Source organism: Leuciscus leuciscus (genome assembly GCF_965113295.1).
Source record: "Leuciscus leuciscus genome assembly, chromosome: 19".
Classification (NCBI taxonomy): Eukaryota; Metazoa; Chordata; class Actinopteri; order Cypriniformes; family Leuciscidae; genus Leuciscus; species Leuciscus leuciscus.
Genome location: NC_138743.1, coordinates 12,455,801 through 12,738,594, shown reverse-complemented (window position 1 = coordinate 12,738,594; position 282,794 = coordinate 12,455,801). Strand labels below are relative to the sequence as shown.

Sequence of the window (282,794 nt, the reverse complement as noted above, 5' to 3'; positions counted from 1 at the left end):
TCGAGACAACAAATAAGATTATCGTGACTAAACATGTCACCTTCAATATGATTGGTTCAAAAGCCCCAACCTTTTCCCTCTGTCACTGGCACAAGCAAACTCTGATTTTGTGATTACTTATCAAAAGGTTTGAGAACTAGTCATCTGTCTAGTTTCACTTCCCCTAATTGTTATATACACACACACACACACACACACACACACACACACACACACACACACACACACACACACAGACAAATGTTTCCAACAATAATATAATGAACACCAGGTTTGTTGTGCCTTGTAGGCATAAGGTATATGCGCAGTGCCGGATAAAATAATAACAATAAATAACCTATAGCAGTATAAATCTTCCAAAAGATTTCAGTAACAACTAAGCTAGAGAAAAATATATTGATTATCATGTTACTTCAAATGTTTCCATCCGTTATGATGATATGAAATGAGATAATAATAAAAACATGAAGCCATTTGGTGCGTTTTGCTTTCATCCAAAATATGATACATTCAAACGCGATCGCGCTGCAAAATATGATACTTTCAAACGCGATCCAAAATATGATAGCCTACATTCAAACGCGATCGCGCTGCAAAATATGATACATTCAAACGCGATCACGCTCAAATATAAAACATTACCATATACATATCTACGTTTGAGCAGATATCCACAAACACAGTAACAGTAAACACGGGTCTAAATATTATAATATTCCCCATATATCTAGCAACAGTTCAACTGCAACGTGACATTTATGCAACAATAACAAACTAATATGTAAGAATTTCTTACCTTACATCTTTCTTGTCTTCAAATCGCGTTCTTCTTCTTCTGAGGTAGCCTAAATCCATTGTAAGCTCAGGCACGTCTTTCAAACTCGACGAAAAGTGAAGTGAAGTGTTTTGTTGTTGAGGTAATGAGCGAGTTCGCGTTCCATGTGGAGATTTGCATGTGAATCTCTTTTGCGCGAGTGGGCGTGGCCAAATTAACTGTAATGAGCAAGCGTTTGAGAAGCTGGACATCTTGTTGGTTTTATACAAATTACTTAAACAGAGAATATTTGTTTTCGTTTTGAATCTGATCATTTGAAAGTACACACTTAAATGTTTATAAAGGTATATGGCTCAAAAATGTGTGACAAGTATTCGCGGAGTTTTGTTTCAGTTTATAGACGTGCTCAAGAAAAAAAAGTTCACCGCGACGGAGAGGCAGAACGCACACCCTGTTTATTTTCTTTATTTTACAAAAGCACAATGTTTTGATTTGATTGTAAGTGGACACAAACAAAAGAAGAAATATCACAGATTCTTTTTTTTATATTTCTTTTTTCTGTATGACCATAAATGACGGAGTAATTTAAGTTTATAGTGCTACAATGTGGAGAAAATCCAGCAAAACGCGCCCGCGCGTTTGTCGACCTCAGAGGGTTAACCCTCTGAGGTCTGAGCTGTTTTCTGGGCCCTGGAGGTGTTCTGACATGCTCTGACATTTCTGGTTATTTCTGTTACTTGTGACATTGTCATGTCTAAAGTCTCATTACACTGTATTCAGCACAAACTCTGCTACAATAATATATCAGCAGCATGTATGTAAAAGTTTGTAGTTTTGAGATAATGACATTTATGCGTGGTTTGTGAAAATACAAAAAAAATATTCTCACTGAAATAAGGCCATGAAACCCATACTGATTATTTCTTCACAAGACTTTTGAAAATTGTATGACGTAGCCTAGAATATTTGCTGCAAAACTATGTGAAAATCACCCTGACTGCTCATTCAGATAAGACAATATATTGATTTTAAAAATTTACGACGTGTTTTGTGTGAAAAAGCTTTATGCGGGAGCTCATTAATATGTAAGCTTTTCACACCTGAGAAAGACAAAGAACCTCCCCTAACGGCCCTATTAGGAGCGATCAGGCCCTGTCATTCAGAGCAACCTTGCACAATACTGTAAATGAGGAGATTTAAAAAAGAATGGCTTTTAAATTGTTTGGATTTATTTACAACACAACATAATCCAAAGATACACAACAAATGCCAAAAAAGCACTTCAAAGACAGAGACCTTTGTGCCATTCCTAAAAACATTGTACATACCTTTCATTTCCAAGTAGGGATGCACCGATCCACATTTTTTTACTTCCGATCCGATCCCGATACCTGAATTTGGATATCGGCCGATACCGATACTATTCCGATACCAGAGCTGTGTTTGCTTTAATATTATTATTATCATTATTGTTTATTTTATATGATGCTGAAATAAACTTCTCTCAACAGGCAAGTAATGATATGTTATGTACGTAGCCTATGTATGCATGCATTTATGTCCCAAAAGGCAACTTGAGGTAAGTAAGTTATAAGGTCAGAAAAGGAAGTCAGAAAAACAGGAAATCCTGTTAACAGGAAAAATCCCATTTTGAAAACAAATATGCAACTGGGGGTTTCAAATTGGTTGTCATGTCAATATTTATTACATTCCCAAAATGTCAAATACTTGCATCTTGAAATATAAGAAAAGTGCAAGGGTAAAAATCTTACACACACACTATCTGAAGGGTGATCCTCGCTCCGATGCAGTAAATGCTCGATCAACATCAGCATCGTGCAAACAGACAAGCGGATTTTGCCTCAGACGCGCGTCGATTTCGCTTCAAACTTTTGCTTTTTACGCACGTAAATTTTTCTCTGGACGCGCGAATGGATTCAAAATATTCAAACGTCCAACTAGACGCGGTAGACGCGAATTTGACGCGCTATTCGCGTTTGGTGTGAACGCACAGTAACGTGGTGCTTTTTTAAATGTTTGATTGCGTTCGTTGTGTTGTATGACGCGAGGCAGCTTCAAAGGACTCTGAATTACACCTTTGCAAACATTGCATTTTGCTGTCTTGCTCTGCGGTGTTTCCAGTGTTAAGTATTTCCACACAGCGGACGTTGTTGGCTAGCCGCAAACCGTGGAATGGATTTCGTGAGCGGGAGCGTGTCTCATAACTCTGTGTCTCATTGAGCCGCGCCTCCGTTCAGGAAATCCATTCCACAGTTTGCAGCCAGCTAGCAGACTCGCCCGCGGGAATCACTTTTGGAGTCATTTCAGCAGACGTTAAAGCGAGCGCAGACATGACTCATGGATATCGGAAATCTCCGCAGGTTGGATCGGGAAAATCCGATACGTGAATTACGCTGGTATCGGGTCCGATACCGATACTGGATCGGATCGGCCCCATCCCTATTTCCAAGATTTTCACTTTACCATGTTCACATACAGAGACTCATGTGAATGTTGAAGTCCTCAGTGGCATCTGGGCCCTGAAAAAAAAAAGTGAACATACTGATATCAAGAGAAAGGCCAGCACGATTTTGGAAATAAATATTAGATTTTTCTGGTTAAAATTGCTTTTTAAAATTCCTTTTTAAAATTCACAGAATACACACACACTCACACACACACACACACACACACACACACACACACACACACACACACACACACACACACACACACACACACACACACAAATGTTTCCAACAATAATATAATGAACACCAGGTTTGTTGTGCCTTGTAGGCATAAGGTATATGCGCAGTGCCGGATAAAATAATAACAATAAATAACCTATAGCAGTATAAATCTTCCAAAAGATTTCAGTAACAACTAAGCTAGAGAAAAATATATTGATTATCATGTTACTTCAAATGTTTCCATCCGTTATGATGATATGAAATGAGATAATAATAAAAACATGAAGCCATTTGGTGCGTTTTGCTTTCATCCAAAATATGATACATTCAAACGCGATCGCGCTGCAAAATATGATACTTTCAAACGCGATCCAAAATATGATAGCCTACATTCAAACGCGATCGCGCTGCAAAATATGATACATTCAAACGCGATCGCTATCCAAAATATGATACATTCAAACGCGATCACGCTCAAATATAAAACATTATGGTTACCATATACATATCTACGTTTGAGCAGATATCCACAAACACAGTAACAGTAAACACGGGTCTAAATATTATAATATTCCCCATATATCTAGCAACAGTTCAACTGCAACGTGACATTTATGCAACAATAACAAACTAATATGTAAGAATTTCTTACCTTACATCTTTCTTGTCTTCAAATCGCGTTCTTCTTCTTCTGAGGTAGCCTAAATCCATTGTAAGCTCAGGCACGTCTTTCAAACTCGACGAAAAGTGAAGTGAAGTGTTTTGTTGTTGAGGTAATGAGCGAGTTCGCGTTCCATGTGGAGATTTGCATGTGAATCTCTTTTGCGCGAGTGGGCGTGGCCAAATTAACTGTAATGAGCAAGCGTTTGAGAAGCTGGACATCTTGTTGGTTTTATACAAATTACTTAAACAGAGAATATTTGTTTTCGTTTTGAATCTGATCATTTAAAAGTACACACTTAAATGTTTATAAAGGTATATGGCTCAAAAATGTGTGACAAGTATTCGCAGAGTTTTGTTTCAGTTTATAGACGTGCTCAAGAAAAAAAAGTTCACCGCGACGGAGAGGCAGAACGCACACCCTGTATATTTTCTTTATTTTACAAAAGCACAATGTTTTGATTTGATTGTAAGTGGACACATACAAAAGCAGAAATATCACAGATTCTTTTTTTATATTTCTTTTTTCTGTATGACCATAAATGACGGAGTAATTTAAGTTTATAGTGCTACAATGTGGAGAAAATCCAGCAAAACGCGCCCGCGCGTTTGTCGACCTCAGAGGGTTAAAATAATAATATCTGGGAATAAGTTGTGCTTTGTCATTTGAAAATGTGTTTGACTTTGTTTCATTACAAACTTAACTATATTTCGGATTTTATTTGACCTTTTTTTTTATTTAGTTGTTTGTCGTTTTTTTGGCAATCTAGGGTGTGGCCTGTGTCCCACCCACCACCTTACAGTACACACCCTAGTCCTAACTCCAAGTGTTTACTTGGGGTGAACTGCCAGCTTTAACAAAGTTTACAAATTGCCAAGGTATGCAATGGGCACATAACTGGTCAGTCCCACCCAGAGTGCTGCACCAGAGCTAGGAACCATTATGACAAAAAGGTCAATTAACCATAGATTTTGTATTTTAAAATAATTATATCTGGGTATAAGTTGTGCTTTGTCATTTGAAAATGTGTTAGACTTTGTTTCATTACAAACTTAACTATATCTCGGATTTTATTTGACCTTTTTTTTTATATAGTTGTTTGTCATTTTTTGGCAATCTAGGGTGTGGCCTGTGTCCCACCCACCACCTTACAGTACACACCCTAGTCCTAACTCCAAGTGTTTACTTGGGGTGAACTGCCAGCTTTAACAAAGTTTACAAATTGCCAAGGTATGCAATGCGCACATAACTGGTCAGTCCCACCCAGAGTGCTGCACCAGAGCTAGGAACCATTATGACAAAAAGGTCAATTAACCATAGATTTTGTATTTTAAAATAATTATATCTGGGTATAAGTTGTGCTTTGTCATTTGAAAATGTGTTAGACTTTGTTTCATTACAAACTTAACTATATTTCGGATTTTATTTGACTTTTTTTTAATATATAGTTGTTTGTAATTTTTTGGCAATCTAGGGTGTGGCCTGTGTCCCACCCACCACCTTACAGTACACACCCTAGTCCTAACTCCAAGTGTTTACTTGGGGTGAACTGCCAGCTTTAACAAAGTTTCCAAATTGCCAAGGTATGCAATGGGCACATAACTGGTCAGTCCCACCCAGAGTACTGCACCAGAGCTAGGAACCAAAAAAGGTCAATTAACCATAGATTTTGTATTTTAAAATAATAATATCTGGGAATAAGTTGTGCTTTGTCATTTGAAAATGTGTTTGACTTTGTTTCATTACAAACTTAACTATATTTCGGATTTTATTTGACCTTTTTTTTTATTTAGTTGTTTGTCGTTTTTTGGCAATCTAGGGTGTGGCCTGTGTCCCACAAACCACCTTACAGTACACACCCTAGTCCTAACTCCAAGTGTTTACTTGGGGTGAACTGCCAGCTTTAACAAAGTTTACAAATTGCCAAGGTATGCAATGGGCACATAACTGGTCAGTCCCACCCAGAGTGCTGCACCAGAGCTGGGAACCATTATGACAAAAAGGTCAATTAACCATAGATTTTGTATTTTAAAATAATTATATCTGGGTATAAGTTGTGCTTTGTCATTTGAAAATGTGTTAGACTTTGTTTCATTACAAACTTAACTATATTTCGGATTTTATTTGACTTTTTTTTAATATATAGTTGTTTGTCATTTTTTGGCAATCTAGGGTGTGGCCTGTGTCCCACCCACCACCTTACAGTACACACCCTAGTCCTAACTCCAAGTGTTTACCTGGGGTGAACTGCCAGCTTTAACAAAGTTTACAAATTGCCAAGGTATGCAATGGGCACATAACTGGTCAGTCCCACCCAGAGTACTGCACCAGAGCTAGGAACCAAAAAAGGCCAATTAACCATAGATTTTGTATTTTAAAATAATTATATCTGGGTATAAGTTGTGCTTTGTCATTTGAAAATGTGTTTGACTTTGTTTCATTACAAACGTAACTATATTTCGGATTTTATTTGACCTTTTTTTTAATTTAGTTGTTTGTCGTTTTTTGGCAATCTAGGGTGTGGCCTGTGTCCCACCCACCACCTTACAGTACACACCCTAGTCCTAACTCCAAGTGTTTACTTGGGGTGAACTGCCAGCTTTAACAAAGTTTACAAATTGCCAAGGTATGCAATGGGCACATAACTGGTCAGTCCCACCCAGAGTGCTGCACCAGAGCTAGGAACCATTATGACAAAAAGGTCAATTAACCATAGATTTTGTATTTTAAAATAATTATATCTGGGTATAAGTTGTGCTTTGTCATTTGAAAATGTGTTAGACTTTGTTTCATTACAAACTTAACTATATCTCGGATTTTATTTGACCTTTTTTTTTATATAGTTGTTTGTCATTTTTTGGCAATCTAGGGTGTGGCCTGTGTCCCACCCACCACCTTACAGTGCACACCCTAGTCCTAACTCCAAGTGTTTACTTGGGGTGAACTGCCAGCTTTAACAAAGTTTACAAATTGCCAAGGTATGCAATGGGCACATAACTGGTCAGTCCCACCCAGAGTGCTGCACCAGAGCTAGGAACCATCATGACAAAAAGGTCAATTAACCATAGATTTTGTATTTTGTGTTTAAATGTTTTTTTATTTGGTATTACAGCAGAAAATCATTTGTAACACTTTTTTATGCAAACAAATAAAACTTACATCCTAACAAATATGTATGTAATAAATAAATTAAATAAATAAAAACCCACCCAAAAACTCAACCCAAAGGTGCTATTCAGTGGTAAGAGCAGGTGCTGAAGGCATAGTAAACATTAATCACTAGCTTGCAGAAAAGAAATAAAAGGGGACCAAATTTTTTCAAATAACAAAATCTTGTTTTTTAGAGCACACCTGATTCTTTCTAAATGTAGTGTACCAGTCAACTCTGTTAGCCATAGTTTAATCGTTGGAACTTCCTTTTTCTTCCAAAACAAAATAATACGTTTTTTAGCAGAAATTAAACCATACGAAACAAAATGTTGTTGTACCAGTGTAAGTCTAAAAAACTCTTCCGAAACTCCAAATATAATTAATATAGGATCTGGTTCAAAACATATGTCCAATGTATCTGAAAAAACCTGGAAAATATTTTCCCAGAAACTTTGTAATTTTGGACACATTACATAGCAATGAGACAGGCTGGCATCTAAAATTTGACATTTGTCACATAATGGAGACACTTCTGGAAAGATCTTGTTCAGTTTAGACTTGGAATAATGAAGCCTATGAAGCACTTTAAACTGAATAAGACAATGTCTTGCATTAATGGAGCACCTGTGGATACGTTCAAGACTGCGTTCCCACATTTCACTAGAAATTTCTACTGCAAGTTCCTCTTCCCAGGCAGATTTAATTTTCTCCATCGAAGGATCTTTCACCTGTTCTAACGCCTTGTACAGAGAGGAGATGGTATTACCATCTCTATGACGTCTTTCCAAAAATGCATCCAGATACATGGGTATGGCAGTGACATAATTAGGAATGTTAGACTTCACAAAGTCTCTAATTTGAAGGTACCTAAAGAAATTATTTGAAGGAATATTGTATTTCTTACACAGCTGTTGAAAGGAAGCAAATTTTCCATTAATATATAAATCCCCTATGTTTCGTAGCCCTAAATTTTTCCAAATCTCAAATGCATTGTCTACCGTCGAAGGGCAAAAGGAGGGGTTAGCTGAGATAGAGAGCAGGAACGACATCTGGATGAATTTAAAATGCGTCTTTAACTGTTTCCAAATACGAATAGAATTATGAATAACAGGGTTGTGATTATAAAGTGAACTAGCTATACCTGTGGGTGATAGAAGTATTGCGTTAATGGAATAAGGGAGGCATTCCTCCTGTTCCAGCATCAGCCAGCTCTCCCCTATCATAGTAGAATCTATCCATGAAGTCAGAACCCTCAGGTTTGCCGCCCAATAGTAATAAAGAAAATTAGGTAAGGCGAGCCCACCCTGTATTTTGGATTTACATAGGTGCTGCTTAGAAATCCTATGGACTTTATAGTCCCAAACAAAAGGAACCAGAATAGAGTCCAATTTTTTGAAAAAAGATTTGGGCAGAAATACGGGAATGTTCTGCACCATGTACAAAAATTGTGGGAGAAATATCATCTTAATTGCGTTTACCCTGCCCAGAAGAGAAATAGGAAGAGTTCTCCAGTACCTGATCATGGATTTAAGTTTAAACAACAGGGGATGAAAATTAGCCTTAACTAAATTGGAAAGCTTTTTTGTCACCTCTATTCCTAGATATGTGAATTGCTCTGAAGCCACCTTAAAGGGCAAGTGATGAAGCCAAGAAGAATCTTTGCTGGTGACTGGCATCAACACACTTTTTTCCCAATTAATTTTATATCCTGCAAATGTACCATATAAATTAATCAAATTAAGGATATTTGGAATGCTGCTATTGGGCTCAGAAATAAATAAAATTATATCATCTGCATATAACGCTAATTTATTATCAGTATTTCTGGTTTTATAGCCTTTAATACCAGAATGGACTCTAATGGCCTCAGCCAAGGGCTCAATCGCTAAAGCAAACAAAAGTGGTGACAGCGAGCAACCCTGTCTTGTACCTCTATGTAAATTAAAACGAGAGGATATTGTTTGATTTGTGAGAATTCTTGCACATGGACTAGAATACAACAATTTAACCCTTGAAATGAAATTTTCTCCAAGATTAAACTTCTTTAATACCGCAAATAGGTAAGGCCATTCAATTTGATCGAATGCCTTCTCCGCATCCAATGACAGAATGGCTAAATCTTGTGCCCGGTCTCTGGAGGAGTACATTATGTTGAAGAGACGCCTAAGATTAGAGAAAGAGTTACGTTTTGGTGTGAAGCCGGTTTGATCTGGGTGCACCAAATTTCTAATTACTTTGTTTAATCTATGTGCCAAAGCTTTTGCCAGAATTTTTTGATCTGTATTTAGTAGTGAGATCGGCCTATAAGAACCCAGTTCCTCAGGGTTCCTTCCTTTTTTGGGGACTACAATAATAATTGCCTAATCCAGAGAGGGCGGCAGGGACTGATCTATAGATGCCTGTTTGTAAACCCTAGATAAATAAGGTGAAAGTAGTTCGTTATAGGCTTTATAGAATTCATTACAAAATCCATCTGGACCAGGGGTTTTACAGCCTTTTAGAGATTTTATAGTATCTGATATTTCTTTAATAGTAATTTCTGCACCTAACTCGTCAACTTGTTCTTGATTTAATGAGGGAAGATTCTGTTGGTCTAGAAACTGAGCCATAACTGAGGGGTCTATACATCCTTTAGATGAGTATAATGCCTCATAAAATGTCTGGAACCTAGCATTAATATCACTAGAGGAAGTGAGAGTTTCTCCTTTGTCTGATCTAATTTTGTATATTGTACGTTCAGATATAATTTTACGGAGTTGTCGAGCTAAAAGTTTCTGAGGTTTATCCCCGAATTCAAAGTATTTCTGCTTCACATATAGAAAGGATTTTGAGATTTTAGAAGAGAGAATTTGATTCAATTTGTATTTAAGTGCACAAATTTCTTTATATTTTTCAATACTTGGATGTTTAGCATTTTCAATATCTAATTCTCGAATTTTGATTTCCAATACCTCTAATTCAACTCTACGTCTTTTTCTTTGAGATGCCTGATAGGAAATAATACAACCCCTAATGTACGCTTTAAATGTGTCCCATATCACCCCTATAGACATGTCAGGCTTGTCATTGAACTCAAAAAATGATTTTATCTCCTGTTTTAAGTAATTAATAAAGTCTTTATTTGTAAGTAAATGAGAATTAAGCCTCCAATTTCTTTGTGGTTTCTCCATATTATCTAATTGAATAGAAAAAGTCACTGGACTGTGATCAGAGATAACAATATTATGATATTTAGCCGTACATACCTGGGGCAAAAGTTTAGCATCCAGAATAAAATAATCTATTCGGGTGTAGACATTATGGACTTGGGAATGAAAAGAGTATTCCCTATCCATCGGATAGAGAAGTCTCCACACATCAAACATATTAGAATTGCTTATATATGCATTCAAAAATTTACTTGAATTAGAACTAACTATTTTTGTGGAGGAGGATTTGTCCAAATACGGGTCTAGGACACAGTTAAAATCGCCCCCAATTATGAGATTTGTATCTGAAATATCAGGAATTAAGTCAAACAATTTTTTAAAAAACTCAGGTTTGTCACAATTTGGTCCGTAAACATTGACTAATGTCAATGGCACAGAAAATACTTCTCCAACAACTATCACATATCTCCCCTCTTTATCTGAAATAGTCTGATTATTTTTAAATGGAACTCCTTTACGCAGTGGCGGTTCTAGACCACAGTAACTGGAGGGGCCAGGCAGGGGCCACTTGTGCTTTTAGGGGGCACACCTTTAACATTCATCTTAACCTATTTTCAGTATTATTTCAAATCATTTTTCACCATGTCATGCATGACTGCAATCTCTAGAAAAATCTAATAAATTATATTAGCTAAGCTAATAAAACAATTTCAATTCAAATGAATGTTTCATTATGTTTAATTGTAGTGTGATATAATGATCAATAATAACACATTTTTAGCATCTAAGCACATCTAGGCACTTTTTTACACCTGGGGTGGGCGATATGGCAATAATATCATATCACAAATTTTTTTTGTTTTCAGGAAAATCACGATTTTATCACGATTCTTATTTCATGTTGGTTTTACTATTTTGCATGTGATTGAGCATTACAGCCAAACTAATGTCCCTATTTTAAAAGCAAAGCCTTATAGGCTAGGTAACAACATATAGCCTAGGTAACAAAATATAAAATAAAAAAGAATGGCAGACATTTAGGCCAAAGTGGCGAAAATAAAAATCTTTGTCACTATTTTCTTTGTTATAAAAATTAAGAACAGAGATACATATTACACATACACAACTTAATATACAAATGAAATAAACAGTGCTTTATTTTTTCAGCTATATGTGTATTTAACAGTAGAATTGAAGAAAGTAATTAAATGAACACATATGAAAATAAAACACAACAGACTTAAAGTTCTCAGTCAAGAGCAGTGAAGGATTTCCTCTGTGTGTTTTGTTGTTTTATTAACATTAAAGGGATAGTTCTCCCCCCAAAAAGTCATAATTTACTCTCTTAAGTTGTTTTAAACCTGAATAAGTTTCTTTCTTCTGTTGAAAATAAACGTTATTTGAAAGAATGTGAGTAACCAAACAGTTGATGTACCCCTGTGACTTCCATAGTATATTTTTTTCCTACTATGTATGGAAGTCAATGGGGACCAGCAACTGTTTGGTTTTGGGTGAACTATCTCTTTAAGGACAAGCGGCAGCATGTTTATTATTAGGGCTACTGTCTCTTTAAGAACGCGACGCGTCTAATATACACGCATATGACAAGCAGATTTTAATTAATTTTCTCTGTTTGCTTTCACTTTAGACATAACCAACTTTGTTTATGTAAACTTTGTCTGTATTTGACAGTATTAGCGCAATATAAGACTCAAAAGATAACTTAGTCCAGTAACAGGCTTTTAGTGCATGTGCGCGTCGAGTGTAGCCTACGCGCTCAGTAAAGCGCATATTTGAACAGCGCATCAGCAGCGAATGACATGTTTAACCGGCAAGGCTTTAAAGCACATGCAAATAATGAACTTTTGTGAACTGCAGTGTCCCGTTCCTCTGCGTTCACATTTGATGTGAATATACGTCGTGCTGCAGTGTAGCCTATAGATGAAGGCACCGCAACTGATAAAATGCGCAGTTGTTTGGTTTGGTGTGATTTTACGATTCCAAATTTAGGGGGGCCAGAGGGGGGGCCAAGCTTGGTGACACGGGGGCACTGGCCCCCCCGGCCCCCCCTCTAGAACCGCCACTGCCTTTACGAATAAGGATAGCTGTGCCTCTAGATTTGGCAGAGAAATTTGAATGATAGATTTGTCCAATCCACTTGGACCTCAGTCTAACGTGGGCATTGCGTTTCAAATGAGTTTCTTGCAGAAACATAATATCCGAAGACAGAGATTTTAAATGAGATAGTATTTTCCCCCTCTTAACTGGTTCATTCAGCCCTTTAACATTCCAAGTTGAAAAATTCAGTGAAGCCCCGTTTGCATTTAGCTTATTAAACATAAACAGTGATTATAACAGACATCCTAATCTGCTCCAACCAATTATACTGGTAGTTGTTACCGTGGAAACCTTTAGCACCGACCCACCCTCCCAACAAAACATTAGATAACAGAACATGTTTAGCTGTTACAGAAACAAATGTACAGCACAACTTTCCACGAAGTTGAAGGCAAGAAAAGCGTAAACTAAAAAAAAAAATGTAGAAAAGAAAAGCCCACCTCCGCATATTACCTTTCAAAGACTTCACAACGGTCCAGCATCTAACGTTAGTCCACTAAATAAAAGAAACGTCCAACAAAACAACAGGAATTCTTCTCGACTTATTGTTCAAATTCTACTTTAGGTTCAGGTTCAGGTTTATTGATATAGCCCATTTCATACACAGAACGGTAACCCAATGTGCTTTACATCATCATAACAATAAAAATATAATTAAAACAAGTTAAAATAAAATACAAGTTCAGTCAGTCAGTAAATCAAATACAAAACATCAAATACAAAACATCAAATACAAAACCCCCCGATTAGTAAAAGGCATCAGAGAAAAGTTTAGTTTTTAGTCTAGATTTAAAAATAGAGATAGAAGAAGAGGTCTTAATATCCATTGGAAGAAGGTTCCAAAGACGAGCCGCATAACAGCTGAAAGCTGCCTCTCCTTGCTTAGTACGAGCACTGGATTGTACCAGTTGAAGTTTTCCTGCTGATCTAAGTGATCTTATAGGGCTATAAGTTTCAAACATTTCTGTTATATAGAGAGGTCCTTGGCCGTTTAATGATTTAAAAAGAAGAAAAAGGACTTTAAAATCAATTCTATAAATCACTGGTAACCAGTGTAGAGATTTTAAAATAGGAGTAATATGTTCTCTTCTTTTGGTTCTGGTCAATAGCCTTGCTGCTGCATTTTGAATTATTTGAAGAGGTTTTATTGTTTTTTTAGGAAGCCCAGTGAAGAGACCATTGCAGTAATCAACCCTGCTGGTAATAAAAGCATGAATAAGCTTTTCTAAATCCACTGTTAGTATGAAGTTTTTAACCTTTGCGATGTTTTTTAAATGAAAAAAACTCGATTTTGTAACTGCCTTCATGTGGCTTTTGAAGCTTAGGTCGCTATCAATAATTACCCCTAGGTTCTTAACGGTTTCTGCTACCTCAAAACCTTTTGATTCCAATAGTGTGGCAGTCTTTAATCTCTGATCTTTTCTCCCGAAGATGATTACTTCAGTTTTATCTGTGTTTAATTTAAGAAGGTTTTTAGACATCCAGTCTTGAACTTGATTGAGACAATGATAAAGAGATTCAAGAGGAGCGAATTCGTTGGGCGACAAGGATAAGTATAACTGTGTATCATCTGCGTAACTATGGTAACTAATGGAATTGTTTTTCATAATTTGGCCAAGTGGAAGCATGTATAAATTGAACAAAAGAGGGCCAAGGATTGAACCCTGAGGGACACCACATGTTAGGGGCAAAGGGGCTGAGGCATGTTGACCAATAGACACATAAAAACTCCTGTGCTCTAAATAAGACTTTAGCCAGCAGATGATTGAGCCAGAAAGACCCACACAGCATTCAAGTCTTTCTATTAGTATGCTGTGGTCCACGGTGTCAAACGCCGCACTGAGGTCCAACAACATAAGAACAGTGGTTTGTCCAGCATCATTATTTAGCCGGATGTCGTTGACTATTTTAACCAGAGCTGTTTCAGTACTATGGTATTCTCTAAAACCTGACTGGTAAAGATCGAAACAGGAAGTTGAGGTCAGAAAAGCAGAGACTTGATTAAAAACTATTTTTTCCATTATTTTGCCGATGAAAGGTAAATTAGATATGGGTCTGTAGTTGTTAAGGACAGACCCATCCAAGTTGTTCTTTTTAAGTAAAGGCTTTACAATGGCTATTTTAAGGGACGTGGGAAATACGCCGCTCAGTAGAGAAGTATTAATTATTAAAAGCACGTCAGTTGCTATTAAATGAAGAACAGATTTGAAAAAGCTAGTAGGTAAAATGTCCAACTCAGATGTAGAGGAACTTAGACTTTGTACAATCTTTTCAAGGGTATCAAGATCAACGGGGCTAAAATTTGAAAGAGTGTTGAACTCATCTCTCAGACTAGTTGGTAGTTCAAGGCAAGAAATGCTATGTGAAGTATATGAGACATGATGTCTTATGTTCTCTACTTTGCTCTTAAAAAAACAGGCAAATTCATTGCACTTATCAACAGAGACTAATTCAGTAGGCAGATGAGGGGAAGGATTAGTAAGCTTCTCAATAGTGGAAAATAGCACACGGGTATTATTTGCTTTGCTGTTAATAATACTAGAAAAATGAGCTTGCCTTGCTCTACAAATTACAGAATTGTATTCGTGAAGTGTCCCTTTATGGATCAGATAATCTGAATTAAGTTTAGATTTGCGCCATTTCCTTTCTGTTCTCCTACATTCTTTCTTTTGCATTTTAACTGACGGGGCATTCATCCATGGAGTTTTCTGTTTGCTCGTGGATTTTTTCAGTTTTAAAGGAGCAATGTCATCCATTATGTTTGTCATTCTTAAGTTAAAAACTTCCAACAAGTTATCAGCAGTCTTTTGGAATGGATTTTTTGACTCAAAGAGTGCTTGTTCAAAACGAGCACAAGTTCCGTCATTTATAGTTCTCTTTCTAATCATAATGGAATTGTTCTGATGATAGAGGGACAAGCAGACTTTGATAAAAATGCAACTGTGATCAGAAAAGGCCAAATCCACAACAGATGTAGAGACAGTTACACCCTTTGTGATAACAAGATCAAGTGTATGCCCCTGAGAGTGAGTGGGGCCCTGTATATGTTGTGTCAGATTGAAGGTATCAATCAAGGCCAGAAAGTCTCTAGCATGAAGATTTTCAGGGTTATCTACATGGATGTTAAAATCACCTGATATAACAATACTATCAAAATAGACACAGATTTCAGAGAGCAATTCACAGAAATCTTCATGATTCATGATTACTGCCCCAAACTGCTCGGTTGCAAATTTCCATGCTTCGTTCGCATCAGTGAAAAGCTTCTCTCTCTCGCTGTACGTCACACGCAGCTTCGCGGGATACAGAATGCCAAACTTCACACCGGGTTTATCCCGAAGGATCTGCCGTACTCTGGCAAAGGCCGCTCGACGTTTGACCACAGCCGAAGGGTAGTCTCTGAAGATCTGGATGGAGCGACCGTTAAAGGTTAGCTTTCTTTGTGATGACACTTTGCGCATGATGCTTTCCATGATGTGGCCATGATGCACTCGTGCGATGAACTGGCGCGGCGGGTCACTGTCCTCAGGTCGGGACCGAAGAGCTCGATGCGCTCGGTCCAGAACAGGAAGTTCATCTAGTCCAAGCACCTCCATGAGCAGCTTAGCTACAAATTCTCTGGCACCTTGACCGCTTTCCAATCCTTCTCGGACTCCCGCGATTCTTATATTTTGTCTCTTAGAACGGCCTTCCAGATCGATGCACTTCTCCGTTAGTTCTGACACCTCCTCGGACAGCCTTTTAACTTTGGCTTGTAGTTTCGTAACAGCATCTGACGAGGCCGTAGCGGTCAGTTCAAGGTGTTCGAGAGTTGTACGGTGGTCATTTATGGTTAACTGCATTGCGTCAAACTTCGCATCAATTTTCCTCTCCAGCGTCGCCATCTCTCCTTTCAAGCTCTCTGTAATATCAGTTTTAACCTTGCCCAAATCCACTCTAAGTGATTCAATTGCAAGTAGCACAGGGTCATTAGGCCCAACGTTACTCGCGGTTGAGCAGGCCTCTTCCAACGTGCCCACGCCCGCGGTCTCGGTCGAACTTTCTCCCTCAGCAGCATCTTTCTTCCCTTGTTTCTTCGACGGCATTTAGAAAAGCAAATTGCAAATTATACTGAACGTGTGCAATGCTGAACGTATGCAACACTATAGAGGCTTTGAGATCACTTTCGGACTTTTTGTTGTCTTGTTTTGATGAAATTTGAGTGAAAGTCAGCGGAGCTAAAACACACACGTCTTACTGCATCCTTAACCCGGAAGTCCCCCTCAGATTTTGTATTTTAAAATAATTATATCTGGGTATAAGTTGTGCTTTGTCATTTGAAAATGTGTTAGACTTTGTTTCATTACAAACTTAACTATATTTTGGATTTTATTTGACCTTTTTTTTTTAAATAGTTGTTTGTCATTTTTTGGCAATCTAGGGTGTGGCCTGTGTCCCACCCACCACCTTACAGTACACACCCTAGTCCTAACTCCAAGTGTTTACTTGGGGTGAACTGCCAGCTTTAACAAAGTTTACAAATTGCCAAGGTATGCAATGGGCACATAACTGGTCAGTCCCACCCAGAGTACTGCACCAGAGCTAGGAACCAAAAAAGGCCAATTAACCATAGATTTTGTATTTTAAAATAATTATATCTGGGTATAAGTTGTGCTTTGTCATTTGAAAATGTGTTTGACTTTGTTTCATTACAAACTTAACTATATTTCGGATTTTATTTGACCTTTTTTTTTATTTAGTTGTTTGTCGTTTTTTGGCAATCTAGGGTGTGGCCTGTGTCCCACCCACCACCTTACAGTACACACCCTAGTCCTAACTCCAAGTGTTTACTTGGGGTGAACTGCCAGCTTTAACAAAGTTGACAAATTGCCAAGGTATGCAATGGGCACATAACTGGTCAGTCCCACCCAGAGTGCTGCACCAGAGCTAGGAACCATTATGACAAAAAGGTCAATTAACCATAGATTTTGTATTTTAAAATAATTATATCTGGGTATAAGTTGTGCTTTGTCATTTGAAAATGTGTTAGACTTTGTTTCATTACAAACTTAACTATATTTCGGATTTTATTTGACTTTTTTTTTTATATAGTTGTTTGTCATTTTTTGGCAATCTAGGGTGTGGCCTGTGTCCCACCCACCACCTTACAGTACACACCCTAGTCCTAACTCCAAGTGTTTACTTGGGGTGAACTGCCAGCTTTAACAAAGTTTCCAAATTGCCACGGTATGCAATGGGCACATAACTGGTCAGTCCCACCCAGAGTACTGCACCAGAGCTAGGAACCAAAAAAGGCCAATTAACCATAGATTTTGTATTTTAAAATAATTATATCTGGGAATAAGTTGTGCTTTGTCATTTGAAAATGTGTTTGACTTTGTTTCATTACAAACTTAACTATATTTCGGATTTTATTTGACCTTTTTTTTTATTTAGTTGTTTGTCGTTTTTTGGCAATCTAGGGTGTGGCCTGTGTCCCACCCACCACCTTACAGTACACACCCTAGTCCTAACTCCAAGTGTTTACCTGGGGTGAACTGCCAGCTTTAACGAAGTTTCCAAATTGCCAAGGTATGCAATGGGCACATAACTGGTCAGTCCCACCCAGAGTGCTGCACCAGAGCTAGGAACCATTACGACAAAAAGGTCAATTAACCATAGATTTTGTATTTTAAAATAATTATATCTGGGTATTAGTTGCGCTTTGTCATTTGAAAATGTGTTTGACTTTGTTTTATTATAAACGTAACTATATTTCGGATTTTATTTGACCTATTTTTTTTTATAATTGTTTGTGCTCTTTATAGTTATAGTTAGTTAGTTAGTTTGTATAGAACATTTAAAAACAACATGTGTTGGCCAAAGTGCTTTCCATTAAACAATATTCCAACAGCATAAATAGCCAAAATACAAAAAAACATTAAACACGACACCAAACCAAATACAATTAAAAAGCAAGACAACAGTAAAACAAGATATATTCAACTACTAGCTCAACCATAAGCCTGGGCAAGCAAATGCGCCCTCAACCGTGATTTAAAAACACTCAATTTAGTACAACATCTAATATCCGAAGGCAGGTTATTCCAGAGGCGGGATGCAGCAACTGAAATGGCACGATGCCCTTTGGACTTCAGACGAGATTTAGGGATCTTTAAAAGTGATGTTTGAAATGCCCTCAATAGCCTTGTCGTCTGATAGACCTGAAGAAGATCTGAAATATATTCAGGAGCTAGGCCATGCAGGACCTTAAAAACAAACAGTAAAACCTTAAACTGGACCCTGAAATTAACTGGGAGCCACTGCAGTGAAACTAGTAGTGGGGAAACGCTAACTAGCTTCTTGGTCCCAGTTAATATAGTTCAGCACCACAACTTCCCTACTTCCCTGACCTGAAATGGCAGCTTTTCCCTAATTGTGAAGACGGATACAGGTTTCCTGGATGCAGACTACAACAGACTGTGCCATGGGCACATAACTGGTCAGTCCCACCCAGAGTGCTGCACCAGAGCTAGGAACCAAAAAAGGCCAATTAACCATAGATTTTGTATTTTAAAATAATTATATCTGGGAATAAGTTGTGCTTTGTCATTTGAAAATGTGTTTGACTTTGTTTCATTACAAACTTAACTATATCTCGGATTTTATTTGACCTTTTTTTTTTATATAGTTGTTTGTCATTTTTTGGCAATCTAGGGTGTGGCCTGTGTCCCACCCACCACCTTACAGTACACACCCTAGTCCTAACTCCAAGTGTTTACTTGGGGTGAACTGCCAGCTTTAACAAAGTTTACAAATTGCCAAGGTATGCAATGGGCACATAACTGGTCAGTCCCACCCACCCAGAGTGCTGCACCAGAGCTAGGAACCATTATGACAAAAAGGTCAATTAACCATAGATTTTGTATTTTAAAATAATTATATCTGGGTATAAGTTGTGCTTTGTCATTTGAAAATGTGTTAGACTTTGTTTCATTACAAACTTAACTATATTTCTGATTTTATTTGACTTTTTTTTTATATATAGTTGTTTGTCATTTTTTGGCAATCTAGGGTGTGGCCTGTGTCCCACCCACCACCTTACAGTACACACCCTAGTCCTAACTCCAAGTGTTTACTTGGGGTGAACTGCCAGCTTTAACAAAGTTTCCAAATTGCCACGGTATGCAATGGGCACATAACTGGTCAGTCCCACCCAGAGTGCTGCACCAGAGCTAGGAACCAAAAAAGGCCAATTAACCATAGATTTTGTATTTTAAAATAATAATATCTGGGAATAAGTTGTGCTTTGTCATTTGAAAATGTGTTTGACTTTGTTTCATTACAAACTTAACTATATTTCGGATTTTATTTGACCTTTTTTTTTTATTTAGTTGTTTGTCGTTTTTTGGCAATCTAGGGTGTGGCCTGTGTCCCACCCACCACCTTACAGTACACTCCCTAGTCCTAACTCCAAGTGTTTACTTGGGGTGAACTGCCAGCTTTAACAAAGTTTACAAATTGCCAAGGTATGCAATGGGCACATAACTGGTCAGTCCCACCCAGAGTGCTGCACCAGAGCTAGGAACCATTATGACAAAAAGGTCAATTAACCATAGATTTTGTATTTTAAAATAATTATATCTGGGTATAAGTTGTGCTTTGTCATTTGAAAATGTGTTAGACTTTGTTTCATTACAAACTTAACTATATCTCGGATTTTATTTGACTTTTTTTTAATATATAGTTGTTTGTCATTTTTTGGCAATCTAGGGTGTGGCCTGTGTCCCACCCACCACCTTACAGTACACACCCTAGTCCTAACTCCAAGTGTTTACTTGGGGTGAACTGCCAGCTTTAACGAAGTTTCCAAATTGCCAAGGTATGCAATGGGCACATAACTGGTCAGTCCCACCCAGAGTGCTGCACCAGAGCTGGGAACCATTACGACAAAAAGGTCAATTAACCATAGATTTTGTATTTTAAAATAATTATATCTGGGTATTAGTTGCGCTTTGTCATTTGAAAATGTGTTTGACTTTGTTTTATTATAAACGTAACTATATTTCGGATTTTATTTGACCTATTTTTTTTTATAATTGTTTGTGCTCTTTATAGTTATAGTTAGTTAGTTAGTTTGTATAGAACATTTAAAAACAACATGTGTTGGCCAAAGTGCTTTCCATTAAACAATATTCCAACAGCATAAATAGCCAAAATACAAAAAAACATTAAACACGACACCAAACCAAATACAATTAAAAAGCAAGACAACAGTAAAACAAGATATATTCAACTACTAGCTCAACCATAAGCCTGGGCAAGCAAATGCGCCCTCAACCGTGATTTAAAAACACTCAATTTAGTACAACATCTAATATCCGAAGGCAGGTTATTCCAGAGGCGGGATGCAGCAACTGAAATGGCACGATGCCCTTTGGACTTCAGACGAGATTTAGGGATCTTTAAAAGTGATGTTTGAAATGCCCTCAATAGCCTTGTCGTCTGATAGACCTGAAGAAGATCTGAAATATATTCAGGAGCTAGGCCATGCAGGACCTTAAAAACAAACAGTAAAACCTTAAACTGGACCCTGAAATTAACTGGGAGCCACTGCAGTGAAACTAGTAGTGGGGAAACGCTAACTAGCTTCTTGGTCCCAGTTAATATAGTTCAGCACCACAACTTCCCTACTTCCCTGACCTGAAATGGCAGCTTTTCCCTAATTGTGAAGACGGATACAGGTTTCCTGGATGCAGACTACAACAGACTGTGCCATGGGCACATAACTGGTCAGTCCCACCCAGAGTGCTGCACCAGAGCTAGGAACCAAAAAAGGCCAATTAACCATAGATTTTGTATTTTAAAATAATTATATCTGGGAATAAGTTGTGCTTTGTCATTTGAAAATGTGTTTGACTTTGTTTCATTACAAACTTAACTATATTTCGGATTTTATTTGACCTTTTTTTTTATTTAGTTGTTTGTCGTTTTTTTGCAATCTAGGGTGTGGCCTGTGTCCCACCCACCACCTTACAGTACACACCCTAGTCCTAACTCCAAGTGTTTACTTGGGGTGAACTGCCAGCTTTAACAAAGTTTACAAATTGCCAAGGTATGCAATGGGCACATAACTGGTCAGTCCCACCCAGAGTGCTGCACCAGAGCTAGGAACCATTATGACAAAAAGGTCAATTGACCATAGATTTTGTATTTTAAAATAATTATATCTGGGAATAAGTTGTGCTTTGTCATTTGAAAATGTGTTTGACTTTGTTTCATTACAAACTTAACTATATTTCGGATTTTATTTGACCTTTTTTTTTATTTAGTTGTTTGTCGTTTTTTGGCAATCTAGGGTGTGGCCTGTGTCCCACCCACCACCTTACAGTACACACCCTAGTCCTAACTCCAAGTGTTTACTTGGGGTGAACTGCCAGCTTTAACAAAGTTTACAAATTGCCAAGGTATGCAATGGGCACATAACTGGTCAGTCCCACCCAGAGTGCTGCACCAGAGCTAGGAACCATTATGACAAAAAGGTCAATTAACCATAGATTTTGTATTTTAAAATAATTATATCTGGGTATAAGTTGTGCTTTGTCATTTGAAAATGTGTTAGACTTTGTTTCATTACAAACTTAACTATATCTCGGATTTTATTTGACCTTTTTTTTTATATAGTTGTTTGTCATTTTTTGGCAATCTAGGGTGTGGCCTGTGTCCCACCCACCACCTTACAGTACACACCCTAGTCCTAACTCCAAGTGTTTACTTGGGGTGAACTGCCAGCTTTAACAAAGTTTCCAAATTGCCACGGTATGCAATGGGCACATAACTGGTCAGTCCCACCCAGAGTACTGCACCAGAGCTAGGAACCAAAAAAGGCCAATTAACCATAGATTTTGTATTTTAAAATAATAATATCTGGGAATAAGTTGTGCTTTGTCATTTGAAAATGTGTTTGACTTTGTTTCATTACAAACTTAACTATATTTCGGATTTTATTTGACCTTTTTTTTTATTTAGTTGTTTGTCGTTTTTTGGCAATCTAGGGTGTGGCCTGTGTCCCACCCACCACCTTACAGTACACACCCTAGTCCTAACTCCAAGTGTTTACTTGGGGTGAACTGCCAGCTTTAACGAAGTTTCCAAATTGCCAAGGTATGCAATGGGCACATAACTGGTCAGTCCCACCCAGAGTGCTGCACCAGAGCTAGGAACCATTACGACAAAAAGGTCAATTAACCATAGATTTTGTATTTTAAAATAATTATATCTGGGTATTAGTTGCGCTTTGTCATTTGAAAATGTGTTTGACTTTGTTTTATTATAAACGTAACTATATTTCGGATTTTATTTGACCTATTTTTTTTTATAATTGTTTGTGCTCTTTATAGTTATAGTTAGTTTGTTAGTTTGTATAGAACATTTAAAAACAACATGTGTTGGCCAAAGTGCTTTCCATTAAACAATATTCCAACAGCATAAATAGCCAAAATACAAAAAAACATTAAACACGACACCAAACCAAATACAATTAAAAAGCAAGACAACAGTAAAACAAGATATATTCAACTACTAGCTCAACCATAAGCCTGGGCAAGCAAATGCGCCCTCAACCGTGATTTAAAAACACTCAATTTAGTACAACATCTAATATCCGAAGGCAGGTTATTCCAGAGGCGGGATGCAGCAACTGAAATGGCACGATGCCCTTTGGACTTCAGACGAGATTTAGGGATCTTTAAAAGTGATGTTTGAAATGCCCTCAATAGCCTTGTCGTCTGATAGACCTGAAGAAGATCTGAAATATATTCAGGAGCTAGGCCATGCAGGACCTTAAAAACAAACAGTAAAACCTTAAACTGGACCCTGAAATTAACTGGGAGCCACTGCAGTGAAACTAGTAGTGGGGAAACGCTAACTAGCTTCTTGGTCCCAGTTAATATAGTTCAGCACCACAACTTCCCTACTTCCCTGACCTGAAATGGCAGCTTTTCCCTAATTGTGAAGACGGATACAGGTTTCCTGGATGCAGACTACAACAGACTGTGCCATGGGCACATAACTGGTCAGTCCCACCCAGAGTGCTGCACCAGAGCTAGGAACCAAAAAAGGCCAATTAACCATAGATTTTGTATTTTAAAATAATTATATCTGGGAATAAGTTGTGCTTTGTCATTTGAAAATGTGTTTGACTTTGTTTCATTACAAACTTAACTATATTTCGGATTTTATTTGACCTTTTTTTTTATTTAGTTGTTTGTCGTTTTTTTGCAATCTAGGGTGTGGCCTGTGTCCCACCCACCACCTTACAGTACACACCCTAGTCCTAACTCCAAGTGTTTACTTGGGGTGAACTGCCAGCTTTAACAAAGTTTACAAATTGCCAAGGTATGCAATGGGCACATAACTGGTCAGTCCCACCCAGAGTGCTGCACCAGAGCTAGGAACCATTATGACAAAAAGGTCAATTAACCATAGATTTTGTATTTTAAAATAATTATATCTGGGAATAAGTTGTGCTTTGTCATTTGAAAATGTGTTTGACTTTGTTTCATTACAAACTTAACTATATTTCGGATTTTATTTGACCTTTTTTTTTATTTAGTTGTTTGTCGTTTTTTGGCAATCTAGGGTGTGGCCTGTGTCCCACCCACCACCTTACAGTACACACCCTAGTCCTAACTCCAAGTGTTTACCTGGGGTGAACTGCCAGCTTTAACGAAGTTTCCAAATTGCCAAGGTATGCAATGGGCACATAACTGGTCAGTCCCACCCAGAGTGCTGCACCAGAGCTAGGAACCATTACGACAAAAAGGTCAATTAACCATAGATTTTGTATTTTAAAATAATTATATCTGGGTATTAGTTGCGCTTTGTCATTTGAAAATGTGTTTGACTTTGTTTTATTATAAACGTAACTATATTTCGGATTTTATTTGACCTATTTTTTTTTATAATTGTTTGTGCTCTTTATAGTTATAGTTAGTTAGTTAGTTTGTATAGAACATTTAAAAACAACATGTGTTGGCCAAAGTGCTTTCCATTAAACAATATTCCAACAGCATAAATAGCCAAAATACAAAAAAACATTAAACACGACACCAAACCAAATACAATTAAAAAGCAAGACAACAGTAAAACAAGATATATTCAACTACTAGCTCAACCATAAGCCTGGGCAAGCAAATGCGCCCTCAACCGTGATTTAAAAACACTCAATTTAGTACAACATCTAATATCCGAAGGCAGGTTATTCCAGAGGCGGGATGCAGCAACTGAAATGGCACGATGCCCTTTGGACTTCAGACGAGATTTAGGGATCTTTAAAAGTGATGTTTGAAATGCCCTCAATAGCCTTGTCGTCTGATAGACCTGAAGAAGATCTGAAATATATTCAGGAGCTAGGCCATGCAGGGCCTTAAAAACAAACAGTAAAACCTTAAACTGGACCCTGAAATTAACTGGGAGCCACTGCAGTGAAACTAGTAGTGGGGAAACGCTAACTAGCTTCTTGGTCCCAGTTAATATAGTTCAGCACCACAACTTCCCTACTTCCCTGACCTGAAATGGCAGCTTTTCCCTAATTGTGAAGACGGATACAGGTTTCCTGGATGCAGACTACAACAGACTGTGCCATGGGCACATAACTGGTCAGTCCCACCCAGAGTGCTGCACCAGAGCTAGGAACCATTACGACAAAAAGGTCAATTCATCATAGATTTTGTATTTTTAAATAATTATATTTGGGTATTAGTTGTGCTTTGTCATTTGAAAATGTGTTTGACTTTGTTTCATTACAAACATAACTATATTTCGAATTTTATGTGATTTTTTTTAATATATATAGTTGTTTGTCGTTTTTTGGCAATCTAGGGTGTGGCCTGTGTCCCACCCACCACCTTACAGTACACACCCTAGTCCTAACTCCAAGTGTTTACTTGGGGTGAACTGCCAGCTTTAACGAAGTTTCCAAATTGCCAAGGTATGTAATGTTCAGTGTGCGTTCTTTGTCCATTGCTACCCAGCTAACAAAAATAAGTTGTCAGAACGTTTTGCTAACATTCCCATTAGGTTAGGAAAACGTTATTTCGGAATGTTTTTTAAACATTGAAAACGTCCAGTTTTTTTTATGTATTACGTTTTTTTTCTTGGTTTATGTGAACGTTACAGGAACATTCCATTCACTAATTTTGAAAATGTTATTTCTGAATGTTTACATCACCCTGATGTGGTTGGCCCATCCATCACCAGGCTTACACACAGACACTCGAGTATCGCTAATTAACCTATGTCCATCTATCTATAAATTACAGAAACGTCTGTCTGTCTGTGTGTGTGTGTGTGTGTGTGTGTGTGTGTGTGTGTGTGTGTGTGTGTGTGTGTGTGTGTGTGTGTGTGTGTGTGTGTGTGTGTGTCTGTTATTCGCATATCTCTCGAACCGTTAGTCCGATGGATTTCAAACTTGACAGGTGTCTTGCTACGGGCACGAGTAAGTGCAGTGCCAAGTTTGAAGTTGTTTGGTTTAGAAATGCAAAAGATATCGGTAAATATATATCAGTAAAAGAAGCACACACTGGCTTTTGCCACTAAAGCCGATGGCCACTCCCCCTCTCACACTGACACTGAGTGAGGACAGCCCAGGACCAGAGACAGAGAGGGTCATAGAAAGCAGCGGAGATTAAATAGTGTTTTCTCGGAGTTCACTGTGTCGCCTGCTCCCTGAACCGTGTAGTTACATTTTCCACATTTATTGTATGTCATTATGTCAGTATCAGTATTTGCTTTCTACCATGCACAAATAAAAATGTCACTGAACTTCTGCTGTGTAATTGTAACAATGAGCACTCAAATACACCGAACCAACAATTATTAAAAACACACAAAAACTAATTTTCACTCAACATTATGAGAACATCACAAGGACGTTCCATGAACGTTGTTCTAAGAACGTTGTTCTAAGAACGTTTTTACTCAACATTATGAGAACATCAGTCAAGAACAAATAACATCACAAGCATGTTCCATGAACGTTGTTATAAGAACATTTTTACTCAACATTATGAGAACATCAGTCAAGAACAAATAACATCACTAACAAGCACGTTCTAAAAACTTTGTTCTAAGAACGTTTTTCTCTCAACGTTACGAGAATGTATTTTAACCCCCTGGGGTCGCTTTTTTTTTTTATCAGTTCAAAAGAGATTAATTTTGCTCTGTTGACTTTGATATTACAAACAAGTTTCATACATCAATCGATTCTGTTAAATGTGTATTATTTTTGTGTATACTCACAATAAAAACAAAGTGTTGTGCTTTTTGCCAAATAAAGAAAAATAAACATGATGCGAGTTCTGCCTTCTCTCTGTCAGTTAAGTCCATTCTGAAACGCGTCCGAAAATTAACTGTAACTCAGCGAATACTCAGTCAAACAGGCATACAGTTTGGTCTGTTTTTGTTTACTTATTACAGGTGCCCTCATTCTCTCAAATACCATTTTAAAGCCATTTACTGGCCAATAAATATTAGGTTGTGAATGGATATAATCAGATTTGTTCTTTTGTTTCCCCAGAACAACCATTACATTTCTAAAATAATCTGAACATTTCTGAGGCAACATTGAATTACAGTAAGTTACCTGCACCACATACAAGTACTTTATTACTATGAACTTTTCTGTGTGAAATTGTATTGTTTGACTGTGTACTTGTGTTTTTTAATCAGCTATTCTCTGAAAATCTTCCCTCATGCTCTCAAATCTCATTCATGTTACTCAGAAAAATAATATCACAGGTTTGGAGCCAATAATGCTATGCATTTTTATAGGCTATACCTTAATCATTTGCATTTGAATATAAGACATTATAAGACATATAAAAACATAATTGAATTATTTGACATAAGTTTAGTCTTTTTAGACAAAAAAGCTAGCCTATTATATGGCTTCAGAAGACTTACAGAACAAATCATAACACATGAGTTGTGGACTCATTTTTTTTCTCTTAATTTTTCATATTTTTAGGATCTTTTCTGGGACATTTTTGGAGCTTAACAGAATATTTATCCATTTTTACATAAATTGCTGCATTGAATTGAACTAGACAAGTGTACATAAGAATGGTTTAATGAATGATTTACAAAAAATTTTTCTGCTTGTTTCATGCAGTGAAAGCGAATGGTGACAGGGGTTGCATTATGCCTGAGATCTGCTTTTGGGTTCCACAGACAAAGTCAAACAGGTTTGAAATGTCACAAGGCTGAGGAAATTATTTTAAGTTCACAACTATCACTTTAATAACCTTATTAACAGTAAATTGTGTTCTTTGCAGGGACCTCGCTAAGCTGAAATACAAGTTTGAACAAGAATAAAAATCCTCCTGTAGACCTGGAAATCACTGAAGTGCCTGGACCATCCACCAGAAAAGAGGACAAACAAATGGAAAATGAAGCTGATGCACCTTTTCACTTTTCTAACTCGTTAAGTACCTCAAATGTCCCTTGTGAAGATTTTATTACTGATTGCATTTTATGTTGTAGCGTGTAAAGGTGCGGTCACATTTGTGAATTTCTTTAAATTACACAGGCAAAAAGTTCCATTGACCATTGTCAGCAGTGTAACGATGTATGAAGCACAGCTCACACAGGAGTCACTTTCACACAGCTTTCTGTTGGTCAAATCCAGCGAATTCCAGTGACCAACTTGGTCCCATAGTGAAATTTTTGACCACACACAGGGCTCCAGACTAACCTTTCCACTGGTTGCACTGGTGCTACCAACTTTCTCAGTTGGTCACACTTTTTTTTTATTTTTTTTTTATACATGCCATGGGATTAATCAATGCATGCTGATGAATAGTGGTCTTAATCTGCATACCTTAGTTTTGCACTGATGTAAAAAGACTGACGGTGACACAAGACCTCATGTTAGCAAAATGTTTTAATCTTTTAACTCTCAAAAAAAAACTATTAAAAAAACATGTATGTCCTTTAATGTTTGATTATAATTTTACTGTCTTCACATACGGATGGGAATTGATAAGATTTTATCAATAATAATGCCACTGACGATTCTGATGATCGATCCGATTCTTTAACGATTCTCTCATCGATTCTTGATAGCACTGTGTGGAAAAATGTAGTCATATGCTTTTCAAAAAAACAAGTGGTTTTATTTTTTATTATTATTATTTTTTTTACTTTTTATGTAATTTATGTAATAAATAGAACCTTATTGTAAAGTGTTACTGATTAATTATACACCGATTCAGACGTCTCCTGAGTTCACTGTTGGAAAGATCAGTTGTTTTAACCATTCATTAAAATTAATCGGTTCAAAGGAGTCATTAGTTCGCGAATTGGACGTGTCATGCGCGTTATGATTATCCGAGCAGTTAGGACATGGACATGTGTCAACACAGAAAACATTTTATCACTGGATAGTTTTTTTCGTTTAATTAAAGTGTTGTTTTATGTCAGCTGAATGTCTGGAACGCTTTTCAGAGAAGATAAGGCAACTTATTTAGCACAATTCACACCCAGCGGTAATTCAGAAAAAAAAAAAAAATCTCTGAATGCTCCACATGAAACTTTGGTCTTCCGACCTTTTACCACTGTGTCGATTTATTTTGATTAATATGTGCGAGGGAGAGAGAGCAAGACAGCGCTTAGTTTGGAGACGGTGAGGTCTTGTTTACACTTTCGCCTGGCTCCGAAGAGAGAAGAGTGCCCCTCTCTCTCTCTCTGTTAAAATCCGCGTGAACCGGAAGTTGCAAATTACTTTTCTCCAGTGTTGTGTAGGGATGGGAACGACACGGGATTTGGGAAATCGACTGTCGAGGCCCATGTGTCGACTTTTTGTCGGATTGTCGGCCTTTTTTTTCTTTTTTTTTTAAAGAGCAGCAGCAATGCGGAGGGTGGAAAATATTCTACATTGTTGTACTAGTTTATTCTAGTCTCAAAAACATGGCTCTATTGTCAAATTTTGACCATTGAAGCGGTAATAATAAAAATGAGAGAGAGAGTAGGCTAATTTAAAATGTTTATTCAACAGCCTTACAAACACACGTAGGCTACTTTTTGCCGTTCGGAATTTACAGAAATAAAACGGCCTGTCCAGTAGTTAATTAGCTCTGTGCATAGCCTAAACAAAGATAGTTTTCCGAATGAAAAAAATAACACTCTATATTATCATTATATAACATTAACATGCTTATCAAACGTGAAAATAAGCAACAATTAAAATTGAAAACAGCGTGCCCATTTTTTTTAAACCACAGAAAAGGAGGCAGCATAATACCATCAACTCAACATAACAAATCAGCAGTGAAAATAAAATATACCAATAGGTATCTTACCATTTAGGCCTAATTTTTGTTTAAGAACAGAAGCATATCCACATGTTTGGGTAGAAGGCGACTGCGGAGTCTACTCACGACCAGTCCCGCGGCTGAAAACACTCTTTCCGCTGGCATCCCTGACGTGGATGTGTGGAACGCATAATCTTTGCCGCACAATTTGCACCTCACTATCTTATCATTAATTTTGCTAAAAACTCCCCCACACCTTGCTCCTGTTATTTGCCGCTGCCGCCACGTTGACTCTGTCGCCTGTCACACACACACACACACACTTACACAGGGTCAAGTGGGGTCAACGGTCAAGTGGCGATCCCATTTAGAAAAAATGGATTGTTTTATTTAAAATGTTTTATTTCATTATGGGAAAAGTGGCACTTTATGATGTGTATTTGAATAGGAAATGTAATAAATTAAAAGCCCCCCCCCCAAAAAAATGCAATTTGGAAATCCCACAAGCCCCGCCCCCTCGACATGTCGACACTCTATTTTTTTTGTCGAGTGGAGCATGTGTCGAATGTCGGTCGTTTTGTCGAGAAAAAGTCCCATCCCTAGTGTTGTGACGTATTTCCAAGTGAAACGGAATATTGAACAGAGGGCAGAGTTTTACTTTAGTGCTCCTCCTCTCCATCTCTGCTCATAGCAGACTAACGGTTTGAGGGGAGTGGTTAAGCGTTTTTCAAGTCAAGCCGTCAAGCCTACGTCATCAGAAAAGGAACGCCATTTCAGACCGGAAGTAACTTTTCAGACTTTGATTAAAGATTACCACGGCAAACAATTTTTTTCTGTGTATTAACTTGCACGGATTAATTGTTCACCACAAGACTAGTAATATGCGCTAACAAAGTAAATAGGGTCAATTTTGATTTCATGTCGATTTTAAACATGCGCCCTGTCACTCGCAGCAGTTTATCTACATTACTCACTGATCAAATAAGACTTTGGCGGGACAAAAATTCACTTTGGCGGGCGCTAAAACAAGTTCAATGCAGGAAAATTCATGCGTGAATTTAACGACCATGCACTCGCACAAATGCGACCACATAAAATTTTAACTCGCACATTCTCAAAAAATGGTCGCAGTCTGGAACCCTGCACACACGAAATTGCTGATCGTGTGGATTCTTATTGAAATGACTGGAATTCACCAGTGAACATTCACAGAACAACAGCTAATTTTACTGCACCTTAACTCTGTTAAAATGGAAAATGTTTTTCTGCTTGTTGTGACATAAGGAATACTGTTTCCGGGTCGAAGGCTCTACTTCTGCTTCCTCTATCTTGTTTCTAGTGAGAATACTCAACATCCATTTAATAGCACTGTTGATTCAAGTCACACATTTATGCTTTTCAAAAGCCATAGTGTACATTACAGTCTCCAGTCTCACGGCATCCCAGACATTAACATTTTATGATTCAAAATAGCTGAATAACTAACCATCTGAGATTTCAGAATAGAGATAAAGGTTAGGATCATAATTTTCAGGAATATTACAGCACAATGAGTGTATATTAGCACTGTTTGTTGTTTGTTTTTGGCATCTGATAGAGCTTTTGGACATGAAAACAGGGACGTCAGACTTAACAAGCGGACTGAAACACAAATGTTTTAAAGTTAAGGCGAGACACTACAGGTGAATAGGGTAAAATTGTTAACTTACAGATATCACCATCAAACTTTACCAGTTGATTACTCACATGAATAGGAGAAAAAAATGCATTGCAAGTTTTCTGTAATTTTATTTTTAAATATGCTAATGAGGCTATATCTAATTAAATATGCATTAATTTGCATATATTTTGAAGTGACAAATCTGACCATTAAAAAAAACAAGGTACAAAATAATTTTTGCATTTTGTTGATATATTCAATGAAAAGACATTATCAGAGGGGATAATGAATATCTCCTTTTGTTACCCTGTAAATCAGAAAATACTGCCAAAAGCCTTAAAAAAAAGATTTCCGCCCTATTTTTAGGCATAAAATGTCATATAAATCAGGCCAACAATGATATATCAACAAATCCCTCAGGACAAACCTTCACAATATAGTTAGGAATACGACTGTAAAGTTTGGTGTATGTGGGTGCTACAGAAGTGGAAAATCGTCACTAGGAGTGTGAGAAAAAACTCATTTTGAGAAAACGGCCTTTAAAGATTTTTATGGCAAAATTCCACTAATTCCTATTGAAAGCCATGAATTACAGACAAAATATGCTTTAGGTCCAAGTAAAATCCATGTATCATACTGTTTAACATCCAAAACTCATTATTGCTTCATCCATCACTGATCATAACATCCAAAACAACACATCAACAGTCCATCACACAGGTGGAATGGAAAAACTAAATACCGGTATATCACAGTCCCTCAGGCAGATTCAACTTTGGGAAGTTTTATTCTTTTGGCTATTTGTCCAAAGTGTAAATCACTTAGTGTAGATATTTTTTCCCAGTGGAGGAGGAAGTGCATCTCTGTCTGACCCAGTTGGTGGTCACTGAGCCTGTATTTAGTCAGGATCCGTCTCTTGTTCTCTGACAGTGTGCAGATATTCTGTCAAATAACAATTTAGTCTACTTAGTTTGCTTTCTCCAATGTTCTAAATATTGATATTTTGAATGATTCATAATTAGTTTTGTTCTGTTGAGTTGTTTTGAACCAGTGCTGAAGGGAGCCTGGTTGGTTAGCTTCACCATCAGCTGACTGAGGGGACTGTTTTCAGGATTTGGCTCGTGGGTTTCAAGTGCTTTGAAATGTGATGTGTCTTTTTGACTTACATTTAGATGTGTTCAAAATGTTACAGCTTGTTCGTAACGCATCGACGCACTATGTCGGGGTTACTCATTGCGCGGCTCGCAAGCCTCATGCGGCCCACCAAGCTTTAATTTGTGCCTCGCATGGCTGTAAAAATACAGCGATATCATGCAGCCAGTCACTACAGATATTTTATAACATAACCCATTACAAACTCAAAGTGTCAGTTCTATTACAAATAATTTCGATCGGATTGAAAGTGGTGGTTTATCGAGAGAACATGTAAACACTTGGTCGATTGAGAACCGGAAATGTCAGAGCGCGTCACGTGACGATTCTGAACGAATCACGTTGTCAGAAATTGGCATCAGCCAATGATATTGCGCATTTCGAGTTAAATCACCTGGTTTACTTTCATGATTTGTTGCTGATAGACAGGAAATTACCATATTTGGATCCGACAGCTTTGAAAAGGAGAGAGAGAGCTTTCTAACGGTGTGTGATGACGGTGCACCAGACACAGCAATCGCAGAGCAGCGGGATGATTTAGAACGCCAACTTTTGATGAATTTAGGTGAAATCTGAACACTCAAACAGACAAAGTGTAGTAAAATAAAGACCTAAATGTGTATTTTGGACTTTTTTCAGCACAAGTCTGAAAGAACACATGTTATTGAAGACAAATAACCCAAAATCTCAAAATTGACCTGTGAAAAAAAAACGATGTTTTTGCCTGCCGTGTCTCGCCTTAAGTGAAGATGGACTTTTTTTATTTAAAAATTTACATTGATTTATTACATGGAACATGTGTTTCCATGCATTTTGTTGAGATGTCTTTTCTTGTGTAGCCTATTTATACTAGTGTTGCACGATGTACCGGTACTAGGAAGGTATCGCGATACCCTGCTATTAAAAACGATACGATATTAACTTTATTAGTACCGGTACTTTAAGGGTGATAGTAAATAATAAGAGCAGTATTTCTTAATTTGCGTAGCTGTGTGACAGCAGGAGTCAGGACGTGTACATTCACTACCAAACAACGGAAGCAGAACAGTAAAATATATACGCGCAGCACTTGACAAAGAAACGTGCATGCATGAGAAAATAAAGCGCGGGACGTGTTCGTGCTGCCGGGCTCAGACCTGAAGCGCACGCACACGCCGTTCAGACAGCATACGATCGCGACTTCTGTTCTCTTTCGCGGACTATTAGGTTTGAATAGTCAAAATGATATGTAAAAATGCACGTCCTGGCGAGTATTCACGTAAACACAGTCGGGTATGTCTTTAGTGAACGTAAACCGTCTGTAAAAAGAAATCGTATATGTTCCAATGTATTGGATACGTGCAGGTCTTAAAGGGCCGGACCGGCAGCGTAATATTCTGTGTGATTAATGTTAATCCAACAACAAAAGAAAATAGACAGTCAGTCACCCAATGCTTGACTGAATAAATTTAATCTATTTATAAAGAATCAGTCTATAGTTAATTTATAGAGTGAAGACCTTATTGTTTCAGCTACAGAAGGTCTATAGCTTTCAAAAAAGAAATTAAGCACTGTTTATTTTATTTGTCTCTTATAGTATTTGTCATATTGTTTGTAATTTGCTTTTTTGCTTATTTTTAATTACAAAGATACAATTAAATTAAATATCTGTATTATAATTATAAAATTAAATTTTTAAAAATATTAAATGACTCGTATCATGAAATAAGATTTTGGTCATCCCAACCTGTTCAGAGTTGTGAAAGGTTTGCAAATGTTAGCATGATTGATAATAATGTGATTGTTGCAAACATCTCGGTAAGGACGCTCACACTGACATAATTATTATTATTATTATTTTTAATAAAGGGGAGGGAATGGTCATAAAGCAGGGCAGGAACATGCTGGTCATGTGAGTTTTTAGCTTTTTTTAATTAATTTATAAAACAATGATTAAGTTCTGTCATATTTTTCAATTACTTTTACCGTTTTAGGTTTTTTGCTGTGGTATCGATTCAGTATCGGTATCGAGGTATTTTGGTCTGGTATCGTATCGAAGTCAAAATTTTGGTATCGTGACAACACTAATTTATACATGGTTGATTATTCATGTTTCTTATGTATTATAAAAAAAATGTGTGTATTCATTGATAATAATCTATTACTACCTTTTTTCCCAAGTGCATGGAAGTGTATGTATTAAAATGGATCTAAAATAAACAATTCTTATTTTGTATTTGGTTCAGTTTGTTTATTATAATAGAAGTCAATGGTAACCATAGTAACAACATGAAATTAAAGTAAAAAAACATTTTTATTTGGTTCCTGGAGGCACCCAAAGTGGTTCCACACAGTGCCTAATATAAGAGTTCCTCAGGAAACCTGTGTGGTTCCTCAGAGAACCGTCCCTTTTTAAAGGGTGCCTAGAGGATCTACAGACGGGGTTCCGCCGGTGTGGCAAAGTGAAGAACCCCAAAAGGTTCCTCCAGGCACCTTTTATTTTTACAGAGTATAAACTTTTATTCATGTACACTCACAATAGGCTAATGACAAAAGTTTATCTGTCGTCTCTGTCTCCGGGAACTGCGCGTCACAAAAATGAACTGAAAGCCACTTGCCTCAGCTCATTCACAATAAGAAATAGGCTATGTCTATAAAGCTTTAAAGCTTCAAATTTCAAAATATTTAAAGAATGTTATCTGATTATGTAATCCATATGAAACCGAGAGGCACAGAGGATCTGCTCAAACATGTTTATCATGTGTAGCCTATGAGCGCGTCCCAATGAGGAAAGGACAAGGCAAGAGTGAAAATCTCAAGAGTGAAAAAATTAAAAGTAAATCGCCCTGAATTAAAATGTAAAAATAGATCAAATAATCTCTTCGTCGAAATGTTGCGATATTGTTTAATTTAAGTTCATAATTATTCTATAGGCCTAAATGTTATTTAGTTTAACAGCAGCACGAAATACCCACTGTGTTTTGAGATTTATTTGAAAAAATAAAAATAACCGCCCTCTGCTTAATTCACAAATCGCATCCTGGTTTTAAGGATCCAAAGATCCAGTCCGACTGAAAGATCCCTGTGGAATTTAATATTGAGTAGAATTTTTTTTTCATGACAACAAATGAACATGAGTTTGATGTTTGTGTTTCGTTTTGCTTGGAAAAAGCTGGCCTAAACCGAAGTAGTGTTTTAATTCTTCAATTAGCCTATTGAAATAATGAAATATTTAATAATACACTTTTTTATGACAGAAATATTACTACATGTAGTTTAAATGATTTAATTCCTTCATTATCAACATTTAAATAATGCTAATGTCTGCGACTTCTCTTTGTCTCAGACTCCTCTCAGAGCCTGTGGAGGGTTTGGTCAGTTCAGTTATCGTGGGGGTGCAGGACAATAGCCAGGTGTTAATGTTCCGTCTTTCATATGGAGAGTGTCAGATAGCCAGCCTTATGATAAAGAACAGGCAAAGGCAAAATTCCTTTCAGGATAAATCTCTCGATGTGTCCAAATAGGTTTTCCATAAATAAATAAATAAATTGAAGGGTTAAATCCAGTTGTTTCAACTGGATTTGTAGAGTTTTAGAATGTTTGAGCAGTGTGAATGATTGTCAACAATCTGGCCTTGTCTAAACACGACCTGTTGACGAAACTAGTTCATGCCAACTAAACGAATGCAAGTGAGCAGCAGACACAGAGCTCTTTAATTCGCGATCAACCTCGTTTTATTGTAGGGTGAATTCAAAAAAGCATTATTTTTCTTTGAAGCAACAAAGGCTAAATAATTTTTTACAGTTATTGTTTGTACTTGGTGTGGATGACACGCAGCGAAATACAGTATTATCAGCTGTATGATGTGTTTCTACCCTGAAACATTTAATATCGAGAGACACCCGGCACGCGCAGTGAGGGAGACAAAAGAAACTTGCTAAAAAGAGATCCAGCGAGAGAGGCAGAGAAAAACGCCCATTCTTAAATGTTGCTTTGTAGGCTACTATTTTCATTTTGTACTGTTTTAATTGTACACAACAAAGCTGCAATTTCTTTGTCAATACAAATTTAAAATGTCACAAATCTGTTTTGAAAATTTTCTTCCGTTGCTATGGCCTGGGATCACTGTCAATCGTCTCAATTTCGTGAATGATTCACAAAACTATAATTTAGCAGATTAAAGACGAGCCTCGTCATCTTCATCTTCTAGTGCGATCGGCTGATAGCCTAATCTCCTTCAACAGCACCTTCGGGTTTTGTCCTCTGTAGGCTACAGCGCAACAGAGGCTCAACTGAATGTAGCAAATTTATGTTGTAATGTGCCATTATTAATTAAACAAAATGCTTGACTTCTGTTCTGTTCTATTTCTACTGAATCTGTTCTATTTAAGCATCAAGAACGGTAAAACATAAATGCTGTCGGCTAACATCAGTTATAGTATGTAGGCTACAATGTCTAAACGGCTATAAATAAAAAGGACAGACAATGAATAGGCTAACAATGCTCCGAAAAGTGTTTTGGATCAATAAATTAACATTTCAGAAGTTTTTATTTTTGACAAATAGAATATTAAACAAGAAACAAAATTATGAATATGATAGAGCTGAGATTCAAACTCAGAACGCTTGAAGCACCGCAAGGCATTTGTTGAAGCGTTGACCACACAGCTATCGTCTGAACGCTGTCTCATGAGCATGAGCTTAACGTCTTATCCTTACGCAAAGCCTCATTGATGTGACATTTTTCTATTGCAATGTTTATGTTGAAATGTTTTCATTATTTATTAAAGAAAATTATGCAAATAATAACAACCTACTGTAAGCCTATTTAATTCTTAATTAATCCAAAAACACAAATGCTGCCGACTAACATCGGTTAGAAAGTCCTGACAATATTTTAATTTATTTCACTGTTATGTTTCAGTTATTAAATCTACTAACAAATTAAAATAACATGAAGTAAAAGACAAGTAACCTATTGACATGCATAGCCTTTCTAAATGACAGAAAAACTGGACACACAATGTTAACGTGTGCCTAGGCCTGCTTTGCTTAAATTTGATGCAATAATAGAAGCCTATTTTTTTTTCAGTTCTAAATTTGTACTTCTTTTCAGTACTGTGATTATGAATTAGTTTAACTACAATGTTTAACTTGAATTTATCTGCGACCTCAGCTCTCAATGAGCCGCAGCAGATTACGTCATAGAGAGAATAAACTGACACTTTTCAAAGTCTGTGATTAAAGCGCCACTTAGCGGTAAAGGGCAGCAAATACACATCCCCAATTTGCTGCCGCCGTTATTATTCTGGTTGAGTACCAACTGTAGCTGCTATAGACCCCAAGTGTTGTTCAAGCACCTGCCCTTTTGGTCTCTGACTGGATAAGTGCTTTTGCCCCATGAAGGTGGGCCTCTTACCCCACAAACAGGATTATGCCAGCACTCAATGCAGCTTCAAAGTCTCTACACGATCCTAGTCGAGAAATAAGGGTCTTATCTAGCGTAACGATCGGTCATTTTCTAAAAAAATAAATAAAAATAAATAAATAAATATATATACTTTTTAACCACAAATGCCCGTCTTGTACCATCTCTGAGATGCACCACGTATTACGTCATCACGTTGGAAAGGTCAAGAAAAATTAAGAAAAATAATAATAATAATAAATCCTGGAATGTTTTCCTCAAAAACCTTAATTTCTTTTCGACTGAAGAAAGAAAGACTTGGATATCTTGGATGACATGGGTAATTTTAAGTAAATTATCAGCAATTTTTTTAACTAATCCTTTAATGTTCAATAAACAACATATTTTTGTTCAACAATCATACACTATGGGAGTGATAAAAAGCACACTTAGCCCCGTTTTACCCAATTATGTACAGAAAAGTATAATTTTATATTTTCTACACTTAAAATGTTACATTTAAAACACTAATTTCATAACATTATTCCAGCTGCAACTGTAATCTAAATAAGAGAAGTACAATAATAGTAATAATAAATAGCCATTTATTTCTGGCAGTAATGCGCAACATTGCTTGTGCTCATTTACCAATTTCAAGGACATACTTATTCCTTTATTTATTTATATAAATAAATATGAAAGTAATTTAAAGGTGTTCTACAATATGTAACTACTACAGTATGTAAAAACGTAATTTTCATGTATTTTTTACATTACATTACCGGTAATTAAGTAATTATAAGAGGGGTGGCATTTTTTTCCACCTGAGCATGTACCTGTGTCCAACAAAATGTCTGTGCACGGCCTTACTTATTATAGGTGCATCACAGTAATTCAGGATAAGACAAAAACATGATTTGGAAGATGGATTCATGATGTACTTGCTCATTATCATTTTGCAAATTCCGGAGAAAAAAAACTTTACATAGTGTAGCTTTAACAAACCTTTAACTAGCCTATAACTTATAATAAATAGTTCTTACTTGTTGGTGACTTCTTGGCATCTGTTGTAGACTCATGCCTGCTTGTCTTGTTGCTGTGACTCTTCTGCCATCTGTCTCATGGCTCATCATTTCGCATTTTCCTGTTGCCTGAAGTCCTCATTGTGCCAATCTGTGTGGCCAAGAAATCAAAATTTGTACAAAAATATGTGCATAAAACGCAAGTTTTGAACACTTGTGAATGTGATCCATTTAGCAGCTACAGTACGCTGTATCAAGAGACCATCTCGACAGTGAAGAGAGAGACATTCTTATGTTTAATTTTGCATCCGATGACCCCTTTATAATATTTTGAGAGTTTTTGACTGCATCAAAAATAATTTAGCACGAATTTGGCTATATTCCTCAACATCAGCTCTCACAGCTGATCACAGGCAAGATATTTCGTCCAGGAATCGTAAAATCAAAAATGAAGAGGTTCTTACCGCAAACCGCAGTCTTCAGATCTTGCGCTTCCAACTTCCACTCCGTGTGTTTGTGTGTGTGCGCGCGCGCACGCGCGTGTTGCCTAGTAACGAACGTGCTTGCAGCGGGAGCACGTAATTTACCCAGAAACAACTAATTCTAATTTCTGATTGGCAGATAGGTGGCATTTAATTCTGTATAACTCGAGACCACATAGACGCCCTATTGGCCGCTTTGGAACGTTGCTGCGATAGGTCAACGCGTCCGCCATTTTGCGGAAGACTGCGCTGCGCTGTAATCAAATGCAAGTAAACAGGTGAGCTGCGGTTTTTCTGGATAAAAACTTTTAAAAAATTACATTTATCAACCGATTTCAGTGGTTTTCTTATTGTGGAAAAAGAATACTCTGTCATTGACCCGATTTTAGCAATAACAAAGATAACTGATGGATCCTTTATGGTAATACATATGATATGGTACAACTACAGTCACATAAACTATATGCTAACTATATTGCACTGTCAGTGCAATGCAAATAGTAAATATAAGATAAAGTGAGAAGTAGGCTAATAGTAAATAGTTGAGTCAATAAAATAAACAGACAGTATACAGCAAATAAAATAGTAATGAAAAGTATAACTATATTATATCATAAGTACTATAATATAATAATAATAATAATAATATATTGATAATAGCATATAGTTTATGTATAATACTATAATAATAGCAATAGAATATGAAATATCAATTACAGAATATAGACAATAAAAAATAATAAGTTAAATAGTTACTATGAATAGTACAATAATTTAACGGCATAACTATAATAGATTGATAATCGCGAATGGTATATTATTATAATAACAATAATAATGTAAATTAATATATTTTAAAATATTCTTACATAGGCTGATATAAAATAAAATGACGCAACCCTGTCTCTTTTTGTTAAATTTCAGTTTTTTAAAGGTATAAGAAGCTATTGCCTACAAGTCAAGAAATAAAGTAAACGATTCAGTCAAACATACAGCAGGCTACAACGTTAAAGTTAAATAGCCTAAATATATAAAGTTATGAAACTTCACTTTGCCCTCAGCCAAAACGATTTGCCAAGGAACAAATTATAGGATAATGAGACCAAAGATCGCCCGTTAGATATACACAAGACGAATTATTCTCATGTTTAACCACTAGACTAAAGACATCAGATCCAGCGGCGAACGTCAGAAGCACTAGCCGAGGTAAGGCTGTTCTCGGCGGGGTACATGAGCGCTGAGCGCCCGGTGATCGCTGGATCTCACAACTCCGAAACCGTCAGATAACATTTTTAAATAGGCGCTATCTTTATAAATAAACCACAGATTTGAGCTTTAAACAACTACATTGTCGACTGAAAAACTCTTAAAACTACATTTCATGACACAATAACAGTAGTATTTTTAAATTTCGCGGCCTTTCTCCTCTGAAAATAAAAATAGTAAATGAAATACAACCAGAAACAAATTTTCCGTTTTGCTTGTGAAAGGTAATTCCCTGAGACCCGTTTTCAATTGTGTGGCGATTTGTAAAGCCCCAAGCAGCACACGAAATAGGCATTTTTCTCAATTCTCGTTATGAGAGGAATGGGAAAGTTGCCCTCCGCAGTATGGCGGCGCCGTTGACGTTCGATCCAGCGGCCAATAGGGCGTCTATGTATTTATTATGTCTATGCTCCCACCAGTCTACTATGTATAGGCTTAAAGGACAAGTTCGGTATTTTACACTTAAAGCCCTGTTTTCAGATAGTTTCTGATGAAATACAACGGTTAAGATTGAAATTTGGACAAATGCTGCTGGACCGAGAATTTTCGGTTTCTGTGGTAGCACCCCCCCACCTCCACAATGGTTGCATAGGTGCACTGGAATAATCCTTCCTAAAACGCATTAAACTTTCGTTTACAAAGACGTGAAACTCACCGAGTGGTCAGGGGTGTTCACTGATATGCTCACACAAAAATCGCTGCAAAAGATGCTTTCCAACAGGTTTTATCATAGTTTTTGTCCAACTCCATTGACTTGTATTGGATGAAAAACTACGATAAAACCTGTTGGAAAGCATCTTTTGCAGCGATTTTTGTGTGAGCATATCAGTGAACACCCCTGACCACTCGGTGAGTTTCACGTCTTTGTAAACGAAAGTTTAATGCGTTTTAGGAAGGATTATTCCAGTGCACCTATGCAACCATTGTGGAGGTGGGGGGGTGCTACCACAGAAACCGAAAATTCTCGGGCCAGCAGCATTTGTCCAAATTTCAATCTTAACCATTGTATTTCATCAGAAACGATCTGAAAACAGGGCTTTAAGTGTAAAATACCGAACTTGTCCTTTACCAGAGTCAGAGATACTGCCTTGCTTAGTAGGAAATACTTCTTGGCAAACTTTTAGTCATAATGGTGTCGACTTCCTGGGTGAAAGAATTCAAAGAGTAAATGTTTAGCAGGAGTGAGTTACTTTCGGTTTCCAGCGAAGGATCCAGCGCGTTGTAAGTTGTAGGCATTGGCTAAAGGCGGCAAAACAATCATAAATATGTAGAGAACACTTGCAACGGAAAATCTGAAAAACCTCCATGTTTGTAATCAACATTTCAAACTGGACGAACACAAGTGTTTTAGGCCAAACGGAGGGGAAAAAAACTTAAAGAAACTGCCATTCTGTCAGTTCTGCTCAGCCACCCGAAGCAAAATGCTGTTGCTTCCAGGCAAAGTCCCTTTCAGGAAAAGTCTGTTCTTTTATTCAGAAGGCCATTAAGGTATTCCGCCATATTGCGCATTGTTTCTCCCATTCATAAGTAAAAGGAGTGCAGTGTCTTTGTATCTATAGTACAGGTAAGAAATCTGTTGCATAGTGTTTAATTTTTTTTTACCTTAATGCTGTTTAAATAGTAGACATACAATTTTCAGTGATAAACAAAATACAATCACTGTTCTGTTAATAACTCTGTCGATCCGACTGCCCGTGGTGGGGATACAGAATGGGGAAAGTATAATCCCTGGAGTTGTCAAAAGTCGTTCAGATGACACATTTTGCGTTAACCGGCGGACTTTTGCTGACAAATAATCGTGAATTAGGCTACTCAGTCCAGGTATACACGGAAAATTAATTAACGTTGTTCATTTACATACTGTAACAGTACTAAGCGGGTTGAAAATGGGCAAAGTTACACTTTAAGAGTATTATCAAGAAACTTAAACCAGCACAAGCGATAATCAAAGCAGCACTTTTGACTAATGCTGTGGCTGTTTATTGGGGGAACAGTGTAGGACGTGCTCTATAAAAATATAAATAAAGGCGCTCCTTGTTCCACGTGCCCTCCCAACTATTGAGACTGAGATTTCCAGTGCTTTCCTGCTGTGAAATCATTACCTGTGCTGGTTGGAAATTGATATAGATTTTATACTTGTGGTTACATTTATCATACATCTCATTAGATTCTCTGTATACAGAGATGACTGTTTGGGAATTGTACATTGCATTGTCTTATTTACTGTTTGAACATTATTGTAGAGGCATTGGCAGAACCTTCCTGGCACCACTCATCAGGGATGTGAACATAAGGGCCATTCCACTCTTTTCCCTCTCCAGATTCAGCATAAGATATCAGAGTCACCAAATTAGGTATTTTACTTCTTTTTTTAACTTTTTTGCATAGTGCTATCTTTTTTTGATGCATAGTGCAGACCCGACTAATTAATAATTTAATGCATTGAGTGTTTTCAATATATTTTTGTATTTGCTCGTTGTATCCCTGGTGCATATTAAAATCTGCTGCATTAAAATGTGTTGCACGAGGTTTTAACGTCAAAAAGCTTTGCAGGATTATTAGCAGAGTGGAGCTGCGTTAGGACAAAAAATTTGATAAGATTGCCATCTTCTGGTGATTCATCTCACAGCCAATAAAAAGCTAATTTGAAAAAGCTTTACACTCTCCAACCATGCAAGAACAGGTTAAGTTAGTAGTTGAATCCCTGTGCAGCACTTCTTTGATATACTTAGGACTGTAGTGTATATTATGGTACTTAGTGTAACAATGGTAATTAAATATGTACATTAAATTTTGACAAATTATAGTCGTGGCCAAAAGTATTGGCAGGGACATAAATTTTGTGTTTCACAATGTTTGATCGGATTCCTAAACGACAGCCTCTGAATGTCTATTATACCTTTGATAAGTACTTTGATCACAGTGGAATATTCAGATCTACGTTGGTGCCGCCGCTGACCCAGAGAGAGCAGTTGTCATGTGGTGAACGTGATTTCACCAAGTACCACATGTTCCTGGATCAACATCTTTGTTGATCCTGGAACAACTTTCCAATCAACCAATCATATTTGAGGGACAAGTTTACAGTTTATGTCAAGTTTAGGCTTAGAACCAGGGTGAGGTGCTTCAACATCAGTGTTATCCACCTATCATTTCGCTCTGATATTAGGGAAAAGTTATGGGTAGGGTTAGGTTTAGGGGTAGGGATAGGGTTAGGACACCGTATCATTATTTCTGTCTTACAATCATTCAAATTATAACAGAAGTACTGGAATAAAAGTTTATAGTTCGGATATAAACACTGATGTCTATGGTAGCGATCAAATAATGATTCTTTCTTATTATGATTCGTTCAGGTGCAATATTTTCTTGGCCATTTCGATGCGAAGCCATGACTGCGTGTCTTTTCTGAGGTAACCATTGCTAACACTGGAGCAAAGATTGGAAGCACTTCTTTCCTCTTTTATAGCAATCAGTCTGCTCTTATAATCCAATCAGAATAATGGAGTGATTTCCTCTGACTATAGTTCACACTTTTCCATGTGTTGATATGATTAGTGAAATGATGTTAGCAGGTCATTTTGGATCAGGGCCACAAACAGTGAAATTTGTGTTTTTGTAAAAAGAGAATTTTTTGTCAAATTAAGCTTTATGCAATTATTTAAATATGTAATAATGGTACTATCAAATCAGTAAATACATTATTGTGATACACTTGAGCCTGATAGAAGTAAGAAGTTTGCTCAAGACCTGATGATCGTGTTTTGCAGCATAATTTGAAAAAGGATCCTAACGTAAGCAAGAAAATTGGACTTTTTGTACAAAGGAATTCACATGATCAGTCACAAATATGCTTATTTAATTAGTGACCTTGTGCATAATATTAAATACTTAAGTGTTGTGTCATATTTAAATAATTAAAACATAGTCTTTTTTGTGTTCAAATTACAACGTTACACCCAGTAGACTATAGTTGAAACCTTGTACAGTCTTGAGTGTAGATTAGGGTACTTGCTGTAACAATGATAAAGTATGTATCATATCATTTTGAAATAGTAAGTACATTTTGTGAACAATATGTAGGCTAAATGGTTATAAATGTATCAAAGCCAGAACAAAATAACATTATTATGGTGATACACTGATAGAAATAACAACACCATTTGAACCATAGACTGTAGATTAGAACTCCACAAAGAAAACGGTAGAGGGAGACATTGAGCTGTTTTTTGGTCTTGTATTTATGGGTTCATCCAGTTTATTGGGAAGTAAAAATAGACAGGACACTAACTTGTATGTGTCTCATCAGCCTTAAAGTACATGTACTCTCAGGAAGTAAGGGGGGTTTGGCTACGGTAATTTGGCTGTTTAACAGGGAGCCAAGTGCGAAAAAAGTGCAAACAGACTTCAGCTTGGAAGAACCAATAATCACCATACTCTGATCATTTTCAATTAATAACATATCTGAATATTAGGTTAAAAACATAATTTTGAAGCTTATGATGAATATGCAATGAAAAGTTCAGTTATTAATAAGTAAAAAAATGCTATAAGTGTATATAACGTCCCCCACTTCAAACTGTATGTCTACATGAGTCGTTTCATGTACCATGTCCAATAAACATATTTAGAATTTTATATCTGATTGAATTTTTATGTCTTGGCAGCCCATGTATAATACAGTTAAACTCAGAGCTGTCACTCTATATGGCTTATGAATTAATGTAGTGTTTTGTGGCGGGCTCCTGCTGGCACTCAAAGCACGTTGGCATTTCTATTTCAGTTGTGGACAGTCCTGGTCTCTTCACACAGCTATCTATCCTGATGGCTGCGGTCACAGCCCCACGCCACTGACCTACACAACCAGCTGCAAACTCTGGCTCATTGCTTTTTCAGATGTGGTAGGTCATGCTGTAGAGGCTCATTATAACATGTAAGTGCAAAGTAAAGCTGAACTCCAAAAATCACAGCTTCTGGTTTGGACAGGACAGTGAGGCTAAATATACATTTTGAGAGTCAGCAATAAAACTGGATTGAGTTCAAATGTATACACATGAGGGATACCATAGAACAGTGATTTGCATTAAGATAAATACAAGGAGAGCTGCAAATATAGCAAATAGGGAAAATTCATATTCTGGCAAGTTCATTTACCAAATATCTAAATATAAATGGCAGTGTTGGTTAGGTCAAAAATAATGAAGGTCATTTAATGATTTTGTGTGGAAACTTTGTATGTAGCAGTTAATTATATTTCTTGTATATTTTTAAGATGCAGTGGGGCAAGTAAAATGCAAGCGAAAGGCTAAATTAAAGTTTGATGATCTTGATGATCGCGCTATTCAGCATAATTTCATAATCCCACTGGAAGCAAGAAAATGTAACTTTTTGTGCAAAAGAGTTAGCATGCTCAGTGTCACAAATTTGCTTGTTAATCCTAAACACTAAACACGGTAACTTTACAATAAGGTTTATTAGTTAACATTCATTTATTCACTAACATGAACTAACAAAGAGCAATACATTTGTTAAGAGTATTTATTCATCTTTGCTAATGTTAGTTAATAAAAATCCAGCTGTTAGTTCACAGTGCATTAACTAATGTTAACAAATACAACCTTTGATTTTAATAATGTATCAGTAAATGTTTAAATTAATATTAACTAGATTAATTAATGCTGTAGAAGTATTGTTCATGCTTAGTTCATGTTAACTAGTTAACTAATGTTAACTAATTAACCTTATTGTAAAGTGTTACCCACTCAATTGCGTTCAATTGTCTTAACCACAAATTAGGTCAGGAAATTAGCAAAATTAAGCAAATGCCAGAGGTGTCAAAAGTATTCACATTCATTACTCAAGTAGAAGTATAGATACTAGGGTTTAAAAAGACTTCTGTAGAAGTTGAAGTATCAACTCAAGCTTTTTACTCAAGTAAAAGTATAAAAGTTCTGGTTTCAAAACTACTTAAAGTATAAAAGTAAAAGTAATGTAAGGAAAAAAATGCCATTAAGGACAAAAAATGCCATTAAGGACAAAAGCTTAGGCCGCGCCACTGGGGCCTATATAGTGCACTACCCCCCTCCTCAAAAAAACACATTTCTCTAAAGGCCATATTTGACTATAATTATATTAAAATGTTGATGTTGAAAAATTTGGGATGATGCACTAGGCTACCTGTTTCAGCCGTATATATGCCCATAGAAAATTTATTTTCTAAATAAATAAGCTAAATAAGCGGAGGAATCAGGAAACTAATAGGATAATGTATTAAGGTTTTTAGTCTATATTGACCTTAACAATACGTAAATTAATTAATTCTGTAATGTTACAAATAGCTAATAAAGACATGGTGGCAGTTTAACAGAGACTTAACTTTACCCCACTCATAGTGCAATGCAATAGTGCAATACTGTCTTGTTCCTTGCTTTTTGAAGAAGCCAAACACACTGCATCTTTCATTAAAGGGATATAGTTCACCCCAAAATGAATATCATTTACTCACCCTCAAACTGTTTCAATCCTGTATGAATTTCTTTCTTCTGATGAACACAAAAGAATATATTTTGAAGAATGTCGATAACCAGACAGTGGATGGACCCCATTGACTTCCATAGTAGGAAAAAAAAAAATACTATGGAAGTCAATGGCTACCATCAACTGTCTGGTTATCGACATTCTTCAAAATATCTTCTTATGTGTTCAGCAGAAGAAAGAAACTGGTTTGAAACAACTCGAGAGTGAGTAAATGATGACAGAATTTTCATTTTTAACTAAGTGAACTAATCATCTAACAGAAATGAACTGTTGGCATATGTTTCACATCAATACTGTCCAGTTTGTCCTGTTGGACCCGACACACAGCAATACTGTCAAGTGTCACTTGTGACCTCTGAGCCATGTTTTCAGTGTCCTAAGAGCACTGAAACTTCTTTCAGTCCAGCTGATGAGACTGGGATGATTTGATCAACAGGCCTCTCATTTCAACAAGACCAGCCTTCAACAGACCATGCAATGTTATTTTTTCATGTTTTATGGGGACTTTCCATAGAATGATTTTTATACTGTACAAACAAACTGTGTATTCTACCCCCCTATAGACTAACCTTACCTATTACAGAAAACTGTCTGCATTTTTACATAAAAAAAAAAAAAAAAGTCTGATTTATAAGCTGTTTTCTGAAAAAAAAGAAAGAAAAAAAAAAGGACAAGGATTTCGAATATTGACATCTTTGTGGGGATATTTTGACCCTATAATGTAGAGTTGCACACACACACACACACACACACACACACACACACACACACACACACACACACACACACACACACACACACACACACACACACACACACACACACACACACACACACACACACACACACACACACACACACACACACCCACACCCACACACCAAAGTCACAAGTTTTCCCCAAAGAGTTTGGAAACATTTAAAAGCATATGAATGTTGTTACTGCAAGAAAAACAAATGTTAGTTGATTAAGTAAAGTTGATTAATTAAAAAATCCATCACACCATTATTTGATATCCTTTCTCCATTCTGCTCATATACAGTACCATACCCTGCCTGCCTTTGAGGGGCACCTCAAGCCTATGAGGGGAAAAAGGCTGTAGCTTGTCCACCCTGCGTGCATATCCTTACTGCCAGGCTTAAGAAAACAACTACAAAGTAAATGTTAAATAAATTGGTATTTCATTATTGGCAAAGCTGTAAAATGCAAAGGTTTATTACAGTTTTTTTCGATTGCTAAACGACAGTGAGCACAACTGGAGCTACATGTGCAAAACTCTAACTACAGTCTGCACTACCAACAGTCACCTGAGCTAAACAGTTCACATCACCTGCAAAACTCATTCCAAGCAACACAACTCTTAACACATGGCTCAAAACAGGTTCAGTGCAGCAAACACTATACACAACCCTCAGTGAGATAACACACACTGTCACTCAGAACACACTGAGAGTAAAAACACTAGCATCAAACACCAATACAGAAATTACAAACTTTTCATCTTTACAGTTTGAACAATTTCAGTGACTTCATACAAAGTAATATTTTCTTCAAAGAAAAGAGTGACATTCTTTCACATGATTTATTACAATTTTTAGAACATAACAATTCTTTAAGGCAAATGAAAATTAGCAGTTTGCTTCAATAGTCTGTAGTAATTTACGGAATTACAGTAATGAGAAAAAAAAAAGTAGAAACTAAAAGTACTGTAATTCGAACAAATAATTGAGGGGCTAATCCTGCCTCTCTCTAGCATCAGGCCACAGGTTTACATCAACATCACATTTAATGTTCTCTCTTGCCATGCACCTGGGGAAGAACCTTCTGGAGTGCCTTATCCATCCCTGGCAGTCCTCTGGACTCGTGTCCTCACATCCGGCACGCATCCGCCCTCTCCCTGCCACCCTTCTCCCTCCACGAACCCGTCTTCCTTGTTCCATTTCCAAAATTAGTCTTTCTGAGCTCTACCTATATATATATATATATATATATATATACTGTATATGTGTGTGTGTGTGTGTTCACTAATAAGTCTAAAACAAGACACCTTCTTAGCCTTTCAGTTGAAATTGCAGTCAGCAGTGTTTGAAAGGCACAAGGTTCACAGTTTTGACAGCAGTGTGTTAGCATTTGAACAAAGTGCTGTAAATCCACAGTGTTGTGCAGGTTGTGGTTAAAGTCATGGGATAAGTGTGTAGAGTTTTGAAAACTGTGTTCAAGCAATGAAAAACGAACTAGAGTTTGGTCCACATCAAGAGTTTTGCACATGTGACTCCAGTTGTGCCCACTGTCGTTTAGCAATCGAAAAAAACTGTAATAAATGCAATGACATCACCTGAAGAGCAAATCTCTAGAGTCTAGACCCATCCAATCACACCATTATTATAAATATCAAATCTGTACATTTCTTCAATGCACTCTACCTATACATTTTATACTAGTTTACAAGCACTTTTGGAAAAGCTTTTCCAACTCATTAAATATTGCTTGATGCTGCAAATTTTTTTTTACCTACAAGAGTCTCCTAGAATAGAAGGAATGGGTGGATATTCCGGAGCAACTTGCCATTTCTGACTGACCATTGGCCATCTTGGTTTGGAGGGGGAAAAAATCGAAACACAACGGCTTGCCACTTGGTTGCAATGTATAGGATGATGCACCAGGGTCCACTGAAGAGGTTTATGTGCAACAATGCCATCAAAACCCGTGCAAATTCAAGAAAATGCTTTTTTAATAGCTGTCCACTGTAGTGACCACTATGCATAAAAGGGTTAAACGGAAACAGTGGTGTGTTGAACACCCTGTTCTGATGTTGCAAATAGTTGCAACTATGGCAGCTGAGAAGGCCATTCTTTGTGTTCTTTTTGAAGAATTTTCGGAGCCTAATGAAATCGGTATAAATATGGTTTAATACTGCAAAATACACTCGATGTTACAGTCACTGCCCTTGCCGTCTAGAATAAAAGAGAACATCCCGCTCGAGTGAAGCACACCGTTTCCAGGAAACATGTTGTTCAACCCGGAAACCGTAGCAAACGTTGCGCACCGGTTTGAGCTTGAACGTGCCCCAGTTCTTTGTCAGTTCTACATTGGATTTAGTTGGTTGTTCGGTTCATGTTCCCTAGATTCTGTTTTGTGAAGTTGAGTTTGTTTTTTAATAAAGCTGCTGCACTTAGATCCTGTTTCATCTCTGCCGCAGCCACCTTATAACAATACAGGGCTGCCAACTTTTGAGTTTAGCTTGGAGTGAGATTTTTGTTGGGGGTGGGGGTGATATGTAAAAACAAATATTGCATCACTATAAGTGTAATTGTGATTGTCAAAACATTTGGTAACTAAATAGAATTGTATGAAGTTTAGTGACAACATGTTACAATGTTTACATTGTACAATGACTGGTAGGATACAGTTTTTATTATTGCTTGACAAAAATTCTTGTGATTTGATTCCGATTTTGATTCAATATTGACTACTTTGGATACATGTTTATTTTACATTTTATTAAAAAAAATTATCTCACCTAATGCTATAAACATAGAGGGCCCAATCTGCTGGTATTATTAAAGGTTAAAAATAACAAATGAAATTAAATATAATGCAGTTTTTGTTATAATAACAATTATTTAATGACATAAGTACAAATATAATAAATATGTAATATAGTGCTCAGCAAAATCTCCTCTCTAGCTATTTTTTCTATTCAATTAACATGCTATGGTCATTAAATGGCTTTCCTGAGGTAAATGTAACGTTATGTGACATAATTGTTCTCCTGCTATTGACCTCTTTCCGTGGTTGAAAAACACTAATTGGTCGATATTATGTATACTTTCGGTAAGTTGTACTGCATCTTTAAATAAAAAAGTAACAGATGATCGGTTCACGTGCACTTGAACTGAGGAGGCGCTCAGTGATCTGTCACGTCACATTTACAAGCGCCAAACGTATTTTTGTCTGAATTTAGTAATAAAATGGACGGAATAATTGTTCTCCTGCTATTATATATTGACCTCTTTCCGTGGTTGAAAAACACTAATTGGTCGATATTATGTATACTTTCGGTAAGTTGTACTGCATCTTTAAATAAAAAAGTAACAGATGATCGGTTCACGTGCACTTGAACTGAGGAGGCGCTCAGTGATCTGTCACGTCACATTTACAAGCGCCAAACGTATTTTTGTCTGAATTTAGTAATAAAATGGACGGAATCTAAGAGCTGATAATTAGATTAATATTAAAAGTACCTGCTCCGCAATTTTTCTGTGCGTGAGAAAATGGATGTGTGGCGTGAGAGCGTGTGAAAAGTGTCAATTGCGTGAGTCTCACGCTCAATGCGTGAGAGTTGGCAGCCCTGACAATATTAGTGCTGTCAATCAATTAAAAATGTACTTGATTTAGGTTTATTAGGCTGCTGTCACTTAAAGACATGCCGCTGCTGCACATGATGCGGATTTGACCTATTTTCTCACACAACTCTTTACGTTTACTTAAGACTTTATTTTACTAATTTAAGACTGCTCTTGAGGATACTCGACAAACCAAACATTTTGGCATAATTGTGTGTTATTGTTCGTTCGTGCGGAACTTGATTCTGGCGTGGTGTCTGTGTGAACGATACTGGTGCGCGTCTTTCTGTGTGTGTCACATAGACAGGACATTCACAGACAGTGCTTTCTCTTTTGTCTTATCACACTTGAATGATTTAAAAGCATTTGCAACCATATGGCAATTAGTCATATATCATCAGAAAAAAATGCTGTTTCAGTACTCTGACTAGTTAAACCATGTACATTTTTATTAACATGAAATGGAAGAAATGTAAAATGAATAAACATATTTACCTAAAAAGTACTCTATATTAATCTATTATCAACCATTTATCATTTGCATGTCCTCTAGAGGTCAAGAGCTCAAATTGAACTGGAATACCCTAGTGAAAAAAGTATACTTTATTGTATTTGAAATATATTCCCTTTTTCAGAAGTACATTACAAATAAACTTGGCATATTTTTTTTTTACCAGGGTATCTTGTTCTTCACAGTATTTTTGGAATGTTTTATATACAATTTTATTTAATTAACTTTAAGTAAGCATAAACAATCAATAAATTTTATAAACAAAATATGAAACACTCACCACTGACTGAATTTGTTTAGCATAGCTTTTGTACTTCTCATCATTGAGGTCTTTGAGACTGGTAAAACGTTTCCTCTATTGTCATTGGAATTTTAACAGTAAACAAGTCTAAACAAGACAAAAGAAAAATCCACCTTTACAGATTGCAATAGGTAGCTAGCACTTCATAGTCAATACCAAATCAAAACTAGTTAGGACATTATTTGTAATTGAAATGGTTTAATGGCAATATGGTTATGGTTACACTTAAAATAGTTACAAAATAGATATATGAGATGATAAAAACTTATACCATTAATTGTACCCATGCAGCATATGTGTAAAATGTTACGAGAGAGAGAGAGAGAGAGAGAGAGAGAGAGAGAGAGAGAGAGAGAGAGAGAGAGAGAGAGAGTAGAGAGTAGAGAGTAAGAGACAAAGAAAAGAGGAGGCAAAGAAAGAGTAATTTGAAACTGCAGTTGCACATTTTTTTTTTTTTATCCCTTCCTTGACCATGTGACTGACCAATCAGATATTTACAACTTCCCCCATTGACAATCCTTAGATCAGATGTACTTTTGGCCTACTCATACATGCCTTGAGCACTATCAGCACCTCTGCCTTTAGGAATCCAAATGGTCCTTTGGGGTACGAAAGAGGGGGGTTGAAACAGTAAAAGCAAATGCCTTTGTTCATTTTCAAATATCTTTGATTATTTTCAACCTTACATAGTTCATCACAAAATCTTTGATTCTTTTATTGAACATAATGCAAAACATTTATTAACACACTTTGATGGTGATGATGGACATTCAACTTGTGGCTCCGAGTGTGTGTGTAGCTAAAAACTGTATGCTTTCCCTTAACCTGTTTAAAAACCCTCTGTGCACATACTGTCCCCTCCTGGTGACAGCCCGAAATACATTTACATTAACACTGGCTCCTACACACCGGCCCCATAATTGTTGGTGTGTAACTATAATTATCTCTTAAATTATTCAAAGGAGCCAAAAAAGGAGCCAAAAAAGGTCTATTCAGTAATCCTGTTTTTGTCTTCAATCTTACAGATCGAACAATTCCCTTTTGCCAGGATATGTCTGTGTGTTTTTGCCTAATGACCAGGAACCACGTGGAGCAGTTGAGTCCATGATGACCACTATATCACTAACAGCAAAGTTTCTATGTGGTTTCATCCATTCTTGTTGTTCCTGAAGTAACAGGAGATACCCCCTTATCCACCTTTTCCAAAAGAGATCAGACAGATAATGGTATTTTCTCCATTTACGTCTGATATACAAATAACTTTTTTTTAATTCCTGGTGGAAGAAGTGGTTTTGATCTTAACGGCAAGATATTACTTGGGTGTGAGAGCTTCCAAGTCATTTGGATCATCAGAAAGCTTTGTGATTGGGCGGCCATTAAGAATAGCTTTAGCGTCACAAAGAATAGTGTGAAAGCTCTTATCATGCAAGGATTGTTGTCGAAGAGTGGAGTACAACACTTTCTTTACAAGGTGAAAGAGCCTTTCCCACACGTCTCCACAATGTGATCCAGCGGAGGGATTAAAGGTTAATTTTATTCCTTCAGTACGCTGAATTTTATCATGATCCAATGTCTTCAAAGCATTCTAAGCTCTCTCATTGTTCCAATAAATTTGTGCCGTTATCAGATCTTAAAAGCAATACTTGCCCATGACAACACATGAAACGGTGCATGTAATTTAAGCAGGAATTTGTATTTAGAGAGTAGGATTTCTGTTTCCCACAATGCAACTTGCTCCACATGACATTTCACCTTTGTGAAGAGTGCCAAGTCAGTAAACTGGAGGCGGGGAATAATTAGGAGCCAAGCACTGAAAGTGCATAGGCACCTATTGAAATAGTTGGCGTTCTTCTTCTTCTTATTATTCCGCTCTGGAAGTCTATTGGCAGCCCATAGAACCGCTTGTGGGAAAGTTATGAAATTTGGCACACTGATAGAGGACTGTCACCATAGCAAATTTGGAGTCTCAAACTCAATCCCTCTAGGGCCACCAACTGTTCAAAGTTGACATTCAGACCAGTCATAATCAGACCAATCTTGGTACATGTCATCACAAGAATGACTTGAGGCTACATGCTGCGTCACTGCGCCACCTACTGGTCCGGAGATACGAAAATCGCTATTTTTTCTTATAACTTCTGAGAGCTTTGTCCAAAAATCATAAAAGTGGTCTCGCTAGATTCAGGGCATCATGCCGAGTCGACTGATATCCAATTTTCCATATCGACCATTTGAGGTGTCGGCCATTTTTTATTTTGTCCCAAAATGCTGTATGTTATGAATGCATGAGCGCATTGTTACGAAACTTGGTTTGGGTCATCATGCCCTGAAGGAGCCTGAGAAGTTTCGAACCAGCGCGACCTAGATTTAAAATTACATTTTCAAATGCTTATGAATCTGGGTGTGGTTGACTATTTTCACGGGAGTCATCTCCTTAGATTTCTGAATCCTTGCCAAGTCCAACAATACCAAATATGCTAGGTTTTGCCTTACAGTTTGTGTAGCATTGTGATTTAGCACTTAAAAAACATTTGCCAATATCTTCGAAACCGTTAGACCGAATGAGACAAAACCACCGTAGGAAGTTTGGAAACAGGTCGTGGGCTGCACACTAATGCCCAAATGTCAAAATATAAGTGAGTAAGTGTCAAGAAAATGCAAACAAAGTCAGGTGTGGGTAATTTTTTATGTGTTTATACATATAAATGTCTATAACTCCGAAGCGAAATTAGATATTTTCTCCAAATTTTACACACACACGTGTCCACTGTGAGGACACATAATGCCAATTGTGGGATTGTGCCTCTTGTTGGTGCTATAATATAACAAAACATGAAATTGACATTGACTTCAATACTGATCATTATAATGTGCTTTGACTGATTTAATTTCTACATTTTATTAAATGCTGTATATGCAGCCCCCTGAATTGGGACACAGCTACTGTGTCTGTGTGTAAATCCAAAATTAGATGTGCACAATGTGGTGGGGAGCATGAGTTTGGGAAATGTGAGGAAGGAGTAGGATTGAAATGTTGTAATTGCGGAGTTGGTCATAATGCGGCATACGGGGGTCGTGAGGCGAGAAAAAGGCTGTGGTAGTACAAGAGGAAAATATACAAAAATTAAATAACGTATGTTGAAGCAGTAGGTACTAGAAATAAGCAGAGTAGAAAAGAAAGAATGGAGCATGGTAAAGGGATTGAAGGAACAGGAAGAGTAGCCTAATTGGTGAGGTTAGAGTGTGATGGATCTGCCATGACCCTTAGCAAATCACAACAAAAAAAATGTGTCCATTGCCACAAAAACAGGGAGCAAAGCGATCTTCAAATTGTCAGTCTTTACTGAATCTTGCTTACACAAGAAAAAAAGAAAAGTGATCAAGCCTCATTAGAGAGGAAAAGGAAAAAAAACCTCAAAAAATCATATTCCATTCTAGCCTAGAAATCTAGGCGCACCCTAGCGGCAGCAAATGTAATTTGCAGCCAGGGTCGTCTAGCAACTCTCCGTTGGCTTGCGAGCTGGAAAAACCAAACTCTAGTCAGGCCAATGACAGGCCAGGTGTATAGAGTCGGTGGGCGGGCTTAACATAATGACGGCAGAGTTGCGACAGTTCCGCGTGAATTTCCTGCGACTTGAAAACAAAGAAGATGGGTCTTTCGAATCGGCTTTGGCCCGACTCTGGAAGACTTAGAGTTAAGCTTTTTTTTGAGAAAAGAACAAAGAATGGCACTGAAGTCATTCTTAAAAAAGGAAGATGTGTTCGGAGTTTTGCCGACCAGATACAGCAAAAGTTAAATCTATCAACTGGCTCCGCTGGTGGGAAAACGCTCTGGTTGGTTGTAGCGATATCCTATTGCGTGCAGAGGGAATTTGAAAGACAACCGTTTATCCCACCTCTCGGATTGAGCCCTGCCAATGGTGTGTTCCCAGACCCAACATCTTGATGTGGGTCTAGCTTGTCAGGCTAATTCCATTCAGGTTACATCACAGGAATTAGCCAGTATAGGCCTTCGGAGGACGCACCGAGACTTTTTTAAAGGGGAAAGTATATCCGATTGCGTCATAGCGGCACAACGAAGGCAGTCTCAAATCAAAGATCCTTCGAAGGCTCCTTCAAAATGCGGCCTGCAATTGCATCCTTCTTTTCCCGTGAATGCAGGATACATCAGAAGGATCCTTCGCAGCCTTGCCTACCCCAGAATTCATTGCGCGCTGGAGACGAAATTGCCAGATTACACTTTTGAATGTAAGTATTGGGTTTCAATTTAATTGAGTAATCAGATGTTTCTAATGATAAAAATGAAAGAAAAAAATACAATAAAGGTTCAAATGTTGACTTATATGTTACCAGTATGTGATTTGATATAGAGGGTTTTCACAACACGTCATCAATTTGGAAGTCAGCCATATTGGAGGCACTGAACGTAAACAATGCCACTGAACTGAATGGACTCGCAAATTTGGCTTATTATTGCTGCTGAAAAATGGTCGTGTTTTGGTCTGTACTAATCGGTCACACTGGGAAAAACATTTGGAGTTCTATAGACTCTCAAAAGTTAAAGAGAAGAGTGCAAAAAACTGATGAAAAGACTACTGCGTCTTGAGCCTGCTACAGAACTGTAGGAGGCTGGTATGCACAGAGCGTTCAGACTGAAGCGGATTTCCTGATATGTGATTTTAATAGGATTTCAAACCACATATGGATGTAGCTTGAAACGGATTTCACATGATTTTTTTGCTGTTCACGTTAGCTAATTCTGATCAGTTTTCAATTGGATATGAACAAAAATCTGATTTGGACTGACAGTCTGAACGTAGCCTATATCGGCAAAAAAATAGAAGGAAGAATTGTCGGGTCGTCAGTCCACATAAGAAGCTAGCTCGTTCGGATCTTTACAATATATTTACTTTAGTTTGTAAAAATTCTGCACTCTTTCCTGCTAATTAAGTCCTTCTCTAGATGATTTAGCAGCTTCCATGTGTTTTTTTCCGTGGTTTAGATGTCATAAATTAATGTAACAATGTGTTCAGTAGTACTTAAACTGTGCAATCCATGCTGTTGTTTACATCCGAATATCTCCAATATGGCCGCGCATCCGGGTAACTGACCAAACCATGACGTAGGTGTAAACACTCTATAGGTCAGTTAATACTCTTTAGACTTTATTATGCCCTTAACCCTTTAAGACCGACGGGAGCGCCGGCGCTCCCGTTTGCGTGTGTCTGTTTAAGAGCCTATAGAAACTGAAACCAAATCGCTAGCTCAATAACTCTTTTTGCATACAAAACCAGAGATGTAACATGTTCAGATCAAGCCTCCAACATGCTCCTGTTGCGTTCTTTTCACCCTCTAATGAGTCTGTACAAATTGCGTAATATGCGTTTACAAAAAAAAAAAACACACAAAAATGCATTGCACGTCTTTGCACACATGTTCTGTAGATCTGCGATTGATAGTTACATCTTCCGATGCTCATTGACGTATCACGTTCTGTGCACTATGACCCCAAAGGTTGTCACATGTTGTGACGTCACACGCTGCGTCATTTGACCATGCGTTTGACTCCCATTTGCTGTACTGGTATGTTTCTTTCTTTTCGTTATTGTCTTTTTATCATTGCTTCATTTTATAATTTATTTCTCCTTTACACACTCACAAATACACTTTTACAAATGCAAGCACATTCACACACACACACACACACACACACACACACACACACGCGCGCGCGCACGTAACATAGTCTAAACGAAAGTACATGGACGCGGATGTTTTGGCAATACTAATTGCGTCCGATGAAGATGAACTCTCCGTCTGCTCATCGGCTCCAGATTCCGTTTCAAGGACGAAGCCGACTTTCTTGAAGGAATAGATCCGTCCCAGGAAGAAAGCCAGCCAGGTGTGCAGCCAAAGAAAGAAATGACGTGCAGTGCATTGTGTTTTTTTTCTTTGTTTTTCTTTTGTTTTTGTAAACGCATATTACGCAATTTGTACAGACTCAAATGAGTGTATCTTAGAAACTAATTTATGTAAACAGTTCAAATAAATTCTGTATAGTTTTAAATTGTTTTATCAGGAAGAAAGCCAGGTATGCAGCCAAAGAAAGAAATGATGTGCAATGCATTTTTGTGTTTTTTGTTTGTTTGTTTGTTTTTCTTTTGTATTTGTAAACGCATATTACGCAATTTGTACAGACCTATAAATGAGTGTATCTTAGAAACTAATTTATGTAAACAGTTCAAATCAATTCTGTATAGTTTAAAATCGTTTTATGCACGTTTTTCACATTGACAAGTTTGAGGTTGGCATTTATCAAATTTCTGTATTGAATAAAACATGTAGAAAAAAAATATGATTTTTTTTATTTATTTTTTTTATTGCACTTTTGAGATATTTATCTAGTTACTATTGATTTATTACAAATATAGCCTTCAAATTGGGAAAGTAAGGATTATTTTGATGTATGGCATATGAAAATGCTCAAAAGAATGACAGCACAGCATGTAAAAATACAAAGATATACTCTGGCAGAACTGTTCTATGGTAGGTCATAAAGGGTTAAATTGACCATGGTGAACATTTTTTGACATTCTAGAACTTTTCAACCCCGTTTTGTTTTTAGGCAGTTATAACTAATATATATATATATATATATATATATATATATATATATATATATATATATATATACACACACACACACACACACACACACACACACACACACACACACACACACACATATACACACACATATACACACATATATACACTCACCTAAAGGATTATTAGGAACACCATACTAATACTGTGTTTGACCCCCTTTCGCCTTCAGAACTGCCTTAATTCTACGTGGCATTGATTCAACAAGGTGCTGAAAGCATTCTTTAGAAATGTTGGCCCATATTGATAGGATAGCATCTTGCAGTTGATGGAGATTTGTGGGATGCACATCCAGGGCACGAAGCTCCCGTTCCACCACATCCCAAAGATGCTAAATTGGGTTGAGATCTGGTGACTGTGGGGGCCATTTTAGTACAGTGAACTCATTGTCATGTTCAAGAAACCAATTTGAAATGATTTGAGCTTTGTGACATGGTGCATTATCCTGCTGGAAGTAGCCATCAGAGGATGGGTACATGGTGGTCATAAAGGGATGGACATGGTCAGAAACAATGCTCAGGTTGACCGTGGCATTTAAACGATGCCCAATTGGCACTAAGGGGCCTAAAGTGTGCCAAGAAAACATCCCCCACACCATTACACCACCACCACCAGCCTGCACAGTGGTAACAAGGCATGATGGGATCCATGTTCTCATTCTGTTTACGCCAAATTCTGACTCTACCATCTGAATGTCTCAACAGAAATCGAGACTCATCAGACCAGGCAACATTTTTCCAGTCTTCAACTGTCCAATTTTGGTGAGCTCGTGCAAATTGTAGCCTCTTTTTCCTATTTGTAGTGGAGATGAGTGGTACCCGGTGGGGTCTTCTGCTGTTGTAGCCCATCCGCCTCAAGGTTGTGCGTGTTGTGGCTTCACAAATGCTTTGCTGCATACCTCGGTTGTAACGAGTGGTTATTTCAGTCAAAGTTGCTCTTCTATCAGCTTGAATCAGTCGGCCCATTCTCCTCTGACCTCTAGCATCAACAAGGCATTTTCGCCCACAGGACTGCCGCATACTGGATGTTTTTCCCTTTTCACACCATTCTTTGTAAACCCTAGAAATGGTTGTGCGTGAAAATCCCAGTAACTGAGCAGATTGTGAAATACTCAGACCGGCCCTCCTGGCACCAACAACCATGCCACGCTCAAAATTGCTTAAATCACCTTTCTTTCCCATTCTGACATTCAGTTTGGAGTTCAGGAGATTGTCTTGACCAGGACCACACCCCTAAATGCATTGAAGCAACTGCCATGTGATTGGTTGATTAGATAATTGCATTAATGAGAAATTGAACAGGTGTTCCTAATAATCCTTTAGGTGAGTGTATATATATATATATATATATATATATATATATATATATATGTGAAGAGTTCAGATGCAAAGTGCTCTAAGTGCCATCTGAAATTTTCTTCTAGAATGATATTTTTTATCAAGCTTGTATATTTAAATTCAGTAATTTCACTTAAATTAATTGTCATTTAAGTGAAATTACTGAACTATAATATATATATAACTATATAAAAGTCCAGTACAGATGTTACTGCCGCTCATCACAACGGCTGTCACCAGTTGCTAGGTGACAAAACCAGACCATCCCATTGCATTGAACAACTCCCGCGACACAGCTAGCAACAATTTGTTAATGTGACAATACATTTTGTTAGTTTCATTTTCCAAATAACCAGTGGTAGAATGTAACAACATAAATTTACTCTGGATTAAAGTATATATATATTTGAAGTACTTTAGATTGTTATTAAACTCCACTTAATCTCAGAGTCAAATACTGTACTTTTTATGAAAAACTGACTTTTTAACACATGGATATTAGATTTTGATATTAGATATTGTTTTAAAAAATATTAACAGTATATAATAGAAACACAAAAAATATGTGTAGTAATTTGGAAATGTTATATTCCAAAGGAATTGTTATTTTTGTTTTAATTAAATAATAACCCAGCGAAATGTTTAAGTAGTTAATGTTCCTATGCTCAGGGGTGACTTAAAAAAAAGAGGTCCTCCGTGACATACGGTAAAATATACCGTTTACACTAATGGTAAAACAGAGTAAAAAAAATAAAGCTTGCTGTGTTGTATTTATTCAGCCATAACGTCTCTAGCCTGTTCGTTGTTCAATTGGCAAGTTATTACAATATGTCTTTTAGATCAGGGATAGGCAACATTCGGTTCTGGAGGGCTGCTCTCCTGCAGAGTTTCGCTCATAGTACGGGTTTGCATGTTAAAATATTTTATGGTTTGATTTTTGAGTATGTGAGTTACTTATTCTTAATTTTTCTTCCCTCTTTCTGAGAACATCTCAGTGACATGATCATCCCAGATGATGTCCTACTGGCGTGCTTACCAGGGTCTCATGGACCTTGATCCTCCTGCTCAGCTCAATAAAAGTCTACAAATTTTTTTTTTTTTTCATCTGTTTTATGTATAGCCTACTGTTAATTTAAACTTGTATTTTGTTTTTCTTATCTTAAACGTAACTTATCTTGTAAATAGTTGTAAAAAGTAATGTAAGTGAAAATGTATAGAACAATTTATTTTGTATCAAATGTACAAATTAATTGACATGAAAAAAATAAATGTACAGAATAATTTCTTTATTACATTTACAAGTAATAACTTGCATTACAAAAATAAACAATGCAGAGAAATAATTTTGTGTTTCATATACAAATTATAACCTCGGAATTGCCAACACTAACGGTAGTTCGCATTAGAAGGAGCCTTCGACTTGGGAAAGCCTTCGTCGCGCTCAGTGGCACGTTCAAGATGCTATTTTAAGGCCATAATGTAGCGTGTACACAACGCGCATACACTTTGCTTCTCTCATCTACACACAGACGCAGCAGTTGCCATTTTTGCAAACCGTATATAATTACAAGGAAAAATATTCCACATGAGGGAAATCATTGTAGTGTCCATGAAAATATGAAAAAATAAGCATAAATCTAGCTTACACATTTACCAAAATTATTGTACGCCTGTTTAACCTAAGCTTATTTGGGTGGGTTTCTCCCATCCCCATACAATGTCACTTCTCTGTCTTTTACGGCCCTGACGAGAACGTCGGTCTCCTCGGCTGTGAACCGCTCCTGGCGTGCGCCGATATCCGGCTACAAAGTTACTTGCGTTTCGCGTTTGATATTTGCGTTTCAGATAGTTAAAATAGGGCCCATTATGCGTAAGCATGAAGCTGCAGTTTCACAATACATGCATTTCACTTAATAACAGTAAAATGCTGCAAATATTTTTTTCTTACACTTGAAAGGTGATTTACACCTTTACAAATTTTCTCTTGCGCATGCAAACTTTATTTACACTTGCAATCTTATGTACACTTTCACAAATCTTACCCTGCACATGTGATTCTTTATGGCATCATATTACCTTCATAAAGATACCTTCGCAAAAATAAACGACTCGTTTGGGCGGTTCAGAGTTGACTCTTTCTTTTGAGATAAACTAACTTTATTTATGATGCACTTTCAGCTTTACAACTTCGCAGACTGTTTACATTCACATACAGCTACATTACACACTGCACGAAAGATCATTTTCAAAAATCCATAATAGGGGCACTTTAAGATTTGAAGTACACAAAAACTACGCTTTCAATACAATTAAGCACACTTCTTTTTCACAAGGGTTTTCTTTCATTAAAATACATAAAAATATTCCTATGCTTATTGTTTTATAAAGATCTAATGTCAAAGTATACTTTTGTAAAGATCATAAACTTTCTAGCACAACTGTAAAAAAAATATATTCTATAAAAATGTTTACCTTATTATAATTGACAAAGCTTTTAGGCTAACTTGTTTTATATTTGCTCATCAAATTTGATCAAAAGTGTAAGTTTTGCTTTAGGGTAACAATGGTTGCTGAATACGTACAGTACAGGAACTGAAAGAGATTTAAAGGATTCAGAATCAAAGTCCTTATACTTGTATAATATATAATATTACGCAGGTGAGGTTGACCAAGCTCAAAAAATTGTTGAAATGAATAAGAAACTGTAACCTTATGTCACAGTATATACTGTGTTCTGTGTTTTCTGTGTTTGGTTCTGTGTTGATTGTGTTCACCTGGACTCATTAACTCTGATTACACCTGTTCCTTGCTTCCATTGTGCCAGCTGCCACTCATTTAGGTCATGTGTATATATACTCTGTCTTGTGTTGTGTCAGTTGCTGGTTCATTGTCTGAGTTTCAGTTTCTGTGTTAATGGTGTTGTAGTTTTATGTATTTACTATATTCATTTGGATTACCGTGTCGTCTCCGTGTGGACGTTCCGGTCTGTTCCTGGTTTTCACCATTGATCATCTTCCACCAACGCCACTATCAATCATCCAGCACTCTCTACTACCGTTATCCTTTGATCATCATTGTTGCTATCTGGACATTACATCATTCCTCCTTCCTGTGTTGTGTGTTTATCTGTTTATAATAAACTCTCTTTTACTTTGCACTTGCGCCTACATCCTCATCAATCGTACCGTGACACCTTAATACTGTGATGGCTTAAAATAATAATCAATTATTTGGAAACATGATCTATTTCATCATTATTGCCAAATGCAATTAAAAATAACAAGAGCGCTATAAAGCCATGATTATAAACTCCAAAATAAATGTAAAATAAAGAGGCATTTCATTTCTGGTGTAGCTAAAAATACAAATTTTATTATTATTATTTTTTAATAATCCATACAGTGTAGAACAGCATGATATATGTAATGACACCAACTGGACAAGAAAACTGATGATTTAAAATGGCAAAGAAAAAATACACTAAATACGCCAGAAAACACAAATAAATCTATATTATTGATATCATTTTTCTGTTATAAATGAAAGTGCATCCAATCATGCAAATCACAGCCTTATAATAAAATGTATCCTTAATTAAACATTAGATCTGTAGATTATTGGCCATTTTTATTAATACTTCAGAACAGAGAAAAACTTCTTCCCAGAAATCAGTAACAGATAGTGCAGTTTACATATACTTGCAGTGTTAAAAATGTGTTCGGAAAAGGCTGAACAAAAAGCAAACTAATCCCTAATGAAGTAGCTGATTATGCATTCATAAAGGTTTCTGAGCCACTGGACATGTTTGAAGATGTTGCTGCTTCAGATACGTTGTACACATCTGCAAATAGTTATTTTTATTTTTTATGTTACTTAAAATATTCTTGTCATGTCATATGATATATATATATATATATATATATATAGGCCTGGTTTCACAACATAGCTTAGACTAAACCAGGCCTTAGTTCAATTAAGACATTTAAGAAGCTTTTATAAATGTGCCTTAGAATAAAACATTACTGTTTTTTTTGGACAAAACATTACCTCCCCCCCCTCCCCAAGTAGCAATACTTACTTCTTCTCCCACGCATCCTTTGAAAGAAACCCAGCCCGCTTGAAGATGATGGTCCTGCACTAGTACTCTGTAATACAGAGATTTAAGATATCAACTGAGTACATCTATCATTAGGAAGAACTCATGGATCAGATGCATTTAGTTGGTATTTACCCTGGTACGGTTAGAGCTGGTAAGGTTCCTTAGTGACAGCCTTCCTGCCAGTGCCTCACGGATCTGCAACCATATGTGACAAAATGAGTTAAAGCACTGCAGAAGAACTGAATGCCTCTAAGATCAGTATAACAAATTGTCAACTTGCAAAGTGACACAAATCAATTCATACCTTGCTGTCTAAAAGCGTTCCGAACACCAAAATAAAGAATCCCTGCAGAAGTGTTACAAACATACGAGGAAAATGGTATGAGTAAATAATACTTATTATAATTCTGTTAATTTCATATTCATGACATTGAAAATAACTTATTTTGCATTATTTTATGGTGTTGTGAGGCTTTATATTGAATTGTTAGAATAGATTATAATAATTATTAAATTATTTGCATTACAATTATTATTTTAATGTTTGCATTTAAATCAAGCACACAAAATATAACTTTAATATAAAGACAAAATACAAAGACAGAAAGTGATACCTGCAGTGAATTGAGGAGTGCAAACACCACATGAATGCCTAATGCACGGGACACCATGGTTCCAATTCCAAATCCCCATGTTAGACCAAAGATAGGAGTCAATATGGCCACACATCGGGCAATGACCACCAGGGCATGTTTCTCATCCGGTTGAGTTGTGGCACCAACTCCTCTCCTCAACATCTTATACAGAACCACAATCAAAACCAAAAGGTTTATGGCTACAATAGTGAGAGCTGGAATCACAAATGCCAGAAGGGCCTTAGATTCTTCCCAGTTCAGCCAGCATGCATTTTGTTTCATGATATAATTCTGAGGTCCAGCTGTCGACGCAACCGTAATGACCGCTATGAGCAAAGGCGCACCATAACCGACTATGAAGGCAATGGACATCATTTTGGCCCTTGACATTTGGGACAAGACCATGACTGTACGGTAAAAGAGCAGCAGTGCTGAAATTAACATCCAGAAGAAAAGAGCCAGGTAAAAAAAGTGCATGAAGAAAACCGCTGGACTGCAGCGAGCCACTGATGTTGGTTGCTCTTGTTCTGCGATTGCGGCTCCAATGATAAAACAGATGTTTGCGATCAGCAGGGACACGGCAATGTTGACTATGGAGACATGTCGTATGTAGGATGTGTCATTTCTTGTCATTGACTTCCACACGATAATCTCAATAATGAGGCACAAAATCAAGCTGGCCATTGAAATAGCAACACCAATGTAAGTTATGTAAGCCAAAGCCAAGACAGCATTAACATCAATGGCGAATGGGGACATCAGGATGGAAAAAGAGGTTGTGTGGTCGCATTCACATGTAATCTTGCCTGTTTCGTTCCCTGAGGGTTTTACTTTACATCCAGTGGAATCCCATGCGTCAAGACTGAAGTTCCAAAAGACACACTGAGAATTTCCCAAAGACTGATTAGTTATGTCAAATGCAAAAGAAATGTTGTTAACCGTTTGGTTCACCTTAACAACAACCACATCTCCATTGATGCGCACATTAGTGTCATTTTTATTACTAGCATTACGAGTAGGTAGGACATTATCAAGAGATGTGAAGATTATGATGGTTATGGGGGTGTATACAGGAATCTGTGGTATCAGAATCTCAGTAGTTGAGTTTTCCAGCCTTGATTTTCTACTATATGATGAGCTGTTTGTTACAATTTTATTTAATTCAATAGATCTTTCAATTATTGTAAAATTGCTATCTGTGAGACGGTCACTTATATTCTCAATAGCGCTCAGAAGTGCAACGCTGGCGTTTGATGTGTTGTTGTTATTCAGATTTGTCCATGATGAACTGCTTTCATCTAAAACAAGGACATTCACTGTCTTAAGGAAATCCTGGAAATTAAATTGAAAATAATGTTTAGTGGAAATAATTTTTCATCAGATGGGATATCGAAGATAATGTACAAATATTATATTGTGATAAAAAAAGTTGGTAACACTTTCTATAAAGAACATGCTTATAATGAATTATAGCTCCATGTATACTTGTTTATAAGTAAGTATTACTATTTTATACATTTATTTATAAAGACTCATTTGGACCTATACTGCATTATAAGAACAGTTATAGTTACATTTATATTATTTTTATAATTATAAGTCATGCATTACTTTTTCAATGTGCATGCTCATAATCAATTATACACTGATTTATAAGTTATTTATTTATTAATTAGTCAGTCGTTTGGTTCCATGAATGTATTTATAAAGATGCAACCTGCATTGCTATCATGTTCTATATTAGTTACAAATTCTGTCAAATAAGTGATGAATATTTTGTTATTAATAGCCGTGTTGTGTTCTTATAAATACTTATTGTGAGTGATAATACAGTTACTAACCTCTATAAATGCATCATTGATGGCTTTAAGTAAAATGAAAACATAGGATGCAAATGTTAAGAAATCATGAAAATGTGCTCATCATACATTTTAAGTTGTTTATTTGAGGAGATATAGATTTTAACAAATCAAAATGACCATTCATGATCTCTAATGCAAACATTAGGCATTAAATACATAATTGATAACTAATTGATACAGCAAACAAGGGTCTCTGAACTCTTTTATATTTGATCTTTTATAAATCTATACATTTCTAAATTCACATTGAAAAAGCAAATGCAAGACTTAAGTAATTATAAAAATAATATAAATGTAACTATTACTGTTCTTATAATGCAGTATAGGTCTTAAAGAGTCTTTATATATTTATAGAAGAGTAATACTTAAGTATAAATGGGGCTATAAGTCATTATAAGCACGGTCTTCATAGAAAGTGTTACCAAAAAGTATTTTTAAAAGTTAAAGTTACAGTGACTAGCCACAGTTTGACGGATGTCTTTCATGCATACATCGTGTACATACCTTCATCACAGGCAAATCGATTAAAATGGATTGTGAGATGTCAGCAATTTTTACAAGTATGTCAACAATTTTTTGGACAGTCGTGGGAGACTTTGTTATCTCTTCTTTATTTCCGTCTGTAGCAACACTAAGGTCATTAATAACCGCGGGTATGTCCTGTGGAACCAAACTCTAAATAAAGAAAAGAAGAAATGTAAATATCAGAAATATTTTAAATGGACAGTTGATTTATTTTTTCACTAATACATAGATGTTGAAGATTACCTCAACTTGCTTTTCAATGTCTATGATAACTTGAAGTATACAGTTCCTGCCAATCTCCTCCCATCCAGCTGATTTACATTCATAAGTAATAGTGCCGTCTTTGCCTTTTTCACAGGGTCCTGTCAATGTGTCACCTTTTTTTCCATCTCCAAGTGTTTTATTGTTACAGGCAAATACTGGAGAAAATATTTGAGTTTCAGAAAAACTATTATTTCTTTTTGACAGCTGAACAGATAAATGAACATTCTGCTGCATCAAATTATGAAAAACTAAAGGTTTACCATCATCGACTTTCAGAATTTTTACTTTGCTCTGGCCATAAGACAAGTCTTGAAGTTCCGTGATCTTGAGTCGGCATGTCAATTCTTCAGTACCACAATCTGTGCTCTTGATTTGATGTTTTAGTGTGATGCATCCATCTAATTCCATAAAAGGTAAATAGAATCATTGGAAAAAAAGAAAAAAAAAATACTAAAACATACATTCACCATGGTGAATTCAATAAAACTTGTCACTGCAACTGAAATTAGTAACTTTTGCAAGAATATTTTGTCTGTCTGTAAGTACAACCTTGAGATGTCACTTGATCACCAGGAATACTCGGGGTCCACTCAGCGTCATAATTTAAATCAGTAGATTTTGAGCAGCATGTCAGTTCCACAGTCTGATCCTTACACTGAAACTGTCTTTCGTTTTTACCCACTTTGATATTGGGAGGTGGTTCAATAACTATATCTTGCCACAGAATGTAATTTATTTCCCTTTTAATGATACATGTGTATCTACCTGCAAGTAAAAATAAATAAATAAATAATGCATTATTGCAGAAACATATTCCTTGTTGCTATAGTAGACACACAGAAAAATAATAATAATGAAAATAATTTGTTCTAAAATTAGCTAAAAATATCAAACATGTTCGATATCCTCTGACTGGATGATCAAAAGTCTGAAGCTAAAAGCTCTGGTTTTTGACAATAGACTCCTCCAGACCACAAATCAGTCTGGATATGTATATATTTATACATATTTCCCTCTGCTTTAGAAACCTAATCTTGAACCATCTATCCTTAGCAATTTCAGACCAATCTACAAATTACCTTTTATTTCAAAGCTCTTAGAAAGAGTTGTGTACTGTCAGTTGAATTCCTATATCAGTATGTCCAATATTTTAAACACTTTTCAGTCGGGTTTTAGATCAATGCACAGTACGGAATACACAGTTTTATCTACCAGCTAAAACTGACATTAGTTATGTTTTGGATGCGCTTCCACCCTCTTCATCTGCAATCAGTTGCGAAATTAAAACAGTTTCAACCCCCGAAAGATTTGGAGACTGTAAGCCACGCTCTCATAACATCACGCCTGGACTACAGTAATTTCCTATATCGGGCCTGTCTCAAACTGCAATCTCACCTGCAAAATGTCCAAAATGTTGCAGCGAGACTTCTTACCGGAACAAAAAAGAGGGATCACATTTCTCCCATTTTAGCGACTTTACATTGGCTTCCTGTAAAGTTTAGACTTGTTTTTTAAAATTGCTTTTTTTGTGTACAAGGCTATATCTGGTGTCGCACCAAAATACATAAGTGACCTTCTGATTTTTACTCTCCCCAAAGAGCACGTACAGTAGGTCTAGTAATCTGCTTCTCTTAAAGGTGCTCTAAGCGATGTCACGCGTTTTTTAGGCCAAATTTTTTTTGTCACATACAGCAAACATCTCCTCACTATCCGCTAACTGACTGTCCCCTGAACACACTGAAAAAAAAAAAACGTGTCTCTGTAGACACCCGAGGCTCCACAAACGGCAACAAAAACAGACTGGGCTCACCCGCACCACAAAACATAACAAACAGTGTTCCAGCCAATAACCGACAAGAAGGATTTGGGGGTGGGGTTTGGGGGGTTAGTGTGCGGATGAGGAGGAGGGAGGGTCTAGCTAGCCTCTGTTTTGTTTGACAATACTTCGAACGTCAATAAGAAATGACGTCACCCAACATCCCTTAGAGCACCTTTAACTGTCCCACTTTGTCGCTGTAAAACTAAGGATGGCCAGACCTTCTCTGCTGCAGAACCTAAACTTTGGAACAGTTTGCCCATAAATGTGAGGTTTAGCACTTTGAGTCTATTTTCTAGTTTGTTTTGGATGAACTAGAGTGGTGGACACAGAAATTGTGACGATTTGACGACTTTTTGACTCGTTTAGAATCGCCTTTGACCGCTTCAGAGTGGCTGGCTACGGGCATGCACGAACATGTCCTTAAAACAACCCTTAACGTTCGTTTTCAAAACTGTGCAACTCACGAGTGGTTAGTGGTGTTTCGTTGATGTTCCAAAACAAGTAGCGTAGCGAAATACAGTTTCTGTCGTGTTTTATTTGGCATTTTGTAAAATCCCATTGATTTCTGTTGGAGGACTCATTGCTCGTCGATATTACTGTGCTTCAGACTCAAATATCGAGTGGAAGTTTATACGCGGTTGTGAGGTATCTGAAAAAACAGTTCCACTATAGCAAATAACACGGATTGAAATCATACATTGCGCCGATATATTTGTTTTTAATCAGTATAGTGGAAGCAGACCTAATATATAAAGGTAGACTGTTCCACAGCTTTAGGCCAGATTACACATACACACAATTGCCACATAGCTTTAATCTTGACCTACAAACAGTCAACATGTAAGATATTATTTGATAGGAAAAAGATACATGTGACTCACCTTTGTCTTTCTCTGCAACGTTTTGTACAGTGAGAATGGTACCATTTTTTGAAATGGAGTATTTTTCGTTCTCTTTTATAACGTCATTATTCACTTTCCAACTCATTGCACCATTAACAGAAACTGGGGGTTTACATTCCAGCATCATATTTTGCTCAGGATACCATTTTTTGTTAGGGGAAAAAAATTCAGTTTGTTCTGAAAGTAAAATCCATAAACTTTTTAATTTTTTTTCATCTTTCTCATTTTTATTAAAGGTTAGTAGCAATAATCATGCTTATAAAAATATAAAAATGGTAGAACTAAAAAAATTTGTTTTTTTTTAGATTAGAAACTGACTACCTTACCACTTTCAGCAAAAGCATCTGTAGCTACACGATATCCAATGGATATGAGTTTATCGGAAACCTTATTGTTTGCTTGTACAAAATCTGCTGGGTTGTTGATTGTTGAAGATACTTCATAGTCTGCTATAATGCTACCAGGCCTTTGGAGCAACACACAAACCACAACAATGAGTATTAACACAAGCAATAAAAACCAAAATGGATCTTTTGAGTCAAAGTTTCGATTGTAGACCTTACCTGAAGCCAGTGACAGTAACTTGACCTTTGAAGTTAGGCACAGAGTTTTTGTAATTTTCTTCAATCTGTACAAAGTAAGAGTAACCACTGTACATTAGGAAGTTCACCTACTGTAGCTCTGATAAAATTTAAATGAAAGTATGCAGTCTAAGATGAACTCTTACTCTGTGGCAAGAACCAGAGATATATAGACTAAACCTGACCATACAGAAAATGACCATTCTTTGGGCTGCTCTCCTGTCATTAGACAGATATCTTTATGTCATCTGTATAGTTATTTATGTATCTAATGTGTTACGTCATGTGACACGTTTTTTTTTTAGTTGTTATTTTTACGTTCTGTTTTTTTGTACATTTTGTTTTTCTTTTTGCATTCTGGTGTTTGCTTGTTTTTGTCTGTGCAGATTGCTGACAACTCTTGCTGATTACCAGGCGCTTCGAGTTATCCGATTGGCTCATAGTGGAGGAGCATCAATATATAGCAGTAGATAGACTATGAAGGTAATAGAGTAGCAAAACTCGAGAGCACGTAGATGTGAATTTGAGAACTTGTACAATAAATATTCGTACTTGTACGTGAACATTTACACTCACAGCTCCAATGTGAAAACCTGTAAAATAAAAGTCTGAAGTTGAATGTTGAAATTTGCACTCGCAGACAAGTCACAAACCTGTATTCTGAATTTGAAGCTCCAGACAAGTAGTCACAAATGTGTAAAATGCAATTCACAGAAATACAATGAAACTTGTAAAATATATTTTTTGTATCAAATTTACCTTGACTTTCGCTACTCTTTTCGCGATATACAGGGTTCTTGCAGGTTTCAGCAAGTCAAATTTAAGACCTTTTTAAGACATTTTAAGACCATAAAGTTTGACATTTAAGACCTACACGACGCATTGCCAAAAAAAAAATTCAAATCAAAGAATTCATTTTATTTCAATGAATTAAGTCATTGAAAAAACATTAATTTAATTTACAGATAAAACAATCACATTAGTAACCTTCTACACCCAACAACGTGTGTCAGAATCAGAATCAGATATATAATTTTTTTATAGAAAATTGTACTATGCATATTATACTGTAAAAAACACATAGGCTAATTAGTTGATTTTAGTTGATCATAACTAGAGATGAAATGGCATGAACATTTCATTTCAATGATTATAGTGACAAAAATTACCACGGTTATCACAGAATCCTGTTCAAAAAGTACTAATACAACACAATGTCGAAAACCAGCAAATAACAAATAAAATTAGCATCAATATGCACTTTTTTTTTACATAAACATTAAAATAATACCATTAAAAATGATAGCCAGATTTTAAAAGTGTCTTGCAACATGTTATATACTAACATGTACAAGTTCAAATAAAGTTTAGACAAAAAAGTTTTTTTATAAAAAGATAAACCTCACATATTTCAGACTTTAAATCATTTTTTATAAAAAGATAAATTACTGACATTTACAATGCACTTTAGCTTATCTTTTATTATTAATAGTAAAATTTGGTCGGATTTTCCCGTGGCGTCTGTCGTTGCTATGCAACCATGCACTGCGCTCTCCACAATGACAAAGAAGTTTTAGTGGCTAATGGATTTCCACCGGCGAGAAACGCTTGCTGTAGCTCTGCTTCAAGATTTATTTACGGAGAAGAGAAAAACACCCTTAGTGTTTGGGTGCACCCGCATCCTTCCAGTTGAGTGAGCTTTCAATGTTGTCACGGAAAGGGGCGAAGCTGATTGGTTGGTTCTTGTCACATGACCTGCGGTGCGTTTGCGGCATTCTGAAGAGTTGAGATTTTTTTTTATCTCGCTGCGCCTGGAAAAAAACGAGTGCGTCGCTTCAATTATGAGCGCGCGCACCTACATTTGAACGAACTTGAGCACGCAAAAGATGCGATATGTGAACGGCCTGTTGGCGAGACCTTTTTTAGACCTGACTAACTGAAATTTAAGACCACGGATGAAAATCTGCCCGTTTTTAAGACATTTTAAGGCCTTAAATTTAAAGTTCAGAATTTTAGACTTTTTAAGACTTTTTAAGACCCCGCGGGAACCCTGGATATATTAGGTGCAAAACTTGTGCACTTGCAACTCAGTGGTGGTGCCATAGACAGTCAAAAAAATGGATACAGCGACCCCATTGGATTCAACGGAGAAAAGTGAAGTCAATTAGAAGCTCTCACTTCCTGATGGCTAACCGTACTGCCCAGACTCAACCTGAGCTTGACGACGTAGATGTGACGTGAGCAACCTGTCTTCTAGTAGCTGTGCCAAGAGAAATCTGAATCATTCCCTTCCGAAACTTGCAGAGACGGAGATCGTGAGTAAGAGGGGTCCATGAGCTAGGAGCAACTTTTGCTAAGTATTCTGATTAATTATTTTGTCATTTTGCCTCCACGTCCCCCCGATTGCCCGCGAGCTTCTCCTCCTGTCCATACGGTCATTTATCTACTGTGCGACAGAGAGTCGCGTGGTTATGACACAATTGTTAGCCTACTTTTACAAAAACTGCTTTTACGGGGCCATAACGTAAGAGACAAGGTAATGGAGCCTTTTATACATTTTCGTGTTTCTTTAGAAATAAATAATGGACAAATGGAGTCTTTAGACGCCTCAGATGTAAAGTTATTCGCTGTCAAAGTGACGCCAAAATGAATGGGAGTCAATGGAATGCTAACAGCAGGTGATGGTCTGCTAATCAATGGCGGTGCCCAGGGAAGCTTACATTTTTTGTGAAACATTGCCCCCCTGGGTGGTGCGAGGGAAAGGGCCGCAGGGGTGTTCAAAGGAGCCGTTTTATTGGTTGGCGCCTAGCCAATGAAATGGGACTTCTATTGTACGCGATGATGTCACGAAACCCGCGTGCACTGAAACGCTAACATGGCTTAATGCATTAGACTGATATTAAAAGAAATAAATGATATTATCAAACTCAGTAAACACCATACTAATAATGCATACTACAGAAAAGCAATTGAGCACAGAATATGAACGCAACGCGTTTAATTGTACGTTAAGCATTTTCCTCCCATAGAAAACCAAGAAAACGCTTAATGAGGCTTAATGGACCAACAGTTATAAAAAAAAACAAAAAAACAAAAAACACACAATTTGTTACATTATTAATAAAACACAGGCAGCAGGTTTATTTGCACTGAACACACATTTGCTTTCTTTCGTCATATTCTGTGCTCATCTGCTTTTCTGTAGTATGCATTATTAGTATGGTGTTTACTGAGTTTGATAATAGAATAGGCTTACAATAGAAGTCCCATTTCATTAGCTAGGCGCAAACCAATAAAACAGCTCTTTTGAACACCCCCGCTCCCGCCCCCCTTTCTCTCTCGCCGCCACTGAGTTTCAAGTGCACCAGTTCGTTTTGCACCTAATATCTTGTGAAAAGAGTAGCAAAAGTCAAGGCGCGAAATTTGAAATTGCAGTGACAGATTTGAGATGTTGCAAGTGCCTAATTGAGGTTGTACTGCGAATGTGAATGTAAGATTAAATGCAAATAAATGTCATTTTACACATTTGTGACTACTTGTCTGCAGCTTCAAATTCAGAATTTGTAACTATTGCCTGCGAGTGCAAATTTCAACATTCAACTTCAGATTTCACATTGGAGCTGTGTGTGTAAATGTTAACGTACAAGTACGAATATTTATTGTACAAGTTCCCAAATTCACATCTATGTGCTCTCGAGTTTTGTTACTCTTTTACCTTCATAATAGACAAGGGAGAAAGGTTAGTGGATTGTTTTTCTTTTGGGTATTTACTTTTATTAGGCAAGTTAGCTTTCTTCTCCAATTAGTTAGCAGATTATTTTGTTTGTTATTTTTGGGCTCCCAATTCCTGAGGTAATTTGTATTACATTTTAATTACACTTTATTATTTATTTCTCGCTTTATGGTTATCATGTTTGAGAAACAAAAAAGTTGTGACTCTTGGTCTGGAGATGGATACATCAACGTCTCCCCTAACTGTTATTGTTTGTTTCAGTATCTTGTTCTTCACAGTATCTTTAGAATGTTTTTATATACATAATTAAACTTTAAGCATAAACAATCAAAAAATTTTCTACACAAAATATGAAACACTCACCACTGACTTAATGTCACGAGCATAGCGCTTGTATTTCTCATCATTGGTGTTGTTGAAACTGGTATCATAAGGTTCATCTAATTTCATTGACATTTTAACTGTAAACAAGACTAAACAAGACAAAAAAGTGCATTTATTTATCTTTTTCTGTTCACCCACCGCCTTTATGACCATCAGCAGGATAAAGTAATGGTGATGGACTCAAAAACACATGAGCAAAGAACCAAGCATCTCTGTATACCTGTGGCCTGGTATGGATAAAATCAATTGATTATTAGCATCTCTGTTCATGTGTTTTTGTATTCACTGTCATTATTTTGCCCTGTTGATGTTCAAAAATATGGCGGATGAACGAAAAAAGTCACATGAATGAAACAGATTAATACAATTGTTGTATAAATAGCTTTATGGAACAATTAACAAAAATACAGTAGTAATATTAATAATAGAATTTCAAATATTCGTTTTTTTCATTTCGTCTCATTTTGCTGTACATACCTTCTGGTGCTGTCATCAGTTTAGAATAATTCAGCAAAAAAAACCAAAAAAACAACAACATAAAAATTACATTCATTTTGTCATTCTTCTTTTCAGAACATACCTGGTGTTGTAATAGGTATAACTGTTGTAGCAGGTGCTATAATTATAGGCGTTGCTGTAGTAGTTGTAGTAGGGATCGTAGTTATAGAAGCTGTAGTTGTAGTGGGTGCTGTAGTTGTAGTAGTTGTGGTAGGGATCGTAGTTATAGAAGTTGTAGTTGTAGTGGGTGCTGTAGTTGTAGTAGTTGTGGTAGGGATCGTAGTTATAGAAGTTGTAGTTGTAGTGGGTGCTGTAGTTGTAGTAGTTGTGGTAGGGATCGTAGTTATAGAAGTTGTAGTTGTAGTGGGTGCTGTAGTTGTAGTAGGGCTTGTAGTTATAGAAGTTGTAACTGTAATGCGTGCTGTAGTTGTAATAGGGTTTGTAGTTAAATTAATAATGCATTAATCATTTCTCTTTATTTTACACAAAATAAAATAGAAAAGACATAATTGTACAATGAAATTTATTTCTTGAAAGTATGACACTAATAATCAAATTTGAAAAATTATAGAGCTAAAGGTGCACTAAGGAATTAAATGTTTATCTTTGGCTGCCTAGATTTTGTCTTCCTAAACAACAAATACTTGATTAGAGTGCAAGACCAGGCATGTGAAACATAATAACAACAACAATAATAATAATTATTATCATTATTATTTTATTTAATTTTTAGACTACAATACTAACATTTATGGTTATCTTAATTTCTTTGCTTTCGAATGTTAAACCATTGAGATTTTATTTTGGCGGAAAACCTCAGGGAGACCTTAACCTTGTTTTGGTTGACAACAGATTTATAAAAGACTCTCGTTATGAATTTGGGAAGCACGTTGTGTTCCCAAATGTAAATTATAAGTGACTCAAACTCACAGCACTTGCAGAGTAGCATTTACTGTTAATCAAAACTCAAAATGAACACAATGCTGTTACAGTGCTCTGAAACATGCATTGCATCAGATTTATAAAATTTCATCACAACCATTGCGATTTGATGAACGCACTGAGCCATATCACATTCTTAAAATCATGTATTGTCAAAATTCTTTAAAAAAAGTTACTAACCAACTGGCAAGTTACAGTTTCAAGTAAATTTTACGTGCATTTGGCGATTTAAACCTTGGGTAAAATGCTAAGGGTGTCCAGCAGATGCCGCCGTGAGCTCATTCAGCGCTGTCAGACTCAGAAGCTGTTTAAGGCCATTTCGCAATTTCAATCATCTTACAGGGATCAGCCCTCCCTCCCTCGCAACCAACCAACCACCGGATTTATGCAATTCACAAGGGTGAATTGCATGATTAAAATATTAACCATGGCTAGAGTAAAAAAATATGAATATAAAGCGTACCTGTACATGTGTTATTGATGCTGATGGTGAGATTTGAGTTTGTTACAGTGAATCCATCCAAACATGAGCAATTGTAACTTCCTATTTCATTTGTGCAGTTGGAATCTGGACCACATACAGACGGACTGAACTTACATTCATCTATATCTAGAGTGGAAAAAACAAAACAAATTTAATATACAGTCCATAGGAGGGGAATGGCGTAGCAAGCCGACACTAAACTCAGGCTGAGTGAGGCTGACTTCAATGAAGGAGCCTACTAAGCCATGAGTTCAGTACACATTAGTGTAATGTCGCCCAACCCCTAACACAACATCTGTTCAGTGAGGCACTCATGTCGATGCTTAGGAAAGAGCACACGCTCTTGTATCATGGAGGGACTCTTAACCCAAGTGGACACGGTGCACCTTGGACTTCCACCAAGATGATGGCCACACATTCCCACGTGGGCCAACCATCGCACAGGGAACCGCCCTCCTTTCTGCTGATCCCCAAACAGACAAGTAGTTAGTCCGGTACCAAGACTTTGCATTCTGTTCTACCACCGCAGAGCGAGAGAAGCAGAGAAAAGTCAGGGCTGGGTCTGCCTCCTCAGAGGCAGCGCTCGCAGGCTCACTATCTAGGCGCACTATCTATTCCCATCACAGGAGAGATAGGAACCTTGGCATATATCCAGGCCAGGGTCCTCTGCAGGAGTAGCCCTGGCCCGAATCCAGGCACACTTCGTCAACTGAAATGATGCAAGTTCCCACCTTCTGAGGAGTAAAACACAATAGGAGAAGTTCGGAGAATAGTTACTTAAAACAGGTTTTTAACTCGCTACCTGACTACTCAGGGGACCGCTCCGAGTGCATGGCACTGGAGAAGTCTCTGAGAAGGTAAGAGCTATGCAAGAAGGATGACCCCTTGCATTGCTCAGAAACCAGACGATCAAATTGTACCCCCCTCAGAAGCCACACCGTGACGTGCCCATGAGAACAACATCACCCAGAAAGGTGGAGCGGAAGCCGCACTCCACAATTCTAGTGCAGGAGGGAAGTGACAAAATGACCGAACATCTCAGGGGTTCTTATTTCTAAGAACGCCGACAAACTGGTTCTACTTCAGATCACAAGCAGGCCTCCAGTATGGAGGGGGCTCACGCAGAAGTATTAGTATCCATAGCTCTTTCAGAGGTAGATACTGAGCCACCACAACCAAGCTGCCGTTTAGGGCTCAGTGCGGGTGCCATCGATGCCCATTTCTGAGTGACTCAGAGGAAGTCAGAAGGCTTTCGAGGAATAAGTCTAGTTGGGCCGGAACGGGGCAACTGAAGACAGTTCCATTCTGACATAGCACGCTGATGTGCAAGAAAGCTCACCGGGAAACGCCCTTAGCGTGAACCCTGGCGTCAGTCCGTTCCGATACAACCACTATTCCCAGTGAGTAGCGAAAAGATAGGGGAATACCCAAAGCAGCACAGATGACCCAGTACAGCCCCGAGCCCCTGCGTCTCACACTTGTCCCGGGAGTCTCTGAAATTAATCAGTGGGACCCTTTCTCACCCCAACACTGACCGGACATGTCCCCTGAGGAACATGTAAACCAACTTCACCTCCAGACTAAGAAAGGTTCCTTTCTGTTTAGGAAAGGAACACCTCTCAGTTGACCTGCGAACCCCTCTGGCTATGCAGCACTAGTAGGGTAGGGACCCGTACAGAGACCTCCACCCCAGACGCCAGGCATGGGATGACCCATGTCTCACGGAAGAATGAAGCCCAAAGTACTGATCCAGCAGGTCCTTCGTTGCAACCACTGAAGGACCACATACCTGCTGTGTGAAAACTGAATGGGGGCTTTTTATCTTCCAAAAAAGGCCTGAACAGTAAACACAGATCCCAATGAACTCATTGTAACCCAAGTAGTACAGAAACGGATACCATAGAGACCCGTTTCCATGTCGGCTGGAGGAATGGCCTCACTGCAACCCTCACCAGTGGGACGCGATGACCACGCTCGTCACGGTACTACCTGCACACATAGTGACACAGGCAGCAGTGGACTGAACGGGTGCCAGACGAACTGAATCGCCTTAGCCGAGTCAAAAATACACGAACCAATCGAGACGATCAGGAACACTTTTCAGCGCTACAACTGACCACCCAAAAAGGCTTAGCGTACCAGACCTACTCAGAATGAGGCAACGGTTAGTCCTTAGTTAGTGCCTCCTTAGTCCAGAGTGCGTGAGAAGGCATGAGCGGGTCCTCGAACGCATTACTGCTAACTAATGAAGCATAAGTCTCTAGCATAAGGAAAAAAGCTGAAACAGCCAGGAACACCTCACGGCGCTACACCAGTGAATCAACAGAATTCCAGATACCATCAACCACAACTTCAGTAAACAGGGACTCTACTCGGAAGGGCCGTAGGTGGCCCGAGACTGAATCATGTGCACATGTAAGTGCACTTACCCGTTTCCCTCGTTTCAGAGGATCTCAAAATAGCGTGAGACGCCCAACCGACTCGCCATAATGAGGGCTGGTGATACAGACGTGGCTGTTGGTGTCAGGTTCCTGGGTTGCACACCAACAGCTCACCTCTGCTAATGCTCAGGGTTAAAGAAATTTGCTCTTTCTTTGAAAATGTAGGTACCGCTGGCCCCGCTTTTACGGGGAGCCAGCGGCGGAACAGACCTACACAAACAAAGACTCCCCCCGGTCCTCCACTGAGGGGAGGGAGTGAACCGGTACCATCTCCAAGAACAAAACCCCATCCCGGGGCGCTACGCCTGCGTCTGGATCCAAGCTGAGCCCTGGGTGAAGGCTGCCGCACGTGCTCAGCGGGAGAAGAGACAGACACAGGGGGACGCCCTCGGCGATGGGCAGGCGGAGGATCACCCCCGACGGCCGGGTTGGAGGCAGCAGCAGGCTGGGGAAGGATGTGCCGGATGGTCTGCTTCTGTACAGTGGAGAACAGTTGGGCGAAGTAATTCACCGCGTCGCCGAATAACCCAACCTGGGAAATGGGGGAGTCCAGGAACCGAACCTTGTCCGCTTCCCTCATATCCGCCAGGTTGAGCCAGAGATGGCGCTCCTGGACCACCAAGGTAGACATCACCAGACCGATTGCGCGAGCTGCAACCTTTGTACCATGGAGGGCCAAATCGGTTGCAGTGCGGAGCTCACCCATGAGCTCACGATCTGCACTACTCTCGTGCATGTCCATGAGTGCTTGGGCCTGGTGGACCTGAAGCAACGCCATGGCATGCAGCGAAGATGCGGCCTGCCCACAGGCCTTGTAAGCTCTGCCCGCTAAAGCAGACGAGAACTTACAGGCCGTAAGCCCAATTTATACTTCTGCGTCGAACTTACGCCGTAGCTACGTCATAGGCTGTGTTTAGCGCGCGTACCCTTCGGCGTACCCTGACGCGCACCTCTCCAAAAATGTAACAACGCGTCAATTCTACGCGGACGCAAGCGCTGTGATTGGTCTGCTAGAACCCCTCCCTCGGGTTTCACACGGTCCCTCTGCATGAGTAATTGCGCGTCAACACGGACAACGACGCAGAACTATAAATGAAAAGCAACGCGTTGCCTACAGCGTAGAGGCACCGGCGTAGGTCCGACGCAGAAGTATAAATCAGCCTTTAGAGGGGAGACGAGGGAGCGGTCGCTGGACACAGTTGCATTGCAACAGTCCGCGCCACTGGGGTGAATCGCCTCGTAACCCTTATCCGCACCTCCTAGTGAGGGAGGAGGAGCTACCAAGCCTTTTTCTTGCAGAGAAAGGTGCCTTCCACGACCTAGGGAGCTCCTCATGCACTTCAGGAAAGAAAGGTACCGGAGCAGCGGGCTGAGAACCAGACCGGCCCGCTCCAAAAACCAATCATCCAACCGAGACGGTTCGGGACGCGGTGGAGTATTCCACATGAGCCCGACCGCCTCGGCGGCCTTCTTGAGCATAGCCGTTATCTCAGGATCCAACATCAGCGTTTCCACCCACCCGAAGGAGGGCAACGGCCCCGAGTCTTCCTCCGTCAAATCAAGCTCCCCCTCCGATGCTGCGATGGACATCACATCGTCCGGAGTCGCCCCAAAAGAAATGTCCGGTCGGTCCATCACAGAGGGATTCCTGCTGAGCTTTCCCCGGCTGCGATGCCTGAGAAACGGGAGGGATCCACGGGGCCACGCCGGGCGGATTACCCCTCACGTTTAACGGAAGCGAGTCTCGATCTTAGCACCGAGATGATCATATCCCCGGAATGAGGACATGAATCATCCACGAGAGCCGCTTCAGCGTGCTGAAAGCCCAGGCACGTGACGCAGCTCTCGTGGCCGTCAGAGGACGACAGAGACCGACCGCACCCAGAAACGCATGGATGAAATGGCATCTTGAAAAAGACACACAAATCACAACCGTGCTCTTTTAGAAATGGGACCCGTCACCAGTGCCGGAGCACACGGGAACAACCGCGGCAACACTCGAAAGTGAAGCACTCACTACTTCCGCCCTCAACCGCGTCAACAAAACACTCTTACTAAGAAGAAAAATGCTGTGGAACAGCTGAAGAGAGCTTCCGTAGCTCGCGACCACCGCTGCAACTGCTGTAAACACCGACACCAGGAGAGTCTTCCAAACGAACACCGGCACACTCGTTGTATAGTTGCTCGATCAGAGACCATCAGAATGAACCGATCAGCTCCGAAAGCGAAAGACAACTGGTAGGTGCATCAACTTCCGTGTTTATACCTGCTGGGTAAGGCGGGGCGTTGATTACGCACCTGCCAAAGCTTGTTGGCTTGATTTTAAGAGTAATCAGAGTGATCGGGCTCACTAGGCGTTATCCCATTTAGTCGGTACGATCGACTAAGTCGAACGTTACCCGACTGAAAGGGAACAATAATAATAAAAAAGTTATTAGCCTCATAGTACTCATTTTCTTTGTCATGAATTTATTAGCACTAAGTGCTTCAGCTGTCAATAATACCTTTGCATGGGTTACTGCTATTTATAGGGAGGTTTGGGTCGGTTACATTATATCCACTCTTGCACGAGCAATTGTAACTCCCAACAGTGTTGTTGCAGATTGAGTGTGGACCACAGACCTCTGATCCCTCGAAACATTCATCCACATCTTTATTAAAAGGAAGTTATGGGAAAAAGAACAGTTTGGGTCAGTTTAATCTCATTCCTTGTCATCTTTATAATACACTGCTTAATTTACAAAATTCTATGTAAATATTCTATGTATACATTTTAAATTATTATTCAAGGTTAGACTAAACACAAATCTAAACTGTACCTCTACATGTGTTACTGATGCTGATGGTGAGATTTGAGTTTGTTACAGTGAATCCATCCAAACATGAGCAATTGTAACTTCCTATTTCATTTGTGCAGTTGGAATGTGGACCACACACAGATGGACTGAACCGACATTCATCTATATCTAGAGGGGAAAAAACAAAACAAATGTATTGTATAACACACAGAAATAAATACCTAAATCATGAAAGACATCTGTATATATACAATGTTAACAAGAACTGAGAAATAATTGTGAAAGAATTCTGGCTTCTGTATGTCTAAAACACTTGCATAACTCATGCTTGATGAAAATAATAAAATGCACTGAGATGAAAATAGTTATTGGGGAAATGTGTTTTTGTAAATCTTCACACAACACACCTCCACAATAAAACATTCATAGTTTTAAGCAACATCTCAGATTTTGTTTTAGAATACACAGACATTGGCAATGTTACTGTTAACGCTTCATTTGTAAAAAAGAGAAACAAAACAATAATAATAAAAAAGTTATTAGCCTCATAGTACTCATTTTCTTTGTCATGAATTTATTAGCTCTAAGTGCTTCAGCTGTCAATCATACCTTTGCATGGGTTACTGCTGTTTATAGGGAGGTTTGGGTCGGTTACATTATATCCACTCTTGCACGAGCAATTGTGACTCCCAACAGTGTTGTTGCAGATTGAGTGTGGACCACAGACCTCTGATCCCTCGAAGCATTCATCCACATCTTTATTAAAAGGAAGTTATGGGAAAAAGAACAGTTTGGGTCAGTTTAATCTCATTCCTTGTCATCTTTACAATACACTGCTTAATTTACAAAATTCTATGTAAATATTATATGTATACATTTTAAATTATTATTCAAGGTTAGACTAAACACAAATCTAAACTGTACCTCTACATGTGTTATTGATGCTGATGGTGAGATTTGAGTTTGTTACAGTGAATCCATCCAAACATGAGCAATTGTAACTTCCTATTTCATTTGTGCAGTTGGAATGTGGACCACACACAGATGGACTGAACCGACATTCATCTATATCTAGAGGGGAAAAAACAAAACAAATGTATTGTATAACACACAGAAATAAATACCTAACACATGAAAGACATCTGTATCTATACAATGTTAACAAGAACTGAGAAAGAATTGTGAAAGAATTCTGGCTTCTGTATGTCTAAAACACTTGCATAACTCATGCTTGATGAAAATAATAAAATGCACTGAGATGAAAATAGTTATTGGGGAAATGTGTTTTTGTAAATCTTCACACAACACACCTCCACAATAAAACATTCATAGTTTTAAGCAACATCTCAGATTTTGTTTTAGAATACATAGACATTGGCAATGTTACTGTTAACGCTTCATTTGTAAAAAAGAGAAACAAAACAATAATAATAAAAAAGTTATTAGCCTCATAGTACTCATTTTCTTTGTCATGAATTTATTGGCACTAAGTGCTTCAGCTGTCAATCATACCTTTGCATGGGTTACTGCTATTTATAGGGAGGTTTGGGTCTGTTACATTATATCCACTCTTGCACGAGCAATTGTGACTCCCAACAGTGTTGTTGCAGATTGAGTTTGGACCACAGACCTCTGATCCCTCGAAACATTCATCCACATCTTTATTAAAAGGAAGTTATGGGAAAAAGAACAGTTTGGGTCAGTTTAATCTCATTCCTTGTCATCTTTATAATACACTGCTTAATTTACAAAATTCTATATAAATATTCTATGTAATGTATACATTTTAAATTATTATTCAAGGTTAGACTAAACACAAAACTAAACTGTACCTCTACATGTGTTATTGATGCTGATGGTGAGATTTGAGTTTGTTACAGTGAATCCATCCAAACATGAGCAATTGTAACTTCCTATTTCATTTGTGCAGTTGGAATGTGGACCACACACAGATGGACTGAACCGACATTCATCTATATCTAGAGTGGAAAAAACAAAACAAATGTATTATATAACACACAGAAATAAATACCTAAAACATGAAAGACATCTGTATCTATACAATGTTAACAAGAACTGAGAAAGAATTGTGAAAGAATTCTGGCTTCTGTATGTCTAAAACACTTGCATAACTCATGCTTGATGAAAATAATAAAATGCACTGAGATGAAAATAGTTATTGGGGAAATGTGTTTTTGTAAATCTTCACACAACACACCTCCACAATAAAACATTCATAGTTTTAAGCAACATCTCAGATTTTGTTTTAGAATACACAGACATTGGCAATGTTACTGTTAACGCTTCATTTGTAAAAAAGAGAAACAAAACAATAATAATAAAAAAGTTATTAGCCTCATAGTACTCATTTTCTTTGTCATGAATTTATTAGCTCTAAGTGCTTCAGCTGTCAATCATACCTTTGCATGGGTTACTGCTGTTTATAGGGAGGTTTGGGTCTGTTACATTATATCCACTCTTGCACGAGCAATTGTGACTCCCAACAGTGTTGTTGCAGATTGAGTGTGGACCACAGACCTCTGATCCCTCGAAACATTCATCCACATCTTTATTAAAAGGAAGTTATGGGAAAAAGAACAGTTTGGGTCAGTTTAATCTCATTCCTTGTCATCTTTACAATACACTGCTTAATTTACAAAATTCTATGTAAATATTATAAGTATACATTTTAAATTATTATTCAAGGTTAGACTAAACACAAATCTAAACTGTACCTCTACATGTGTTATTGATGCTGATGGTGAGACTTGAGTTTGTTACAGTGAATCCATCCAAACATGAGCAATTGTAACTTCCTATTTCATTTGTGCAGTTGGAATGTGGACCACACACAGATGGACTGACCAGACATTCATCTATATCTAGAGGGGAAAAAACAAAACAAATGTATTGTATAACACACAGAAATAAATACCTAAAACATGAAAGACATCTGTATCTATACAATGTTAACAAGAACTGAGAAAGAATTGTGAAAGAATTCTGGCTTCTGTATGTCTAAAACACTTGCATAACTCATGCTTGATGAAAATAATAACATGCACTGAGATGAAAATAGTTATTGGGGAAATGTGTTTTTGTAAATCTTCACACAACACACCTCCACAATAAAACATTCATAGTTTTAAGCAACATCTCAGATTTTGTTTTAGAATACATAGACATTGGCAATGTTACTGTTAACGCTTCATTTGTAAAAAAGAGAAACAAAACAATAATAATAAAAAAGTTATTAGCCTCATAGTACTCATTTTCTTTGTCATGAATTTATTAGCTCTAAGTGCTTCAGCTGTCAATCATACCTTTGCATGGGTTATTGCTGTTTATAGGGAGGTTTGGGTCTGTTACATTATATCCACTCTTGCACGAGCAATTGTGACTCCCAACAGTGTTGTTGCAGATTGAGTTTGGACCACAGACCTCTGATCCCTCGAAACATTCATCCACATCTTTATTAAAAGGAAGTTATGGGAAAAAGAACAGTTTGGGTCAGTTTAATCTCATTCCTTGTCATCTTTATAATACACTGCTTAATTTACAAAATTCTATGTAAATATTCTATGTAATGTATACATTTTAAATTATTATTCAAGGTTAGACTAAACACAAAACTAAACTGTACCTCTACATGTGTTATTGATGCTGATGGTGAGATTTGAGTTTGTTACAGTGAATCCATCCAAACATGAGCAATTGTAACTTCCTATTTCATTTGTGCAGTTGGAATGTGGACCACACACAGATGGACTGAACCGACATTCATCTATATCTAGAGTGGAAAAAACAAAACAAATGTATTGTATAACACACAGAAAACATGAAAGACATCTGTATCTATACAATGTTAACAAGAACTGAGAAAGAATTGTGAAAGAATTCTGGCTTCTGTATGTCTAAAACACTTGCATACCTCATGCTTGATGAAAATAATAAAATGCACTGAGATGAAAATAATTATTGGGGAAATGTGGGGAACTCTGAGTGTTTTTGTAAATCTTCACACAACACACCTCCACAATAAAACATTCATAGTTTTAAGCAACATCTCAGATTTTGTTTTAGAATACACAGACATTGGCAATGTTACTGTTAACGCTTCATTTGTAAAAAAGAGAAACAAAACAATAATAATAAAAAAGTTATTAGCCTCATAGTACTCATTTTCTTTGTCATGAATTTATTAGCTCTAAGTGCTTCAGCTGTCAATCATACCTTTGCATGGGTTACTGCTGTTTATAGGGAGGTTTGGGTCGGTTACATTATATCCACTCATGCACGAGCAATTGTGACTCCCAACAGTGTTGTTGCAGATTGAGTGTGGACCACAGACCTCTGATCCCTCGAAACATTCATCCACATCTTTATTAAAAGGAAGTTATGGGAAAAAGAACAGTTTGGGTCAGTTTAATCTCATTCCTTGTCATCTTTATAATACACTGCTTAATTTACAAAATTCTATGTAAATATTATATGTGTACATTTTAAATTATTATTCAAGGTTAGACTAAACACAAATCTAAACTGTACCTCTACATGTGTTATTGACGCTGATGGTGAGATTTGAGTTTGTTACAGTGAATCCATCCAAACATGAGCAATTGTAACTTCCTATTTCATTTGTGCAGTTGGAATGTGGACCACACACAGATGGACTGAACCGACATTCATCTATATCTAGAGGGGAAAAAACAAAACAAATGTATTGTATAACACACAGAAATAAATACCTAAAACATGAAAGACATCTGTATCTATACAATGTTAACAAGAACTGAGAAAGAATTGTGAAAGAATTCTGGCTTCTGTATGTCTAAAACACTTGCATAACTCATGCTTGATGAAAATAATAACATGCACTGAGATGAAAATAGTTTTTGGGGAAATGTGTTTTTGTAAATCTTCACACAACACACCTCCACAATAAAACATTCATAGTTTTAAGCAACATCTCAGATTTTGTTTTAGAATACATATAAATTGGCAATGTTACTGTTAACGCTTCATTTGTAAAAAAGAGAAACAAAACAATAATAATAAAAAAGTTATTAGCCTCACAGTACTCATTTTCTTTGTCATGAATTTATTAGCACTAAGTGCTTCATCTGTCAATCATACCTTTGCATGGGTTACTGCTGTTTATATGGAGGTTTGGGTCTGTTACATTATATCCACTCTTGCACGAGCAATTGTAACTCCCAACAGTGTTGTTGCAGATTGAGTTTGGACCACAGACCACTGATCTCTCAACACATTCATCCAGATCTTTATTAAAAGAAAATTACAGGCAAAAAAAAAAAAAAAAAAAAAGTTTCCTCTTTAGGTCACTCATACAGAATGTGGAGGTCAACTCATTAATTGCCTAACCTTACAATTTAATATTCCATTTAGAATGTTTTATCTAAAGTAGGAAACACTTAAAAAAATCGATGTTATTATTACAAACATGTTTGCTATTTATTTTAGTAATATTGATTGGACTAACGGTGCACAAAAACTTCTAGTTTGTCATTCAATGTTAGAGAACACAGATATCTGAATATAGAATGTACCTCTACATGTGTTATTGATGCTGATGGTGAGATTTGATTTTGTTGCAATGAATCCATCCAAACATGAGCAATTGTTACTCCCAACAGTGTTGTTGCAGATTGAGTTTGGACCGCAGACCTCTGATCTCTCAACACATTCATCCACATCTTTATTAAAAGAAAATTACAGGCAAAAAACAAAACAATTTCCTCTTTAGGTCACTCATACAGAATGTGGAGGTCAACTCATTAATTGCCTAACCTTACAATCTAATATTCCATTTAGAATATTTGATCTAAAGTAGGAAACGCTTAAAAAAATCATAATGTTACTATTAAAAACATATTTGATATTTATTTAGTAATATTGATTGGACTAATGGTGCACAAAAACATCTAGTTTATTATTCAATGTTATAGAACACAGATATCTGAATATAGAATGTACCTCTACATGTGTTATTGATGCTGATGGTGAGATTTGAGTTTGTTGCAGTGAATCCATCCAAACATGAGCAATTGTGACTCCCAACAGTGTTGTTGCAGATTGAGTTTGGACCGCAGACCTCTGATCCCTCGACACATTCATCCACATCTTTATTAAAAGAAAGTTCAGAGGAAAAGAACAGTTTGGGTCACTCATACATATGTGAAGGCCAGCATATTCTTTGTCATCTTTGCAAGAAAGCTTCATTTACAAAAAGAAATGCAAAGTAAAAATCATATGTATTATTATGGAAGGAGTGTGTCAACAGTAATCTAAATATAAAATGTACCTCTACATGTGTTATTGATGCTGACGGTGAGATTTGAGTTTGTTACAGTGAATCCATCCAAACATGAGCAATTGTAACTTCCCATTTCATTTGTGCAGTTGGAATTTGGACCACATAAAGATGGACTGAACTGACATTCATTTATATCTATAAAAATATAAATAAAAAGTGATTATTTAAAAAGTTAATTTATAAAAACGGCAAAAGGCAATGAAGACATCTATACAAGGAATATACAAATTAAGTAGTAACGTTAACATTCCCCCCCCCCCCCCCCCCCCCCCCCCCAAATAAAAATTAATTAATAAATTAAATAATTATAAAATACATATTTAAACTATGCAATGGACCAAAAAGTTTAAAAACATGAAAATTACTAGCAAATTGCAATTCAGAATATCTAATAAACAAAAACTTACCGATGCATGGGTTGTTTTTATTAATAGCTTGATTACCATCTGTGACATTATATCCATTCCAACAAAAGCATGAGAAGCTTCCATTGTAGTTGTAACAGTAAGAGTTCGGCCCACACACTGATGGTGAGTCAAGACATTCATGAATATCTGAAACAAAGTAATTGATAAAGTGAACAGTTGGCAGAAGATTACGGCAGTACATATTGTAACAAAATGTTCAGAGTCTCAGCTGTCAATCATACCTCTGCATGGGTTACTGCTGTTTATAGGGAGGTTTGGATCGGTTACATTATATCCACTCATGCACGAGCAATTGTGACTCCCAACAGTGTTGTTGCAGATTGAGTTTGGACCACAGACCTCTGATCTCTCGACGCATTCATCCACATCTTTAGTAATAGAAAATTACAGACATAAAAATAACAGTTTCCATTTTAGGTCACTCAAACAGAATGTGAAGGTCAACTCATTAATTGCCTAACCTTACAATCTAATATTCCATTTAGAATATTTTATTCAGAGTATGAAACACTCAAACTTCATAATTTTAGCATTAAAACATATTTGCTATTTATTTTAATCAAATTGATTGGACTAATGGTGCACACAAATATTTAGTTTATTATTAAATGTTAGAGAACAAAGAGATCTGAATATAGAATGTACCTCTACATGTATTATTGATGCTGATGGTAAGACTTGAGTTTGTTGAAGTGAATCCATCCAAACATGAACAATTGTAACTTCCTATTACATTTGTACAGGTGGAATTTGGACCACATAGAGATGGACTGAACATACATTCATTTATATCTATAGAAAAAAAAGAAAAAAAAAGAAAAAAAAAGATTCATTAACATAAACAACTAAATTAATGAAATACATTTGTTATTTCATGGCATTCATTTGTCTATAGCAAGGATAATATAAATCAAGTAGGTAGAAACTGGAATAAATGTAAACGCATCTCCCAAAGAAAAAGTGCTGGATAAAAATAGTATTTCAGCACTAAACTTACAAGTCCAAACTTCATGTGCAAAAAAACAAAAACAAAAAAGAGAAGCAAAAGGGATATTTGACATATATAGTATGACTAACAAAGTATTTTGTGCATGTAGAATATTTTTGAGATTTTTCTAAAAAACTATTTAAACAAACAATGATTATCAACAAATTATGCAAATATTATGACAGAGAATATTACATAGTGCAAACTTACCAATGCATGGGTTACTTTTGGTAATAGCCTTATTCCCATCTGAGACGTTGTATCCTTCCCAACAAAAGCATGAGAAGCTTCCATTGTAATTGTAACAGTGAGAGTTTGGCCCACATACTGATACTGAGTCAAGACATTCATAAATATCTGAAATAAAAAAATTGATAAGGAGAAAGGTAATATTTGATTTGACAAAATATTTAAAAAGTACAAATATAAAATGCTCAGTGCTTCATCTGTCAATCATACCTTTGCATGTGTTATTGCTGTTTATAGGGAGGTTTGGGTCTGTTACATTATATCCACTCATGCACGAGCAATTGTAACTCCCAACAGTGTTGTTGCAGATTGAGTTTGGACCACAGACCTCTGATCTCTCAACACATTCATCAACGTCTTTAGTAAAAGAAAGTTACGGGTAAAATAACAGTTTGGGTCACTCATACATATGTGAATAAATAATGAGAACAATGAGAATGAGAATACTTAGCATACAAAAATGAAATCTGAATATAAAATGTACCTCTACATGTGTTATTGATGCTGATGGTGAGATTTGAGTTTGTTGGAATGAATCCATCCAAACATGAGCAATTGTAACTTCCCTTTTCATTTGTGCAGTTGGAATCTGGACCACATACAGATGGACTGACCAGACATTCATTTATATCTATGGAGGGAAAACACAATATTATTAAAACAAGAAGCAAATATTTAAAAACAGTTAAATTTCCTACAATTACAACAGTAAGAGTTCGACCCACACACTGATGGTGAGTCAAAACATTCATGAATATCTGACATAAAATTATTGATAAAGTGTAATGTTATGGTTAACACAAGATTCAGAGAGTTCAAACAGTAACAAACTGTTCAGTGCTTCAGCTGTCAATCATACCTTTGCATGGGTTACTGCAGTTTATAGGGAGGATTGGGTCTGTTATATTATATCCACTCATGCACGAGCAATTGTAACTCCCAACAGTGTTGTTGCAGATTGAGTTTGGACCACAGACCTCTGATCTCTCAACACATTCATCAACATCTTAAAAAAAAAGGATCTCTGGCTAATTTTGAAGAAATGAAATGATAAAAAGTCATCTGACTTTGAGAAGTCAGATTCTGTAAGAATATACTATATTCAGCCTTTCATCCAGACCAGTTTTACTTGTCTGTTTGATATTTGGCTGCATTTAATTTTGAGGAATTAAATGGTGAAATAGCCATCTGGCTTTGAAAGTCTGGATGTCTATTTAAGAGTAATGCCGCTATTCGAGCCTTCCTCATAGAGACTGGGAGTCGAGGCGGCACTTGCAGCTGGAAGTCCTCCCATGGGCGGACAGGTCTGAAGACCGTCATCCTCTCGAGGAAGGCTTCAGCAAAGAGGTCCTGACACCTAAAGGGTCAAGCCTTTGAGGGTAGACCCCTCAGGGGGGACGGGATAATACCTCAGCATACGGTGCGGCCATCTCCCTTCGGTGCCCTCAGGGGGTCGTCCTGCCAACCCTGCCACCTCGTGTGCTTCGGGGACCAGGGTCTCCAGTGAGTTGCAACCCTGCAGTGGTGGCTCAATACGTAATGCTTACGACGGATGCATCCCTCGCAGACTGGGGGCCGATCATGAGTGGTCACTCGGCTTAAGATCTGTGGCGGGGCCATCATCTCTCGTGGCACATAAACTGCCTGGAAATGATGGCCGTGTTTCTAGCACTCAAACACTTCCTCCCAGAGAGAGGCCTTCAAGTGCTTGTTTGTACGTATGACAACACATTGGTGGTCTCTTACATAAATCATCAGGGGGTGTCTGCGGTCACGCCCACTATACAAATTTGCTCACTGAGAGCAGTTTATATCCCTGGGAAACAAAATCAGGGAGCAGACATCCTGTCGAGGCAGGGGCTGAGGCCCGGGGAATGGAGACTCCACCCCGAGGGGGTGGAGCTCCTATGGAAGAGTTTTGGTCGAGGAAAAGTAGATCTGTTCGCATCTCTAGAGATGGCACATTGTCCTCTGTGGTTCTCCCTTACCCACCCAGCTCCTCTTGGGCTGGATGCCATGGTGGAGATATGGCAGAAACTAAGTCTGTATGCATTTCTCCGCTTCCTGTGCTCCAGGGAGTTTTAGAGAGAGTTCACCGGGACAGGGCCTGTCTTCAGCTAGTACTCCCATTCTGCCCGTCCTGAGTCTGTTTTTTCGGACCTAGTGTCCCTCCTCGACAGCTCTCTTTGGGAGATTCCAGTCAGGAGTGACCTTCTGTCTCAAGCAGGGGTGACAATCCTTCACCCCCCTCCAGACATGGCAATTTAGTTGGAAGACGGCAGTCCATGATGTCACACACGGAGCGCCCGTGCTTATCCTAGGTCATACGTCGGGTCAGAGGTCACTCTTGCAGTTTTAAATATGGATATTTTTATTACAAACATGCATCGCTTCAGAAGGCATTTATTAACACCCTGGAGCCATATGGATTACTTTTATGATGGATAGATGCAGTTTTCTGGGCTTCAAAATCTATTTTACCATTCACTCCCATTATGAAGCTTGGTAGAGCCAAGATATTATTTAATATTACTCTGATTGTGTTTGGCTGAAAGAGGAAAGTCATACACTCCTAGGATGGCTTGAGGAGGAGTAACCCTTTAAAAGCTATGCCAACATTGTTTGTGCATATTCACAGCCTAATAGGGAAGGCATTGCTTCAGCATGGAGTAGTGGGTATTAGGTAAACTAAAACAAAAAGTTAACAGATCTGATTATTAAATGTACCTCTACATGTGTTATTGATGCTGATGGTGAGATTTGAGTTTGTTGCAGTGAATCCATCTAAACATGAGCAATTGTAACTTCCTAATTCATTTGTGCAGTTGGAGTCTGGACCACATACAGACGGACTGAACTGACATTCATCTATATCTATGGGGTTAAAACAAAATATTATTAAAACAAGCAAATGTTTAAAAACAGTTTCCTTTCCTGCAATTATACAATAGTATGAGTTTGGCCCACACACTGATAATGAGTCAAAACATTCATGACTATCTTACATAAAATAGTTGATCAAATGTAAGGTTACAGTTAACAGAAGATTAGGGCAGTTCAAACAGTAATGCATCAGCTGTCAATCATACCTTTGCATGGGTTACTGCTGTTTATAGGGAGGTTTGGGTCGGTTACATTATATCCATTCATGCACGAGCAATTGTAACTCCCAACAGTGTTGTTGCAGATTGAGTTTGGACCGCAGACCTCTGATCCCTCGAAACATTCATCCACATCTTTAGTAAAAGGAAATTCAGAGGAAAAGAACAGTTTGAGTCATTCATCCATATGTAAATAAATAAGAATAAAAATAAAATGGAAAAACTCTAGCTAATTATTTAAGGTTAGAGTAAACAAATCTGAATATAAAGTGTACCTCTACATGTGTTATTGATGCTGGTGGTGAGATTTGAGTTTGTTGCTGTGAATCCATCTAAACATGAGCAATTGTAACTTCCTATTTCATTTGTACAGTTGGAATCTGGACCACATACAGATGGACTTAACTGACATTCATCTATATCTAAAGGGGAAAATACATTTACATTTGTTTTAATACATACAAATATAAACACATAAAGCATGAAAGATAAATGAAATCTCAGAACATAATATACTAAAATAATAACTATACAAGGAGAATACAGATTAAGAAAGTATAATATCAAAATTTTTAAACACAAATGACCACAACATTTAAATTTGGACAACAGCATGTGCAAAAGAAACAAATTACCAAAAATGTATTATACACCTCCCAATACTCATTTTCTTTGTACTAAATTTGTAACATAAGCTTTTGCTGTACCTTTGCATGTGTTATTGCTGTTTATATGGAGGTTTGGGTCTGTTACATTATATCCACTCTTGCACGAGCAATTGTAACTCCCAACAGTGTTGTTGCAGATTGAGTTTGGACCGCAGACCTCTGATCTCTCAACACATTCATCCACATCTTTATTAAAAGAAAATTACAGGCAACAAAATAACAGTTTAATCTTTAGGTCACTCATACAGAATGTGGAGGTCAACTCATTAATTGCCTAACCTTACAATCTAATATTCCAATTAGAATATTTTATCTAAAGTAGGAAACACTTAAAAAAAATCAATGTTATTATTAAAAACATATTTGCTATTTATTTTATTAATATTGATTGGACTAATGGTGCACAAAACCATCTAGTTTATCATTCAATGTTAGAGAACACAGATATCTGAATATAGAATGTACCTCTACATGTGTTATTGATGCTGATGGTGAGATTTGAGTTTGTTGCAATGAATCCATCCAAACATGAGCAATTGTGACTCCCAACAGTGTTGTTGCAGATTGAGTTTGGACCGCAGACCTCTGATCTCTCGACACATTCATCCAAATCTTTATTAAAAGGAAGTTACGGGAAAAAGAACAGTTTGGGTCAGTTTAACCTCATTCCTTGTCATCTTTACAATACAATGCTTAATTTACAAAATTCTATGTAAATATTATATGTATACATTTTAAATTATTATTCAAGGTTAGACTTAACACAAATCTAAACTGTACCTCTACATGTGTTATTGATGCTGATGGTGAGATTTGAGTTTGTTACAGTGAATCCATCCAAACATGAGCAATTGTAACTTCCTATTTCATTTGTGCAGTTGGAATGTGGACCACACACAGATGGACTGAACTGACATTCATCTATATCTAGAGTGGAAAAAACAAAACAAATTTAATGTATAACATACAGATATAAATACCTAAAACATGAAAGACATCTGTATCTATACAATGTTAACAAGAACTGAGAAAGAATTGTGAAAGAATTCTGGCTTCTGTATGTCTAAAACACTTGCATAACTCCTGCGTGATGAAAATAATAAAATGCACTGAGATGAAAATAATTATTGGGGGAAATGTGGGGAACTCTGAGTGTTTTTGTAAATCTTCACACAACACACCTCCACAATAAAACATTCATTGTTTTAAGCAACATCTCAGATTTTGTTTTAGAATACATAGACATTGGCAATGTTACTGTTAACACTTCATTTGTAAAAAAGAGACACAAAACAATAATAATAAAAAGGTTATTAGCCTCCCAGTACTCATTTTCTTTGTCATGAATTTATTAGCTCTAAGTGCTTCAGCTGTCAATCATACCTTTGCATGGGTTACTGCTGTTTATAGGGAGGTTTGGGTCGGTTACATTATATCCACTCTTGCACGAGCAATTGTGACTCCCAACAGTGTTGTTGCAGATTGAGTTTGGACCACAGACCTCTGATCTCTCAACACATTCATCCACATCTTTATTAAAAGGAAGTTATGGGAAAAAGAACAGTTTGGGTCAGTTTAATCTCATTCCTTGTCATCTTTACAATACACTGCTTAATTTACAAAATTCTATGTAAATATTATATGTATACATTTTAAATTATTATTTAAGGTTAGACTAAACACAAATCTAAACTGTACCTCTACATGTGTTATTGATGTTGATGGTGAGATTTGAGTTTGTTACAGTGAATCCATCCAAACATGAGCAATTGTAACTTCCTATTTCATTTGTGCAGTTGGAATGTGGACCACACACAGACGGACTGAACCAACATTCATCTATATCTAGATTAGAAAAAACAAAACAAATTTATTGTATAACACACAGAAATAAATACCTAAAACAAGAAAGACATCTGTATCTATACAATGTTAACAAGAACTGAGAAAGAATTGTGAAAGAATTCTGGCTTCTGTATGTCTAAAACACTTGCATAACTCATGCTTGATGAAAATAATAAAATGCACTGAGATGAAAATAATTATTGGGGAAATGTGGGGAACTCTGAGTGTTTTTGTAAATCTTCACACAACACACCTCCACAATAAAACATTCATAGTTTTAAGCAACATCTCAGATTTTGTTTTAGAATACATAGACATTGGCAATGTTACTGTTAACACTTCATTTGTAATAAAGAGAAACAAAACAATAATAATAAAAAGGTTATTAGCCTCCCAGTACTCATTTTCTTTATCATGAATTTATTAGCACTAAGTGCTTCATCTGTCAATCATACCTCTGCATGGGTTACTGCTGTTTATAGGGAGGTTTGGGTCGGTTACATTATATCCACTCATGCATGAGCAATTGTGACTCCCAACAGTGTTGTTGCAGATTGAGTTTGGACCGCAGACCTCTGATCTCTCAACACATTCATCCACATCTTTATTAAAAGAAAATTACAGGCAAAAAACAAACAAAAAATGTTTCCTCTTTAGGTCACTCATACAGAATGTGGAGTTCAACTCATTAATTGCCTAACCTTACTATCTAATATTCCCTTTAGAATATTTTATCTAAAGTAGGAAACACTTAAAAAAATCATTATGTTACTATTAAAAACATATTTTATATTTATTTTAGTAATATTGATTGGACTAATGGTGCACAAAAACATCTAGTTTATTATTCAATGTTATAGAACACAGATATCTGAATATAGAATGTACCTCTACATGTGTTATTGATGCTGATGGTGAGATTTGATTTTGTTGCAATGAATCCATCCAAACATGAGCAATTGTGACTCCCAACAGTGTTGTTGCAGATTGAGTTTGGACCACAGACCTCTGATCCCTCGACACATTCATCCACATCTTTATTAATAGGAAGTTACGGGAAAAAGAACAGTTTGGGTCAGTTTAACCTCATTCCTTGTCATCTTTACAATACAATGCTTAATTTACAAAATTCTATGTAAATATTATATGTATACATTTTAAATTATTATTCAAGGTTAGACTTAACACAAATCTAAACTCTACCTCTACATGTGTTATTGATGCTGATGGTGAGATTTGAGTTTGTTACAGTGAATCCATCCAAACATGAGCAATTGTAACTTCCTATTTCATTTGTGCAGTTGGAATGTGGACCACACACAGATGGACTGAACTGACATTCATCTATATCTAGAGTGGAAAAAACAAAACAAATTTATTGTATAACATACAGATATAAATACCTAAAACATGAAAGATATCTGTATCTATACAATGTTAACAAGAACTGAGAAAGAATTGTAAAAGAATTCTGGCTTCTGTATGTCTAAAACACTTGCATAACTCCTGCGTGATGAAAATAATAAAATGCACTGAGATGAAAATAATTATTGGGGAAATGTGGGGAACTCTGAGTGTTTTTGTAAATCTTCACACAACACACCTCCACAATAAAACATTCATAGTTTTAAGCAACATCTCAGATTTTGTTTTAGAATACATAGACATTGGCAATGTTACTGTTAACACTTCATTTGTAAAAAAGAGACACAAAACAATAATAATAAAAAGGTTATTAGCCTCCCAGTACTCATTTTCTTTATCATGAATTTATTAGCTCTAAGTGCTTCAGCTGTCAATCATACCTTTGCATGGGTTACTGCTGTTTATAGGGAGGTTTGGGTCGGTTACATTATATCCACTCTTGCACGAGCAATTGTGACTCCCAACAGTGTTGTTGCAGATTGAGTTTGGACCGCAGACCTCTGATCCCTCGAAACATTCATCCACATCTTTATTAAAAGGAAGTTATGGGATAAAGAACAGTTTGGGTCAGTTTAATCTCATTTCTTGTCATCTTTACAATACACTGCTTAATTTACAAAATTCTATGTAAATATTATATGTATACATTTTAAATTATTATTCAAGGTTAGACTAAACACAAATCTAAACTGTACCTCTACATGTGTTATTGATGCTGATGGTGAGATTTGAGTTTGTTACAGTGAATCCATCCAAACATGAGCAATTGTAACTTCCTATTTCATTTGTGCAGTTGGAATGTGGACCACATACAGACGGACTGAACCGACATTCATCTATATCTAGAGTGGAAAAAACAAAACAAATGTATTGTATAACACACTGCAGATTGACACTGCAGATTGAGTTTGGACCACAGACCTCTGATCTCTCAACACATTCATCCACATCTTTATTAAAAGAAAATTACAGGCAAAAAAAACAACAGTTTCCTCTTTAGGTCACTCATACAGAATGTGGAGGTCAACTCATTAATTGCCTAACCTTACAATCTAATATTCCATTTAAAATATTTTATAAAGACCATAATGTTACTATTAAAAACATATTTGATATTTATTTTAGTAATATTGATTGGACTAATGGTGCACAAAAACATCTAGGGCCCTATTTTAACGATCTGAAATGCAAGTATCAAGCGCGAAACGCAAGTAACTTTGTGGGCGGGTCTTGGGCGCTGTTGCTATTATACCGGCGGGATAAATGACTCTTGCGCGCGATGCAAATCTAAAATGGGTTGGTCTGAAGTAGCTACATTACTCATAGGTGTGGTTTGGGCGTAACGTGAAATAAACCAATCGGAGCATCATCTCACATTCCCTTTAAGAGCAGGCGCGCTTGTTCCATGGCGGATTGATATTATAACGGCGGATTTGCCAGGCGCACACCAGGAGCGGTTTAACAGCCGAGGAGACCGACGTTCTTGTCAGGGCCGTAAAAGACAGAGAAGTGACATTGTATGAGGATGGGAGAAACACACCCAAATTAGCTTCGGTTAAACAGGTGTATAATAATTTGGGTAAATGTGTAAGCTAGATTTATGCCTATTTTTTCACATCTTCATGGACACAACAATGATTTCCCTCATGTGTTAATATTTTTCCTTGTAATAATGTATGGTTCTAAAAATGAGAACTGCTGTATCTGTGTGTAGATGAGATAAGCAAAGTGTATGCGCGTTGTGCACACGCTACATTGATTATGGCCAAGCATCTGCCCTTAAAATAGCATATGAATAAGATGCGCAACGCACCACTGACTTTAGACTAGGTTTTTCCTGGTCAGTGGCGGAATTGTTTTCTGTAACTGCAAAATAGCACCAGGGAACGTTTGCGCCAGAACACGCCTCCTCTTTGCGCTGAACCGCCCCCGGGAGCGCATGTTCATTTCCTAATTTACCGACGTGTGTCTGTGGAGAGAAAAGTCCGCTGTGCGCGGGTGCAAAATAGGAATGATGCATGCGTCGGTGTACAAAGTCAGTTGCGCTGGGTGCAAGATAGGGCCCAAGAAGAGTGTACGCATGAAAGACCAACGACTGCAGATTAACGTGCTTCTACATTTGTCTCCGATACGGTAGGGAATTAAATTAAATGAGGAGGATTTTAACTGTGACAAGATGACTGACAGGCCAGTTTACGGTGACAGCATGCAACAGAGAGCAACCATTAAAAAGACGCAATTGTATGACGTCATAGTAAGTCTCAAAGCTTGTCTACTCTTTTGCTACACACTCAAAAGTATGTACTTTTTCTTCACAAACAAGTACATAATTTTAGGGTGTAGTATAAGTAGGCGAATTGGGTTGATGTTGTTTTGTTACTGCTGTTTGGCGAGTTTTATGTTTCTGTTCCTGTTCAAGTTAAATCAAGTTCAAGTCATTGTTTATTTTGTTCAAGTTTTGTTAATAAAAGATGCAGATGGGTTCTCAATTCAACTCGCCTTCAGTGGATTTCCGTGACAATGGAATACAAAGATCTGAAAATCTAATTTACCTCTACATGTGTTATTGATGCTGATGGAAAGACTTGAATTTGTTGCAGTGAATCCATCCACACATGAGCAATTGTAACCTCCAATAACATTTGTACAGTTGGAATCTGGACCACATACAGATAGACTGTCCAGACATTCATTTATATCTATGAAAAAACAAAACATTAAAGTGATAATTGAAAACAGTTTTCTTTAACACAAACACATAAAGGGCCCTATCTTGCACCCAGCGCAATTGACTTTGTACACCGACGCATGTATCATTCCTATTTTGCACCCGCGCACAGCGGACTTTTCCCTCCACAGACGCACGTCGGTAAACTAGCAAATGCATTTGCGCTCCCGAGGGCGGTTCAGCGCAAAGAGGAGGCGTGTTCCGGCGCAAACGTATTTTGCAGGTTTAGAAAACAATTCCGCCACTGACAAGGAAAAACGTTGCGCATGTTATTCATATGCTATTTTAAGGGCGCATGCTTGGCCATAATCAATGTAGCGTGTGCACAACGCGCATACACTTTGATTCTCTCATCTACACACAGACGCAGTAGTTCTCATTTTTAGAACCCCATACATTATTACAAGGAAAAATATTAACACATGAGGGAAATCATTGTTGTGTCCATGAAGATGTGAAAAAATAGGCACAAATCTAGCTTACACATTTACCCAAATGATTATACACCTGTTTAACTGAAGCAAATTTGGGTGTGTTTCTCCCATCCCCATACAATGTCACTTCTCTGTCTTTTACGGCCCTGACAAGAACGTCGGTCTCCTCGGCTGTGAACCGCTCCTCGAGCGCGCCTGGCAAATCCGCCGTTATAAAATCAATCCGCCATGGAACAAGTGTGCCTGCTCTTAAAGGGAATGTGAGATGTCGCTCTGATTGGTTTATTTCACGTTACGGCCAAACCACACCTATGAATAATGAACCTACTTCAGACCAACCCATTTTAGATTTGTGTCGGGCGCAAGAGTTATTTATCCCGCTGGTATAATAGCAACAGCGCCCAAGACCCGCCCACAAAGTTACTTGCGTTTCACGCTTGATAATTGCGTTTCAGATCGTTAAAATAGGGCCCAATAACACAAAAAACATTTATCATCTCATGGCATTCATATGTCTGTATAAAAGGAAAATATAAATCAAGAAGACAGAACTTGGAATATTTAAAGCACAAAAGGCCAGAGCAAATGGAAACTTATCTCCTAAAGAATAAATGCTGGATACAAATTTTATTTAAGCACTAAACAAATAAGTCCAAACTGCAGGTGCAAAAAAAAAATAATAAAAAAAATTATAAATGATCACAGAGGTTTGAGTATGCATAATTTTTTTTAGGAGAATAATTTTTTTCCCTAAAAAAAAATATATAAACAAACAATGATTATTGACATACTTGATAAAGACATATTTTAAATTATGTAGCAATCTAAAAATGACATCTTTTTGAGCAGTTTCCATACCTCGAAAACCACGAGAGAAAATATGACAGAGCAGACTTACCGATGCATGGGTTACTTTTGGTATTCGCCTTATTCCCATCTGAGACGTTATATCCTTCCCAACAAAAGCATGAGAAGCTTCCATTGTAATTGTAACAGTGAGAGTTCGGCCCACACACTGATACTGAGTCAAGACATTCATAAATATCTGAAAAAATAATTGGTACAGGGAGAGGTTTCATGAGATGAGATGCAAATATTAGCTGTTCAGAGCTTCAGCTGTCAATCATACCTTTGCATGGGTTACTGCTGTTTATAGGGAGGTTTGGGTCTGTTACATTATATCCACTCATGCATGAGCAATTGTAACTCCCAACAGTGTTGTTGCAGATTGAGTTTGGACCACAGACCTCTGATCTCTCAACACATTCATCCACATCTTTAGGAAAAGAAAATATGAGAAAATATTTGTGTCACTCATTCATATGTAAATATTAAATCATTCTTTGAGTTCCTATCTTAACAATCTAATGCCACATTTACAAAATTATCTCTAAAAATGAATCACCAAAATGTTATGGTGTTGTATGATGCATTGGTGTTTCAAGTGGCTGTTACTATAAAGTGTATTTCAGCATGACTGAACACTGTATTGACCAATAAGAAGTCAAGACTAGAACTACCCGTTTAAGACAGTTATTTGTCACATTTGGTTTTGGTTAAAGTTTATGTCTTTTCATGTCTTTTATCTTGTAATTCTCACTGTCATGCTTCCTGTTTGTCATGTGCTTCCCTTGTCATTGTGTCAGGGTCTGATTGGTTGTTCTGGTCATGTGTCCTGTGTCCCCATTGGTTCATTTTTTTGTATTGTTCTCAGGTGTTCCTTGTAAGTCATTAGTCTCTCTGTATAAATAACCCTCATGTTCTCTATCTAGCTTTGATGCTGTTTTGTTACTGCTCTTTGTCCAAGTCCATGTTTATTTTGTTCAAGTTTTGTTAATAAAAGATGCACATGGGTTCCCTATCAAGGCTACGGAACTCGACATTACGGATGTCGTATATGGGAACTCCTCTCATCCTTCACTTCCGCTGAAATCTTATAGGCTAACGCCAGCAGAGCTGGCCAATTGACGCAAATATGCAAATACTGAAACACCGTTGCAGTTATAATGCAAGTGCAGCGTCAATTCCCTTCAGAATCTCTCTCTTCACGCTTAAATCGTGTGCTAGAAAGCTGATACTACAAAATTGGATTTTTCGCCGTCGTTGAAGTTGCGTCGGAGATACTCGCACTGTCTCCTGCATCCGATGGCAACTACTTGCAACTTATGCTCGGGCCCCATCGCCCCCATCGACACGCACCTGTTCTGCATCGCGTGCTTGGGGCTGGCCCATGCTGAGTCAGCCCTCGGGGACGGAGGGTCCTGCGACCACTGCGCGGATTTATCCCTTCGAGCCCTCAGAGCCAGGAGGGAGGAAGCCGTCGAGGAGCTGGACCTCGACTGGAAAGCTCCTGATGAACCATCAAAGAGCAAATTGGATACGTGGTTCCTACAATCGAGCCGCCGTCAGGCCGCTTCGAAAAGGGGAACACCGTTTTTTCCCGAAGTGCATGAGCACGTGGTGAAGTCGTGGGCGGCCCCGCAATCGGCGCGCACCCTCACTTCCACCCAGGCTATGTTTGCCCCCGTGGACGAGGCGGGGGACCACGGCTACCTCACCATCCCCCCCGTCGAGGAGACCGTCGCCGCTCATCTCTGCCCGTCGGCTCCCGCCCTGGGCTCGGACCGCAGCCTGCCGTCCCGAGCCTGCAGATTTACGGCCCACCAGGCCAACAAAGCCTTCGGTGCCACGGGGGAGGCGGTATCCGCGCTGCATGCTATGGCCCTTCTCCAAGTGCTCCAGGCAAAGCAGCTGAAGTCTCTGGATGGCGCCGCCTCTCTTGACGCTGACGCCATCCGAGATCTCCGTTCGGCCACGGACCTCGCGCTCCTGGCCACGAAGCGCTCGGCCCAGGCGATCGGCCGTTCTATGGGCTTCCTCGTGGTCCTCCACAGGCATCTGTGGCTCACCCTGTCGGACGTGCAGGAAGCCGACAGGAAGACGCTCCTGAATGCGCCCATTTCCCCTGCAGGCCTGTTCGGAGACGCCATGGAGAAAGTAACCGAGCGTTACTCCGAGACGCAGAAAAAGGCCAAGGCTATGAGCCACGTCATTCCGCGAAGGGCGCCGCCGCCGCCGCCGCCGCAGCCGCGCTCTCGTTCGTCCTCAGCCTCAGGCCGCCAACCCCAGGCTGCGGCCAGAAGACAGGCAGCATCCCGCCCGGGACAGGATGCCCGTAAGGGCCGCAGCGGTCAGTGGCAAGGGGCAGGTAACAGGAGGACGCAGAGGAGCCCGCGCAGAAAGCCCACCGCGTCCCCTGCCAGGCCCAAGCAGTCGTCCTGACCGCTCGGGCAAGAGGAGGAAAGAGCGTCAGGCCGGCCCCGCGTTCAAGCGGCGCGCTCTAGTGCACTTCGTCCCTCAGAGTTCTGCGAGCGACGCGTGCAGTTGTTCTGTGTATGTAAATGTTGTGAATGTTGTTCAAATAAAGCAAATCACTACTTCACAAACAGAGCTTTTTTCTCCTCTTGCACCACACACTGTGTTACCCGCCCTGCCCTCGAGCAGCGCAGAGTCACGGTCAATAACTACCCCCAGCACTCACATAGCGGCGATGACCGCAGCGGCGATGACCGCAGGTTTAGATCAGCCCACGCTCAGTCGTTTCCAGGCAGCGTGGGAAGCTATTCCGGGCATTTCGCCGTGGGTGTTGAATATAATTCGGCGCGGGTACACACTTCAGTTCAAACGCAGACCACCCCGCTTTCGCGGCGTAATTCAGTCATTAACTTTGCCCCAAAACGCTCATGTGCTGAGGCAGGAAGTGTGCAGCTTGCTCGAGAAGAAGGTTATAGAACCAGTTCCCCCGAGCGAGCGGGACAGCGGGTTCTACAGCCGCTACTTCGTTGTGCCGAAGAAGGGAGGGGGTCTCCGCCCCATTCTGGATCTGAGACCTGTCAACAGAGCGCTTCACAAGCGCGCCTTCAGGATGACAACACTGAAGCAAATCCTGGCGCAAATTCGCCCCGGGGACTGGTTCGCTTCAGTGGATTTAAAGGACGCTTACTTTCACATTCAGATAGTGAAGCATCACAGACGATTCCTGAGGTTTGCGTTCGAGGATTCGGCGTACCAATATACGGTGCTTCCGTTTGGACTGGCCCTAGCCCCCCGAACGTTTTCAAAATGTGTAGACGCGGCACTCTCACCCCTCAGATCGAGCGGAATGCGCGTCTTGAACTATCTGGACGACTGGCTAGTTCTCGCTCAGTCGAGAGAAACGCTGGTCAGCCACGTGAATACCCTCCTTCGACACTTGGAGATGCTCGGGTTGAGGGTGAACGTCCAGAAAAGTGTGCTCACACCGAGCCGGACGATAACATTCCTGGGAGTGTGCTTGGATTCGGTGAGAATGAGAGCGCGCCTCTCCCCCGAGCGAGCGGAGGCTCTGAGTTCTTCTCTCGGTCTCTTCAGACCTGGCAGGCTCGTCCCACTAAAAGAGTTTCAGAGGCTACTGGGACGGATGGCAGCGGCTTCTTCGGTGTGTCATCTGGGGCTGCTGCATATGAGACCGCTTCAACTCTAGCTGAAAGCGCGCGTTCCCCCGAGTGCGTGGTATTCTGGCCACAGGCGCGTTATGGTCACCAGCGGATGCGCCCGCGCCCTGGCCCCGTGGAGGAACCCAGATCTCTTCAGCTCAGGTGTCCCTATGGGCTTAGTGACGCGGCGAGTGGAGGTCCTGACGGACGCGTCATCCACCGGATGGGGAGCGGTCTGCTTGGGCAAGCCCGCCTCGGGTCGGTGGTCAGAGAAGCAGATGGAGTGGCACATAAATCGCTTGGAACTAGAAGCGGTCTCTCTAGCTCTAAAAACCTTCCGGTCTCAGCTGGAGCAGCGGCATGTGTTGATTCGGACAGACAACACTTCCGTGGTCTCGTACATAAATCGCCAAGGCGGTGTACATTCCAAAGCCCTATTCAGGCAGGCGGAATCCCTTCTGCTATGGGCGGACCGGTTTTTCCTCTCGGTGGGAGCGGCGCACATCCCCGGTGTTCTAAATCGCGGGGCGGATATGCTCTCGAGAAGCGGGATTCCCCAGGGGGAGTGGAGGCTTCACCCCGGGACGGTTCAGCTGATATGGAATCGTTTCGGCAGGGCGGAGGTCGACCTCTTTGCAACGAGCGAGAACGCGCACTGTCAGACGTTCTTCTCGCTGTCCCGTTCCCCCCGGGAGGTGGACGCGCTGACTGCGCGATGGCCGAGAGTCTGTCTCTATGCCTTTCCTCCGGTGAAAATTTTGCCCATGGTGTTGTGCAAAATCAGGGAGGAGAAGGCGACGGTGACTCTGGTAGCCCCGAACTGGCCGAATCAGCCCTGGTTCGCGGATCTGGTAGAGTTACTAGCAGGGCAGCCATGGGAGATTCCGCTCAGGAAGGACCTTCTGTCTCAGGCGAGCGGAACGATCTGGCATCCCAGCCCCGCGCTGTGGAGCCTCCATGTGTGGCCGCTACAGGGTCGCTGAGCGGGCGGGACGCGCTGCACTCGCGGGTTTTGAATACCATCGCGGAGGCGCGAGCTCCGTCCACCAGGCGCCTCTATGCTCTGAAGTGGGGTGTTTTCTCTAAATGGTGTCAGGATGTCGGCATAGACCCAGCGGACTGTTCTGTGTCGGATATTCTACGCTTCCTTCAGTATAGGATGGATGAAGGGAGCCTGCCATCCACTCTGAAGGTTTATGTGGCCGCTATTGCCGCGTTTCACCCCCCTGTTGACGGACAGTCTATCGGTAGACATGCGTCGGTGACACGGTTCCTCAAGGGAGCTAGGAGATTGTGCCCTGCACGGCCGCCTTCTGTGCCGCCGTGGGATTTAGCTTTGGTCTTGGAGGCTTTGTCACGACCGCCTTTCGAGCCCCTAGCCTCGATTGCCATTAAGGAACTATCGATTAAAACGGCTCTGCTTCTCGCTCTCGCCTCGGCGAAGCGGGTTGGGGATTTACAGGCTTTCTCTGTAGGTGAAGATTGTATTCGCTTTGGACCGGGAAACTGTAATGTTACTCTCAGACCGAGGCCGGGTTACGTTCCTAAGTCGCTCAATACCCCGTTCAGAGCGCAGATTGTTTCTCTGCCTGCCCTGTCCGCTGAGCCATCAACCTCTCAGGGTTCGGATGCTCAGAGTGCTATTTGCCCAGTCAGAGCGCTCCGAGAATACATTTCTCGCTCGGCAGCATTTCGACAATCGGACCAGCTGTTTGTGTGCTTTGGTGGATGCAACAAGGGACGGGGGGTCTCAAAACAGAGGCTTGCTCACTGGATCGTGGACGCTATTGTTTTGGCTTATGATTGCCTGGGACAGGAATGTCCCCTGAACATCAAGGCCCATTCGACTAGGGCGATTGCCTCCTCGTGGGCTTGGACTAAGGGTATGTCTATTCAGGATTTATGTCTTGCGGCTGGCTGGTCTTCTCAGAACACGTTCGCCAGATTTTACAAGTTGGATTACCCTCTGTAGCGTCTCGAGCGCTTTCGGTGAGTTGATCGCTTACACAGCATTAAGAGAGCTGCTCTGCGCTTTGCTCATGAGTTGTTCTGTGTGCTATTTGTGTGTTGTACTATTGTCACCGCTATGCGTTGGCTTTCTCTGTTGTTGTTGCCCTGTTGGTCTACAGTGCAACCTTCCCCCAGTTATACTGCTCGGGATATGCAAATTCCAGATAGTGTTGGTAAGCTTGTGATTGGTCCCTTAGGTTCGCTATTTGTCAATCTCGGCCTATCAGGCACTTGCACTCTGGGGGCGAGGTTTGTATTGGGTCTGTTCAATAGTTGCTGCCACGGCGGGATTCTATACAGTTCCCATATACGACATCCGTAATGTCGAGTTCCGTAGCCTTGATAGGGAACGTCTCCGGTTACTTTCGTAACCTCGGTTCCCTGAAAGGCAAGGAACGAGACATTACGCTCGCCGCCGTGTTCGCTATTTATTTAGCGTTGTTCGATTCTGAAGGGAATTGACGCTGCACTTGCATTATAACTGCAACGGTGTTTCAGTATTTGCATATTTGCGTCAATTGGCCAGCTCTGCTGGCGTTAGCCTATAAGATTTCAGCGGAAGTGAAGGATGAGAGGAGTTCCCATATACGACATCCGTAATGTCTCGTTCCTTGCCTTTCAGGGAACCGAGGTTACGAAAGTAACCGGAGACGTTCTCAATTCAACTTGCCTTCAGTGGACTTCTGTGACATTAGATCAGAAAATGGAATTTACCTCTACATGTGTTATTGATGCTGATTGAAAGACTTGAATTTGTTGCAGTGAATCCATCCACACATGAGCAATTGTAACCTCCAATAAAATTTGTACAGTTGGAATCTGGACCACATACAGATAGACTGTCCAGACATTCATTTATATCTATGAAAAAAATAAAAATAATGTTATAATTGAAAACAGTTTTCTTTAACACAAACACATAAAGACACAAAAAACATTTATCATCTCATGGCATTCCTATGTCTGTATAAAAGGAAAATATAAATCAAGAAGACAGAACTTGGAATATTTAAAGCACAAAATGCCACAACAAATGGAAACTTATCTCCCAAAGAATAAATGCTGGCTAAAAAGAGTATTTAAACCCTAAATGAATAAATTCAAACTGCATGTGCAAAAAAAATAATAATAATAAAAAAAAATTAATAATTCACAAAGAGGTTTGAGTATATATCTTTTCTTTAAGGAAAATTAAAAATAATTTTTTTCCTAAAAATATATATAAGCACACAATGATTATTGACATACTTGATAAAAGACATATTTGAAATTATGTAGCAATCTTAAGATGACATATTTTTGAGCAGTTTCCAATAAAAATACAGAGAATATGACAGAGCAAACTTACCGATGCATGGGTTACTTTTGGTAATCGCCTTATTCCCATCTGAGACGTTATATCCTTCCCAACAAAAGCATGAGAAGCTTCCATTGTAATTATAACAGTGAGAGTTCGGCCCACATACTGATACTGAGTCAAGACATTCATAAATATCTGAAAAAATTATTGGTAAAGGGAAAGGTTTCATGTGACAAAAGATTTAGGCACTGCAAATATTAGCTGTTCAGAGCTTCATTTGCCAATCATACCTCTGCATGGGTTACTGCTGTTTATAGGGAGGTTTGGGTCTGTTACATTATATCCACTCATGCATGAGCAATTGTAACTCCCAACAGTGTTGTTGCAGATTGAGTTTGGACCGCAGACCTCTGATCTCTCAACACATTCATCCACATCTTTAGGAAAAGAAAGTTCAGAGGAAAAGAACAGTTTGGGTCACTCATTCATATGTGAATGTCTACATATTCTTTGGCGTCTTTACAACAGACTGCTTCACTTACAAAAATAATATCCAAAGTAAAAATCACATGGATAAATTTGAGCTAATTATTCAAAGTTACAGTACATAAATCTGAATATAGAATGTACCTCTACATGTATTATTGATGCTGATGGTGAGATTTGAGTTTGTTGCAGTGAATCCATCGACACATGAGCAATTGTAACTTCCTATTTCATTTGTACAGTTGGAATCTGGACCACATACAGATGGACTGAAAACACATTCATCTATATCTAGAGGGGGGAAATAATTTAAGTGTGTTTTAATAAACACAAATATAAGCACATAAAACATGAAAGACAAATGGTATCTCACAACATAATATACTAACTTAATAACTGTACAAAGAGAATACAGATTGAGAAAGTATATCATCAACATTTTTAAACACAAATGACCACAGATTTGGAAAACAGCATGTGCAAAAGAAACAAACTAACAAAAGGTCATGAATTTCTAATATAAGCTTTTGCTGTCAATCATACCTTTGCATGTGTTATTGCTGTTTATAGGGAGGTTTGGGTCTGTTACATTATATCCACTCTTGCACGAGCAATTGTAACTCCCAACAGTGTTGTTGCAGATTGAGTTTGGACCACAGACCTCTGATCTCTCAACACATTCATCCACATCTTTATTAAAAGAAAGTTATTGGAAAAAGAACAGTTTGGGTCACTCATTCACACCTGAATGTCAATATATTCTTTGGCATCTTTACAACAGAATGCTTTATTTACAAAAACATTATATCCAAGGAAAAATAATTACATGGATAAACTCTAGCTAATTATTCAAGGTTAGAGTAAACAAATATATAATTATAAGATTTACCTCTACATGTATTATTGTTGCTGATGGTGAGATTTGAGTTTGTTGCAGTGAATCCATCGACACATAAGCAATTGTAACTTCCTATTTCATTTGTACAGTTGGAATCTGGACCACATACAGATGGACTGAAAACACATTCATCTATATCTAGAGGGGGAAAATTATTTAAATCTGTTTTAATAAATACAAATATAAACACAAAACATGAAAGACAAATGGTGTCTCACAACATAATACACTAACATAATAACTATACAAGAAGAATACAGATTGAAAAAGTATAATATCAACTTTTTAAACACAAACGACCACAAAATTAAGATTTTGAAAAGCATCATGTGAAACAGAAACAAACTAACAAAAATGTATTATACGCATCCCGAAACTCATTTTCTTTGTCATGAATTTGAAATATAAGTTTATTTTCTGTCAATCATACCTTTGCATGTGTTATTACTGTTTATAATTAACTAAAAAAAATAAAATAAAAAAATAAATAAAAAAAATACAGAAAAAATTCCCAAAAGGTCCAAAAAGTTGACTAACTGCCAGTTTGGGAATGTTGGGGCTTTGCAGTTGGCAGTTGGTGGCCGTTGGTTGGTACCTGCAGATCACCATCTCCCACTGCTCTCTCTTTTGGAACAATTTCAGTAAGTATTTGAAACTATAATTAAGATATGCCTTTGTAGTCATAACTTAAAGTAATTTTTCAGCAGTTTTTACTATAATCAAAGGCTTTCGGAAAGCGAGAAGCTATCATATCTGCACAGTATCCGAGATATGAGACTCTGTGAAGCAGTCAGTTCACCATACCGCATGATGGATATTTGTGAACAGATTCCATTAACATTAGAGGACTTGCCTTTGGATACAATTGGCTATCACCAATACTGCTCTAAAAGCTTTACAGGGAAAATAGATTGTTTACAAGTGTCAAAGGCCTCTAGATCTAGTGAATCATCATCATTGAAAAAGGACTCTCTGCGCCATGTCAAATCTCAGTCAATTCAATCTGAAGGAGCTCCAAGAAGGTGTTCCTTCTTGTTTCCCAATCAGTGCATTTTCTGTGACAAAGCAAAATCCAAGTTCAAGGGCAAGACTGAAGAGCTTACAAAGTTTCAGAGCTGGAAACACAAGGAACCAGCCTGGAAAGTTATTGAACCTAGGGCACAGGAATTAAAGAAAGAGCATAGCTAATACGCAGTGGGAAACTCCTTTCCTCAAGAATATTGAAGCTAATAATTTAAAACGCAGTGCAGCTGCACAGTGAACACAGCAGAGCGTCTAGCTCGCCCATTGGCTGTGCTGCGGCAACTGCACAACCTATGGCCAAGCGCCTAAATGGGCGTGGCCTTAGTCTATAAAGGATGCCCATTCTGGCCAAATAGCAGATTTTCTCTCCTTCAGCGACTCATCACGTCTCTGACCCCCTCTGAAGCTTTTGACGTCGAAACAAGCCAGAACAGCTAGAGCAAGCCTTGCATACAGCAGACAGCGCCTTCAACTCACCTCGAAGCCGCTTCTCTTCTGTCGCTGCTCTCCTGAGGCCATCCGGCGAGAAAAATGCTATATCCTTTTACTGCTACTGTTGTGTTTGCTGCTGCGACACTCAGTTCTAAAAGAGTCAAATTTAGCGAACGTTGTTTCAAATGTCTTGCCCCTCATGCGGAGCACGCATACACGAGGAAGATGGGCACTCGGAGTGCGCCACGTACCTGGGACCCACCCACACTGAAGCTGCACTCTCTGCCGCGGGCTGATCTCACTGCGAGAGCTTGCCCATCTCAACGCTGCGGACGCAGCTAGCTCTCTTTTGAGACGGCGACTCCGCCACTTTCTCACTTTCTCCATCTCAGTCTACTTTACCGGTCCTGTTCACTCAAGCAGACCAACGCCCCTCTCCCTTCAAGCGGCAGGTACTCATGTATATCAGTTGCCGCCCATCTATGCCCGCCCACTGCTGTTGGCTGGAGATCCAGAGTGGTTCCCCCTTCTAAGCCCTGCCGAAACACTTCAGCCCTCGCTGGACGCGCCTTTTCTGCTTCCGGTCAGGCTGCATCGGCTCTACACACCATGGCGGTGTTACAGGTATTTCAGGCCAAACTTCTCCAGGCAATGGATGAGTCTGGCCCAAACCCTGAGGTGTTCCGTGACCTGCGCAGCGCCATAATCCTAGCACTGCGCGCTACAAAGGCTACCGCCCAAGCGATCGGCAGAGGTATGGCTAACCTCATCGTGCTCGAGCACCATCTGTGGCTGAACCTCACGGACATCAAGGAGGCGGATAAAACGGCTTTCCTCGATTCACCTATCTCCAGCACCGGTCTCTTTGGCCCGGCTGTGAAAGGGTTTTCTGAGAGATTCACCTAGGCACAGAAATCTTCACAAGCTATGAAGCACTTCCTGCCTAAGCGCTCCAGCTCTGCCTCAAGCCGCCACAAGAGCACGCCGTCTCCTCAGCCAGCGAAACCAGCACCTCGGGTCTCTCAGCCCCGCCCTGTGGCTGATACCCGTCATCGCTCAAGGCCAGCTAAGCGCTACCCACTGCCCCGGCGCCAAGGCCCACGACCTCGTGTTGTGTTGGACCCCAAGCCGCCGAAGCCCTCCTAGCCACAGGAGGGAAGAGAGAGGGTCTGAGTCTCGTTCTAGCCAGACCGCCCTCGAAAAGAGCTCATTTAAATCTTGCAGCTCCCTGTTCAGTTCAGGTGGCTGGAGATTTTTATATTGTAGTCAATGGACCCGTTGCACGGCACGCGCCTATACAAACAAACACTGTTTTCACAGCGACCCAAATAAAGCACAAAATGAGTATGTTTCACAGGTAATCGGTCCCCCTTCACTAGGCGGCCCCACCTGTTGTCACTCTATCTCTGTGTCGGGCCTGTCACAGCCCAGAAGAGAAAATGTGCACAAAACACAACACAAGGGTATTAGGTCCCCCTATGCTAGGCGGCACAGCCCCAATGCATATTCAAACCCTAGCCACAAGGGCCCAGGTCTGGCAAGCCATCCCTGGAGTGTCGAAATGGGTTTTGTACATTATAAAGCGAGGTTACTCACTCCAGTTCGCTCGCAGACCCCCACGGTTTCAGGCGGTCATTGAGACCTCAGTGAGAAGCGGCGTGGCTCACGTGCTTCTCACCTAAGTGCAAAATCTGCTAGAAAAAGGGCGATAGAATTAGTCCCCCCTGCGCTGAGCCAGTCAGACTTTTACAGCCGTTACTTCCTTGTACCAAAAAAGGACGGTGGCACTCGCCCCATTCTAGATCTGATCTGATCTAGATTCTTGAGATTCGCCTTTGAGGGGCAGGCTTATCAATACACGGTCATACCGTTCGGTCTGTCTCTAGCAGCCCGTACTTTCACAAAGTGCATGGACACAGCCCTTTCTCCCCTGAGGCAACGGAGTGCGCGTGCTGAACTATCTCGACAATTGGCTCATTATGTGTCAGTCGAAGACTGAATTATTGCCACACAGATCCATGCTCCTCAGCTATTTGGAATGCCTGGGGCTCAGGGTAAATTTTTCCAAGAGCAAACTGTTACCCAGCCAGAAGGTAATCTTTCTGGGCACAGTTATCGACTCTACAATGATGAGAGCGCGGCTCACACCAGAGTGCGCTCTCTCTATAAGGGGTCCTTTCAGGGTAGGTGCTTGCATGCCCCTCAGGAAGTTTCAGAGGCTTCTATGTCTCATGGCCGCTGCATCGCCAGTACTCCAGCTAGGGTCCGATCTTATCAGTCTACCTATTACTGCCCATTAGCACAATTGTCCTGGGACTTATGTTTGGAGTGAGCCCGGCTCTTATACTCCAGCCCCTTATTCATGAAACCAGACTCACGTCTGGTTACTGTCACTATGTTGGGGTTTGTTATGGCTTGTTTCTGTGAGCCTCGGCTCGGGGTGCCTCCCTAGGCTCCAGTTGTATGCAGCCAGTTGCTAATAGTGCAGCGTTTTACATTGCGTCCCCACTGCGTATTAGCTATGTAATACGAAGTGACCATTATTGAAAGGGAACGTATTCGGTTACTAACGTAACCTCGGTTCCGTGAGAGTAAGGGAACGAGTGTTGCGTAGCCTGCCGCACTATTGCAATCTGTCGGGATTTGTCGCTTCAGTCGATTTAAACCTGCTATTTGGCCAGAATGGGCTTCCTTTATAGACTAAGGCCACGCCCATTTAGGCGCTTGGCCATAGGTTGTGCAGTTGCCGCAGCACAGCCAATGGGCGAGCTAGACGCTCTGCTGTGTTCACTGTGCAGCTGCACTGCGTTTTAAATTATTAGCTTCAATATTCTCAAGGAAAGGAGTTTCCCACGGCGTATTAGCTATGCAATACGAAGTGACCATTCTCGAAAGGGAACCTTGATTTTCCAATGTCTTCATGTACAAGTTGCACATGGGTCTTGCATTCAATCACATTCCTAAGAATGTAATCCTTTACCACACAATACGACTTGTTATGTGCTGCTATCTTCTGGGCCTGCAGGCTGTCAATGTTGTCTGCTGCCTTTTCTGCTCTCTCCCTTCCACGCTCATGGGTTTGGTACTCTGTGTTGAAGTTGTTTCTGTATAATAGATGATACTTAGCCTCCATTGCAAAAAGGTCCTTGTCCTGCACCTTGCGATAAAGAGCCTCTTTCTTTAATTCCTGTGCCCTAGGTTCAATAACTTTCCAGGCTGGTTCCTTGTGTTTCCAGCTCTGAAACTTTGTAAGCTCTTCAGTCTTGCCCTTGAACTTGAAAACGAAAATATAGTTGATCCTCTACACATCTTTGGCCATTTTTTGCTATTTTTGTCCAGAAATAGGGTCAATATGTTGTCAAATGTCAAAAATAACCATTCCATTCGATTCCTGGGGTCAAAATTGTATGGGAAAATGTGTTCATTTGTCTCTGTATGTTGTTTACTTCAAATGTTATGCCACTTTCTACATCATTTTTAGATTTTTCGGGTTCCGGTCGGGTGCAGCAAAGGGTTAAAAATGAAGCCTTTGGGACATTATTTCAGCTTGGTACCTGGCAGATTCTGAAAATAGACACTTTAAGGATTTAAAAAAATCAGGTGGCATAGAAAAAGCCGGGGGGTGCGTGTGACCCCTATTTACATCTAGACTAATTGCTTATTTTCTGTTATGAATTTGCACTGAGTTTTTTCTGTCAATCATACCTCTGCGTGTGTTATTGCTGTTTATAGGGAGGTTTGGGTATGTGACATTATATCCACTCTAGCATGAGCAATTGTAACTTAAAAATAATATCCAAAGTAAAAATCACATGGATAAACTCCAGCTAATTATTCAAGGTTACAGTAAACAAATCTGAATATAAAAATGTACCTCTACATGTATTATTGATGCTGATGGTGAGATTTGAGTTTGTTGCAGTGAATCCATCGACACATGAGCAATTGTAACTTCCTATTTCATTTGTACAGTTGGAATCTGGACCACATACAGATGGACTGAAAACACATTCATCTATATCTAGAGGGGGGACATCATTTAAATCTGTTTTAATAAATACAAATATAAACACATAAAACATGAAAGACAAATGTTGTCTCACAACATAATACACTAACATAATAATTCTACAAGAAGAATACAGATTGAAAAAGGATAATATCAACTTTTTAAACACAAACGACCACAAAATTAAGATTTTGAAAAGCATCATGTGCAACAGAAACAAACTAACAAAAATGTATTATACGCATCTCAAAACTAATTTTCTTTGTCATGAATTTGTAATATAAGTTTATTTTCTGTCAATCATACCTTTGCATGTGTTATTGCTGTTTATAGGGAGGTTTGGGTCTGTTACATTATATCCACTCATGCATGAGCAATTGTAACTCCCAACAGTGTTGTTGCAGATTGAGTTTGGACCGCAGATCTCTGATCTCTCAACACATTCATCCACATCTTAATTAAAAGAAAGTTATGGAAAAAAGAACAGTTTGGGTCACTCAATATTACTGAATGTCAATATATTATTTGGCATCTTTACAACAGAATGCTTTATTTACAAAAAAATTATATCCAAAGAAAAGGAATTACATGGATAAACTCATGCTTATTATTCAAGGTTAGAGTAAACAAAAATATAAATATAAAATGTACCTCTACATGTATTATTGTTGCTGATGGTGAGATTTGAGTTTGTTGCAGTGAATCCATCTAAACATGAGCAATTGTAACTTCCTATTTCATTTGTACAGTTGGAATCTGGACCACATACAGATGGACTGAACAGACATTCATTTATATCTAGAGGGGAAAATAATAAAAATTTGTATTAATACATACAATTATAAACACATAAAACATGAAAGACAAATGGTATCTCACAACATAACACATTAACATAATAACTATACAAGAAGAATACGGATTGAGAAAGTATATCAAATTTTTTTTTTTAAACAAGCGACCACAAAATTACGATTTTGAAAAGCAGCATGTACAACAGAAACAAACTAACAATTATACACCTCCCAAAACTCATTTTCTTTATCATGAATTTGAAATATAAGCTTTTTCCTGTCAATAATACCTCTGCATGTGTTATTGCTGTTTATAGGGAGGTTTGGGTCTGTTACATTATATCCACTCTTGCACGAGCAATTGTAACTCCCAACAGTGTTGTTGCAGATTGAGTTTGGACCGCAGATCTCTGATCTCTCAACACATTCATCCACATCTTTAGTAAAATAAAATTATGGTAAAAAGAACAGTTTGGATAAGTTTAATATCATTCCGTGTCATTGTAACAAACGAAATGCTTCCCTTGCAAAATGCAAAGTAAAAATTATATGGGTAAACTCTGGACAATTATGCAAGGTTATAGTAAACTCAAATCTGAACACAAAACAACATCAACATTTTTAAAACTAAGATTTTTTTGTGTGCTTCTTTAAACAACAGACCTCCACAATAGAACAGATACAGTTTTAAGCAACATCTCAGATTTTGTTTTTAAATAAATACATTTTGGTGATGTTACTGTAAAAACTTTATTTGGATTTTTTGTGTGTGTTATAAGGCAATGCTTATTTTCTGTTATGAATTTGCACTATGAGTTTTTTTCTGTCAATCATACCTCTGCATGTGTTATTTCTGTTTATAGTGAGGTTTGGGTCTGTTACATTATATCCACTCTTGCATGAGCAATTGTAACTTAAAAATAATATCCAAAGTAAAAATCACATGGATAAACTCTAGCTAACTATTCAAGGTTACAGTAAACAAATCGGAATATAAAAATTTACCTCTACATGTATTATTGATGCTGATGGTGAGATTTGAGTTTGTTGCAGTGAATCCATCGACACATGAGCAATTGTAACTTCCTATTTCATTTGTACAGTTGGAATCTGGACCACATACAGATGGACTGAAAACACATTCATCTATATCTAGAGGGGGATAATTATTTAAATCTGTTTTAATAAAAACAGATATAAACACAGAAAACATGAAAGACAAATGGTGTCTCACAACATAATACACTGACATAATAATTATACAAGAAGAATACAGATTGAAAAAGTATAATATCAACTTTTTAAACACAAACGACCACAAAATTAAGATTTTGAAAAGCATCATGTGCAACAGAAACAAATTAACAAAAATGTATTATACGCATACCAAAACTCATTTTCTTTGTCATGAATTTGAAATATAAGTTTATTTTCTGTCAATCATACCTTTGCATGTGTTATTGTTGTTTATAGGAAGGTTTGGGTCTGTTACATTATATCCACTCATGCATGAGCAATTGTAACTCCCAACAGTGTTGTTGCAGATTGAGTTTGGACCACAGATCTCTGATCTCTCAACACATTCATCCACATCTTAATTAAAAGAAAGTTATGGTAAAAAGAACAGTTTGGATAAGTTTAATATCATTCTGTGTCATTGTAACAACGAAATGCTTCACTTGCAAAATGCAAAGTAAAAATGATATGGGTAAACTACTTTATTTGGATTTTGTGTGTGTGTTATAAGGCAATGCTCATTTTCTGTTATGAATTTGCACTAAGAGTTTTTTCTGTCAATCATACCTTTGCATGTGTTATTGCTGTTTATAGGGAGGTTTGGGTCTGTTACATTATATCCACTCTTGCATGAGCAATTGTGACTCCCAACAGTGTTGTTGCAGATTGAGTTTGGACCACAGACCTCTGATCTCTCAACACATTCATCCACATCTTTATTAAAAGAAAGTTATGGGGAAAATAACAGTTTGGGTCACTCATTCACACCTGAATGTCAATATATTCTTTGGCATCTTTACAACAGAATGCTTTATTTACAAAAACATTATATCCAAAGAAAAATAATTACATGGATAAACTCATGCTAATTATTCAAGGTTAGAGTAAACAAAAATATAAATATAAAATGTACCTCTACATGTATTATTTTTGCTGATGGTGAGATTTGAGTTTGTTGCAGTGAATCCATCTAAACATGAGCAATTGTAACTTCCTATTTCATTTGTACAGTTGGAATCTGGACCACATACAGATGGACTGAAAACACATTCATCTATATCTAGAGGGGAAAATAATTTAAAATTGTATTAAAACATACAATTATAAACACATAAAACATGAAAGACAAATGGTGTCTCACAACATAATACATTAACATAATAACTATACTAGAAGAATACGGATTGAGAAAGTATATCAACATTCTTTTTAAACAAACGACTACAAAATTACGATTTTGAAAAGCAGCATGTACGACAGAAACAAACTAACAATTATACAGCTCCCAAAACTCATTTTCTTTATCATGAATTTGTAATATAAGCTTTTTTCCTGTCAATAATACCTTTGCATGTGTTATTGCTGTTTATAGGGAGGTTTGGGTTTGTTACATTATATCCACTCTTGCACGAGCAATTGTAACTTAAAAATGATATCCAAAGTAAAAATCACATGGATAAACTCTAGCTAATTATTCAAGGTTACAGTAAACAAATCTGATATAAAAATTTACCTCTACATGTATTATTGATTCTGATGGTGAGATTTGAGTTTGTTACAGTGAATCCATCGACACATGAGCAATTGTAACTTCCTATTTCATTTGTACAGTTGGAATCTGGACCACATACAGATGGACTGAAAACACATTCATCTATATCTAGAGGGGGAAAATGATTTAAATCTGTTTTAATAAATACAAATATAAACACATAAAACATGAAAGACAAATGGTGTCTCACAAAATAATACACTAACATAATAACTATACAACAAGAATACAGATTGAAAAAGTATAATATCAACTTTTTAAACACAAACGACCACAAAATTAAGATTTTGAAAAGCATCATTTGAAACAGAAACAAACTAACAAAAATGTATTATACGCATCCCAAAACTCATTTTCTTTGTCATGAATTTGAAATATAAGTTTATTTTCTGTCAATCATACCTTTGCATGTGTTATTACTGTTTATAGGGAGGTTTGGGTCTGTTACATTATATCCACTCATGCATGAGCAATTGTAACTCCCAACAGTGTTGTTGCAGATTGAGTTTGGACCGCAGATCTCTGATCTCTCAACACATTCATCCACATCTTTATTAAAAGAAAGTTATGGTAAAAAGAACAGTTTGGATAAGTTTAATATCATTCCGTGTCTTTGTAACAACGAAATGCTTCACTTGCAAAATGCAAAGTAAAAATGATATGGGTAAACTCTGGACAATTATGCAAGGTTACAGTAAACTCAAATCTGAACACAAAACAACATCAATATTTTTAAAACTAAGATTTTTTTTGTGCTTCTTTAAACAACAGACCTCCACAATAGAACAGATACAGTTTTAAGCAACATCTCAGATTTTGTTTTTAAATAAATACATTTTAGTGATGTTACTGTAAAAACTTTATTTGGATTTTTTGTGTGTGGTATAAGGCAATGCTTATTTTCTGTTATGAATTTGCACTAAAGGTTTTTTCTGTCAATCATACCTTTGCATGTGTTATTGCTGTTTATAGGGAGGTTTGGGTCTGTTACATTATATCCACTCTTGCACGAGCAATTGTAACTCCCAACAGTGTTGTTGCAGATTGAGTTTGGACCGCAGACCTCTGATCTCTCAACACATTCATCCACATCTTTATTAAAAGGAAGTTTAGAGGAAAAGAACAGATTGGGTCAATCATACACATGTGAAGGTCAACTCATTTTTGGCATCTTTACAATAGAATGCTTCACTTAAAAAAAAGACATTCAAAGTACAAATCATATGGATTATTATTCAAGGATAGAATGTATCAAAATCAAAATATAAAATGTACCTCTACATGTGTTATTGATGCTGATGCTGAGATTTGAGTTTGTTGCAGTGAATCCATCCAAACATGAGCAATTGTAACTTCCTATTTCATTTGTACAGTTGGAATCTGGACCACATACAGATGGACTGACCAGACATTCATCTACATCTAGAGAGGAAAAAACAATCACATTTTCACTAAAATGAACTTTAAAGAGGTGTGTGAACTCTCAAGTACGATGTCAGGCACTATAATTTGCTCTGGCCCCCTTCCTGTTCGCCGGAGTGATGAGATACTTAGTAGACTGTCCTCACTCAATGGCTGCCTGTCTATGTGGTGTCTGCAAAATAAGCCCGCAGAGTTTGCGTTCTCGAGCCACCAGGCACTGTTTTGTGCGGATGAGCTGGCCTGAGCACATTGAGTGTTTTCTGTTAGAACGGTGTCGTGTTAGCGGCCCCTAAGTTAATAACTAATGATCTTTGCAACGGAAGTGAATTAATCAATCAAAACTAACTTTAGCTAGACAATAACTTTATTCTAGAGCTGCTGTAAAGCCAAAATCTCTGTTACTGCAATTTCCTATTATCACTGTAAAGCTGCTTTGAAACAATCGATATTGTTAAAAGCGCTATAAAAATGGAGGTGACTTGACTGAAGGTGAGAGACGTTAATCGTCAGTGACTGACGAATTGGGATCTCGTCTGAGAGCCCAATCACCTTCAAGTGGTAACAGAACAAGCCAATGCACATTGGCAGGTGACAATTGCTTCGCAAACCGCACTCCCGCTTCCGGGTACATAAGGGCCTGTATGCAATACTCACATCAAGTTTTCACTGAGGAGCCAAGAAGGTGTCCCGGCTGTCAGCAGAGGTACAGGAGTTGTGGTGATGGGTATTAACATCTCCATTCCCTCTCTCAGGGAACAGCGGTTACATTAGTAACCTAGACATTCATCATCAGTCATGTTCAACAATTAATCGTCAGTGACTGATGAATTGGGATCCCTATGGAAGAGGCCACAACTACTGACTCCTTCCAGCCGGCTGGTCCCCCTTTTGTCAATCAGTGAGTTCCTTTCACCCTTTACAGTGAGATTATTGGATAACACTGTGAAAGCGTGCCTATTACAGTTTTGGAAAGGACGCTGCAGAGGCCACATCCTGCCCGTAGGGAGGTAACATGTGGAGTACACATATGGACTGACCGTTAGGTAGGTAGGTTCTTTATTGATCCTTTAACAGGAAATTACAGTGTCACAGCAGCTTCATGACAGACATAACACCACATATTAGTTCAGTTTTATCCTGACCTATTAAGTTAAAAATATATATAACAGACTACTATAGCAAACTATGCATAAAAGAGACAAAGGTTATTTTTGTGCGTTGTAGAGTCTCATAGCAGCTGGTATAAAGGATTTCCTGTACCGCTCCGTCTTGCATACTGGTGCAATCAGTCTTTGACTGAAGGTGCTTCTGTTTATCTGTGGAGAGGGTGTGCGGGGTTGTCCAGTATTGAGCCTAGTTTGTTTAATGCTCTGGTCCCTGCCACCTGCTGGACCATCTCAAGTTCAGCCCCAACCACTGAGCTGGCCTTCCTGATGAGCTTGTCAACTCTGTTTCTGTCTGCTGTGTAAACTCCCTCTCCCCAGCATGCCACAGCGAAAAACACAGCACTAGCCACCACTGTGTGATAGACCCTGGAGAGCAAGGGTTGGCAGATGTTAAATGTCCTCAGCCTCCTTAAAAAATAAAGTCGGCTTTGCCCCTTACGGTACACCACCTCCATATGACTCTTCCAGTCCAGCTTACTATCCAGCTGCACACCCAGGTACCTGTGATTGGCAACCTGCTCCACCTCGTTGCCCCTGATGGTGACTGGTGTTGGCTGGATTCTTCTCCTCCTCCCCCTCCTAAAATCCACCACTATCTCCTTGGTTTTTGTGGTGTTGAGATGTAGGTTATTGTCCGCACTCCATTCCACAAAGTTGCTGATTGTTCTTCTGTACTCCTCATCGTCTCCGTTGATGAGGCCGACCACTGAGGTATCATCTGAGAATTTCTGCAGGAAGCAACTATCAGTATTGTATTGGAAGTCCGCCGGATAGATGGCAAACAGAAACGGAGCTAGCACAGTTCCTTGTGGTGCTCCTGTGCTGCTTAGAATGGTACTTGAGACACTGTTCTGTAGGCGCACATACTGTGGTCTGAGGGATAGATCATCCAAAATCCACAAGACCAATGATGGATCCACCTTCATCTTTCCCATCTTCTCCCCTAACAGACGAGGCTGGATGGTATTAAAGGCACTTGAGAAATAAAAAAAAGTGATCCGCACAGATGCATCAGAGGTGTCCAGATGTGTATAAACCCTCTGCAGCATATAGATGAGGGCATCATCTACATTGATGTTAGACTGATATGCAAACTGTAAGGGGTCCATTTTATTTGACACACTAGTCCTAATGTAAGAGAGGACAAGTCTCTCAAATGTCTTCATGACATGTGAGGTGAGTGCTACCGGTCTGTAGTCATTATGGTTGGTGGAATGTTTGTTCTTCTTTGGGACAGGGACCAGGCAAGATGTTTTCCACAACATTGGAACCATCTGTAAACACAGGCTCAGGTTAAACAGGTGTGTTAGAATACCACATAGCTCTGCAGAGCAGGTCTTCAATAATCTGGGGCTGATGTTATCAGGCCCCACTGCTTTCCTCGGCTTCAGACCACCCAGCATCGCCCTGACCTGAGCTGGATGAAGAACTATAGGCGGGGCTGTTGGTGGGCTGCTATGGGATGTGGAGAGGGGGCTATGAGCAGATAATATCCCAGGAGTGTCGGGAAAAGGAGGGGGAGATGGCGAAGAGGCAGCTGAGGCCAATAGACCAGATGGAGCAGGATGAGATGGTGTGGGACAGTCAAATCTGTTGAAGAATCTGTTTAGATCATCAGCCAGACTCTGATCACCATCAGGCAACGAACCACCCTTCTGATTCATGCCTGTGATCTTCCTCATTCCATCCCATACCTGCTTAACTCCATCTTGCTGCAGCTGTTGTTCCAGTTTCAGCCTATATGCTTCTTTCCCCTCTTTAATCTTGCCTTTCAGTAACTTTTGGATTTCCTTAATTTTGTTTCTGTCCCCTTCCTTGAAAGCTTTTCTCTTCTCATTCAACAAACCCTTCAAGCTGCTATTAATCCATGGTTTGTTATTAGGAAAACAGCGAATCACAACTGATGGTACTATGTCGTCATAGCAGAAATTGATGTAGTGAGTAATGCATTCTGTTAGGCCATCAATGTCATCCCCATATTCCTCACAGAACACATCCCAATCTGTTGTCTCAAAACAATACTTCAGAGCTTCGTCAGCTTCAGGAGACCAACACTTCGATGTTCTGGTGGTGACAGGCAGCCTCTTGACAGCTGGGGTGTAAAAAGGAGTAAGGTGTAACATGTCATGGTCTGAGCGTCCAAGAGGGGGCAGTGCAGTACATTTATATGCATTTTTCACACTGGCATACAAGAGATCCAGCGTTTTATCACCTCTCGTTGTGCACTCAACAAACTGTTTAAAAGTGGGCAAAGTCTTAGAGAGACTGACATGATTGAAATCTCCAGACAAGAAAATAAACGCGTCTGGATAATTGTCCTGAAGTCTCGCGACAGTGGTGTGTACCACGTCACAAGCGGCTTCCGCCTTGGCAGATGGAGGGATGTAAACAACAATGGCCACTACCACGGTGAACTCTCTAGGTAGGTAATACGGTCTTAAACTGACCGCTAGAAGCTCAATGTCCTTATTGCATACATGTTCTTTGATAGTTGCATGCTTAGGGTTACACCACTTGTTGTTGATAAGCATGAGAAGCCCTCCCCCTTTCTGCTTCCCGCTCATTGCGGTGTCCCTGTCAGCTCGTACCGTCCTGAAGCCGGTAAAACTGATCAGAGAGTCGGGCGTGTTGTTTGTCAACCACGTCTCCGTAAGGCATATAATGCTGCTCTCCTGATACAATTTCTGTGTCTTGACTAGAGTTTCTAGTTCCTCTAGTTTGTTTGTTAAGCAGCGGACATTTCCCATAGTTATGGATGGTATTGCTGGTTTAAAAGACTCCTTCCATGCTCTCGCCACTTTCCTCTTGTTTCTCTTCACCCCGGCACGCGTTCCCCTATGTCTCCTCAGTAAGAGTTCCATCGGAATGTCATGTCGAATTCCATATCTTGAGCCATGAACTAGGTTCAGGAGTTCCTGGCGGGTGTATGTCTTGCTTTGCAGATATCGGCACATAATTGTTGATGAGTCAAGATAAGTTCAATAATAAAATCTTACAAAAATCTTAAATGTTAAAGGTAGCTAAAAAAGGTACTAAAACACACTAACAGGCAGACAACGCTACACACAGCTGCATGCAACCGGCTGCCGTCTCACCGGCGCACACACTCACGACACGTTAGGGCAGTACTACATATGGAAGATCTCTGAAGTAGATCCCGCCTATTTCAGGAGTGGATTCAATACTATACAGAGATGGCAGAGAAACTCTGCAAAGGGAAAGACATGGGCTTGCCAACAGGGAAGCCGTTATCGTGGAGTTACACATATGGGATCACCTAAGGAGGGGAATCACAACATATGGGCATCAAGTCTAGAACAAGGGCTGACAAATTGGGCATGCACATGAGTACAAGACCTGGTGTCTGATGTCTCCGCCACATCTGACTGCCGAGGATGATGGAGGAACTTCAACAGGGTTCGCCATATGGGGAACTCAACTGAGGAGCAAAATAAGCCTTTCCCTTCTGCTGTGCTCCATGGCAGAAAAAGAGCTGTTATGGAGTCCTGCAACTTAGTGTGTGGTCCACGCACAAACGTAGGGCGTGAAAGGGACACAGCAACACAGGGACTGGGTCTGCTTCTTTCGGGGGCCAGCACTTGCAAGTTTACCATCTGGTCCCTGAAAGAAGTGGTGGGAACTTTGGGCAAGTATCCTAGCCGGGGTCTCAGGATGACGTGAGAGTCGGCTGTTCCGAATTCCAGTCACGATTCGTCAAGCGAAAAGGCCTGCAGGTCCCCCACCTTCTTAATAGAAGTGAGCGCAGTCAAGAGTGCTGTCTTAAAGGACAGGACTTTAATCTCCATCATCTGCAAAGTGTATTTTATTTTTTGTTAATTTAATTTAATTTAATTTATTTAAAGGTGCATTGCGCAAGTCTCTGAGTTTTTGCAGAACTATGCCCCCTCTGGCGGCAAGCGAAACTGCAGCCAGAAGTGTGCACGCTCACGGACAAAAGTTTTCTTTTTTTTATCTTACGTGGAGTTTGCGTTGGTGTTTGAAATGAACTACAAGCCGGTCTCTTAGAATCCATCTTCTACGGAGAATGGCGGCGAATACACAAACCTGCCAGACAGCCAGGTGAGCGTGCCGTGAACGCGCATGACGTCATGCCCAGTCTAAAATTCCAGCCCGAATCCCTCTTATTTATTTTACTGTACAGGATTATAGAGACAATCTCAGTGATCAGAGAAGCGCTCATTCAGCCCATCAGGCAATTGTTTAAGCATGTATGGGTTAGAAAACGGGTATTTTTAACATGAAAAGTTGCTTAATGCACCTTTAACAAATGTTGTGCCAGAGTTAGCTAGATAGCAAATTTGCATCTGTAGGTGCTGGGCAGGATGTTGTTACATAAAATTACAGCACTCCATTACAATCCAGAAAAAAAGAAGAAAATAATAATAATAATATCACATAACAATATAACAAATTACAATATCACAATATCAAAATCACACAAAAAAAAAAAAAATCAAAATGAATGATCACAATTGATTTTTCTTAAGCAATATTTTAAATGCAGTTTTAAAAATACTAATGATGTACACTTTCTAATATTCCATCTTTCTGCTGCTCTAAATGAAAAAGCTCACTGTCCAAAAGACAGTTTTCTTAAATTTAACTGAACAGTCATGTCTAGCTGATGCCCTGGCTCAAATGGTGCTCTCTATAAGGCTGTCAGGACCACGGAGAGATCCCAAGAGGGGATGAGGCATGGCCGAGGGGGATTCAACCTCCTGGTGCCTCTCAGGAACCTGACTACCAAGTCATGTTTCCCTAGAGACTAACCGTCTTCTGCATCGTGATGTACGGCAGTTGCGGCGACATACACTTTCAGGGTGGAGGGAGACAGCCTTCGCTCCAACCCATCCAGCAGGAAAGAAAGCATGACATTGATGGGCTTCTACGGGGGTCTTCCCTGCGAGAAGAACACAAATCAACGAAGAGGTTTCACTTCAAAGCATAGGCTTGCCTCATAGAGGGAGCTCTTGCTGAAGTGATAGTGTCAACTACAGCTTGGGGTAGGTCACTTAAACCCTTCGCATCCTGTCCAGAGACCACACATGGAGGTTCCAGATATGTTCTTGCGTTCTGTAGGCATCTTTGCACATTTACCACAAGTATACCTTTTCCAGAAAAAGTAACATTGTAAAAGAAATTGTAGCACGTCAACTTACTGTATAAGTAGGAAAGCAATAGTTACATAGCTTACTCCCTTTGAGCCTCGGCAATCAGTGGAGCTTAAGTTCCTGTCAATTAAGACAGCGCTCCTGGTTGCATTGGCCTTATAATGTTAGTATGATTTTTACATCAAAAATTGTCATAATTTATAAATAAAAGCCATTTTTCCAAGCCTGATTTCAGCCTCAGATTTGAACGCTCTGTTTTAAGGGGCGTGTCTGCTGTGAGACTTGCAGTGCAAACGCCCACTGCTGTGATTGGCTGACATGCTTGCATATGAAATAGCTAGTAGTATTACATGAACTATGTCGAAAACTTTTACAACGTTTTTACTATTACAGCTATCGAGATTAACAAATCGTGAAAAGTATCATTTAAAGCATTATATTTAAATCTATTCCAATTTCCATCACATGAAAGGTTGCAGCATGATGAGCACTGACTGAGCAGATGACAGACAGTCTGTTGATCGCGTGAATAAAGATCTTATCATTGCAACGCAATTTTTGTAAAATGTTTAGCACAGACACCTAAGCCAGTGGGAAGGGTTGTAGGAACCGCGTCATTAAAAATGAATTTAATCCACTGGTCCCTGATAGCTTGGTCCGTTCTTGGGAGAGAAAAAACATTTCCATGTTGATTCTGGCAGTCAACAACAGAGCAACTCACGTGTGCACCACATTTCTGCATCTTTCACGGTCGAGTGCGTACTTCGAATCGGAATTCATGGCGGCGCTCGACTGAATATGAGGGGAGAGGGGCAGGGCGGGCTTCCTGCAGCATAGGTCTGTGGTGTCCATATATGGTATATCCTCCACCGTCGTGACGTCAAGCCAGGGTAGAAATCAAAATCTCGTATTTGAGTGCGCGTGCACGTGGGATATTTTACAAACCCTGAGGTAAACAAACGCTTCACTTTTAAATATCGGCTTCCCGGCCAGTGTATAATCGTTAGGCAATCATAACATACATTTTTTCTCGTGGAAAAGTGAAAATTACAGGTCATGACTCCTTTAAAGTTGTTTGTCTTTTAGAATGAATATGTTAGCCTTACTGTTATCTATAAGCTAGTGTGCTCCAAAACAATGACAAAATTCGCATTTAGAAGACCAAACCCAACGCTGAAAATGAAAATCAGGTTGATGTCAGAATCCAACATCAGATTGACGTTAATCTCCAACGTTGGACAGACGTATTGTGGTTAAAAACATTTTTAATCGGGTTGACGTCAGAAACCAACATCAGTCGGGTTCTGATGTCAACCCGACTTTCATTTCCAACCAAAATCAAACCCCTGCAACCAAAATCATCCCCTGACTTACGTTACTACTTTCTACTCAAGGACCTTGACAGAAAAGTAATGGAGTAAAAAGTACGATATTTGTCTTTCAAATGTAGTGAAGTTAAAGCAAAAAGTTTCCATAAAAAATAATACTCAAGTAAGATACTCAAAAAGTGTACTTAAGTACAGTACTCAAGTATATGTACTTTGTTATGGTCCACCTCTGCTTGAAGGTGATTGGGCTCTCAGGCAAGATCCCAATTCGTCAGTCAATGACAATTAACGTGAAGGTGACAGATTGATAGGGAACTGAGAAAGAACAATATCAGCATTTTTAAATCTAAGATTTGTACAAAGAAGTAGAAATCCAAAAGAGTTTGATCTATGTCTAAAATATTGTTAAAAGGGGTGGTTGATTATGATTTCACTTTTTAAACTTAAGTTAGTGTGTAATGTTGCTGTTTGAGCATAAACAACATCTGCAAAGTTACAATGCTCAAAGTTCAAAGCAAAGGGAGATATTTGCTTTTAAAGAAATAGCTTTTTAAGGCCTACTACAAACGGCTGGTAGGGACTACACAACATTCCTCCAGGGTTAGTGACATCTTGAACCCTAAAATGTACATAAACCCCACCCCCTGAACACGATTTATAGATTACCAAGACAAAATATACTAATCAATCACTAGAAGATAACTACACATAAGCTATATAAATGAATCAACTAACCATTCAGAAATGTCCTGTTGCATTCTATATGTTGTCACTTCTTTTTGAGTCTCTCCATCATTGTCTGAATCCGGTTTGAACATAAAAGGCTAAAAGTTTTTGAAAATTTCAGTCCATGTCTGTGTGAGTGCAAGCTCTTGAAGCTCCGCCCTCTGTGCCACGAGCAGCAGCTCATTTGCATTTAAAGGAACAGACACAAAACGGTGCGTTTTTGCTCACCCTCAAAAAGTGACAATTTTAACATGCTACAGTATATAAAATATCTGTGGGGTATTTTGAGCTAAAACTTCAAATTCACACTCTGGGGACATCAAAGAAGTATTTTACATCTTGTGAAAAGGGCATTATACCACCCCTTTGAACAAGAATTTAAAAAAATGTGGGCTTATGTATGTCCAAAAACACTTGCATACAAAAACATAGTAAAAATATTACATGCACTGATATGAAAATAATAACTGGGGAAATGTGGAAAACTCCCCAAAAAGTTTTTTTAAATCTTCATGCAACAGACATCCACAATAAAACATTTACAGCTTTAAGCAACATCTCAGATTTTGTTTTAGAATATATACACGGTGTTAACACTAAATAAAACAAACTAATAATAAAAAAAGAGTTATTACCCTCCCAATACTCCTTTTCTTTGTCATGAATTTATTTGCAATAAGTGCTTCAGCTGTCAATCATACCTTTGCATGTGTTATTGCTGTTTATAGGGAGGTTTGGGTCTGTTACATTATATCCACTCATGCACAAGCAAAATTGTAACTCCCAACAGTGTTGTTGCAGATTTAGTTTGGACCACAAACCTCTGATCTCTCAACACATTCATCCACATCTATCTATAAATTACAGAAACGTCTGCCTGTCTGTCTGTCTGTGTGTGTGTCTGTTATTCGAATATCTCTCGAACTGTTAGTCCGATGGATTTCAAACTTGACAGGTGTCTCGCTACGGGCACGAGTAAGTGCAGTGCCACGTTTGACGTTGTTTGGATTAGAAATGCAAAAGATATCGTTAAATATGTAAGGAATAATTGACGACAGGCCGTTGAATTATTAGAAAAATAATGCACACCCGAGGTGGTAATAAGGTAAAAAACTTACCGATGCATGGGTTGTCTTTATTAATAGCTTGATTACTATCTGTGACACTATATCCATTCCAACAAAGGCATGAGAAGCTTCCATTGTAATTGTAGCAGTGAGAGTTCGGCCCACACACTGATGGCGAGTCAAGACATTCATGAATATCTGAAACAAAGTAATTGATAAAGTGAACAGTTGGCAGAAGATTAAGGCAGTACAAACACTAACAAAAGGTTAGAGTATCAGCTGCCAATCATACCTCTGCATGGGTTACTGCTGTTTATAGGGAGATTTGGGTCTGTTACATTATATCCACTCATGCACGAGCAATTGTAACTCCCAACAGTGTTGTTGCAGATCGAGTTTGGACCACAGACCTCTGATGTCTCAACGCATTCATCCACATCTTTAGTAAAAGAAAATTTTACAGACATTAAAATAACAGTTTCCTCTTTAGGTCACTCATACAGAATGTGGAGGTCAATTAATGAATTGCCTAACAGTACAATCTAATATTCCATTTAGAATATTTTATCCAAAGTAGGAAACACTGAAACTTCATAATGTTAGCATTAAAAACATATTTGCTATTTATTTTAATAAAATTGATTGGACTAAGGGTGTACAAAAACATCTCGGTTACGTATGGTAACCAACGTTCCCTGAAAGAGGGAATGGAGACGTTCGTCAGAGGGATCCGACAGAAATGGGATCTTCGCAGAGAGACTATTTAGTAAATCTTCTACTCAATCTACTTCTAGAGAGAAACTAAACAAGCCAATGCACATTGGCATGCGAAAATTGCGCCAGCTGCTTCTATCACGCAGTACGGGTATATAATGAGCAGAAGGTGCAACGCATCTTTGGTTTTGCTGAGGAGCCGAGCCAGGGACCCGGCCGTCTGCAGTGATGGTCTGAACATCATGGCGACGGGACGGAACGTCTCCATTCCCTCTTTCAGGGAATGTGGGTTACCATACGGAACCAAGACGTTCCCTTTCATGTCGGTCACTCCACCGTTCGTCGTAGGGATCTGACAGAAATGGGATCCCTACCAACACCGCCATGTTGTTGGCCCTTCCAGCGCCCTGCATAAGCCTCACTTCTCTCCCTTTATTAGGGGCAGAAGCCTATGCGGGGAGTCCTGGCCACTGATGTTCCACAAGACCAACTCAATGAGAATATTGGATAACACTGGGAAAGCGTGCCCTTCCTAGGGGAAGGAGAACGCTGCAGAAGCCACGTCCTGCCCGGAGGGTGGTAACATGTGGAGAAAACCCATATGGACTAGCCAAGCAGGGTAGCGCAACATATGGAAGTCTCTGGGGTGGTTCCGGCCAAATCCTAGTGGGCAAGCGCACTGGCAGAGACGGCAGAGCGGGCTCTGCCAAGAGAAAGACACTGGCTAGCCGACAAGGTAGCCGTACCATGAAATTTACACATATGGGGTCGCCGCAGGAACCGATACAAATGGACACCTAATCTAGCACAGGTTCCTCAATGCATACGAGTGTTAGGCCTGGCGTCAGATGCTCCGCAATGTCTGACTGCCGTAGGGGTGACGGAGGAACTCAACAGGGTTAGCCGTCTCCGGGGAACACACTGGAGCAATAGACGCACGTATCTGGCCGACCAGCCGAGAACGGCGTACCATGCTAACACTTGAGCAGGTTCCCCGCGCTACTGGCCAATTGGGGCAAATATACGGGAAGATACTGGCTCTACACGAAGGCTATAGAATCTAGTAAACGTGTTGATTGTCGCCCAGCCCGCAGCTCTACATATATCTGTCAGCAAGGTGCCTTGAGCCAGCGCCCAGGAGGAAGCAACACTTCTAGTTGAGTGCGCTCGCAACCCGAACGAGCAAGGCACGTCTTGGGATTGATACGCCAAGACAATAGTATCTACTATCCAGTGGGCTAACCTCTGCTTGGGGACAGCCTTTCCCTTCTGCTGGCCTCTGTAACAGACGAAGAGCTGGTCTGAGGTCCAAAGCTTTGCGTTCTGTCCACGTATAACCTCAAGGAGCAGACAGGACAGAGAAAAGCCAGGGCTAGGTCTGTCTCCTCCGAGGGCAGCACTTGCGGTTCACTACCTGGTCTCTAAAGGGTGTGGTAGGAACCTTGGGCACACATCCGGGCTGGGGTCTCAGGACAACATGAGACCCAGCCGGTCCGAATTCTAGAAACGATTTGTCGACCGAAAACGCTTGCAGGTACCCTACCCTCTTGATAGAAACCAGCACCATAAAGCCTGGAACACACCAAGCCGACGGTCGGCCGTCGGGCAGTTTCCGTGCGTCGGCCGACTAAATCTTCTCAGTGTGTTCCGCACCGTCGGCTGAAATTGGTCCTCGTTGGCTTTGTAACGGCCGATTCGACATGTTGAATCGGCGTCGGGCCGTCGGTGAAAGAGGGAACTCTGATTGGCTGTTCAGCTTAGTGACCGAGTCAGTGCACGAGAATAATAGCAAAATAGCGAGCAAAGTCAAAACGGTACAGATAGAAGGCTGTTCTAATGATATGTCATCTTATCTGAGTGTTCCTTGGTGAATATTTCAATATTAACACGAGAGGAGTGGAATAAAGACAGTGTTTAGCAGGATTGATATTCAAAACGGTAAGCACGCACTGCTTTGTTTACGGTTTGTGTAACTGCAGCCGGCAGCGCCGGTTTCCCTTTTTGAATGACGAATATAGACGAATATATCTGCAGAAATAGACAGCTGTCTCATTTACACGCAGGCGCAGAACGCGCATTCTAGCTGACAGTCGGCTGTAGTTCTCTAGGTGTGTTCAAGTGCAGCTTTTTACCCCGACGCGAGGCGACAACACAGTCGGCTTTCATCAGCGCTAGTTCGTCTGCGTCGGCTTGGTGTGTTCCAGGCTTAAGGAGCACTGTCTTTAGTGACAGAATCTTTAGCTCTTCTGACTGCCGCGGTTCGAAGGGAGGTCTCTGCAGTGCGCTGAGCACCAGAGACAGGTCCAAAGAGGGTATAGAGGGGGGACGCTTAGAGCTGTGAAAACAGCTGTTTTTATTTCTGAGGTGATCCTGCTGTAGCATCGTGACACCAACACGAAGGAGAGGGGTTCTTCCAAAAAGAACACTCGAAAAGTTGTCTCTTCTTTAGAAGTAAGACTGCTGGAACAGAACATGAATCAGCTGGGCTCCGAAGCTAAATGCAAAGATGCGTTACACCTGTTGCTCATTATAAACCCAGAAGAAGCAGCTGGCGCAATTATCACATGCCAATGTGCATTGGCTCGTTTAGTTTCTCTCCAAGTAGATTGGTCTCTCTGCAAAGATCCCATTTCTGTCGGATCCCTCCGACGAATGTTGGAGTGACCGACATGAAAGGGAACATTTAGTTTATTATTCAGTGCTAGAGAACAAAGAGATCTGAACACAGAATGTACCTCTACATGTGTTATTGATGCTGATAGTGAGATTTGAGTTTGTTGTAGTGAATCCAACCAAACATGAGCAATTGTAACTTCCTATTTCATTTGAACAGTTGGAATCTGGACCACATACAGATGGACTGAACAGACATTCATTTATATCTATGGAAAAATTATAATTAATAAAAAATTCATTAACACAAACACATAAAGGCATGAAATACATTTGTTATCTCATGGCATTCATATGTCTATAGAAAAAGAATAGAAATCAAAAAGGTAGAAACTGCAATATTTAAAGCACAAAAGGCCAGAACAAATGTAAACGTATCTCCCAAAGAAAAAGTGCTGGATAAAACTATTATTTCAGCCCTAAACTTACAAGTCCAAACTGCATGTGAAAAAAACAAAACAAAACAAAAAAAACAAGGGAGAAAAAAGGGATACTTGATACATATAGGGCCCTATTTTAACGATCTGAAACGCAAGTGTTAAAGCGCAAAGCGCAAGTAACTTTGTGGGCGGGTCTCGGCGCTGTTGCTATTTTCCCGGCGGGATAAATGACTCTTGCGCCAGGCGCAAATCTAAAATGGGTTGGTCTGAAGTAGCTTCATTATTCATAGGTGTGGTTTGGGCGTAACGTGAAATAAACCAATCAGAGCGTCATCTCACATTCCCTTTAAGAGCAGATGCGCTTTTTCCATAGCGGATTGCTATTGTAACGGCGGATTTGCCAGGCGCGCGCCAGCAGCGGTTCACAGCCAAGGAGAGCAACGCTCTCGTCACGGCCGTAAAAGAGAGAAGTTACATTGAAATGGAGAAACCCACCCAAATTAACTTCGGTTAATTTGGGTAAATGTGTAAGCTAGATGTATGCTTTTATAATAAATTGTTTATCTATCTATCTATCTATCTATCTATCTATCTATCTATCTATCTATCTATCTATCTATCTATCTATCTATCTATCTATCGTAATAATGTATGATTTGCAAAAATGAAAACTGCTGCTTCTGTGTAGATGAGAGAATCAAAGTGCGCGTTGTGCACACGCTACATTGATTATGGCCAAGCATGCGCCCTTAAAATAGCCTATGAATAACATGCGCAACGCGCCACTGACTTTAAACTATTTTTTCCTGGTTAGTGGCGCAATTGTTTTCTAAACCTGCAAAATAGCAAGAAGGAACGTTTGCGCCGGAACACGCCTCCTCTTTGCGCTGATCCGCCCCCGGGAGCGCAAGTGTATTTCTTAGTTAACCGACGTGCTTCTGTGGAGGGAAAAGTCCGCTTTGCGCGGGTGCAAAATAGGAATGATACATGCGTTGGTGTACAAAGTCACTTGCGCTGGGTGCAAGATAGGGCCCATAGTGTGAATCAAAAGGTGTTTTTTGTATGTCAACATTGTTCTAGGAGAACGAAAAGTAAAATTTGATTTTTCTAAAAAACTATATAAACAAACAATGATTATCGACATATTTGATAAAGACATTTGAAATTATGCAACAATCATGACAGAGAATATTACATAGTGTACACTTACCGATGCATGGGTTACTTTTGGTATTCGCCTTATTCCCATCTGAGACTTTATATCCTTCCCAACAAAAGCATGAGAAGCTTCCATTGTAATTGTAACAGTAAGAGTTCGGTCCACATACTGATACTGAGTCAAGACATTCATAAATATCTGAAATAAAATAATTAAAAAAAGAGAAAGGTTAAATTTAATTTGACAAAAGATTTAGACAGTACAAATATAAACTTGCTCAGTGCTTCAGCTATCAATCATACCTCTGCATGGGTTACTGCTGTTTATAGGAAGGTTTGGGTCTGTTACATTATATCCACTCATGCACGAGCAATTGTAACTCCCAACAGTGTTGTTGCAGATTGAGTTTGGACCACAGACCTCTGATCTCTCAACACATTCATCCACATCTTTATTAAAAGGAAGTTATGGGAAAAATAACAGTTTGGTTAACTCATACATGTGTGAATAAATAATGAGAATAATGAGAATGAGAATGGTTAGCTTACAAAAGTTACATAAAAAAATTTACATGCATAAACTCTTATTATTAAAAGCTAGAGTAAACAAATCTGAATATAGGATGTACCTCTACATGCATTATTGATGCTGATGGTGAGACTTGAGTTTGTTGCAGTGAATCCATCCGAACATGAGCAATTGTAACTTCCTATTTCATTTGTGCAGTTGGAATGTGGACCACATACAGATGGACTGACCAGACATTCATCTATATCTATGGGGGAAAACGCAATATTATTAAAACAAGCAATTGTTTAAAAACATTTAGTTCTCTTACGAGAGGTCTCTCGTACTGCGTAAGATATCTTACGCTCGGGGAAAATCCTTTTTCCGCGAGATATTGAAGCCAAAAATTATCCTTAATTTTGTAATAATGCAAAACGCGTTGCGGCAGCATGCAGACATAGGCGAGGCAGCTCGCGCGCCTATTGGCTGCTCTGCGGCAACTGCAGCAGCCTATCGAGCGAGGCCTGGCGTGACGCCAGACCCAATCAGGGCACTTCGCGCCCGCTGCGTCACGTCCCGCCGAAATGGGCGTGGTCTAGGCCTATAAATACCGCTCGCAGGCAGCTATTATCTGATTTTTCATCCTTCAAGCGAAGCACACGCATCGCTGGAGCTGGAGAAGAAGCCGCACCGTCTGAGAGAGAGCACCTTCAGCGGGACGAGTCACTGTAGTCGCTGGCCGCGCCGCCTTCCTGCCTTCCTGCTGCGCTTTCCGGCGCTTATATCCTTTCTGATTACACTGTACTCTATTTGTGTGTGTGTGTCGCCGCCGCGACACACATTCTAAAAGAGCTAGCGTCTTTTTAAAGATGCCTTCCTGCGGCTCGTGCAGAGCCACACTCAGCGACGGGGACCGCCACGTGGTTTGCGTTTCCTGCCTGGGTGAGGAACATGCAGTTCTCGCGCTCGCTGACGGCGGCTGCCCTCACTGCGAGCTGATGGCAATGGCGACTCTGAGGACTCGCCTAGCCTTCTTCACCGAGACTGCTCCCCCGCCCGCCGCGGCGTCGCGCCGTAAAAAGCGCCGTGCCCAGCGGGCCCCGGAACCCTCCCTCAGCCGCCAAAGCTTGCCCGCTTGCTTCCCCGGCTTCGTCAGCCTCGCTTCCTGACGGACAGCGGCCGCCGTCTGCCGCCGCTTCCGTTGACATCGTGGATGAGGAAGCCCTGCTGGGAGAGGATGATTCCTGGCGAGCGAGCCTCGGCCTCGAGTGGTCTTCGCCTGAGCAGCCCGCTCACAACCGGCTGGATGGATTTTTCCTGCCTGGGGAGCGCGCTTCGCCTGCGTCCAGACCGGCGCCTTTTCTTCCTGAGTTACACGAAGAAGTCGCCAAAGCCTGGAACGCCCCTATTCGGCTAGAGTGCGTCCTGCTGTTTCTTTGGCATTCTCCGCTGTTGACGATGCCAAGAACAAAGGATACCTTTCGCTGCCGCCGGTCGAAGAGGCGATAGCGGCCCACTTATGCCCGCCCTCCGCTGGACGGCGTGCTAAGCCGGCCCTACCCTCTAAAGCTTGCCGCACGACGTCGAGCCTGCTCCGCCGCGCTTTCTCCGCCGCCGGGCAAGCTGCGTCAGCGCTGCACACCATGGCAACGCTTCAGATCTTCCAGGCAGATCTCCTCCGTAAGCTGGATGAGGAAGGACCTGACGCGATCTGCGTGCCGGACTTAAGGAGTGCCACGGACCTCGCTCTCCGTGCTACTAAGTCTGCAGCGCAAGCCATTGGATGGAATATGGCCTCTCTCACCGTGACTGAGAGACATCTTTGGCTGACGCTCTCGGAAATGGCAGAGTCTGAGCGCACCGCGTTCCTCGACGCCCCGCTTTCCGCCACAGGCCTCTTTGGATCCTCCGTCAAGGATTTCGCGGAGAGATTCGCAGAGGTACAAAAAGCGTCACAGGCTATGAAGCACTTCCTCCCGAAGCGCTCCAGCTCTGCAGCAGGCCGTGCGAAACCGTCTGCTCAGAGCTCACAGCCACAGCCACCGTCCACTGCCTCCACTTCACAGCGCCGCCAGGCCCGAAGCGCTCCCGCTCATCCGGTCGCCGCCCCGCCGTACGTGGCCCGCGACCTAGGATTACGGTGAAGCCCGAGGCCCCGAAGTCGTCCTAGCACAGCTAGGAAAACGACGGTGTTTAAGTCCCGCTGCGGCCAGACTCACACCAAAGCTATTCGCTCGTCCAGTTCCAGCAAATGTGACTGTTCCAGTGTTTTCTGCAGCCAACAAGTCGGTTCTGTCACCCGCTTGCCTGCACACAAATGCCGTTTTCACGGCTACCCAGATAAATCCCCAAAAGAGTGTATTTTCTGGTGTCCCGGCCACGGCCGATGGTGTTTCATGTGTAGTAAGAATGCCCACTGCCCAGTGCCCATCCCTACACACAAGCACAGCCTGTCACACAGGGCTCGCGCACATAAAACCGACTCAGATCGGTTGCGCTTCAAACATGGTGAATGTGCCCACTACCCAGTGCCCACTAACACCGCGTTATGCATGTCTCACGGTTTCTGTAAAAACGAAACCAACGTGCACTCGCTTCACGCAAGCGAACGATGCTTTCGGTGTGATAAATGTGCCCGCTGTCCCGCGCCCACATCCACACATAGACATGACAGTTCCCACGGGAACCGCCCAGCCCTCCCCCTCGCGGTTGACCACCGCAGAGGAGTCGAGCGCGGGCAATCTGCCCGCTGTTATCAGCGCGCCCCATGCCTCAAATGTCACGAGCGCGATGCTTGTGTTGCAGCACGCCGAAGCTTCTCCATCGCTGAGCGAGCGGAGCGCGCTTCGTATTCAACCCCTAGCTATCCATGCAGACGCATGGGCAAAGCTGCCCGGGGTTTCGAAGTGGGTGCTGAACATTATAAAAAGAGGCTATTCGCTGCAGTTTCGCCGACGCCCTCGCCGCTATGTGGCGCGCGTCGAGACCACGGTAAAAACAGAAGTAGCACATTTACTTCGAGCTGAAGTGGCGAAACTATTGAGCAAAGGGGCCATAGAGCCTCTCTCTCAAGTTCAGAGCGAAGGAGGGCTATACAGCAGATACTTCCTGGTACCGAAAAAAGACGGGGGTCTCAGACCCATACTAGATCTAAGGCAAATGAACAAAGTGCTTGTGAAGCGACAGTTCAGGATGCTCACGACCAGACAAATCCTTGTGCAGATTCGCCAAGGAGATTGGTTTGTGTCAATAGATCTGAAAGACGCGTATTTTCAAATACAGATAGCGTCACGTCACAGGCGATATTTGATATTCGCCTTCGAGGGCCAGGCATATCAGTACACAGTCCTGCTGTTCGGTTTGTCCCTGGCACCCCGTACATTTACGAAGTGCATGGATGCGGCGCTCGCACCCCTCAGAATGAGAGGCATGCGAGTGCTGAACTATTTGGACGATTGGCTGATTCTAGCGCAATCTCGCGCAGTGCTCATAGAACACACGACCATTTTACTCGATCACCTCAAGGATTTGGGTCTCAGTGTCAATTGGGCGAAGAGCTCTCTGTCACCCAGTCAGAAGATATCTTTCCTGGGCACAGAATTGGACTCGCTGTCCATGATAGCGCGACTATCACCACAGCGCGCGGTAGACATTCAACGCACAGCGAACTCGTTTCGCTGTGGCGCGTCTGTCCCGCTCAAGAAATTTCAGAAGATGCTAGGTCTCATGGCCTCAGCATCGTCAGTGCTCCAGCTGGGCCTGCTCCGCTGCAGTTTTGGCTGAAAGCGCGAGTCCCACGCAGAGCGTGGGCATCCGGTTCGCTTCGCCTCAGGGTCAATCAGAAGTGCGTCACAGCTCTGAAACCTTGGAGAGCGAACGACTGGTACCAATCAGGTGTAAGCCTGGGGACTTCCTCGAGGGTGAAAGTGGTGTCCACGGACGCGTCCACCTCGGGATGGGGAGCGCTGCTCGAGGGCAGACCGTTCTTCGGCCAGTGGTCGGAACGGGAGAAGCTCCTGCACATAAACTGCCTCGAAATGCTGGCAGTAGACAACGCGCTGACGCGTTTTTGTCCCCAAATAAAAGGACGCCACGTCTTGGTCCGTTCGGACAACATGTCTGTGGTGTCCTACATAAATCGCCAGGGCAGCCTCAGGTCCAAGAACCTGTACAGGCTGGCAGAACGCCTCCTGGTATGGGCTCAGTGCAACCTGCGCTCGCTCAGAGCAGCGCACGTGCCAGGGCTCCTGAATATAGGACCGGACAGACTGTCCAGGAACAATGTTCCGGCAGGCGAGTGGTCTCTACACCCACAGACAGTCCAACTGCTGTGGAAGAAATTCGGCAGAGCGGAAGTAGACCTGTTTGCGTCTCCAGAAAACGCTCACTGTCAGGAATTTTTCTCCAAGAGCAGGAGTGCGCTGGCCCATGTGTGGCCCCGCCGCCCGCTCTATGCTTTTCCCCCCGTCTCTCTCCTGCCTCAGGTGATAGAACGGATCAGGGAAGAAGGATGCTCAGTACTGCTGGTGGCACCGTTCTGGAAAAACCAACCTTGGTTCCCAGTCGTGATGCAGTTAGCAAGTACTGCCCCGTGGCCAGTACCAGTGAGGAGAGACCTCCTCTCACAGGCCCACGGTTCGATCTGGCATCCTCACCCGGAACTATGGTCCCTTCATGTCTGGGCCATCAACGGGTACATGTTGGACTCCCTAAAGGAGTATTAAACACGATCACGCAGGCTAGAGCTCCGTCTACGAGACGACTCTATTCCTCGAAATGGTCAGTGTTTTCGGGCTGGTGCACAGCCCGTGGGGTGTCACCCACAGACTGTGGTGTGACGGAGGTGCTTTCCTTCCTACAAGAGCTGTTGGATGAGGGCAGGGCCCCCTCCACGCTCAAAGTTTATGTGGCGGCTATAGCAGCGTTCTCAGAAACAACGCTTGGTCAGTCAATAGGAAGGAACGATTTAGTCATCCGCTTCCTTAGAGGGGCTAAGAGACTGAATCGTCCCCGTATGCAACCTTTCTACGGTTCTGGAAGCCATGAAAGGTGCACCATTTGAGCCTTTACAGTCAATCGATTTGAAACACCTGTCTTTCAAGACGGTGTTTTTGCTGGCTCTCGCTTCAGTGAAGCGCATAGGGGATCTACACGCGCTCTCTGTGAGCGCGGCGTGCATGGAGTTTGGGCCTAATGACTCAAAAGTTATACTCAAACCTAAGCATGGTTATGTTCCAAAATCCCTCAACACACCGTTTAGGGCGCAGGTTATCTCCCTGTCAGCCCTACCGGTCCCTGATGAGGAAAGAGACGCGAGCCTCCTTTGCCCAGTCAGGGCATTACGAGCTTATGTGTCTCGCTCGTCTGGTTTCAGACAGACGGAGCAGCTCTTTGTTTCGTTTAGCGGACGTTCTAAGGGACTAGCCGCGTCGAAACAGAGCCTATCCAGATGGATAGTTGATGCTATAGCGCTGGCATACGCCTCCAAGGGCATACAGTGCCCGTTGGGTGTCAGAGCCTCTTCGTGGGCCTGGTCAAGTGGGATTGCCTTGCAAGATATTTGTATGGCGGCAGGCTGGGCCTCCCCGTCTACATTTATAAGGTTTTATAACCTAGAGGTTCCCGCCCTGCAGGCCAGGCTGCTGTCGGTCTAAGTTTACCAGTATTATCTGACCTGATGCGATCAGCTCAGAATGCTGCGTCTACTGAGCACAGCTCAATGTTCGACAGTAAAAAGTAACAGCACGAGATGTGCCTGGGCAAACTGTGTAAGACCCACATTCCCCCATCAGTTCAGGCCACACCCCGCCCTGTCTGTATGATGAAATTCGCGTCTCAGCGACGCTGCCATATGTGGAAGAGTGCGGCTTCGCCCCTCCCTCTTCCCGGACTCCCTGTGAGTTCCCTGAGTGATTGTGCACTATATGTACCCCGGGCTTTCGCCCTTGGGTCTTTGGTGTCAGATCTCAGCATGCACGGCGTTTTACATTGGGTCCCCTAGCATAAGATATCTTACGCAGTACGAGAGACCTCTCGTAAGAGAACGTACTCGGTTACTAACGTAACCTCGGTTCTCTCTAGAAGAGGGAACGAGTACTGCGTATCTTGCCGTGCATGCACACGCTCTGGTTGCTTCGATGATGAAAAACCAGATAATAGCTGCCTGCGAGCGGTATTTATAGGCCTAGACCACGCCCATTTCGGCGGGACGTGACGCAGCGGGCGCGAAGTGCCCTGATTGGGTCTGGCGCAGTTGCCGCAGAGCAGCCAATAGGCGCGCGAGCTGCCTCGCCTATGTCTGCATGCTGCCGCAACGCGTTTTGCATTATTACAAAATTAAGGATAATTTTTGGCTTCAATATCTCGCGGAAAAAGGATTTTCCCCGAGCGTAAGATATCTTACGCAGTACTCGTTCCCTCTTCTAGAGAGAACCGAGGTTACGTTAGTAACCGAGTACGTTTCCTGCATTTATCATTTCAAAAGTAAGATTTCAGCCCAGGCACTAATCGTGAATCAAAACATTCATGAATATCTGACATAAAATAGTTGATAAAATGTAAGGTTACAGTTAACAGAAGATTCAGGCAGTTCAAACAGTAATGCTTCAGCTGTCAATCAGACATACAGTAACACATACAGCTTTGCATGTGTTATTGCTGTTTATAGGGAGGTTTGGGTCTGTTACATTATATCCACTCTTGCACGAGCAATTGTAACTCCCAACAGTGTTGTTGCAGATTGAGTTTGGACCACAAACCTCTGATCTCTCAACACATTCATCCACATCTTTAAAAAAAAAAACACGTTTTTTTTTACTCATACAGATCAGGTTAAATCATTCTTTGAGTTGCAATGTTTACAATCTAATGCCACATTTACAAAATTATCTCTAAAAACATGAAACAATGAAACTTTTAGGCATTGCATCAGCATGGTGTAGTAGGTATTGGGTTCCCCATAGCGTAAAACACCAAGATACAGGATCTCATTCCCCTTCCAGGGAACCAGGTTGAATACGCAAACCTGCCTGTTATTTTCGAATACATATTTCTCTTTTGTTTTTGGTTTAGCTAGGGAGTTAGCTTATACTATTGCAGTTTTTTTTTTCCTAGTGTATTTAGCTCTGATATTTTGTGTTAGACATAGGGTTGTTGTTTGATATCTTGCCTATACTCCCTCCTGATATTTTGAACACCTCCCTGTTTATTTGTGTCCTCTTTTCACTAGGTGCATTACATGAGAAGATTGTTAATAGGAAAACCATCAGTTTAAAAAACAAACAAACATCTAAACAAAAACATTATTTTTATTGAAGATTTGATTATAAAAACGAATGTACCTCTACATGGGTTATAGATGCTGATGGTGAGACTTGAGTTTGTTGCTGTGAATCCATCCAAACATGAGCAATTGTAACTTCCTATTTCATTTGTGCAGTTGGAATCTGGACCACATACAGATGGACTGAACAGACATTCATTTATATCTATGGGGGAGAAACACAATATTCTTTAAAATAAGCAATTATTTAAAAATAGTTTAATTTCCTGCAATTATAATAATAACAGTAAGAGTTTAGCCAAAACACTGATGGTGAGTCAAAACATTCATGAATATCTGGCATAAAATAACAGATCAGCTGCCAATCATACCTTTGCATGTATTATTGCTATTTATAGGGAGGTTTGGGTCTGTTACATTATATCCACTCTTGCACGAGCAATTGTGACTCCCAACAGTGTTGTTGCAGATTGAGTTTGGACCGCAGACCTCTGATATCTCAACACATTCATCCACATCTTTAGTAAAAGGAAGTTACGAGGGAATGAACAGTTTAGGTCACTCATTCATATGTAAATAAATAAATGAGAATAATTTGTTTACAAAAATTACATAAAAGAAAAATAATACGGAAAAACTAATTTATTATTCAAAAAGTTAGAGTAAACAAATCTGAATATAAAATCCACCTCTACATGTGCTATTGTTGCTGATAATCAGATTCATATGTAAATAAATAAATAGAATGATTTGTTTACAAAAATTACATTAAAAAGTTACATGGAAAAACGATAGAGTAAACAAATCTGAATATTAAATGTACCTCTACATGTGTTATTGATGCTGATAGTGAAATTTGAGTTTGTTACAGTGAATCCATCCAAACATGAGCAGTTGTAACTTCCTATTTCATTAGAGCAGTTGGAATCTGGACCACATACAGATGGACTGACCAGACATTCATCTACATCTATGGAGGGGAAACGCAATATTATTAAAACAAGCAATTGTTTAAACAGTTTCAATTCCTGTAATTATAATGTAGCATATGGACCAATCAGACACACACAAATTATTCATTATATTTGATGAATAATCCAGCAAACTCACTCTCCCAACAAAGGTCTATGAAACTTCCCCCAAAACTAACATCCCAAATGAAGCTAACACACTGGCAGAACCCGGTGTCCTGTTACAGGACACATTAAGACTGATAAGACTTTTTACGACCCCAAAAAGAATTTGCAGAGAATCGTGACTCTCACTTAATTCTTGCTGATAAGGAGAAATAAACCCTTTTAATCCTATATATTCTATATATAACCACTTGAGAAATGTATAAACATGTATCTAATTTTCCCATCTCATGATTTTCCTGTTCTGTTGCCATGCTTAAGGCATGCCTGTACATTTCCTTCAGACAAAAGAGTTGATGACACGTAAATCAGGCACCCTTTTGTAAGCATATGCACTGCATGTATGACGTCATGTACTTCCATCTGCAAATAAAATTGGTGTGTGTTTACACATGTTCAGACACTAATCACACAGAGGGCATTCCTCATAGCGTAAAACACCAAGATACAGGATCTCATTCCCCTTCCAGGGAACCAGGTTGTATACGCAACCTGCCTGTTATTTTAGAATACATATTTCTCTTTTGTTTTTGGTTTAGCTAGGGAGTTAGCTTATACTATTGCAGTTTTTTTCCCCCTAGTGTATTTAGCTCTGATATGTTGTGTAAGACATACACTGTAAAAAAATTGCTGTAGTTTTGCAGCTGTTTGCCAGTAACTTACTGTAGATTTAAATCAATGTTATTTACTGGCAACAGTTTGCTCAAAGTTTAATGAACATTAAACATTAACAAGTCTTTGTCTTTACAGAATAAAACTATAAAATAACAACCTAATGCAAAGCATTCTGGGAACCAGAAATCTTCATCAACCTTTTTCTGTTATTTTCCTTCAGATTTTGGTTCCCAGAATGCTTTGCATGAGGCTGTTATTTTAGTTTTATTCTGTAAAGATAAAGACTTGTTAATGTTTAATGTTCATTTAACTTTGAACAAACTGTTGCCAGTAAATAACATCAATTTAAATCTACAGTAAGTTACTGGCAAGTAGCTGCCAATAATACTGTAATTTCTACAGATTTTTTTAACAGTGTAGGGTTGTTGTGTGATATTTTGCCTATACTCCCTCCTGATGTTTTGAACACCTCCCTGTTTATTTGTGTCCTCTTTTAGAAATAAAGCAAAATTATGCAAAATGACAGATACCAGGAAATCACTAGGTGCATTACATGAGAAGATTGTTAATAGGAAAACCATCTGTTAAAAAAACAAACAAAAATCACATCAAACAAAAACATTATTTTTTATAGAAGATTTGATTATAAAAACGAATGTACCTCTACATGAGTTATTGATGCTGATGGTGAGACTTGAGTTTGTTGCTGTGAATCCATCCACACATGAGCAATTGTAACTTCCTATTTCATTTGTACAGTTGGAATCTGGACCACATACAGATGGACTGAACAGACATTCATCTATATCTATGGGGGAGAAACACAATATTCTTAAAATAAGCAAATATTTTAAAACAGTTTAATTTCCTGCAATTATAATAACAACAGTAAGAGTTTTGCCAAAACACTGATGGTGAGTCAAAACATTCAAGAATATCTGGCATAAAATAACATATCAGCTACCAATCATACCTCTGCATGTGTTATTGCTGTTAATAGGGAGGTTTGGGTCTGTTACATTATATCCACTCTTGCACGAGCAATTGTGACTCCCAACAGTGTTGTTGCAGATTGAGTTTGGACCACAGACCTCTGATCTCTCAACACATTCATCCACATCTTTAGTAAAAGGAAGTTAAGAGGGAATGAACAGTTTAGGTCACTCATTCATATGTAAATAAATAAATGAGAATAATTTGTTTACAAAAATGACATAAAAGAAAAATAATATGGAAAAACTAATTTATTATTCAAAAAGTTAGAGTAAACAAATCTGAATATAAAATCCACCTCTACATGTGCTATTGATGCTGATAATGAGATTCATATGTAAATAAATAAATAAATAGAATGATTTGTTTACAAAAATTACATTAAAAAGTTACATGGAAAAACGATAGAGTAAACAAATCTGAATATTAAATGTACCTCTACATGTGTTATTGATGCTGATAGTGAAATTTGAGTTTGTTACAGTGAATCCATCCAAACATGAGCAGTTGTAACTTCCTATTTCATTAGAGCAGTTGGAATCTGGACCACATACAGATGGACTGACCAGACATTCATCTACATCTATGGAGGGGAAACGCAATATTATTAAAACAGCAATTGTTTAAACAGTTTCAATTCCTGTAATTATAATGTAGCATATGGACCAATCAGACACACACAAATTATTCATTATATTTAATGAATAATCCAGCAAACTCACTCTCCCAACAAAGGTCTATGAAACTTCCCCCAAAACTAACATCCCAAATGAAGCTAACACACTGGCAGAACCCGGTGTCCTGTTACAGGACACATTAAGACTGATAAGACTTTTTACGACCCCAAAAAGAATTTGCAGAGAATCGTGACTCTCACTTAATTCTTGCTGATAAGGAGAAATAAACCCTTTTAATCCTATATATTCTATATATAACCACTTGAGAAATGTATAAACATGTATCTAATTTTCCCATCTCATGATTTTCCTGTTCTGTTGCCATGCTTAAGGCATGCCTGTACATTTCCTTCAGACAAAAGAGTTGATGACACGTAAATCAGGCACCCTTTTGTAAGCATATGCACTGCATGTATGACGTCATGTACTTCCATCTGCCAATAAAATTGGTGTGTATTTACACATGTTCAGACACCAATCACACAGAGGGCATTCCTCATAGCGTAAAACACCAAGATACAGGATCTCATTCCCCTTCCAGGGAACCAAGTTGTATACGCAACCTGCCTGTTATTTTAGAATACATATTTCTATTTTGTTTTTGGTTTAGCTAGGGAGTTAGCTTATTCTATTGCAGTTTTTTCCCCCTAGTGTATTTAGCTCTGATATTTTGTGTAAGACATAGGGTTGTTGTTTGATATTCTGCCTATACTCCCTCCTGATGTTTTGAACACCTCCCTGTTTATTTGTGTCCTCTTTTAGAAATAAAGCAAAATTATGCAAAATGACAGATACCAGGAAATCACTAGGTGCATTACATGAGAAGATTGTTAATAGGAAAACCATCTGTTAAAAAAACAAACAAAAAACACAAACAAAAACATTATTTTTATAGAAGATTTGATTATAAAAACGAATGTACCTCTACATGAGTTATTGATGCTGATGGTGAGACTTGAGTTTGTTGCTGTGAATCCATCCACACATGAGCAATTGTAACTTCCTATTTCATTTGTACAGTTGGAATCTGGACCACATACAGATGGACTGAACAGACATTCATCTATATCTATGGGGGAGAAACACAATATTCTTAAAATAAGCAAATATTTTAAAACAGTTTAATTTCCTGCAATTATAATAACAACAGTAAGAGTTTTGCCAAAACACTGATGGTGAGTCAAAACATTCAAGAATATCTGGCATAAAATAACATATCAGCTACCAATCATACCTCTGCATGTGTTATTGCTGTTAATAGGGAGGTTTGGGTCTGTTACATTATATCCACTCTTGCACGAGCAATTGTGACTCCCAACAGTGTTGTTGCAGATTGAGTTTGGACCACAAACCTCTGATCTCTCAACACATTCATCCACATCTTTAGTAAAAGGAAGTTACGAGGGAATGAACAGTTTAGGTCACTCATTCATATGTAAATAAATAAATGAGAATAATTTGTTTACAAAAATGACATAAAAGAAAAATAATATGGAAAAACTAATTTATTATTCAAAAAGTTAGAGTAAACAAATCTGAATATAAAATCCACCTCTACATGTGCTATTGATGCTGATAATGAGATTCATATGTAAATAAATAAATAGAATGATTTGTTTACAAAAATTACATTAAAAAGTTACATGGAAAAACGATAGAGTAAACAAATCTGAATATTAAATGTACCTCTACATGTGTTATTGATGCTGATAGTGAAATTTGAGTTTGTTGCAGTGAATCCATCCAAACATGAGCAATTGTAACTTCCTATTTCATTAGAGCAGTTGGAATCTGGACCACATACAGATGGACTGACCAGACATTCATCTACATCTATGGAGGGCAAACGCAATATTATTAAAACAGCAATTGTTTAAACAGTTTCAATTCCTGTAATTATAATGTAGCATATGGACCAATCAGACACACACAAATTATTCATTATATTTAATGAATAATCCAGCAAACTCACTCTCCCAACAAAGGTCTATGAAACTTCCCCCAAAACTAACATCCCAAATGAAGCTAACACACTGGCAGAACCCGGTGTCCTGTTACAGGACACATTAAGACTGATAAGACTTTTTACGACCCCAAAAAGAATTTGCAGAGAATCGTGACTCTCACTTAATTCTTGCTGAGAAGGAGAAATAAACCCTTTTAATCCTATATATTCTATATATAACCACTTGAGAAATGTATAAACATGTATCTAATTTTCCCATCTCATGATTTTCCTGTTCTGTTGCCATGCTTAAGGCATGCCTGTACATTTCCTTCAGACAAAAGAGTTGATGACACGTAAATCAGGCACCCTTTTGTAAGCATATGCACTGCATGTATGACGTCATGTACTTCCATCTGCAAATAAAATTGGTGTGTGTTTACACATGTTCAGACACTAATCACACAGAGGGCATTCCTCATAGCGTAAAACACCAAGATACAGGATCTCATTCCCCTTCCAGGGAACCAGGTTGTATACGCAACCTGCCTGTTATTTTAGAATACATATTTCTGCTGGGTCTGCCTCCTCTGAAGGCAGCGCTTGTAGGTTCACTACCCGGTCCCGGAAGGGAGTGGTAGGAACCTTAGGCACGTATCCGGGCCGGGGTCTCAGGATCACGTGAGAGTTATCCGGGCCGAATTCTAGGCACGATTCATTGACCGAAAATGCATGCAGGTCTCCTACCCTCTTGATAGAGGCCAGTGCAACCAGGAGTACTGTCTTACAGGACAGGATTTTTAACTCAGCTGATTGCAGAGGCTCAAAGGGTGGTCTCTGAAGAGCCGAAAGGACCAGAGACAAATCCCAAGAGGGTAAAGAGAGTGGGCGAGGAGGATTCAGTCTCATCGCTCCCCTCAGGAACCTGACGATCAGGTCGTGCTTCCCAAAGACTTACCATCAACAGCATCGTGATGTGCGGCAATAGCGGTAACATACACTTTAAGGGTGGAGGGAGACAGCCTTCGCTCCAGCCCTTCTTGCAGGAAGCAAAGCACGGCTCTGATCGAGCAAGATCGGGGGTTCTCCTCGTGAGAGGAGCACCAGTCAACGAACAGGTTCCACTTCAACGCATAGAGGTGCCTCGTAGAAGGGGCTCTAGCGGAAGTGATGGTGTCAACTACCGCAAGGGGTAGGTCACCTAGAACCTCCGCGTCCCGTCCAGGGACCAGACATGGAGTTTCCAGAGGTCTGGACGCGGGTGCCATAGGGTGCCCCATCTCTGAGAGAGCAGGTCCTCTCTCAGAGGGATAGGCCAGGGAGGGGCTGTCGCGAGGAGCACTAGTTCCGGGAACCAGGTCCGGTTGGGCCAATACGGCGCAACTAGCAAGACCTGCTCCTCGTCCTCCCTGACTTTGCACAAGGTCTGTGCAAGAAGGCTCACTGGGGGAAACGAATACTAACCAGCACGGCCCGCCCCGAGAAACCAATCGTCCAACCGAGAAGGTTCGGGACGTGGTGGAGGGTTCCACGCAAGCCCAAACTTCTCGGCGGACCGAGAAAGCATAGCCGCCCATTCTGGATCGGTCTCGGACAACGCTACACGCCCCGAGGGGGGTAACGCAGCCGAGTCGTCATCTCCAGAGGACTGAAGCTCCCCCTCCGATGCTCCGATCGACATCTGGTCGTCAGGAGGAGCCCCAAAGGAAACGGTTGGTCGTTCCGGAGAAGGACCAAGACGTTCGCTAAGGGACTCCAATGGCAACAGCGCTTGTGAGGCGTGAGGGGCCCGCGGAGGTTGACTCGACGGGGAAGCCCTCACGGTAATCCTCAGATCACCCTGGTCATGCACCGAAGTAGGTCTATTCTGCGGGGCAGAATAAACGCTAGATCGGGGCATAGGCGAGGGGACTGCACCTCCCTTGAGGTAAGCGAGTCTCGATCTAAGCGCTGAGATAGTCATATTCCCGCAATGGGAACATGAACTATCCACAAAAGCTGCCTCAGCGTGTTGAATGCCCAAACACGAGAGGCAACTACTGTGCCCATCTACTGGCACCAGGGAACGACGGCATCCAGAAACGCACAAGCGGAATGACATCTTGAAAAAGACGCAGGGTCACGCTTGTGTTGCTCTTTTAGTGAAAACCAAAAAATAGAAAAATAACTCTCTCAGTGCTGAAGCAACCAGGGGTAGCCGCGGTGTGAATGACACATAAGGGAAACGCCCACCGAACCGACACACACACACAATACACACAGTACAATAATGCTGTGAAAACAGCAGTTGTGAGCTGCAATGCTCGCGGCCACCGCTGATCACGCCGTCACACCAACACTGCTTGCAGAGAGAAGCTTTTCTTGAGTCTTCAAAATAGCGCTGATTTCTAGTAGACTGAAGTCTAACAGAAGCTCGGCTCCGAAGTGAAAGACAATGTGTGCGTACGCCCCCTTCCTGTTTATACCCGCACTGCGGGGCGGGGGCGCGTGACGCGATTCACGCACACCAACGTTCATTGGCTCGTTCTGTAGACACTCGAAGTTGATAGGGCTCCCTGAAGTGATCCCGATTACGTCGTCACGTCGACGTTACGTCGAACGTGAGCGACTGAAAGGGAACATCCAGTTTATTATTCAATGTTAGAGAACACAAAAAGCTGAATACAGAATATACCTCTACATGTGTTATTGATGCTGATAGTGAGATTTGAGTGTGTTACAGTGAATCCATCCAAACATGAGCAACTGTAACTTCCTATTTCATTTGTGCAGTTGGAATCTGGACCACATACAGATGGACTGAACAGACATTCATCTATATCTATGGGAGGGAAACACAATATTATTAAAAGAAGCAATTATTTAAAAAAGAAAATTAATTTCCTGCTATTATATTTACAACAGCAATTGACTTTGTACACCGACGCATGTATCATTCCTATTTTGCACCCGCGTACAGCGGACTTTTCCCTCCACAGACGCACGTCGGTAAACTAGCAAATGCATTAGAAAATAATTCCGCCACTGACCAGGAAAAACCTAGTCTAAAGTCAGTGGCGGAATTATTTTCTAAACCTGCAAAATACGTTTGCGCCGGAACACGCCTCCTCTTTGCGCTGAACCGCCCTCGGGAGCGCAAATGCATTTGCTAGTTTACCGACGTGCGTCTGTGGAGGGAAAAGTCCGCTGTGCGCGGGTGCAAAATAGGAATGATACATGCGTCGGTGTACAAAGTCAATTGCGCTGGGTGCAAGATAGGGCCCATGGTGAGTCAAAACATTCAAGAATATCTGACAGAAAAGAATTAATGATCTGTCAATCATACCTCTGCATGGGTTACTGCTGTTAATAGGGAGGTTTGGGTCTGTTACATTATATCCACTCATGCACGAGCAATTGTAACTCCCAACAGTGTTGTTGCAGATTGAGTTTGGACCACAGACCTCTGATCTCTCAACACATTCATCCACATCTTTAGAAAAAGGAAGTTACGAGGGAAAGACAGTTTGGGTCATTCATTCATATGTAAATAAATGCAAAGGATATGTTTACAAAAATGATATAAAAGAACAATTACATGGAAAAACTCCATAAAATGTACCTCTACATGGGTTATTGATGCTGATGGTGAGATTTGAGTTTGTTACAGTGAATCCATCCAAACATGAGCAGTTGTAACTTCCTATTTCATTAGAGCAGTTGGAATCTGGACCACATATAGATGGACTGACCAGACATTCATCTATATCTATGGGAGGGAAACACAATATTATTAAAAGAAGCAATTATTTAAAAAAGAAAATTAATTTCCTGCTATTATATTTACAACAGCAAGAGTTCGACCCACACACTGATGGTAAGTCAAAACATTCTTGAATATCTGACATAAAATAATTAATAAAGTGAAAGGTTAACAAAAGGTTCAGGCAGTGCAAACAGTAACAAAGTGTTCAGAGCTTCAGCTGTCAATCATACCTCTGCATGGGTTTTTGCTGTTTATAGGGAGGTTTGGGTCTGTTACATTATATCCACTCTTGCACGAGCAATTGTAACTCCCAACAGTGTTGTTGCAGATTGAGTTTGGACCACAGACCTCTGATCTCTCAACACATTCATCCACATCTTTAGTTAACAGAATATACAGCAAAAAAATAGTTTGAATCACTCATTCTTGCAGTATATGAAGGTCAAAAATGATGTCCAAAACACTGAAATTACGATGCTGTGTAAGTTTACAATTCAAGACAAAATGTACAAATTAGCATTTCAGTACATTGAAAAATGGTTGTGCCACCAGTATTATTGTGGTGGTTATCGGTATATTTCAAGGTTAAAATGCAGATTTTGGTAGTAAGTATTTATATTAACAAAATAATGTAATAATAATAATAAAATAAATAATATTATTATTTTACATATATATATATATAATTGATCATTGTCACAGTATTTTTTACAGTGAAATTCTGAAAGCTACTAGTTTTTTACAGTATTAATTTTTTGTGTGAATGGTGTCTTCAAAAAAAAACTATATACTGTATATATATATATATATATATATATATATATATATATATATATAATTTTTTATTTTTTATTATATATATTTTAATGTTTTACATTGGGCAAAAAAAGCTAAAGACATGAAATACCTTTCGTATCTAAAGACATTCATAAACATTATAATTCCAAGAAGATGGAAAAGAGAAAAAATAAAAACTTGTTGGGTGATATTGCACCTCAAACAGGAACAGCTAAAACTCACACTAGTATTCACACAAACTGTAAAGATATAACAGCTCTGTCTGTACTTTCAATTTTATGAGATAAAAACAGAAAACAAAATCAGTTGATAATACTCACCCTGACATGAGTTGTTGCGGCTCACAGGACTGTCTTTATTGGAGGTATTAAATCCACTCCAGCATGAACACATGTGACTCCCAATGATGTTAATACAATCTGAGTATTGACCACAAACTGACACTGCATCTTCACATTCATTGATGTCTGGGGGAAAAAAACAGCAGCATTGAATACATGTTTAAATTTAAAGTTTTCAAACAAACAAACGTGTTAAGTGTCACTGAGTAAAACCATACTGGTCATGTTACTAAAATTACAATCAGTACATTTGTGATCTAATGTGATTTCTTACCTCTCTGGCAAAGCGGACCCTCTGAAGGGAGAGCTTGAATACATCCACAAGTGCCTCCCACAATCTCATCACACTCATGATAGGCCCTGCAGGTGTCATTGGGCCAAACATGACGCTCCTCACACTTGCACTCATATTGTGTTCCATTTAACCCACACACTGTAATAGAATAGGATTTATTATTCTGTGTTCAAACTGTCAATTTGTCCTAATACTGAAGTCATCTTAGTATGTGACATGATCAAACATTCAGCTCTCACCAGTAGTCATGTCGATATCTGTGATATTTATGCTATTGCTCAGGGTCAAAGGCAGGCTAATATTGCTGATGAGATTTCGTAAGTAGTTCACCAGGAACAAGTCAAAGAATCTCACATCAATGTCAACAATGTAGTTAGAAGGTAGCACTGCAAGAACAAACAGAAGTAGAGCGCAATTAGTCAAATTAATTAAATTATTAAAATAACAAAAATGTCAGTTTTTTTTTAAATGACCTTTGTAGCCTAAGCTTTATAAATTATTAATAATAATAACTCAAGTTATTTGCAAACAAAAACAAGCACATAATCAGTCTGTTAATCCTAGTAGCAAAATGCAGAAAAAATCAAAGCAGTTAAAACTGGAATTAATTAAAGAGATGAAACTGATGTTGTTGTAGATTGACGCCAGTGTCTCACCTTGACAGAACTGTCCATCCACTGGAAGGGCATTGATACATGTACATGATCCATCAGTGATGACATCACAGGCCTCGTATGAGTGACACGTGTCATTTGGCCAAACAAACAGACCCTCACATTTACACTGATACTGCGTTTGATTCAATGAACACACTGAAAAGTACAAGAGTCCAAACATCAAATAATTGATGTCAGTATTCATGATGTATAGAGTTTATTCTTAGCCATTTAAGATTACAAAGCAGAGACAGAGCTCGTACCAGTAGTTATGTTGATTTCTGTAATGTTAGTGCTGTCACTGATTATGTAGGGCAAATTAAAAGACATCAGAAGGGTCCTCAGCTGATCAGTGACGCTACTATCCACACTATTGATCTGAATTTCAATCAGATATTCAGTCAAAGGTAGAGTCACTGTAGAAAAAAAGATTTATAAAAAGAAATCATGACAATGCCTTTTACCTACAAATACAATAATCAAAGTTCACAAAATAAAATTATTAACAGACAATGATTTTTTAAGGCCAATAGGATTTCATGTAACAGTTCTTTTTTTAAACAATTTGATTATGTATTTAAGCAGCTTTTATCATGGCTGAAAACAGAAACGACAGAAACACACACCAAACCATATAATAGATTGAATTGATATTTCTGTCAAATTTACTTACAATATAAATCAAATACATCATGAAGTATATTTTCTACATGCTCACCATTGCATGGGTTACTGATGCTGATTGGTTGATTCATATTTGTTACAGTAAACCCACTCAAGCAGGAACAGTTGTAACTCCCAATTGAGTTGGTGCAACGAGAGTTTGGACCACAAAACTCTGATGACTTTAGACATTCATTAACATCTATATTACAAGACGATATGAAAATAGGTATTGTTGTTATAGGAACACTGAAATATGAATGTCACTTTAATGCAAATCTATGTTTCGGTAACTATAAATAGAGGACGAACACAATGTAGTATGCAACAATAAAAAAAAAAAAACGAATTGCTTCCAATTGTTAATTAAACAACAAACAGTGTTAAATATGATTTTATTGCAAAAATTGAAAAGTCTGAAAAAAAACTACACTAGGTTATTTTCCAAATATTAGACTGTATATAAATATGATTATAGGATTTACCTCTACACGGGTTACTGATGCTGATGGTGAGACTTGAGTTTGTTACAGTGAATCCATCCAAACATGAGCAATTGTAACTTCCTATTTCATTTGTGCAGTTGGAGTCTGGACCACATACAGATGGACTGACCAGACATTCATTTATATCTATGGAGAAACATTTTTTTTTTTTTTACTATTATGTTTACAGTATTAATTTAGGTAAAAATTCTAAAGGCATGAAAGACTTCTGGTATTCAAACAAAAGTATTGATATTATAATTCCAAGATGGTAAAAAAGAAAGAATATTTATTTGTTTGGTGATGTTACACCTCAAACAGGAACAGCTAAAACTCACACTAGTATTCACACAAACTGTAAAGAAATAGCAGCTCTGTACTCTCAATTTTATGAGACAAAAACAGAAAACAAAATCAGCTGATAATACTCACCCTGACATGAGTTGTTGCGGCTCACAGGACTGTGTTTATTGGAGGTATTAAATCCACTCCAGCATGAACACATGTGACTCCCAATGATGTTAATACAATCTGAGTATTGACCACAAACTGACACTGCATCTTCACATTCATTGATGTCTGAAAAAAAAAAAAAGAGTGAGAAGCTATTGCAATAATGTTAAGATTTCTAAACCACCAAAACATGTCAAGTGTCACTGAGTAAAACCATACTGGTCATGTTATTACAATTACAATCAGTACATTTGTGATCTAATGTGATTTCTTACCTCTCTGGCAAAGCGGACCCTCTGAAGGGAGAGCTTGAATACATCCACAAGTGCCTCCCACAATCTCATCACACTCATGATAGGCCCTGCAGGTGTCATTGGGCCAAACATGACGCTCCTCACACTTGCACTCATATTGTGTTCCATTTAACCCACACACTGTAATAGAATAGGATTTATTAATCTGTGTTCAAACTGTCAATTTGTCCTAATACTGAACTCATCTTAGTATGTGACATGATCAAACATTCAGCTCTCACCAGTAGTCATGTCGATATCTGTGATATTTATGCTGTTGCTCAGAGTCAAAGGCAGGCTAATATTTCTGATGAGATTTCGTAAGTAGTTCACCAGGAACAAGTCAAAAAATCTCACATCAATGTCAACAATGTAGTTAGAAGGTAGCACTGCAAGAACAAACAGAAGTAGAGCACAATTAGTCAAATTAATTAAATTATTAAAATAACAAAAATGTCAGTTTTTTTAAATGACCTTCTTTGTAGCCTAAGCTTTATAAATTAAAAGAACATTACCTATGTTGTTAATATATATATTTTTAATGATAAAAGACCATACTATAGACCATATGTCTTACAAAGAGTTATTTGCAAACAAAAACAAGCACATAATCAGTCTGTTAATCCTAGTAGCAAAATGCAGTAAAAATCAAAGCAGGAATTAATTAAAGAGATGAAACTGATGTTGTTGTAGAATGACGCCAGTGTCTCACCTTGACAGAACTGTCCATCCACTGGAAGGGCATTGATACATGTACATGATCCATCAGTGATGACATCACAGGCCTCGTATGAGTGACACGTGTCATTTGGCCAAACAAACAAACCCTCACATTTACACTGATACTGCGTTTGATTCAATGAACACACTGAAAAGTACAAGAAGAGTCCAAACATCAAATAATTGATGTCAGTATTCATGATGTATAGAGTTTATTCTTAGCCATTTAAGATTACAAAGAAGAAACAGAGCTCGTACCAGTAGTTATGTTGATTTCTGTAATGTTAGTGCTGTCACTGATTATGTAGGGCAAATTAAAAGACATCAGAAGGGTCCTCAGCTGATCAGTGACGCTACTATCTACACTATTGATCTGAATTTCAATCAGATATTCAGTCAAAGGTAGAGTCACTGTAGAAAAAAAGATTTAAAAAAAGAAATCATGACAATGCCTTTTACCTACAAATACAATAATCAAAGTTCACAAAAGAAAATTATTAACAGACAATGATTTTTTCAGGCCAACAGGATTTCATGTTACAGTTTTTATTTAAACAACTTGATTATGTATTTAAGCAGCTTTTTATCATGGCTGAAAACAGAAACGACAGAAACACACACCAAACCATATAATAGATTGAATTGATATTTCTGTCAAAATTTCTTACAATATAAATCAAATACATCATGAAGTATATTTTCTACATGCTCACCATTGCATGGGTTACTGATGCTGATTGGTTGATTCATATTTGTTACAGTAAACCCACTCAAGCAGGAACAGTTGTAACTCCCAATTGAGTTGTTGCAACGAGAGTTTGGACCACAAAACTCGAATGACTTTAGACATTCATTAACATCTATATTACAAGACGATATGAAAAAATTTATTGTTGTTATAGGAACACTGAAATATGAATGTCACTTTAATGCAAATCTATGTTTTGGTAACTATAAATAGAGGACGAATAAAATGTAGTATGCAACAGTTAAAAAAAAAACCCTCATTGCTTCCAATTGTTAATTAAACAACAAACAGTGTTAAATATGTCTGAAAAACTACACTAGGTTATTTTCCAAATATTAGACTGTATATAAATGTGATTATAGGATTTACCTCTACATGTGTTATTGATGCTGATGGTGAGATTTGAGTTTGTTGCAGTGAATCCATCGACACATGAGCAATTGTAACTTCCTATTTCATTTGTGCAGTTGGAGTCTGGACCACATACAGATGGACTGACCAGACATTCATTTATATCTATGGAGAGAAAAAAATAAAAAAATAAAAAATTACGCTTACAGTATTAAATTAGGTAAAAAGTCTAAAGACATGAAAGACTTCTGGTATTTTAACAAAAGTATTGATATTATAATTCCAAGACGGTAAAAAAGAAAAAACAATTTTTTGTTTGGTGATGTTACACCTCAAACAGGAACAGCTAAAACTCACACTAGTATTCACACAAACTGTAAAGATATAACAGCTCTGTACTCTCAATCTTATGAGACGAAAACAGAAAACAAAATCAGTTGATAATACTCACCCTGACATGAGTTGTTGCGGCTCACAGGACTGTCTTTATTGGAAGTATTAAATCCACTCCAGCATGAACACATGTGACTCCCAATGATGTTAATACAATCTGAGTATTGACCACAAACTGACACTGCATCTTCACATTCATTGATGTCTGGGAAAAAAAAAAGAGTGAGAAGCTATTGCAATAATGTTAAGATTTCTAAACCACCAAAACGTGTCAAGTGTCAATGAGTAAAACCATTCTGGTCATGTTACTACAATTACAACCAGTACATTTGTGATCTAATGGGATTTCTTACCTCTCTGGCAAAGCGGACCCTCTGAAGGGAGAGCTTGAATACATCCACAAGTGCCTCCCACAATCTCATCACACTCATGATAGGCCCTGCAGGTGTCATTGGGCCAAACATGACGCTCCTCACACTTGCACTCATATTGTGTTCCATTTAACCCACACACTGTAATAGAATAGGATTTATTCATCTGTGTTCAAACTGTCAATTTGTCCTAATACTGAACTCATCTTAGTATGTGACATGATCAAACATTCAGCTCTCACCAGTAGTCATGTCGATATCTGTGATATTTATGCTGTTGCTCAGAGTCAAAGGCAGGCTAATATTTCTGATGAGATTTCGTAAGTAGTTCACCAGGAACAAGTCAAAGAATCTCACATCAATGTCAACCATGTAGTTAGAAGGTAGCACTGCAAGAACAAACAGAAGTAGAGCACAATTAGTCAAATTAATTACCGGTAAATTATTAAAATAACAAAAATGTCATTTTTTTTTAAATGACCTTCTTTGTAGCCTAAGCTTTATAAATTAAAAGAATATTACCTATGTTTTTTTGTTTGTTTTTTTATAATAAAAGACCATACTATAGACCATGTGTCTTACACAGAGTTATTTGCAAACAAAAGCAAGCACATAATCAGTCTGTTAATTCTAGTAGCAAAATGCAGTAAAAATCAAAGCAGGAATTAATTAAAGGGATGAAACTGATGTTGTTGTAGAATGACGCCAGTGTCTCACCTTGACAGAACTGTCCATCCACTGGAAGGGCATTGATACATGTACATGGTCCATCAGTGATGACATCACAGGCCTCGTATGAGTGACACGTGTCATTTGGCCAAACAAACAGACCCTCACATTTACACTGATACTGCGTTTGATTCAATGAACACACTGAAAAGCACAAGAAGAGTCCAAACATCAAATAATTGATGTCAGTATTCATGATGTATAGAGTTTATTCTTAGCCGTATGAATAATTTATACAGAGCAGAGACAGAGCTCGTACCAGTAGTTATGTTGATTTCTGTAATGTTAGTGCTGTCACTGATTATGTAGGGCAAATTAAAAGACATCAGAAGGGTCCTCAGCTGATCATTGACGCTACTATCCACACTATTGATCTGAATTTCAATCAGATATTCAGTCAAAGGTAGAGTCACTGTAGAAAAAAAGATTGAAAAAAAGAAATCATGACAATGCTTTTTACCTACAAATACAATAATCAAAGTTCACAAAAGAAAATTATTAACAGACAATGACAATTTTTTTCAGGCCAATAGGATTTCATGTAACAGTTCTTCTTTTTTTTTTTACAACTTGATTATGTATTTAAGCAGCTTTTATCATGGCTGAAAACAGAAACACACACCAAACCATATAATAGATTGAATTGATATTTCTGTCAAATTTACTTACAATATAAATAAAATACATCATGAAGTATATTTTCTACATGCTCACCATTGCATGGGTTACTGATGCTGATTGGTTGATTCATATTTGTTACAGTAAACCCACTCAAGCAGGAACAGTTGTAACTCCCAATTGAGTTGTTGCAACGAGAGTTTGGACCACAAAACTCTGATGACTTTAGACATTCATTAACATCTATATTACAAGACGATATGAAAATAGGTATTGTTGTTATAGGAACACTGAAATATGAATGTCACTTTAATGCGAATCTATGTTTTGGTAACTATAAATAGAGGACGAATAAAATGTAGTATGCAACAGTTAAAAAAACACCTAATTACTTCCAATTGTTAATTAAACAACAAACAGTGTTAAATATGTCTGAAAAACTACACTAGGTTATTTTCCAAATATTAGACTGCATATAAATGTGATTATAGGATTTACCTCTACATGTGTTATTGATGCTGATGGTGAGACTTGAGTTTGTTACAGTGAATCCATCCAAACATGAGCAATTGTAACTTCCTATTTCATTTGTGCAGTTGGAATCTGGACCACATACAGATGGACTGACCAGACATTCATCTATATCTATGGGGGAAAACATACTGTTATTAAAACAAGCAATTATTTAAAAACAGTTTTATCTCATGCAATTATGATTACAACAGTAAGATTTTTTTTTTAAATGTTAATTTCCTGCTATTATATTTATAACAGCAAGAGTTCAACTCACACACTGATGGTGAGTCCAAAAATTCATGAATACAGACATAAAATCATTTATAAAGTGAATCGTTAACAGAAGGTTCGGGCAGTTCAAACAGAAACAAAATGTTCAGAGCTTCAGCTGTCAATCATACCTTTGCATGTGTTATTGCTGTTTAAAGGGAGGTTTGGGTCTGTTACATTATATCCACTCTTGCACGAGCAATTGTGACTCCCAACAGTGTTGTTGCAGATTGAGTTTGGACCGCAGACCTCTGATCTCTCAACACATTCATCCACATCTTTAGTAAAAGAAAATTACAGAAAAAAATAACAGATCCTCTTTAATTCACTGGTACAGAATGTGGGGGTCAACTCATTAAATGGCTAACATTACAATCTAATATTCCATTTATAATTTTTTATCCAAAGTAGGAAACACTAAACCTTCATAATGATAGCATTAAAAACATATTTGCTATTTTTTAAAATAAAATAAATTAGACTCATGATGTACAGAAAACATCCAGTTTATTATTCAATGTTAGAGAACACAAAAATCTGAATATAGAATGTACCTCTACATGTGTTATTGATGCTGATGGTGAGATTTGAGTTTGTTACAGTGAATCCATCCAAACATGAGCAATTGTAACTTCCTATTTCATTTGTACAGTTGGAATCTGGACCACATATAGATGGACTGAACAGACATTCATCTATATCTATGGGGGAAAACATAATGTTATTAAAACAAACAATTATTTAAAAACAGTTTTATCTCATGCAATTATGATTACAACAGTAAGATTTCAGCCCAAGCACTTATGGTGAGTCAAAACATTCAAGAAAATCTGACATAAAATAATTAATGATCTGTCAATCATACCTCTGCATGGGTTATTGCTGTTTATAGGGAGGTTTGGGTCTGTTACATTATATCCACTCTTGCACGAGCAATTGTAACTCCCAACAGTGTTGTTGCAGATTGAGTTTGGACCGCAGACCTCTGATCTCTCAACACATTCATCCACATCTTTAGTAAAAGGAAGTTACGAGGGAAAGAAAAGTTTGGGTCATTCATTCATATGTAAATAAATGCAAAGGATATGTTTACAAAAATGATATAAAAGAACAATTACATGGAAAAACTCTAGCTTATTATATTAAAAAAATTTGAGTAAACAAATCTGAATCTAAAATGTACCTCTACATGGGTTATTGATGCTGATGGTGAGATTTGAGTTTGTTACAGTGAATCCATCCAAACATGAGCAATTGTAACTTCCTATTTCATTAGAGCAGTTGGAATCTGGACCACATATAGATGGACTGACCAGACATTCATCTATATCTATGGGAGGGAAACACAACTATTATTAAAAGTAGCAATTATTTAAAAAAGAAAATTAATTTCCTGCTATTATATTTACAACAGCAAGAGTTCGACCCACACACTGATGGTAAGTCAAAACATTCTTGAATATCTGACATAAAATAATTAATAAAGTGAAAGGTTAACAAAAGGTTCAGGCAGTGCAAACAGTAACAAAGTGTTCAGAGCTTCAGCTGTCAATCATACCTCTGCATGGGTTTTTGCTGTTTATAGGGAGGTTTGGGTCTGTTACATTATATCCACTCTTGCACGAGCAATTGTAACTCCCAACAGTGTTGTTGCAGATTGAGTTTGGACCACAGACCTCTGATCTCTCAACACATTCATCCACATCTTTAGTTAACAGAATATGCAGCAAAAAAAAAGAGTTTGAATTACTCATTCTTGCAGTATATGAAGGTCAAAAATTATGTCCGAAACACTGAAATTACGATGCTGTGTAAGTTTACAATTCAAGACAAAATGTACAAATTAGCATTTCAGTACATTGAAAAATTGTTGTGCCACCAGTATTATTGTGGTGGTTATCGGTATATTTCAAGGTTAAAATGCTGATTTTAGTAGTAAGTAGGTATATTAACAAAATAATGTAAAAATAATCATTTAATAATAATAATAATAAATATTATTTTATATATACAGTGACTTGCGAAAGTATTCGGCCCCCTTGAACTTTTCGACCTTTTGCCACATTTCAGGCTTCAAACATAAAGATATAAAACTGTAATTTTTTGTGAAGAATCAACAACAAGTGGGACACAATCATGAAGTGGAACGAAATTTATTGGATATTTCAAACTTTTTTAACAAATAAAAAACTGAAAAATTGGCCGTGCAAAATTATTCAGCCCCCTTAAGTTAATACTTTGTAGCGCCACCTTTTGCTGCGATTACAGCTGTAAGTCGCTTGGGGTATGTCTCTATCAATTTTGCACATCGAGAGACTTACATTTTTGCCCATTCCTCCTGGCAAAACAGCTCGAGCTCAGTGAGGTTGGATGGAGAGCGTTTGTGAACAGCAGTTTTCAGTTCTTTCCACAGATTCTCGATTGGATTCTGGTCTGGACTTTGACTTGGCCATTCTAACACCTGGATATGTTTATTTGTGAACCATTCCATTGTAGATTTTGCTTTATGTTTTGGATCATTGTCTTGTTGTAAGACAAATCTCCGTCCCAGTCTCAGGTCTTTTGCAGACTCCATCAGGTTTTCTTCCAGAATGGTCCTGTATTTGGCTCCATCCATCTTCCCATCAATTTTAACCATCTTCCCTGTCCCTGCTGAAGAAAAGCAGGCCCAAACCATGATGCTGCCACCACCATGTTTGACAGTGGGGATGGTGTGCTCAGGGTGATGAGCTGTGTTGCTTTTACGCCAAACATAACGTTTTGCATTGTTGCCAAAAAGTTCGATTTTGGTTTCATCTGACCAGAGCACCTTCTTCCACATGTTTGGTGTGTCTCCCAGGTGGCTTGTGGCAAACTTTAAACGACACTTTTTATGGATGTCTTTAAGAAATGGCTTTCTTCTTGCCACTCTTCCATAAAGGCCAGATTTGTGCAGTATACAACTGATTGTTGTCCTATGGACAGAGTCTCCCACCTCAGCTGTAGATCTCTGCAGTTCATCCAGAGTGATCATGGGCCTCTTGGCTGCATCTCTGATCAGTCTTCTCCTTGTATGAGCTGAAAGTTTAGAGGGACGGCCGGGTCTTGGTAGATTTGCAGTGGTCTGATACTCCTTCCATTTCAATATTATCGCTTGCACAGTGCTCCTTGGGATGTTTAAAGCTTGGGAAATCTTTCTGTATCCAAATCCGGTCCTTAAACTTCTACACAACAGTATCTCGGACCTGCCTGGTGTGTTCCTTGTTCTTCATGATGTTCTTTGTGCTTTAAACGGACCTCTGAGACTTCTTCTTCTTCTTTTTGGGTTTTATGGCAGTTGGCATCCAAAGTGTTGCATTACCGCCACCTACTGAATTAAATAGTTTTCCCAGTGCAGTATATTTACAGTGACCACCCTAAAGTTCACTGCCCGTTCTATATGTCATACTCTATGGTCTGAGATGGTATAAATTCTTTCCTCAGCGTATCATCTAGTTCTTCTCCTGATATGTCAACAATGTCCAAAAATCTTCTCGCCGCATCCAACACCATCTTGATCCTCTCTGATTTCCCTTTAATTTCCACAGCACAATTGACCACCATAGCAATAAATCCTAGAAATCGCTTCTTGTCCACACCAATAACGTTATTCTGATCATCTCCCTTCTTTCCCGTCTCCTGTTCTGTTTGCACTACTACTCGTTCCATTCTCTTAGTAGCTTCTGCATATGTTAGCCCTTCTTCTGCTCTGATTTTACTCACTTTTACCTGTTTGATTTTTTCAGGACATTGCATTGACCCCGCATGGTGATTTCCCAAACAGTGAATGCATTTTACTTGTTCCTCTTCACACTCCCCTCTTACACAAGTATTTTCCCCACATCTCCCACATCTCCTGACTCCTCTACACACTGCAGCCACATGTCCATACTCCTGACAGCAAAAGCACCTTAACGGAGCTCTTTCATAAGACCTCACCCTGTAGCATATGTAGTCTAAATATATCCTCTCTGGCAAATCTCCCACAAAAGTCAGACACACAGAAGTACTTTCTTCCCTTTGTCCTTGACGGAATCTTGTCAGTCTTCTGGCCTCACAAACTCCTTCAACGGCCCGAAACTCCTCGTCTTCCACTGACAGCGGTACGCCACTTACTACTCCTTTCTTTTTGTATTCTGTCCCGAGTGGGAAGCATTTCACAGTTCTGTACTCTGTATACACCTTAATCTTTAGAGCTTGTTCTCTCTGATGCCTTGACACGCAGTCAATAATAACCATCCCACTCCTTGTTATTTTAATGGACCGAACATCTCCGAGTTTCTTTCCAACGAATCTTCCAACCTCATGCGAATCCTTGAAGATCCCGTCACTTCTTGTTACTGCTATCATTCCTACTTGATATCTCTCAACAGTTCTTCTTGTCTGGCTTCCATCACTTGAAACACTGTTCTTTTTCCTTTTCCTGTTCTCAACTCCTCTTGTATCTTCTTCATTTCCCTCGCTCTCGTCTGACTCCATTTTTCCTCCACCGACCAGTCCAGTCTCTCTCCTCAAACCCCCCGACCTCTGAGACTATCACAGAGCAGGTGCATTTATACAGAGACTTGATTACACACAGGTGGATTCTATTTATCATCATTAGTCATTTAGGTCAACATTGGATCATTCAGAGATCCTCACTGAACTTCTGGAGAGAGTTTGCTGCACTGAAAGTAAAGAGGCTGAATAATGAAACTTCTAGAGAAGAAGAAAGAATGGAATGAAAGTAATGTGAATAATATAGGATATTTGGTTCGAGATTATGTGAAGAGGAATTATTATAATTATATGTTAATATTTACTCAGAGCCGATCCTTACCTCCCTGGGGCCCTAAGCAAAATTCTGTTTAGGGGCCCTCATACCTGACCCATGAGCCATGAACCATTTGCCATTGCCACACAGTCACACCTGACACCCCAGTGTTCCCACTACAATCCCTCCTTTAACTAGTTCTAGTGAAAATGTAATTCCTGATATCAGAAGACATTGTTACTAGTAAAAAGTTCATTCTTAATATCAAGAATTCACATTTTAAATAGTACAAATTGAATTATTGATATCAAAAATGCATATCCTGTGAATGAATAAAAGCTAAAATGGCACCATAGCATGTCACTGTGTTTTAAATGATAAAAGTAATTCTTGATACTTGATGGTTATTATTTACTGAGGGATGTGCATCCATATTGACCAGAATCTCCAGCCAATCAACATTTTAAATTCAATGGAGCCTATCAATAGTCAATGTCAATACATGGCTTTCATTATTGCATTAGTGCAGAGTTGTAACTAAACCTTGACTGAGCGACTAGATAATCATCGTCTTGTTTCAAAACTATAATCCCGACAGATGTTTCTGCTGGAAAGTGCACGTTTCATTTCATGCACGCGCATATGAACGCGTGACGCGGTTATCTTTTCCGAGCTGCAGTTTATAAACAAACACCGTTGTCCTTTGTCGTTTATTAAGCATAATAAATCAACTCACATCAACTTAACTTTAGCCTACTGGTCTTTGCTGACATCAAACTTTGAGAGGAGAGAACACAAGTCTACCTGAACTGTTGCCGCAATTAACTCTCATGGTGTTTTTTTCTCTCTCTTTTCGTGACCAGAAGGATAGTTCCGCTTCATTTTGTCATCGATATTGTAAACATTGATTGACGCGCTTTGACACGAGGGGGAGGCGGGGCCTTGAGTAATTTGCGGGGCCCTACGCACCTTGCGTAGTGTGCGTTTAGGGCTGATCGGCTCTGTATTTACTGACGGATCAAAAGATCCAGGGACTGAACATGTAGGATCAGGAGTATACATACCTGAGTTTGATGTAGGTATTTGTAAAAGAATTAATGATAAATTATCTGTATATACAGCAGAAATGGTTGCTATTATTTTAGGTTTACAGTGGATAGAAGAGGTGAGGCCAGAGAGAGTTGTCATTTGTTCAGACTCCACTGCTGCCCTGTTTAGTTTGAATTCCAAAAAGACCTTAAGAGATGATTTATTGATTGAAATATATACAATAATGCTGAGAATACAAAGAACTGGAGGTGATGTACAATTTGTTTGGGTCCCGGCTCATGTTGGTGTTGAGGGAAATGAAAAAGCAGATGAGATTGCAAAGACAGCATTAAAATTAAAAGATGATGAAATAATGAAAGTTCCCTTTGGAAAAGGAGAGGCTAAATCATTAATTAGAAAAGCAGTGAGTGACGAATGGCAGAAGAAGTGGGACACAGACACTAAAGGGAGACACTATTACAGCATTCAGAAATCTATTAAGGTGAAGGGTTTCAAAGGGAAATGTAGAAGAGATGAAGTGATTTTTTCAAGATTAAGGTTTGGACATACTGGGTTAAAATCAACGCTGTATTTAATGGCAAAATGTGTGTCTGATAAATGTGAGGTATGTAATGTTCCTGAAAATGTTGAGCATGTCATCATGAAGTGTAGTAAATATGATTTTGAGAGGAACATCTTACGTGATAAGATATGTGAATTAGGACGGGGATGGAATTTAGAAGGGATACTGGGGATGAGTGAGGAAACATGGGAGTGTTGCAAAGCTCTCTTTAACTTTCTCAAATCTACAGGATTAGACCATAACATATAGGTTAAAAAAAAGGTTTTTTTTGTTTGTATTTTTTTAAATGGGTGCACTGAATTTGTAACCTGAAGTACTAAAACCTTGAATTACACACTCCGGTACAGTAGGTGGCGGTATGCACCTGAAAAAGTTGGTTGCGACCCGCCATTAATATTAGAGAAGAAGAAGAAGAGGCTGAATAATTTTGCACGCCCAATTTTTAAGTTTTTTATTTGTTAAAAAAGTTTGAAATATCCAAAAAATTTCGTTCCACTTCATGATTGTGTCCCACTTGTTGTTGATTCTTCACAAAAAATTACAGTTTTATATCTTTATGTTTGAACCCTGAAATGTGGCAAAAGGTCGAAAAGTTCAAGGGGGCCGAATACTTTCGCAAGGCACTGTATATATATATATATATATATATATATATATATATATATATATATAATTTATCATTGTCACAGTATTTTTTACAGTGAAATTCTGAAAGCTACTAGTTTTTTACAATATTAACTTTTTGTGTGAATGGTGTCTTCAAAAGCCAAAAAAATAAAATAATAATAATATATATATATATATATATTAATGTTTTACATTGGGCAAAAAAAAGCTAAAGACATGAAATACTTTTCGTATCTAAAGACATTCATAAACATTATAATTCCAAAAAGATGGAAAAGAGAAAAAATAAAAACTTGTTGGTTGATGTTACACCTCAAACAGGAACAGCTAAAACTCACTAGTATTCACACAAACTGTAAAGATATAACAGCTCTGTACTCTCAATTTTATGAGACAAAAACAGAAAACAAAATCAGTTGATAATACTCACCCTGACATGAGTTGTTGCGGCTCACAGGACTGTCTTTATTGGAGGTATTAAATCCACTCCAGCATGAACACATGTGACTCCCAATGATGTTAATACAATCTGAGTATTGACCACAAACTGACACTGCATCTTCACATTCATTGATGTCTGGGGGAAAAAAAAACAGCAGTATTGAATACATGTTTAAATTTAAAGTTTTCAAACAAACAAACAAACAAACAAACAAACAAACAAACGTGTTAAGTGTCACTGAGTAAAACCATACTGGTCATGTTACTAAAATTACAATCAGTACATTTGTGATCTAATGTGATTTCTTACCTCTCTGGCAAAGCGGACCCTCTGAAGGGAGAGCTTGAATACATCCACAAGTGCCTCCCACAATCTCATCACACTCATGATAGGCCCTGCAGGTGTCATTGGGCCAAACATGACGCTCCTCACACTTGCACTCATATTGTGTTCCATTTAACCCACACACTGTAATAGAATAGGATTTATTAATCTGTGTTCAAACTGTCAATTTGTCCTAATACTGAACTCATCTTAGTATGTGACATGATCAAACATTCAGCTCTCACCAGTAGTCATGTCGATATCTGTGATATTTATGCTGTTGCTCAGAGTCAAAGGCAGGCTGAGATTTCTGATGAGATTTCGTAAGTAGTTCACCAGGAACAAGTCAAAGAATCTCACATCAATGTCAACCATGTAGTTAGAAGGTAGCACTGCAAGAACAAACAGAAGTAGAGCACAATTAGTCAAATTAATTAAATTATTAAAATAACAAAAATGTCCGTTTTTTTTAAAAGACCTTCTTTGTAGCCTAAGCTTTATAAATTATTTATAATAATAACTCAAGTTATTTGCAAACAAAAACAAGCACATAATCAGTCTGTTAATCCTAGTAGCAAAATGCAGAAAAAATCAAAGCAGTTAAAACTGGAATTAATTAAAGGGATGAAACTGATGTTGTTGTAGAATGACGCCAGTGTCTCACCTTGACAGAACTGTCCATCCACTGGAAAGGCATTGATACATGTACATGATCCATCAGTGATGACATCACAGGCCTCGTATGAGTGACATGTGTCATTTGGCCAAACAAACAGACCCTCACATTTACACTGATACTGTGTTTGATTCAATGAACACACTGAAAAGCACAAGAAGAGTCCAAACATCAAATAATTGATGTCAGTATTCATGATGTATAGAGTTTATTCTTAGCCATTTAAGATTACAAAGCAGAGACAGAGCTCGTACCAGTAGTTATGTTGATTTCTGTAATGTTAGTGCTGTCACTGATTATGTAGGGCAAATTAAAAGACATCAGAAGGGTCCTCAGCTGATCAGTGACGCTACTATCCACACTATTGATCTGAATTTCAATCAGATATTCAGTCAAAGGTAGAGTCACTGTAGAAAAAAAGATTAAAAAAAAGAAATCATGACAATGCCTTGTACCTACAAATACAATAATCAAAGTTCACAAAAGAAAATTATTAACAGACAATGATTTTTTCAGGCCAATAGGATTTCATGTAACAGTTTTTATTTAAACAACTTGATTATGTATTTAAGCAGCTTTTATCATGGCTGAAAACAGAAACGACAGAAACACACATCAAACCATATAATAGATTGAATTGATATTTCTGTCAAATTCACTTACAATATAAATCAAATACATCATGAAGTATATTTTCTACATGCTCACCATTGCATGGGTTACTGATGCTGATTGGTTGATTCATATTTGTTACAGTAAACCCACTCAAGCAGGAACAGTTGTAACTCCCAATTGAGTTGTTGCAACGAGAGTTTGGACCACAAAACTCGGATGACTTTAGACATTCATTAACATCTATATTACAAGACGATATGAAAATAGGTATTGTTGTTATAGGAACACTGAAATATGAATGTCACTTTAATGCGAATCTATGTTTCGGTAACTATAAATAGAGGACGAATAAAATGTAGTATGCAACAGTTAAAAAAACACCTAATTGATTCCAATTGTTAATTAAACAGCAAACAGTGTTAAATATGATTTTATTGCAAAAAATGAAAAGTCTAAAAAACTACACTAGGTTATTTTCCAAATATTAGACTGTATATAAATGTGATTATAGGATTTACCTCTACATGTGTTATTGATGGTGATGGTGAGACTTGAGTTTGTTACAGTGAATCCATCCAAACATGAGCAATTGTAACTTCCTATTTCATTTGTGCAGTTGGAGTCTGGACCACATACAGATGGACTGACCAGACATTCATTTATATCTATGGAGAAACATATTTTTTTTAAACTATTACGTTTACAGTATTAAATTAGGTAAAAATTCTAAAGGCATGAAAGACTTCTGGTATTCAAACAAAAGTATTGATATTATAATTCCAAGATGGTAAAAAAGAAAGAATATTTATTTGTTTGGTGATGTTACACCTCAAACAGGAACAGCTAAAACTCACACTAGTATTCACACAAACTGTAAAGATATAACAGCTCTGTACTCTCAATTTTATGAGACAAAAACAGAAAACAAAATCAGTTGATAATACTCACCCTGACATGAGTTGTTGCGGCTCACAGGACTGTCTTTATTGGAAGTATTAAATCCACTCCAGCATGAACACATGTGACTCCCAATGATGTTAATACAATCTGAGTATTGACCACAAACTGACACTGCATCTTCACATTCATTGATGTCTGGGGAAAAAAAAACAGCAGTATTGAATACATGTTTAAATTTAACGTTTTCAAACAAACAAACAAACAAACAAACGTGTTAAGTGTCACTGAGTAAAACCATACTGGTCATGTTACTAAAATTACAATCAGTACATTTGTGATCTAATGTGATTTCTTACCTCTCTGGCAAAGCGGACCCTCTGAAGGGAGAGCTTGAATACATCCACAAGTGCCTCCCACAATCTCATCACACTCATGATAGGCCCTGCAGGTGTCATTGGGCCAAACATGACGCTCCTCACACTTGCACTCATATTGTGTTCCATTTAACCCACACACTGTAATCGAATAGGATTTATTAATCTGTGTTCAAACTGTCAATTTGTCCTAATACTGAACTCATCTTAGTATGTGACATGATCAAACATTCAGCTCTCACCAGTAGTCATGTCGATATCTGTGATATTTATGCTGTTGCTCAGAGTCAAAGGCAGGCTGATATTTCTGATGAGATTTCGTAAGTAGTTCACCAGGAACAAGTCAAAGAATCTCACATCAATGTCAACAATGTAGTTAGAAGGTAGCACTGCAAGAACAAACAGAAGTAGAGCACAATTAGTCAAATTAATTACCGGTAAATTATTAAAATAACAAAAATGTCAGTTTTTTTTAAATGACCTTCTTTGTAGCCTAAGCTTTATAAATTAAAAGAATATTACCTATGTTTTTTTTGTTTTGTTTTTTTATGATAAAAGACCATACTATAGACCATGTGTCTTACACAGAGTTATTTGCAAACAAAAGCAAGCACATAATCAGTCTGTTAATTCTAGTAGCAAAATGCAGTAAAAATCAAAGCAGGAATTAATTAAAGGGATGAAACTGATGTTGTTGTAGAATGACGCCAGTGTCTCACCTTGACAGAACTGTCCATCCACTGGAAGGGCATTGATACATGTACATGATCCATCAGTGATGACATCACAGGCCTCGTATGAGTGACACGTGTCATTTGGCCAAACAAACAGACCCTCACATTTACACTGATACTGCGTTTGATTCAATGAACACACTGAAAAGCACAAGAAGAGTCCAAACATCAAATAATTGATGTCAGTATTCATGATGTATAGAGTTTATTCTTAGCCATTTAAGAATAAAAAGCAGAGACAGAGCTCGTACCAGTAGTTATGTTGATTTCTGTAATGTTAGTGCTGTCACTGATTATGTAGGGCAAATTAAAAGACATCAGAAGGGTCCTCAGCTGATCAGTGACGCTACTATCCACACTATTGATCTGAATTTCAATCAGATATTCAGTCAAAGGTAGAGTCACTGTAGAAAAAAAGATTTAAAAAAAGAAATCATGACAATGCCTTTTACCTACAAATACAATAATCAAAGTTCACAAAAGACAATTATTAACAGACAATGATTTTTTCAGGCCAATAGGATTTCATGTTACAGTTTTTTTTTAAACAACTTGATTATGTATTTAAGCAGCTTTTATCATGGCTGAAAACAGAAACGACAGAAACACACACCAAACCATATAATAGATTGAATTGATATTTCTGTCAAATTTACTTACAATATAAATCAAATACATCATGAAGTATATTTTCTACATGCTCACCATTGCATGGGTTACTGATGCTGATTGGTTGATTCATATTTGTTACAGTAAACCCACTCAAGCAGGAACAGTTGTAACTCCCAATTGAGTTGTTGCAACGAGAGTTTGGACCACAAAACTCTGATGACTTTAGACATTCATTAACATCTATATTACAAGACGATATGAAAATAGGTATTGTTGTTATAGGAACACTGAAATATGAATGTCACTTTAATGCGAATCTATGTTTTGGTAACTATAAATAGAGGACGAATAAAATGTAGTATGCCACAGTTAAAAAAAAAAACCCGAATTGCTTCCAATTGTTAATTAAACAACAAACAGTGTTAAATATGATTTTATTGCAAAAAATGAAAAGTCTAAAAAACTACACTAGGTTATTTTCCAAATATTAGACTGTATATAAATGTGATTATAGGATTTACCTCTACATGTGTTATTGATGGTGATGGTGAGACTTGAGTTTGTTACAGTGAATCCATCCAAACATGAGCAATTGTAACTTCCTCTTTCATTTGTGCAGTTGGAGTCTGGACCACATACAGATGGACTGACCAGACATTCATTTATATCTACGGAGAAACATCTTTTTTTTTAAACTATTACGTTTACAGTATTAAATTAGGTAAAAATTCTAAAGGCATGAAAGACTTCTGGTATTCAAACAAAAGTATTGATATTATAAATCCAAGATGGTAAAAAAGAAAGAATATTTATTTGTTTGGTGATGTTACACCTCAAACAGGAACAGCTAAAACTCACACTAGTATTCACACAAACTGTAAAGATATAACAGCTCTGTACTCTCAATTTTATGAGACAAAAACAGAAAACAAAATCAGTTGATAATACTCACCCTGACATGAGTTGTTGCGGCTCACAGGACTGTGTTTATTGGAGGTATTAAATCCACTCCAGCATGAACACATGTGACTCCCAATGATGTTAATACAATCTGAGTATTGACCACAAACTGACACTGCATCTTCACATTCATTGATGTCTGGAAAAAAAAAAAGAGTGAGAAGCTATTGCAATAATGTTAAGATTTCTAAACCACCAAAACGTGTCAAGTGTCACTGAGTAAAACCATATTGGTCATGTTACTACAATTACAATCAGTACATTTGTGATCTAATGTGATTTCTTACCTCTCTGGCAAAGCGGACCCTCTGAAGGGAGAGCTTGAATACATCCACAAGTGCCTCCCACAATCTCATCACACTCATGATAGGCCCTGCAGGTGTCATTGGGCCAAACATGACGCTCCTCACACTTGCACTCATATTGTGTTCCATTTAACCCACACACTGTAATAGAATAGGATTTATTCATCTGTGTTCAAACTGTCAATTTGTCCTAATACTGAACAAATCTTAGTATGTGACATGATCAAACATTCAGATCTCACCAGTAGTCATGTCGATATCTGTGATATTTATGCTGTTGCTCAGAGTCAAAGGCAGGCTAATATTTCTGATGAGATTTCGTAAGTAGTTCACCAGGAACAAGTCAAAGAATCTCACATCAATGTCAACCATGTAGTTAGAAGGTAGCACTGCAAGAACAAACAGAAGTAGAGCACAATTAGTCAAATTAATTAAATTATTAAAATAACAAAAATGTCAGTTTTTTTTTTAAATGACCTTCTTTGTAGCCTAGGATTTATAAATTAAAAGAAAATTACCTATGTTGTTCTTTTTTTTTTTTATGATAAAACACCATACTATAGATAGACCATGTGTCTTACAAAGAGTTATTTGCAAACAAAAACAAGCACATAATCAGTCTGTTAATCCTAGTAGCAAAATGCAGTAAAAATCAAAGCAGTTAAAACTGGAATTAATTAAAGGGATGAAACTGATGTTGTTGTAGATTGACACCAGTGTCTCACCTTGACAGAACTGTCCATCCACTGGAAGGGCATTGATACATGTACATGATCCATCAGTGATGACATCACAGGCCTCGTATAAGTGACACGTGTCATTTGGCCAAACAAACAGACCCTCACATTTACACTGATACTGCGTTTGATTCAATGAACACACTGAAAAGTACAAGAAGAGTCCAAACATCAAATAATTGATGTCAGTATTCATGATGTATAGAGTTTATTCTTAGCCATTTAAGATTACAAAGCAGAGACAGAGCTCGTACCAGTAGTTATGTTGATTTCTGTAATGTTAGTGCTGTCACTGATTATGTAGGGCAAATTAAAAGACATCAGAAGGGTCCTCAGCTGATCAGTGACGCTACTATCCACACTATTGATCTGAATTTCAATCAGATATTCAGTCAAAGGAAGAGTCACTGTAGAAAAAAAGATAAAAAAAAGAAATCAGGACAATGCCTTTTACCAACAAATACAATAATCAAAGTTCACAAAATAAAATTATTAACAGACAATGATTTTTTTCAGGCCAATAGAATTTCATGTAACAGTTTTTTTTTCATGTAACTTGATTATGTATTTAAGCAGCTTTTATCATGGCTGAAAACAGAAACGACAGAAACACACACCAAACCATATAATAGATTGAATTGATATTTCTGTCAAATTTACTTACAATATAAATCAAATACATCATGAAGTATATTTTCTACATGCTCACCATTGCATGGGTTACTGATGCTGACTGGTTGATTCATATTTGTTACAGTAAACCCACTCAAGCAGGAACAGTTGTAACTCCCAATTGAGTTGTTGCAACGAGAGTTTGGACCACAAAACTCTGATGACTTTAGACATTCATTAACATCTATATTACAAGGCGATATGAAAATAGGTATTGTTGTTATAGGAAAACTGAAATATGAATGTCACTTTAATGCGAATCTATGTTTTGGTAACTATAAATAGAGGACGAATAAAATGTAGTATGCAACAGTTAAAAAAAAACACCTTATTGCTTCCAATTGTTAATTAAACAACAAACAGTGTTAAATATGATTTTATTGCAAAAATTTGAGTCTAAAAAACTACACTAGGTTATTTTCCAAATATTAGACTGTATATATAAATGTGATTATAGGATTTACCTCTACATGTGTTATTGATGGTGATGGTGAGACTTGAGTTTGTTACAGTGAATCCATCCAAACATGAGCAATTGTAACTTCCTATTTCATTTGTGCAGTTGGAGTCTGGACCACATACAGATGGACTGACCAGACATTCATTTATATCTATGGAGAAAAAAATAAATAAAACTAAAATGTTAAAGGCATGAAAGACTTTTGGCATTCAAACAAAAGTATTGATATTATAATTCCAAGATGGTAAAAAAGAAAAAATTATTATTTGTTGGGTGATGTTACACCTCAAACAGGAACAGCTAAAACTCACACTATTATTCACACAAACGGTAAATATATAACAGCTCTGTACTCTCAATTTTATGAGACAAAAACAGAAAACAAAATCAGTTGATAATACTCACCCTGACATGAGTTGTTCCGACTCACAGGACTGTCTTTATTGGAGGTCTTAAATCCACTCCAGCATGAACACATGTGACTCCCAATGATGTTAATACAATCTGAGTATTGACCACAAACTAACACTGCATCTTCACATTCATTGATGTCTGGAAAGAGGGAGATGGTTTTGCATTAATGCTAAAATCAAAGATTTTCAAACCACCAATAGTAGATCTTTTCACATTTGTTAGGCCATAGGCAAATACTTAATTGCTCATTTGTCGCATATATTGACTAAAATCCAAATCTTAGATACAGCTTCCAGTAGAAATAATCTTTGATTAAAGTTCTCTGTCAGACTTTCAGACAATTGCGATTTTGTCCACAGGGGGAGTCGTTCTGACTTTTCTGACCACTGTTGCTTTTTTTGTTGGTTTCTGTGTACTTTGGCGTTTTGCCATCTCCTTTTTTGTAATTTTGTTACGCTGCTTGAGTTCCCTTTCGAAAGGGAACTCGCACTGCGTCGAATGACGCTTTGGGGAACGCCTCAGGCGTGACAGGTGTCTGAAATCACTATCAAATCACGGCAATCATAATGACCGGCGACAGCCCGTGAATGATTAACGTGCGACCTGCAAGTATAAAAGGGCGCCTTGCCAACATGACAAACATCTTTTCGTCTTCAGGGACTGTCTGTTTGATATCGCTGGGAAAAAGGTCGGCAAAGAAAAAGTATGAAACGCACGGAGAAGGCTGAAAGCTTCAGGAAGTGTGCAGATCCGTGCCCAAGGTATTTGATGCCGGGTGATACACACGAACTGTGCGTTCTCTGTCTGGGCAAAGAGCACGCACAGGCGGCTCTTGAGGGAGCCGTCTGTGCAAACTGTGAGCGTTTTGCTTTGAAAACGCTCCGCTCTCGTCTAGCCCTCTTCTCGAGTGAGGAGGGCTTACCATCTGTACCTCGTGGCTCAGGTCCCGCTCGCGCTGAGGCAGAGCGGCGACTCGCGTCATGGGGTTCCCAGAGGGATCTCGCCGATCGCCTTGAGAGGGGTGTTAACCTCTCAGATGATTCGGCAGATGACGAGGGTGAGTTGCAGGTGGATGACGAAGAGGATTTTTCTCCGACTATTCCTGCAACAGATGCTCTTCAGGACGGGCAGGTGATGGATGAGGAGGAGGTCATTCAGGTGGATCCTGAACCCTCTCAGCCACCCTGCCCCGTGTATGCTGAGCTGCTGGATGTAATGGAACGCGCCACTGACAGGTTGCAACTGCCATGGCGGCGCGTTAGGGGAGAAGTTGCTCGTGGCAGGCTGGACGATCGATTTCTCCCCGGCCATAGACCACCAGCTCAGGCGAGCCTTCCATTTCTTCCCGATCTCCATACAGAGATCGAGAGGGCATGGAAGAACCCATACTCTGCTCGGATCCACCGACATCAGCGGGCTAGTTTCGCTGATGTTGAGGGGATCGGCGAGTATGGGTATGTGTCGATGCCGCCCATTGACGAGACGTTTGCGAACCATCTCGTGTCTGGGCGGGCGTCGACGCTGAGTGCTCCAGCCCTGCCATCCAGACCGCTCAAGACCACAGCGCGTCTGAATGGCAGAGCATACACGGCAGCGGGTCAGGCCTGTGCCGCCCTGCAAACTATGGCGGTGTTGCAGGCGTACCAGGCCGACCTGCTGGGGGATCTCGACCAGGGGACAGGGCTGTCCCCTGAGGCGGTGGCTGAGCTGCGCCGCACCACAGATCATGCTCTCCGGGCCACTAAACATACTGCCGCTTCGATCGGTCGTTCGATGGCGGCAATGGTGGCCACGGAGAGGCATCTGTGGTTGAACCTGGCTGGCATCGGGGAGAAAGAGAAGGCCTTTCTCCTTGATGCACCGGTTTCGCCCTCTGAACTTTTTGGCACCTCCGTGGAGGCGGTGGTCGGAAAGTTCAGGGAGGCGAAGGCGCGCTCAGCGGCATTTAGGACCTGTATACCGCTGAGATCCGGGTCCGAGCCCAGACAGGCGGGAGAGCCTGGCCCTTCACGACCTGATGGCCGTAGACAGGGCCAGAGAGCTAGTGTCGCCTCTCGTGCACCTCCTCCATGTAGGAACAGGTCACAGAGGAGGCGTGACTCCCGCAGGAAAAAGAAGGATCTGAGGGAGGTGATCCAGTACAAACGATCACAGCGTTAGTGATGGATCATCTCCTGGAGGGCGGTACAATCCCAGCCTCTCCTCTTTTTCCTGACTCCCCAGGCGTTTCTTACACCAGGCCTGGGGCTGGGCCTATGATGAGAACAAAGTTCTGAGGGCCCGCCTCGGCTTGGTTGGTGAGCGCGCCTCTTTCAGGCATGTAAGGTGATGGACCCCAGGTTCATAAAGAACTCTCTGGCGAGTCTTCACTCCGCACGCCGCAGGTGAACTGGTTGGTTTTTAAACAAATTTCTGTGTGTATACTAACACTGATTTGTATTTCTCTACAGACCTTGTTCCCTGTATAGATCTAGGGGGTCATTCCTAGAGGAGCAATGAGGTAAGGTATTGGACTTCAGGGCCCTGAAGCCTCCCCCCAGCTTGTGGCTGGAACGATTTAGGGAGAAGCTCAAAAAAGATTTGGCTCCCGTGTTGAGTGTGATGGCCTTCCTGTCATAAATGATGATATGCGTGGTGGGCCACCACTCATTTCTATTTAGCCTCAGGGCTTTTAGCCACCCAGGGGTAGAGTAGTTGGTCTTCCTAAAAAAATTTATTAAAAAAAGAGCTTTTTTGCTTTAGGTTTAGACTGACGCTGGCGCTTCAGATAGATCTTATGTCCTACCTATCGGTTTGTGACATTGGTATCCTGAGTATTTCGCTCCCCTGAGCTCTAAGGTTTCAGTAGGTTGAGTGTTTCACAGCCTCTCAATCTAGTAGGCTGTGGCTCCTCCGAGCCCTCAGGTAGATCTATGCTTGTAGGTCGGCCCTCACCCGGGCCGCCTCTGTAGCTGGCCTAGGCTATGCTAGGGGTATTGGAGGCGTTCTGCTAAGTATAGCTGCCGCACTCATCAGGTATTAGGCTTCCTCCCCTTTATTTCAGCCTCCTCCCTTAAATGGGAGTTGTTGGCCAAGGCCCGCCCCTTTCACTGCATTCAGGGGTGATAGCAGGGTTAGGCTGTCTTTCGCTCTGCGATGTGATAGTTTGCCAGACCCTGCCGAACAGAGCTACTGGTTATTAGGCCTCTAGAGCTGGCTCCACTCAGCCCGTTGAGCTGAACCGCTCAAACGATGGGTAAAAGTTGGGTGGCTTGCAAGCAAGCCCCCGCTCCCCTAGGCTGGGCACAGGACAAATCCCTGTCACCCTTTGAAGCCACTTGCAGGCCCGCTCCCTGTCTAACATTTCAGGGGCATATGGTGTTACTCCCCTGCTAACTGAGGGTAGTTTTGAGTAGTCCATTCTCAGCTCTGTATTATCTACCTCACACCACGATGGCTCCGGTTGAGCAGGGAGTTCTAACTGCATTTCATTCCGGTCTTTTGAACTCCGCTCCCTTGAAGCCAGAGCATTGCCATGAGCTGACGCCCATGCATATAGTAGGTAGGCCCGTAAAGTGGGGCCTCCACTAGGCAGAGTGGCGTATGTTGTACTCCCCTGCTATAAGGGTATTGCTTTTTGCTGAGTACACTGCCTTTGGCAATGTGATTGGGTACCAGGATGCTGTAAGCGCTGTAGTAACAGTTTTCTGCCACGAAGGCTGCATGGTTAGGTAGTAGGCCCCAGCAGGCCTCCTTGACCGGGTAGCCCCCAAAAAGGGCTCCTAGGCCAGCTCACCTTTGTTGGTTGGCCCTGGTAGTTCTGGCGGAAGGCTCGCTGCCGAGTAGTAGGCCTTAACAGGCCTCCTCGGAGGTGGGTCCCAACATTGTGGAACATACATTAAGGGAAAAACTATAGATACGTTTTTTAATTCGGTATGCTTCCAGCAGTGTTCGTTAAAGTAGCAGAATAGACTCGCTATCAGCTAGTAGGCCCGACCAGGCCTCCCTGTTAGGCGAGTCCCCAGCAGTAGTCACCATGTAGCCCAGTCCGGCAGGCCTTAGCAGGCCGCCCTGGGACTGTAAGCACCCGGATTTAGGGCTCTTAGTATCCAGCTGTTAGACTTTTTTAGGTAGTAGGCCTCTTCAGGCATCCCTGAAGGAGGTCTCCCTGAGGGTTAATTCCCACATACTGTGGCTACTAGGTGGCAGGCTGTTATCAGGTTGCAGGCCTCACCAGGCCTCCCTGAAGGTGTGCTTCCACATATTGTGACTATCAGGTAGTAGGCCTTACCAGGCCTCCCTGAAAGTGAGCTCCCTCATGTCATGGTTGTCAGGTAGTAGGCCTCACTAGGCCTCCCTGAAATTGAGTTCCAACTTACTTTAAGTTTCCACTCAAGGTGGTTATCTGGTAACAGGTAGTAGGCCTCTCTAGGCGAACTCCCACATATGTGGTTATCAGATAGTAGGCTTCACCAGGCCTCTCTGAAGGTGAGCTCCCACATACTGTGGCTGTCAGGTAGTAGGCCTCTCCAGGTCTCCCTGAGAGTAGTTTCACAGTGGTGCTGGGTTTTGTAAGCTAGTGGCCGCTTACTATCAGTTTAGCAGTCCTTATCAGGCAGCTACCGTAGGTGAGCTTGCGCCCTGGCTCGAGGGTTGTAAAGCACTATGCTGAGTCATACTCTCCAGGATATCCCGTCTCTGAGATTCGGGCCGAGTGCTTCACTGCCTGCTTCGCAGTCCCTCGGGTTGGATGCCTTCCTAAAGGCAAGTGTCCAGAGGCTCTGTCTTCAGACAGACAGGAAGTGGCCAGACTGTAGTGTCTTATGTTGTGACACCAGGTCAGGCCTGCCTGGTGGCATTTCAGGTGGCACGTTCCCCTGAATAGTGACTGGCTGAGGTTCCCTTGGGTTCCCTAGCCACATTCCCTAGAAAGGACCCCTTCTAAGATTGAAGTTGTGGTCCTAGGCCCTGGAGCAGGCCCAGGTAGACCTTTCACTAAACTATGTTTATGGAGGTTTTCTGTGGTATCATATAGCTTGGGCTATGACCGTAGGGAGTGCTGTCACTGACAGCCCAGTGTGACCTGAGGGTGAGTGGTTCTAGCGTTTCATTTGAATTTGCTAGTTCTGACAGTTGTCACTGCCACCTGGCAGGCACTTCCCTTAGCATGGTGGCGTTGGTATATCGTTCCCCAAAGCGTCATTCGACGCAGTGCGAGTTCCCTTTCGAAAGGGAACGTCTCAGGTTATGACTGTAACCTATGTTCCCTGAGAACAGGGAAGGAGACATTGCGTCTCCTTGCCATGCCTCGGGGCCTGCCTACCAAACAGTCCCTTCAGACGATAAGGTGTTTGTCATGTTGGCAAGGCGCCCTTTTATACTTGCAGGTCGCACGTTAATCATTCACGTTAATGATTCACGGGCTGTCGCTGGTCATTATGATTGCCGTGATTTGATAGTGATTTCAGACACCTGTCACGCCTGAGGCGTTCCCCAAAGCGTCATTCGACGCAGTGTCTCGTTCCCTGTTCTCAGGGAACATAGGTTACAGTCGTAACCTGAGACGTTTTTGAGGGAACATCTGACTAACTTGTTTGATTCTGTTCAAAGGACTAACATCATTCTGTAAATGGTTTTTATTGGAATGAAAATATCCACTTTACCTGACATTTATCAGAGAATTAGGTGTTGAAATATCACACTCACATTCAGGTATGTTCGCATATGGCAGTTTACAGTTGCCAAGCAACGTTGCGTAACACAAGTTGCGACAGAGCTCAGCCAATCAGGATTAAGTCAAAACTACATTGTAATCTTTAAAACTTTTATATATACAATATATGTATTTAGGCGCAGCATTTAATAAAAAGAAAACGTTCTGTTTTGCAGGCAATCAGTCCAGCACAGTACTTTTACAATGATAAGCCAATGGTGTTATGAATCCCACCTACAGAATGATTTTTGATTGACAGCCTCTCATTAGCATGTTGAGCAAATAAAATAAAATAGAGGTGTTTCTCCAGAGAAGGCAGGGGAGGCAGTACCTCCTCAAAAAATTGCAAGAGAAAATAATCCATATTACAACAATAAAACCACACATATATTACAAAATATTACATTAAAAAGTGTATTCAATAATTCGTTTTTCAAAAGTAACACTGTCCAACAGCGACACCAGTGGATAAAGTTACAGCGGGACGCTGCGTTTCTCTTGCCTCCCCTGAGCCCAATGAGTTTTAACAGACCCCCTAAAGCATGCAGTGGATTTGGTGGGGGGTAATTGAGAATGCTACCATCGTGCTACGATTGGATGTGATTGGTTATGATTGGATATGATTGGTTTGTGTTAAAAATCCTGCCTTTTGTTTTCGGGCGCGTTCCTGAATTGGTCTAATCCTATGGCGAGATGGGTAAGTTATATAGGCAGATGCCCCGCTAATTCTAGCGGGCTCTGCGCCGATTGGTTCGGGCAGATATGCCGCATCACCATAGGTTTGTGCAGTTTACACTGCTCAGCCAATAAGCTCATGCAGATCCCTGCACTATTATGGCTTGTGCAGTTTCATTGCATTATTCAATAAAAGGCTTCAATATTCAGAGAAAAAGGAGTTTTTCCCATAGTGTCTAGCGACACAATACGAGTGAACCGTATCGATAGGGAACACTCAATAGACAATTTAACAACTTTAAAAACTTGATTTCCAACACAGGTTTCCAAACCACCAAATGTGTCAAGTGTCACTGAGTAAAACCATACTGGTCATGTTACTACAATTACAATCAGTACATTTGTGATCTAATGGGATTTCTTACCTCTCTGGCAAAGCGGACCCTCTGAAGGGAGAGCTTGAATACATCCACAAGTGCCTCCCACAATTTCATCACACTCATGATAGGCCCTGCAGGTGTCATTGGGCCAAACATGACGCTCCTCACACTTGCACTCATATTGTGTTCCATTTAACCCACACACTGTAATAGAATAGGATTTATTCATCTGTGTTCAAACTGTCAATTTGTCCTAATACTGAACAAATCTTAGTATGTGACATGATCAAACATTCAGCTCTCACCAGTAGTCATGTCGATATCTGTGATATTTATGCTGTTGCTCAGAGTCAAAGGCAGGCTGATATTGCTGATGAGACTTCGTAAGTAGTTCACCAGGAACAAGTCAAAGAATCTCACATCAATGTCAACCATGTAGTTAGAAGGTAGCACTGCAAGAAGAAAGAAAGTAGGTTGAGTTGTTGTATAATGTGATGTTAATAATTTTATGACAAAAACTCCATATAATAGACCATGTGTCTTACAGTTATTTGCAAGAAAAAGAAAATATTAATAATACATATAATAATAATAATAATAATAATAATAAAAATAATAATAATGCACAAGCACATAATCAGTTTGAAATACCAGTAGCAAAATGCAGGAAAATAAAAGCAGGAAAAACAGATCAAATAAATTAAAGGGATAAAACTGATGTTGTTGTAGAATGACGCCAGTGTCTCACCTTGACATAACTGTCCATCCACTGGAAGGGCATTGATACATGTACATGATCCATCAGTGATGACATCACAGGCCTCGTATGAGTGACACGTGTCATTTGGCCAAACAAACAGACCCTCACATTTACACTGATACTGCGTTTGGTTCAATGAACACACTGAAACGCACAAGAAGAGTCCAAACATCAAATAATTGATGTCAGTATTCACAAAGGATACCGTTTATTCTTAGCCATTTAAGAATACAAAGCAGAGACAGAGCTCGTACCAGTAGTTATGTTGATTTCTGTAATGTTAGTGCTGTCACTGATTATGTAGGGCAAATTAAAAGACATCAGAAGGGTCCTCAGCTGATCAGTGACGCTACTATCCACACTATTGATCTGAATTTCAATCAGATATTCAGTCAAAGGTAGAGTCACTGTAGAAAAAAAGATTTAAAAAAAGAAATCATGACAATGCCTTGTCCCTACAAATACAATAATCAAAGTTCACAAAAGAAAATTATTAACAGACAATTATTTTTTCAGGCCAACAGGATTTCATGTTACAGTTTTTATTTAAACAACTTGATTATGTATTTAAGCAGCTTTTTATCATGGCTGAAAACAGAAACGACAGAAACACACACCAAACCATATAATAGATTGAATTGATATTTCTGTCAAATTTACTTACAATATAAATCAAATACATCATGAAGTATATTTTCTACATGCTCACCATTGCATGGGTTACTGATGCTGATTGGTTGATTCATATTTGTTACAGTAAACCCACTCAAGCAGGAACAGTTGTAACTCCCAATTGAGTTGTTGCAACGAGAGTTTGGACCACAAAACTCGGATGACTTTAGACATTCATTAACATCTATATTACAAGACGATATGAAAATAGGTATTGTTGTTATAGGAACACTGAAATATGAATGTCACTTTAATGTGAATCTATGTTTCGGTAACTATAAATAGAGGACGAATAAAATGTAGTATGCAACAGTTAAAAAAACACCTAATTGATTCCAATTGTTAATTAAACAACAAACAGTGTTAAATATGATTTTATTGCAAAAAATTAAAAGTCTAAAAAACTACACTAGGTTATTTTCCAAATATTAGACTGTATATAAATGTGATTATAGGATTTACCTCTACATGTGTTATTGATGCTGATGGTGAGACTTGAGTTTGTTACAGTGAATCCATCCAAACATGAGCAATTGTAACTTCCTATTTCATTTGTGCAGTTGGAGTCTGGACCACATACAGATGGACTGACCAGACATTCATTTATATCTATGGAGAAGCATCTTTTTTTTAAACTATTACGTTTACAGTATTACATTAGGTAAAAATTCTAAAGGCATGAAAGACTTTTGGTATTTCAACAAAATAATAGATATTATAATTCCAAGATGGTAAAAAAAGAAAACAAATATTATTTGTTTGGTGATGTTACACCTCAAACAGGAACAGCTAAAACTCACACTAGTATTCACACAAACTGTAAAGAAATAGCAGCTCTGTAGTCTGTACTCTCAATTTTATGAGACAAAAACAGAAAACAAAATCAGTTGATAATACTCACCCTGACATGAGTTGTTGCGGCTCACAGGACTGTCTTTATTGGAAGTATTAAATCCACTCCAGCATGAACACATGTGACTCCCAATGATGTTAATACAATCTGAGTATTGACCACAAACGGACACTGCATCTTCACATTCATTGATGTCTAGAAAAAAAAAAAGAGTGAGAAGCTATTGCAATAATGTTAAGATTTCTAAACCACCAAAACATGTTAAGTGTCACTGAGTAAAACCATATTGGTCATGTTACTACAATTACAATCAGTACATTTGTGATCTAATGTGATTTCTTACCTCTCTGGCAAAGCGGACCCTCTGAAGGGAGAGCTTGAATACATCCACAAGTGCCTCCCACAATCTCATCACACTCATGATAGGCCCTGCAGGTGTCATTGGGCCAAACATGACGCTCCTCACACTTGCACTCATATTGTGTTCCATTTAACCCACACACTGTAATAGAATAGGATTTATTAATCTGTGTTCAAACTGTCAATTTGTCCTAATACTGAACTCATCTTAGTATGTGACATGATCAAACATTCAGCTCTCACCAGTAGTCATGTCGATATCTGTGATATTTATGCTGTTGCTCAGAGTCAAAGGCAGGCTGATATTGCTGATGAGATTTCGTAAGTAGTTCACCAGGAACAAGTCAAAGAATCTCACATCAATGTCAACCATGTAGTTAGAAGGCAGTACTGCAAAAAACAAAACAAAAAAACAGAAGCAGGTTGAGCTGAACAATTAGTCCAAGTTATTCAATTCTTAAAATAACAAAAAATTATTACTATTTTTTTTTTTTTTAATGACCTTTTGTAGCCTGTGGTGTATAATTTAAAAGAACATTAATGTGTTGTTAATAGAGTTATTTGCAATCAAAAACAAGCACATAATCAGTTTGAAATACCAGTAGCAAAATGCAGGAAAATAAAAGCAGGAAAAACAGATCAAATAAATTAAAGGGATGAAACTGATGTTGTTGTAGATTGACACCAGTGTCTCACCTTGACAGAACTGTCCATCCACTGGAAGGGCATTGATACATGTACATGATCCATCAGTGATGACATCACAGGCCTCGTATGAGTGACACGTGTCATTTGGCCAAACAAACAGACCCTCACATTTACACTGATACTGCGTTTGATTCAATGAACACACTGAAAAGCACAAGAAGAGTCCAAACATCAAATAATTTATGTCAGTATTCATGATGTATAGAGTTTATTCTTAGCCATTTAAGATTACAAAGCAGAGACAGAGCTCGTACCAGTAGTTATGTTGATTTCTGTAATGTTAGTGCTGTCACTGATTATGTAGGGCAAATTAAAAGACATCAGAAGGGTCCTCAGCTGATCAGTGACGCTACTATCCACACTATTGATCTGAATTTCAATCAGATATTCAGTCAAAGGTAGAGTCACTGTAGAAAAAAAGATTTAAAAAAAGAAATCATGACAATGCCTTGTCCCTACAAATACAATAATCAAAGTTCACAAAAGAAAATTATTAACAGACAATGATTTTTTCAGGCCAACAGGATTTCATGTTACAGTTTTTATTTAAACAACTTGATTATGTATTTAAGCAGCTTTTTATCATGGCTGAAAACAGAAACGACAGAAACACACACCAAACCATATAATAGATTGAATTGATATTTCTGTCAAATTTACTTACAATATAAATCAAATACATCATGAAGTATATTTTCTACATGCTCACCATTGCATGGGTTACTGATGCTGATTGGTTGATTCATATTTGTTACAGTAAACCCACTCAAGCAGGAACAGTTGTAACTCCCAATTGAGTTGTTGCAACGAGAGTTTGGACCACAAAACTCGGATGACTTTAGACATTCATTAACATCTATATTACAAGACGATATGAAAATAGGTATTGTTGTTATAGGAACACTGAAATATGAATGTCACTTTAATGTGAATCTATGTTTCGGTAACTATAAATAGAGGACGAATAAAATGTAGTATGCAACAGTTAAAAAAACACCTAATTGATTCCAATTGTTAATTAAACAACAAACAGTGTTAAATATGATTTTATTGCAAAAAATTAAAAGTCTAAAAAACTAGGTTATTTTCCAAATATTAGACTGTATATAAATGTGATTATAGGATTTACCTCTACATGTGTTATTGATGCTGATGGTGAGACTTGAGTTTGTTACAGTGAATCCATCCAAACATGAGCAATTGTAACTTCCTATTTCATTTGTGCAGTTGGAGTCTGGACCACATACAGATGGACTGACCAGACATTCATTTATATCTATGGAGAAGCATCTTTTTTTTTAAACTATTACGTTTACAGTATTACATTAGGTAAAAATTCTAAAGGCATGAAAGACTTTTGGTATTTCAACAAAATAATAGATATTATAATTCCAAGATGGTAAAAAAAGAAAACAAATATTATTTGTTTGGTGATGTTACACCTCAAACAGGAACAGCTAAAACTCACACTAGTATTCACACAAACTGTAAAGAAATAGCAGCTCTGTACTCTCAATTTTATGAGACAAAAACAGAAAACAAAATCAGTTGATAATACTCACCCTGACATGAGTTGTTGCGGCTCACAGGACTGTCTTTATTGGAAGTATTAAATCCACTCCAGCATGAACACATGTGACTCCCAATGATGTTAATACAATCTGAGTATTGACCACAAACTGACACTGCATCTTCACATTCATTGATGTCTAGAAAAAAAAAAAGAGTGAGAAGCTATTGCAATAATGTTAAGATTTCTAAACCACCAAAACATGTCAAGTGTCACTGAGTAAAACCATATTGGTCATGTTACTACAATTACAATCAGTACATTTGTGATCTAATGTGATTTCTTACCTCTCTGGCAAAGCGGACCCTCTGAAGGGAGAGCTTGAATACATCCACAAGTGCCTCCCACAATCTCATCACACTCATGATAGGCCCTGCAGGTGTCATTGGGCCAAACATGACGCTCCTCACACTTGCACTCATATTGTGTTCCATTTAACCCACACACTGTAATAGAATAGGATTTATTAATCTGTGTTCAAACTGTCAATTTGTCCTAATACTGAACTCATCTTAGTATGTGACATGATCAAACATTCAGCTCTCACCAGTAGTCATGTCGATATCTGTGATATTTATGCTGTTGCTCAGAGTCAAAGGCAGGCTGATATTGCTGATGAGATTTCGTAAGTAGTTCACCAGGAACAAGTCAAAGAATCTCACATCAATGTCAACCATGTAGTTAGAAGGCAGTACTGCAAAAAACAAAACAAAAAAACAGAAGCAGGTTGAGCTGAACAATTAGTCCAAGTTATTCAATTCTTAAAATAACAAAAAATTATTACTATTTTTTTTTTTTTTAATGACCTTTTGTAGCCTGTGGTGTATAATTTAAAAGAACATTAATGTGTTGTTAATAGAGTTATTTGCAATCAAAAACAAGCACATAATCAGTTTGAAATACCAGTAGCAAAATGCAGGAAAATAAAAGCAGGAAAAACAGATCAAATAAATTAAAGGGATGAAACTGATGTTGTTGTAGATTGACACCAGTGTCTCACCTTGACAGAACTGTCCATCCACTGGAAGGGCATTGATACATGTACATGATCCATCAGTGATGACATCACAGGCCTCGTATGAGTGACACGTGTCATTTGGCCAAACAAACAGACCCTCACATTTACACTGATACTGCGTTTGATTCAATGAACACACTGAAAAGCACAAGAAGAGTCCAAACATCAAATAATTTATGTCAGTATTCATGATGTATAGAGTTTATTCTTAGCCATTTAAGATTACAAAGCAGAGACAGAGCTCGTACCAGTAGTTATGTTGATTTCTGTAATGTTAGTGCTGTCACTGATTATGTAGGGCAAATTAAAAGACATCAGAAGGGTCCTCAGCTGATCAGTGACGCTACTATCCACACTATTGATCTGAATTTCAATCAGATATTCAGTCAAAGGTAGAGTCACTGTAGAAAAAAAGATTAAAAAAAAAATCATGGCAATGCCTTTTACCTACAAATACAATAATCAAAGTTCACAAAAGAAAATTATTAACAGACAATGATTTTTTCAGGCCAATAGGATTTCATGTAACAGTTCTTTTTTTAAACAACTTGATTATGTATTTAAGCAGCTTTTATCATGGCTGAAAACAGAAACGACAGAAACACACATCAAACCATATAATAGATTGAATTGATATTTCTGTCAAAATTTCTTACAATATAAATCAAATACATCATGAAGTATATTTTCTACATGCTCACCATTGCATGGGTTACTGATGCTGATTGGTTGATTCATATTTGTTACAGTAAACCCACTCAAGCAGGAACAGTTGTAACTCCCAATTGAGTTGTTGCAACGAGAGTTTGGACCACAAAACTCGGATGACTTTAGACATTCATTAACATCTATATTACAAGACAATATGAAAAAATTTATTGTTGTTATAGGAACACTGAAATACGAATGTCACTTTAATGCAAATCTACGTTTTGGTAACTATAAATAGAGGACAAATAAAATGTAGTATGCAACAGTTAAAAAAACACCTAATTGATTCCAATTGTTAATTAAACAACAAACAGTGTTAAATATGATTTTATTGCAAAAAATTAAAAGTCTAAAAAACTAGGTTATTTTCCAAATATTAGACTGTATATAAATGTGATTATAGGATTTACCTCTACATGTGTTATTGATGCTGATGGTGAGATTTGAGTTTGTTGCAGTGAATCCATCCAAACATGAGCAATTGTAACTTCCTCTTTCATTTGTGCAGTTGGAGTCTGGACCACATACAGATGGACTGACCAGACATTCATTTATATCTATGGAGATTTTTTTTTTTTTATTAAAACTATTACGTTTACAGTATTAAATTAGGTAAAAGGTCTAAAGACATGAAAGACTTCTGGTATTTAAACAAAAGTATTGATATTATAATTCCAAGACGGTAAAAAAAAATAAAAAAAATAAAAAAATATTTGTTTGGTGATGTTACACCTCAAACAGGAACAGCTAAAACTCACACTAGTATTCACACAAACTGTAAAGAAATAGCACGACAAATAATAACTGAGACAAAAACAGAAAACAAAATCAGCTGATAATACTCACCCTGACATGAGTTGTTGCGGCTCACAGGACTGTCTTTATTGGAGGTATTAAATCCACTCCAGCATGAACACATGTGACTCCCAATGATGTTAATACAATCTGAGTATTGACCACAAACTGACACTGCATCTTCACATTCATTGATGTCTGGGGAAAAAAAAAAAGAATGAGAAGCTATTGCAATAATGTTAAGATTTCTAAACCACCAAAACATGTCAAGTGTCACTGAGTAAAACCATACTGGTCATGTTATTACAATTACAATCAGTACATTTGTGATCTAATGTGATTTCTTACCTCTCTGGCAAAGCGGACCCTCTGAAGGGAGAGCTTGAATACATCCACAAGTGCCTCCCACAATCTCATCACACTCATGATAGGCCCTGCAGGTGTCATTGGGCCAAACATGACGCTCCTCACACTTGCACTCATATTGTGTTCCATTTAACCCACACACTGTGAAAAAAAGAAATTATGGCAACTTTTTGGCTATATTCATACAATCAATAGAAGTCACTTAAAATTATCAGTGTTAAGTGTAAAACCAAGAAAGCATTTCTGAATCTTTGCATTTGTAGGTAAAAATATATTATGGGAGTAACTTTGTGTTTATGTGCATGTTTATATCCAAAGACATTCAGTGACGCAGAAGGAAATATACAGTCTCAGCTCAAAATACCCCACATTTGATGATTTTATGAAGTCTATCTAACATACCTGATAAGAAATATAAAACTAATCGTATTAATATTACTCATTTTTGTGCAAACACTGATGTAACGAAGCTTTCTGCTCTCACCAGTAGTCACGTCGACATCTGTGATATTTATGCTGTTGCTCAGAATGAGAGGCAGGCTGATGTTTGTGATTAGACTTCTTAAGTAGTTCACCAGGAACAAGTCAAAGAATCTCACATCAATGTCAATCTCGTAGTTAGAAGGTGGTGCTGCAAAAAAAAAAAAAAAAGAAAAGAAGCAATTATAGCAGAACAAAAGTAAAACTATGCACCCTCACTGTCAAAAACAGGTATTTCTTGATGCCACGGCCTTCTTTTGGAATGTTGTTGTGTTGCTGTATTTTTATGAAAGTTCTTACTCTGCAATGGAGATCAGCCGATTCTGTTTCAGATTATTTTTATACACCAGTGTCCAATTACTGATATGCTGAACCAATTTTTATTTCTGCTTTCTGACACAATATCTGTATGATCATTTGACTACCAATATATTTAAAAAAAAATTATACCCATTACCAATATTTTATTAATGAATTCTTTTTCATATATGGTTTTGGTTATGGCAAAAAAATGTTTTACACATTTCTCATTTTAATTAATTGCTGTGTTTTTTTGTTTTGTTTTTTAAGTTGAGAAATTATCCAAACACTTCATTAAATAAGTTACTGTGAAAACTGTTGTTGGAAACTTTTCTTTAGAGACTCACTAAAATGGTTACAATTAAATTAATCAGTATACCGGATATAAAGAAAAGATAACCAATAAAGTTTAAGATTAAAAGTGTGTTTAAATTAAAAGTGTGAAATAACTGTCCATGATATTTAATTGCATTGGGTTGCTACAAGTCAAATGTCAAATATAAAAAGTTATATTTTGTTGTTTTGTTGTTCTGTTGTTTTTCAGATTTATGAATGTAATGGCTCACCTTCTTTTAACTGGCAGAACTGTCCATCCACTGGAAGGGCATTGATACATGTACATGAACCATCAATGATGTCATCACAGGCCTCATATGAGTGACACGTGTCATTTGGCCAAACAAACAGACCCTCACATTTACACTGATACTGCGTTTGATTCAATGAACACACTGAAAAGCAGAATCAACAAGTTTATCATTAATTTATAGCAGTATATATGATGTATAAAGTACAAGTCAAAGCAGAGACAGAGCTCATACCAGTAGTTATGTTGATTTCTGTGATGTTAGTGCTGTCACTGATTTTGTAGGGCAAACTGAAAGACATCAAGTAGCTCATCAGCTGATCAATGATGGAAGTATTCTCGGCATCTATCTGAATTTCAGTTAGATATTCAGCTGGAACTGGAATGAGTGTAGGAAAGATAAAAAGAGTTAGGAATATTCACTCTTCTCTTCCAATATTCATAAAAATGCAGCAGTTATATGTACTTCGGGATTTAAATCATATGTTTGTATGTACCTGTTGATGGTTGCCCACATGCAGTGTTATCTTCCAGGAAAAGGATGAGAATGGATTAGAAATAATCTGTAACAATATCTGAGGTCTTCTGTGAGATTGCAAACAGAAATGTATAAAACTATTTTACTTGTTATCTCGTTGATTGGTTGACAGAACTGTCTATCACTTGGAATATCATTGATGCAGCTGCATGTGTTGTTAGTGATGTCATCACAGCTCCCATATTCTGTGCACTTTTCACACGGCCAGAAATACTGATCCTCACATACACACTTGTATCCACTGTCACTGAAATTGCACACTAAGAAAGGATAAAATGTAAACATACGGTCATTTTTAACAGATCAGAACAGCTGTGTTTGTGTTCAGAAGCTCATGAAGGTCATGTGATATTCTTCACCTGTCGTGATGTCCACATCTAATACTTCAACCAGCTCATCTAACTGAAGTGGAAAGGTGATGTTCTGAAAATATCTCCTCATCTCATCGATCACAGAGATGCTTGATGATTCCATCTCAATTTCAAACAATAAGTCTGTGAAGGGCAGTTCTGTGACATTGACAACAAGCATATTATTGTACTTTGTATGTTTTATTACAATATACATGTTTATGTAATTAATTATATTATCAATAGCAATGTGTAATACATAAAAAATGTAGTTCCAACAGATGTTAGACTAAATGTTTTTGTTCAATTTAAAGCACAAAACTTAAACTAGCGACTGTGCAATTTCACTCTAAAACTTTCTAAGCATCATGAGAGGCATTTTGGTGTCCATATATTTCACAGTATATATTTGTACATTTTGTTAACTGATATGTTAATGTAGGCTACCAACCTACAGTAATTTTTTTATTTAGTCTATTTTTTACCTTAAAAACCACCATAACACTATCAATGTTTACATAATTGATCAGAACTATTTAAAAAAATATATATTGAAATGATGCATGACACAGGGACTTTTGGGAACATTCTTAAATTGCTTTTCACCACAAATTATAAGGTGACTCATAATTGTTTACTTAAAAATATATATTTAATGTAAACATGCATACAGTATATTGTCTTGTTAAATAAATTATAGATTTTCACTAAATGATATGCAAATTCATACTTTTTACTGTATATGTTAAGGTAACTTACAGTATACCATTTAATTTTTTTTTTTACTGTAGCATTTTTAACATAAACATTAATACAGCTTTTTAAGAGTACATTTGCAGTTGGCTTGTTTGGTCATGATTCTTACCGCTCTCCAGCACACACATCTCTCCATCACTCGGAATACCACTGATACATCCACATGAGCCCAAACTGATGTCATCACAGGCCTCATACGTCTTGCAGTTGTTGTATGTCCATGCATAACCATCTTCACATACACACTGGTATTCGGTCACATTTGGCTGGCACACTGATGTAAATATAACAGAACTGGTTAACAACTGAATGTTTGCACAACATCAAAGATGAAAATTAAGCAGTAAGAATTACGTAAATAGCTTTTGATCACCGGTTTAACAGGCTCACCTGTTGTGATGTTCGCAGCAGTAATTTCAGTACTGTTGTCCAATTGAAGAGGGAATGTGATGGAGGCCAATGACGCTCTGATCTGTTCAATCACCACAGCTTGGGATGCATTCACTTCCACAACCACAATGAACTCCAATAGCTCTATACATGAGAAAATGAATGAGATTTTAATCATCATGCGGTCCGGAGGCCTGCACTCTTGAAGTAAAGGACAAGACAAAACCATTGACAGACAAAATCCCAGACAAAAATAACAAAGCATATTAAGTTAATGACTATGTGTCTTGATTCTTATATAAATAACATCAAACAATTATTATAACAGTGTGTAAGTAGAGGACAAAACAGTGAATCCGACCTGCGCTTCTTGGTAATCTATGATGCAGTTGCCCATCAATGTAGCTTAACTGTAAAAAATAAAACAACACAAAAATACATTTATCTATTTATATATAAACTTTTAGCATGCAAGTTGATCATGTGACCATGGCAGGGTTAATAACATTAACTAAATGAAATAAAATAAAATAAAATATAAATTAGTTGAAAAACAAACTAAACGGACACTAGAAATGTTGCCGTGGCAATAATCTGACACAAGTTTAGGTTGAAGTACAAAAATTATTAGCTAGAAATAAATAAAAACTAACACAAAATAAAACTAAATCTGAACTAAAAAATAAATAAATTATATATTTTTTTTTATAATTTACAGAATTTCACCTGGGCCAATTGAAAAATGTAGAATTTTATTATGCTATAAATTTCATGTTAAATATTTTAAAAGTGCTTTTAATGGTTAAAATAAATATAATTATTAGTGAAAACTATATTATAGCAAGTTAATCTTAAAAAGATTAACTTTCCATACAGTAAATGATTTGTGTTTATGTTCCCGCAGTGAAAAAAAAGAACCTTCCCCTACCTCTAAATCTATACTTGTTTCTGGGAAATCAAGTGTTTCCACAACACATTCATGGGTCAGCAGGAGCGTCATTATGATTCCTGCAAAGTACTTTAAGATTTTTCCTGTACCTGAGAAATAAAACATACACATAAATATATAGCATATAAACAGATATCAGATAAACCAAACATTTATTAGCACAGTCTCAGAAAAGATAATAAAATTTACTGCATGAATTCTGTCTTCAATGCAAATATGTAAACTGATAGTTTCAACAGTGAGCATTTTTGCAGGGTAAGAGCACCAAATTCGATCAATGTTTTAGTGAGATATCGTAAACAAACCCAGAAGATATTTGCCATTATATAAGATCTAAAACCTAAAGGCTCAAGTGGTTAGAGATAATTGACTACAATGACTTGCATTACAGCATTTTTGTGACAAACGTAGTTACAGTGAACCAAAAATAATTTAGTTGATCGTACCTTGACCGGCCATGTTTCTCAATGATGTATGTATCAAAATCACTTCAACATATTTCTTCAGAACAAAAGGCAAATATATGGCTCATCCAGACACCTTATATCTGTAAAATAGGAAATTCTGTCATAGATAATCAGTGGACAATGATAAGACTACATTTTGATTAAAGATGTTTAAGGTCTTTTGTAATGTTCAGTGCTCAAAACAGTCAACTTTTCGTGCTATTTGTCACAAATCAGCAGAAATTGTCATGATAACATGACTTTCTGTGACTTACAAAACAAAATTCCTTAAAAATCAGAGGAACTATATGTTTGACCGTTCTATCCATTAATTTGTAAATATCTACATTAGGGTCAAAAATTTAATGGAAGTACAGTAGTAAAAAAGGATTGTTTCATAATAAATTTCAATGACACAAACTGCAAGCACAAATAAGTATTGGTTGCGCACTAGTCAACAGCAATCGCACACCTGCATTTAGGTTAAATTTCTGCTCGTTTATATTAATGCCAGACAGAAATGACAACTTTCAAAAGTAAAACATTGAACAATACATTTTAAAGTCAAGGCTTTCTATGAATAAACTTAGAATAAGAATAAACATTGATTTGTAACACCTACCTTTCCTCTGGAAACAACCATGAAGAGATGCCAAACTCGTTTCTCAGGGTCTGAGATTTTGTTTCCTTGTCAAATGATCCACCTACAAAATCTTCCTGGAATTAACGTGTCTTTGTGCAGGTCACCAAAATAATGTGGCTGCGTGTGGGTTACCTGCTAGACCAGTTTAATTCTCTCTATTATTTCCTTGTTCTCTTGTTTGAAGAGAACAGAGAAGTGGGCTGAGTTTTAAAAGAAACAGTGTAAGGTCTTGTGGGCTACATTATCAGGAGTAAATCACATATATACTCAGATTATTGGCATATTATGGAAGGAGAATAGGCTATAATAGTTACACTCTTTCAGGCCTTGTCTCTGAAATTTGATCAACAAAACGAAACAGTATCATATTTGAACAGCTGATAATAAATATATTTTAAAATCTATTTAATCAAGTCACTGTTTTACATTTGTATAAATATAAGAAAATGTATTTTCACGACAGGAGTATAAAATATATTATCGTCATTGCATAATTGTACACTCCTAACAGCATCTGTGAATCGGAGCGTTTGAGAGTTGTTGTTATGCAGGATTCATCAGATTCCTTTACACTCAGTCAACATTATACTATCCTGTGCCCTGTGTGGAGTTGGTCCCACGAAATTTACAGGAGGATGAAGAGGAGAATACTCCACCTACAATCCATTAGCAATCCTGAAAACCTTTATTACTTTATTAGCTTGTTCAGGTGTGCTTGATCAGGGCTGAAGCTAAACGGAGCTAAACTTTGGGCCTGATTGATACCATATACGATAATATAGAACTAAGTATTAAATAACTAAGACAATAAATATTAAAGTAAACTTAACTGAATTTACTATGCACGATGGCTGCACGATTAATCGAAATGAAACAGCACGCGATTTGGCAAAGGCTGCGATTATTTTATGTGCAGCTTGTCAGTAGATAGCAAGTTATTCCAGGAAATCCCTATTAGCATCATAGGCTACTATAGCTGAATAAACAGAAGATTGAAATCCTTTGATTGATTTTTTTCAAATGTTGTCTTTTGTTGGACAACAGGTTCATAAATGCTGCTCATGTTTGGAAAGATGTTTGGGGCGCGTTGTTTTCCAAATTCACGCTAAGCGACTCAAACTACTGCCGTCCGTCACTGACAAGCTGCGCATAACAAATAATCGCAGCCTTTGTGATCTCATAATCACAATAAACCAGATCGGTTTAAGTGCGATTTCATGTTAATTGAGATTAATTGTGCAGCCCTACTATGCACATGAGCAGGGCTGTAGCTAGAGGATTCGGGGCCCCCTGAAAAAATATTGATGTGGGCCCCCACCACCCTCCACCAATATCATATAGGCCTACTGTACAATAGATGAGCATGGAGGCCCACATACTGTATTACTGAAGATGGTTATGTTGTTGTAAAACCATTATTTTAAAAGTTAAATGTTTATATAAAAATTACAACTAACAAAAAGCAAGAAATTGTTAAATAAATTTTTTTTTTAAAGTAACAGCAAAATAATGTTTTTTCCCCATCAGTCTGTTATAATTCATAGGACTAAATCAAAAAGTAAACGTTTAGAAATTGACAAGAATGCAAATAAATAAAATAAAAAAAAATTATTGTCTAATATGGAATTTGTAATATTATTAAATAAAGCTAATACATTTATTCATCCAAGTGCAGTATTCGTGTTTTCTTGATGTAATAAATAAATACATCATCGGCGGGCAGGTCAGGTGCATAATGCAACGCGTCGTGACTCGTGTCAAACTCTATTTACAATAGTGTAAAAAGACAGGGATTTTGACCACGTAGCCTATTCATTCGGTCGATTGTAGTGTGCACCGATTATGAAAAGTGACAGTAGGGTACCCGGCACGGCCGGCAGGCTATAGACTTATTTTCTTATTCCCAGCGAAATAACAATATACAACCTGTCTTTAAGAACGTCTTGGTCGACTGGGATACAACAACTCTCCTGGCCTCCCTCTCCTTTTTTTCGTGGCGTTTCTGGTACCCTGAATTATGTTTTCTTTTCCCCGACATTTTTCAGTCGGTCAGTCTCCTATACTCTTCTACCAAGTTCCTCGTTAACTTCAGGCACTGCCTCCTCAACTCTGATTGGTTCTGTTCACGAGCTGGGGTGGGACTTACAATTTTATTGGGTCCATCTGATGTTTGTCACTGACTGAATAATTAATAAATCCTCTGGATGGGACTAAACCATTTTTAGGGAGGTCAGAGAAGCAGAGATTTGGAAAAAATATTGAACCAAATTGCATGTTTTTGTGGTATTCATTTAAATCTCAGGCATACAACTAATATAAATATTAGAATTATTCATACAACAAGGGCCTATATAGTATAACTGCTGGATTTTGTGTGTATAATTGTCACCACCTTTCACCCCACTAGCAATGGCCTTGCACATGAGAAATAGTAAGGCAAAGAATCATTCTTTCAATTTAAAGGTACACTACGTAACTAATTTTATTTTTCAAAATTTAAAGTCAATACATCATCAATCCTTCGACCAAAACGTGTTTTTGTCTTACCCTGATTCACTATAGTAAGCCTATTATTTATATTTCTACCAAGCAGGATGGTTTTCACTGGAAATCGCATACATGTATGCATCACTTGCCAGTGCATGTATTGTCACATCTGTAAATAGAGAAAAATTGCTCCGGCTACTTTGACGCTTGTACGGTGGGAGAGTGGCATCATTTAGCTGTCACGAGCGAGAAAGGTTGACATGGAGCACGCTAAATCCCAAACCGAGGAATCACCCGTTTTAAAAATGCAGAACAGAGGAGAGTCTGCGGGCAGAAAGAGAATGCAGCAGAGCTCGTATTAAAACGAGAATCAACATTGGCTTGGCTTTTCGGAGATGGTGAGAAGAACTGAGCGATTTGAAAGGTTGTAAAAGTGACACGTTTTTATTACTCAACAGGTGAGTAAGGCATTTTATTAAACAGATAAATTGCCATGTGTAGCTCTTTAACAGAGTTCATTGTAAAGCATTATTAATTTCAAAGGGTCATTTCATTTTGGTTGTTGTAGCGCTGGAATTTATTTTCAAAGAAGTACCGTGTCTATTAATGGGTATAGCTACAGTCACATCTTCAGCTAGTCAGCTTGAGATTCTTTCCATTTTAACTGGTTATATCCCCTAGGCCTAGTAGTGAATGTTTTATGAGCAGTAGGATAACCATATTCATTCTCACAGTAATGCAAAGCCGAAACACAACCAAAACAATGTTCTTCCGCAAAATGCATGTAGTTTTGTTTATTAAACCGCTAGAAGGCCAAACGTTTACCTTTGACTCTTAGGGCTAGATATACTAATCAGGTCAAATTAGCGTGAAAGAACAATTCCAAAAAACGGTGGGTGGTGTCCGTGCCGGAAAAGGCGGCGACGTGCCAGAGACGCTGGTGTCCGCACCGGAGACGTGCCAGAGTTGTTGGTGTCCGCTCCGGAGAAGGTGGTGTCCGTGCCGGGCTGGAGACGTCGGTGTCCGTGCCGGAGTCGTTGGCGTCTGTTCCGGAGACGTTGGTATCCGTGCCGGAGATGGTGGTGTCCTTTCCGGAGACGGTGGTGTCCTTTCCGGAGATGGTGGTGTCCGTTGCCGGTGGTGTCCGTGCTGGAGACTTTAGTATCTTCCAAAGATTTGAATTTTGGCGCAATTTTCATTTAATTCTACCCCACCTTAAAATAACATTAAAACTGAGCATGTCTTTCTAGCAGGTAAAATGCTGTAAATACATGACATTCGATCAAATTACCTCATCGTTTGCAGTCAAAATTGACTGCATTCACTCAACAATGCTGCCTTGGCTAATCGTGCTATAGCCTACTGCCGTTCTCGACCATGTAGCCTTTGTAAAATTGGGGATTTAGCACTTACTAGCATGAAGAACAAATATAGACAGACTGTGCATAGAGATCGATTTAAGATTTAAACTCTCTTCGATACAAAAACATACCTTGTGTGATTTCCTGTGTTTAATGTTGATCACATTAATCGAATATCCACACGATTGCAAATGTGACATTGATTTTATACAACAGTTCAACAAATGAAAGGTATTAATATTAAGTGATGTTAATTTTAAACAGTATTTTCAGTATTTTATTTTCAACAAAATAATAGCTCCATGAAACCCACAGCAGAACAGCAGCACACAGCAGTGTTTGTGACTGAATCTGCGGCTTAGAACAAATTGTGAGTCAATGCTTCAATTATTCATTCATAATTACAGCCACTTGCTTCTTTACTGAATGAATGAATGACTCGATGACTCACTCATAAAGACAGTGACTTGCTGCTACCTAATGGCGGTTTTAATTTTATATTTAAAAGCATCACTTCGTTTTTTTACCATCATTGCAAATTTCTTACGCTCTATGCACGAACGCTGCTGATAAATTTCCAGTAGAATCTCAGCCATCATCTTTACTTCCGCATAGCACATTCTATACCGAAGTTGTACTAGCGGCAAAACTTTCAAAAAATTTATTTTCTCAGAAACGGAGACAGCGATTTAAGAAACCGATTCGCTAGTCGGATTTCGCATGATATGAGAGAATACTCACCCTCAAAGATGTCGATGTAGCTCGAAATATATAATTTAAAGCCCTTCTCTTTCTTACTCTTAGGTGTGACAGCTAACTGCCTCGCAATATTGTTAACATCATTCACGTTAACCGCTGGAAGTTCTTGTAAACAGCGAGTGTAATTTGCCATTATCTCCACCGAATGCAAAAACGCTTCCGACACAGCACCGGATGTAACTGGGTGGGCTGAAGCCGCCTTTAAAAGCCGCCTTTCCACTGCACACGACATTCGCATTCGATTGTCGCATTTCGCCCCCTGGTGTCAGTCGCACGGAACTTTGAAATTGGTCATGAAGCAACCGTTACCCTCGGCTATTCACAATGGTAAAATTAATGATTTTAATGAATGTAATGCACGCATGAATATATCCACTCAAAACAAATGACCCTCAATACATCTAATATAAAAAATAGTCGATTTTATATAGCTAATCAGTATTAATATTAGGGATGAGCGAGTAGGCTACAGCATTATCTGTATCTGTATCTGTATCTGTTAACCATATGAATTATCTGTATCTGTATATGTACTCGGACTGGGTGGGGCCTAACCTGGAAGTGGGCGGGATTTAACCCGGAAGTGGGTCGGGTTGTCTTGAAATGGGCGGGGCTTTAACCGGTATGTTATTTTAAGCATGCAATTGATATGGGTTGATCAGAAATTGTTATTGCTGATTAGAAAACTATTTACATGACCGCATCAGCATTGAGCTTCAGATCAATGGTTTTGATCACGATAACAAACGAACTATATACAGAACAAGTTTTGCAACAATGAATACAACACATGCGGTTGCAATTATGAAGTAAAATCTTTTTCATCTCATCTAGGGCTGGGTGATATGGACCAAAAGTCATATCCTGATATATTTAGGCTGAATTTCGATATACGATATATATCCGGATATTTTTTATTTTTCATGTTTAATTTTTTTCAAAATTTGTTAACACACACACAAGTACTGTCCCCCTTTACTTAACATAAATTGTAAGAATATGACTATATAATAAACTGTAATAAACATTAGGCCTATGCTAAAGGTATTAAATAGCAGTCCCAAACTAGTTTCTGTTAATACAATGTTGGTATGAGCCACCACAGTCATAAAAATTATTTTTTTTTAAATGTACACAAAGAAAAATAGTGGCATTTTGGGGTTAATATGGAAACGACAGTTACCATGGTGAATACACAATACTAACAAGAACTGTTAATGAAACATGGAAACTGCTCCTGGTGAATAGAATGAAAATCATACCTGCATTACTTTTATTTCGTGTAATTTACAACGTAACGGCGTTGCATGCTCGTAGTTTCTTTTGCACTTTATATACAGTGAGGTGATACACAGCGCGCGCCGCCGCATTTGCGCGTGCAATCAAGGTTCAAGGTTCAAGGTAACTTTATTATCCCCGAGGGGCAATTTAGATTGCAGCCAGCAGTCACAGTAAAACAATCAAACAACAACAAAGAAACAACAACAAGAAACATAACCACCAAAGACATACTTTAAATTTGAATTTACAGAGTATTGTTAACAATGGTGATGACAGTCGGGATGAATGACCTTTTTAATCTGTTTGTTCTGCATCGCGACAAACTGTATCTGCGCCCTGATGGCAGCAGCATGAATTCATCCCACAAGGGATGACTATGGTCAGCCAGAATGGCTCTCGCTTTCTTCAGTGATCTGACCTTATACAGGTCATGTAGGTCATTTAAGGGTGTGCCAACAATTTTGCTGCTTACCTTTACGATACCTTGCATGCGATTTTTCTGTTTAATAGACAAAGACCCGTGCCAACAGATAAAAGAAAAAGTGAGAACTGATTCAATAAAACAAGAATAAAACATTTCCATAAAAACAGTGTCAACATTAAAACTGCGAAGCTTACGAAGAAAGTGCATACGCTGATGTGCTTTTTTACACACAGCATCAACCTGGGACTCAAAGCACAGTTTACTGTCAATTATAATCCCAAGATATTTATACTGCTGCACTAGCTCAACTGGCTGGTTGTCCATCAAAACAGGGGAAATAACAGTGTGATTTCTTCTAAAGTCGATGCACATTTCTTTCGTTTTTTCCACATTGATGTTTAAAAAGGAGGATTTACACCAATCCATAAAATCATGCACTACAGGACCATGTTCGGGGTCATCACTACTGAGGAGGGACACAATGACGGAATCATCCGCATATTTAATAATATGGCGCCGTTCATGATGGCTTTGGCATTCATTTGTGTATAAAACAAATAAGAGAGGGGAGAGGACACAGCCCTGGGGGGACCCAGTAGAAGAAAAAAGTACATCTGATAAGACACTGTTCACTCTCACTCTTTGTGACCTCACTGTTAAAAAATCCATTAGCCAGCAGATCAGTCCAGTATCAATGTTATAAGTATTCTTCAACCTGTCGGCTAAAACATGGGGCTGGATACAGTTAAATGGGGAGGAGAAGTCAATAAATAGTAGACGTACAAGGGACTTGGCCCCCTCAAGATGTTTAAAAACCATATTTAAAAGTGTCCCTATTGCATCGTCCACACCTCTGCCCGATCTATAGGCAAACTGAAGAGGGTCTAACTTATCCTGTACAGTGTCCAAAAGTGCATCCTTCACTAGCCTTTCAAAAGCTTTCATGACAAGAGATGTAAGTGCTACAGGTCTAAAGTCATTGAGGGTCTTAGGAGTTTGAATCTTAGGCACAGGAACAATTATTGAGTCCTTCCAAATACAGGGGACCCTATACAGCTGTAGGGACAACTGAAAAATAAAGCAGAAGATGTCTGCCAACTGGACAGCACAGTTCTTCAGAACACGACCCCCGATCCCATCGGGACCTGGACTTTTCCTTTCTTTTACACCACGAAAGAGTTTCAAGACTATGAATTTATCAATGGGCACAGTATTATTCACCGAATTTAAATCAACATTTTTAAAAACAGACATCTCCTCACTAAAATCATGGACATTAAAACGATTATAAAATCCGTTCAGTTCATTGGAAAAGTCCAGGTCTGTTTTTCCATTCTGAGTAATGCAAAACGTTTTGGACTGCAACCCCATTATAGTTTTCACGCCCTCCCATGCAGGACGTGAATTTCCAGTACGCAGCAAGTTTTCTACTTTGTCTTTATATACGCGCTTGGCAAGCTTAAGTTCCCTCTTCAACTGTTTAGATAATACCCTATGCTGTATCATATCCCCCTGATTAAAACTAATGTTCCTCTGATTAATTATGCTTTTTACTGATTTAGAGACCCAGGGTTTGTTATTAGGATAAATGAGGATGGATTTTTGGGGGATGATCATTTCCTCACAAAAGGATATATAGGCAGACACAGTTTCTGTCAGTTCATCTAAATCCGGACAAGCATTTTTGAACACATCCCAATCAGTAACAGAGAAACAGTCCTGAAGACAATGAACGGAATTTTCTGACCATACTGGAACCATTCTTCGTTCCACCTTGTGCCTCTTCAGGACCGATTTATACATCGGGACTAAATAAACAACATTATGGTCAGATGTTCCAAGAGGAGCTCTAGGAAGAGATTTATAAGCCCCCTTAACCGTCCCAAAACAAAGGTCCAGACATTTTAAGTGACGAGTCGGACAAGTGACATACTGATAAAAATTACCGAGAGATTTCCCTGGTTTACAAAGATTAAAATCACCCATAATTAGGATCGGTGCGTCCGGCGCAATCCCCTGTAGCCGCTGCACAGATCTGGTCATGGCTTGGGTGGCCCTGTCCACGTTAGCTTTCGGGTGAATATAAACAAGAGTCACAAATAATTGGGGGAATTCCCTTGGAAGATAAAACGGACGTAGAGATACAGAGAGAAGTTCAATGTCCGGCGTACACAGTGACTCTCTGACGATTACTGTACTGCACCAGTTATTGTTTACGTACAGACACAATCCCCCGCCAAGTGACTTACCGGTCACTGCAGGATCTCTGTCCAAGCGATAGGGAACTCCGAAGCCATCGATCTCCAGATCGGACTGTAAGTCATGCTCCTTAAGCCATGTTTCTGTGAAGGCAAGAAGACAGGAACTGCTATACTCCGTCAGGAACTTGACGTTTGCCTGAAGCTCGTCAACTTTATTCCGGAGTGACTGGACATTAGCAAGGATGACTGTAGGAAGGGGTGTGCGCAATTGAGTGTGCGCTACGACTACAGTATAACGGCTGACAGGACAAGAAAATCCGTTTTTCTGAGGTGAAAGATTTTATTTCATGTTATAACATAACATGCTCTAAACACGCACGCAAAGTGGAAAAAGAGGGGCGGGGGCGCGGGGAGCAGTGCAGAGAGCTCCGGGTCAGCTGGCTTGGAGCAAGGATCACAGCGCAAATTTGAATTATATCGATATATGCGATATGGTCTAATTCCATATCGCATTTAAAAAAAAAAAATATATATATATATATATATATATATATATATATATATATATATATATATATATATTCTTTATATCGATATATCGCCCAGCCCTAATCTCAACATAACTTTCTTTTTTTTTTTTATCCGAGCACAGATATTGACTCGTATTACTCGTATAATACTCGTACTCGACAAAAGTGCTTTATCCGTACCGGATACTCGTTTCAGCCGAGTATCCGGCTCAACTCTAATTAATATTGATTTAATAATGATACAATATTTTTTTCAGCCATAATTATTAATAACCGTCATTTTGCAGGAATAGCATTTACGTTAAAGTATTAAAATATTGGTAATTCTAGCTTCGCACTCATAGTTTTGATTAGAATACATCATATCCGGTCGACCGGTCGCATATGGTCTAGCCGCAGAAGTTCAGATATTTCAACGCATCCGAAGCTGAAATCGGATCCGAAATTTCCACATACGCATATGATCGGAACTCCCCGCAGCTCCCGTACGACTCTCCATTGGAAATGAATGACTTCCGGTCCGACGGCTGTCATTTGTCGTGTGCAAAACGCGGGAGCGATCGTGCATAGAGCCTATTGAGCATTATTTATATTATAAAGGAATTTGTAAAGGTAAAAGAAAGCACTGGAAAAATCGATTTAAGGGGGCAAATATTGCCCCGTACTACTTTAGAGAGGGGGTACACAGAAGGATGTTAAAAGCCTCCGGTATGATACTCTAAAAAGTTTGAGAACTTAACTGTACAAATTGTAGCTAATGTTTACAAAAAATTTTTATTTTTCGTTTTGGTTGTAGGCTATTGTGTTTTCATTTGAAGCATGAAGTGTGAAGAAAACAAAATTTTTCGTTTTGTAGACAAAAACAAGAACACAAATTATCTGACCTGGGCAGCGATCAGCCATCGCTAGACCCACAGTCACTACTCAGATCCTAAATACAGGCATTGTCTATAATCATAAATACCAGGATACTGTATGTTTCTATACATTTTCCTTGACCATAAGGCATAAAAAGTTTTGTTGCTGTCTCCACAACAAATGATTACATTCACCTCATGGTCTCACCTGGCTCTTGAAAGCCCATTCCCATTAGCTCTTAATCTATCATTTTCTTCTCTTCAGGGTGTTGTCCTCTGGCATAGTTGCAGACACTGAACAATGCCAACTATGTCACAAAACAAGCCATACAATGAATGCGGTTTCTGATGAGTGGTATGGAGGAACTAAAATTTTCTGGGTCAGACTGCCGTAACTCCTCACAGCTCATCCCCCCTTAATGATATAAGGATGCTGCTCGCCTCCACTCTCATACCCATCTCACATAACACACCTCCCATCAGGAGATGCCCAGTGTCGGCGTGACCCCCTGCCTTAGGTTGCCCTCGTTTGGCCAAAGAGGATCTTACCCGTCGTTGAGTAATCATTTCGTGCACACTGGTAACCGCTCTTCCCCATAACATAATCTTTGACCGTTTTCTTCAACATAATCAGTTGTTTTCTGGAGCTTAGGGAAGGTACATTCAAGAGTCACCAGAGCCATTCGGACTGCCTAATAGTGTTAACACAGGGAGACAGGTTAATAACAGCAGTATTTCATCACTTAAATCCATTAAACATCTTAAAAGCAGCAACATAGCACTGCTGAGATTATACTCAGTACATTTAGATCACAACCGTCCAGTCAGTGTACATCTACGTTTCATGGTGGAGACTAAGATTATACAGAGAAGTTACTGGTCCTAAAATAAACTGCATCACTTCTATCGTTTAAGGTCTGTATTATTATTTTAAAGACTTCTTTAAAGTCATTGAATTTTACTTTTAAAACATTTAAATACAAATTGTCTTCTAAATGTATAAAATCTGAATTGCCTGTAGCATGATTTCTTTTAACATCTCCATGGCTATGATTTTTCAACTGAAACACTGTGCTTCACTATAAATAGCTTATTAACTTATGACACAGGCTTACATAACAGCTTTTAACTGACAATGAATGAGAGATACCCTGAGGCATTCAGGACTGGTAAACTGCACTCTCATCAACTTTTAGTTTCATTTTACTTTCCTTTGACTCTAGCCCAACTTAATACATTTGCCAGAATTTACATGCATTTTCAAACAACCATATTTTTATATTTGTCTTTTGCCCACATCAGGGAATTTAGACCTTACAAATTTCCACTCAGATTGAGTCTCTGTCGCACTGGCAGTTTCAGCCACAGCACACCAAATCATGGTGGGGCCAGATTCAGAAAAGCGAACTGTTTCATTACAGCCAATCACAAGCTTATCTTTTGAAAGCAAAACATCAGCTTTTTGTTCTTTTATGGTCAACACTAATTGTCGTACAACCCTTTAACCAACACACTTTTCTTTCACATTCAAAACACTAACAAGCTGTTTGTTTAATCAGATGCCCTTCTACACATTTTTACATTTAGCAACTGTTAATCCAATTATACTGCTTCTGCTTATTTGATCTTAGTTGTCAAGTTCTCAATTACCGTAGTTTAATATCTGACTTCAATGGTTTTCTAGGAGTTTATCAATCTGCAATTAGGATTCACACTAACTTTGAGGAGGCTAGCACTCTCCGCTTGTGATACATCTTTTGCAGTTATCATTGCAAATCATCCGTGAGATTAGTCTCTCTATATTATCTAAACCCTTTTTAAAAGTGTTTCATTAAAACACAATCACCCTTTTAGCTACTTTTATGTATTTTGCAACTCATATTTTTAGTCATTATCTGTAATTTTACATCAACAATACTTATCCATTCACTTTAAAACAACCGGTACTTATTATAGATCTTTTATAATAAGATCTATTATCTGTTAATAATACTTAGGCCTAATGCCTTATTATTTTTATCTGAAATTCACTTTTCATACCATTTCAACTTAATTTGACTTAACAGGCGTTCATAAATAGTTCCATAAATTTTATCAGAAATGTTATTTTCATACCATCATCACTCACACGGAAAGATTTGCAAGCATTTTTCCTCATTGCAGAGAGCAGTATGTAAATCAGTGTATGTGTGCGTGTGTGTGTGTGTGTGTGTGGTTAAAATTGTTCACTTCCCTTTTCTGTGGTCGCCAGCTGATTGCCCCAACCCTGAACCTCTCCTCTCTAATCGAGGTTTCGTGCGGAAGAACACAAGCATACTGTATTAGTTGGTTCGGGTGGTACTGATTTCTCACACACTTCATTTTTTCCCTCATTTTCATTTCTACATGCTAATTCTTTCTGCATTTGTTATAATAATAATAATAATTCATGGCTATGACAGAAAGTTTTTGAAGCCTTTTGAAGTTTGTTATTGACTGCTAGTTTTGATTGTTTGAAGGCTATTGAAGCCTTTTGAACCTTGTTATTGACAGAAAGTGTTGATCGTTTGAAGACACTGTTATAATAATACGTCATGGTATGACAGTTAGTTTGGGGTTTTGAAGTTATAATATTTAATGTGGTTTTTGATCGTTTGAAGACACCGTTATATATCAGGACCCCCCTCCACACTCCTGAGCGTATCTGGGCTGTACTGTGAAACTGATAAGAAAAAACTGTGGAAGTATCTCACACAAACGTTGAAAAAACATTCTGTTCTTTATAAGAATATAAATTATTATAAAATAAATAATATAAAATAAAAGATCTTACTAAAACCTCACACAAAAAGTTGAAATAAATGTAGAACTATAGCCTGGTTAAAACCAGACCATTCTCAGTAGTAACTGAGTTATGGTCTGGCAAAGCTTCATTAATAACTCATTTCCAAAGGGGCGTCACCAACGGACGTCGCTCAAATGCCTCTGGGCGCGCAAGTGGATAGACCTAAAACCAATCAGAGCGATCGTCATCGTGTAAAGCCATATGCTGCGTCCCAATTCGCCTTAAGTTACACTACGCCATAAAAGTATGTACTCTTTTTGTGAAGAAAAGGTTTTTACTTTTGAATGTGTAGCAAAAAAGTAGGCAAGCTTTGGGACATACTACTTCGTCATCTTTATCGGACGGATCTGTCGCGTGCATCCTGTCACGTAAACTGCCCTGTCAATCATCTTGTCACAGTTAAAATTCTCGATTAAATCGAATTTAATTTCCTACCGTTTCAGAGAGAAATGTAGTAGCACGTTCATCTGCCAGTGGGTCTTTCATGGAGACTGTCCTCATGTGTTTGCAATTTGAATATAATAATGCATTTAAAAGTTGATGCGCTTCACCAACGGACGTCGCTCAAATGCCTCTGGGCTAAAACCAATCAGAGCGATCGTCATCGTGTAAAGCCCGCCTCAACGTTTCTGATTGGTGCCGCGATTTCGACGGATTAGAAATGGGCTTGAATGAGCTCTTTGCCAGACTACTTGCAGAGCAAATCTAAATTTGCTGGAAGTTGTCTGGGGTTTCCCAGGCTAGTAGAACTATCCACTGAACCAAGCATTCCCTGTTGTGGAGTGGCTGTTTTTTGTGACGCACTACATCACAGTCCCCACAGAACCACCCATCAGGAAGACACTCTTTGCACCTAGGGAGAATAAAAAAATAAAAAAAGTATTTATAAGAAATTTTTTCAGGTGAATAACTCATAAAGTACAATACGCTCAATTTAAGCTATTTCAAATTTAGTTAGATACTAGGTTTGATTCTTTTGTATAGATTGCATAGTGGCTCAGTGTTTAGCACGGTCACTTCACAGCAAGAAGTTCCTAGATTTAATTTTCTCATTAATGTGTTATTCATCTGGGTATCCAAGTTTCCTCCCATCCCAAAAGACATACATCTTAGCCTATAAAGCAGGGCACTGAGCATTAATTCCTCTGAGTCAAGGCTATGTTTGGTGGCTCTCCCTAGGGGGGTCCGCGGGTATGGGCCATTAAATGGCACTTCCAGAGACACAAAATTAGATCAATTAAGCCCCAAAACTGTTTCAACTTACTAAATCTCACAAATGTTGATATTCATATAAAAAGATTAAATTAAACATACAACGTGGCCATTCATCAAATGTGCTGCGATGAGATTTTCTGCCATGGTCAGGGGAAAAAAATAACATTTCAATTAGCAAAAAAAAATAATGCTGTGCATACACTGTTTATTCCTTACTACTTACCAAATACTAGTGACACTAAACCTTTTTGCCCCTATCCACTGACCTTCGGTGGCCTTGAGGTGATGTTAAATCACCTCGCTCAATTATTCTCCAATTGTCATTTTCCAGTGTCATTAAATGCCTTAGTGGAGTAACTGCACCAGTGATATTCCTCCTTCCAATTCATGTCATAAATGTATCAAATTAAAATATGAATTAACTTTACTCATGAGACTTGAAGACTTAAACTTCAGAACTGGATTTTTACCTTGAAATCTGTCGCCTTTTTTGCCTTTGTCACCTTTTTCACCTTTGTTGCCATTGGCTTTTGGCTTGCTTAGTTGGGGACATTTAATTTAACATTTAATGTAATATTCAACAATAATATTGATCTGCCTTGATATTGACACCATTATATGAGAATTGAACTGAGATGGACAATGGCTATATATATAAATTAACTTGATTAACTTTTTTACAACAAAAATGAAACATCACTGAACTTACTTAAGTTGGACTGTGACGCAATTTTCTTCTGGAAACAAACTTTGTTGCATTCTTTTCCTGTTATCTCTGTAAAGCTGCTTTGAAACAATCTGTAATGTAAAAAGCGCTGTATGAATAAATGTGACTTGACTTACCATATTTTCATTTGGAAGGTAAAAATTTGTATTTGGGGGGAGTTTGCTTAGTCATCATGAACATTTAACGAAACAAAATTGTACTTAAGCTGCATTTACTTTAGTGCATTTACAAATATAAATGCTATTTTATTTTTATTTATTTTATTTAAAAACAGGAATAATACCAGAATATTAAGGTAAATATCTAACAATATTTCATCTTCCTAATGACTTGAGAGCAGAACGTCACTGAAACTAACCTCGTGCATTTTTCTCACAAACCACCTGCACTTTAATAGCTTTGTTAATTACTTAGGAATCACTTATGGCAAGTTAGATCATTGTTGAGGCCCTTGGGCAAGTCAAGGGCTACATCAATATGTGATGAACAGTATTATCTGCTTATTTGTGCAAAACTGGGTCATTCTAATGCAGACTTTATACTTTGAATTCTTATGCTCTAGAAACTGCAGATATTACATATTAGCCTACATTGTTTCACCGTTTTATTCATTTTGAGAAATATTGAATCTGTTTCTTTGCAAGTGAGATGAGTAAATGCATGTTCATATTTAGTCTAGAACTACAGTAATGTTTACACAGCGCACACAACGCCTCTGCACTTAAATTTTCTCTCAACATGAGGGACAGGAGAGCTGTCAGTCAATAAATGGGGAAAAGCAACTTGTGTTACTTAGAACAACTTAGGCATATTGTTGTAAACATAAAAACTATGCATTCCTTTACTTGTTAAAAGTAATCTGATTACATAACTCATTACTTGTTAGGTGTTAGACCCAACAATGATCGAGAGTGGACTCTTTTGAGTTTGGCCACAGGGGCGTGTCTAGAGGGGGGGGGCACGGGGTGGCACCGGCCCCCCCTAGAATATGATTGGCCCCCCCTGGTGCCCCCCCTCCAATCTCATTGGGCTAGATTTACTGTCAACCTGAAAATGCCCACCGCAACATTGGACCAGAGTGCTGTCAATCACTGTTTGATTTGATTCTTCGTGCGAACGCGAAGAAGAAGCGAGCACAGTTGCGCCAGAGCCATAGAGAGAGAGAGTTGCGACACTCTTTGATGTCGCCGCTATGGCTGTCACGTGGTTCATGTAAGCCCCAATAGTTCCAAAACGTACGCTGGCTGTCATGTTCTTCTATGGGACAGACAGCAGCGATTGCATTATTGAACGGTAAATATAAAATAAAACACACACCCAAGTACTTTTTCAGCTGTTATTGCATTATTGCATTTTGTTAATGTCAGTTTTGCATTTGGAGATAAGTTTTAGGCTATATTTTTGGAGGGAAAAGCTTAGTGTTCATGTTCGCATGGGTAGTAGCACTGGCTTTAGCGGCTCTAACTTAACTTTTCCATATCATTCATCTGATGATGGACGTCTCATGATATTTATTTTAGCACAACTGGGCTGTATTAGGCTATTGGGTCCCGTGATTTTGCTTATAAATTTTGATTCAGCCATTAGCCTACCTTCGTGATCACGCAAAGAGGTCTGCCGTGGCGGTCCGTTCAGAATTCGCTTAGAAGCTAGCTCACTTCTTCTGATGAAAGTGGCCACCCCCAGGACCACAACGTGAAACGTGATCATGTTAAGACTAAGAATATTATTTTAAGATTAAGGCCATACACATTATCAAAACTATAACAGATTAAAAACGAATTTAAGCATGGCTGATACAAATGAAGGTTTTCAAATAAAATATTTTTTATTAAACAATGACAGACAACAAAAATGTGTGCTTGTGTGTGTGTGAACAAGAAAAACAAAAACCAGGGGCAGGTGATCCATGAAACAGACAGGACTGGTGATGGCCATAACAATCCTAAAGGTCCAGCATTGTTCTCACAAGCCGCTTCACACAAGACAATAATAACATAATGAAAGGTTAGTATATCCCAAAAAATTTAATTAAATAAAAGTTGCTATAAAGGTGGTAGCGATTCATTACCGAACTCTTAGCTGACGAAGTCGCGCTAGCTAACTAACGTTAGCTAGCAGGCAGTGCTTGAAAATTGGTTGAAACAACCAACATAAAATATAAATAATTACGCTGTGCATGTACAAATGAAGACCAGTATAAGCATCGCAAAGGGCCTCTGATACAATATAGACAGTTGACAATTCAAAAGAGGTCGATATTTCAGCAACTTACCTCTGGAACAACTCGACGCGCAGCAATGTAAGTGAATGGTGTCCAACGCCCAAATGACAGTGTTTGGAACATAGACTGTAAAAAAATATGGACGTAGTGTCCGTGACGTCATCCGTAGGTTTCTGAAGAGCATTTTTGAAGCCTAAAGTGGGCGGAGTCGGCCGTCGCCATCTTGGCCTCGCGTCACTCTCGGATAACAGAAAATGGGCAAAGAGGCGGGGCGTGGGTGAAGCTGGAGGAGCCTGGCTATGAAACCACGCTCGCGGCTCACCGCTCGACGTGATCGAGTTAGCTCAGGCTTGGGAGGTAATGCTATATGCTGCTGAAAGTACCCTATGGAAAGTACTAAGTCTGCGACTGCACAAGGCCTCGCGCTAAAGTGACAGTTGATGATGTAAAGCCAATGAAAAGTTCCTGTTTTTGCCCTTCGAAATATTATTAAAAGACATGGTTACAAGTGAGACTGTGTATCGTGATTCTGTACTATTCTGCTAGTTGAAAATGTATTATGCTGTAACTTTATTATTCTGAGAGAGTGTGTGTGACAGTGATTTATGTGCATAACAGTTACATGTCAGTCACTCTTTTTTTATAGTCTATGGTCCGTCAGCGCGGCATCGCTCGTCAAGTTCGTAGAGAGCTTATTCAGTCCATTTTAAATTCTGATTTTGGCCGCCTCTCAAATGGGTTAAACCATAGATATATTACCTATGACGTTCAAGTAAATGGGCTAGAAAATCCGCGCTCATTCAAGGATGTACATTTATTGCATGGACGGAGAAAGCGCCGACACCTGCAGGATTTCATCTGACGGTACATAAGCATATTATAATCTATCTGTTCCGTGAGAGCAGAACAAACGAGCCTTTATATCTATAGACGTTTTTAAATCTGAAAACTTGTCAGACATCCATTACTAGTGCATGTTCACAGAGGAAAACAACTGAAATACAGCGCTGGTTGTTCTCTCGAACGATACTCGACGACAACGACGGAATCCTAAACCATGGGTGAAGTAATGGGTGTATTAAATTGTATGAAATAATCCCGAAAAAAAAGCACAAACACTGCAGAGATGGCAAGTTCAGCAGCTAAAATTTGCTGAAGTGAAGTGAGTAGTGACGCGGCTAACAGCAAACATTCGGCTAGCATTGACATCAGCGGGAATCCACCTGTCACTCAAAAGTGGACACACCCTTAATTATGCAGAACTTTAAATATTAATCAACTAAACGGATGAGTTATAAAAAAATGCACCCCCCTCACAGTTGTTATGAAGGGCAAAATTAGCTGTATAGACCAAAGCCACATAGAGATCCAGGCTGTAAACATGTTTTTTTCTGCTGTAAAGTTGGTCATTTTAACATGGGGGAGATACAGATTTGACTCACTTCTGCAGCCAGCCTCAAGCGGCCAGTCAATGAATTGCAGTTTAACTCACTTCCGTGTTGGTTTCAAGAGAGAGACGGGGAGGTTGCCGCTTGGGTTTGGAACTATTCCGATCTTCATATCCCGGAAGTAGGCGGTTAAAAGCGCCGCCATTATTTACAACGGAGGTCTATGGGAGTGTCGCAACTCTCTCTCTCTATGGCACTGAGTTGCGCGTTTTTAAAACTGGAGGAAAGAGACACCACGACACCCACCGCATCATTGGATCAGAGCGCTGTCAATCACTGCTTGATTTGAGACTCGCGCAAAGAGGAAGCAAGCACAGTTGCGCGTTTTTAAAACGGGAGGAGAGAGACACCACAACACGTCAGTGTTTACGTATGTACACACTAAATTATATATGACCTGGGAGTGCTCAGTGTAGAGTCACGGAGAGCCAAGTCCCTGGACATGGATGAGTTTATCAAACTATTTGGTAGCCAGCAAAAACAACAAAAAAACTACGCAGAATACAGCTGTTCTGAGGCAGAGCAGAGCATAATACATTTGATGGTGCAGTTAACCCACAGGAACAGACACTTCATGCTGAGAATGTTTACACACACACACACTTAATTTTTGTGTTGAAAATAAAGTAATGTCAAAAGTAAAGTAAATAAAATAATGTTAAATTACTAAATAATGTCTGTGATTTTTATTTTGTATTTATTGGAACACAACTGTGTTGTCTAATCCATGCAAAATACAAAAAAATAAAATAATAATACCATCTATATTAGAGCACGTGGCATTGCACAAGATTTTGGAAATCGTGCTTAATATTTTCTAAACCAGTATTTATTTTCAGTTGAATTTTCTGATTGGCCCCCCCTGACTGGTTCTTGGTCCCCCCTGTGCCCCCCCATTTATAAAATCCTGGAATCGCCCCTGTTTTGGCCATATCAGGCAGTAGCACCTCACTGCAGTACACGGGATCCAGGGGGCGGAGTTGGATCCAGATCTAAGCGGTGGAGATTGTTAGGTTTAGGGGTGGGTTTAGGGATCAGGGGGTGGAGATGGGTAGGTTTAGGTATATGTAAGGTGGGAGGAGTTGGATCTGGATCCAACTCCTCCCCCTGGATTTCGTGTTCTGCAGTGAGGATATCAGGCCCAAATATAAGGAATATACAGTACAAAGTTATTTCACTAGATGGCAGCAAATTCCCACAAAATGGCAAGGCAGTGGTTGGCATATGTCATAATTTCAGTTTTGAAATCATAATGGAGCAATGCAGTAGGAGAGCGACCTTCTGTATTGACATTTGGGGAGTCCAGAGTGTTTCTGTCAATTTCAAATATTTATTGAATTGGTAACACTTCAAAGTTAAATAACCATTCCAATAAAATATATATTTTAAAGTTAAATAACCAAAATACTATGTTTGATAGTTATACTTATAATTTTGTTTCTATTACATGCAGTTCTAACTTGAGCTCTTAGCTCTCCGGTTAGAATATTGGCTTCTTACTGACCCTTTAAGAAACACAAAACTCACTCTTGCACTCACACTTACACACAATCTCACACTTACACACACACACACACACACACACACACACACACACACACACACACACACACACACACACACACACACACACACACAGATATGTGGTTTATGGGGACTCTCCATAGGCGTAATGGTTTTTCTAATGTACAAACTGTATAATCTATCCCCCTACACTTACCCTACCCCTAAACCTACCAATCACAGAAAACTTTTGGCATTTTTTTGAATTTCAAAAAACACCATTTAGTATGTTTTTTAAGCCGTTTGGTTTAGAAGGACACATATGTCCTCATAAACCATGTTTACGTTGTAATACCCATGTCATTAAACAGCGTAATTGACTAGTATGTAAAATGTCAAATCAAAAGCTAAAACTGTATTTGTTTTAAATGGCTCATGATGATGCATTTACTTTACACCCAGTTGACCTCTAGAATTTACTTTTGTGCAATTTTATCAGCAGGTTTCACCAAAGTGTGGAACTTTGTCTAACAGCCTCAAGCTTTGATGAATATGCCTCTCTCAGTGCAATAGTCAGATGTGATTCTGTTGTAATAGTTTAAGTGTATGCGCTTTGTGTGATTCATAGATAGAGGGAAAGTTGCACTAAACAAAGTATCAATGTAGTTCTCAAACAGAAAGACTATCACTCACATTCTTAATTGTCATTTATTTCTATAAACACTGAATGTTGACGGCTCTCAAAGAAAAGTCTGTCACGGTTCATAGATCCAATGTCTCTCTCTAGTCTCGTGCCTTGTTGTTGACGTGTGTGAGTGGGTGTGTCCGGATCGTTAAGGTTGATCAGTATCCAGCTGCAATCACTCATCATCACCAGCTGCCACTCATCTCATCTCCTATAAATGCTCACCACTTTCTCATCTCCTTTGTCAGATCATTGCATGAAGTCTCTTTGTTGTCTGATCCTGTTCCCGTGCCTCGTGTCCCGTCTTGAGTTCCTGTGTTCCGGTTTCGCGTCTTGTTGGATTACGTTTCATGTCTGGATCACGTCATCACTCATCAGAGCACGCTGCACTTCATCCATCACTCCGTGTCTGACCATCAAAGTCCCTGCGCCACCGCCTGCATCACCCGGATTATTCATCATCATCATCATCATTGACTATTAAATAAAAGCTTTTTACTTGCACATTGTGTCCTCGTTTCTGACGTAACAGAACGATCTGACCAAGAATGGATACAGCAAGTACATCAGCGCTGACCATGGAGGACTGTTTGAGTAACAGTATGGCTCGTCTGGACATTAAAGAGAAGAATTTAAACGATACTGGTCGCGCTGTTCAGGCGTTAGTGGCGCAGGTGTCTGAGCTCACCCGGCAGATCCAACAGCTACGAGCTCCCACTGCGCCGCCCACACCGGTCGTTCCCCCCACACCATCGGAGAGCCCATCCCAGTCGGAGCCACGCCTACCAGCCCCAGAGCCTTATTCAGGTGATCCAAAATTTTGCAGAGCTTTTCTAACCCGGTGTTCCATGCATTTTTCTCTCCAACCCAAGACTTTCCAGACCGAGCGATCCAAGGTCGCCTTCGTACTCACCCTCCTGACTGGGAAAGCGGCGTTATGGGGAACGGCGGTGTGGGAGAATGAAGATCCGTGCTGCGCCTCGTTCCAGGAGCTCTCCGCTGAGATGAAAAGAGTTTTCGACCGGGCGGCCGGCGGAAGAGAAGCTGCTAGAATGCTGGCTGATTTACGTCAAGGAGAGAGATCAGTGTCAGACTTTTCGATCGAGTTCCGGACCCTAGCAGCGGAGAGCAAATGGAACGAGGAGGCGCAGTGGGACATGTTCCTGCATGGGCTGGCTGACCGCGTCCAAAGAGAGATCTATGCTTTGGACCTGCCTCAATCTCTTAATGAACTCATCGCTTTAGCCCTCAGAGTTGATGCTCGACTATCCCGAGTTGGAGGTCACGCCACGAGTAGACGTCCTCTGGCGGGTGCCGAGGGTCCACGATTTGGAGGCGGGGACGTGGTCAGCCCCGTCGACGATCACGAGCCCATGCAGGTGGGTCGAGCTCGGCTTTCCCGGGAGGAGAGGGAAAGGCGGAGGTCCCAGGGCCTTTGCCTATACTGTGGAGGAGCCGGACACTATGCTTACAACTGTCCGGTAAAAAGGCCAAGCCCGATAGTAAGTATGAGGCTACTATCGGGTGGGATCTCCGCCGAGAAGACCTCATCAACATCTACCCTCCTTCCGGTAAGACTAAGATGGTCAACACTCACTCACGACTGTCAAGCACTCTTGGACTCCGGGGCAGAAGGCAATTTCATGGATCACTCATTCGCACGTCAATTCAAGATTCCCCTCAAACCCCTCACACATCAGATTGCTGTACACGCACTTAATGGACAAGAACTTCCCACCATCACTTTTGCCACAGAAGACATCACCCTCATCACATCAGGCAACCACACCGAGATCATCTCTTTCTATATCCTGGACACTCCCCTTGCACCCATTGTCCTTGGTCACCCTTGGCTCACCCGTCACAACCCTAAAGTGGACTGGCAGCTCAAGTCTGTGTCTTCGTGGAGTAATCAGTGTCATAAGTCTTGTCTATTGTCTGCCTGTCCGTCTGTTTCTGTCGCTGTGTTGCAGGAGGAGGCAGTGGATCTGTCTAACGTGCCCGCGGAGTACCTGGACCTGAAGGAGGTGTTCAGTAAGTCTCGGGCTGCTTCTCTCCCTCCGCATCGTCCCTATGACTGTGCCATAGACTTATTACCAGGTACGGCTCCGCCCAAGGGCAAGTTATATTCACTCTCAACACCAGAGAGGGAGGCTATGGAGAAATATATTTCTGATTCTCTAGCAACGGGGTTCATCCGCCCTTCCTCTTCTCCAGCGGGGGTGGGGTTCTTTTTTTGTGGGGAAGAAGGACGGATCTCTGCGACCTTGTATTGACTACCGGGGGTTGAACAACATCACGATAAAGAATACTTATCCTTTACCGTTGATGTCTTCAGCCTTCGAGAGGTTGCAGGGAGCGTCCATCTTCACAAAATTGGATTTACGTAATGCTTATCATTTGGTCCGCATCAGGGAGGGGGATGAGTGGAAGACCGCTTTTAACACCCCCAGGGGACACTTTGAATACTTGGTTATGCCTTTCGGGCTTTCCAACAGTCCAGCGGTCTTCCAGGCACTCGTCAATGATGTGCTGCGAGATATGATAGATCAGTTAATTTATGTCTACCTGGACGACATACTGATTTTTTTCTTCTCTCCAGGAACACGTGCAGCACGTCCGACGAGTGCTTCAGAGATTGCTAGAGAATGGGCTTTTTGTCAAGACGGAGAAATGCGATTTTCATGCACAGTCTGTTCCATTCCTAGGGTACATCGTGTCGGTTGAGGGAATGCGCATGGATCCTGAGAAGATCAAGGCTGTGGTAGAGTGGCCAAGTCCAGAGTCTCGTAAGGCCCTACTGAGATTTCTGGGGTTCGCCAATTTCTACCCGCGTTTTATTCGCATCTTCAGCCAACTAGCCGCACCTCTGACCGCCTTGACCTCCCCCAGAACGACGTTCAGGTGGTCAGACGCAGCCGAGGCTGCGTTTGCCAAACTGAAGGGTTGCTTCGTTTCAGCACCCATTCTGACAACCCCTGATCCATCACGTCAGTTCGTGGTGGAGGTCGATGCGTCAGAGCTGGGGGTAGGAGCAGTGTTATCCCAGCGCTCTCTCTCAGATGACAAGATGCATCCTTGCGCGTTTTTGTCTCATCGTCTATCTCCTGCCGAACATAATTATGACATTGGGAACAGAGAGTTGTTGGCAGTCAAGTTAGCATTGGAAGAGTGGCGGCACTGGTTAGAAGGGTCGGGGGTACCTTTTATCGTTTGGACCGATCACAAGAACTTAGAATACATTCGGACTGCTAAAAGATGGAACTCCAGGCAGGCTCGGTGGGCACTTTTTTTCGGTCGTTTTGATTTTACTCTCTCGTACCGCCCGGGTTCTAAAAACATCAAACCCGATTCTTTATCGCGCATTTTTGATCGTTCCGAACGCCCGTCTACTCCCGAGTGTATTTTACCGGAGACTCTATTCATCTCCACACTCGTATGGGAGGTCGAATCGAAGGTCAAGAAGGCCTTAGAAGGGGTAACGCCCCCGGTCGGTTGCCCACCGAATCGTTTATTTGTACCTGAGGGTCTGAGGTCCAGCGTCATTCAGTGGGGGCATTCTTCCAATGTGGCTTGTCATCCAGGAGTCAGTCGCACTAGATTTTTAGTCAAGCAACGATTCTGGTGGCCTCTCATGGCTCGTGACATTCACAATTTTGTTTTGGCTTGCTCAGTTTGTGCCACTGGTAAGACTTCCAATCGACCTCCAGATGGGTTACTCCAACCGCTGCCGGTCCCTTCGAGACCCTGGTCCCATATCGCTCTAGATTTTGTTACCGCCCTCCCGCCCTCTCAGGGTCACACGGTAGTTTTGACCGTGGTGGACCGGTTCTCGAAGGCGGCCCATTTCATTCCCTTGCCCAAATTACCCTCAGCCAAGGAGACAGCTGTGATTGTCGTTGACCACGTCTTTCGGTTACATGGCCTCCCGACAGACGTGGTTTCTGACAGGGGACCCCAGTTTGTGTCCAAATTTTGGCGAGAATTTTGTAAGCTTCTGGGGGCGACTGTCAGTCTGTCCTCAGGGTTCCACCCCCAGAGCAATGGCCAAACTGAGAGAGCCAACCAGGATTTGGAAAGAACGTTACGATGTCTGGTTTCCAAGAATCCTTCCTCGTGGAGTCAACAACTTTCTATGGTGGAGTACGCCCACAACACCTATCTCCGTTTGAGTGTAGCGTAGGGTACCAGCCACCAATTTTTCCTAGTCTGGAATCCGAAGTCGCGGTCCCCTCCGCTCATGCCTTCGTTCAGAATTGTCACCGCACGTGGACTAGAACCCGTGAGACTCTACTCCAGGTGGGGTTGCGCACCAATGCCAAAGCCGATCGCCACCGGTCTAGGCCTCCCGTATACGTCGCTGGTCAAAAAGTGTGGCTTTCTACCAAGAACATTCCTCTCCGTTCCGTGTCTAATAAACTTGCTCCCAAATTCATTGGCCCGTTTACTGTCACCAAGATCATTAGTCCGGTGGCAGTCCGCCTCAACATTCCTCCAGCGTACAGGAGGATTCACCCCGTCTTTCATGTATCCAAAATTAAACCCGTATTTCATTCTCGTATTAATCCGCCAACCCCGGTTCCTCCCCCGCCGCGACTCGTAGATGGGGAACCCACTTATTCGGTCAATCGTGTGCTGGACTCAAGGCAGAGGGGACGCGGATTCCAGTACTTGGTGGACTGGGAAGGTTACGGTCCAGAGGAGAGAAGTTGGGTGCCTGCTAGAGACATTCTGGATCACTCCCTTATCGATGATTACAATCGGCAGGTAAGGGGCCCTGGGAACGCCAGGAGGCGTTCCTAGGGGGAGGGGGTACTGTCACGGTTCATAGATCCAATGTCTCTCTCTAGTCTCGTGCCTTGTTGTTGACATGTGTGTGAGTGGGTGTGTCCGGATCGTTACGGTTGATCAGTATCCAGCTGCAATCACTCATCATCACCAGCTGCCACTCATCTCATCTCCTATAAATGCTCACCACTTTCTCATCTCCTTTGTCAGATCATTGCATGAAGTCTCTGTGTTGTCTGATCCTGTTCCCGTGCCTCGTGTCCCGTCTTGAGTTCCTGTGTTCCGGTTTCGCGTCTTGTTGGATTACGTTTCATGTCTGGATCACGTCATCACTCATCAGAGCACGCTGCACTTCATCCATCACTCCGTGTCTGACCATCAAAGTCCCTGCGCCACCGCCTGCATCACCCGGATTATTCATCATCATCATCATCATCATCATCATTGACTATTAAATAAAAGCTTTTTACTTGCACATTGTGTCCTCGTTTCTGACGTAACAACGTCTTCACCTAAAACACATACAGTCCAACATACAAAATGTGAAACAGTGTCGTCTGAACAAGATGATTAAATCTAGCGGAGTAATAAAACCATCATTTGGAAACTTTTGTGTATTTATTATAAACGGCTCTTTTCTTAGTGATTTGGACTTTTGAATCTTTTGAATTCCTGTATAAAGATGATGTTTTAAAAGTTAGTCCATAGGGTGTGGAACTTTGCATCACTATGGTGTGTAAAAATACACCCAAAGAATTAAGCGCAACTATTTACACACATACTAAGTAGGAGAATATCTAACTGTATATTGTAGCGTTTATACGCCCACGTATAAATCTAATTAATTATTATTCATAACGAACTATGATCAATATAATAATAATTGAATTATTTTCAGAATTTACTGTAGCAGAATCAATAGTATGATTAGTCTATCAGTTCATCCAATGAACAAAAAGCATAAACAGTTATTAACTCTAGGAAATATAATATCTTCCTGGCCAAGAAAGAAGAATCCCCCCCCTCCCCCCCCCCCTCCCAACAGTAAATTAAGAACTAAATCCAGGGTAAGCATAGGTACTTAGATCGAAGTTCAAGACAATAAATTCGTAAGCAGATAACACAAGTAATCTCTTTGTTCAAATACAAACAATACTTTATTGATTATATACTAACACATAAAACTAATATCTACCACAAACACACACACACACACACACATTCATACGAGTTGCAGAAGGAAAAAGAGAAAGGAAAGATTAAGTTTTAAGAGTGCGTTTAAGAGTGAGATGATGAAATCCCAAGTTTCTATATGCACTATAAGACATGACCTGGAACGAACCATCAATCATTAATTTAACCCTTCTATCGTTTCTTAGACAGGTTAATAAATTTATATCAATACACCAGTTCAGCTTTTAGTCTTGAGGTACTTGCTTGTCTTTGTTCCTTTTAGGGAATTCCCTTTCGTTGCCTAAAAGGGGGTTTCCCCGGGTTAGTTGGCTGGTCTCCTTGTGCCTGGGTCTGCGGCGCCGGTCACGTGGTGTGCTGGCGCTGCTAGCAGATGGATGAAAGTCTTTGTCTGAAGCTGGTTTTGCCGTCGAATCGGGACCGAAACTTTGCTGCAAAACTTAACTTAGAACCGAGACTCACAACGGAAAATAAAGGAAAACTTAGAAAAGAAAAGACAACTTAGACGAGCGTAGTAAGATGGCTTGAATAAAGCTGTTGAACCCGTTCTTCTGATCTTAATTTGGGTTCTTTGTCTCTGCGTTTACATGGTTAGTGGTCTGGTTTAGATCTTCATCTCCCGCTGCATTTTTGGTTCTGCACCACACTTCTTGAGAGTGATAGCAGAGAGAGAGCACAGAGATCGAGAGAGCACAGAGAGCCGAGCGAGCACAGAGATAGAACTTTATTTCGGGTCTAAGATTTTAAACTCAAAGTTTGTCCCCCCTCCTGAAGAGATTGGACCAATTAAACACTGGCTTTGTTTGTCTCATCATAAATCATGCATTATCTGGGACCTCCTTACTCTATGCTCTAATAGAGAGTACAGAGGCCACAGTTTAGACATCATTACTATTATAAGAATACGAAACATTTTACACAGCTTTAATTCCAGCCATCTTGCTAGTGGTGTTCGTAAGATAGCATTGATATGAAACAGTACACACTTTCATTCACACACCTATAATAATTATAACAATTCCATGAATTATATGGGATCAAGGCATATTAAATGGACACATATATCATAGAAACACATAGAATGATGTATGATGTTTATAAACTACAGTGTGAACTGAAGCTTCAGACCAGATGAGCCTCGGGGGATAATGTCACAGTAAATCTAGTCCGCGTTCCAGAGCATACTACATCCAGAGTTTATACTAAATTAATTTAAAAGCATAACCTTATCCCTGAAGGATCTGGGGCTGTTTTGTTTATGACAACTTAAAGTCAACTTATTTGCTTTTTGGATTGTTGCATAAAGAACTACTTCACCTCTCTGGAAATGTAAGGTGTTTTTATTTATATATTTCTTTAGCTAAAACTTTGTTTACATTTTTTAAATACATTTTAGTAACATATGTTATTATTCATTGATTATATATTTCATTAATAATAATTTAATTTAAAATAGAGATTAGTTCATTTTTTAGAACCGTGTGTGTGCGCGCGCGCAAAAACAGCTTAGAAATGATATTAAATTATTTATTTATTTTATAGTTTTCTGTGATGGTCGTGTTTAGGTGTACATGATCAAGTATGAGATTTAAGACGACTAAGTACAGTTTTTCAACCATCGAAAGTTTTTGAACAGACATTGTTTAATAACAATTATACTTTAGGTCACCTTTAAACAAAATCATTACAGTAATCTTCTAAAAGATAAATAGAAGATATGAGTGTATTCAAACTTTAAAGATTTCATTTAATCAATCTTTCATTTTAAAAGATCATATTTAAACTTTTACGATTTATGCTTTGAAATAAATTTAGTGTGAACAAAACTTTGGCTCTGGAAAGGCGTTAGCAGACTAACATTACATACGCTGTCACCCTATATCCTGAAGCTAACATTATTGTCAAGTAACTTCTTTCTCAGAAGACGCAGCGCTGATCGGAAGGACCTTATAAGCAGCCTATCAATAAGACAGCCTGAGGGTTCACAGTTTTCTAAATGTTTTCATTGTTGCTCTCTCTCTCTGAAGATAGGCCTATGTGGTCATTTTCTCACAGATACAACTTAAAGGGATACTTCAGGATTTAGCATTAAAGGAGACATATCATGCTTTTAAATTGTTCCTTTTTACATATAAATCATACATTTGTAGTCTATATAAAGCGGAACTGCAATGCTTGGGTCTGAATTCCTCATTATTATAGCTCCAGAAGCCCCTTTTATACCCCTTTTCTGACGTGTGTCTGAGAGCAACTCGTTTTGGTGCGGTCTCTTTAAATACAATTGAGACACTTCATACCCCGCCCCCTCTCCAGTTTGCAGAGGTTCAACTCCACCCCGTTCGGCCATTTTTGTAGTCTGATAGCAGAGATAGGATTATCTAGCGGCACATAAACTTTTTATTCACACGTTATTAACAAAATGTCAACAACGGAAGACTTGTCCAGCCAGCCTTAGTGCTACATGTTCGAGCCAGAGTCGGAGCCGGAGCGAGATAAAAATGAAGACGACGAACCTGCAGAACAACGTCTTCATATGGATGTATCGCAATGGTGTGTTACTGTATTTAACTGTTACACATGGAACTTTGGTCTTCCGACCTTTTACCACCGTGTCGATTTATTTTGATTAGTATGTGCGAGGGAGAGAGAGTGTAACGATCACCAGCTGGAGTGCCCTTGAGAGCCACCAGAGGGCACTCCACATAAGACTCTCCTATTCACTCACAAACTACAATTCCCATAACTCACTGCCTGGACTCATCATCACTTATCACTGATCACATTCACCTGTACCTCATTCACTGATTGTATTCACCTGTCTCATCCTGTTAGTCTGTCTATTTATACCATGTTCATTCATTCACTCACTGCGAAGTCTTGTTGTACTGTTAGTCTGCATTTCCGAGCATTTTCCCTGGTTTCTTGTCTGGTTTTTGAATATCTCGCCCTGGTCCCTGGATTACTCTCTTGCCTCTGGTCCCTGCCTGTTTTGTTAGTTTGTTTCTTTATTTGTTTGTTTGGACTGCCTACCTGTGTTTTGACCTTTTGCCTGTACTTTGGATTACGCCTTTGGATTACCCCTTCAATAAAGCTGCACTTGGATCTTAACCTTCGTGTCTCAGAGCAGATCGTGACAGAAGACTTCGCCACACCCAGATCCAGCAGCTATGACCTCCAGCAATCCAGCAGTACGGATCTCTCCTAATCTTCCCAGCATGAGCCGGGAGTTCGCTGGACAGATCGCGGCCTTGGCCCTGGATAGCCTCGATCTGTTCCAGTACACCTGGGGGTTTGTTCCTCTCGCTGCCTCTTGCTCTCTAGGTGACGAGGCAATTAAGTTGTGCTACCGGCTGGGGGCTAAGGAGGTCGACCCAAGGGAGCTCCCTGATCTCTCTGGTCTGGATTGGAGAGAGGCACTCTCCAGATGTCTGGAGAGCTTCCTTCCGTGGCACGCCATGTCACCGTCTGCACTTCACGCCAGTCCAGCCGAGCCCGCACTTCACGCCAGTCCAGCCGAGCCCGCACTTCACGCCAGTCCAGCCGAGCCCGCACTTCACGCAAGATCTGCCGAAGCCAAGGCAGTATGCGTCATGCCCGCCGCCCCTGAGACTGAGAGCGTCATGCCCGCCGCGCCTGTGACAGCAGGCGACATGCCCGCCAAGCTAGAGCCTTCACCGCTGGTCTCGTCCAGCACAGAGCCCTCTTCACCACTGGTCCCGTCCAGCACAGAGCCTTCTTCACTGCTGGTCCCGTCCAGCACAGAGCCCTCTTCATCGCTGGTTCCGTCCAGCTCAGAGCCCTCTTCGCCGCTGGTCCTGCCCAGCTCAGAGCCCTCTTCGCCGCTGGTTCCGTCCAGTTCAGAGCCTTCATCGCTGGTCCTGTCCAGTTCAAAGCCCTCTTCATCGCTGGTCCTAACCAGTTCAGAGTCCTCTTCGCCGCTGGTCCTACCCAGCTCAAAGCCCTCGCTGCTGGTCCCGTCAAGCTCAGAGCGTGCTGATCCTGAGCCAGAGACTGTTCACGTCACTTATGCCGAGCCAGAGACTGTTCTCGTCACTTCTGCCGAGCCAGAGCCAGAGCTTCACGTCAGTCCTGCCGAGCCAGAGCTTCACGTCAGTCCTGCCGAGCCAGAGCCAGAGCTTCACGTCAGTCTTGCCGAGCCAGAGCCAGAGCTTCACGTCAGTCCTGCCGAGCCAGAGCCAGAGCTTCACGTCAGTCCTGCCGAGCCAGAGCCAGAGCCAGAGCTTCACGTCAGTCCTGCCGAGCCAGAGCCAGAGCTTCACGTCAGTCCTGCCGAGCCAGAGCTTCACGTCAGTCCTGCCGAGCCAGAGCCAGAGCTTCACGTCAGTCCTGCCGAGCCAGAGCCAGAGCTTCACGTCAGTCCTGCCGAGTCAGAGCTTCACGTCACGTCCGCCCATCCAGAGTCTCGTCCAGCCGAGACTGAATCTGTTCCTGAGCCTGAATCTGATCCTGAGCCTGAGCCTGAATCTGATCCTGAGCCTGAATCGGTTCCTCTTCCTCTTCCTACGCCTGTGTCTTCGGACAAGATGGCCGACTCCACGCCTGTGTCTTCGGACAAGATGGCCGACTCCACGCCTGTGTCTTCGGACAAGATGGCCGACTCCACGCCTGTGTCTTCGGACAAGATGGCCGACTCCACGCCTGTGTCTTCAGACAAGATGGCCGACTCCACACCTGTGTCTTCGGACAAGATGGCCACCGCCGAGCCAGTGTCTCAGGACAAGATGGTCTCCGCCGAACCAGTGTCTCGGGACAAGATGGTCTCCGCCGAGCCAGTGTCCTCAGCAGAGTTACCCTCAGCAGAGATGGCTGCCGACATGCCTTTCCCTGAGCCGGTGTCTGTTCCAGATCCAGAGCCGGAGCCAGTGTCTGTGTCTGTTCCAGTTCCTGAGCCGGAGCCAGTGTCTGTGTCTGTGTCTGTTCCTGTTCCTGAGCCAGTGGTGCCAGTTCCAGTGCCAGTTCCGGTGGTACCAGTTCCAGTGCCAGTTCCGGTGGTGCCAGTTCCAGTTCCTGAGCCGTTGGTGCCAGTTCCAGTGCCAGTTCCGGTGGTACCAGTTCCAGTGCCAGTTCCGGTGGTGCCAGTTCCAGTTCCCGAGCCGTTGGTGTCTGTTCCAGTTCCTCCGCCGTGGCCGCCCGAGGGGTCTTCACCGCCGTGGCCGCCCGAGGGGTCTTCACCGCCGTGGCCGCCCGAGGGAAAGTCTCCGCCCAGGCCGCCTGAAGGTTCGTCTCCTCCCTGGCCGCCTGAAGGGTTGTCTCCGCCCTGGTCGCCTGCACAGCCTGCTCCGCCCTGGTCGCCTGCCCAGCCTGCGCCGCCCTGGTCGCCTGCACACCCTGCTCCACCCTGGTCACCTGCACACCCTGCTCCACCCTGGTCACCTGCACAGCCTGATCCGCCCTGGCCTCCCATCCTGCTGCAGTATCCAGGTCCTCTGCCGCTCCACGGGCCTGGCCCTCCATCCCGCCCCCGGGTCCGCCTCCGCTCCACCTCCCTCCTGGACAGTTTAGGAGCGTCTGGAATCCGCTCCTTAAAGGGGGGGCTATGTAACGATCACCAGCTGGAGTGCCCTTGAGAGCCACCAGAGGGCACTCCACATAAGACTCTCCTATTCACTCACAAACTACAATTCCCATAACTCACTGCCTGGACTCATCATCACTTATCACTGATCACATTCACCTGTACCTCATTCACTGATTGTATTCACCTGTCTCATCCTGTTAGTCTGTCTATTTATACCATGTTCATTCATTCACTCACTGCGAAGTCTTGTTGTACTGTTAGTCTGCATTTCCGAGCATTTTCCCTGGTTTCTTGTCTGGTTTTTGAATATCTCGCCCTGGTCCCTGGATTACTCTCTTGCCTCTGGTCCCTGCCTGTTTTGTTAGTTTGTTTCTTTATTTGTTTGTTTGGACTGCCTACCTGTGTTTTGACCTTTTGCCTGTACTTTGGATTACGCCTTTGGATTACCCCTTCAATAAAGCTGCACTTGGATCTTAACCTTCGTGTCTCAGAGCAGATCGTGACAGAGAGCAAGACAGCGTCTAGTTTGGAGACGGTGATGTCTTGTTTACACTTTCGCCTGGCTCCGAGAGAGAGTGCAAGCGCGCGCGACCGGGTCTCTCTCTCTGCTCGTTCTTTCAGTCAAACATGCGCCACAAGCGCGGCAGTTCATCTACATTAGACGGTGTAATAAAGCGCGTGGGTTACTACATCCAACAACCGAACATTTTAACTTACCCTCTCGTAACTTCTGCATCCTTTAGCTTGGACTACAAAATTGCAGCGAGAAATAATAATGGCGGATTGCTCTAAGTGTTGGGCCGGAAGTCAATGTCCTTATTTGGCAGTTCCGCTGCAAATACTGTGACGTTATAGTTCAAAAAACGTCATAGATAACAGAAAAATCGGAACAGGTTGAAAAATAAGGCCAAAACAGAATATGAAGATATCAACGATGCACCTGAAGAGAATAATTTCATCTTTTCTGTACTTCTAAACACTCCAAATATACAACAAAATGCATTTAAGGGCTAAAAAAGTGCATTTAGCATGATATGTCCCCTTTAAGCTTTGTATTAGTAGAAAACCTGTAGTATTTTCGAATTACCGTGCTTTCCTCCCTCATATCCCCCTGAGATGAGAGATTTATGCATTTTTTGTCTGGAAAAAATATTCCAATGACGCAAAAATCGTCATTTTGCGTCATCGGAGGATTTTCTGGCCAGAGGCTAAAGACTACAGCCAGTAGGAGGGGCTGTTCTGCATGTTTTCAACCCACCCATAGGAGGTGGGATCTCACTCACAGAATGTACACATAGTTTCAGCCGTCTTTCTGCCGGAAGCTAAGCTAGAAGGCTCTTGTTCTGTGGAGAAAGCTGAGTAGTAGGAGAAAGCTGAGTATTAGGGGTTACCATACTCTTTTTCCTGGACATGTCCGGCCGTCGAGATCGTCCAAAATGTCCGGGATTCGGCTTTTGCTTTCTGCAGTCGCCATTCATTATTTACATGCACACCTTTTGTTTCAATCTAACTGAATTCATTCCGATTGGTGAATCTGAATGTAGTGTTTACATGAACGCTAAACAAGTGATCGGTTGATGTGCGTTTTAACATTGCTAAGAAAATTCCCACTCCTCCGTGAGAGATAGCCTATGAGACCGGTGCGTCTCAGTAATGACGCCACCGGCCTAGCGCCGTTCTCCCGTGGTCCTCAGCCTCGTCCTGCTCGCCACAGTAAACATAATGAATGGTGCCTGTAGAACGCAAAAGCCGAATCCCGGACATTTTGGGCGATCCCGATATCCCAGGCAAAATCGTCACGGAGACTCACTTGTAGCCTAACCTTGTTGTTTTCAACTCCGCTCTCTAACCGGTAGACGTGGCTTGGGAGTGGCCTCGTAGAGCAACGAAGCAAGTGCATTCTGGGAGTTGTTGTCTTTCATCCACATAAGCCAAAAATAAATTTTCTGGCTTTTCTCAGTCTAGAAAGCTCCAAATTCAAAAATGTCTTCACATTTCTTTACATACATGACCTATCCCTTATCCCTTTAGGTATTCCTTTTAAGGAATCATTGAACATTTCACAGGTGTGACTCTCTAAAAATGTAAGATGATTTTATTTTTATTTTTGTTTATCTAATAAGATATTTATATTATATATTTTATATACTTTTAAAAAGAACAGAATGTTTTTCAACTTTAGTTAAATTAGCAAGATATTTATTTTATATTATAACCATTTAATTTATACACTTTTTAAAGAACAGAATGTTTTTCAACTTTTGTTGGAAAACCCCTTTCTCACTGTTACCTCAGGAATGTGGAGGAGCAGCACGTTTCAGATGTCAGAGCTCAAATGCTTGCATGTGACACACACACACACACACACACACACACACACACACACACACACACACACGCGCGCGGCTCCTTTACTGCTTTGACACACATACATAGATGTGTGCTCCCTATGTTTTGAGACAGTGTGAGGTCATTCAGGAATGACTATATGAATTCAGTAAACAAGTTGTGTAAAACACTTTTGAAGCCATTCATGCCATTCACCCACTCATAAGCTGTATGTTTTTTCTTCAACTCTCTAAAACATTTAACTGATTGCAATATTTTTTTTGTGACTCCATTTTAACTTTAAACTGAAATGCTTGGTTCAGTGGATTTTTTTAGTAAGCTATTTTATAATCATTCAACTTTTGTGAGGTAGATTTTCATTTATATTCTTTTAAAAGAGCAGAATGTTTTTCAACGTTTGTGTGAGATACACTTGACAGTTTCACAGTACAGCCCGGATACGTTCAGGAATGTGGAGGGGGGTCCTGTGACACCAACTTCAAAACCAAGGAATCCCACTATTCTGACACCAAATTGTTGAGGCAAAAATTTCTATTAACCCGTCATCACTGCGTAAGAGACACTCTGAATCAAATAGTCTTTTAAAAAGTATTTATTCTTGCAAGAAGGCCCAGTCGCCACACAGAAGTTACGCTGACAGGTAAGCGAGACACAGACAGGAAGAGCTGGGCAGCCTTTATACTTGTTTCAAGGTCTTATTCAGCAGGTTTCCTTTTCCGCTGCATATTCCATAAAGGACCCACCGTTGCATAAGCTTCTATTTATCACTAGCTGACACTTAAGACCACCATAAGTCAATACTAGGGTCAAAGTTCCCAAACATAAATACATACATACATAAATTTCCCGTTTCCATACCATGCAAACAATATAAACATGTGACTCACATTCCTTTGTAATATCTACTGAGGATCAATGAAAATATATATTTTTTTAACATAAAGCACAAATAAGCATTTAAACAATATTAGCAATATTAGAAAAATAACATTTGCCAATTCTATAATGCATTTGATTTTTTTTTATAAACATAAAATCCACTTATCACGTGGACAGGTCACATTACATGTATTTTAAGTATAGAGCATGTATTTAAAATAATACTAAATAATTTATTTTAAAAAAATTAAAGCAACGAATGTCCTGGGTACCTTAAGATGTAACTTTTTTAATATTTTGATTATTAGGGGGGGGGGTTTAACATAAAGAGGGCTTTTTGTGTAGGATATGTTTGTCCCATTATCTCAAGAATAAGTGCTATACATTTAGGGTAACAGAAAAGTTATGACTTATGCCTGCGAATGGTTTGGATACTTTATGAGTAAGAATAGCTTATCCATCATAATTGGGGTTTGTCAAAATAAAACAACTTGTTTGAAAAGCGACTTGTTGAAAAAAGCAGGAAATGTGTAAAATATGCAAAATGCCTTTTCAAGCCAAAGTAGTCTAAACAAAGAATGAGGAAAGACACTGTTGCGTGAGGAACAAAGGTTTCATGTCAGACAGTCATCATACATCTGATGACTTACCTGAAAATCCGGTCAAGAGATTAAAGCAGGGCTATCAGAGCCCGTCTACGGAGAGCCTTGGCACTTCCTATTAGCCCCATTGTATCGATCTTGGTTGCAGTTCCATTAAAATTCCACTGGAGGTGATTGCGGGCGAGTGCAGACTGAATGGGAGTCTATGGGGCTAGACGGCTAAATTTGTCTCTTTCACCCGATTGCCGTTGAGAAATCTCAGATTTTACTGTAGGTTTTGCAAGTTCAACATGGGTTATAGGTCGAAAATGTAATGAACGAGTACTTATGTCCTTTTGATTTCTTACAGGTTGAGTTGTTGTTGCCCATAACACACTAGCATTCTGCTTATGAACGCTGATTGGTCAGTGAAGGACTGATTACGACTAGAGATGCCGCTTGATGGCATCGTGGCATCCGAAGCGGGACCAGAAACAAACAAAACAAAAACTCTTCTAGCACGTGTATTTACCTGTGTCAGCTGTGTTGTCGATGCCTCGAGAGAAAAGAAAGTGCAGAGCGCGAAAGCACCAAAGTGACTGAAGGATTGCCGTAAAGCAGTATCTCTGGTCGTACGATGTGTATGACGTCATTGACATTTTAAAAGACTTTTTAAAGCAAATAAGTGACTCTAAAAAATCTAACACCCAGCAATGTGTAATTTCTTTGCATCTCCTTTCGAATACAACATTCAAATTACTAGACAAAAAATTATATCCTGAGAAAAGTGGAATTTGATGGGTATAGCCAGAGCCACCTTAACCTAATGTTAGGCCCCGGGGCTGAGAGGGTTTGTAGGCCCCCCATCCCCTCGATTTATAGAGTCTCATTTTTAAAAAGTGTAATATCTAGGTAATCTACATCACAGTTGAGAAATTTCAACTTTATGCAAATGAGAAGCGATTTTCGCGAGCGACAACCAATAGGAAAGAAGCCTCAGTGGCGCTCAGCTTCCGTCACCGTCTCGAATGCAGTGCAGGCAAGACAGAAGAGTTCGAGGGCGATTTCACTGTTTTATATTATTTGACTGTAACTAACCACAAACATGGATATAATAAAATGATGCATGGAAAAGAAACTGTCGACAGTCTCAGTGAGTTTAATTCATACATTTATAGTTCGAGTGTTGTAGTTCTCTTACGAGAGGTCTCTCGTACTGCGTAAGATATCTTACGCTAGGGGAAAATCCTTTTTCCGCGAGATATTGAAGCCAAAAATGATCCTTAATTTTGTAATAATGCAAAACGCGTTGCGGCAGCATGCAGACATAGGCGAGGCAGCTCGCGCGCCTATTGGCTGCTCTGCGGCAACTGCAGCAGCCTATCGAGCGAGGCCTGGCGTGACGCCAGACCCAATCAGGGCACTTCGCGCCCGCTGCGTCACGTCCCGCCGAAATGGGCGTGGTCTAGACCTATAAATACCGCTCGCAGGCAGCTATTATCTGATTTTTCATCCTTCAAGCGAAGCACACGCATCGCTGGAGCTGGAGAAGAAGCCGCGCCGTCTGAGAGAGAGCATCTTCAGCGGGACGAGTCACTGAAGTCGCTGGCCGCGCCGCCTTCCTTGCCTTCCTGCTGCGCTATCCGGCGTTATATCCTTTCTCTGCTACTGTGTTTATGTATGTGTGTGTGCTCGCCGCCGCGACACACACTCCCATTGCACTAAAAGAGCTGGGCGTCTTTTTCAAGACGCCCCTTTTCTTGATCACGCAGCTCTCGCGCTCGCTGACGGCGACTGCCCTCACTGCGAGCTAGTTACTGCCTATGGTGACTCTGAGGACTCACCTGGCATCCTTCTCCAAGACTGCTCCTCCGCCCCCCCCCCAACCCGCAAAGCTTGCCGGTTCGCCCGCTTGCCTTGCCTGCTTGGGGGACGATACCTGTTCTCCCTCTGTTCGAGCCGCGCACACCGCGCCGCTCACAGAGGATGTCAGGAGCGGGCGGTCACGGGGCTAGCTTTCTCTCTCCCTCTGTTCAAGCCGCGCAAACTGCGCCGCTCACAAGGGAGGCTGGAAGCGGACGGTCGGGGTTAGTTTTTCTTTACGTTATAAGAAAGCTACCCTGCCTCTGCGCCCCATTCATGCGTCACTCACCGGCGAAAGGAGAAAGGTGTGTTTTTAGTCCCTCCGAGGATGGACTGACCTTCAATTTCTCATACATTTCCCAGTTCCCTGATCATGCGACTGGAAATATCAATATTGCAGCAGGCGAGCCTGTTTTAATACAAGCGCGCCTGCAAGCAAACGCCGAAGAAAACATGTGACGCTCTTATATGCTCGTGCATCCGAAAGCCTTTGTGTTCCCCCCTGTGGCTCAGTGGCGGAATCATTGGTTTTCCTCACGAGAGACCGGAGTACGAATCCCGGTCTAGCGGCAGTTAAAATTATGCCGCCAATGCTTCGCTCTGTCAGTTCCCTGAAAAGCGACTGCAGATGTGCATTTTGCAGCCAACGAGCGCGTTGCACAACCCGCTCGCCTGCACCCAAACACCGTTTCTATGGTTTCCGTGCGTCACTGGCGAAAGGAGAAAAGAGCGTTTCTGGTCCCCCCGCGGACGGATCGACCTCCTCTTTCTCGTACATTTCTCATTCCCCTCTGAAGTTCGGGCGACTGGAAATGTCAGTATTGCAGTGAGCAAGCCTGTTGTAATACACGCATGCCTGCAACCAAACGCCAGCACGTTGACGCTCTCTTATAATACTCGCGCTAACTGAGTTACAATGTGTCTCCCCCTGTGGCCAGTGGCAGACTCTCAGGTTTTTGCACGCGAGAGACCCGCGTTCGATCCCCGGGTCTACCGGCAGATAAAATTATGCCGTCAATGCTCGCTCTGTCAGTTCCCTGAAAAGGCGACTGCAGATGTGTATTTTGCAGCCAGCGAGCGCGTTGTACAACCCGCTCGCCTGCACCCAAACACCGTTTCTATGGTGTTCCGTGCGTCACTGGCGTAAGGAAAAAAGGGAGTTTTTCTGGTCCCGCTGCGGACGGACCAACCTCCTTTTTCCTATACATTTCCCATTCCCCTCTGGAATTCAGGCGACTGGAAATGTCAATATTGCAGTGAACAAGCCTGTTGTAATGCACGCAGGCCTGCAATAAACGCCAGCATGATTGACGCTCTCTGTTTCTATGGCAACTTCTCGCTCGTTCAGTTCCAGTAAATGTGACTGTTCCAGTGTTTTCTGCAGCCAACAAGTCGGTTCTGTCACCCGCTTGCCTGCACACACATGCCGTTTTCACGGCTACCCAGATAAATCCCCAAAAGAGTGTATTTTCTGGTGTCCCGGCCACGGCCGATGGTGTCTCATGTGTAGTAAGAATGCCCACTGCCCAGTCCCCATCCCTACACACAAGCACAGCCTGTCATACAGGGCTCGCGCACATAAAACCGACTCAGATCGGTCGCGCTTCAAACATGGTGAATGTGCCCACTACCCAGTGCCCACTAACACCGCGTTATGCATGTCTCACGGTTTCTGTAAAAACGAAACCAACGTGCACTCGCTTCACGCAAGCGAACGATGCTTTCGGTGTGATAAATGTGCCCGCTGTCCCGCGCCCACATCCACGCATAGACATGACAGTTCCCACGGGAACCGCCCAGCCCTCGCCCTCGCGGTTGACCACCGCAGAGGAGTCGAGCGCGGGCAATCTGCCCGCTGTTATCAGCGCGCCCCATGCCTCAAATGTCACGAGCGCGATGCTTGTGTTGCAGCACGCCGAAGCTTCTCCATCGCTGAGCGAGCGGAGCGCGCTTCGTATTCAACCCCTAGCTATCCATGCAGACGCATGGGCAAAGCTGCCCGGGGTTTTCCAAGTGGGTGCTGAACATTATACAAAGAGGCTATTCGCTGCAGTTTCGCCGACGCCCTCGCCGCAATGTGGCGCGCGTCGAGACCACGGTAAAAACAGAAGTAGCACATTTACTTCGAGCCGAAGTGGCGAAACTATTGAGCAAAGGGGCCATAGAGCCTCTCTCTCAAGTTCAGAGCGAAGGAGGGCTATACAGCAGATACTTCCTGGTACCGAAAAAAGACGGGGGTCTCAGACCCATACTAGATCTAAGACAACTGAACAAAGTGCTTGTGAAGCGACAGTTCAGGATGCTCACGACCAGACAAATCCTTGTGCAGATTCGCCAAGGAGATTGGTTTGTGTCAATAGATCTGAAAGACGCGTATTTTCAAATACAGATAGCGTCACGTCACAGGCGATATTTGAGATTCGCCTTCGAGGGCCAGGCATATCAGTACACAGTCCTGCCGTTCGGTTTGTCCCTGGCACCCCGTACATTTACGAAGTGCATGGATGCGGCGCTCGCACCCCTCAGAATGAGAGGCACGCGAGTACTGAACTATCTGGACGATTGGCTGATTCTAGCGCAATCTCGCGCAGTGCTCATAGAACACACGACCATTTTACTCGATCACCTCGAGGATTTGGGTCTCAGTGTCAATTGGGCGAAGAGCTCTCTGTTACCCAGTCAGAAGATATCTTTCCTGGGCACAGAATTGGACTCGCTGTCCATGATAGCGCGACTATCACCACAGCGCGCGGTAGACATTCAACGCACAGCGAACTCGTTTCGCTGCGGCGCGTCTGTCCCGCTCAAGAAATTTCAGAAGATGCTAGGTCTCATGGCCTCAGCATCGTCAGTGCTCCAGCTGGGCCTGCTCCGCATGCGCCCGCTGCAGTTTTGGCTGAAAGCGCGAGTCCCACGCAGAGCGTGGGCATCCGGTTCGCTTCGCCTCAGGGTCAATCAGAAGTGCGTCACAGCTCTGAAACCTTGGAGAGCGAACGACTGGTACCAATCAGGTGTAAGCCTGGGGACTTCCTCGAGGGTGAAAGTGGTGTCCACGGACGCGTCCACCTCGGGATGGGGAGCGCTGCTCGAGGGCAGACCGTTCTTCGGCCAGTGGTCGGAACGGGAAAAGCTCCTGCACATAAACTGCCTCGAAATGCTGGCAGTAGACAACGCGCTGACGCGTTTTTTGTCCCCAAATAAAAGGACGCCACGTCTTGGTCCGTTCGGACAACATGTCTGTGGTGTCCTACATAAATCGCCAGGGCGGCCTCAGGTCCAAGAACCTGTACAGGCTGGCAGAACGCCTCCTGGTATGGGCTCAGTGCAACCTGCGCTCGCTCAGAGCAGCGCACGTGCCAGGGCTCCTGAATATAGGACCGGACAGACTGTCCAGGAACAATGTTCCGGCAGGCGAGTGGTCTCTACACCCACAGACAGTCCAACTGCTGTGGAAGAAATTCGGCAGAGCGGAAGTAGACCTGTTTGCGTCTCAAGAAAACGCTCACTGTCAGGAATTTTTCTCCAAGAGCAGGAACGCGCTGGCCCATGTGTGGCCCCGCCGCCCGCTCTATGCTTTTCCCCCCGTCTCTCTCCTACCTCAGGTGATAGAACGGATCAGGGAAGAAGGATGCTCAGTATTGCTGGTGGCACCGTTCTGGAAAAACCAACCTTGGTTCCCAGTCGTGATGCAGTTAGCAAGTACTGCCCCGTGGCCAGTACCAGTGAGGAGAAACCTCCTCTCACAGGCCCACGGCTCGATCTGGCATCCTCACCCGGAACTATGGTCCCTTCATGTCTGGGCCATCAACGGGTACATGTTGGACTCCCTAAAGGAGTATTAAACACGATCACGCAGGCTAGAGCTCCGTCTACGAGACGACTCTACTCCTCGAAATGGTCAGTGTTTTCGGGCTGGTGCACAGCCCGTGGCGTGTCACCCACAGACTGTGGTGTGACGGAGGTGCTTTCCTTCCTACAAGAGCTGTTGGATGAGGGCAGGGCCCCCTCCACGCTCAAAGTTTATGTGGCGGCTATAGCAGCGTTCTCAGGAACAACGCTTGGTCAGTCGATAGGAAGGAACGATTTAGTCATCCGCTTCCTTAGAGGGGCTAAGAGACTGAATCCTCCCAGACCTCCCTCAGTCCCCGTATGGGACCTTTCTACGGTTCTGGAAGCCATGAAAGGTGCGCCATTTGAGCCTTTACAGTCAATTGATCTGAAACACCTGTCTTTCAAGACGGTGTTTTTGCTGGCTCTCGCTTCAGTGAAGCGCATTGGGGATCTACACGCGCTCTCTGTGAGCGTGGCGTGCATGGAGTTTGGGCCTAATGACTCAAAAGTTATACTCAAACCTAAGCACGGTTATGTTCCAAAATCCCTCAACACACCGTTTAGGGCGCAGGTTATCTCCCTGTCAGCCCTACCGGTCCCTGATGAGGAAAGAGACGCGAGCCTCCTTTGCCCAGTCAGGGCATTACGAGCTTATGTGTCTCGCTCGTCTGTTTTCAGACAGACGGAGCAGCTCTTTGTTTCATTTAGCGGACGTTCTAAGGGACTAGCCGCGTCGAAACAGAGCCTATCCAGATGGATAGTTGATGCTATAGCGCTGGCATACGCCTCCAAGGGCATGCAGTGCCCGTTGGGTATCAGAGCGCACTCCACGAGAGGCATGGCCTCTTCGTGGGCCTGGTCAAGTGGGATTGCCTTGCAAGATATTTGTATGGCGGCAGGCTGGGCCTCCCCGTCTACATTTATAAGGTTTTATAACCTAGAGGTTCCCGCCCTGCAGGCCAGGCTGCTGTCGGTCTAAGTTCACCAGTATTATCTGACCTGATGCGATCAGCTCAGAATGCTGCGTCTACTGAGCACAGCTCAATGTTCGACTGTAAAAAGTAGCAGCACGAGATGTGCCTGGGCAAACTGTGTAAGACCCACATTCCCCCATCAGTTCAGGCCGTACTCCGCCCTGTCTGTATGATGAAATTCGCGTCTCAGCGACGCTGCCATATGTGGAAGAGTGCGGCTTCGCCCCTCCCTCTTCCCGGACTCCCTGTGAGTTCCCTGAGTGATTGTGCACTATATGTACCCCGGGCTTTCGCCCTTGGGTCCTTGGTGTCAGATCTCAGCATGCACGGCGTTTTGCATTGGGTCCCCTAGCGTAAGATATCTTACGCAGTACGAGAGACCTCTCGTAAGAGAACGTACTCGGTTACTAACGTAACCTCAGTTCTCTCTAGAAGAGGGAACGAGTACTGCGTATCTTGCCGTGCATGCACACGCTCTGGTTGCTTCGATGATGAAAAACCAGATAATAGCTGCCTGCGAGCGGTATTTATAGGCCTAGACCACGCCCATTTCGGCGGGACGTGACGCAGCGGGCGCGAAGTGCACGCCAGGCCTCGCTCGATAGGCTGCTGCAGTTGCCGCAGAGCAGCCAATAGGCGCGCGAGCTGCCTCGCCTATGTCTGCATGCTGCCGCAACGCGTTTTGCATTATTACAAAATTAAGGATAATTTTTGGCTTCAATATCTCGCGGAAAAAGGATTTTCCCCTAGCGTAAGATATCTTACGCAGTACTCGTTCCCTCTTCTAGAGAGAACCGAGGTTACGTTAGTAACCGAGTACGTTTTATGATGCAAGTTTAGCACTGCTGCAGTTCATTTTACAGTTTCCCCTGCATTATATTGACTATTGGGGACAAGAAATTTGGTTAGGGTTTGTAGATCTACAATCTTAATTTGTAGATTGATCGATCGTTAATCTAGTAAATTATTTAATCCACTGAACACTGCTGTGTGGTAATATAAAAACACTCTCCCTACAGCATACTGTTTCTTTTGAGCCTAATACCTAGTCAAATTAAAATAATATAGTTGTATCACTTGTGATGGTGTTTTGTATAGATGTGGCCAGACAAGCAGTCTACCAATAACATTAGAGCGACAGCACTACCAACGCCCACAAGCGACTTCACTTCACAGTATAGAGATTAGCGACATACAGCGACAAAATCGCTGGCTGTGTGAACGGGGCTTATGGGTCACTCAATCAGCAGACATGTAACATGCGATTAGAGTGATTGACAGAAAACCTGACAAGTTACAAAACAATGACCTTTTCAGCTCATCATGAACCTGAACATGGGAGGCCCCTGAACTTGGGAGGCCCCTGGGCTTCAGCCCAGGTAAGCCCGTGCATTAATGCGGCCTTGGGTATAGCGCCATAGACCTCCATTCATTCTGCACTCGCCTGCGAGCGCCCCCGCATGGACAGAGACGTGTTACTGCAGCCAGTCCAGAAACCGGAAGTAACCAGAGAGTGCCAATTCTCTTCCTATTATGGCGCTTTTCCACTACACAGTACCAGCTCGCCTCGACTCGACTCGACTCGGCTCTGTTTGGTTTTCCACTGTGTAAAAGTTGTACCTGTACCTGCTTCCAGGTACTTTTTTTCGTACCACCTCCGGCGAGGTTCTAAAGCGAGCTGAGGCGAGCTGAGGCGATACTAAAATGTGACGTGAAAACACGGCAGACTGCTGATTGGTCAGAGAGAATCGTCACTATTCACTGCGTCATCATTGCACGCGCCTGACGGAGTATCCTGAATAAAAAACAGCAAAAACAAAAACAAAAACATCCAAAAACAGCATACACTCGATTTCCTCCATTGTCCTGTGTGTGCGTCTCGCGTAAAAGATTAAGTCACGGCAGTTTCCTGCTGCGTCGCTATGACAACCAGGTACTATTGTGGAGGTACTATCTGCAATGGAAAACGGAGCGAAAAGCGAGCCGAGCCGAGCCGAGCCGAGCTGGTACTGGTAATGGAAAAGCGCCATTAGACATTCTCTGGGGCTATGCAGTTTCGGGAATTTCTTCGCTGTATTCTCGCTTTTTGCTCGCAGGTTTCTCTATAGAGCTCCCCCTACAGCTTCGGAATAGATTTGACAACACTGTCGAAAAACTCGTTGGCGACTCTCAGACCAGAGGCTAGTAGATCAACGACATCAAAGCAGATGGGACATTCTTTAAAACGTCTTCTTCATTCGGGTTCGAACAGCGTGAGGGAGCGCAATAATGACAGAATTTTAGCAGATTTTTTTGCCGTAAAGCAATTCGCTACATCGCGAGACCTGATATCATGCGACGCTGTGGCCGGCGGCCCGCTGGCTCAAAGTTGCAAGGGTGGTTTTTAGGCTCACAGGCGCTTGGGGGGTGCGAGACGACCACCATTCAACACCAAAAAAAGTCATATAACTATTCCAATGACTCCGAAGCTGTTCGGTTAAGGTAAAAAAGTTACTTAGTTCACCTTTAATTGATAAAAATGAATTGTTCAGAGCGCAGCGGTTGTATACACGACACCATTCTCAACTAAAAACATAAAACGTTTTATGCAGTTTGGCCGTTCATTTACATGACAACGGCGTTATGGGTGTCTGATTCATGTGAATAGGGATCTTTTTGACAATGTCTGTACACGGAAAACTCTGAGGAAAAACTTCTCCGTTTTAAAGCATATCGTTGTCGTGTAAACGTATCTCAGCTATTTTAGTTTTCATGGACTTTTATTTGTATTTCATTAGTTCCTGTGTTCTTTGTTGATTTTGGAGCTGTGCATACACTTGTGACAATTCAATTCAATGCCGTTTCGCTAGTAAGGCAAGAATTTCCTCATTACAATTCGTCCTGTGTCGTGTCTTGTCAGATCAAGGAAATTGTAAGTCATAACTTTGACTTTTTAATCTCTCTTTTTTTTTTTTTTTTTTTTTTTTGTGGCGGAAACTTTGTATTTCATCTTGACCTACACTTTTTTTGTCTCAAGTTTCAACAGTCCAATGGCCATGAACACCTGTTATTAGGATAAAATCTCACATCTCAAAGTCTCACATCTAGCACCAAAGTGTCTTGATTTCACAGTGACATTCTTTCTGTACCACATATCATAATATATTTGAAATACAAAATGCTGTGTTGTACTTTGTATTTTGAAGGCTTAGAGCTTAAAATGCATTAAAGGTAATTTTCTGTCAAATAAAATATTTTGTGCCAGCTTTATTAGACTGCTGATCACCTCAGGCAACCCCAACTTTTTATGCATATGAGCTGCAGATGCCACAGAGAACAGCTCCATCTAGCGGATGTTATGCATTCCTGCAAGGAAATATGAAGAAGGGCTAGGAAAACGATTCCACTCTATTATTCCACCCCAGGAAAACGAGTCTTCAGATTATAGCCTCATTCAATTGAGTAGTGATAGCATTCAACTAATTCAAATTTAGAAAAAGCTAATCCACACATCAACTGTAATGTGTGATCCACAAACATGGAAAACGTCTCGGGTTACGACTGTAACCCTTGTTCCCCGAGAAGGGAACGAGACACTGCGTCGTCGTCGTGACGACACTATGGGAACGCCCTCAGCGTAACGCATCTGAAGCATGAATGAAATCTGTCCAATCCTGATTGGTGCTGCGTCATGACGTAGTAGATGACGGCATAACCGGAAGATACAAAGGGACGCCGGCACAAACACACGTTAGCTCCTTTGCGATGAAGCACGCGCTCTGCCCGTGATAGGTGTGGCGACGAGACGCAGTGTCTCGTTCCCTTCTCGGGGAACAAGGGTTACAGTCGTAACCCGAGACGTTCCCCTTCGAGGGAACTCGCACTGCGTCGTCGTCGTGACGACACTATGGGAACGCAATGCCCACTATGCCACACCGTAAGCACGCCACCCTAGTGTGAAGCTGGGAGACCAGGCACACTTAGGACGCGATCACTCTGGCGCCAGGCGTCACAGGGAGTTGCAGACTATAAAATCTTATGAAGGTGTGTGGAGTGGCCCACCCAGCCGCTTCGCAAATATCTTGAAGCGAGGCTCCAGAAAGGAGGGCTACCGAGGAGGCCATGCTCCTGGTAGAATGAGCCCTCACAGCTATAGGTGAAGGCAGACTGCGCACCTGATAAGCCATGGCTATAGCCTGAACAATCCAATTACTGATTGTCTGCTTGGATGCAGGCAGCCCTTTCTTGGGTGAACCAAAGCACACCAACAACTGGTCTGACTTCCTCCACTGAGAGGACCTCTCAAGGTACACTCTCAGGGCTCTGACCGGGCAGAGCAGGTGAAGTCTCCCCTCTTCCGCCGTCACGTGAGGTGGAGGATGGAATGCCTGAAGAACCACTGACCGTGCCACATTAAATGGCACCTTGGGCACATAGCCCGGTCTAGGGTGTAAGATGGCCTTAACTCCGCCAGGGGCAAACTCCAGGCAAGTTGGCATTATAGCCAAGGCCTGGAGATCCCCCACTCTCCTCAGAGAGGTGATAGCAAGGAGAAAGGCCACCTTAAGGGTCAGGTTCTTTGCCTCAGCCGACTCCAGTGGCTCGAAGGGGGCCTCAGCCAACCCTTCAAGTACCACCGCCAGGTCCCAGGTTGGAACTCTGGAGCGAGCCGCAGGCCTCATCCTCCGAGCCCCACGGAGGAAACGTACAACCAGATGGTGCTTCCCCAAAGGCCCCTCACCTATAGGCGAGTGGAAAGCCGCAATGGCAGCCACATACACCTTAAGTGTGGACGGGGTAAGACCGGCGGAGAAACGATCTTGGAAGAACTCCAGCACTGAAGCCACTGGGCAGTTAACTGGGTCCACCTCACGCTCTCTACACCAAGTGGAAAACACATTCCACTTCAGGCTGTACAGTCTCCTGGTAGAAGGAGCCCTGGAGCTGAGTAGGGTCTCGACAACATCTGCTGACAGGCCAGCCTCTAGGTACCGAGCCCCCTCAGGGGCCAGACCCAGAGGTTCCACAGCTCTGGCCGGGGGTGAAATATTGTGCCCCTGCCTGCGACAGCAGATCCCTCCTCAGAGGGACCTGCCACAGAAGGCCGTCCAGCAGTGCTACAATGTCCAAAAACCATACTCGGGTCGGCCAGCGGGGTGCTACTAAAAGTAGGCTGATCCCCTCCCGGCGGACTCGCTCCAAGACTCCCGGGAGCAGAACGATCGGGGGAAATGCGTACAGACGCAGCCTTGGCCACGTCTGCATCATGGCGTCCAGCCCCAGCGGAGCTGGATGCCTGAGAGAGAACCACAGTGGACAGTGGGACGTCTCTTGAGACGCGAACAGATCCACTTCCACTGGGCCGAATCTCACGCACATGGCTTCCACCACCTCTGGGTGGAGTCGCCACTCCCCGGGCCTCAGCCCCCGCCTCGACAGGACGTCTGCTCTGAGAGACGACAGTTTCCCCTGGGACCACAGAAGGATCTGGTGTGCCAGTCTGCATAGAGGGCGCGACCTCAGACCCCCCTGATGATTCAGATACGCGACTACAGAAGTGTTGTCCGAGCGTATCAGGACATGGTGGCCGCGGAGGTCTGGGAAAAAGCTCCTCAGAGCTTTGTAGACCGCCAGCATTTCCAGGCAGTTGATGTGCCAGGAAGAATGCCGGGTCTCCCACAGACCTCTCGCAAAGCGGCCGTCCATGACCGCGCCCCAACCAAGTGAGGGAGGCATCTGTTGAAACGGTTTTCCGGCAACATGATGCTCCCAGCACCGGTCCCTGGGACAGGAACCAAGGTTTCCTCCATATGACGAGAGAACGAAGGCATTTGCGCGTTACCCTGATCATACGGAACGGATTTCCCCTCGGGGAAAACCCCTTGGCTCTCAACCACCACTGTAGGGGTCTCATGTGTAGCAGGCCAAAGGTATGACGTTGGACGCTGCTGCCATGAGCCCCAGCAGTCTCTGAAACTGCTTCACAGTGAGGTTGTGGCCTAGCTTCACTCTGGAGACCATCGCCCGTATGAATTCCACCCGTGCAGGAGACATTTGTGCCCGCATCGTCGTGGAGTCCCATACCACTCCCAGGAACATAGTCCTCTGGGAGGGCGTCAACACGCTTTTCTTTGTGTTGAGTCTCAGCCCCAAGCACCTGATATGGGCTAGAACGACATCTCGATGCCGAACTGCCATATCGTACGACTTGGCTAATATTAGCCAGTCGTCGATGTAATTGAGTACACGAATGCCCTGGAGTCTCAGCGGAGCCAGCGCTGCATCCATGCACTTGGTGAAGGTGCAAGGGGAAAGAGCTAGGCCAAAGGGAAGAACCCGATATTGGTACGCTTCGCCCCCGAAAGCGAACCTCAGGAACTTCCTGTGACATGGAAGGATGGAAATATGGAAGTATGCGTCCTTCAGATCTATCGTGACGAACCAGTCCTCGAACTGGATCTGACTCACGATGGCTGGAATTGTGAGCATCTTGAACCTGAATCTCCTCAGAGAACGATTCAAGTGCCTGAGATCTATTATTGGACGCAACCCCCCATCCTTCTTGGGAACTATGAAGTACCGGCTGTAGAACCCGGACTCCCTGTCTGGCAGAGGAACACGTTCTATGGCCTCCTTGACCAACAGGGATTGAACTTCCTGTTCCATAACCCGAACCTGCTCTGAGCCGACCACAGTCCAGACCACCCCGTTGAACTTCGGGGGAGGGGAGCTGAACTGCAGTCTGTAACCCAGCTCTACAGTACGCAGGGCCCACGCAGATATATTCGGAAGCATGACCATGCGCCGAGATAATCCACTAAGGGAACCAGCCTCTCAAGGCTGGCCTCGGGTGTCAACCGAGCCTCATTCCCGACCCCCTGAAGCGGCTGACCGGCAGGGAGCAGTCGAGAATGATTTTCGGTGTGCGGACGCGTTCGCTGCCCAGCCGCAGGTCTTTCTAGAGGCGGCTGGAGCGGCGTGCGTGCGCGGGAAATCAGTGTGGCCCGAAGCGTACTGGACGGCGGGAACACAGCACTGATTTCCTGAGAGCTCCGGGGGGAGGCGACCTCGATCGCTCCACCCCGGGGGGGACAGCTCTGAGTGGTCCGGCCGCAGCTAGGACCACCTGGCAGAAGCCTTCTTTGCCTAAAGGATCGACGGTCCTCAGATCGACCTTAGGCTCAGAAGGCTTGCCGCAAGAGCGCCGTCTCCTTTGCCAGGCTCCCTCGGGAGGGGCGCGGGAGGCGACACTCTTTTTGCACCTGTCGGTGCGAGGCTCAACATTTTAATTCCTCAAAATGAAATGCAGCCAAAAACACTAGATAAGTGAAACGGTGGTAGGCTGAATTAAAATATATAACTTCTCAAAGTCAGATAATATTCCATCATTTTAATTCCATTAAGAATTAAATGCAGCCATAATCACCAGACAATACTGTTTGTTTAGTTTAATATTTATTTAAACGGTTTCGTAATCTATGTGCTGCCTCGGCAACGCGAGATTCGAGCCGTCGGTCACAATATATCGGCTTTCATCCCTCGAGAAGAAAGTCAACAATTGCGAGGTTGAAACATCCGACAGCGCACGGCTTTTTTCTATGCACGCGCGCCGAGATATTTCTCAATGAACACTGCCAGCCCCCTCAGGAGCTGACTGTGAATGCCTCGCACCCAAACAGTATTATTTCACAGATCGTGTGTGTCCCTTTTATAGCAGACTCGTAATCTACGCGCTGCCTCGGCAAATGCGAGATTCGAGTCGTTCACAATATATTTGGCTTTCATCTCTCGAGAAGAAAGCCAACGGGCGCGAGGCTGAAACACCCGGAACGCACGGCTGTGTGCGTCAAGATATTTTTCAATGAACACACAGCCAGCACCCTCAGGAGCTGACTGTGCATGCCTCGCACCCACACAGAATCTTTAATGCAGAATAGCCCCGTAATCTACGCGCTGCCTCGGCAAGCGCGAGACGCGAGCTATAGATTCTGTATTGCAATGCAGACATAATCTACGCGCTGCCTCGGCAAACGCGAGATCAGTCACAGAATCTTTATTGCAGAGTAGACCCGTAATCTACGCGCTGCCTCGGCAAACGCGAGATCCGAGCCACTAGATTCTATATTGCAATGCAGACGTTATTTGGGACAATTCTTATAGGACAAACAACACCAAATAGGACAAACAGTTTCACACAGAGCGCTTTGCTGAAGAGCAAAAAGCTAACGTGTGTTTGTGCCGGCGTCCCTTTGTATCTTCCGGTTATGCCGTCATCTACTACGTCATGACGCAGCACCAATCAGGATTGGACAGATTTCATTCATGCTTCAGATGCGTTACGCTGAGGGCGTTCCCATAGTGTCGTCACGACGACGACGCAGTGCGAGTTCCCTCGAAGGGGAACAGTGATAGATGGGCCTCTTAAAGGACAAGTTCGGTATTTTACACTTAAAGCCCTGTTTTCAGATCGTTTCTGATGAAATACAATGGTTAAGATTGAAATTTTGACAAATGCTGCTGGCCCGAGAATTTTCGGTTTCTGTGGTAGCACCCCCCCCCCCATATATGCTCACACTGATATGCTCACACAAAAATCGCTGCAAAAGATGCTTTCCAACAGGTTTTATCGTAGTTTTTCATCCAATACAAGTCAATGGAGTTGGACAAAAACTACGATAAAACCTGTTGGAAAGCATCTTTTGCAGCGATTTTTGTGTGAGCATATCAGTGAACACCCCTGATCACTCGGTGAGTTTCACGTCTTTGTAAACGAAAGTTTAATGCGTTTTAGGAAGGATTATTCCAGTGCACCTATGCAACCATTGTGGAGGTGGGGGGGGGGTGCTACCACAGAAACCGAAAATTCTCGGGCCAGCAGCATTTGTCAAAATTTCAATCTTAACCATTGTATTTCATCAGAAACGATCTGAAAACAGGGCTTTAAGTATAAAATACCGAACTTGTCCTTTAACCTTTACGCTTAGGAGAAAATATTTGTCTTTTTCAAGCAGGGCAGATCACATCTTCCCAGAAGTGGTGGGTGGTAGTGAAGTGATGGCCCTTGCATTGATCTGTATTGAAGAGTGGCAACAAAGTTTGTCGGTTGAGTGGCCTGCACTGATACAGAGAAGCTTCCGTTTTTTATTAGACTCCTGTAATAACAGTGGAGAGAATTTACCTGCCAATCTATTCAGATTATGTAGAAATGACCCTGCTAGATAGCAGGTTCAGTTTTCAGTAAAACAAGTGTGTGTTCAGCATAGAAGGCCTCATGTGTTGATTTGTCAAAACGATGAAAATGAATTGTTTGAAAATGCTAACATCACAGACTGGCTGGCCATGTGCCTACAGAGAAAATGCAGTGATATGCAATTTACAGAGATTTTTGCAAAAGGACGCAGGGTTCCCCATGTGATGCCTGGGGATCCTGCCTGTCTGACTTTTAGCGGCTGCGTTTAGAATCCTTGAATCCAACAAGTAAATCCATACTGCCCTGTATTTGGTGACTTACTGCATCAGCAAAGCGCATTGGTGATCTTCATGTGCTGACAGTGCATCTCTTTTGCATCCAATTTGCGGTTGGTGGCATTTCGCCCGAACGCGGCGTATGTGCCTACAATCATGTCACGAGTATGCTCTCATTCGAGCTGCCTGTACTGTAAAATCTCTGACTCAGAAGAAGACAGGAGACTTGCTTTGTGCCCTGTGCGAGTTGTACGCAGATACATTGGGCAGATGTAGGCTATACGCTCGTCTGACCAGCTTTTCGTCATGTTTTTCAACTCTGGCCAGTGGGAAGCCGATATTTAAGCAACGTCTATCGCATTGTATTGTAGAAAGCTATGTCTATAGCACACAAGGAGTTTGTTCTGCCTGGAGGAGTGTGCGCGCACTCTACGAGGGGCATGGAAACATCATGGGCATGCATGGTTAAAGTTTTTCATCTTGAAGCCAGTTGGGCAACAGCTTTCTTACCTGTTCGTGACAACATTTTGCTTCGGCGGAACTGACAGAACGACAGTTTCTTTCAGTTTTTCCCCTCTCTTTGGCCTAAAACACTGTGCTCGTGGTCATCCAGTTTGAAATGTTGTCTACAAACAGATTTAGATTTTCTGTCAGTGTTCTTTCTGGATTTACAATTCTTTACAGTCTTTAGCCACTGCCTACAATGAGCTGGATCCTTCACTGGAAGTAACTCACTCCCTCTTACTCGCTAGTGATTTACTCTGAATTCTTGGAACCGGGAACAATAGAAGTTGACACAATTATGACTAAAGGTTTGCTAAAAAGTATTTCCTACTAAAGCAAGGCGGTATTTGACTCTGGTCAAGCGTGTCCATAGCAGACTGGGAGTGGCCTTGCAAGGCAACATGCCCAGTGCATTATGGGTGTTGAAGTTTTCCTACTTATTTGGCAAAGGGGAAGACAAGAGCCTTTTTTCTGTTTTCTCAAGTCATCTTCAAGCAATTTTAGCATGAAGATGCATTTAATTCAGTTACAATAATCATTTTGGGAACATGTGGAATTTATTAAAACAGGACAGAAAATAGGATATTATGTAACTGGACAACAATGTCTCATTTAAAATGTCTGATGTAAAACAAAAGTGATCTTCTCAAAACAAAGGAATCTCTTGAGTTGTGTTATTGAAAAAAATACCCAATTTCTTTTTTTTAAAGTATACATACAAGTCCATACCCTTAACCACTGTATAATATACAATACAGTATAAAGTCATATTGAAACCTTATTTCTATCATATCAGAACATAGAAACATTTCTTCCAACAAACACTAACAGACATTGCAGTGGAGGACACACTTTTAGAGTATCTTTTAATTGTTGATAATGGAATATGAGCCGTTGGAGCTGTCTGTAACTGCTGAGGAAGTGTTGGCTTCAGACACGTTGTATACATCTGCAAATAGTTAGATGTATGTTACTTACATCTAATGTCTTTACAATAATTCATTAAGCAGACTTTTATCTAAATGATAAATATAACTCATGAATAATATCTATATTCTCATTATTGAATATATATTAATAAATGTTTGTTTTTAGATGTAGGTCATCTACTTACTCCTCCGCCGGATCCATGGCAAGAAATTGAGTAGAGGTCTGGATGATGATCCTGCACTGGTGTTCTGTAAGGTGTTATCAATCAAAATAAAGCACATAGAGTCAATGTAAAAATGGATATATAAACATTGGTTAGAAGTTCAACACTAGTTAAAGTCTTATAGAGCTCATAAAAGGATATGCTTTTATAGAATGGCATTTACATTGGTATGGCTGGAACTGAGTTTCTGTAGTGACAGCTTTCCTTGTAGTGACTGACGAACCTGCAATCAAAGATCTCTGGTTAACGTCCAGAAATTTGTTGAAAGTCTCTTAAATGTCTGCTAATTACACAGAATGTTTTTTTCTGATTTCATTTAATCGATTTAAATGATGACGTATATCAGGAAATATCTGACATAGGTGGTGTAGCAACGGCCAGGTATTTCCTGAATACACGCTCTCACACATACATTTTTTAGTAAAAATGTAAATGTATGTAAAATGTATGTATATGGCTTCAACAACCAGATGCATTTACAGTTTAATCTAAAATGTGTCCCCTGAAGTGGTTTGAGTGACTAAATTTAAAGTAGCCATCTGATCAGAGAAAATGTGTGAAGTGACTAGGTGTAAATAGATCTCAAGACTATCACAACTTCTGTTTAATGCTGACTTTTAACTTTATATATTTAACTTAACATATATATATATATATATATATATATATATATATATATATATATATATATATATATATATATATATAGTTAAAACATCCATCTAATGCATGTTCACATAAGAAAACAAGTAAAAACAGTGCAGGCAGACAAAAACAATTTCGGTGTGAATGGTCCTTAATTGAGAGTTACCTCTCAAAAAGTAGCCTTTTGTTTTCAGGTGTTAGTAAGTAAATGTCTACTTAATCAAGCGCTGTTTGTGTTCTTAAGTTGGCTATCTCAGAACTGTCTGTTCCCTATCGTCCGGTCACTACGACGTACGTCGTGGTGAACGACGAATAGGAATCTCGCTAGAGAGGCCAATCTACTTCGAGTGAAACTAAAACAAGCCAATACACATTGGCGTGCAATCATTTGCATCAGCTGCGCAGCCTCGCAGCGCGGGTATTTAACGAGCAGCTGGTGTGATTGCACTTCAGCTTTTTGCTTCGGAGCCAAGCACTTCGATGCGTTCTACAAACAGAGTGACAAGACAAGCCTTTTCGGACCTCTCCTTCCCGGTGCGGGCGTTACAGCACGGCAGCGCGAGCAGTCTTCTTTCTCTCTCTCTTTACCTTCTCTGTCTTTTTTTGTTTTACATACTGAGCAAACAAAAAAAGCTGTTATAACAGCTGGTAAGGTGCGCCATTAGAGCGCTCAAAGGCTGTTCTAACAGCTGGTAAGAGAGAGACAGCGCACAGAAAGGTGCACATTCCTGTCTGTGTTCGCAGTGACTGTTCCCCTGCGTGTTTCAGCACCAGTGAGAGCAGTCCCTAAAAGAGCTTACACAGATAGAGAGCGTCTTTTTAAAGATGACTTTCTATCTGTGTGTTTCTGGATGCGGTCGTTACCTGGGTTCACGGGATGGTCACCAACGCTGCCTCGTGTGTCTGGGCATTAAACACGCTGAGGCAGCGTTGGTGGATGAGTCATGTACCCATTGTGGGAAGATGACCATCGCGGAGCTGCGGTCGAGACTCACGTTCCTGCAAAGGGGCGGAGTCCCCGTGCCTCTGCCTCGATCCAATCCTCCTCAGAGGGTTGCTTCGGGCAGTGACACGGGTGACCTGAGGATTACGGTGAGCGCGTCTCCTTCGGGGAACCAACCCCCTAGGAACCCTCACCCCTCTCATGCTCCGCAGCCAGTGGAGCCCTCATTGGAGAAAGCTGGACCATCCTCGCGGTGTGTACCGGTTGTCTCCTTTGGGGCTCCTCCTGAAGACCAGATGTCGATCGCTGCATCGGAGGGTGGGTCAGACCTCTCTGCGGACGACGACTCGGCACCGCTGCCTCCTTCGGGTGTGCCAGCGGTGCCTGAGACGGACCCGGAGATGATGGCCATGCTTTCCCGGGCCGCCAAAGGGGTCGGGCTCGTGTGGAATCCTCCACCGTGTCCCGAACCCTCGAGGTTGGACGATTGGTATCTCGGGGTGGCGCGTGCTGGTTCTCAGCAACCCACCCCAGTGCCTTTCTTCCCGGAAGTGCATGAGGAGCTTACGGGGACATGGACGGCACCTTTCACTGCCAGAAACCGTCCCAGTGGTTCCTCCTCCCTCACCACCCTTGATGGCGGGGCGGCTAAGGGATACACGCGTATCCCGCCAGTGGAACGGGCCGTTGCGATGCAACTGTGCCCTAACTCCACTTGGCGTGGAGAACCGTGTCTTCCTTCCCGGGCCTGTAAGTACTCGTCGGATTTAACCGGCAAGGCTTACAAGGCCTGTGGGGAAGCCGCCTCTGCCATGCACGCTATGGCGTTGCTGCAGGTCCATCAGGCCAAGGCACTGAAGGACCTGCACGAGGGTGGTCACGATCCCCAAGTTCTTCAGGAACTTCGTATCGCGACGGACCTCGCGCTTCGTGCGACGAAGGTGACCGCGCGGTCGGTGGGTCGTGCGATGTCCACCATGGTGGTCCAGGAACGCCATCTCTGGCTGTGTCTGGCCGACATGAGGGAGACCGACAAGCTCCGGTTCCTTAACTCCCCCGTGTCCCAGACCGGCCTCTTCGGCGACGCGGTCGAGAACTTCGCCCAGCAGTTCTCGGCTGTACAAAAGCAGACTGAGGCCATCAGACACATCCTGCCGCGACGGCCAGCTGCTGCTCCCACCCCACCGCCTGCGGCCCCTCAGTCTGCTCGTCGCCGAGGGCGGCCTCCTGCGTCTGCCCCTGCTCCCGCGCCGCCGCAGCAGCCTCCATCTAAACGGCGCCGTGGAGCCAGTCGCAGGCGGGCCGCCCCGCCCGTCCAGGACCCCGCTAAGAAGGGCGGCAAAGCCAGGAGCAAGCGGCCCTAGGACGGGCGACCCAGAGATGGCAGGGACTGCTCTCCAGGAGACGATGACCGCATCGCTCCATCCCCCGGAAGAGGGCCGGGTGGAAAATCCTTTGTTTCCTTTTGTTTTTGTTCCGCCGCTGGCCTCAAAACCAGCGGTACCCAAATTTTCAATAAAAGAGCAGTTTCTTCCGTCTCTGGGTCCGAAGAGGGCCCGGAGAGCAGTGGGGGGAGAGAATCCTCACCACTCTCATCCGCCTCTTCTATCGCCAGCAGGCAGCAGTGTGCAGTTCGAGAACGCAACCAAGCCGCCTCCTGCACCTCCGGCCTCGTGGAACCAGGTAAGTGTTGCACAGCACACTCAGACTCCGCTACGGGCCGCCTCCCAGAGAGAGCCTCCCGAGCCGAGCCCCTGTGTTCCACCTCGCTGCCCCACTCCGGGTACGCCTACGGTCCCTTTGGTCCCGCTTGTACGGTCTCTGCGAGCCTGGCTAGCGCTCCCCAGTCCGTCTCGCTGGCTCATTCGGACCATCAGGCTCGGCTATGCGATTCAGTTCGCCCGGCGTCCCCCCAAGTTTCGGGCCATCCACTCCACTACAGTGAGAGCAGCCGATGCCCATGTCTTGCGCGCGGAGATCGCAGTCCTACTGGCGAAGGACGCGATAGAGCCGGTCCCTCCAGCCGATATGAGGTCAGGGCACTACAGTCCCTACTTCATTGTACCCAAGAAAGGTGGTGGGTTACGACCGATCTTGGACCTGCGAGTTTTGAATCGGAGCCTTCACAAGCTACCGTTCAAAATGCTTACGCAGAAACGCATTTTCGAATGCATCCGTCCCCAAGATTGGTTTGCAGCGATCGACCTGAAGGACGCGTACTTTCATGTCTCGATTCTTCCTCGACACAGGCCGTTTCTGCGCTTTGCGTTCGAGGGTCGAGCATATCAGTACAAGGTCCTGCCCTTCGGGCTGGCCCTGTCTCCTCGTGTCTTCACGAAAGTCACGGAGGGGGCCCTTGTTCCCATGAGAGAACAGGGCGTTCGCATTCTCAACTATCTCGACGACTGGCTCATACTGGCACACTCTCGAGATCAGTTATGCGAACACAGGGACCTCGTGCTCAGGCACCTCAGCCAGCTGGGCCTTCAGGTCAACTGGGAGAAGAGCAAACTCGCCCCCGTGCAGAGGATCTCTTATCTCGGTATGGAGTTGGATTCGGTCGCCCAGACAGCGCGTCTCACAGAGCAACGCGCTCAGTCGGTGCTGAACTGCTTGAACACGTTCAAAGGCAGGACGGCGGTCCCACTGAAATTCTTTCAGAGGCTCCTGGGGCATATGGCAGCGGCAGCAGCGGTAACTCCGCTCGGGCTGCTTCATATGAGACCGCTTCAGCACTGGCTTCACGGCCGAGTCCCGAGATGGGCGTGGCATCACGGCACTCACCGGGTGGCAATCACACCGGCGTGCCGCCAGACCTTCAGCCCGTGGTCAGACCCCTCGTTCCTTCGGGCAGGAGTCCCCTTGGAACAGGTGTCCAGGCATGCTGTGGTATTCACAGATGCCTCTGCCACCGGCTGGGGTGCCACGTACAACGGGCATGCAGTATCAGGGGTGTGGACGGGCCCCCAACTGCACTGGCACATCAACTGCCTCGAGTTGCTAGCAGTTCGTCTCGCTCTGAGCCGCCTAAAAAGGCCGCTACAGGGCAGAGACGTGCTGGTCCGTACGGACAACACTGCGACCGTTGCGTACATCAACCGTCAAGGTGGTCTACGCTCCCGTCGCATGTCGCAACTCGCCCGCCATCTCCTCCTTTGGAGTCAGAAGCGTCTGAGGTCGCTTCGAGCCATGTATGTCCCCGGTGTGCTCAACCGTGTGGCCGACGAGCTATCACGAGCTGTGCTCCCGGGAGAATGGCGACTCCACCCCCAGGTGGTTCAGCTGATCTGGAGAGAGTTCGGGGAGGCTCAGGTAGACCTGTTTGCCTCCTCAGAGACCTCCCACTGCCAGCTGTTTTACTCCCTGACCGAGGGAACACTCGGCACGGACGCACTGGCTCACAGCTGGCCCCGGGGCCTCTGCAAATATGCATTTCCCCCAGTGAGCCTACTTGCACAGACCCTGTGCAAAGTCAGGGAGGACGAGGAGCAGGTCCTTCTGGTGGCTCCCTATTGGCCCACCCGGACTTGGTTCCCAGAACTCATGCTCCTCGTGACAGTCCCTCCCTGGCCCATTCCTCTGAGGAAGGATCTTCTGACTCAGAGACGGGGCACCCTATGGCACCCGCGTCCGGACCTCTGGGAACTCCATGTCTGGTCCCTGGACGGGACGCGGAGGTTCTAGGTGACTTACCCCCAGAGGTACTTAACACCATCACTTCTGCGCGAGCGCCGTCTACGAGACGTGCGTACGCCTTGAAGTGGAACCTGTTCGTCGAGTGGTGTTCCTCCCGTAGAGAGGACCCCCGAAGATGTTCGATAGGGTCAGTGCTTTCCTTCTTGCAGCAAGGGTTGGAGCGAAGGCTGTCTCCCTCCACCCTTAAAGTACATGCTGCTGCTATTTCAGCATATCATGACCACATAGATGGCAAAACAGTAGGAAAGCACGACCTGGTCGTCAGGTTCCTTAGGGGGGCGAGACGATTAAATCCTCCTCGTCCTCCCTCCATACCCTCTTGGGACCTTTCCCTGGTGCTTCGAGCACTTCAGGATGCTCCCTTTGAGCCTTTGCAGTCAGCAGACTTAAAGCTTCTCTCCTTGAAGACTTTGCTGCTGATTGCACTGGCTTCGATCAAGAGGGTAGGGGACCTGCAAGCATTTTCGGTCGACGAATCGTGCCTAGAGTTCGGGCCGGGTGACAACCATGTTGTACTGAGACCCCGGCCTGGCTATGTGCCCAAGGTTCCTACCACTCCCTTTAGAGATCGGGTAGTGAACCTGCAAGCGCTGCCCCTGGAGGAGGCAGACCCAGCCCTGGCTTTGCTCTGTCCCGTTCGCGCTCTGCGTATGTACGTGGACAGAACTCGAAGCATCAGGACCTCAGACCAGCTCTTTGTCTGTTACGGAGGCCAGCAGAAGGGAAAGGCTGTCTCCAAGCAGAGGATGGCCCACTGGATAGTGGATGCCATCGCCTTGGCTTACCAATCTCAAGGCGTGCCCTGTCCGCTCAGGTTGCATGCACACTCCACGAGAGGCGTTGCATCCTCCTGGGCGCTGGCACGTGGCTCCTCGCTAACAGATATCTGTAGAGCTGCGGGCTGGGCGACACCTAACACGTTCGCTAGATTCTATAGCCTACGTGTAGAGCCCGTGTCCTCCCGTGTTCTCACCCTAAACGGGTAGAAGCACGGTGAGTACCGGCTCTGTCGGCTTGCTGCATCCTACTGTGCACCTTATTACTCCAGAGTCAAAACCTGTTGAGTCCTCCAAACACCCTCGGCCCGGACATGGCGGAGTGTCCGGTGCCAGGCCTTGTCCGCTGAATCCTTGAGAACCGGGTCTAGGCTGGGTCCCATATGTGTGACCCTACGGGGATCCCATATGTGTATATTCTCCACGGCTGCTCCTAATGGAAGCCCGTGTCTTTCCCTTGGGCTAAGTCACCCATTACTCATATGCAGTACAACCCTCGGGTTAGTCCATATGTCTATTCCCACATAACTCTCCTTAAGAATGTGGCTCCCGCAGCGTTCCCCTCCCTCAGATCGGGCACGCTTTCCCAGTGTTATCCAATAATCTCACTGTATGGGTTATAACGGAACAACAGTGACGGATACTCTCGGTGTAAGCCCTCTCCTATCGTCCTTCCAGGCAAGAAGGTGAGGAGGCTTACACGGGGCGCTGGATGGGGTGCAGCAGCTGTGGCGCTTTGCTAGGGATTCCTATTCGTCGTTCACCACGACGTACGTCGTAGTGACCGGACGATAGGGAACGTCTCGGTTACATATGGTAACCCTCGTTCCCTGAGGGAGGGAACGGAGACGTACGTCCCGTCGCCACATCTGCTGCTACCCGCCGGGGCGACCAGCTTTTCAGGCTTGGCTCCTCAGCAAAAAACTGAAGTGCAATCACACCAGCTGCTCGTTAAATACCCGCGCTGCGAGGCTGCGCAGCTGATGCAAATGATTGCACGCCAATGTGTATTGGCTTGTTTTAGTTTCACTCGAAGTAGATTGGCCTCTCTAGCGAGATTCCTATTCGTCGTTCACCACGACGTACGTCTCCGTTCCCTCCCTCAGGGAACGAGGGTTACCATATGTAACCGAGACGTTACTGACTGAAAAGCCGTTTCAGATGACTGGTGAGAGAGCTGTTTGAACAATTGTGAATTGATTCAGACCATTTTGCAATCCTGTTTGGACAATTTACTGAAAAGAAAGAACTGACTCAAAGGGGTGATTAAATCACTTATGATTGCCATCGCTGGTTCAATCAAAAGAAATATGGAACACACATAACTTCTAAAATAATTGCAGGGAGAGCTCCGACTGACCTGAGAAATGCTCTCCCTGCAAATATTTCAACAGTTATGCGTGTTCTGTATTAACAGATAAAATATATATAGATACAATTTCAAATCAAATCAACATTTCATGTTCACGTGTTTGGTGGGCAGCCATGTAATAAGCAGGATAAAAACAGTAAATAAACCTAGGCCAATATTAAAAAAATAATGAAGTGGCTTTACTTAAAAGATTAGTTCACTTTCAAAAAAATTTTTGCGGATAATATACTCACCCCGATGTCATCCAAGATATCCATGTCTTTATTTCATTAGTCGAAAAGAAATTAAGGTTTTTGAGGAAAACATTCCAGGGTTTTTCTCCATATAATGGACTTCAATGGCAACCAACTATACCGATGTTCAAAGAAGGTTCAAATGTCCTTCTCAATGCAGCTTCAAAGTCTCTTCACGATCCCAGTCGAGAAATAAGGGTCTTATCTAGCGAAACGATCGGTCATTTTCAAAAAAAACGTTTTAACCACAAATGCTCGTCGTGTACCATCTCTGAGATGTGCCACACATTGCGTCATCACGTTGGAAAGGTCACGCGTCACGTCATCTATCTAAGTTATTTGCCTGTGTACTCCGGGATAAAAACTGTATAATTGTTTTATTTTTATTTTTAAATGGCCGATCGTTTCGCTAGATAAGACCCTTATTTTTTCGACTGGGATCGTGTAGAGACTTTGAAGCTGCATTGAGACGGACATTTGAACCTTCTTTGAACATTGGAATAGTTGGTTGCCATTGAAGTCTATTCTGTGTAGAAAAATCCTGAAATGTTTTCCTCAAAAACCTTAATTTCTTTTCGACTGAAGAAAGAAAGACATGGATATCTTGGATGACATCGGGGTCAGTAAATTATCAGCAAAATTTTTTTTTAAAGTGAACTAATCCTTTAAGCTCTTTACAAAACAACAGAAGTAAACTCGTACTGTACCTTCCCGTCTAGAAGCGTTCCAAACACCAAAATAAATAATCCCTATTAAAGGAAGTGTTACAATTGAAAATACAAATGAAATTCATAAAAACACAGACATTAAGAATAGATCAATGAGCAGCATTACAGAATGTTAATATGATCTAGATAAAAAATTCCATCGAAATATATATATATTTTTTTTAAATATAGAGACAGAAAGTGATACCTGCAGTGAATTGAGGAGTGCAAACACCACATGAATGCCTAATGCACGGGACACCATGGTTCCAATTCCAAATCCCCATGTTAGACCAAAGATAGGAGTCAATATGGCCACACATCGGGCAATGACCACCAGGGCATGTTTCTCATCCGGTTGAGTTGTGGCACCAACTCCTCTCCTCAACATCTTATACAGAACCACAATCAAAACCAAAAGGTTTATGGCTACAATAGTGAGAGCTGGAATCACAAATGCCAGCAGTGCCCTAGATTCATTCCAGTTCAGCCAGCATGCTAATTGTTTCGTGATATATTTCTGTGGTCCAGCTGTCGACGCAACAGTAATGACTGCTATGAGCAAAGGTGCACCATAACCGACTATGAAGGCAATGGCCATCATTTTGGCCCTTGACATTTGGGACAAGACCATGACTGTACGGTAAAAGAGCAGCAGCGCTGAAATTAACATCCAGAAGAAAAGAGCCAGGTAAAAAAAGTGCATGAAGAAAACCGCGGGACTGCAGCGACCCACTGATGTTGGTTGCTCTTGTTCTGCGACTGCGGCTCCAATGATAAAACAGATGTTTGCGATCAACAGGGACACGGCAATGTTGACTATGGAGACATGTCGTATGTAGGATGTGTCATTTCTTGTCATTGACTTCCACACGATAATCTCAATAATGAGGCACAAAATCAAGCTGGCCATTGAAATAGCTACACCAATGTAAGTTATATAGGCTAAGAGATCACTTTTATCATGAAATGGGGACATCAGGATTGAAAAAGAGGTTGTGTGGTTGCATTCACATGTAATCTTGCCCGCTTTGTTCCCTGAGGGGTTTACTTTACATCCAGTGGAATCCCATGCATTAAGCCTGAAGTTCCAAAAGACACACTGAGGATTTATCGTAGACTGATCAGTAATATCAAATGCAAAAGAAATGTTGTTAAGTGCTTCATTAACCTTAACAACAACCACGTCTCCATTGATGCGCACATCTGAATTCCTACTGTCATTATTAGTATTACGAGTAGGTAGGACATTGTCAAGAGTCGAGAAGATTATGATGGTTATGGTCACATTAGGAACCTGTGGTATGAAAATCTCTGTAGCTGAGTTTAGAAGTGTTGATGTTATACTGAATGAGGTTGTAATTGTACTTCTGTTCAGCTGAATGGATGTTCCAATAAATGGAAACTCATCATTGAGACGGTCACTTATCTTCTCAATAGCGTCCAGAAGTCGAATGCTGGTGTTTTCTGTGGTGTTTCCTTTGTTCAGTTTGTTCCATGTACCAGTGATGTTACCTGATACAATAATGTCCACTGTTTTTAGGAAATTCTGGAAATTGAATATAAAATTGTTTAATATGATGAAATTTATCCCATAAAATTATAATATAATATAATATAATATAATATAATATAATATAATATAATATAATATAATATAATATAATATAATATAATATAATATAAGAGAGATACAATATAGAGAGAATGGCTGTTGCACAACACAATTACACTGAATCAAAACTGAGTGTAAGTATGTTAATAGCTTCACATTTGGGCTGGGGGGTAGGGGGTCAGACTCAGACCATGTTTAAATAATGCCTCAGTCTCTCAGTAGCGTAGCGATGTATAAAGCACAGCTCACTCAGAAGTTACTTTCAAACCGAAAAGCTTTGGTCAACACTGGAAACCCCCAATTTGCATGGGGAAATTCCCAATCTCGTGGATTCCTATTGAAATTACTAGATTTAACCTGCAGAAAATTCACTGAACAGCGGTTAATATGACCACACTGCAATATCATTCTGCAGTGTATAGCTTAATTAGTGTTGTACCAAAATATTACTGTGGCAAACAGGGCATGGCAGAGAGCTGTGGGAATGGGGCGTGACACACACGTCTCGAGTCTCACGGAGGAGCTCCGGAAGGATTAAAGGATGAGTGACGACAGTGCAAGATGAGAGAAGATCAGGCCTAGACTTTATGTTGTTGTTTTGTTTTAATTTATGTGGCAGTCGTCTGTGAGGGGCTGCCGCATTTCTTTCGTTTTGTCGTTTGTTTATTTTGGAATTAAAGTTTGTTGAATGTTCACCGTTTCCCAACTCCTTTCCTGAGCCTTTCACATTGTTACACTTACTCTGTGTGGAATTGTGACTCCCCTGCTCCTGATTAATTCAGTGGGGAGGCTGTTACCTGAGTGGTTCCTGTTTTTAAAGCACACCACCACATCTAATCCTAATCCTTATAGGAAGATGCCAGGGAGTCATCAGCTGCATCCCTATTCAGAGGCTGCATCCTTCAAAGGTCAGACTAAGCGTTGTTAAATGGGACAGTCTAGCCTCTGGGGTAGGCAAGGCTGTGAAGGATCCATCTGTTGTATCCTTAATTGCACGAGAAATGAAGGACGCATTTGGAGGCTGCATTTGAAGGAACCTTCGCATTGTGACAGCCTTCGTCTCGTCGCTGTGAATGTGGCCTTCGAAGGATGCAGCCTCTGAATTGGGACACAGCTATCATCTCACAGGGATTTTAATACCACGGCAGTGTTACATTTAATTCTGGAACTTTCAAGTTATGCGATCGTAGCAGAGATGTTCACAAATCTTTCATCGGGAGTCCGAATCAAGTCTGTAGTCTTACATTTCATGCCATAAAAAAAAAAAAAGATCATACTCAAAATTCCTATTATTTGTATAGACAAATTATATGATCTTTCTATCATCTGTTTTGTTTGTAATAAAGGTCCTAAGATTTAAAGGATAATGTAAATCATTACTTTATAATACATTACATGTATAAAACAATAGTCCTGGCAACAAGACAAGTAGTTATTTTCAAAACAATCGCTAAGTGGACGCAAGATGGCGCCAGTCGCGGTTTGTTAAACAGTAGTTTGTTATACAGCAATGTTGTTATTGATGACAGTCATTATCTGAAAATATCAAACCTCAAAATGTTTTAAGTCAATAGAAAACTGTTCGCATGCTAATTGCAATATGTTAAGATATGCGCTTTAAGTATGGATTAACATTCTGGGCCCTATTTTAACGATCTGAGCGCATGGTCTAAAGCGCAGGGCGCAAGTTCACTAAGGAAGTGTCCGAATCCACTTTTGCTAATTTAACGACGGGAAAAATGGTCGGCGCATGGTCTAGGCCTAGGGGTTGTCTCAATTCTCTTAATGAGTAATGGGTGTGTTTTAGGATTTACGTGCGTTAAACCAATCAGAGTCTAATCTCCCATTCCATATCTTTATGTACACAATAATAATCTTTTACATTGTAATCCTTTTAATTTTAATATTTGGCATGTTTGTGTGCTGCTGTGCGTTTAAAGGGTAACTAAACCCCTGGTCAGAGCCTGACTCCACCCACTGGCAATATTTGAAAAATGCTGGAAAAGTGGGCAGAGCCCAGTGGAGAGGGGGCGTGCATCTGAGACGCATCTCTCTGTAGGCAAGGGTGTGGTTAGCTGGTACCCTCTGACGTCAGAGGGTACCACAACTTCCAATAGGAAAATTTGACTGCAGTAGCCACTGTTCAACCTCAAGAGGGCAGCACTCAGACGTTTTTACACCATATATTGTAGAATTAAAACACTTTAAACCCAAATGTCAAAAAAATTACTTGAATTAATGAACAGCATTAATAAAGCCCCAGTCTTACAGATCATTAATTAAGGTCATTAATTAATTAGGGTTTAGTTACCCTTTAATAAGTAGAATGTACGCGCGTTGTGGACCCACCTATAGGCGCACATTACTACGTGCTCTTTAAATAACAAAAATTAATAATATTGCTATATATATATATATATATATATATACACAAATTCTTTTTTTATTATATCAGTAGGCATAGTATAAGGATTAAAGACTTTAGTCGTTTTAAAAATATTCACGATCGAGTCCTTTGGTCGAATCCGAGTCAAGAAAGTCATTTCAGTTCGAGTCCAAGTCAAGTCTGAAGTCTATTAAAATGCGTCTCGAGTCCGAGTCTCTAACTCAAGTGCCCATCTTTGGATAATAGTAGGCCTATACCTTGATCCTGCTCTGGAGCTATCAGAGTTAAAAGAAACATTAACCTGAGAAACATATCACAACATTTTGTTTTTGAGGATGAAAATGCGGTGTCCTACCAAGTTAAGAGTCACAAGTCTTATCTGTCGAACTGCAAAGATAACCACTTTTTTCTGTGCCAAAGCATTTTTCAACTTTAAATGCATTCCGTAGGGGAGAGATCATAAATTATCGGATTATTGTTATCATTATTATAATAATGTATTTTTGCATACTATTTAAATTGCTTTTAAGTATTTTGAAGATGAAAATATCTTGTATATATAATTTTGTTCATCTGTAATTTTTCATTTCTTTGAGCTACTATGAGAAGTCGGGCCTCCCTGGAAGCTACACCTATCAGCCTGTCAACATTAATTTAACTTAATCATTAGATATGATATTGTTAAATTAAATTTAATACAAGAATAAAATGTCTACATATAAAAATGTACATAAAAATTTGAATGTGACTATACATACCACCATCTCTGGCTCATTGATGAAAATAGTTTGTGACAAATTAGCAACTATAACGAGTATATCCACAATTGCTTGGACAGTAGCAGGAGACTGTCTTATCTCATCTCTTTTCACTGTTGTGACACTACTGAGTTTTTCCATAAACTCTGGAATAGGTATATCACCCACAATCAAGGCCTAAATTGCAAAGTACAAAAATACAAATATTAGAAGCTTTTAAAAAAGGACAGATGATTGTTCAATAAACACATGACCAATAGATTACCGTAATGTTGCTTTTAATTTCAGCGATATCGTTGAGTACACAGTTGTCTTGTACGTTTTTCCATTTAGTTGATTCACATCTGTAAGTTTTATTGCCTTTCATGCCATTTTCACAGATTCCTTTCTTCACATTATTTTCTTTTCCAAATCCAAGTTTATCATCAAAACAGTCATAATCTGGAGAAGAATTTGATTGAAAGTCAGAAGGAAACAGATTGAATTCAACAATTTCTATGAATATATCACATTACACTGTACATTTTGGGACTTGAAAGTACCCTTGAAAGGTGCTAGCACACTTTGCAGAAGCGTCAGAAGTAACTAAGGTCAAATACAGTAACTAAAAAATAGGACCAAAACAGTCAACACCACAAGATCAGGTGTGATGTGACCTAAAGAGAAGTCTGCTAGATCATTAAAATAATCCAATGCAATTCCACAACAGTAAAAAGTAATTTGATACAAAAAAAGAGAAACTTCAGGCTCACCTTCTGTGCTTGTCGTTGTCACTGTGACTCTGCTCCTGCTGTAACTGTATTGAAGTAGTTGTGGCAGACCCTTGAGACGGCATGTAAACGTTTCCTCCTTACATTTTCCCTTTTGAGTAGCATAGTCTACTGTGATGTCAGATCCTGATTGGGTAAAAAGGGGAATACATTTATTAGAAAACATTAATAACATGGAGGATTTTAATAGTACTTTTAATAGTATAGTTTAATGAGAAACTGTCAGATCCTGATTCTAGAAAACATATTAAGAACATGGAGGATTTTATTGAATGTTTAAATGACAACTACCCAATAACTTTTATAAAAATGTACTAATGATTTGTATGTACAACCTCGTACGTTGCCATTCTGGACCCACTCAATACCGTAGCCAGCATCAACAGAACATCTCAGTTTTACAGTGCTGTCTTCACATGGAAAATACTGGAACTCTTCACCCACATTGATATTGGGGCTTTGCTTAATAACAATGTTTTGCCACTCGATGTATGGTAACGCACTGTTTTGTATGCATGAGTATCGACCTGCATGTTGGGGGGAAAAACAATAAAAAAGAATATACATGAATTATTTTATAAAGTAAACTCAATACTTTAATTTTCAAGAAACATTCTCTGTAAAAAATTAAATTCATACTTATTTGCTACAAGAACAATACTTTGTAAATGTTCATGACATTAACATCCTGTAAGTGTCGCTTAATTTTCATTGGTTGATTGATTTCATAATTATACTTAATGTTGATGTGACAGCATAATCTATGCCAAATATTGTATCATGTAGTATAATATATTATGGAAAATCAGTGCTAATATACTTCAATCAAATTATTGTAAAGTATTATAGCAGTCTGCTTTTTAAAACAAGACTCTAAAAGCAATGGGGCAATCAGGACAAAGATAAATCCCACGTCACTCACCACTGTCATCTTCATTAATGTTTATCACAGTGAGAGTGCTATTGTTGTTTGAAATGTCGTATTTTGTTTTGTCCAACAAAATAACTTTGTTATTCACCATCCATGTTATTGTTCCGTTTTTTGTGCAGTTCAGTTCCAGCTTTTGCAGAGGATATAATTCATCTGTTGTGAAGTCCTTTTGTTCTGAAAATAAAAACCATACAACACATATCACCCAACAATGAACAAAAAACAAACAACATAATAAATATGATGGAACTAAGAAATGTGAAGGGTTTTAGATTAAGCACTGACTACCCTTACCACTCTGAGCAAAAGCATCTTCAACTAAACTGATTCCTTGTAATTCTAGAGAGGCATTAACCTCTGTGTTTGCTGCTCTAAAATCAAGGTTGTTTGATGTTGCACTTATTGTGTAGTCTGCTATAACACTGCCAGGCCTGTGGAGCGAAACACAAACAACATCAAAATGAATACACTGTATTATCATTTTATTTGTTTGAAAAGTAGTGAATAAATGGAAATGTTGAGTGAAAAAAAGTTTAAATGGTAGATCATACCTGAATCTATAGACTTTTGTAGAAGCAGAAATGTAGCCAGTTAGCTTATTAAAATAACTTTTGTCAATCTGTAAAAATCAAAAGTACCCAATGTTTGCTTGAAAAAGTCATTCTATATTAGTATAGATTACATGTATTAAAAAAATATATAATTTTAATCGAATGGAAAAGTATAGCTTTTTTAGTCTGCAGTACTGTTGTTAAATAAGTACATAAGGGGGGTAAATAAATAAATATTTGTACATAAATAATTCCTAAATAAATATAGTCACACTTTATTTCTATGGTCCACTTTAGACATTCACTATAAATAACTTTGCAACTCCATGTCAACTTGCTCTCATTAGAGTATTAGTAGACTACAGTAAACTGTTTGGTTTGGGTTTGGATTAGTAGAATAAGTTGTAGTTGCAAAGTTACTTTTAGTGAGTAGAATGTTTGTTGGGAGAGCATCGAAATAAAGTGATAGCAGATATTAAGCAAACAGTCTACTAATACTCTAATGACTAGTAGTTGATATGTAGTTGCACAGTTAGTAGAGTGTCTTAAGTGGACCATAAAAATAAAGTGTTGCCATAAATATTATTTACAAAATAATAATAATAAAAAAAAAAGTAAGTATGTTGACTTCTTAAAAGGTAAATTCAAGCTGTATTCATATTTGTATTTATACCAAAATCATCAAAAATCAACAAATTACACAAACAATATATTTCTTTGAAATATGAAACATGGAATACTCACTGCTGTCTCAATTTTTCCAGATAAATCTTTGTAATTCTTGTTCTCAGGGTCAGTAAGATTGGAGTCAAAAGTCTTATTTAATGTCACTGACATTCTAATAACTGTAAAACAAGTGTACATTTATGTGTATTTCATCAACAGGACAGTAACAATCCTCAGTACTAATAGTATATAGTTGCTGGTGGTATGCAAGATTAATTTTGATTGCCCCTTCAAAAATATTACCTCAGACAATAAATGAACACAATTATTTTCTGTTATTATTGTTTGACAATTGTTTGTATAGCCATTTTTGTGCCCCTGCTAATAAAAAATCACCATAATTCAGACACCAAATAACGCACACATCATTTATGATTAACGGAAGCTCAAGCATGTTTGCTTGATGTGCGAGAACCAATGAGGTTTATGCTTGTGTGTTACGCACGTTTGAGCTTCGGTAAGAACCAATGAGGTTTGTTCTTGCGCATCAAGCGGTTGAGCTTCTGTTTATGTTCGCTGATCAATGTTTATATGTGAATAAAAGCCTGAATTCAATCTGTTCATCATATACTGTAGCGATCATTAATTTAGCGATCAGCGATCGTGAATCTTCAGAAAATTTGGACTAAACCGCTCAATTCATATGAATTATTTTTACGATCACTTTATGAACTTGAAGCGTCAAAGTGGTAGTTGCATAGCTGTCAACTGAGGTACAGAAATTACTTGGATTTCATTAAAAAAATAAATATTTTGAAAAAAAATTATATTTTTGGCAATTCTGATCTAATGGTTAATCTCCCTCGTACCCATCAGCGGGTTCTAATGGTATATTGCGGCCAAAAAAGTAATACTCCTTTATTGGAGATCTTCACAAGCCCCTTGCTTTCAGAGATGGTTAAATGAGATATAATAGATATATATAAAAAATGGAACAGCTATGTTTTAGCAAGCTCTGCTTACAAAAAAAGATGTAAAGCCACAAGGAGACCTCTCTTGAGACTTTTGGAAGAAGTGTAATGACAATATATTTTATGAACCTCCCCTTCTCTAGCTGATTTATAAAACAATACAATGTCATTTAAGGTTATATTTTCAATAATTTTCTGTATATATTTGCTAACTGAGGCAGTCCAGTTTATATATATATATATATATATATATATATATATGTGTGTGTGTGTGTGTGTGTGTGTATATATATATATATATATATATATATATATATATACATATGTGTGTGTGTGTGTGTGTGGGTTGTCTGTTACTGTTTTTGCTTTTGTGTTTGTTAATAAAACTTCAAACTTTAATTAAAAATAAATAATAATAATAATAACAATTTTCTTCATTTGTTCTGAAGATGAACGAAAGTCTTACAGGTTTGGAACAACATGAGGGTGAGTAAATTATGACAGAATTTCCATTTTTTGGGTAAACTAACCTTTTAAGTCTGCATTGAATCAACAGATTAAAGCAACATTTCTCAATACTAATACTAATCTTATCCATCATCACATACAGTTGATGTGCTATATTTCAGGTTTACTTTTACTGGGCATACCTGTTGTTGTTGATGATGGTGGCATTGATGTTGATGATAGTGTAGATGCTAATGTTGGTGATAGATTTGATGTTAATGATGGTGTTGATGGTGGTGTAGATGTTGAAGATGGTTTTGATGGAGGTGTTGATGATGACAGCATTGATGTTGATTTTGATTTTGATGTTGGTGATAGTGTTGATGTTAATGATGGTGTTGGTGTTGATGGTGGTGTTGATGTAGATGATGGTGATGCTGGTGTTTGTGATGTTGTTAATGGTGGTGTTGATGATGGTGGCATTGATGTTGATGATGGTGATGTTGATGTTGATGATGGTGGTGTTGATGATGGTGGCGTTGATGTTGATGATGGTGGCGTTGATGTTGATGATGGTGGCATTGATGTTGATGTTGGTGATAATGTTGATGGTATTGATGTTGATGATGGTGTCGCTGGTGGTGTTGATGGTGGCATTGATGTTGATGATGGTGGCATTGATGTTGATGATGGTGGTGTTGATGTTGATGATGGTGGTGTTGATGTTGATGATGGTGGCGTTGATGTTGATGATGGTGGCATTGATGTTGATGTTGGTGATAATGTTGATGGTATTGATGTTGATGATGGTGTCGCTGGTGGTGTTGATGGTGGCATTGATGTTGATGATGGTGGCATTGATGTTGATGATGGTGGTGTTGATGTTGATGATGGTGGTGTTGATGTTGATGATGGTGGCGTTGATGTTGATGATGGTGGCATTGATGTTGATGTTGGTGATAATGTTGATGGTATTGATGTTGATGATGGTGTCGCTGGTGGTGTTGATGGTGGCATTGATGTTGATGATGGTGGTGTTGATGTTGATGATGGTGGTGTTGATGTTGATGATGGTGGCGTTGATGTTGATGATGGTGGCATTGATGTTGATGTTGGTGATAATGTTGATGGTATTGATGTTGATGATGGTGTCGCTGGTGGTGTTGATGGTGGCATTGATGTTGATGATGGTGGCATTGATGTTGATGATGGTGGTGTTGATGTTGATGATGGTGGCGTTGATGTTGATGATGGTGGCATTGATGTTGATGTTGGTGATAATGTTGATGGTATTGATGTTGATGATGGTGTCGCTGGTGGTGTTGATGGTGGCATTGATGTTGATGATGGTGGCATTGATGTTGATGATGGTGGTGTTGATGTTGATGATGGTGGCGTTGATGTTGATGATGGTGGCATTGATGTTGATGTTGGTGATAATGTTGATGGTATTGATGTTGATGATTTATAAAGATACAGACATCAGCATTAGTCATATTTAAAAATCTTACTATTCTCTATTAAACTCTACAAAAAAAACCTTATTAGTCAAGGTAATAATTCACAAAATATATAGATGTATAGAATGTGTTATTGCTGCTGACAGGAAGACTTGAGTTTGTTGCAGTAAATATTAGGGGTGGCACGGTACATGAAAAAACATCCGAACCGTTCGGTTCGCTTGTCTCGGTTCGGTGCGTGTGTGCGTCGCGCGGTTCGCACGGTTCGACGCATGCGCAATGTAGCCTTGTGCCCGTGCTACTGCTAATACAATGCTAAATCATAAATCAGACAAATGTAGAATAACATTACAATGTCCAGCAATCGATTTAAATAGTACACTACATTTAATGAGATCAACTCCACTAGGCTATATGTTTTTTTTTTCACGTGAATAAATAGGCTACATAGATCGACTGTTCCACGTACCGGTATGTACTTTAATGGTCCAGTGGCAGAACTTGCCAAGCGTGTCAAAGGTTCTGAGTTCTAATCTGCACTCGTATATATTTTTCTTTTTCATCAAAACCGATTATGTTTATCAGCGGTTGTATATCAAGCAGGGACAGATTTGTATGAATTTTGTTTTGTGATTTCATCGGAACGAATAGAGTAGCCTAGAGTCTCCTCAACGGACTGAAGCGCGCGTCTGAGTGAAGAATGTGCGGCCGCTGCGGTGTGTGCGCGAGCCACGAGAACACTGTATCAGCGCCACTGATCGCAACGGCAACGAGCACTTTGATCACTTGATTAAAAAAAACACATTTCAGCGCTAGATTGCTTCTTATTTAACAAACGAACGAAACGAATACTTTGCTAGTTAACTGGAAATGTTTTATTTATTTGTATTGGTACATCCGTGCTGGGACATAATATCAACCCTGGCAAAAAGTGGTGACAAATAACTGTCCGACACAGCCCACGGGAAATGAGAAGCTGCGTTTTGCAAACACACCCCATTTATGAAATAAATAAATAAATAATTAGATAATTCAGCTATATATCATATGCTGAAGTAAATTTTTGGAGTGTTAAAGATTAAAAGAAAAAACAACAACAAGAACCGTACAGAACCGAAAACCGTGACCCTAAAACCGCGATACGAACCGAACCGTGGGTTTTGTGAACCGTGCCACCCCTAGTAAATATATATCCAAACATGAGAAATTGTAACTTCCAATTTGCTTTGTGCAGTTGGAGATTTACAAATTTGAACGGAACACTTTACCATGTTTTTTTGGACAAATGTTTTTTAAATACCACAGTGAAGCTTCGAAAGCATGGAAATCATCATATTATTTTGCTGAGACTGTTATTTATCTAAAAATTATATAGTTTCAACTGTAAGTTGCATTAATAAAATGGTAGTTAATACAAAGGTTTTAAAATAAAGTATTTTTCAAATTATAATTTTAATTGTATTTTTTCAATGTGACCATGGGGGCAGAAACATTTATGATGTAGCCATGCACTTACTAGACCGTCTCATTCTAGCGTTTAAAGCTGAGGAGGACTCTAGCCTACAAGCCTCTAAAGGACTGGACAGGAAGGACACAGCCACATACAGCCTTCTATTTTTAGAAGCACCCATATATTGCTGTTGTGCTCACTGTGTGAAAGTGACCTAAAAATACAGAAATGGGTCCAAGCAATTGTAAAAACTGTAACATGTTAACATGGGGCATGGGAGCTCTCATTGGCACCCTCTCCAGGTTGTGACACCCTAGGTGACTGCCGAATTGGCCTATGCCTAAAAACAGCACTGGTCACATATAACAGAGTAACATGAAAATAATATATATTTTTTTTTTATATATATTAACAGTCCATATTAACAGTTCAGTTTATGGGCTTACCTTCTTTTAACTGGCAGAACTGTCCGTTGATTGGAAGAGCATTGATACACGTACATGAACCGTCAATGATGTCATCACAGGCCTTGTATAAGTGACATGTGTCATTTGGCCAAACAAACAGACCCTCACATTTACACCGATATTGTGTTTCATTCAAAGAACACACTGGAAAGCAGAATAAAAAAAATAAAAAAAACATCATTCATTTTTTAGCAGTATTCATGGTGTATAAAGTACAAGTCAAAGCAGAGACAGAGCTCATACCAGTAGTTATGTTGATTTCTGTGATGTTAGTGCTGTCACTGATTATGTAGGGAAAATCAAAAGACATCCAATAATTCATCAGCTGATCAATGATGGCAGTATTCTCTGCATCTATCTGAATTTCAGTTTGATATTCAGTCAGAACTGGAGTCACTGTAGTAAATATAAAAAGAATTAGGAATATTCACTCATCGTTTAATATGCATAAACTTACTGCCGTTATCTAGACTTCAGGATTTCACCAAGGGATAGGTCACCAAACTGTTAAAATCTGTCATAATTTATTCTGCCTTCATATATTTATTCTCCTATCATTTATTCTCATGTTGTTCCAAAACTGTAAATGACTTTCTGTGGAACATAAAATATATTTAGAAAAAAGGCATAGTTTTTTTCATTTTTTTTTTTTTCATACAATGGAAGTCAATGGGAACCAAGACGGTTTGGTTACCAACCATCAAAATATCTCCCTTTATGTCTTTCACTGAAGAAAGAAAGTCATACATGTTTGGAACGATGTGAGGATGAGAAAATTATGACAGATTTTTCACTTTTGTGTGAACTGTACCTTTTAGTCAGATGTTTTATGTACCTGTTGGTTGCGCACATGCTGTGATATCTTGTGGGAAAAGGATGAGAATGGATTAGAAATAATTTGTGTACAGTTCATGTAACAGTAACTGACCCACAGGTGTTTTTGTATGATCACAAACAGAAATGTATAAAACTATTTTACTTGTTATCTCGTTGATTGGTTGACAGAACTGTCTATCACTTGGAATATCATTGATGCAGCTGCATGTGTTGTTAGTGATGTCATCACAGCTCCCATATTCTGTGCACTTTTCACACGGCCAGAAATACTGATCCTCACATACACACTTGTATCCACTGTCACTGAAATTGCACACTAAGAAAGGATAAAACGTAAACATACGGTCATTTTTAACAGATCAGAACAGCTGTGTTTGTGTTCAGAAGCTCATGAAGGTCATGTGATATTCTTCACCTGTCGTGATGTCCACATCTAATACTTCAACCAGCTCATCTAACTGAAGTGGAAATGTGATGTTCTGAAAATATCTCCTCATTTCATCGATCACAGAGATGCTTGATGATTCCATCTCAATTTCATACAAGAAGTCTGTGAAGGGCAGTTCTGTGGCAGAATCAACAAGCTTACAATCATTGCAAGCTTAGTGTTTATACATTGCATTTGTCATTTCAATGTACTTTTGCAATACTTTGTATTTTTAATTACAATATATCAATTTATATAATTAATTATTTTAACAATAAAGCAGTGTTTAAGTACATATAAATAAGCAGTCTACATATTAAGTGAACAATGTTCATTAGTATTTGTCAAATCCTACACGTGTAAACACTGTAAAAACACATGTTGTTATCACCATAAATTGTAATGTGACTCATAATTGTTTCTTATAAAATACATTTTAATGTAAAAATATGTACAAGTCTTTTAAATATGATATAGATTTTCACTGTAAATTACATGCATGTGCAAATGTATACTTTTTACATTCATTTTTGTTTAACTGTAAAATGACCTGTTAAATCTAATAAATTATGTTAACGTAACCAGCTAAACCATTAATCATTGTAGCATTATTTTCTTTTAAAATCACAAACTTTTTTACAGCTTTTTTGGGTGCATTTGCAGTTGGCTAGTTCGGTCATGATTCTTACCGCTCTCCAGCACACATATCTCTCCATCACTCGGAATACCACTGATACATCCACATGAGCCCAAACTGATGTCATCACAGGCCTCATACGTCTTGCAGTTGTTGTATGTCCATGCATAACCATCTTCACATACACACTGGTATCCGGTCACATTTGGCTGGCACACTGATATACATATAACAGAACTGGTTAACAACAGTAAAGATGAAAATTAAAGGTAGGGTTGACAAATTCGGAGAGGCTAGCAATAGTAAGCTAGCTTTGAAAGCATGAGATCCTGCCCTCCCTTCAGAGCCACACCTCCCCCAAAACAATTACAGTTATGACATGTTTTGGTTCAGGGGGAGCTGTAAAAGGTGGCTGCTGTTTGTTTGCTGTGCTCGGAGACTGTCTGTCTGTCTATTACTCTGCATAGCTTTACAGAACGCGATGACATGTGATGTCGGCGCGAGCAGGGTGCACGGAGATATGGAAAAACATAAGATATCATAAGATAGGCATCCTATCATCACATTTTTTTGTTCCTGAGACTTCCCCAGAAGATATGTACATGTTTTAATATTAAAGGGATAGTTCATCTAAAATTTTTAATTCTGTCAATAATTACTCACCGTCATGTCGTCCAAAACCCGTAAGACTTCCGTTCTTTGGAACACAAATAAATATATTTTTGATCAAATCGGAGTGCTTTCTGTCCCTCCACTGACAGCTATGCAACTACCACTTTGATATTTCAAAAAGTTCATAAAGAGATCGTAAAACTAATCCATATGAATTGAGTGGTTTAGTCCAAATTTTCTGAAGAGACAATCGATTTATGTGATGAACAGACTGAATTTAGGCTTTTATTCACATTTAAACATTCATCAAATCGCACATCAGTTGTGGTAAACGGAAGCTCAAGAATGTTTGCTTGATGTGCGAGAACCATTGAGGTTCATTCTCATGTTACGCAGCCCGTTTGAGCTTCCGCAAGAACCAATGAAGTTTGTTCTTGCGTATCAGACAGTTCGGTTGAGCTTCTGTTTATGTTCGCTGATCAATGTTTATATGTGAATAAAAGCCTGAATTAAATCTTTTCATCATAAAGCGCTCACGTCTCTTCAGGAAATTTGGACTAACTTTCTGAAACATTTTGAAACATTTTGAAACATTTTGAAACATTTTGAAACATTTTGAAACATTTTGAAACATTTTGAAACATTTTGAAACATTTTGAAACAAGTGGTAGTTGCGTAGCTGTCAATGGAGGGACAGAAAGCTCTCAGATTTGATTAAAAAGATCTTCATTTGTGTGCCAAAGATGAACGAAAGTCTTACGGGTTTGGAAAGACAGAATTAATGACAGAATTGTCATTTTTGGGTGAACTACTGTAACTCTTTAAGACCACTTGTATTATTGATTGCCATCCGGGTGTGAAGAGAGTTTCAAGCAGAATAACAAAAAGTGTTTATGAAAAAAATTTAATAAATGCTAACCCTGCCTTTAAGTTGTAAGAATGATGTAAATGGCTTTTAATTACCTGTTGTAATATTCGCAGCAGTAATTTCAGTTCTGTTGTCCAATTGAAATGGATACACGTTAAAGGCCAACGCTGCTCTGATTTGTTCAATCAATATAGCATGGGATGCATTCAATTCCACAACAACAATGTATTCCAATGGCTCTATTCATGAGAAAATGAACGAGATTTTAATAATCATGCTGTCATAAGGAGGCCTGTACTCTTAAAGTAAAGGACAAGATAAAACAACTGACAGACAAAATTAAAAATTAAAATCTTAATTTTTATATAAATAACATAGTAGAGATCAAAACCATGAATCAGACCTGTGCTTATATAATGGAGTTGCCCTTCTGTGTCGCTGGAATAAAACTATAATAAAATAACACAAAAATACATTTATTTTACATATAATTTTATCATTTAATCATGTGATCATGGCTCCGTACTCTGTTTATAGTAATAAAATAAAAACGTAATGTTAAATATTTTAAATTTACATTTTAAATACAAATGTTTTAAATACAAAACATTTTATTAATAATGCAAATGATTGAAAGTACTGAACATGACAGCAATTTGTTGGTTTTTATATTATATTAATTTTATTTATTTATGTTTCTGCTGGTAAATAAACTTTCTCCTACCTGGAAATCTGTACTTGTTTTTGGGAAAAGTGTTTGCCCAACACATCCATGGGTCAGCAGGAAAGCCATGATTCCTGTGAAGTACTTTAATATTTGTCCTGTATCTGAAGAAATGAGAAATTAAACCGTTTATAAACAGACACCATTAGCAAGAAAACTTGTTTGTGTGTGCCTGATGGTGTAAAAAGATTGTGTGAGCTGCGTACGCCCATTGGATGATACTAGTATGTTTGCATACCATTCTTCTTAAAATGTTAACATATTTGTTAGCCTACTTTAAATTTTTACTATACTTATATAAATCAAGTAATGTTGTACTTCTTACTCAAGTAAAATTGAAAAGGAGTATTTATTTTTACTTTACCACCACTGGTATTCTGAAAAATCATAAATACTTATGTGAAAACAGTGAAATATTTCGGAGTGCAAGCGTATGACGGGTGATAACAGGTGTAAACAAAGCCAGAAAATATTTGTCATTACACACTCTCAGGAACAAATTGTATAGCTGTCACAGTGGCAGTAGTAGTACCCTTTCAAAATGTGGATCTTTTAGAGGAGAATCGCCCCTGTGAGAGCTGTTGTACCATTTTTTTTTTTCTTAAGAGTGTAGCAAAACTAAAACCTGTTAAAGTTACAAGCGGTTTAATATACAAGATGTACCATAGCATTTTTGTGACAAAAGTAGTAACAGTAAATCAAAAATAAGTTTATTTGTCATTAATTGTACCTTGACCAGCCATGCTTCTCTCTGATGTACGTCAGTCAAAATAACTTCAACAAATTTCTTCAGAACAAAAGGCAATCATATGGCTCATCCAGACACCTTACATATGTAAAATAGGAAATTCTGTCATATAACATCAGATAATAATGATGAAACTGAACAATCAATGATAATTTCATGCTGTTTTTTTGTCACAAATCACCAAAAAACTACTGACTTTGAATGGAATGGAATTTTATCAATAAATTTATATATAGAATTAGATTTAGAATAAAACATCTAAAGCACTATATGTCTAAATGTTGTATCCATTAATGTTTACAACAAATATTTACATTACTACAAGCAAAGGTCAACTCTTGTATGGAAGTGCCTTGGCATCAGTCAGAAAATAAAATAAGATTATTTAATAATAAATTACTATGACACAAACTGAATGCTTTAACTTAATTTATGTAAAATTCTTGCTCTTTTACATTTATAATATTCTCCTGCATGACTAGATCGAGGTGTAGGCTTTTAGAATTTTTTTTAGGCTTTTAAAATATTTGATTTTTTTTTAGGCTTAAAAAAAAAAAAGATTTACGAACTTCAGTTGAATAGTAAAATTCCATCACATTAAATTAAATAATCCTTATTATTATGAAATACGTTTTTATTTTATTTAAATTTTTTACTCATTTGAAATTCTTAATTCATAATATGAATAATATGTAAGGATTATTCAATTCAACTTGATGGAATTTTACTATACAATTGAAATCTGTAAATCTACAAAAAGGGTTAAATTGTTAAGGTTAAACTAACCTGAGTGTATGGAAAAAGCAGTCTACAGCATTTAATAATTAATAGAATAAATATACTGATTGATCGCTCCTACATTACCTCTGGAAACAACCACGAAGTTATTCTGAGCTTGTTTCCTTGTCAAATTATCCACCTACAAAATGATCCGGAAATAATGTCTTTGTGTAGACATGTTATCACCACAAGAATGTGACTGTGTGTGGATCACTTGCTAGTCAGGTTTGATTCCCTCTGTTATCTCCATGTTCTCTTGTGTGAACAGAAGAGAGACATCATATTAGAAACAATGTGGACTAGGCTACATTATATCAGGTGTAAATCATATGCATACATTAATAAAATTCCCTTGATGATGATGAACCATAGTATTATAAGTACTGTGACATTTCACATTAAGTCTTATTTCTAAAATGTAATCAAAAAGCAAACAGTCACTGTCATTGCATAATTGTATGACCACACCTAACAGCTTTTGTTCAAAAACGAGTATCTGTGAAAGGGAGGATTTGAGATTAATTGCCAATGATTCATCAGATTCCCGTAAGCTCAGTGAACACTATTTATATCTTATTTATAAAAATATTAGTTCCAGTCCTTGATTCTGATTGGTATCAGAGATTGGTATGAATAGCTGGCTGTGTTTTATTCACGATAAAACACGTCTATGACTGCACAACACGACTAGCAACCACTCTTAACAACGTAAACATATGTTTGTTCTCATTTCATTTCATTGCTTATATGGAGAATTGTTGTGAGAGATCGAGTAAGCCTATGGAATGCCAAAGCTGACTAAATTATAAATAAATAAATACATAAATAAATATACGAAGAAATGTAAAAAAGCAAAAATACATAAATAAATACATAAATAAATATACAAAGAAATGTAAAAAAGTACAATTAAATGAAATATTTTTTCACAAATTTTTTATTTTTTATTTATACATTTATTTATTTCCACATTTATGTATAGCCTATATGTTTTTATGTCTACATTTATTTATTTTCACATTTATTTATTTCTACCTTTATTTATTTCCACATTTATTTATTTCTACATTTATTTATTTCTACATTTATTTGTCCGTATGCTAATGAGGTGTTTTACCTCAGACATCAGCAATCGAGCTCAGAGTGGCAGTGCTGAAGCTTTGAGGCCACACAGCGCCGGATGATTCTGTCAGCATTAAAGACTTTAAAAAAAATTTAACTCGCGTTCATGTTTGAATGCCTTGTGTTTGTGATGCAAAAGACTATGCGCGCTAACCATTACCATGGTAAACATAGTAAACGCTTGAAGATACGCATAGTAAAAAAACATAGTAAACGCTTGAAGATACGCATAGTAAAAAAACATAGTGAACGCTTGAAGAAATCCGACCAATCATAAAGGCTATCACAGTCATGTTTTTATTTTATCTGTCAGTAGCCTACGTCTCGTCTCTTTATACCGGACTATCAGAAAATAAAGCAACTTTTTTTTCGGGAGCTTCCTCTGTTTCTCTGACTGAAAATATCTGGATGGGAGTCGAGAGAGTCCTAAAGCTCCTCAGGTCGTATTTTTGGTGGCATATATTTGTAGAAATGATCATTCTTTCTAAATGTGATGTAACGTTAAATATGTCCTGTAACTACCAGATAAACAGTAACAGACGCGACTGAAGAAGGAAGTGTGTCCTCTTTCTTTTGTGAAATAGACCTAACGGTAATTTATTTCTGAGTGACTAATGTGCAATTTGGACATAAATTAATTCATTATGATCAATGTATCACTTTTTATTGTAAACCTGTGGTAAAACATCGATGCTTGGGTTAAATATTCAAGTAAACAAGAAAAATGCCAGCAAACGGCCGCTTTTATCATGTTTGTTTTCAACGCTGTTTCCAGTGATTTCTGATTAGTTTTCTGATAAAACTTCCATTTGTTGGTGAATGGGTTAGTGTGACGTTGTTCCAGAGAGGCGTGTTTTAGTGAAGCGCTGTGGAGCTTCTGGCCCAACAGTGGAAACGCAGGCCTGGTGCTATTAGCCCGAGGCTATTAGCCCGGCACGGCCCGTTTAAAGCCCTGGCCCGGCCCTGGCCCGACAGTGGAAACGCGGCTAGTGACTCCTTGTGGTGTGACCAAACGAAACGCAAGAGGTGTGCGGACAATATCACATTTTAAGTCATGTAATATCACCCTAACTGTATGTAGGGTAGGATATATTGGGTTAACACACATAGCACACATGAACAGAAACTGCACTTCAACTGGTCTGATAGCAGACACTTGGACATGGAAGCGCATGAAAGTATCTACTATTAATAACAATGTAGCCTAAATGCGGTAACTACTCAGTTATTATAATAATAAGGCACTATGGCTGTTATCAGTAAAATAAAATTAACAAAAGCCATTAAGTCATTAAAAGACAAATTTATACAGAAATTTATACTTAATACAGAGGAGAATGCTTTTACACTGCAATTACAATTGCATAAAAGTCGTTATGAGATTAATGTTAAAAATAAAACATTTGAATATAGAAATATGAAATGATGGAATCAATTAAATTGTAGGCTACGTTTAAATATGAAACTAAAACAGCCAGTAGGTGGCGGTAAGTCACTGTCTTAAACCTAGCTATTTAGAGTCTCATCGCCAATAAACGCAAGCCAAACGCAAGCTCTTATCAGCCCTATCCACCGCATTTACATTTAGTGCAGCAGATTAATGGCATATTTCAAGAGAATCGTTCAAATTGGTATAAAAGCATGAAATTTGGCACAGATACTCTCTAAGGGTCACTTTTTGGGAAAAAGGCGTTGGCCACTGAAAAATTCAACATGGCGGCCATTTTTTCAAGATGGCCGCTATTTCTGTAAAATGCTCATTATGTCAATTGTTCAAACAGTGATGTAGGCATAACATTTTGTGAAAATACTCTCTTCAGAATGTTTTTTTTGGAAAACGGTGCTTGTCCCTCAAAAATTCAAGATGGCTACCAGTTTTCAAGATGGCCGCCATTTCTCTTGAATCTTTACATCTTTTTTTTTTAAATGGTGCTGCTATCATGAAATTTGGTACAAATATTCTTCAAGGAACATTATCATGGAAAAAGGTGTGTGCCACTCAAATTCAAGATGGTGACCATTTTCAAGATGGCCACCATTTCTGTCAGAGCTCAATTTAATGTGTTAAGGAAGGTTTTGTTTAATAGAGTGAACGTCATTACACAACCAGGGCACACTGGTGACTTAACTGCTGTGGAACTCAGCATGGGGTTCAGTGTCAGCTGATCTAGTTTTACTTACACTGTAGTTCTTGACTAGTAGTAATAGTATAGCTAAGTTTAGTGTCCCAAATGCTGTCTACCAGCCCCTCATCAATTAGCTAGTAATAGATGTAGTTAGATAGCCGCACCTGAATTGACAGGTTGTGCCAGCGCGGGAGAGCCGAGCCAAGGGTAAGCGGGGCAATACATGACTTGTTCATGTATGCTTACCTGGAAGGTGTACAGATCACACGGGACTTAAATGGCACTGGATGAATGATCGGGCTAGGTGTAGGTGACCTGTACCTAGTTGTATCCCATACCTGAATGTGTACTATGTCTATGATTGAGGTGGTAAAAGGATAACCCCTCGGCCTTAATCAGACAACAAACCCCCAAAATGGCAAATGAAAATCCCATGTCAGCCAAGAGGCCAACTGATGTTGTCAAGAAATGTTGTCTTTGTCAGACAGACACAAAGGAACCCCTCCAATCACCACCTACCCATCATGTTTCTCAACATGATGGCTATAAAATGATTGCCACCAACATTCCACTTTTACACAAGATGAACAAAATGCCAATGACCCTGGACCTGGAACGACTGGATGAAGGTGGTGGGGTATAGAAGCTTTGAGATGGAACCAAGCGAAGTATCACTACAATTGTCGACTTCGGTTCAACAACACAAAGTTACTTCGTGCCCAGAAGCAACAATCCGATGCTCAATGTAGTGAGATAGATGAAGGCCAAACAAAGCATCGCAGAACCATGATGCAGAAAAGTCTAGATGATCAGGTTTGCTTTCTTTGTGATAACATATCTCCTGAATCTGACCTATGTCAGGTAATGACACTGCAACTGAATGACAGACTACATGAATGTGCACAAACACTGAATGATGCTAAATTATTGTCTCAACTAAGTGGTGCTGATGCCCTTGCACAGGAGCTGAAATACCATCATTTGCGTCTCATTCATCTTTACAACAGAGAGAAACCTCAGAAGGCTTGAGAAAGAGTCACAGAGTGAAACGATTCAACCAGCCATCTTTCCTATGGCTCTTTCTGAACTGGTCACCTATATTGTTGAAACCAGTCTCAATTCTGATGATCCTTCCGTCTCGAAGATACAGTGGGGAGAACAAGTATTTGATACACTGCTGATTTTGCAGGTTTTCCCACTTACAAAGCATGTAGAAGTCTGTAATTTTTATCATATGTACTCTTCAACTGTGAGTGACGGAATCTAAAACAAAAATCCAGAAAATCACATTGTATGATTTTTAAGTAATTAATTTGCATTTTATTGCAAGACATAAGTATTTGATACATCAGAAAAGCAGAACTTAATATTTGGTACAGAAACCTTTGTTTGCAATTACAGAGATCATTCGTTTCCTGTAGTTCTTGACCAGGTTTGCACACGCTGCAGCAGGGATTTTAGCACACTCCTCCATACAGACCTTCTCCAGATCCTTCAGGTTTCGGTGCTGTCGCTGGGCAATACAGACTTTCAGCTCCCTCTAAAGATTTTTTATTGGGTTCAGGTCTGGAAACTGGCTAGGCCACTCCAGGACCTTGAGATGCTTCTTATAGAGGCACTCCTTAGTTGCCCTGGCTGTGTGTTTCAGGTCGTTGTCATGCTGGAAGACCCAGCCACAACCCATCTTCAATGCTCTTACTGAGGGAAGGAGGTTGTTGGCCAAGATCTTGCGATACATGGCCCCATCCATCCTCCCCTCAATACGGTGCAGTCGTCCTGTCCCCTTTGCAGAAAAGCATCCCCAAAGAATGATGTTTCCACCTCCATGCTTCACGGTTGGGATTGTGTTCTTGGGGTTGTACTCATCCTCCTTCTTCCTCCAAACACGGCAAGTGGAGTTTAGACCAAAAAGCTCTATTTTTGTCTCATCAGACCACATGACCTTCTCCCATTCCTCCTCTGGATCATCCAGATGGTCATTGGCAAACTTCAGATGGGCCTGGACATGCACTGGCTTGAGCAGGGGGACCTTGCGTGCGCTGTAGGATTTTAATCCATGATGGCGTAGTGTGTTACTAATGGTTTTCTTTGAGACTGTGGTCCCAGTTCTCTTCAGGTCATTGACCTGCCGTGTAGTTCTGGGCTGATCCCTCACCTTCCTCATGATCATTGATGCCCCACGAGGTGAGATCTTGCATGGTGCCCCAGACCGAGGGAGATTGACCGTCATCTTGAACTTCTTCCATTTTCTAATAATTGTGCCAACAGTTGTTGCCTTCTCACCAAGTTGCTTGCCTATTGTCCTGTAGCCCATTACACAGCTCTCTGGTCTTGGCCATTGTGGAGAGGTTGGAGTCTGTTTGTTTGTTTGATTGAGTGTGTGGACAGGTGTCTTTTATACAGGTAACAAGTTCAAACAGGTGCAGTTAATACAGGTAATGAGTGGAGAACAGGAGGGCTTCTTAAAGAAAAACTAACAGGTCTGTGAGAGCCGGAATTCTTACTGGTTGGTAGGTGATCAAATACTTATGTCAGGGAACGGCAACTGGCGGCCCGCGGGCCAAAACTGGCCCGCCAGCAATATTTTCTGGCCCGCCGGATTATTTTGGTAGTCCTAAATGCTGCACAAAACTCTTCCACTACTTGAGAAAAGCCGTAGTCGCGCGGCGATTTCACCGCCGCATACTGTGTGAAACGCCCATAGGGAATCATGCGGCGCGGGATTACATTTTAAAGTATAACTGGCGTTCACACCGGACGCGAATAGCGCGTCAAATTCGCGCCTGCCGCGTCTAGTTATACGCTTGACCACTTTGTGTCCGTTCGCGCGTCAAAAGACGGTAGCGGTCAGAACTCTGGTGTACTTTGGACGGAGCGGGCGGTCTGACTGACAATAGCCCACTCGCACTCCCGACATCTTTTGACAGCGTATCCGCACTTAATTCTGACCACCTGTAGCCTACACCTAGTTCTGAGGAGCTGTTTGGTACTGAAACCATTGTCAGTCAACAACATTATTTTTTTGCAAGGATGTTTGAAATAGTTCGGCAGAAAGCCTACTTCATTTCGTCAGTGGTATATGATTTTCGTTTATGTTGCTTAGACATTTGAGTGATAGGCTTTGTCCTATTTAATTTATGTTATTTATATTTCTTTCTTTTTTTCTGTGGCATTTTTTTTCTCTGCTGACAGTACAATGTTAAAATAGCCTACTATTTATATTGACACGAACACAATTTTTGTATAGCATTTATAATTATTATAGGCTACTTAATCTCCTTCTTTCCGTTAGAGACATTTGAATGTGAGATTATGGAAACGAGATCTAAATTTTGTAGACCCGTCAGGTCGGGAAATAAAGCGGGGGTAACACCGAGTATATTTTAAGCGGTTGCTGAATAGAACCTTGTGGGAGCGGGACGGAAAAAAAAACAGTCCCGCGCAGACCTCCTTAAACCTTAGGTGTGTATGTGTGTGTCCCCGAATAAATAATAATAAAAAAAAGGAATAAAGTTCAAAAGTCGGACTGTACGGAATGAGGCATGATTGCTATTCACACCTTTATTAAAATGGCTGTAATCTGTTACCACAATAGTACTTGATCTGTTTAAAATGATTTCCTTGATATATGCATAAATTAAAAATAAAAATAAAAATTTGTCTAATAAATTTTTTCTATTTTTGATCTGAGCACAATCAGAAAACCCGTCCTTATTCGTTTTTTTTTTCTTTTTCATTTCAGTTCAGGAAATAAATAATGGAAAAACAAGTCGTTTTTCATCTTTTTATTTTTGGTTTTAATAAAAAAAAAAAATAAAAAAAAAGATTGAATGAATGATCCACGGACGGTGACGGACACATCATATTCCACAATTATAGGCCTATATAAGAGTATTTAATTTGTATCCATAGGCCTACTCCGTGTAGCTGGCCCGCCATCTACTGGCTAAAAAAAATAT

The 282,794-nt window shown here is 40.1% G+C and overlaps 6 protein-coding genes and 1 long non-coding RNA gene across 8 annotated transcripts; 2 read left to right on the top strand and 5 right to left on the bottom strand.

The window, feature by feature from the left end:
• Positions 1-63,855: 63,855 nt before the first annotated feature.
• Positions 63,856-82,290, bottom strand: LOC309482694 (adhesion G protein-coupled receptor F4-like). The gene is made up of 16 exons (XM_082148201.1): positions 82,177-82,290; positions 77,211-77,357; positions 75,888-76,226; positions 75,287-75,396; positions 71,173-71,237; positions 70,936-71,075; positions 70,589-70,786; positions 68,438-68,653; positions 68,149-68,286; positions 67,868-68,043; positions 67,604-67,774; positions 65,217-66,569; positions 64,907-64,948; positions 64,735-64,797; positions 64,582-64,648; positions 63,856-64,344 (listed from the first exon to the last, which is right to left on the bottom strand). The coding sequence occupies exons 4-16, from the start codon at positions 75,377-75,379 to the stop codon at positions 64,271-64,273; spliced, it is 2,796 nt and encodes a 931-aa protein (XP_082004327.1). The 5' UTR covers positions 75,380-75,396; positions 75,888-76,226; positions 77,211-77,357; positions 82,177-82,290; the 3' UTR covers positions 63,856-64,270.
• Positions 82,291-88,163: 5,873 nt separating this feature from the next.
• adgrf6 (adhesion G protein-coupled receptor F6) lies at positions 88,164-195,628 on the bottom strand. Its single transcript, XM_082148134.1, has 95 exons — positions 195,468-195,628; positions 194,846-194,946; positions 194,379-194,488; positions 193,812-193,860; positions 193,451-193,594; positions 193,170-193,334; positions 192,314-192,463; positions 192,041-192,214; positions 191,914-191,943; positions 191,652-191,795; positions 191,397-191,561; positions 190,535-190,681; positions 190,033-190,191; positions 189,736-189,882; positions 189,300-189,446; positions 188,880-189,026; positions 188,427-188,579; positions 188,161-188,316; positions 187,708-187,854; positions 187,448-187,606; positions 187,153-187,299; positions 186,720-186,866; positions 186,300-186,446; positions 185,845-185,997; positions 185,579-185,734; positions 185,126-185,272; positions 184,866-185,024; positions 184,571-184,717; positions 184,132-184,278; positions 183,707-183,853; positions 183,252-183,404; positions 182,986-183,141; positions 182,543-182,689; positions 182,283-182,441; positions 175,482-175,628; positions 175,081-175,227; positions 174,654-174,800; positions 174,199-174,351; positions 173,933-174,088; positions 173,450-173,596; positions 173,190-173,348; positions 172,895-173,041; positions 172,464-172,610; positions 172,036-172,182; positions 171,582-171,734; positions 171,316-171,471; positions 170,839-170,985; positions 170,579-170,737; positions 170,271-170,417; positions 169,841-169,987; positions 169,416-169,562; positions 168,962-169,114; positions 168,696-168,851; positions 168,277-168,423; positions 168,017-168,175; positions 167,696-167,842; positions 161,439-161,585; positions 159,566-159,712; positions 159,111-159,263; positions 158,840-158,995; positions 158,365-158,511; positions 158,105-158,263; positions 157,810-157,956; positions 151,412-151,558; positions 151,136-151,282; positions 142,503-142,649; positions 141,797-141,949; positions 135,284-135,424; positions 134,958-135,104; positions 134,707-134,853; positions 133,179-133,325; positions 130,022-130,168; positions 129,781-129,927; positions 120,164-120,310; positions 119,834-119,980; positions 118,850-118,996; positions 118,250-118,396; positions 117,106-117,252; positions 115,958-116,104; positions 115,613-115,759; positions 115,172-115,318; positions 109,834-109,980; positions 109,089-109,235; positions 108,749-108,895; positions 108,507-108,653; positions 107,873-108,019; positions 101,803-101,949; positions 101,572-101,718; positions 100,064-100,210; positions 90,434-90,580; positions 89,881-90,027; positions 89,457-89,603; positions 89,215-89,361; positions 88,796-88,942; positions 88,164-88,614 (listed from the first exon to the last, which is right to left on the bottom strand). The coding sequence occupies exons 2-95, from the start codon at positions 194,856-194,858 to the stop codon at positions 88,424-88,426; spliced, it is 13,737 nt and encodes a 4,578-aa protein (XP_082004260.1). The 5' UTR covers positions 194,859-194,946; positions 195,468-195,628; the 3' UTR covers positions 88,164-88,423.
• Positions 103,839-115,002, top strand: LOC309482738 (uncharacterized protein). 2 transcript variants are annotated; one of them, XR_014200365.1, is made up of 3 exons: positions 103,839-104,717; positions 113,125-113,449; positions 113,485-115,002. XR_014200365.1 is itself a non-coding variant. In XM_082148274.1 (2 exons), exons 1-2 carry the CDS (start codon positions 103,843-103,845, stop codon positions 113,294-113,296), a joined length of 1,047 nt encoding a protein of 348 aa, XP_082004400.1. In that variant the 5' UTR covers positions 103,839-103,842; the 3' UTR covers positions 113,297-115,002. The 2 variants fall into 2 exon arrangements, 1 of the variants encoding a protein (XP_082004400.1); XM_082148274.1 differs by having other exon boundaries at positions 113,125-115,002.
• On the top strand, positions 120,319-125,956 carry LOC309482792. The gene is made up of 2 exons (XR_014200372.1): positions 120,319-121,353; positions 124,598-125,956. It is a non-coding gene; the product is annotated as an uncharacterized lncRNA (long non-coding RNA).
• Positions 151,599-153,217, bottom strand: LOC309482349 (protein kinase C-binding protein NELL2-like; the record flags this gene model as incomplete). The annotated part of the gene is made up of 4 exons (XM_082147695.1): positions 151,599-151,932; positions 152,674-152,820; positions 152,969-153,152; positions 153,206-153,217. 4 exons carry the CDS (start codon positions 153,215-153,217, stop codon positions 151,769-151,771), a joined length of 507 nt encoding a protein of 168 aa, XP_082003821.1. The 3' UTR covers positions 151,599-151,768.
• LOC309482348 (uncharacterized protein) lies at positions 153,218-157,124 on the bottom strand (the record flags this gene model as incomplete). The annotated part of the gene is made up of 11 exons (XM_082147694.1): positions 156,973-157,124; positions 156,518-156,670; positions 156,252-156,407; positions 155,782-155,928; positions 155,522-155,680; positions 155,226-155,372; positions 154,794-154,940; positions 154,364-154,510; positions 153,909-154,061; positions 153,646-153,801; positions 153,218-153,375 (listed from the first exon to the last, which is right to left on the bottom strand). The coding sequence occupies exons 1-11, from the start codon at positions 157,007-157,009 to the stop codon at positions 153,218-153,220; spliced, it is 1,560 nt and encodes a 519-aa protein (XP_082003820.1). The 5' UTR covers positions 157,010-157,124.
• Positions 195,629-248,425: 52,797 nt separating the features above from the next.
• On the bottom strand, positions 248,426-264,116 carry LOC309482698 (adhesion G protein-coupled receptor F5-like). Its single transcript, XM_082148210.1, has 10 exons — positions 263,934-264,116; positions 263,347-263,538; positions 262,994-263,137; positions 262,507-262,682; positions 262,242-262,418; positions 257,691-259,031; positions 257,483-257,524; positions 249,274-249,333; positions 249,072-249,135; positions 248,426-248,906 (listed from the first exon to the last, which is right to left on the bottom strand). The coding sequence occupies exons 1-10, from the start codon at positions 264,031-264,033 to the stop codon at positions 248,824-248,826; spliced, it is 2,379 nt and encodes a 792-aa protein (XP_082004336.1). The 5' UTR covers positions 264,034-264,116; the 3' UTR covers positions 248,426-248,823.
• Between the last annotated feature and the right edge of the window lie 18,678 nt (positions 264,117-282,794).

Excerpts from the sequence above, each read along its gene's own strand:
- LOC309482698 (XM_082148210.1), bottom strand. The coding sequence starts at position 264,033 with ATGGTGAATAACAAAGTTATTTTGTTGGACAAAACAAAATACGACATT. Across the intron at positions 249,136-249,273 it reads TCAGTTCCAGCCATACCAAT|AACACCAGTGCAGGATCATC; the intron begins GTAAATGCCATT and ends AACACCTTACAG. Across the intron at positions 248,907-249,071 it reads GCCATGGATCCGGCGGAGGA|ATGTATACAACGTGTCTGAA; the intron begins GTAAGTAGATGA and ends AACTATTTGCAG.
- adgrf6 (XM_082148134.1), bottom strand. Across the intron at positions 188,580-188,879 it reads CATCAGTAACCCATGCAATG|TGACTCTACCTTTGACTGAA; the intron begins GTGAGCATGTAG and ends TTTTTTCTACAG. Across the intron at positions 90,581-100,063 it reads CATCAATAACACATGTAGAG|ATATTTATGAATGTCTTGAC; the intron begins GTAAATTAGATT and ends TTTTTATTTCAG.
- LOC309482738 (XM_082148274.1), top strand. The coding sequence starts at position 103,843 with ATGCCCGTAAGGGCCGCAGCGGTCAGTGGCAAGGGGCAGGTAACAGGA. Across the intron at positions 104,718-113,124 it reads CATCACAGACGATTCCTGAG|ATTCGCCTTTGAGGGGCAGG; the intron begins GTTTGCGTTCGA and ends TAGATTCTTGAG.
- LOC309482694 (XM_082148201.1), bottom strand. The coding sequence starts at position 75,379 with ATGTCAATGAAATTAGATGAACCTTATGATACCAGTTTCAACAACACC. Across the intron at positions 68,654-70,588 it reads CGTTGCAGAGAAAGACAAAG|GTAGATACACATGTATCATT; the intron begins GTGAGTCACATG and ends TTTTACTTGCAG. Across the intron at positions 67,775-67,867 it reads ACATTGAAAAGCAAGTTGAG|AGTTTGGTTCCACAGGACAT; the intron begins GTAATCTTCAAC and ends TTCTTTATTTAG.